Source organism: Heterodontus francisci, chromosome 18 (genome assembly GCF_036365525.1).
Source record: "Heterodontus francisci isolate sHetFra1 chromosome 18, sHetFra1.hap1, whole genome shotgun sequence".
NCBI lineage: Eukaryota > Metazoa > Chordata > Chondrichthyes > Heterodontiformes > Heterodontidae > Heterodontus > Heterodontus francisci.
In genome coordinates this window covers 61,709,101-61,930,140 of record NC_090388.1, presented here as the reverse complement: position 1 = coordinate 61,930,140, position 221,040 = coordinate 61,709,101, and the positions used below count along the sequence as shown (strand labels likewise).

Here is a 221,040-nt window from a genome sequence, read left to right as displayed (position 1 = left end):
TGTGGGGGATTCATCGATGTTAATGCCATTGAATGTCAAGGGGAGATGGTTAGATTCTCTCTTGTTGGAGATGGTCATTGCCTGGCACTTGTGTGGGCGCATGTTACTTGCCACTTATCAGCCCAAGCCTGGGTATTGTCCAGGTCTTGCTGCATTTCTACACGGACTGCTACAGTATCTGAGGAGCCGCAAATGGTGCTCAATATTGTGCAATCATCAGCGGACATCCCCACTTCTAAACTTATGATTGAAGGAAGGTCATTGATGAAGCAGCTGAAGATGGTTGGGCCTAGGACACTACCCTGAGGAACTCCTGCAGTAATGTCCTGGAGCTCAGATGATTGACCTCCAACAACCACAACCATCTTCCTTTGTGCTAGGTATGACTCCAGCCAGTGGAGAGTTTTCCCCCTGATTCCCATTGACTTCAGTTTTGCTAGGGCTCCTTGATGCCATACTCTGTCAAATGCTGCCTTGATGTCAAAGGAAGGCACTCTCACCTCACCTCTTGAGTTCAGCTCTTTTGTCCATGTTTGAACCAAGGCTCTAAAGATGTCTGGAGCTGAGTGGCCCTGGCGGAACCCAAACTGAGTGTCACCAAGCAGGTTATTGCAGAGCAAGTGCCACTTGATAGTATTGTTGATGACACCTTCCATCACTTTACTCATGATTGAGAGTATGAGGGGCCGGTAATTGGCTGAGTTGGACTTGTCCTGCTTTTTGTGTACAGGACATACCGGGTCAATTTTCCACATTGCCAGGTCGATGCCTGTGTTGTAGCTGTACTGGAATTGCTTGGCTCGGGGCACGGCAAGTTCTGGAGCACAGGTCTTAAGTACTATTGCCAGAATATTGTCAGGGCCCATTGCCTTTGCAGTATCCAGTGCCTTCTGTCATTTCTTGATATCATGTGGAGTGAATCGGCTGAAGATGCTGGGGACTTCAGAAGGAGACCGAGATGGATCATCCACTCGGCACTTCTGATTGAAGATTGTTGCAAATGCTTCAGCCTTATCTTTTGCACTGATGTGCTGGACTCCCCCATCATTGAGGATGGGGATATTTGTGGAGCCACTTCCTCCAATTAGTTGTTTAATTGTCCACCAGCATTCACGACTGGATGTTGCAGGATTGCAGAGCATAGATCTGATCTGTTGGCTATGGGATTGCTTAGCTCTGTCTATTGCATGCTGCTTACACTGTTTAGCACACATGTAGTCCTGTGTTGTAGCTTCACCAGTTGAGTTGAGTACAATTCTGCTGCTACTGATGGCCCACAGCACCTGATGGATGCCCAGTTTTGCATTGTTAGATCTGTTCGAAATCTATCCCATTTAGCACGGTGGTAGTGCCACACTTGAAAAAACCCTTCAAAATACTCCTGCAGGGGATGCAGAGACAAAGTGGACCCACATCAGAGACGCTATCTATGACTCAGCAATGACCACCTTTGGCAAACATGAGGAGCAGAATGCAGCCTGGTTTCAATCTCACTTTGAAGAGCTGGAACCTGTCATAGCCGCTAAGCGCACTGCACTGTTGAACTACAAGAAAGCCCCCAGCGAGTTAACATCCGTAGCACTTAAAGTAGCCAGAAGCGCTGCACAAAGAACAGCCAGGCGCAGTGCAAATGACTACTGGCAACACCTATGCAGTCATATTGAGCTGGCTTCCGATACCCGAAACATCAGAGGAATGTATCTTGGCATTAAGAGAGCTTTTGGGCCAACGAACAAGAAGATTGCCTCCCTCAAGTCTAAATCAGGGGAAACGATCACTGACCAACACAAGCAAATGGACCGCTGGGTGGAGCACGACCTAGTACTGTACTCTAGGGAAAATGTTGTCACTGATACCGCCCTCAATGCAGCCCAGTCTCTGCCAGTCATGGATGAGCTGGACGAACAGCCAAGAAAATCGGAACTCAGTGATGCCATTGATTCTTTAGCCAGTGGAAAAGCCCCTGGAAAAGATGGCATTACCCCTGAAGTAATCAAGAGTGCCAAGCCTGCTATACTCTCAGCACTCCATGAACTGCTTTGCCTGTGCTGGGATGAGGGAGCAGTACCACAGGACATGCGCGATGCCAATATCATCACCCTCTATAAGAACAAGAGTGCCCACAGTGACTGCAACAACTACCGTGGAATCTCCCTGCTCAGTATAGTGGGGAAAGTCTTTGCTCGAGTCGCTTTAAACAGGCTCCAGAAGCTGGCTGAGCATGTCTACCCTGAGGCACAGTGCGGCTTTCGAGCAGAGAGATCCACCATAGGCATGCTATTCTCCCTTCGACAGCTACATGAGAAATGCCGCGAACAACAAATGCCCCTCTTTGTTGCTTTCATAGATCTCACCAAAGCCTTTGACCTCGTCAGCAGATGTGGTCTCTTCTGACTACTAGAAAAGATTGGATGTCCACCAAAGCTACTATGTATCATCACCTCATTCCATGACAATATGAAAGGCACAATTCAGCATAGCGGCACCTCATCAGACCCCTTTCCTATCCTGAGTGGTGTGAAACAGGGCTGTGTTCTCACACATACACTGTTTGGGATCTTCTTCTCACTGCTGCTCTCACATGCGTTCAAGTCTTCAGAAGAAGGAATTTTCCTCCACACAAGATCAGATGGTAGGTTGTTCACTCCTCTTTGCTAACGATGCTGCATTAACATCCCACACAAAAGAGTGTCTGCAAAGACTCATTGACAGGATTGCGGCTGCCTGCAACAAATTTGGCCTAACCATCAGCCTCAAGAAAACGAATATCATGGGACAGACATCAGAAATGCTCCATCCATCAATTTCGGCGACCAAGCCCTGGAAGTAATTCAAGAGTTCACCTACCTAGGCTCAACTATTACCAGTAACCTGTCTCTCGATGCAGAAATCAACAAGCGCATGGGAAAGGCGTCCGCTGCTATGTGCAGACTGGCCAAGAGGGTGTGGGAAAATGGCGCACTGACAGAGAACACAAATGTCCGAGTGTTTCATGCCTGTGTCCTCAGTACCTTGCTCTACGGCAGCGAGGCCTGGACAATGTATGTCAGCCAAGAGCGATGTCTCAACTCATTCCATCTTCGCTGCCTCCGGAGAATCCTTGGCATCAGGTGGCAGGACCGTATCTCCAACGCAGAAGTCCTCGAGGCGGCCAACATCCCCAGCATATACACCCTACTGAGCCAGCGGCACTTGAGATGATTTGGCTATGTGAGCCGCATGGAAGATGGCAGGATCCCCAAGGACGCATTATACAGTGAGCTCGTCACTGTTATCAGATCCACTGACCGTCCATGTCTCCGCTTTAAAGACGTCTGCAAATGCCACATGAAGTCCTGTGACCTTGACCACAAGTCGTGGGAGTCAGTTGCCAGTGATTGCCAGAGCTGGCAGACAGCCATAAAGGCGGGGCTAAAGAGAGGCGAGTCGAAGAGACTTAGCAGTTGGCAGGAAAAAAGACACAAGCGCAAGGAGAGAGCCAACTGTGTAACTGCCCCGGCAACCAATTTTATCTGCAGCACCTGTGGAAGAGTCTGTCAGTCTAAAATTGGCCTTTATAGCCACTCCACGCACTGCTACACAAACCACTGACCACCTCTAGGTGCTTACCCGTTGTCTATTGAGACAAGGAGGCCAAAGAAGAGGAAGAAGTGCCACACAACAAGATGGAGGGTATTCTCAATGTGAAGACGAGACTTTGTCTCCACAATGACTGGGTGGTGGTCACTCCTACCAATACTGTCATGGACAGATGCATCTGCAGAAGGCAGATTGGTGACGATGAGGTCAAGTATATTTTTCCCTCTTGTTGGTTCCCTCATCACCTGCCGCAGACCCAATGTAGCAGCTATATCCTTTAGGACTCGGCCAGCTTGGTCTGTAGTGGTGCCACTCAAAGTTTCAATAAAATTTTATTTCTAATTTTCATGTGGCAAGCCCTTTAAAAATTTAGCTTTACCTGAAGGGCTTGAAGCCCTTTAAAAATGGTGCCGGCACCTGTGCGGTGGTGCCAGTCGCTGTTGCTGAGGACGGAGCAGCCGCACCCTTTATGTCATCAGGGGCAGCCTTTCCGCCTCCTCCATTTAAATGAGCCCCGTGTGAAATATCGTGGGGGCTCAGCGGAACTCAAGTCGTGCGTACGCCATGCCTTCTTTCAAGCTCACCGCCGAGAATGGCGAGATTGTGAAATTCAGCCCTATGTCTCAGAGATGACTGTGCTATAACTGGGAACAGTTGAAAGAATCAGCCATGATTCCTACTCCTGATTTATGGGGATACCCTCATAGTTGAATTACCCCAGACATGCTAACCCCTCCATTTATAAATCAAGAGACAATCTCTTAAAAATCAAGAGATTCAGCATAAAAATCATGAGTTGCTATTTTCTTCAAACATAAATCAAGATAGATTGGCAGTTCGTTTACAAACCTCATTAATGGCTTATTTAATCTCTAAAAGGTCAGATCTCTTTCCAAAAAGTTAGCACTGCAGCCTCACAGCTCCAAGGACCCGGGTTCGATTCTGGGTCCTGCCTGTGCAGAGTTTGCAAGTTCTCCCTGTGGGTTTTCATCGGGTGCTCCGGTTTCCTCCCACAGCCAAAGACTTGCCGGTGATAGGTAAATTGGCCATTGTAAATTGTCCCTAGTGTAGGTAGGTGGTTGGGAATATGGGATTACTGCAGGGTTAGTATAAATGGGTGGTTGTTGGTCGGCACAGACTCGGTGGGCCGAAGGGCCTGTTTCAGTGCTGTATCTCTAAATAAAAAATAAATTTTAAAAAACTGTATCACTGCATCTGAAAATGCTTTACAAAGATCGATTAAAGAAGGATCCACTCTCCCACCACAGTCACTATTGGCTGAAACAGATGCCTCTTTATAGGATGGAACCAAAGTCATGTGTTCCAACAGCAATCAATCACAGGAGGCATGACAAAGATTGATGTTTCAATGAGATAATCCAGACAGTAAAAAAACATGGGTTTTGAGAGCTCCATCGCGAGGTAATGAGTGAGGCTAAATCTTCCTCACAAATGGTGCCTCTTACAATAAATTTGTGAGAATTGGCAATACTGTGATCCCCTGTCCAGGTACTAGAGGGCAACCAGCATCTTTAGAAACATACCTAGGCAACAGTTACTAACGTAGGGGGAAGAGAACATTTGTGGGGGGTGAGGTGGTGTGAAGGAGAAAAATGAAAATTATTGAGTCGCAACCTTAAAGACAACATTATTTAGCACCAAAACCATATTGATCATTTCAGTGGATATTTGTTGATCCCCTGGTAATTTTTTTATTTACTGATGTATTTTCAAATGTATTCATTGGCATTGTTCTAAAGCTGAAACATATTTAAATGAATATGCCATCTACAGGTGTTTTCATTTTGACTGGAACAGTATCTACATTGTTGAGTCATACATTTTATCCAGTACAATCTCAGTTTGAATAAGATGTCTTTTGAATTATCAGCAGCCTCCAAGTAGTCAAACAGAACAAGGTCATAGCAGCATATTTAACACACAATGTTCAACTGTGCTTTAGTAATACTATTCTTTAAAGTGCCTATTTCAAAGCATCTGATTTGTAAATTGAAGCACATGTCCTGTTTGTCCTGTTGGGTTTAGTAGTTATTTTACTTTCTTGAAACCCTGCCAACACTTGAAAACATAAAAGTATGTCTTCAGGCGATGAAACAATCTTGTGATTTTTTTTCCAGTTTTAATTTAATAAGAACTGAGGGGTCAAAACAACATTTGACAAAGTCCATATTCTAAAAATGTCATGCTTGCCATTAATTCAACATATCAACTCAGACAGTAACGGGATCTCCATGCTTTCGATTATTTTACAGAAATTTCATCACGATGTGTTTTGTTTTGTGTGAATAGAAAGAGATGGGAATGGTTCCTATCTGGCAAGTTTGTGAAATTGTCTCTTGAGCTTTGAAATTTTAAGCAAAAAGTTTTAAAATTTTTATCCTGCAGTATTAAAATTATCTGCAACTGATATCGCGATAGTTTTAAAATTGCAAGACGAAGAGAAATAGATTGAGTTGGGGTAGGGAAGTGGTTGATGCTACATTCATCTCTGATTGGTCTGTTCCAATGCTGCCTAGGCTTCTTTTTTCTTTGTTAATGGGAGGTGTGTATCACTGGCAAGGCCAGAATTTATTGCCCATTCATAATTGCCCTTGAGAAGGTGGTGATGAATTGCCTTCTTTGCTGTAGTCCGTGTGGTAGAGATACTCCCACAGTACTGTTAGGTAGGGAGTTCCAGTATTTTAACCCAGTGATGATGAAGGAACAGTGATGCATTTCCCAGTCAGGATGGTGTGTGGCTGGCTGATGATGGTGTTCCCATACGCCTGCTGCCCTTGATCTTCTAGGCGGTAGAGAGCACAGGTTTGGAAGGTGTTTTGTAGAAGTCTTGGCGATTTGCTGCAGTGCATCTTGTAGATGGTAAACACTGGTGCCACTGTGCGCCAGTGGTGGAGGGAGTGAATGTTTATGGTGGTGGATGGGTGCCAATCAAGTGGGCTGCTTGGTTCTGGATGGTGCTGAGCCTCTTGCGTGTTTTTGGAGCTGCAATGATCCAGGGAAGAGGAAAGCGGAGAGTATTCCATCACACTTCTGACTTGTGCCTTGTAGATGATAACTTGCACTTATGTAGTGTCTTTCATGACCACAGGATGTCCCAAAGCACTTTTTTGGAGGGAGTCAGGAGGTGAGCCACTTCCCACAAAACATTCAGCTTCTGACCTGCCCTTGTAACCACAATAGCTTGTGGCTCATCCAATTAAGTTTCTGTTCAATGGCGACACCACCCCCCCCCCCACCCCCCAGGATGTTGATGATGGGGCATTTGATGATGGTAATGCTGGTGAATGCCAAGGGGAAGTGGTTAGACTCTCGTTGGGCATAGACATTGCCTGGCACTTGTGTGGTGTGAAAGTAATTTACCACTTATCAGCCCAAGCATGATTGTTGTTCGGGTGGTGCTGCATGCGGGCACAGACTGCTTCATTATCTGAGGAGTTCCAAATGGAACTGAACACTGTGCAATCATCAGTGACCATCCCTATTTTATGATGGAGAAATGGTCATTAATGAAGCAGTTGAAGATGATTAGGCCTAAAACATTGTCCTGAGGAACTCCTGCAGCGATGTCCTGAGACTGAGGTGATTGGCCTCTGAGAATCAAAGCCATCTTCCTTTGTGATAGGTATGACTCCAGTCAGGGGAGAGTTTTCCTCTTGATTCTCATTGACTTCAATTTTACTCAGGCTCCTTGATACCACACTATTCTTCCAGTGTTGGTATTAAGGTACTGTAAGGAGACAATGCAGAAAAAGCATTGCCCAACATTTAATCACTATAATGACTGACCTGGAGCAGCCTGTTGTTGACTGACTACAAAATTTCCCAGTACAACTGTGTACATAATTGTTCTTTTCCTTCATCAGAACCATGACCATTCTGGTATTTTATTTTGAAAGATTGGAAAAACTTTTGGTGACCCCACTAATAATTGCTTGATTCATCTGCTTAAATTTGGGCTAATTCTTCCCACCTCCCTGCACATCCCTCATCATTCATTCATTATACTCATTTACTCAAAAATCAAGGGCCTGATTTTGCTGTACTTCACTGGGTACTTCACTGGGTAAAGCTGTTGGCAACTTTTGGCATTCATACATGTGCAGTTAAATACAGTAATCTGGATGTTGCTGTCAAAGATATCCTGCTCCACTGTAGACTGCATTGTTGTAGCCTTCACTGGTGGGATCTGCACAAAGATTGTTTTCATGGCATGCACTTGGGCTAATTTCCACTATTCTTGCTCTAAAGACAAATAAAATGTTAGAACGTATAGAATCAGGAGTAACTGAGTTTTTAACAGTGTACTGAGTAATAAATACTGCTGAACAACCTCTCTGGTCCTGAAAATGTAATTCTATAAGAATCCAGTCTCATTCCCTCAGAAGAAAATTAATTTTGCAGATTTAAAAGAATTAACTTATTTTAAAAAGTTTTTTTGTTTTTCTATTTAATGTTTCTTGCTTTATCCCATGTGCAAGTCCCAATCTTTATTTTGCTTCCTGTACAATGATTTAAGTGTTATTTATATATCCTGTTTTTTTCTTCCTGCTTTGCTTTCTGTGTGTCTCAGTGAGGATTCTTCAATCCGATTGGTTGAAGAATCTCCCTGCTACTCAATGTGTTCACAGTCGCCACAGATTGCCTGTAGAGGATGCTGAATTCAATCAGCTGTTAGAAGAGATGAAATCTCCACTGACGAGCACACTAAAAGTCCGTGGACGACTGTTCATGAGGCGGACGACGAAAGCCATTCCTTCACCACTTACAGCAAAATATGAGCCAAATTATCTGTTCAGCAGAGGTGGAATAGGATTTGTTTTTTTAAGTGAACAAACAATGTTCCACAAACACTCACAATTTAGGAATACCAAATACAGACGAGAAAGGTTCCTGGTTGGATTCCTAGGGCTGAATTTTATCATCCCATAATGGGTCCTGGTGGCACCACCATATGTGTGCGGCCGGCTGAACTCAATCACGTGGCAGCTAGTCCATTTGAATACAGGAGGCATGGGGCCCGTTCCATTGGAGAACAGGGGCAGACGAGACACCATTGGCATCATCAGCTGAGATGAACACAGGTGCTGGCACCGTACTTAAAGTGCTGCAAACCCTGCTTAAACAGCTGCTTCACTGAGTGACTCAGCTGCTTTGCCCTTGTGTTGCTGAGCTGCTGTGCTGTTGACTGGAGACCCTGTGCAGCTGTGCTGCTGACCCCCCCCACCCCCACCACTGGATGGAGACCCTGTGCAGCTGTGCTGCTGACCAAGGCATCATAAGGCCAGGAGCTGACCAGAAGCAAAGAGGGAACATGTCAGGCGAAGACACTGGGTGGCCCCATGGTTTAACAATGACTGCCCGCTGATTCTCCTCCAGGCTGTAAGCAAAATGCGGGAGCTTTTCTTCCCAAGGGATGGCATAAAGAGACCCACATGCCTGACCAAGCAACCCTGGATGGAGATCACAGAGGAGGTCAGCAGCCTTTGGGTGACTCTCCGAAACTGGATCCAGTGCCGCAAGAGGGTCAATGACCTCCTTCGCTCCACCAAGGTGAGTTCTCCATACCCACCTCCTCTTTGGGACTTGTGTGTGGCCATGCAGGAGGGAGTGTGTCATAGTCAGGGAGTGACTGCAAAGGGGGTGTCAAGGGGCTGAGCCAACAGCAGATCATGTCAGAGGCATGGGTGCATCTCCATGACAGCCAACTTTCTGTCCTAGCTTGCCCCCTGCACATCCCTTGAGAGTGAATGTGAGGAGGAGGCATTCAGGGGCCCCCATCAGGAGCCAAAGGACTGCCATAAGAACAAGTGTCCTACTGGTCTCTGTGAGAAGACTAACCGTGTCCCTCTTTCTGCTCGTAGGAAAAAATAGCCCATAACACTAGTTAAAGGGCAAAGACTGGAGGTGGGATCCCGGACATTCGAGAAGTGACCCTGGCAGAGGAGGAGGTGCTGGAACTAGCGGGCTGCCAGGGCAACCAATCCATAGCAGATGGAGAGACTGGCGTGTCCAGCCAAGAGAGCGAGGAGGCATTGTGGTCATGTGCCAACCACTGATCTTCTAGAGAACCACATCATGCATGGTTGGCATGGGTAGATCCACACAGTAGAACCCCTAAATGTTTGTGATTTCTCACGCAGGTTGTGGGACCTCAGAGGGAAGATCATCTGCTGGTGCCACTAGAATCCCATCGTCCTCTGAGCATGAGGAGGAAGAATTCTCAGAGGGTGCAACGTCACATTGTTCCCCTGCAGCCTCCACCAGCACAGATATACTCATGTTAATGAGTATGCACTCGGGCTTAGATGCAGCTTCACAAGCGGGTGAGATCACCACACATGCATCTGAGCAGCTGACAGAGGTTGTGTCTGGTGAGGCCACTGACAGTCGGAGGGCTGTGGGAGGCCAGGCCCATACTGAGCCCCAGACTGATGATGAGCCTCTGGTGTTGGCAGCACAGAACATGCTGGAGTTGCAGAGAGAGGTGGCGGAGTCCATCCATGCCATGATTGCTGCCATGTCTCACACATGTAAATGTATGGCTTCCTCCTTTGAGAGGTTGGTGACGCTCCTGGAGAGTCAGATCCCAGAGATGTGTGCAGACCTGCATATCCTCGCCTTGGCCATGGGCTCAACGCAGCAGCGGCAATGCGAGGGGGACAAGGCGCCTGAAGTCTTCTCCAGGTCCTTGTCCATCCATGGTCAGCAGGGAGGTTCAGGTGAGCCTTGAAGAGGAGAGGCTGACCTCCACATCTGGGAGCTCCACTCAGGGCGCTCTGCATGTGGACAGTGGCCCCTCCGCCAGTAACCACAGTTCCAGTAGCTGCGATGACTGAGGAGGCTCTGGCACCTGTGCAGGAAGCCCTCAGCCAGCTGCGGTGCTCCAGGCCTCAGTCAGCCAGAGGAAGCTGGCCAAAGTCATCACAGGCCATGAGGCAGTGTGACTCCACCTCAGCTGCCAGTCCAGGGGGAGCAATTCGTAGAAGCTCATCGAAGCACATGAAGAACATCACCTAGACACACATGTGGTTTCACAGGCGTGTGCAACTTGCTCTTAATATTGGATATTGTGAACATTTAAGTAAATGGAGTTTACTTTCATTGTTGAGAATCTCTCATGCTTTCCCTGCTGCCCTGTCAGACACCACCTGTACATGTGCTCCCTCAGTGGGCTGTCCGTGCAGGGGAAGACCATGTATGGGCACCTTCTCAGCTTTGTGTGTGCGCCTGGTGAGCCTGGGTGCAAGGCATGGTAGTGTGATAGGAAAGAGGTGACACATGGAATACAGTGAGGTGAGTATTTATTGAGTTCACCTAGAACAGGCATTATGGTAGCAGAAACTGGGTATATATGAGATTGGCCCGAGCCTTCCTTGCGGGTCTCTCAATGGCCCTCGCCTCCAGTACAAGGGCTTCAGTATCCTGCGCTGCCTGCTCAGGATCTTCTTCCACATCCTCCTTGTCGGATGAGGAGTGGTGTTCAATCCTCTTGCTTCCCCCCTCTGCAGTGTTAGATTGTGCAGAGCACAACAGACCACCACGCGACACATATATAAAGAGCAAGAGGGTAACCAGGGAAAGGGTTGGCCCACTCAAGGACAGAGATGGGAATCTATGCGTGGAGCCAGAGGAAATGGGTGAGGTGCTAAATGAGTACTTTGCATCAGTATTTACCAAGGAGAACGACTTGGAGGATGATGAGCCTAGGGAAGGGAGTGCAGATAGTCTCAGTCATCTCATTATCAAAAAGGAGGAGGTGTTGGGTGTCTTGCAAAGCATTAAGGTAGATAAGTCCCCAGGGCCTGATGGGATCTACCCTAGAATACTGAGGGAGGCAAGGGAAGAAATTGCTGGGGCCTTGACAGAAATCTTTGCATCCTCATTGGCTACAGGTGAGGTCCCAGAGGACTGGAGAATAGCCAATGTTGTTCCTTTGTTTAAGAAGGGTGGCAAGGATAATCCAGGAAATTATAGGCCGGTGTGCCTTACGTCAGTGGTAGGGAAACTCTTTGAGAGGATTATTCAGGACAGGGTTTACTCCCATTTGGAAACAAACAAACTTATTAGCGAGAGGCAGCATGGTTTTGTGAAGGGGAGGTCGTGTCTTACTAATTTGATTGAGTTTTTTGAGGAAGTGACAAAGATGATTGATGAAGGAAGGGCAGTGGATGTTATCTATATGGACTTTAGTAAAGCCTTTGACAAGGTCCCGCATGGCAGACTGGTACAAAAGGTGAAGTCACATGGGATCAGATGTGAGCTAGCAGGATGGATACAGAACTGGCTCTGTCATAGAAGACAGAGGGTAGCAGTGGAAGGGTGCTTTTCTGAATGGAGGGATGTGACTAGTGGTGTTCCGCAGGGATCTGTGCTGGGACCTTTGCTGTTTGTAGTATATATAAATGATTTGGAGGAAAATGTAGCTGGTCTGATTAGTAAGTTTGCGGATGACACAAAGGTTGGTGGAATTGCGGATAATGATGAGGATTGTCAGAGGATACAGCAGGATATAGATCGGTTGGAGACTTGGGCGGAGAAATGGCAGCTGGAGTTTAATCCGGACAAATGTGAGGTAATGCATTTTGGAAGATCTAATGCAGGTGGGAAGTATACAGTAAATGGCAGAACCCTTAGGAGTATTGACAGGCAGAGAGATCTGGGCGTACAGGTCCACAGGTCACTGAAAGTGGCAACGCAGGTGGATAAGGTAGTCAAGAAGGCATACAGCATGCTTGCCTTCATCGGTCGGGGCATAGAGTATAAAAATTGGCAAGTCATGTTGCAGCTGTACAGAACCTTAGTTAGGCCACACTTAGAATATTGCGTGCAATTCTGGTCGCCACACTACCAGAAGGACGTGGAGGCTTTGGAGAGGGTACAGAGGAGGTTTACCAGGATGTTGCCTGGTCTGGAGTGCATTAGCTATGAGGAGAGGTTGGAAAAATTCATTGTTTTCACTGGAACGACGGAGGTGGAGGGGCGACATGATAGAGGTTTACAAAGTTATGAGCGGCATGGACAGAGTGGATAGTCAGAAGCTTTTTCCCAGGGTGGAAGAGTCAGTTACTAGGGGACATAGGTTTAAGGTGAGAGGGGCAAAGTTTAGAGGGGATGTGCGAGGCAAGTTTTTTTACACAGAAGGTGGTGAGTGCCTGGAACTTGCTGCCAGGGGAGGTGGTGGAAGCAGGTACGATAGCGACGTTTAAGAGACATCTTGACAAGTACATGAATAGGAAGGGAATAGAGGGCTATGGGCCCCGGAAGTGCAGAAGGTGTTAGTTTAGGCAGGCATCAAGATCGGCGCAGGCTTGGAGGGCTGAATGGCCTGTTCCTGTGCTGTACTGTTCTTTGTTCTTTGTACATGAGACCCTCGTGGGGGTATACTGCAGGGCTCCACCGGATCGATCCAGGCACCGGAATCTCCTCTTCAACAGCCCGAGGGCCTGCTCCATGGTTGCTCGGGAGGACTTCCCCTCTGCTGCAGTGTGAGGGTTCCTCACAGGAATGAGTAGCCATGTCCTCAATGTCCCCCAGAATCCATCCCTGAGTGGGAGCAGGGGGCCGGAAATGCTGCAGCACTTGCTACTGCTGAAGTATGTAGGCATCATGGCTGCTTCCTTGGAAGTGAGCACACTTGCAAGAAATGCTTTTGATGGTCGTAGACCAGTTGTACGTTGATGGAATGGAAGCCCGTCCTGTTGATGAAGGCCACTGATGCTCTGTGGGAGCTGTGATGGCCACATGTGTGCAGTCACTGACGACCTACACCTGGGGGAATCCAGCGATGGCACCGAAGCCAATGGCCCTCTCTGCCTGACTGTCCGGGTCAGTCTGCTAGTGTACATAGTCGCCAGCCCTCTTGAACAGGTCACCACCTTGATGCAGCAGTGGGCTGCTTCCTGGGACAGCCCACATATTCCCAGTGGATCCCTTGTAAGAGCCTGAGGCAAAAACATTGAGTGCCATGATGATCTTCAGGCCAACAGGCATTGAGTGTCCACCAAAGCTCATGGGCTGCAGCTTGTCCTGCAACATGGAGCATAACTTGATGATGGCCTCCCTTGGGGAGCCGCAGTCTTTGCTGACACTGCCGCTCGGACATTTGGAAGTAGCTGAGGTGAGTCTGGTACACTCTCTGCTGAGGACAGGCCCTTCTTGGCGTGGCCAGATGCTCTGGCTCCCCTGGTCGATCTTCTCCAGCTTGCCTAACCACCTGGCCCTGTCTCTGTGTCTCTGCTATGCAGCGCAGGGATCTACAAAGACTGGGTATATAAGATCCAAGCCAGCTGGTTGCTCCTCCTCCTGTGCGCTGTCCCTGGAGAGAGGACCTTGCCTTTGGAACTTTCCCTTTGCCTCTCCCCTCTGAACATGGGCCAATGCCCCTCAATGCCCAGCCTTGAAGAGAGCCCACCCTTGCCACGCAAGCTGTAACCCCTCTGTATCCAATCTTGCCTCGCGGTTTGCACCGCTGTCGGGCAGTGACCGCTGCACGTCCCCCCCCCCCCCCCCCCCGCCACCCCTCGCTTCCCCTTCCTGCATTATCCAACACTCCTCATGGCTGCCTTCCCTTTAAAGGACTGGAAATCTGAAGGCACATGATCCTCATGTGTCATTCACTAAATTGGAAATACCCCATAAAATCCCAGTCGGGCCAATGCAAATACATGGTAAATACCTGTTCAGCAATTGTAATTACAGTGTCACTGCGTCATAGCAGCATCGCCGCCTTGGACACTTCCCACTGCTGACAAAATCCGGAACTGAAGTCACAACGTCAAGTTTTGGGGAGAGTGTGACCCAATGACCCCTCTCCCAATATTTGAGACCCCCACGCCTCCAATCCCACTCCTGCTGGCTGGATAAAATTTGGCCCTTAGTCCATGCTGTGTTATAGAAACAGCCAGGATAGCAATAAGAGTACTTCAGTTGGCCTAACTTCCCCTGAAGCAGACAGGAGAAGCAAATTGCTGTCTCGCAGCCCTAACCGAAAAGAGTGCAGAAGTCGGTGTTAGGTGAGGACAGGTCAAGCTTGGATAAGATGCCTCACTATCTAGGCTTGCACCTGAAGAGTGTTAATTTTGGAGGCACCAAAAGCTTTCTGATACTTGTGGAACCATTCCACAGCATTGATAATCATCTTCAGGAAAGGAGGGGAGACAACCGGGAAAACAACTTTGTGCAGTAGTGTTTAACTACAAATGGATTTGTCAATTAATCTTTAGAGTCGATGGTGGAATATTTCCAAGGTACACTAATGATGGACTGATGGAAAATCAGCACTGCAGCTTCTACACTATCTTGCATTTGTAATATCCCTTCAATGACTATTCTAATATTTTAGACAAAAATGAAGGAATAATGACAAGGTTCTCCTTTAAAAGATGTTTATTCCAAGAATATATTAAATTAAACAAATGCACAAATTAATATGTACATCTCTTTAATTCCACGTTATGGTATTTAGGATTAAAAATGGCCAAAAAGATCTTTCTTGCAAATATTATGTGAAGGAAAAGAATCATATATTCCAAAAATGGAAAAGGGTTTTCAGTGCTGGAAGGGTTAATCCCATGAGGAGGCAGAATAGCTGTATTGGTCTTTCCTGGGTTTGCCTAACTTCATTTACTGAAAACTGATTTAACTCTAACCTTCACTCATCACCATATAACCTTTTGAATGACAATTAACCTGTTCATTAAAGATCAGCCTTTTGTATTTTCTGTGTGTGTGTGTATTTTTGAATATTCCCACAAAGTTTAAATTTCTTGTAAAGAGGTGAATTTTGAGAAGTTTAACCATAGACCGGGCTCAGCAGGTAAACTTGCACAGCTTTGAATGGTTAGACTGTAGCTCCAATATCAGTAAATAGGGGTCATTGGGTCAAACTCAACTCAAGTGAGTCCCCTGTTTTTGTCAATGGAGTTCCGCCACCCCCCACTCCCTTAATACACTTTGGATCTTTGTTGTTCTCACCTGAGGCTTCACTGTCACATCTGAGACTATTTCTCCTTTAATAAGTGCCTAGATTTGAGCTCTTCTCCAGTAAAGATGCAACTAATTTGACATAGGGGCATGCACAGATCAGTGGACTCATTTGAGAATGACGGACAAGATATCAATGTCTGCAACAAATTGGATTGCTAAAAATACCAATGCTTTTTTTTTACTGGAATCTAGACATTTTTTAATGTATAACATCTTTCTAACTTGACACTTTTCCCAATGTGACTGCAATTTAGTGGGGAAAAGGCAATCTGTCAGAGAAACTAGCTAGTTATGGAGCAAGGCCCTCTTGTTTCTGGTAGTGTTAAGATTCCTACTGTCATTCTATCAGCCCCTGAGGTGGACGGAGGGAGAGAGAAAGACAAGGTAGTAGTAGCCACTATAAGCAATTATTCTTCCAGCAATTTGGAGTGACAGTCCCTAATGCAATTCTGTCAGCTGTTTGGGATCGCCCATATTATTTATTTAGCATTTTGGGTAGCATAATCCCAAACTTAAATCTCAATACACATCTGGCTGCAAAATTGCTTCATAGGGAAATTGATGGACTGAGATATAATGTCGTGGTGCAGTAATTGTCTCAATGTTAGGTTATAGGTTAGGGTAGCCCCTTAATTTCTCCAGGGTATAATATCTCCAGTGCTGTTTGTCATTTGTAAGAGTCGCTCAGGGGAAATATATTTGGGCCAACAATGAATGTTATGCCAAAATCACGGCCTGAATTTTCACGCGGCGGCTCATTAACATGGAGGGGGCAGAACGACGGCCCGAAATGATGTCGAGGAGGCGGCCGCTCCGTCCATGGCAATGGCATCTGGCGCCACCGCGCAGGCGTCGGCGTCATTTTTAAAGAGCTTCAAGTCCTTCAGTGAGATTTAAATTTTTAAAGGTCCCGCTGTCCAAAAAATAAAATTAAACTTTTAATTGCAGTTTGAATCCCCTCTCCCATCCCCTCATGAGTAATCAATATGTAAATTGCCCTCTTGCCCCCAAAAAATATTTTTTGTGATCCCTAACTGCCCCCTGAACTTCATGAACATTGACTCTCAATCCCTTCCCACCATCCCCGTAACCAAGAGGAACAGTTTACCCCACTCCCCTCCCACCCTGAAAACGTCACTCCTCCCCCCCCCCCTCCCCATCAGTGCCATGCCTCAGACCTCCGAACGGAGATCAGAAGGTGTGTGAGTTCCAGCATCCGACTGGAATATCGGCATGGGATGGCTATCGGGATAAGTGATTATTCGTTCATTAACATTTATTTGACTATTTAAATTAAGGTTCCGTCACCGAGCGGCAAGGGGGCTGCCATGAGGCCTCGCTGCCGGCGTTAAAATGGGGTGGGACCTGCCCAGCGTCAAGGCCCGTGACGGGCCTCTCCCGGAAGTATTTTCCAGGCCCCCCACCCCCCTGCCATTACCCCCGGCGTCGGGGTGCTGGTAAAATCCAGCCCCATATTTCCTAATGCAAAGCATGCTATTAGGGATAGAAATCAAAAAGTAAGCAGCAGTTGACGTACCAAAATACAGGGCTGGGTCCTTTGGAAGATAGGCAGAATGGACAGAGGAGGTAAGTTTCTGGCTTCAGGTGTTGTCTTCTGAAATGCATGTAGTTAAATGCCAGGCTACTTCTCTTTCTTTCTGCTTTATCATTGGATAAAATCCAGGGTATCCTATGTTTTGCAGTCTTTCAGCATAGGACTACCACCCTGATAACTATAATTCCTATTCTCCATGTATCTTGGTTCATAAATTGTTGCATTCTTCTTAGGAAAGCAACAGTACAATGATCTATCTGTTCAAAATATAATTTATCTGATCTTTTCATGTGTCCCTAACCCCCATCCCATACAAACATACTGTCAAGTAGAAATTTGCCTCATATGATCCTTATCTAATATTATTTTTAATCTATGGACACTAATGTCTCTGCTATCTCCTTCCTAGTTTCTTTGAGTATTGGCTGGTGCCTTTTTAAATATGGTCCTATAGCACCACTGCCAAATGTCTTTAAACTGAATTGTAAATGCTTCCCTCTAATTTGCTGTGTTGTCCTAAACTGTGGCTTTTTCTGTAAGTGGAAGTAGAATTCTGGATGCTTTGTTTGACAATTGTTATGAAAGTGCTCTTTTTAAAAAACATTATTTGAGAACTCGTATTTTACAATTATGGACATTGGTTCATTTGGGAAAACTGAAAAGATTCCATGGATGTGTTTTTTTTTACAAGGGTCACTGAGAGGTCTTGTTTGAAAACAAATATTTACTGGATGTCACATGCCTTAAGCCCAATAAACAACAGAAACCTTGGTGACTTGGGGGAGATGTTTACAGAGAAATGACATGTCAAGATTTATGGTGGTCAGGAGGTTTCAATTTTGGGATGTTGTTTTAGCTCAGTTGGGGTGTGGACTGTGTTGAAAGCAATTGGTTTTGTCATCTGCTGAAAAACACCCAACTCCTCTTTCTCTACCTCTTTGAAAAAACCCTACGAATCCAGTGTGTGAGGCCGAAAACACCTGATGTTTCATTTCTCCTGAGAAGCACCTGGAAAGCCTTCCAGATTTCTTTTCGATGCCGTCTGAAAAGAACTGCTCCAGAAAAGATCCAAGTGACCCGTCTACGTGCACTTGGACACCAGACTGTCGGTCATTTTTGGGACACAACGTATCTCATTCCTTTTCTTCAAGATTTAGTAATTATTTGGCCAAAGTTTTTTTTTGTAAAAGACCTCTGCAGAGAGAGAATATTTCTCAATTTTTTTTTCTTGAACCAGTGTGTGCGTGTGTGTTTGTGGGGTATTTAAAAAGGGAATTTTCACATCTCAATCTCTGTGTAAATGCTTTGTCTCTTTACTGGATAAGTCTTGTTTTTATAATAAACTGATAATTTTGTTGTTTATTAAAGAAACCTGGTTGGTGTATTTTATTCTGGGATAAAAAGAAAGTATATGATTGACCATATCAGTAACTGGGTAAACATTTAAATATATTTTGTGACCAATGGAGAAGTGGTACTGGAAAGGACAGTGCACTCTTCCAACCTCGGTCGTAACACAATAAACAATAAAATTAATGGTTTCTGTCTGGAATTCACAAATGATCACAATCCACACTTAACTGATACTTCCCATTAGTGCAGTAGGGGGCATTCTCCTCTGGTTACAGGTAAAGTACAGCTGTATTGTTGGTGTAAGCAGATTGGGCTAGAAATTGGTGTGTCCCATTTTGTGGACATAGAGATCATGATTTGCAAACTGCCCATGCCCTCTCAAATCAAGGTGGACAACACACAAAACTTGGTGTACCTACCTTATCTGAATGATTGTATCGTTGGCCCAAGCAGCTTCAGCACTACCTCTCTGTCCCCAATGCTGCCTGTGGCTTCTATACTTGCAGGGGGCCCCAGCAGTGTTTATTGCCTCTTCTTAAAGGCTCACTCCATATTAAAGGGAGGGTGCACGCCTTAACTGAAAGCTGCTGGAAAATCAATTTGGAAGAGTGTCAGACTCACATCTGACAATCACACACTGTACCTCACCAACACATACCTTCTAGCGTTGCCAGCATTACTCTGGTCTCTTGCTCTCTCTACAGATCTTCAGCTATTCAGCTGTGGCAGAGACACCAGCCAAGCACAGTGCCACACAATCACTGACAGTCTGCCCTTTCTCTGGCACGAAAAAATAGTGCACAACAACCGAGAGACCCAGGGAACCGGAGTGGGTGGGGCTCCAAGACTCCATCCCCTGTGACCCCTGGAGGAGATGGTGCTCCAGATATTGGACCTGGATGTGACACAGCCTGTAGCATCTGGCCCTGCAGAGGCTGTCCAGGCAGTAAGTGACAGCTTTATGCCCCTTCTGAACTACCTCCTCACCCTCATCCTGAGATGTGGCATCAAGTGGAAGCTTCAGATGGTGTGACTATGGAACTTCACACTAACCCATCCATCACCCGAACTTTCCCCTTCTGCTTGTATACTTTCAGATACCGAAGACCTGCTGCCTGGACAGCGTCAGCAGATCCAGGAGGAGGAACCCCACTGTCACTTGATCTGACATTCACAACCACCAGCTCTGAACTGGCACGCCACAAACTGTAGACGCTAGGGTAGAGTCAGGATCTGTCCATGATAAGTCAATGGGCGAGTGGGCATCAGCCAGGCCAGGGGTAAAGGGTAGCTCTGTGTCAGCTCCACAGACAGCGAGGTTGTAGACAGGTTCAGCTGCAGTTGAATCAGATGAATACTTTGATGGGGCAGCGTATGGGGGAATGCTGATGAGTATGCACACCTAAATGCTTCGGGCATTGTCGGGCCTGCAAGACAGCCTACTGTCACTGTCTAGGAGCATGGAGAAATTTGACTCCAAGATGGAAGACTACACGTGTAGTGTCTCCCACCCACCCTCCTCCTCTAACCAAAAAAAAGGACTCTGGTGTGTTGATAAGGTAAGCTTTTTATTTAAAAAGTTCTGTCCGTCGGATTGCTAAGCTAACAAGTTTTGACTTTTTTTGGGGGGGTTTTTCAGTAGATTTGTTGGGAATTTAGAATAGTGGGAATGGAGGTTAAGGCAGTTGTATGTTCCTCCTGCAGAATGTGGGAGGTAAGGGTCGCCAAGAGTGTCCCTGCTGACTGCATCTGCGGGAAGTGCACCCAACTCCAGCTCCTCGAGAACCGCGTTAGGGAACTGGAGCTGGAGGAACTTCGGATCATTCGGGAGGCAGAGGGCGTTATTGAGAGGAGTTATGGGGAGGTAGTCACACCTCAGGTAAAAGAAGTAGGTAGATGGGTTACCGTCAGGGGAAGGAGAGGGAACCAGCAGGCAGTGCAGAGATCCCCTGTGGCCGTTTCCCTCAACAACAGGCATACCGTTTTGGATACTGTTGCGGGGGACGACTTACCAGGGGTAAGCAATGGGGTACAGGTCTCTGGCACAGAGTCTGTCCCTGTTGCTCAGAAGGGAAGGGGGAAGAGGAGCAGAGCATTAGTCATTGGGGACTCCATAGTTAGGGGAACAGATAGGAGGTTCTGTTGGAACGAGAGAGACTCACGGTTGGTGTGTTGCCTCCCAGGTGCCAGGGTTCGTGATGTCTCGGATCGTGTTTTTGGGATCCTTAAGGGGGAGGGGAAGCAGCCCCAAGTCGTGGTCCACATAGGCACCAACGACATAGGTAGAAAGAGAGATGGGGATTTAAGGCAGAAATTCAGGGAGCTAGGGTGGAAGCTTAGAGCGAGAACAAACAGAGTTGTTATCTCTGGGTTGTTGCCCGTGCCACGTGATAGCGAAGCGAGGAATAGGGAGAGAGAGGAGTTGAACACGTGGCTGCGGGGATGGTGTTGGAGGGAGGGTTTTGGTTTCCTGGATAATTGGGGCTCTTTCTGGGGTAGGTGGGACCTCTACAAACAGGATGGTCTTCACCTGAACCAGAGGGGTACCAATATCCTGGGGGGGAGATTTGCTAGTGCTCTTCGGGGGGGTTTAAACTAATTCAGCAGGGGAATGGGAACCTGAATTGTAGTTCCAGTGTACAGGATGTTGAGAGTAGTGAGGTCAGGGATAAGGTTACAAGGACGCAAGAGGGCACTGGCAAGCAAGAACTTGGTTTAAAGTGTGTCTACTTCAATGCCAGGAGCATCCGGAATAAGGTGGGTGAGCTTGCAGCATGGGTTGGTACCTGGGATCTCGATGTAGTGGCCATTTCGGAGACATGGGTAGAGCAGGGGCAGGAATGGATGTTGCAGGTTCCGGGATTTAGATGTTTCAGTAAGAACAGAGAAGATGGTAAAAGAGGAGGGTGTGTGGCATTGTTAATCAAGGAGAGTATTACAGCGGCAGAAAGGACATTTGAGGACTCGTCTACTGAGGTAGTATGGGCCGAGGTTAGAAACAGGAGAGGAGAGGTCACCCTGTTGGGAGTCTTCTATAGACCTCCAAATAGTTCCAGAGATGTAGAGGAAAGGATAGCGAAGATGATTCTCGACAGGGGCAAGAGTAACAGGGTAGTTGTTATGGGGGACTTTAACTTTCCAAATATTGATTGGAAATACTTTCGTTCGAGTACTTTAGATGGGTCAGTTTTTGTCCAGTGTGTGCAGGAGGGTTTTCTGACACAGTATGTAGACAGGCCAACCAGGGGCGATGCCACATTGGATTTGGTACTGGGTAATGAACCCGGCCAGGTGTTAGATTTAGATGTAGGTGAGCACTTTGGTGATAGTGATCACAATTCGGTTAGGTTTACCTTAGCGATGGGCAGGGACAGGTATATACCGCAGGGCAAGAATTATAGCTGGGGGAAAGGAAATTATGATGCGATTAGGCAAGATTTAGGATGCGTAGGATGGGGAAGGAAACGGCAGGGGATGGGCACAATCCAAATGTGGAGCTTATTCAAGGAGCAGCTACTGCGTGTCCTTGATAAGTATGTACCTGTCAGGCAGGGAGGAAGTTGTCGAGCGAAGGAGCCGTGGTTTACTAAAGAAGTTGAAGCGCTTGTCAAAAGGAAGAAGAAGGCTTATGTTAGGATGAGACATGAAGGCTCAGTTAGGGCGCTTGAGAGTTACAAGTTAGCCAGGAAGGATCTAAAGGGAGAGCTAAGAAGAGCGAGGAGAGGACACGAGAAGTCATTGGCGGATAGGATCAAGGAAAACCCTAAGGCTTTCTATAGGTATATCAGGAATAAAAGAATGACTAGAGTTAGATTAGGGCCAATCAAGGATAGTAGTGGGAAGTTGTGTGTGGAATCAGAGGAGATAGGGGAAGCGTTAAATGAATATTTTTCGTCAGTATTTACAGTAGGGAAAGAAAATGTTGTCGAGGAGAATACTGAGATTCAGGCTACTAGGCTAGATGGGATTGAGGTTCACAAGGAGGAGGTGTTAGCAATTTTGGAAAGTGTGAAAATAGATAAGTGCCCTGGGCCAGATGGGATTTATCCTAGGATTCTCTGGGAAGCCAGGGAGGAGATTGCAGAGCCTTTGTCCTTGATCTTTATGTCGTCATTGTCGACAGGAATAGTGCCAGAAGACTGGAGGATAGCAAATGTTGTCCCCTTGTTCAAGAAGGGGAGTAGAGATAGCCCTGGTAATTATAGACCTGTGAGCCTTACTTCGGTTGTGGGTAAAATGTTGGAAAAGGTTATAAGAGACAGGATTTATAATCAAGTTGAAAAGAATAAGTTCATTAGCGATAGTCAGCACGGTTTTGTGAAGGGTAGGTCGTGCCTCACAAACCTTATTGAGTTTTTCGAGAAGGTGACCAAACAGGTGGATGAGGGTAAAGCAGTGGATGTGGTGTATATGGATTTCAGTAAGGCGTTTGATAAGGTTCCCCACGGTAGGCTATTGCAGAAAATACGGAAGTATGGGGTTGAAGGTGATTTAGAGCTTTGGATCAGAAATTGGCTAGCTGAAAGAAGACAGAGGGTGGTGGTTGATGGCAAATGTTCATCCTGGAGTTTAGTTACTAGTGGTGTACCGCAAGGATCTGTTTTGGGGCCACTGCTGTTTGTCATTTTTATAAATGACCTGGAAGAGGGTGTAGAAGGGTGGGTTAGTAAATTTGCGGATGACACGAAGGTCGGTGGAGTTGTGGATAGTGCCGAAGGATGTTGTAGGGTACAGAGGGACATAGATAGGCTGCAGAGCTGGGCTGAGAGATGGCAAATGGAGTTTAATGCGGAAAAGCGTGAGGTGATTCACTTTGGAAGGAGTAACAAGAATGCAGAGTACTGGGCTAATGGGAAGATTCTTGGTAGTGTAGATGAACAGAGAGATCTTGGTGTCCAGGTACATAAATCCCTGAAAGTTGCTACCCAGGTTAATAGGGCTGTTAAGAAGGCATATGGTGTGTTAGCTTTTATTAGTAGGGGGATCGAGTTTCGGAGCCACGAGGTCATGCTGCAGCTGTACAAAACTCTGGTGAGACCGCATCTGGAGTATTGCGTGCAGTTCTGGTCACCGCATTATAGGAAGGACGTGGAAGCTTTGGAAAGGGTGCAGAGGAGATTTACTAGGATGTTGCCTGGTATGGCGGGAAGGTCTTACGAGGAAAGGCTGAGGGACTTGAGGTTGTTTTCGTTGGAGAGAAGGAGGAGGAGAGGTGACTTAATAGAGACATATAAGATAATCAGAGGGTTAGATAGGGTGGATAGTGAGAGTCTTTTTCCTAGGATGGTGATGGCAAACACAAGGGGACATAGCTTTAAGTTGAGGGGTGATAGATATAGGACAGATGTCAGAGGTAGTTTCTTTACTCAGAGAGTAGTAGGGGCGTGCAACGCCCTGCCTGCAACAGTAGTAGACTCGCCAACTTTAAGGGTATTTAAGTGGTCATTGGATAGTCATATGGATGAAAATGGAATAGTGTAGGTCAGATGGTTTCACAGGTCGGCGCAACATCGAGGGCCGAAGGGCCTGTACTGCGCTGTAATGTTCTAATTGAACAGAGCTTGGAGCCCATCCTTTCCACTGTAGTGGCCAATCCATGGCTGCACTGCCAGACGGACCCATGATGGATCATTTGATGGCTACTGTCTCAGTTTTAACAGCAGCACAGGTGGAATCCTCGCAACGTTTGAGTGCTGCAGTGGAAGCTCAGACAAAGGTCATGAGATCCATGGTTGCTGCCATGCAGGCTCAGACAGCTGCCATCGCGGCTGCGGATCTCAGTGCACAAAGCAGCATACAGGCCCTCACAGCAGTCTAGCAATCTGTGCTCCAACAGATTAGCTGATTGCTGAGGTGCTGCCCTGTGGAAGTGGCAGTGCCCCTGTGAAGGGGGAATCTGCTGTCCTCTTCCCAGGATGACAGCATTTGTTCTCCCACCACTGTCACTCCACCAGTGTCCTTGCAGTTGCCCCTCAGCCAACCCGCCTAGAAGACTGCCCCCCCAAACCACCCTGACATACTGCAGTCCCGAGGACATCCAGAAAGGCCATCTGCAGTCTCCCCCAGTGAAAGACAGCAGCCTTCCACCAGCTATGCTGCAGTCACTGGGGTAGCACCTCGGCGGAGCACTCGGACAGGCAAGGGAACCTGCACGACAGACACTAATGGGGGGAAAAGTTCATTGTTGTTTATATAATTGGATGTATTGTTCTGTAAAGATGTTTTCTGATGGTGACTTGTTGAATGTTGGCCAAGTATACTGTTACAACCCGGTGAGAAACGGGTCTAGGGTTCACTTTCAGCCTTCACCTGGTCTTACCATAACAGAGTTTAATTTTAAACACACCGTGTTTTTAGCTCCCCTTGGTGAATCCTTGTTCACCACTTCCCAATTATAAAACAAAGAAACCAGCACAAACAGGTTTTCTTCGGTTTAAAGAAGGTGTCATTTTATTAAACTTAAACTCTAATTCAGTTGACGCCTATGGATACACGATGTGCCCACACTAGCATGCATACGGGATACACACATGCAAATAGAGACAGAAAAGAGCTGAAGAAATAAAGTGGAAAAAGTTTGAGGCAATATCTGAAGAGTCGTTGTTATGGTTCTTCGAACTCACTGTAGAGTCCTTGATTGTAGGTAGATCTTCCTTTTAATTGGGGCCCATTATTCTTCTTAAACCTTGTTCACTGTAGGAGACTTTTTTCTCTTGGGGTTCATGTGTCTTCAGTGGATTCAGAGGATTGTGAGAAAAGATGGGAGCAGATAGGAGAGATCTTCTCACTCCTGGAGCAAACAGTCTTTCTGAGTTCAAACTCTCTGTGGCTAGTTCAAAAGAAAACCCTGGAACAGCCAGTTCATCATGTGACCATCTGGTGTAACCAGTCCTGGCCCTAGTGGATTGTATCCTCCTTAGCAGGCCCTGGAATGTGCTTCCTCACCTTCGATGTCTGTTCGTATGTAAAGTATGTAAATATTTTTCCCAGCCACAGTTGATCTGTTTAACAAATCATTTCCTCGCTCCAACAACAGTTAAAAATCAATGTTCATGACAAAATTGATGTGCTTCATTCTTGGCAGTTGGGGGCGTAGCGTAACCCTTCCACACCCAGTGGAATGAAATGTGATTTGAGAAAAGCGCATTTCATTAAAAGGATTGAGAGAAAATATAAGATACAGAAAAAAAATGCATTTCTCTCATTCATTCCCATTCATTCATAAATCCTAAAACTTATTATAGCCTTTCTTCTCTTGGTGCCACTGCTGCTTTAATTGCCCCCTTTTTGGCATCCCAATAAACATGTGGTTCTTTGGGCAAGTTTTTCTTCAGTTTGCCCATTTCCATGGCTGCCTATGGTCTTTGAGATGGTTAGGTTTAATTAGCCCTGAGTTGAATTTTTTTTTTCAGGTGAGTCAGTCGCGGGTGGGTCTATCCTGAACTCTTAGTGCTTTGCTGAGTCATGCAACGGCTTTTGACTTCAGGGTGTGGGTGGTTCACTTTTTTCTGATTGTGGGGGAGGATTCTTTGCTAATCTCCCCTTTGTCATCTGGGACACTCCTGCCTGCAAGTATTTGTGCAGACTCTACTGCACGCCCCTGTGGCACTTTGACTTGGTGCGGCATCACCCTTACAGTTTCTCTGCCCCCAGAGGTCTTTCTTTGTCCCTGCAGGTTCCTGTAAATGCTGTTAGCAACTCTGGTGGGGTGCTTCTAGTCTCTGCATTTACATAGGAGGATGTGGGATCTAACTTTTCACATTTTCCGAGTTTGGCTGACCGGACAGTAGGGGTTTTCATCTGGGATTCCTCCTGAACTTCTTTTAACCTGCCTTCCTGGTCACTTTTTCCCCTTCCCTGTCTAACCTTTTGCCAGCTTTATGCCCGCCTATCCGTTTTTGTTCTTGGTGGGGGTCCCTTGCAGTGCACCAGCCCTCTGCTGGAGGGTCCTCCTAACACCGGTACTGGGCTTAAGAGTGCAGGTTTCACTGTAGGTCAGGGTTTTCCCTCAACCTGGCACATGTGGCAACCTCTGCAGTACTCCAACACATCTTTGTGGAGTTTTGGCAGGTAAACTGCTGTCTTATGTTGGCTTTAGTCTTTTGTATACTGACATGTACAGCTGCTGTAGTCTCGTGGGCCCTTCTTAATATTTCTCTCCAGTACCTCTGCAGCACTACTAACTGGTGAACTACTGTCCACTCCTTGCTCTCAGATCTATGAGGAGAACTCCATTTCATCATCAGTACCTCATTCTTTAAATAGTAGCAATCAGGGACTCCCTCTGCTTCACTTTCAGACTGGGCAGCCTGTGCTAACACGCAATACTGGGTCGGCTCGTGGAGCCTCAGCTATGGAAAATCCATTAAATTCATTGCCTGGGCCCCTAAATTTCCAAAGAAAGTCTCAGACAGACCTGGTCATCTGCCTGCAGTGGCAATTCAATCTCCTCTGGGGGAGCTGATTTGATCATGGCCTAATCCACTACACATTCAGGGAAACTGCAGGGGTCTGTCTCCTGCCACGGCCCGATCTCTCTGACCTCCTGCAGTCTTTCTTTCAATAGTGGGGGGGCTACCACTTTCACCCCCACCAGATCATTACCTAACAGCAGGTCATCCACGGCCACAGGCAAACTAGGGACAATCCCTACGGTCACTGGTCCTGAAATTAGTCACACTCCAGGTGCACCCAGTGTTCAGGTACAGGCATACACTGCCCTCCAATACCATTCACCACCATTCTGTTGTTCACTGCACTGTCTGGGGGAAAGGTCAGGCCTTTTCCCAGTAAAAGGGATCTAGTGGCCCCTGTGTCCCTGAGAATCACTATGGGCTTGCTTGCCCCACTCGAGGGGTATGGGGTTACTTTCCCTTCAGGCAAAAAACCCTGACAATCTTCAGGAATCCTATTAGATTTTCCTGCACTTGCAGCTGTAAGGTTCCTGGGTTTCACTCTTACTGCAGTTAGACATAGCTTGTTCTGCTGTGCTTTCCATCAGATTCCCTTCTTCACTGAGTGGATGTGCCCCGATTAACCCTACAGGTTTTCCCTTTAGTTTCCAGCAGCCAGCTTTTAAATGCCCTGCTTTATTACAATGGAAGCACACAGGTCTCCAGGTCTCTTGCTCACAGCACCTTCCTTTTTGGCTGGAGGAGGGCCCCCTGTGTCTCCGGCTTTTCTTTCTCTCCCAGTGCTACTTGGGCTCCTATCACCTTCCCACCTTTTGTCCCTTTCGGATTTGTGGGGGTGACTAGGAAAGTTCCTCCCCTGGGAAACCGACATAAATTAAAGCAAACTCATCGGCCAGAATGGCTGCTTGCCGGGCTCTCTGAACCCACTGCTCCTCTACATGGGCCTTTATGGAGTGTGGGAGAGAGTGTTTAAATTCCTCTAACAGAATTATTTCTCTGAGATTCTCATTGCTGAGCTGTACTTTAAGAACCCTCAGCCACTGGTCAAAAGCCAGCTGCTTACTACTTTCAAACTCCAGATAAGTTTGATTAGCTTGCTTCTTGAGGATTCTAAACTTTTGGCGATAGGCTTCGGGTACTAATTCATATGCCCCGAGGATAGCTCTTTTTGTCTGTTCACAATTTGATGAACTGTCATCTGGCAACAGGGAATAAACCGCATGTGCTTTTCCAGTTAGCTTGTTTTACAGCAAAAGAGGCCAGGTCTCAGCTGGCCATTTTAGCTGCCTTGCCAGTTTCTCAAAGGACACAAAAAATCTTCTACATCCTCCTCATTGAATCTTGGAATTAGTTGAGCGAGTTTTAATAATTCTGTACCCAGCTCTGAATTACGCTCCTCCATATTGGCCATGCTTTTACTGGGATTACTCTGTCACCCCCTAGTTAACTCAAGCCACTTCAGCTCTCTTTCTTCACATTCCTTCCGGAATATTCTTTCTCTCTCCCTCTCCTGCCTTTCATTTTCTTCACATTCCTTCTGGCAGGCTCTCTCTTTCTCCCTCTCTCTTGCCTCAAATTCAAGTTTCCTCTGCTCCAATTGTATCTTTGTTAGCAATACCCTGTCAGAGTCTGCTTCTTTAGATGCAAGGGAAAAATGGTTGGCCACTAGCCTTAGGAGTTCAGACTTCCTGGCCTTGCCATGTACAGCGATCCCACACTGCTCAGCCATTTTCCTCAACTCCTCCATAGACAATGCTTTTAGCTTATCCCAAGTTAATTCACCCTGGCTTGGAGAGCTACTGGCTTCAGTTGCAGACATGCTAGTATTGAAAACCTGTATTGAAATCTTGCTCTTTTTTGATTGGGAACAATTTGGCTTCCCACTTCCAATTTCTCGTTTGCCTGTGGGTCAATTCCAAATGCTAGCACCAAATTTCTGTTACAACCAGGTGAGAAAGAGGTCTAGGGTTCCCTTTCAGCCTTCACCTGGTCTTATCATAACAGGGTTTCATTTTAAACACACCGTGTTTTTAGCTTCCCCTTGGTGAATCCTTGTTCACCGCTTTCCAATTAAAAGGCAAAGAAACCAGCACAAACAGGTTTTCTTAGGTTAAAAGAAGAAAAGTTGAAATTTATTAAACTTAGACTCTAATTCGGTTGACACCTATGGATACACGATGTTCCCACACTAGCATGCATCCGGGATACACACCTGCAAATAGAGACAGAAAAGAGCTGAAGAAATAAAGTGGACAAAGTTTGAGGCAATATCTGAAGAGTTTTTTTCGGGTTCTTCGAGCTCACTGTAGAGTCCTTGATTGTAGGTAGATCTTCCATTTCGTTGGGGCCCAGTATTCTTCTTGAACCTTGTTCGCTGTCGGGGACTTTTCTCTCTTGGGGTTCATATGTCTTCAGTGGATTCAGAGGCTTGTGAGAAAGAAATGGGAGCAGATAGGAGAGTTCTTCTCACTTTAGGAGCAAACAGTCTTTCTGAGTTCAAACTAGTTCAAAAGAAAACCCTGGAACAGCCAGTCCATCATGTGACCATCTGGTGTAACCAGTCCCGGCCCTAGTGAATTGTGTCCTCCTTAGCAGGCCCTGGAATGTGCTTCCTCACCTTCAATGTCTGTTAGTATGTAACGTATGTAAATGTTTTTTTTCCAGCCATGGCTGATCTGTTTAACAAATAATTTCCTCACTCCAACAACAGTGGGGGCCTAGCATGACAGGACGTTGTGGTGGGGAGTGTGAAATGGATATGATGGTGGTAAATGTTGTGATGGGGAAGTTGTTGAAGTGGAAGCAGAGCCCTTTAATTTGCTCTCTGACAGTCTGTTCAGTTACTTGGGTTCCAGAATGTCTCTTCCTGTTCCTCCACCTCCTCCCTGAGCTTCCCTTTTCTTCCTTCTCTGTTCTATTTCCTGGTCATATTGCAGTGGAGGAGGCTCTGCAACAACTGCTCCCATACCTGGGTTAGGTAGTCTTCTTTCTTCCTTAACTGCACTGACATTGCTGAAGCAAAACTAACTGAGAAACACCTCAACTGTAACTTGTGGAGTAGACCTTTAACTAGCACAGGTTCAGGTCCCATCTTGCACCTACACGCCTGATCTTTGTTGAGTGATGCATGAACTTGTGGGTTGGACCTGTGTGGTCCAAGTTTCCAATCCTGGCATTACATCAGCTGGTTTGCCTGTGTGACATCAGGATAGCATCCATTCAAGGTCTTCTGCTGCACACAGTGGGTGCACTTGCATGCACTGTTCTAATACAGTAACACCGCATCAACAGTGCAGGAAGCGGCCAGCTGCACTTCGCACCTGCAGGATGCAGAGGTAGACCGCTGTAGGGCTGCCTCGCTGTGAAATTCTCGCCCATTGAGTTTTCTCTACATCTAACCCATGGTAAGCTCACTATAGGGGTGCTTATCTACAACCTAGTGGCCTAAAATCCATAGTGTTCCATATCTTGAACAAGCAAAGAATACATCAAAAAAAGGAACCGATGTCATGTGCCATTTTGAATAATGCAACAGGAAAATAATTAACCTGGTTACTATGATACTTTATTAACTTACCTAAAGCAGGTTTTCAATATGAAATATGAAGAAGAATTTTACATGTTCGACTATTTCTCTCACACAGACACAAACTGCTTATAATCAATGCCATAATGAAAGCCTACTGAACATAAAACTTTTCATACATTTGTGGTGTTCAAATTAGTGTTGGGTCGACCATAAGGACAATAGAGGGCAGTGAGATTTTTTTTAACAATTGAGAAATCTTAAGGGCCAATGCCCATAGTTAGAAGACAGCAACACATTTCAAAAGGAAAGAACTGAAGATGGGATAATTCAACAAGTGGTGATTAAATGATGATAGCTTTGGGGTTTATAAGGCTTTACATTGTAGGAGGTAGGAATGACTGAGGAACAGGGGAAGAGTGTAGATGTTCAACAGTTTTAAGGTCGTGGGAAAAAATTAACTGGAACTGGTGAACAAGTTGTCTCATAGAATGTTACTGTCGGTAATTCGAACTGTAAACATACAAAATAATGGAGGGAAAAAAAATGAAAAGATCCTCAATTTCCCTAATGGTTAAAATGGTTAAGTTGACAGGACTGAATGCAATGGGAATAGAGACAAAATTGTTTGAGGTTTACAATATCTTGTCACTTTAATGGATATATTCACTTAATGTGTGTTTATTTAAGCAGTCTATCGCGCAGATTGTCGGTGTACAATGTTTCTGTTTCCCATTAAACCTGTGAGTTTGACAAATGCAAACACATACATATTGAAATAAATAATCTAATTCAAGACATTTGTGTCATGGCACTGTTATGTCCCATGTTGATACACTTCATGACATTTGTATACATCAGGTACAACATAATATACTCAGACCGATATTATCTAATAGAACCCAGTTCTTACGCCTAACACTGTACTATTACTGAGTATCTGTACATTCATGGTCGACATGACCACATTACTTAGCGAAAGCTACACAGTGTTTTCCACAGCATGGTGTTGTATATCTGGTGTGTACTGCTTAAAGCTCAGACTACTTCACAAACACTGAGCGTGACATGACAGATGTGACACACTGTCAAACCATTTCTCAACTGTTCCTGCCTGAAAGAATGTGCAAAGTTAATTTCAGTTTCCCAGTTAAATTTCTGAGACAATCACAGAGGATGCTAGGATGACATTCCCAGGTTAATATTTTTCATCTGAATGCATTCCCCCACCCCATCCGCCAATTAATGGAATAATTGTATTGCAGTTCACTAACTGTTACTTGGTACAGTTCATAATATGTAGGGAATAGTAAGTGCATTAATTATGAATGAATGGTAAACAATTTCTTTGATGAGGGTGGCTCAGTAAAGTTAGTGCTGTGTGGAATTTGACCTCACCAAACACTAGCTGTGTTGCCAGGTCATTTTCGAACAGTGAATGTACCCACTATACATTAAAATACAAATACAGACTTCAGGTGAGGATTAATGTATCAAACTCTTAAAGGGCATCACTAAATGCCATTGGTTGTGACTGGAACTCTATGCCCAACGATCGACTTTATGCTGTTTTCCTGAATTACTGGTCGGGGACAAAGCAAAGAAAATTCTGGTTCTGAACTGCACGTTACTGATTCAGATATTGTAATTACCAGAAATGTTGGTGTTTGCTGGACCACTATTATACATTCTACTTTTTTTTTTGTTCACCCACCTTTATATTCTTTATTGGTTGGCTGAGTTCCTCACTTCTCCTCCACTGCTATTTTCTACTATTTCTGTTTATCTTGACAAAATACACGTTGCAATAAAAAGACATTCTGTGAGCTGATCAATTCCTCCCTCCCCATCACGCCCTTCCATACATTCTGTGGTCTGTCAGATCCATAATGGAATATTTTCAGCTGCTTATGACCTAAAAATGGCCAACCCCTGATGCCGGACCATTGGAATGTTACCACACCTGAAAACTACAAAATTGTTATTACATCCTTTCATCCTTCATACTCTGTGCTGTTTACTTTAGAACTCCAGTGGCCGACTATCCATGTTCTGTTATCGCTTACTGAAGACCACTGGCAAGTCACATTAATGGGAAGGGGTTTAGGTGCTGCCATTTTCTCAGGTTTGTGCTTCAGATGGGACTCCTGAGGTTTCAGTCCACAGGTGTAATAAACACTCTTATTCTTCTATGCTAATGATGTTCCTTCCACCATTGATTAATAGACTAATCAAACCCAGGCTTGTTTCATCAGTTTGATTTATTTATTATTTTATTTGATTTATTGGATTTAAAGGGCACTGTCATCAAGGTATTTCCTTCAGACTCTGTTCTGTGCATGGAACTGTTGCATCAGTTAGTCCTTACTTTCTCCTCATCAAGATGGAGTATCTTAGTTTTGTACTTTGCTCTATCTTGTTAACTGTCCAATAACTGTCTCAGACAGGAACTTCTGAGTTACAGGAAGTCCCTGAACTGCAGTCTGTGACTTTCTAGTAAGTAAGAAAATGCATGAAAGTTCCCACTACAGGAACCTCCAGCAATACTATAGCTAATTACTGCCTTAGCTTTTCAGTGGAACTGCATTTGGATATATGTATCTGTGCGGATCTGAGAAGAAGAACAGACAATGTGAAAGTGGAGGACAGACCTGGTTGGTGTTAGGGTAAGGGCTTGTAAGGCATGAGTTATCAGAGTTAAAGGATGAGAGATCGGGACAATGGGGATCTGGAGACAGATGACAAATTGGCCATGGGTGATAGAAAGATTAGGGGGTAGAAATTTGTCTTGAGCAGTTGTGCAAAACGGACAGTATTGGATGGGCTGCCTGTTATACACAATGCCTGGTATTTAATTCCACTGACTGCAATCAAATTGAATATCAGGTGCTGTGTATAATGGGTGACTGATTCAATACTGCCCATTTGCCTGAGACAGATATCTACCCCAAGAATAATAAAGAATGATTTGCAGAAGTTAGGGACCCCTTGTTGTTTTTGGATTAATATATTTGAGCGGCAAAGCAATCAAGCACATAGTGGCCATAGTCGATATATAAGATCATATTCTATAATTCACCCCTCACCTCTAGGAATTCTGTAAATCAGAGGATATCATATTTCATTAAAAATCTTCTTCCTGTCAGCTGACCCTATTATAACCTTGTTCTAGTGTTATATTTTTGGAGAAACACCTCTTCCTGGCATGTAGCATTGCCATGGTCTCACACAGTAAAATGCAGCAGATTAATGGTGATGTGAATGGAAAATGTAACTAAAGGTAAAACTCCAAATAGATGTTTTTTTAAAACTGCAAGTTATAGACGATTAAAACAGAGATGTTTCGAAATGTATTCCAAAGCTCTTGTATTTGTGTGATATATACAGTGAGAGTGAAGCTGATGCAACCTGGAAGTTACTTAAGAAGGGCCTTAAGAGGATATTACGTCTGGGAAAACACACTCAGCTATTGTTCATTCACCATGCAATCAGAATGTCAGTAAAGGGAACATGGTGAGTGTGCCCGGGATATAGAAATGTAACTCTGCACGGCCTTGAGGAACACTAATGACCAGGTAATGGTGAATATGCTGGAGTGCACACAGTTTACTGTGTTTTTGTTCTACATGAAAACTATTGCTTACACGTCACATTCAATTTGAGTAAACACATTTCCCAATATTGCACTCAGTTACCAGACACTCGATCACATGAGCTACTAGTTCAGTCCATTTGGGAATATCTGTACAGTCAGGACCAAGATCAAGCACCATGTCCTATATCAGCTACTTCACTCTACAGATGTGTCACTGAGATGATCCTCTTGCTGTATTTCAATGGTTCCCTCTTGTTTTCTCTCCATATCCAGGCACTATTCTGCATCTGCAAAAGACAAGTTTACATCTCAGGAAAGGGAAAAAGGAAACCTTCACCTAATCGCTCTGGGCTTGGGTAAGCAGAATATTAATAACAGGCAAACAGAAACGTTACTGTGTTGATATCTCAGTAACTTGTTTTGGAAATTCTTAAACATGGTGATGTGTCTCTCAATTTCCATCACTCAACATGTTGAATCACACTCTGAAATGATGGGCATTCACGGTTCTATGTAAATATTGCATTGTGATCTCAGCATAGAAATGGTTAAATATTGAAACATTTTTGAATCACAAACAATGCTACTAGAGTTTAATTCCCTCCCCAGAATTTTAACCAATCAATTGATGGCATTGCTAATACTGCCTGGGCATCCTTTAAGGGTAAAAAAGGGACAGAACAAGTTGATAATGCAGGGGATTTTGAACTGCTGCTGCCTTGAATGTTTTGTAGTTCTTTCAGATCATTATTCATCATAAGGTACCCCTGGTGGTGAAGTGTCCCTCACCTGGAGGAACTGGCATGATGGACAGTTCATCAGCGAGTCTCTTCCACAGATAATATCGGCCACCTCTTGAAGTGTACAGTATTATTCTAACCTTCAGCTACTCTCACTGCTGTTCATGTTGATGTTGTGAAATAATGTGCAACACCCTTCCTTTGTTTGTGCAGCTGTCTGCTGGTCCTTTTATAAAGCAACAGAATAAGGTTTAAAACACATGCTGGGTACTTCAGGTACCAGGGTATATTCCTAATAGTGCTTTTTTTAAATTTGGTTTGTAAAAGACAGGATGTTAAACAGGAAATAAAAGTTATTGTGTGATGATTCTCTGGCTGTTATACCCATACATGTTGGAATTTTCACTTCTATTACAGCACCAAAATCATGCTTTGTAATTTATAAATTAGGTTGTGCTCTTAATATACTTTTTCAATGCTTGTTATTGTAATCTAATTCCTTTTCTCTGTGGGTTTGGGGTCTTTTAAAGCATAAAGTTTGTAAAATAATTTGCAGAAAATCCCACTCCCTTTTAGCAGAGAAAACTGCATTGGCTTTAGCACCAACTATCACTCAAAATGAAAGCGCTGAGAGTGAAACATTAGGTGAGTGGATAGCTTAAACAATCAGTATCTAATTGAATGTCACATCCTGCAGATTGATGGTGTCATAATGAAAGGTAATTGGAACAGCACTAGTGCCCTCAGCTACACAAAGTATCATTTCAAGAGCAGATTTTTCCTGTGCTTCAGCAATAAATATAAATGCCTGTTGGTACCATTGCTGCATTCGCCTTGCTGCTATGTGTTTTGAGCACTATAAGATCCAGTATGCCGTTTATATGCTAATGATTGAATGAATCTTCCCCAACTATCGCTGACAGAGAATTCACGAGGGTAGCTTTGAAACAGCCGTGTGTGCAGCTATCTGTTTTAGCACTCAGAAATCTTCTCAGCAAAGTACATGGGTGAATCTGCAGCACTCACCCCCTCACTCTCAGTCAGTCAGTCAGCCACTCTGTTACATACTTGTTCACACACTATCTTTCTCCCTTGCACTCTATCTCTCATATGTTTAGTTTAGTTTCGAGATACAGCACTGAAACAGGCCCTTCGGCCCACCGAGTCTGTGCCGACCATCAACCGCCCATTTATACTAATCCTACACTAATCCCATATTCCTACCACATCCCCACCTGTCCCTATATTTCCCTACCACCTACCTATACTAGGGGCAATTTATAATGGCCAATTTACCTACCAACCTGCAAGTCTTTTGGCTTGTGGGAGGAAACCGGAGCACCCGGAGAAAACCCACGCAGACACAGGGAGAACTTGCAAACTCCACACAGGCAGTACCCAGAATTGAACCCGGATCGCTGGAGCTGTGAGGCTGCGGTGCTAACCACTGCGCCACTGTGCCGCCCCATATGCTGACACTCTCTCTCAAACACACATACACAAACTCTTTGACACTCCTGTACTCACTGTTTGTCTCACACACATACCCTTATGCTCACTCTTACCTACATAAGAACATTAATAAATAGGAGCAGGAATAGACCATGTGGCCCTTCGAGCCTGCTCCGCAATTCAATACAATCATGGCTGAGCTTTGGCTTCAACTCCACTTTCCCGCCCACTCCCCAGTGGAGTGGAGTTGAAGTCCAAGATCAGCCATGATCATACAGAATGGCGGAGCAGGCTCGACAGGCCGTATGGTCTACTTCTGCTTCTATTTCTTATGTTTTTATCCCTTGATTGCTGAGAGACCAAAGCTTTGCCTCTCTCATCCTTAAATACATTCAATGATGGAGCATCCGCAACCCTCTGGGATAGAGAATTCCAAAGATTCACAACCCTATCAGTGAAGCAATTTCTCCTCATCTCAGTCCTAAATGATCATCTCCTTATCCTGAAGCTGTGTTCCCATGTTCTAGATTCCCCAACCAGGGGAAATGATCTCTGTGTCTACCTTGTCAAGCTCCTTCAGAATCTTGTATGTTTTAATGATATCACTTCTCATTCTTCTAAACTCCAGAGAAAATAGACCCAGTTTACTCAGCCTCTCATCATAGGACAATCCTCTCATCCCAGGGACCAATCTAATGAACCTTTGCTATACCATCGCCAATGTAAGTATATCCTTCCTTAAATATGGATACCAAAACTGCACACAGTACTCCAGGTGTGTCCTCACCAAAGCTCTGTACAATTGTAGCAAAATCTTTTTATTCTTGTAATCCAATCCTCTTGCCTTTCTAATTGCTTGCTGTACCTGCATGCTAACTTCCTGTTTTCCTTGTACAAGTACACCCAATTCCCTGTGAACATCAACATTTACAAGTTTCACGCCTTTTAAAAAAATTCTGCTTTTCTATCCTTACTACCAAAGTGAATAACCTCACACCTCTCCACATTATGCTCCAGCTGCCACCTTGTTGTCCACTCACTTAACCTGTCTATATCTTTATGCCGCCTCTTTGTGTCCTCCTCACAACTTGCATTCCCACCTAGCTTTGTATCATCAGCAAACTTAGATACATTACTCTCTGTCTCTTCTCTAAATCATTAATATAGATTATAAGTAGCTGAGCACTGATCCTTGTTGCACTCCACTAGTTACAGCCTGCCAACTTGAAAATGCCCTGTTTAGTACTACTCTTTACTTCCTGTCTGTTAACCAATCCTCTATCCATACTAATATATTACCCGCCTCCATGAGTCCATTTTTTGCATATTAACCCTTTGTGCGGCACCTTATCGAATGCCTTTTGGAAATCCAAGCATACAAGAGCTATTGGTTCCCCTTTATCTACCTTACTGTTTACATTCTCAAAAAACACGAATAAATTTTTCAAATAGGATTTCCCTTTCATAGAACCATGTTGACTTTGTCTGATCGTATTATGATTTTCTAAGTGCATTGTTAAGACTTTCTGAATAATAGATTCCAGCACTTTCTCAACGACTGAGGTCAGGCTAACTGACTTGTGTTCTCTCCCTTCTTTCTTGAATAGCGGTGTTACATTTATTAACTTCCAAACTGCTGGGACCATTTTAGAATCTAAGCAATTTTAGAAAGTCAGAACCAGTGCATCCACTATCTCTGCAGCTACCTCTTTTAGAACCCTAGGGTGTAGGCCATCATGTCTCGGGGATTTGTCAGATTTTAGTCCATTAAGTTTCTCCAATTCTTTTTCTCTGCTGATATCAATGACCTTAATTCCTTCACTCTTACTGGCCCCTTGGTTACTCTTTATTTCTGGTGTGTAATTTGTGTCTTCTGCTGTGAAGACAGACACAAAATATTTGTTCCTGTACACTTATTCTCAGCACACAAACTTTCTCGGACTCACACAGTCTCTTACATGCACTTCCATTCTCTCACTTTCTCTCTCTCTCATGTGCTTGCTATCTCGCATGTAGTCCTCACTCAAGTGCAAACCCATTCTCTCTCATAATGCCTTTCTCTCACACACAACCCTTCTCTCTGTCAGTCACTCTCATATATACTTGCTGTCCTTCCCATGCTAACTCATCCTCACATTTACACATATACACACGCATGCACACAGGAATGCTACTTTAACAAACCATGGAAGATATTTAAGAGTTATAGTTATGGGCCTCCCCTGTACCTGGCAATTCTTTAAATAAAATTTCAGAACTACAAATGCAAACAACTATCCTGGATTGCAAAATTTAATTTCTAATGATAGAAAAGTTGTCACAGAAGACCTGCCATTTTGGGGTTCCCATGATAATTTTCTAGGCAATAATGTGAATCATGTGGAAAAATGTGAAATTATCCACTTTGGTAGGAAAACAGAAATGCAAAGTATTTCTTAAATGGTGAGAGACTGGGAAGTGTTGATGTCCAAAGGGACCTGGGTGTTCTTGTTCATGAGTCACTGAAAGCTAACATGCAGGTGCAGGAAGCAATTAGGAAGACATATGGTATTATTGCAAGAGGATTTGAGTACAGGAGTAAAGAAGTCTTGCTGCAATTGAATAGAGCCTTGGTGAGACTGCATCTGGAGTATTATGTACAGTTTTGATCTCCTTACCTTAGGAAGGATATTATTGCCACAGAGGGAATGCAACAGAGTTCACCAGACTGATTCCTGGGATGATGGGATTGTCCTATGAGGCGAGATTGAGGAGAGTGGGCCTGTATTCTCTGGAGTTTAGAAGAATGAGAGCTGATCTCATTGAAGCATATAAAATTCTTACAGGGCCTGACAAGGTTGTTGCAGGAAGGATGTTTACCCTGGCTGGTGGGGAGGGGGTGGGGAGGGGTGGGGGGTGCGATTCTAGAACCAGGAAGCACAGTTTCAGAATAAGAGGTAGATTATTTAGGACTGAGATGAAGAGGAATTTTTTCACTCAGAGGGTGGTGAGTCTTTGGAATTCTCTACCCCAGAGGGCTCTGGAGGCTCAATCATTGAGGATGTTCAAGACAGAGATTGATAGATTTCTACATATTAAAGAGATCAAAGGATATGGGAATAGTGAGGAAACTGGTGTTGAGGTAGATGATTAGCCATGATCTAGTTTAATGGCAGAGCAGGCTCAAGGGGCCGAATGGCCTATTCCTCCTATTTCCTATGTCCCTATGTTGTAATGTCTGACTACAATGCAGCCTGATACATTAATGTTGGACTGGGTGTGGCAATGAGCAGCAGAATCAGGAGCTGAGTTGGAACATTACCAACTTATGGTGACTTAATTGCAGGATATGAAATTTACCTGTAAGTTCAAATGCAAAGACATTAGGTACCAACATGACTGTCCATGTAAATTGCAAATGGTAGTGTGTATAGATTTGTATTTTATTTTACACCACAAGGGGGAAGGGCCAGGGGAAGGAAGGGTTGGGCTATCTCTTCCTACAATAATTGCGACATAAAATGACAATTTTCTCCCTTGCTTCCTTTAGGTGTATAATTATTTTTGTAACGAGTTTCCTTTACAAATAAAGCATTACATTTTCCTTTTTTAAATGAGAGGCCATTCCTCCAGTTACTTGCAGACAAATTGTACAGATCAAAGTGATCTGGTGTCATGCCAGACCTGGATTTTTACCCATTGTATATAGGAGCCCTGCCAGTAAGCAACTCATAAGCTAGGGCTCACACCTCTGAACAACAGTTTATGTTGCAAAACTTGTCTCCGACTTGTTGCCACAGATACTGGATCTTCTTTCTATTTTAAGTGGAGCTGCATATTTAACTTGTTAAATTAAATGTTACATATTATGTTCTGTAGTGGTAAACTGCTTTATATGATAATAAAAGATCAATTACTGCCCTCTGTGTTTTATGAATGCAATAAAAGTTTTTTCTAAAATTGCAATTTAAATGTTACTGGTGTGCATAATTTATAGTTTTCTAATTAAAAGTGTACACTGCCGAGTCAAGGGAGGGAAATGGTGCGAACCAGAGAGTGAGATTTTCCCCGTAGGCTCTGTCTTTTTGTGAAGGTAACACAATAACTACGGTAGCATGAACTGCTAATTCACTTTCTGATTATATATTCGTATTTTTGTTTACTGTGAGCCTATGTGCATAATTGAAAGCAGGTTTATTTAAGCTGAGTGCTTTCATTAAATTATGCAGGCTCTGCTAAAGGCAGCAGGGTTCATTGACTGTAAAATCCCTCCTTAATTGTGTTCCTGTTGGGCTGCACTTTCAGAAAAAGGTGGGGACAGAGAGCGAGAGAGTAAAAGGGGGAAGAAAGCCTTCATCATGTTAACTTTGTCTCATTTGAACAATGATAGACAGTTTTTGGCCACAGTAACAAGTATGAATTAACGGATGTCTGTGTCTGTGATTAATGATAAATTTATTTTTTTTAAAGTTCTTATAAATAAATAATTGGAATTAAATGCTACTTGTCCCATTCATATTAAAATAGCTGTGAGATGAGTTAATAGCTTGCAGTGCTGTTTTGTCGTGACAATTTCCCATTTCTGTCCGGCAGAGACTATCCATTTGTTCAGCATTGGTAAAGCACAATGATACTACTAGTAGTCTATACCTTATTCAGCAAAACCTGAGACAACTCAGCTGTTGTACTGAGGTGAGCAGTTGTGCTCCAGATTACACTGAAGCAAACTGATGACACACAAATTCTTATAATCAGATAAAACTGTTCCTGTTGGTCATTGGGGTGCATTTGACCCAAATTCTAGGTATTTTACACATGTGTTTTTACCCAGTTCAGATCAAGGAGGTGTATTTAACACAAAATATTATTTGTGTTCCATTTTAGCAAGAAGGAATGAACTTGCATTGATATAGCACCCTTCACATCCTCAGGATGTCCCAAAGTGCTTCACAGCCAATGAAGTTCTTTTGAAGTATAGTCAATGTAAGAAAACCTCACAGCCAATTTGCACACAGCAAGACCCCAAAACCAGCAATAAGATAAATGACCAGATAATCTCTTTGTGGGTGATGTTAGTTGAAGGATACGTGTTCGCCAGGACAATGGGAAAAATTCTTCATCAAGTTTTGTCATGGGACCTTTCACATAAGAACATACAATATAGGAGCAGTAGTAGGCCATGTAGCCCCTCAAGCCTCTTCCCCCACTGAATAAGATCATGGCTGAGCTTCTACATCAACTCCATTTTCCTACCCTATCCTCATATCCCTTGACTGCTGTAGTGCACAAAAAACTATCAATCTCAGTCTTGAATATACTTATGGACTGAGCATCCACAACCACATGGGTAGAGAATTGCAAAGATGCACAACCCTCTGAGTGAAGAAATTCCTTCACTCCGAGATGTTTGATCCATTATCCTGATACCAATATTCATAGTTGTAGATCAGGGTTGTCCAACATATGGCCCACTGACCAGGATCGCTAAAGGTTTCCATCTGGCCCATGGATCTAAACTGTACACGGGCCGTTCCTGAACTTCACCAGGGGTCCGTGACTGGAGATGAGAAATTTCCCACCGTCGTCTTCTTTCAGATTGCTTTTTTAAAAAACGCATGTCAGTTTCACAGCTGACAGTTGCTGACAGTGGAAACAGCCATTTCCCAACATGGGACTGATTCGGGGTTTTTTAAAAGCCCGTTCCGAGTTCCTGTCAGCTGTGAAACTGACTTCCGATTTTTAAAAATACTGACCAACTATCTGCTGAGCATTCCCGCTGTCTGCAACTGTCAGACAGAGAGAGAGAGAGAGGACAGGGGGAACAGAGAGAGAGAAAGAGGAGACAGAGAGAAAGAGAGAGAAGGGAACAGAGAGAGGGGGGACAGAGAGAGAGGGGGGGGGAGGGACAGAGAGAGAGAGAGGGGGGACAGAAAGAGAGAGAGGGGGCAAAGAGAGAGAGAGGGGGAGAGAGAGAGAGAGGGAGGGCGGCCAGAGAGAGAAAGAAGGTGACAGAGAGAGAGAGACAGAGAGAGAGAGAGAGACAGAGAGAGAGAGACAGGGAGAGACAGAGAGACAGACAGACACAGAGAGAGACAGACAGAGAGAGAGAGAGAGAGACAGAGAGAGAGAATGATCAAGATCACTCCTGACAGAATGACAGTTATCCGGAATACTTCACATTGCTACAAACATTGACTATTTGTGCAAGCAAAAAATGCCAGGTATCACACTAAATCAGTGTCCAACATAGTGAAGAGAAATAAAAACAGAAAATGCTGGAAATACTCAGCAGGTCTGGCAGCATCTGTGGAAAGAGGAGCAGAGTTAATGTTTCACATCTGTGACCTTTCACCAGAACTGGCAAAGGTTAGAAAAGAATAAGGTTTTAAGCAAGTGAAGGGTTGGGGGTGCGGGAAGAAAACAAAAAGGAAGGTGTGTGATAGGGCAGAGGACAGGAGAGATTAAATAACAAAGCTGTCATGAGACAAAGGCAAGGAGCATGTTAATGCTTGTGGTGAAAGACAAAGCATTAGTCCAGAGAGTGTGTTAATGGCAGAATAATGAACAGCTCTGTCCACATGAAAAAACAGGCACATGGTTAAAAAATAAACTAAAACAATACAAAAATAAAAAAATATTAAAAAAGGCCAGTCATGCTCTGGAATTGTTGAACTCAAGGTTGAGTCTAAAAGGCTGTAGAGTGCCTAATTGAAAGATCAGGTGCTGTTCCTCGAGCTTCCGTTGATGTTCACTGAAATACTACAGCAGACCAAGGACAGGAATGTGGGCATGAGAGCAGAGGGATGTCTTGAATTGGCAAGCAACCGGAAGCTTTGGATCTTGCTCTCGGATTGAACGGAGGTGTTCCGCAAGCGGTCACCCAATCTGCATTTGGTCTCCCCAGTGTAGAGGCGACCACTTCATGAGCAGTGAATACAGTATACTAAACTGAAAGAAATACAAGTAAATCACTGCTTCACCTGGAAAGAATGTTTGGGGCCTGGGATAGTGAGGAGAGAGGAGGTAAAAGGGCAGGTATTACACCTCCTGCAATTGCATGGGAAAGTGCCATGGGAAGGGGACGAGATGTCAGGGGTGATGGAGGAGTGGACCAGGGTGTCGCGGAGGGAACGATTCGTTAGGAATGTTGACAGGGGAGAGGATGGGAAGATGTGTTTGGTGGTGGCATCACGCTGGAGATGGCGGAAATGGCGGAGGATGATCCTTTGGATGTGGAGGCTGGTGGGGTGGAAAGTGAGGACAGGGGAAACCCTGTCGCAGTTCTGAGAGGGAGAGGAAGGGGTGAGGGCAGAAGTACGAGAAATAGGGTGGACACGGTTGAGGGCCCTGTCAACCACAGTTGGGGGAATCCTCAGTTGAGGAAAAAGGAAGATATGTCAGAAGCGCTGTTGTGGAAGGTTGCATCATCAGAACAGATGTGTCACAGTTGGAGAAACTGGGAGAGTGGGATGGAGTACTTACAGGAAACAGAGTGTGAGGAAGTGTAGTCAAGGTAGCCATGGGAGTCAGTGGGCTTATAATGGAGATTAGTAGACAGCCTATCCCCAGAGATAGAGACAGAGAAGTCGAGGAAGGGAAGGGAAGTGTCAGAGATGGACCAGGTGAAGGTGAGAGAAGGGTGGAAATTAGAAGCAAAGTTGATGAAGTTTTCCAGTTCGGGGCGAGAGCAGGAACGGAACCAATACAATCATCTATGTACTGGAAAAAGAGGTGAGGGAGGAGGTTCACTAGGACTGGAACAAGGAATGTTTGACATATCCCACAAAAAGACAGACATAACTAGGACCCATGTGGGTACCCATAGCAGAACCTTTAATTTGAAGAAAGTGTGTGGAGTTGAAGGAGAAGTTGTTCAATGTGAGAACAAGTTCAGCCAGGCGGAGGGTGGTGGTGGTGGATGGGGACTGGTTAGGCCTCAAGGAAGAAGCGGGGAGCCCTCAGACCATCCTAGTGGCAGATGAAGGTGTAGAGGGATTGGACGTCCATAGTGAAGAGGAGGCAGTTAGGAAACTAGAAATTGTCAAAATGACACAGGGTGCCAGAAGAGTCACAGGGGAGAAAAGATAGAGTCAAGATAGGAAGAAATAAGTTCAGTGGGGCAGGAACAGGCTGAAACGATGGGTCTGCCAGGACAGTCCTGTTTGTGGATTTTAGGAAGAAGGTAGAAGCGGGCTGTCCGCGGTTGTGGGACTATGAGGTTGGAAGCTGTAGAAGGAAGATCTCTGGAGGAGATTAAGCCAGTGACAGCCCTGGAGACAGTAGCTTGATGTTCGGTGGTGGGGTCATGGTTCAGCGAGAGGTAGGAAGAAGTGTCTGAGAGTTGGCACCCTGCCTCTGCAAGGTAGAGGTCGGTGCGCCAGACAACAGCAGCAATACCCTTGTCAGCAGGTTTGATCCCAATGTTGGAACCTGAGAGAATGGAGTGCAGAAAGTTCAGAGAGAGACAGGGTAGAGTGAGTGAGGGGAGCAGAGAAATTAAGACGGCTGATGTCACACTGACAGTTCTCAATGAAAAGATCAAGAGTGGGTAACAGGCCAGAGGGAGGGGTCCAGGTGGAGGGAGAATACTGGAGGTGGGTGAAAGGGTTCACTGGTCGGGGAGGACTCCTAGTCAAAGAAGTGAGCCCGGAGGTGAAGACGATGGAAGAAGAGCTCAACGTCATGCTGAGCACGAAATTCATTGAGGTGGGGGAGAAAGGCAATAAAACTGAGTCCTTTGTTAAGTACCGACCGTGAAAAGAAAGTAAGTCAATAAATTAGTCTTCTCATTTAAAGCTTCTTGACAAAAATGTACATTTGTTGCTGTTTTGATTAATAGTGAAGATTAATTTTAATGCCTTTATCTTTCCAAAATTGTCTCACCAGCCCCCTATGTAGGACAAAAATTGTATTGTAGTGCCCCATGCAAAAATGTTGGACAACCCTCTTGTAGACTCTTCAGCCAGGATAAACAGCCTCTCAGAATCTACGCTGACAAACCTCTAAGAATTTTGTACGTTTCAATATTTTTCTAAACTCCAGAGAATATAGGCCCAATTGTCCCCTCATCCCAGGAATCAAATGAAATTTGCTGCACCCCCTCTAAGGCAAGTATATCCTTCTTTAGTAAGGAGACCAAAACTGTACACAGCACTCCAAGTGTGGTCTCACTAAAGCCTATATAAGTACAGCAAGATTTCCTTGCTCTTATACTCCACTTCCCATGCAATAAAGGTTAAAATACATCCATATAAGTAGGTAGACAGTGTTAATCTGTTAATTGTGCATCAACTGTTTGATTATATGCAGGTGGTGGGTGTTAATTGGGGTCTTACTGGAGCATTGATAAGCAGACACTTACTGAGATTGGTGGAAGGTTTGAGTGGGGAGCGACATGTTTGCAATCCTTTTATTCTGTACAATAAATGTGCAACTGAGTAAAGAAAGGCTCCAGCATTATCCGTCCATAACAAGCTTTCTGGACTTTAACAGACAGGGTCTTGGTTTAATGTTTCATGTGAAAGATGGTACTTCCTGCAATGCATCACTTCATTAGTACTGCACTAAAGTATTAACTGAAAGCATGTGCTCAATGTCTGGAAACCTTCTGACTCAGAGGTGAGAGCGTAACCACTGAGCCAAGACTGACATCTGTACTACTGTACATAGGCAACAGTATTACTCCAACCTAAGGCAGCCTAATGAGATATAGACTGGAATTTTATAACCCCCCAACGAGCGGGCTGGTGGTGGTGGGGGTCTGTAAAATTGAGTGGGAGGCGAGGGGGTGCCGTTCCCGAGGGCTTCCTGCCCCCCACTGCAATTTATGCAGGGGGGGTGCGGTGGCAGCCAGAAACGGCCCACCCGCCCCAGGCCAATCAAGGCCCTTAAGTGGCCACTCAATTGTCACTTAAGGGTTTCCTCCCGCTGCCGCTGGTATTTTACTTGTAGCAGACAGACGGCAATGGGCCCCAAGAACACCGCCAGGTAAAAGCTGGTGGCCTTCTTGCGGGCTGGGGGTGGGGGGACCCTCCTGATCGGGCACCCTGTGCCCCACAGAGGTCTGAACCCAAAGCCCCAGCTGACCCCACTGCCGAGCCTGGCCAATTGTTCCCCGCGAGGCCCCAAAAGCTTACTATTGTTCTGGGGCCGTCCTTCCTCTTGCTTGTGATGGCTGGGTATAGTCCCAGCAATGGCCACCACTGATTGGCTGGCATCTCCATTAGGCGGAACTACCTGTCTCAAGGAGGTGGAAGTCCCAGCCAAGGCCAATTAAGGGCCTGGGGAGTGAAAAAGCCCAGCCTGGCTCCCCAGGCCCAGTGGAGGCAGGCTCGCCACTGACTTTTCGGATGGTGGGCGGGGCCTCCTGACCAATGTAAAATTTCGGCCTTTTCTGAATGGTCCTGTGATAAATTGCTTTGAAAAGAATTACTAAACTTTACTTAGTTCCTCTTGATGTGAACTGCCATCTCCTGAGAGTTGAGCTTTTTTGAGAAAAGTGACTGATCCAAAGTATTTTACTGCTGTTCAAGCCCCTTCTCCCCAACCCCTGTGATTGTCTGCTTAACAAACATTCAGTTGCAGACTAAATTATGTTTGTTTTAAAGTTGCACCATTAAAAAAAAAATCAGATTCTTCATCTATTTATTATCTATCTGTTATTTATCTATTTATTAAACTGTCTGGTCAATGGATTATTTGGAGGTGATTTCCTTCTATATCTAAGTTTGGAAAATCTAATTTATAACTGTACATTTAAAAAAAAATTAATACCTGAAGGAATTCAGATAAAGAGGGGAAAAAGGAGCCTTCCTGGACAGCCAGGGAATGAAGCACATAATTTTCACAGTTCTTTAAGAATTTCAAATACAGCATTCAGATTAGAAAGTGATCTTGCTGTTGAAAGTAAAACACGAAAGCTGTATTTACTCACCATGCAGTTGAACTTTGAAAAGACATCAAGGCTGGGCTCTGTGTATCTGCCTTCAGCGTCTGCAGAACCTGCGATGACTGGGCCGGGGCCTGGGGCTGGGGCTGGGCTTGGGCCTGGGTCTGAGCCTGAGCCTGTCCCTGAGTAGAGCTGTTCCACTGGCCCTCATCCTGCTTCAGCCAGCTGCCTCGGATTCCCCACTTAGACAAGTAAAATTGACAGATCTCATAATTCATGGCAGAGTAGTAGAGAAGGTCCAGTACAAGCAGGATTAGGACAAAAAAACCATAAATCCATACTCCAATCAGTGCACTGTAGTTACTGAAACAAAAATACAGTCATATGAGAGTGATGGCAGTAATGCAGTGTTATACAATGAACAACACAAAGAATATTAACGGTATGACATTATAATATAGGAAATAACCACTAAATACTAATTCCCAGGAAATTCTTTGTTGTGTCTACTTCTTTTGACAAATTTTGGCATAAATGTTGTTACGACAAAAAATAATTCCATAGCAAGAAATAAAACAGACTGTGTACCAACCAATAAAAAGTGTCTCTATGGTGTGGCTGTACACATGTGAAGGCAACAGGAAACAAAACACTAATGTGATGGCATCCCACATAGTTAGCAACAAAATGATGGTTCAGGTTCAATGTTGTACAATAGAAATATATATGTGTTATCTATACCTCTGGACTTTGTTGCACTCCTGTACACCAATAGTTTCAAACATTTCTGTGAGGGACCCCTTGCAAGTGGTGATACACTGCTGGGGAATTCCTTGTGAATATTGTGACACCTGGTTAGTATTGACACACTCCTGGATAATACTTGCAAACAGTAACATGATCCTGGGGATCCCTTGTAAATGCTGATTCACTATTGGGGAATCCCTGCAAATAGTGTCACACTCCCAGAAACCCTTTGGAAATTTTAACTGATTCTTGGGACCCCTTGTAAATTCTGATACTCTTGATGGTACCTTGTACAAATTCACACGCTTGGGGACCTCAAACTGGCATACACCTGGGGATCCCTTACAAATGCTGATACAATCTGAGAACCCCATGTAAGAGCATGTCACTATCCAAGATAAACAAGTGTTTTTCAAATGATTTTCCATTAATATGTAGCAACAGAAACAATGGCCCCAACATTAATCTGAATGAGGCTTCCAAGCTGGTGGGGGTGGAATTGTGTAACGGAAACCTAGAAGTCAAATGAGCAGGTTGGAATCTGCAATCTCAGGGCCTCCTCCTGAGGACCCCAGGATCACAGATGCCGGTCTTCAGTCAATTCGATTCACTCCACGTGATATCATGAAATGGCTAAAGACACTGGATACAGCAAAAGCCATGGGCCCCGTCAACATCCCGGCAGATGTACTGCAGACTTGCTCTCCAGACCTAGACGTGCCCCTAGCCAAGTTCTTCCAGTACAGCTACAACATTGGTATCTATCCAACAAAGTGGAAAATTTCCCAGGTATATCTTTCCACACAAAGCAGGATAAATCCAATCTAGCCAATTACTGCACCATCGGTTTACTTTCAATTATCAGCAAAGCGATGGAAGGTGTCATTGACAGTGCTATCAAGTGGCACTTACTTAGCAATAACCTGCTCACTGACGCTCAGAGTGGGTTCTGCCAGGGTCACTTGGCTCCAGACCTCATTACAGCCTTGGTCCAAACATGAACAAAAGAGCTAAATTCAAGAGATGAGAGTGATTGCCCTTGACATCAAGGCAGCATTTCACTGAGTGTGGCATCAAAGAGCCCGAGCAAAATTGAAGTCAAAAGGAATCGGGGGAAAGCTCTCCACTGCTTGAAATCATAACTAGCACAAAAGAAGATGGGCGTGGTTGTTGGAGGCCATTTATCTCAAGCCCAGGCCATCACTGCAGGAGTTCCTGGGCCTTTGGATTACTAGTTCGGTGACATTACCACTACACCACCATCTCCTCTTTGTTTAAAGGGACAGTCCACAACTGGAAATTGGAGGTGTTTAGGATGGATGGTGGACCCAGATTTAATGATACATCACTGGAATTACTGCTGCGTGTTGTCAGGAGCAGGAGGGGCATTTTTTTCCCCCAACAATGGAGGAAGAAACATGCTGTTCTCACCAAGGCGGCATGGTTGGAGGTTGGTTGCAGGTAAAGGCTGGCTACCCGATCCGAACCCGACGTGACCTGACGACATATGTCAGGTTCGGGTTGTGTTGGGTCACACTTCCGGGTCCAGCATTCGGGCTCGGGTTGGGTCAGGCTAGGTCGGACATACTCTATCACAACCTCAGGTAAGTGGCTCCAATGTTAATGTCATTTTTGGACTAGAAAGTTGGTTTTGATACAGTTATTTTAAGCTTGTGCAGATCAGCAACAAAGTGAAAAACAAATGTGTCGGGTCAGGCGCGGGAAAAAATGGAAGGACTCGGGCCGGTCGGGCTTGGGGTCGGATGTGGTTTTGTCGGGCTCGGGTTGGGTTTCATTTGCAGACCCAAGCTGCCCTTTAGTTGCAGGAGCATGGTCCCAGGTCTGGATGCAACGTAGGAAGTGTTTTAAAGACCTAATCATGTCAGGAATTGCAAGCACATTTGTTGATTCACCTGCATCCTGTGCTTTAAGTTCCTTCCACTTCACTGTCTTGCCAAGTGCACTCCATCACATCCCTCCTCACATCCACTCAACTTTTAACAGCACCCAGCCTTCACTTTCTAGGCACTTTATCACTTCCCCATTTATCAGTCTACCGCTGACACTCACCCCAATCCTTATGCAAAATGAGGCATCTGTTTCATAGTCACCCTCACCAAATGCACTTTATCAATCAGATGATTACCTCATCTTCACTCACTCACAGGCCTGTTTTGTCACCTCTTGTAGAAGAGAGCACAAAATGCAAGTGAGAGGGCTGAAGGTGGGCCATCACAAATAGTCTAGTTCACAATGCAAAGAAGGATGCCCTGGAGATAGGTGGGACATCTAAACCCCTCTCAGTCGGAGATGGAGATATAGGAAGCTTGCATATAGCTGGTGACAGGATTACATATATCTCCGATACACAATTTTTCATCAAGGACTGAACAATGAAAAGATTAAGTGTGGTGATTGTTAAGATTGTGGCTTTGCCATGACTAGATCATGCTCCTTTCTTTTGTCTTCCAGAATTTTCATAGCAACTGACACAGGACACCCATGATGACAATTCATCAGAGGACCTCATTCCTTCTAAGGGTGCACAGTCACAGAATGTACAAACATGCACCAACACAGATTCACTACACTTTGGTGGATCCACTTGGACAATTAGTTGGGTTTTCATCTGGTAATTCTCAATTCACAAGGGAGCACGAGCAGGCACTGATGGCAGAGACAGTTACAGGGAGTCTGAATCAGAAGCCTTAATCCTCTCCAAGCTCTGCTCAGCTGGACACAGATGCTGAACCTCAGGGCTTTCGTTGAGAAGGAGATTGTTAGAAGTACCTCAATAACTTAGCCAGGTACTTGCAGACAAGTCACACACACTCTCCACAAGAACAGAAAGGATGAAGCAGTCCAACTTGATTGTGAGTGGCTTAATAGAGGAGGGAATTGTGAGAATTACTGCCATGGATAGAGAGTCTGACTCGAGGGAGCTTCAAGCACAGCTTTTGAATGTGTCCATGCAGCCCATAACCATGGCCATGCAGACTTTGGATGCAAATTTGTCTGCTGCCTTAAGCAGGAGGACAGATACTTTATGTGTGGCCTTACAATGTATCACTGATCTCCACCAAGCTGGTCTGCAGCCGAGTGTTAGGAGTGGCATGGCATGGGCCCAGGGGACATGGAAGTGGTAACTCCACTCAAAGGGCTGAATTTTGTGCTGGAGGCGGGGCTCCTGACGCTGGGCCGAAAAGACAGGGAGAACCCTGCCTCTGCCTTCCCAAATGCACTACACCCCCGCCCCGCTCCCTCCCCCACTACCACCAACCCCACCGAGCGATCCTCTGGTCTTCTGGTGTCAAAGTTTTAGGAGACGAGATCCCCATCCCTTTAAAAAATTTGCAAGGTTACAGGGGCTTGTCCGAAAGGCGCCGGTGAGGGGGGTGGGTGGGTGGTCGTTCAGTCCAGTGGGAGGGGTTCCTGGGGTAGGGGGGTAAAGTTGTTCCTGTGGGGGTCCTCCGTGGGCCACAAATTGTCCATGAAAGATGGACCCACACCCCCAAGCCCGCAGGGAGGAGGGCTCGTCTTACAAGGTGTCCTCCCTGCGCAGCAGAGGCCACCCCCCCCCCCCCACCCCGCCACCACAATGCTGGTAAGATCCCAGCGGTGGTGGGAGGAAGCCCTTAATTGGCCATTAATGGCCCACTTATGGGTCTCAAATAGGCCATCATGTACACATAGGAGTTTGTCAATGTGTTATGTTGTTAAATTTCCTTTTTTCCCTTTTGGCACATAAAAATTATTGATTGGCACCACTTCCATATCTTGTCCATTATTGCATCCTGAATGTCAACTTGCCCTTTCACTTGTTTCATGATGATCATCAATACATGACGGAACCATTGGGCAAGTGTGCAATGCATGGATGAGTGTTGAGGGACTGTTTAGTGCAAAGGGTGACGGGGAGGTGGGGTGATCCTGGTGGAGTGAGCAGAGCGCAGGATTTCATTTCTTATGTTTTACAATAGGTGAATGCATTAATAAATGAATTATTTTATAAACACTGATTCCACCACAGCACAGTGTCACTGCCGTGGATGGTGATGGTCTTCCTCTTCTGATGTGCTGTCAAACATATCCAAGGTCCCTCCCATCTTGATCTTGTCAATTTGAAAGCCTCCAAGGTTGAAAAAAGCTACATCCGCACAAGCACTCTCTGCCAAACATTTGCCAGAGGGATCTGAGACACCAGATGCAATAAGTGAGCTTTATTCAGCTGGAACAATGACAAGTTGAAATACCCACTTGAACTGCTGCTCAAACTTACTTCTGTTTCCCTGGTCAGTATCCTGAGTACAGGGAAACCCATGCAGCTCAGGTTAAATATGAAGCAAAGTTCAAAACAATTTGCATAGTCCTCATTTACGTGTCCAAAGGACATTACTTGTGACAGCAAGTACCCGCCCTCCTGCAATAATTAAATCCCTGACTTTGGTGAGTAGCGTTCTCAGCATCATCCAAAGGCACCTCTTTTAAACCCGGGAGTGAGCACGCCTGAACAGGGTTACGCTCCCGATCAAAAATTAAAATTTTTTAGCTTCTCCACGCACTCCCAACCTAACTATTCTTGGGGGTTAAAAGTTCCCCCCAATGTTTCACTAAGCCAATGGATAAGGAAAAAAAGACCAAAATCTGAAGACTAATGGTGGTCGGTATTATTTATGCACAAACACTGCAGCAACTTCAGATGAAGGCAGATGAGTGATTAAACATGAAAATCCAAATGTTGCTGTCCGAGATGAAGTACTATGCTGTTAACTTCACAAAACAGGATCTCGCTGTCGGGCTCATTGTTCAAATGCAGTAAGTGGTGTGAAGTTGCTGTACTTGCACAGTAGATACAAACTAAACTCACCACAGAAAGTTAGAGCTGCTCTGAAGTGATGCAAGGTGCCTGATTTGGAGCTACTTAAGATCTGCTCATAGTTAGTTAAGCCTGGATTAATTGTCAGAGATTCTTTCAGTGATGTGCTAAGTGTTAATCACTGCCAATGAACCTCTCTGGCACTGAAAATGAATTATCAGAAGAGTGGCGTCCCATTCTTTACAAGTTTGAACTGCTGTTAGGATATTTTAAAAATATGACATTTTAATTTTTTATTAACTTCTTCTTTGTCTCTTTTTTCCTATCTATTTCTCTTTCTGTGCCTGATTTGGCATTGAAGTCACCCACTCTAATTTTTTTTAAAATTTGTTCTTGGGATGTGAGCACCACTGGCAAGGCCAGCCTTTATTGCCCATCCCTAATTGTGCTTGAATTGAGTGGCTTGCTGGGTCATTACAGAGAGCAATTTTTAAAAAATTCTTCCATGGTATCTAGGCATGCTATCAAGGCCAGCATTTGTTGCCCATCCCTAATTGTCCTTGACAACTGAGTGGCTTGCTAGACCATTTCAGAGGGCAGTTAAGAGTCAACCACATTGCTGTGGGTCTGAAGTTACATGTAGGCCAGACCAGGTAAGGATGGCAGATTTCCTTCCCTAAAGGACATTCGTGAACCAAATGGGTTTTTATGACAATCGATGATAGTTTCATGGCACCATTACTGAGACTAGCTTTCAATTCCAGATTTTTAAAAATTATTAATTAATTGAATTTAAATTCCACCAGCAGTCGTGCTGGGATTTGAACATGTATCCTCAGGGCATTAGCCTGGGCCTCTGGATTACTAGTTCAATGATAACGCTATGGGTCTGAAGTCACATGTAGGCCAGACAAGGTAACGATGGCAGATTTCCTCCCTTGAAGGACATTGTTCAGTACATTCACTCAGATCCTAGATGCCTGGTTTCCCTCACTGCGAGTTTTTAAGCAACTCGCAGCACAAAATACCACCGTGCTTAAATGGGCAAGGGCAAGTCTAACGAGTGGTAGATACCTTAGATTCCCCCCTACTGCAAATTGTGGCTCATAAAGTCTTTGAAGGTATGTTTTAGTTTGGAATCAAAGTAATTTGGATTAATGGGAATGCTATTATTAGTCTCAATGTTGTTGACATACAAAGAACTACAAGGGACAAATGCCATTGTATCTTCATTTGATTATTTGCTATTCAGAGTGTGTCTCCTTCCCTTTCTCCCATCTCCTGCCCAGTGAATCTTGTGCTCTTAAAAACAAGAGATGTGAATACTGAACAAACAAAAATATTTTTACTTTTTATATCTAATGTGAACATTGACCACACCCAGGTTAGATACAGCACGGATTAAATGCAAAGCAAAGTCCCCATGACATGATTTAATAATGTGCCTTATCTTGAGTCTTAGTGCAGCACCATCAGCATCATATAATATTTCCAATTCCAAAGGCAGCTATCTGCAAGGCCTCTCTGAATGAGATGTCCAATTGGTGTAAAATTATGATCCTTTTGTCTGTGGGCCAATGGCATGAAGTGTAGTTCAGATTGCCTGAACTCATTTCACATAGGACCATCGTCAGTCAGGAGAGGAGACATTGATCCCATCACACTAGCCCCAATATTAAATGGGGGCCAGTTTATGGCGGGGTGCATTTTAGTCTCAGTTCAAAACTCAATGCTGCAACAAAGATAAAAGCTCAGTGTACTTTCCCTCCTGCCACTTTCTCCCCTCCTGTTCTGGGCTGGCAGTTGGCAGGTGGTGACACAAATTCGCACAGCCCAGAGGCCACCTGCTGAGGTAAGCGCATGGGTGTCCTGTGGGGTTGGGGGAGGGGTTCTTCAGGATTGGGTGATTGGATTGCGGAAGGGAGGCCTAAGATTTCCTTGTGGGGCCAGAAGGAGTAGAAGTAGTAGGAAATGAAAAAACAATTAAACTTACATTTTCAGGCCTGTACTGGTCCCGATCCAGTCTAGTTCTTGGTTAGCCTGGGTTGCCATTTCCTACTTGGGTGTCCTAGTAAAAGTTGCTGTCAGGTCCTGATGACATCATTGGGACACACCATACACATGCTAAACATATGTTCAACTACTACACTTCAGTCTTCTGGAATTTTCCACCCATTGCCCTCTGCTTTGCCACTTTCCTCTTTGATTTCCTTTGATGGTTATTTCGGTTCCTCATATCAGCCTCTGTATTCCTTCCTTTTCCCCTTACATAGTGTCCACATTATCCCTTTCATCCATTATTATAGTCCACTCGGGCGTCATCCTGCATGTATCAGGGGTGAGAGGGGGAAGCTCTACAGAAAAACAAGTTGTTTGTGGTGGCATTGATTTAAAAAAAAATTATTGTCAGAGAAAAGAACTGGCACAGTTGGATGTCCCAAACTGTTCATCAAGAATATGTATTCATAAGACATTAGATGGGTAGAGAACAAGAGGGAACTACGTCACCTTTAGGGAGGTCAATAGAATTGTAAAATCTTTAGCATTTAAAGTATGAATAATGTTCATTGACACAGTGATTGTTTCACATGTTTACCCCGCTTGTTCCTGATTTTTGGACCCGATGCAGGTTTTCTATAGAAGTTTGTACCATATGTAAAATACTGTGACTTCATAGAATCATACAGAACAGCAGGAGGCCAATTGGCCTATTATACATGTGCAGGCTCTTTGAAAGAGCTTAGGTCCCCTGCTCTTTCCCCATTGACCTGCAAAATTTCTCCTTTTCAGGTATATATCTAATTCCTTCTTGAAAGTAAATACTTAATCTGTTTCCACCACCCTTTTGGGCAGTGCACTCCAGATCATAACTCGCTCTGTAAAAGAAAAAGTCTCCTCATCTCCATTTGGTATTTGTCTCTCTGCTATTTAGAGCCACTCCAAAGTGACTTGCTTTTTTTCCTTAGTAAGGCTTAAAGTTCACTATGCTTCTGATAGAATATATTCACAGTTCCTCTCATTGCTTAGCGCAAGAATTTCAAACTAACTGAGATGTTCACTCACGTCCCTGATAATTATTGGTGGACACTCCTTCCACTGGCAATGGGGAGAGGAAATATGAGAAAATAAATATGAACTCCACATGTACCTGAATATTTGCCCTACCTCTCAGGTATAAACATCTTCCTAAACAGTTGTTGTCACTTCCTTGGTCAGTGCACCAAGCAAGTGTATCATGAAAGCTCATGCGCCACCCTTCAGCCAAAGGCTTTGCAAGGTGTTTCTCAGAAGTGCAGCTTTGCACCTCTTCAGTCCTGTGTACTTGGTAGGAGTGGAATTGGCAACATTCTACTCTTTGGGGGGAGGAGAGGAGGAGAAAAGGAGAGTTCAGTGCCTGTCAGTCCCACCATGAATACTTACTCCAGTCACCGAGTGGTAATGTCACACTTGTGAAGGTGTCTGAGAACTAGGGTGTGTTTTGCTGCCCTAGTGGCTAAAGGTAAGCTTCAGAGGGAGAAAAGGTGAGATGAGAAGAAAGGATCGAAATGTAAAAACTGCTGATTTTAGGAAAAAGAATCCTATTCAAAAGATTATACACTATCACCTATAGAGGTCCTTCAACACCACTTAAAGTTCCAAATGAATTCAACTTTATTTAAATGAGTACACATGATGTTTATCAAATTCACATTTTGTTCGGAGATCTCAGAAACTCCAGTTTCTCTCACCTTTGGGCACCCACCAGCTGCTCACTGCAAACCACATGCAATAATGCAATACCAGTATTTAGCAGTTTTGTTATATTCTTGCACATCAAACTTGATTCAGATTTGCCAGGATTCACTTAAACCTTGTGCACTCTACAGATAGACTTCCTTGTGGGCCTGTGGCTAGGATCCTGTCAGTAACTTGATATCTGCTCAGCTTGACCTTGCCACGCCTTGTCTTTTCTTTGAGACTGCAGCTGAGCAGATTTGCTCTTCAGTGGAATTATTTATGAGGTTTGGAACAGTGCAGTACTGACAGTCTCTCACTTTGGTTACCAATAGCCAGTGAGCAGGTCAACTACCAGACCACATAAGCATCATATGTCTGATTTTAAAACAAAACCATTAAAAAAAATTATTTAAATGACAGTTTGACATACAGACCTAATGGCATACTTTTTAAATCCAAATAGATAATGGGCCTCTTCACCAAAATCCTGAAGAGGTCCTTCCATTTGATTGGTAAAATATTACTCTTTTATTTTCATTCAAACTATAGGCTATAGGTCAAAGATACAAAATGGAGAACAATAACTCAGATTCAAAACACAATGTCATCGGGGGATTGGCCTTTTGGGAGCAGAGAGAGCAATATAAATTTTACAGTGAAACTGAAGATGTTAAACTTTTGAAAAAATGAATGAAACCACTAATAATTGTTTACGTTTCAAAACTTAATTAAACTGGGAATATGTTTGAAAAAAGGAAATGGTATCCTGACAAATATCTCTCTTTCTCAGTCTCACTTGGACATGGAAAAAAAGGTTAATACGATTATTTTAAAATGCATTCATCAAATCAGTAAATGTGAATTATTTCCCACTTTGCCAAATTTTGACCCAATATTCTCTCCTAAGGACTGCAGCTCATGCTGGAATATGAATCCACAAGCACCGACAGCTGTTACCTAACAGTTCCTCACATGTGAGATTAGACACTGAGTGTAAATGTACTATTCAAGAGTGGGACAGTCATCACAACTGAGCTGATCTGGACCTAATATAATGTCACACTTATAAATAATAAATACCAAATTAGGGATGGGAAGCCTAGCTAATTTTTACTAACCTTCCTTGGCACAGGGCCAATGTACCCTCCCTGTTATCAAACTGAGATCAACAGAGACCAGGGACCAAATCTCCTGAATCAATTTTTTTTAAGGATGAGACAGAAAAATTTGATCTAAATTTGTATTGCTTTCGGGGAGGGGTGTTGATAAGCCTACAATCTTCAATAATGTTCTTCATCCCTTTCCACGCCCCAGATCAACCCAGCCTTCCCATATAACCCGTGCTTTGTGGCTGTCCTGCTGGATTTCCCACAATCTACTCTAGGTTTCCTACTTTATCTCCTGTACGATAATAACGCAATATTCTTATCACTAATAATTCATGCATTATTTTAATCAGGATCAAATGAAGCTGGCTGGTCTTGGGAACTCCAGTACTTACTTGTGCATGTACCCTTCTGCCTGTCCCGTTATGTTCATCTGCATGACTGTCTGAAATTCCGTCTCATTGCAGCAGTACTTAAAAGTCGTGCTATTATGATGACAACATAACATGTAGCTTTTGCTGTCCGATAAACGTGGACAGTGGAAACCAAAGTGGTATCGCCCTTTGACATCTGCGTAAGGCTCACAAACACGGAAATTTGCTGAGGTTACTGTTCAAAGAAAGCAAAAGATTAGAAAGAGTTAGGAGCATGTTAAGGTGATGTTAAATTACTCAACTTCCATGGCAGTTTCCTATGAAATTATTTGTTTGCCAATTACTGGAACAAGCTAATGAATTGCTTATTATATACAGCCTGTGAGGAAATAAAATTAAAGCTATTTTATTAGCATCTTGCCAACTGCAATCTGAGAGCCTTAAAAAGCTAATGTAAGTATAATGTACTTTAAAACACAGCCTTTAGAGTAGTGCTTTTCTCCAAGATCTTTCTATTGAAAATTGGTCAAGGAATCCTGACATTACACTCTCCCTCACACCACAATAATAGGGCCAACTTGCCCTCATCCACTCACCCACTAACCTAAATATTTATCCCTTCACTTTCCGTCATCTCCAGCACTTAAAACATAATCCCATCACCTCCACTTTCCAGAGACTGTTCTCTTAATGACATGTTTGTTCTTTCTTCTATCAATCACCCCAACTGCCACCTGTCCTTCTCTGTCACTTTCCACAGAAATTAATAGATGCAACACCTGTTCATTCCTGCACAATTGTCTAGGGTCCCAAGCTCTTCCTGGAGGTGAGACAACCATTTACATATAGTTCTTCCAATCAGATACACTCACTGATCCATGGCGCTGGCGCCACTAAGACTAAATACTTGGAGCAATATTCCTAATTGACGTTTGATGATCAATTGTTAAAGTGAGAGACATGCGGAGTGATTTTCAGCAGTGTGTTCAGGCACCAGCGATCCTCCAAACTGGCTAAGATGGGGCCTTAAGATGAAAGGACAGTTTAGCCATATTGGTAAATGAGTTGAACCCTGCACTAGTAATGGCCTCCCAGAGGCTCTTTTAGGAGCTGATTGCTTAAAAGGCTTGCTAGCACTCATTAATGAGACTGCATTGCCTTTTGGGCAAGGAGAATGCAATGGCGCCCTTCCCCTCTGTAAGTACAGGGTATCCCTCCTCCTCTGGGGCTTCTTCACCAGGACCTCCAGTGGTCCTTGATGACTTTCCCTTCCTCACTGTGGAGCAGTGGACTCTGTCCTTCACCTCCCCTGACATGCAGGCATTGTCTTGTGTTCCACCCCAGGGTATAATGTACTTGGGGTGTAAGCTTTTCTGTGCTGGGGCACTGTAACACCAACTTTAGCATTAATCTGTTAATGCCCATTTTTATAAACATGTCCTCAAAATTCTACTGTTCTCAAAAGAAGTTAATATTTAAATAGTACCGCCACCCCGCCCCCCACCCCCACATCCTCACTTTTATTTCTAATCGTTAAAAAATGATGTTAACTCTTCCTTGGATAGTTGCAGAAATTCTAACATTTTGTGGATATTATTATAACCTATGCTGAAGCTCTCTCTTCTCTGTCTCTCTCCCACCTGTCCTTCCATTAGGAGACTCATGATATCGTTTAAAACAAAATCACCACATGTTCATGAATCGCATTATGCTTCGTACCTGCTGTTGTATGCAACAGAAAGACGACTGTTGCCACGGCGATGGACTGCGGGCAAAAGCTGATCATTTTTCAATTTGCTTTCATGTGACTGTTGCTAGAGTTATCTCCTTAACAGAATCTGTCAACATGGTCAACTGTCACTCTTTCTGCTGTTCAGAGCATCATCAAGGGACACTAAAAAGAGAGATCTTTAATTTCAAGATCCATTGATAATGCCATAGTTACACATTTAATCTGAAAACAAGAGTGTTTAGTTCAAGAAATAAAAACAGAAAATACTGGAAACTCTCAGCAGGTTAAGCAGCGGCTGCAGAGAAATGAATTGCTTACTTAAGCCTTTGATTATTTTAACACATTTGTGTCAACGCTACATGTACAGGTCAGCTGCTTCTCACATCACAAACTGCTTAGTTGAATGAGGAAAAGCCAATCTACTCAGCTATTTCAAATCAGTATTAAAACTGTGAAGGAATCTATTACAAAACTGAGTCAGTCTGGAAGGCAGAGCAAATATTGACCTGTTAAGGCACAATTGAAAAATGCAAGGCTGGATTGCATTTATTTTAACGCAAGGAGTCTTACTAATAAGGCAGATGAATTAAGGGTGTTGAATAGCACATGGGATTATGATATTATTGCTATCACAGAGACATGGTTGAGGGAGGGTCAGGACTGGCAGCTCAATATTCCAGGGTATAGAATCTTCAGGCATGACAGGGGAGGGGATAAAAGAGGAGGTGGCATTGCACTGTTGATCAAGGAGTCAATTACTGCAGTAAGGAGGGATGATATCTTAGAAGGTTCCTCAAATGATGCCATATGGGTAGAATTTAAAAACAAAAAGGGGGCAATCACTTGGCTGGGCGTGTACTAAAGGCCTCCAAACAGACAGGGAGAGATAGAGGAGCAGATATGTAGGCAAATCTGAGAAAGGTGTAAAAATAATAGGGTAATAATAGTAGGGGATTTCAACTTACATAATATCAACTGGGATAGTCTTAGTGCAAAAGGCTTCAAGGGGGCGGAATTCTTAAAATGCATACAGGAGAGCTTTTTGAGCCAGTACGCAGAAAGTCCTACAAGAGAAGGGGCAGTACTAGACCTAATCCTAGGGAATGAAGCTGGACAAGTGGTAGAAGTGTTAGTAGGGGAACATTTCGAGGATACTGACCATAACTCTGTAAGATTTAAGGTAGTTATGGAAAAGGACAAAGACGGGCCGGAAATAAAGGTGCTGAATTGGAAGGCCAATTTCCATATGATAAAACAGGATCTGGCCAAAGTGAACTGGGAGCAGCTACTTGTAGGAAAGTCTACATCAGACCAGTGGGAGTCATTCAAAGAGGAAATAGTGAGGGTTCAGAGCCAACACGTACCCGTTAAGGTAAAGGGTAAGACCAGCAAGTCCAGGGAACCTCCTCTGATGTTAAGGGATATAGAGTATTGGATCAGGAAAAAAAAGGATGCTTATGGCAGATTCAGAGCACTGAAAACAGCGGAGGCCCTAGAGGAGTATAGAAAGTGTAGAGGGGTACTAAAAAAAGTAATTAGGAGAGCGAAGAGGGGACATGAAAAACATTGGCAGGCAAGATAAAGGAAAATCTTAAGGCCTTTTATAAGTATATTAAGGGCAAGAGGATAAGCAGGGAAAGAGTAGGGCCCATTAGGGACCAAAGTGGCAATCTGTATGTGGAGCTGGAGGACATAGGTGAGGTTTTAAATGATTACTTTTCATCTGTGTTCACTATGGAGAAGGATGATGTAGGTGCAGAGATCAGGATTGCGATATACTTGAACATATTATCATTGAAAGGGAGGAAGTATTAGCTGTTTTAGCAGGCTTAAAAGTGGATAAATCCCCAGCCAAGATGAAATGTATCCCAGGCTGTTACGTGGGGCAAGGGAGGAGATAGCAGGGGCACTGACACAAATTTTCAGATCCTCTCTAGCCATGGGAGAGGTGCCAGAGGACTGGAGGACAGCGAATGTGGTACCATTATTCAAGAAGGGTAGCAGGGATAGACCAGGTAATTACAGGCCAGTGAGTCTAACATCAGTGGTTGGGAAACTATTGGAAAACATTCTGAGGGACAGGATTAATCAGGGATAGTCAGCATGGCTTTGTCAGGGGGAGATCGTGTCTAAAGAACTTGACTGAATTTTTTGAGGAGGTGACTAGATGTGTAGATGAGGGTAAAGCAGTTGATGTAGTCTACTTGGACTTCAGTAAGGCTTTTGATAAGGTCCTGCATGGGAGATTGGTTAAGAAGGTAAGAGCCCATGGGATCCAGGGCAATTTGGCAAATTGGATCCAAAATTAGCTTAGTGGCAGGAGGCAAAGGGTAATGGTCGAGCGTTGTTTTTGCGAGTGGAAGCCTGCGACCAGTGGTGTACTACAGGGATCGGTGCTGGGACCCTTGCTGTTTGTAGTGTACACTAATGATTTAGATGTAAATATAGGAGGTATGATAAGTAAGTTCGCAGATGACACGAAAATTGGTGGTGTAAATAGTGAGGAGGAAAGCCTTAGATTACAGGATGATATAGATGGGCTGGTAAGATGGGCAAAGCTGTGGCAAATGGAATTTAATCCTGAAAAGTGTGAGGTGATGCATTTTGGGAGGACTAACAAGGCAAGGGAATATACAATGGATGGTAGGACCTTAGGAAGTACAGAAGGTCAGAGGGACCTTGGTGTACTTGTCCATAGATCACTGAAGGCAGCAGCACAGGTAGATAAGCTGGTTAGGAAGGCATATGGGATACTTGCCTTTATTAGCCGAGGCATAGAATATATGAGCAGGGAGCTTATGATGGAGCTGAATAAAATGCTAGTTAGGCCACAGCTGGAGTACTGTGTACAGTTCTGGGCACCACACTATAGGAAGGATGTGATTGCACTGGAGAGGGTGCAGAGGAGATTCACCAGGATGTTGCCTAGGCTGGAGCATTTCAGCTATGAAGAGAGACTGAAAAGGCTAGGGTTGTTTTCCTTGGAGCAGAGAAGGCTGAGGGGGGACATGATTGAAGTATACAAAATTATGAGGGACATTGATAGATTAGATAGGAAGAGACTTTTTCCCTTAGCAGAGGGTCAATAACTAGGAGGTATAGATTTAAGGTAAGGGGCAGGAGGTTTAGAGGGGATTTGAGGAAAAAATGTTTCACCCAGAGGGTGGTTGGAATCTGGAACACACTGCCTGAAGGGGTGGTAGAGGCAGGAACCATCACAACATTTAAGAAATATTTAGATGAGCACTTAAAACGTCATAGCACACAAGGCTATGGGCCAGGTGCTGGAAAATGGGATTAGAATAGTTAGGTGCTTGATGGCTGGCACAGACACGATGGGCCGAAGTGCCTGTTTCTGTGCTGTATAACTCTATGACTCTATGAAATCAGTTGCAAGGAGGTACTGTCTTTCAGTCTACTGTCTGTCCTCTCAAGTGGACATCAAAGATTCCATGGCACTACCTTGAAGAAAAATAGGGGAATCTGCCCAATATTTATCCTTCAGCAAAAATCAGTAAAAAAAAATTTCTGGTCATTTTCTCATTGTTGTTTGTGGGACCTGGCTGTGCACAAATTCACTGCTGTATTTCCTACATTATAACAGTGACTATTGTTACGGCCTGGTAGGCGATGTTGAGGATTGTTCTCACTGTTCACCTCCCAACTGACCGCAATCATGTTTGTTTAAAATGATGAGTTAGCCCCTGAGTGTTTTACTTACCAAACAAACAGACAGTGACAGGTTTTCTCATAGGTTAAACAAAAGATAACTATTTTTACATGATTCTTCAAATGGTTGCAATCACACCCATGCATGCATTCACTCACACATACACACACACACAAGAATAGATATAGAGAGAGGAAAAGGGTAAGTGGTTTGAAGTGAGGTCAGTGTTCGGGGCTCACGATAAACCTGCTGAATCTTCTTGGAGGACAGTTTCTTTTAATTTTGCAGGCCTGTGTGTTTGTAGTTTTCAGGTGGTTAAGACTTCAGACTGGAGGCGGTGGTCAATTTCATTCTCTGCTGCACCATGTTGAAGTGTAGAATTCACAACAGGGTTCCTTCTTTGTTTTTGCTGGATGTCTTTTCACAGCCCTTGGCTGGACTGCGTTTCTGTGATGTTCTTGTGATCTCTCCCTCTCTCTCCACAAAGCTACCTCTTAAGGTAAAAATCTCTCACTTTAGCATGTTAGGTGATGCATGGCCCCCTCCCCCGTTGTGACCACACATTGGACCAGGATGTGGTTACTTCACAACTTCTTTGTTTCAGAAGGAACGCAATATCTATCAGGTATTAGCTACTGCTGTTCAACTCCTCACCCCAGAGGCTACATGTTATCTTTGGGCCAACAGTGTATCTCAGCAGATTGTTGACCATGGCAGGCACTGTTCTGAAGCTGATCCCATTCTTACAGAATGATGTGGATCACTGCACAGTAATCAGTCTGAGGCACTGAGGCCATTTGTTAATAGCTGACTCAGCTATAGACCTGGGATCCTTCGACTCTGTTTCTTTTGATGGTTTCAGGATGAGTGTAATTAACACCTCTTAGCCTGGAATGCATCCTTTTGTCCTTAACAGACAGTGAGACAGTTTGTGTATACAGGCCAAGTCAGCCGACCTTCGGCAGCCATTTTGCACCACATTGTCTGCTTTTTAAAGGAAAAGTCAATTTTTTTAGAACTCTTCAGTTTGGTGCTGTATTTTCATCTCTGCACTTCTTGTGAGTATGACACTATATTTTAAAATCAATTAATTGTCTGTAAAGTGCTTTTGGATATCCTGAAGTCATAAAAGCTGTTATATAAATGAAGTCTTTCTTCTTTAATACAGAAACTTCTTTATGCTACACTGCAAATACTTACACACCAAAAAAAAATACTATTGAAAAGAATGAGGTAGATTTCACAGCCTGCCATCATCTTAGATGATGCTCTTTTTGGGTATGAGGATAAAATTATTGCTCTTACTGCACTGTAATTAACAGTTTTAGTTTTCAGCCCTGCAGCACTTTTTATCCAGTGACTACTAAATTGTTCCTGATGGATAAACACCATTTCAGTCAATCAAAAAAAAACACTTTAAAACTGTTTGAGAACTGGATCATTCAGCAGCAACACACCGTCAGAGTGGGAAATGTTTTACACTAACTAACTCTGAGATATTTAATGAATAACAGTTTGTGGATAAATAGGTTCTGCCAGTCCTTGCAGTAACGTAATCAGAGAGCAAGCATAGTTATCAACACTAATTATTCCCACTGGTGTTGCTATGCTCTTTTCCATGTAGACCCTTGACAACAGCGGTGTTGCAGTCAGCTAATCCAGCAAATGAAGGGAACCAACTTAGGTCTATTTTAAGCTCTGAATATTGGGCACACACTCAGATGCCTCAGCTCATGATTGACTGTGTGGTCAATGCTATGAACTGATGGATTCTTACTGAAGCTTCATTGTAGGACTAACATATCCACTCACCTTTCTGAGTACTGAGGGAGGAGTCTGCTGACACCAAATTTAGTGTGCCAAATTGAAGGGGGGGGGGGGGATAGAGCGGAGGTAACTTACATATATCATGTCCTCTTCTCCCCGGGTATTGTCCATCGTGTAAATGTCACACTGTTTTAAGTGAAACTGTGCTCGCTGCACCTGCATCTCAGTGAGAAAGAAGCAAATTTTTTTTTAAAGAATAGACTATAATTAGTGTATGATCTCCACAATGTTGAATAGCTGGCAGGTTTATGCCTTTAGTTCAATCTCTGGAGTTCTGCAGGCATTCATAAACTGCTCAAGATTTTTCTCTTGTGGTTTTGATGTCAATGTAACTATCTGAATTACAGCTGCAAAAGTACCTGCCAGCTGATTATTGGAATATATCACACTTCTGGTACCCAGGCATACTGAGAACTCACTCATGTGTGAATGTGGGAGCCGTTCATGCAACTGAGACAATAACAGTAATGTGCAGTCACTGGTTTGGTAAAATGGTCAATTTGTTTCATATCTATTGTTTTCAAGTTTAGGTGCATTCTGAAAGTTTCTTTGCATCCCAGGCAGTACGAGAGCATGATGGGTATCTGCAATGTTAGCTAAATGTTGAGTTATCAATCTCAGTCATAGCTTTCTACTATCAATAGACTCTGAGGAAGGCTACATACTTACTATTCACCTAATATAGTTATTCTATTTACACTCCATCCAAGACATTAATTTGCTGTAGTAGTCTCCTTTTTATTATTGACTATCTAAGGCCAAGGTTAATAACAGGCATAGAGAAGCCCAGATAAATCAAGAATTGATGCCTCAGTGACATTAAGTTTAGGGTTATGGAAGCCTGAAGTTTATCAGAGGAAGGGAAGAATAAGGAAGGTAAGGAGTTCCATGGGTGTGAAGTCCTGAAAACAAATGAGTTATACAGCAAAAGGCTATGTAATTCTCTTGAATTAAACACAGTTGGACTGAAGGAAGGAGGAAGAGCATGTGACATTGTCTTTGAATCAAATGAGGAATGAAAGAACAAAGTTCAGAGGAACAGTGACAATGATAGTAGCAATAGTGAAAGATATGAGAGATTGCAATCTGGAGAGATTATAAAATAGAGGTGAGAAGAATAACTCATCAATCAACAAGCTTTTTCTTGATTATTTAATCATTTGTGAGGACAGTCTAGAGGTTAGTGAACATTTAATTCCTTAGCCGCCAAGTTCTCCTCGTTTCCCAATGCATTTCATCCTGGTTTCCTTGCATTTCCAATTCTGACCACTCAAATATCAGATTGGGAAAATTCAAGTGAGGGACCCAAAGTCTAAATTAATCGAAATACTGTCCCGAGCTCAGAACTGTGTATGGGAAATGATTTTTTGGCAGCTGTTGCATGACAAAAAAAAACAAGCATATAGTTCCAGAGGGTATTGAACCCTGACTGGGCTAACAGGAAGTGAGCCTGAACATTTCCCAGCATGGATTGGCAGAAACACAGTGAATGTGAGATGTGATTCTCAACAGCATGGTTATGTATTAATCCTTTTTATCATGTAATGACATTAATATTGACTTAAACAGTCCCACAAAATTTTCTGCTGAAGTAATCTCTGTGGATCTTGTTGTTTATTTCAATGAAAGCATCGACTCCCAGTCACTCAGACTACACTACAGTTCAGTGCATTTTCTCCCTTTATATTTTGGGTGCATATCAAAACATGAGGAGACTAAATCTTGGGAATTGGAGCATTTTTCCAATTTTGTCACCCAGTGTCAGGTGTAGGGTGGGATAACTGTAGCAAAAAGCCCTCTCTATTGTATCCAACTGTCTTTAACTCACCTGCAGAAGAACATCCCTAAAACACCAGTAGGACATTACCAATTTAGTGCGACCCGGAATTGGGTTGATTTTGCCAAATTCACTTGGTGTATGAGCTCCTTACATGTGGAAGATATAGGCGAGTCACCTTTCCGCTGGATTTTAATATGGGTCCCTGAGGTGAAAAGACAGTGCTAAAGGATTAGTGCACCTAGTCTTTTCCTTGTTTTTGAATGAGGTTGTCAATTTTTGAGTTCATTTATGTGACCTTACTGTTGGGAAATGGAAAACTTAACCATTTCACATTCAAGGTGTTAACATCAAGTGCTCCCGGATCACTCCCTGAATTCTCTATGATCTGGAATAGTCACTCCCTGAATTCACTATGACCTGGTGTAGATTGTTAATTTAGTAAAATATCCAGTTAAAAAATACAATGGTGATGTCTCAGAAAAGATAGAAAAGAGGAAGCAAGGGCTTGCTATTATTTCTCTATACTACTTCTACCATTTTCAGAAATATCACCTTGGGCCTGGTGTTCTCTAAAAACCATCATAATTCAAGTTCAGATTCATCCGCAAAATCTGTCAGGATATTATTTAAGATCAGCATTGTGCTTACTTGGTGCAATAGGTAACACTACCTTATAGAGTGAGTATTATTATGGCTTTCTTTTAATAGTTGGTTACTTTGAAGGCGATCATTACACAGAGAAGTACTTTTCAATGTAAAGTAATTTCTGCATATATTTGGGGAGGACAGGAATCTGCCTTCCTCTCCCAAATATGTTCCTGTATGTTGTGGTGTGTTTCCATGGATGTCAGCCCTTTTACACACCTCACAAGCTGACAGTCTTTGTGTGTGAGCATAAACAACAAGTATATATAGGTCCTGTGTGATTGACTCAATGATTATCTGCTGCAGACTAACACATTGACTCTGAATCTGGGAAAGGAGCCATCAATAGTACCCAGTTAGTACTGACCATTTACATTCTCCAGATTAGTTTTATTGGGTATTGTCATAGAAAGTCACAGCACAGAAACAGACTATTCACATTATTGTTGACGTTGTGTTCACTAAGGCTAGGAACTAGTGAAAATCTAGCCAAAAGTATAGTGTGTAAACTGTTAATTACCAAAGTTATTTACCAGTTTGTAGCTTTGATTTATGAAGGGAGAATGGTGGACAAGGCTATGCTGAAATTTTGTGTGACTATCTTGGCTATCTTGAGAGCCTTTGACAGGCACTGTGTGTTTGCAAGTTACTCTCATATGACTTCCCATTAAAGTTATTTTCATAGTTATCTGGACTTCTTTCTGTTCACTCTGTAAATGTGCTGCAATTGTGGGTTCAAGTTCTACAAAGATCTAACCTCTCTCCCACACTGCTCCTTCTTCATATCAATGACCTCTTTCACCCATCAGCCAATGCTATCTGTTGTTTTGCTGATGATACCACTCTAAATTGATAAACTTCCTTCAGATCACATGCCATCAATATTTGAAATCGCCCATCCTATTGCAATGCAATGGTCGAAACACTATAACATCTTGATCTGCTTCATACCCTTCAATAGGATAGAGAAAAATCTTCTGTCTTTCAATTCTTCAATGACACATGAAGGGAATTTCCTCAGAGCTGTTCCTACCCATACCTTCGCTGGAAGTGCAACAGAAACTCTATTTAGATGCACAAATGGGGTTTCTGTGGCACTTCTGAAGTGGTAATGGGGAGCTCTGAGGAAAATCCTGATGCCTGTTTCTCTCTCCACAGATGCTGCCTGACCTGCTGAGTAGTTCCAGCACTTGCTGTTTTTATTTCAGATTTCCAGCATCCGCAGTATTCTGCTTTTATAACTGCTCCTCTCTTACCTTTTGGTTTCAGTCCTTCTTTATTTGTTGTCATTTAAAAAAAATTCTTCTATGGGATTTGAGTGTCATTGGCAAGGCCAGCATTTATTGCCCATCCTAATTGCCCTCGGGATGGTAGTGGTGAGCCATCTTCTCGAACCTCTGCAATCCATATTGTGCAAGTACAGCCAAAATGCTGTTAGGAAGGGAATTCCAGGTTTTGGGCCCAGCGACAGTGAAGGAATGGCGATATAGTTCCACGTCAGGATGGCATGTGGCTTGGAGGTGAACTTGCAGGTGGTGGTGTTCCCAGGCATCTGCTGCCCTTGTCCTTCTAGGTGGTAGATGTCACGGGTTTGGAAGGTGCTGTCAAAGGAGGGATGGTGAGTTGCTGCATTGCATCTTGTATGTGGTACACACTGCTGCCACTGTGTGTCGGTGGTGAAGGGAATGAATGTTTAAGATGGTGGATGGGGTGCCAATCAAGTGGGCTGCTTTGTCCTGGATGGTGTCGAACTTCTTGAGTGTTGGAGCTGCACTCATCCAGGCAAGAGGAGAGTGTTCCATCACACTCTTGACGTGTGCCTTGTAGATGGTGGATAGGCTTAAGGGAGCCGCAGAATTCCCAGCCTCAGACCTGCTCTTGTAGCCGCATTATTTGTATGGCCAGTCCAGTTAAGTGTCTGGTCAATAGTAACCCCCAGGATGTTGCTGATTCATTCTTTGCATCACTCTCTCCTCTGATCTTAAATGTAACTCCCACATATCTAATTGCCGCTTCCTAATTTTACTCAGTCTAATATTTTTTTTTTTTCACACACATTTCTCAACTTAGATAAAGTGTAATTATGTTGGAATACTGCCAGCCTTGTGGTTGGGTATCATGATATGAAACACTGCTCACACTGGGGGTAATTTTGATTTGGACAATAGTGTAAAACAGGCGCTATTGGATCAGCTGTCCGTTATACATCTCTCCTGCTTTTCATTTCCATTGACCTCACTAGTTTTACACTATTGCCCAAAGTAAAAATTACCCCCACTATATTTGTGGATCATTAGTTTGGATAAGAGTATGTGAAACACTGCTTATGGTGTGTTTACTGAGCATTACCAGATAGTGCTTACTGTACAGTGTCATTACCTTGCTGGATAGCTCAGTGTTGGATAATGTTTTAGCTCTATTGAACATTACTGTGTTGGATGGTACCATTGCTGTATGTAGGTACATACATTGCCTCAAACACATGCTGATTTAGAGCATTTTAAACTGTACCACATCCCCTCATCTCCTCCATCTTCCCCAGCATGAAATAATGTTCCTCTTACACTGGAGACAGCAGCTGTTCTGCACTTAAATAAAATAAAAGTCTAACAACTTATCACAATTTTATCTATTTTAAAGTAATATTGTGTTTTAGCTCAATATTATCACCTTAAGCAGTGGAACTATAGTTAATAACTTCTGTAATTTTTTTGCTAAAGCTTTGAAAATGTTCTAAATTAAAAGGATTTGATTTAATTTTTAACAACTTGCTTTCAGCCAAGAAACACTGAAAATGTTTTAATTCTAAATTCAGAAACTTTCAGTTTCTGTCAGCTGTACATAAAATGACATCTTTTGAAAAGAATCTGTAAACAGATCAGCTGTTTCATGTCTGGAGACATGGAGCTTTGCCCTGATCAGAGTATCAAGTAATTATGTTTGGGCACACACTGTATGACTGATACAGGAAAGAAAGCATCCACCTGTTGCGGTTCTTTGTGTTACAGAACTGCCAAGGGGCTAATCAGTCAGAGCTTATAAATCAACATTTGAACAAAGTTATCATCTAACAAGACCACGGTAGTTTCAAAACCCATCTTTGGTGCTGAGTTGGACTGTGAAACCTGATGCCCTTCAGTCCTGCTTCCCCTCCGTGTTTTATGTCCGTCATGCTAGTCAAATTATTAGTTTGGTCTGTTGAATTTCAAATGAAATAATACATTTTGTACTAGCACAAATTTGATGTAAACAGAAGCTGTCTTTGTAACTAAGCTCTCTTGGCATTTCTTCGCAGATGAAGATTTTGGGAAGGTTGTAGTCATCAGTTGCAGGCCCGCTGGTGGCCAGTCAGGCCTATTCATGGCCGACAGATTCTCCCACAGCAGGTACAAGTGAAGGTGTAGTCGCTTCTGGGGGCAATTGGATCGATCCGTCTCCTCCTTTTCTCTTTCATGCTGGCTCTTCACTCAGTCTCAAAGATGTTTGTAGCCCTCCTGATGTAGCATCTCCAGGTACCATGGCCTGCGCTTCCCGCTGGTGATGGTCGATGTGGCACACAGAGAGGGGCTTCTTCAGGGAGTCCTTGAAATGTTTGCATGGGGCCCCTCTGTTCCTTTTACTCATGGTCAGCTCTCCATACAATACGATCTTGGGAAGGTGACTGTCGTCCATCCGGGCAACGTGACCTGCCCAACACAGTTGACTTTGCAGGAGGATGGCCTCGATGCTGGTGATGTTGGCTGTTTCCAGGACTTCAATGTTTGAGATGCTGCCCTGTCAGCAGACCTTGCAGATGCTGCAGAGGCAGCACTGATGGAAAAGCTCTAGAAGGTGTACATGATGGCGGTGTAGACTGTGGGCCAGGAGAGCACAGTCATCGGTGAAAACCAGTTCACAGATGAGTTTTTCTTGTGTCTTTATGTGAGCCTAAAGATGCCTGAGGTTGAAAAGGCCTTCCTCAGTCCGGAAGCGTATGTAAACTCCCTCCTTAAGGTCTTCCGTTGCAGCATCATGTTGAAAAAGATGGTGAATAGGGTCGGGGCCAGCACACATCCCTGCTTCATACCATTGGAGATAGGGAAGGGACTTGAGAGGTCACTGTTTTGCTTGAGGTGTCTGTACTGAATTTCATGAAACTGCTTCACATGGCCAGGAACCTGGGTGGGCATCCAAGTTTTTCAAGGATTTTCCAAAGTCCATCGCTGCCTTGGTGAGGTTTATGAAAGTGACGTACAGACCTTTGTTTTGCTCACGACACTTTTCTTGTAATTGTCTGAGTGCAAATACCATGTCTGTGGTGCCTCTGTTTGCTCTGAAACCACACTGGCTCTTTAGGAGGTTTTGTTCCACAATGGTAGGCACAAGCCGGTTCAGAAATATTCTAGCCAGGATCTTCCCAGCAATAGAAAGGAGGGTGATCCCATGGTAGTTGGAGCAGTCTGATTTTTCTCCTTTGTTTTTGTACAAGGTGATGATAATGGCATCACAAAGCTCCCGTGGAATCCTGTCCTGTTCCCAGCAGGCCGTTAAAAACTCAGGGCCACCATGCTTCAAGGCTTCGGGTGGAACTCCATCGGCTCCGGGGGCTTTGTTGTTCTTCATCTGGTTGATGGCGGTCACAGTTTCCTCCAGAGTTGGGCTCTCATCCAGTTCTTCTTTGACAGGCTGTTGTTGGATGTGACTGATGGCAGTATCATGTACTGTGCACTTGGCACGGAAGAGAGTTTCAAAGTGCTCCGACCAGCGATCCAGGACTGACTCCTTGCCAGTGTGTAGGGTCTTGCCATCGGTGCTCCTCAGAGGGTTTTGGGTTTGATATGCTGGTCCATAGACAGATTTTAGTGCTTCACAGAAACTTCTTATGTCGCCAGTATTCGCGTACAGTTGAGTTTTTTCCGCAAGTGCGATCCACCAGTCATTTTGGATGTTCCTCAGTTTATATTGAAGGGTACTGCATGCTTGACGATAGGCTGTCTTTTTCTCTTGGCTGGTCGGCTGAGCCAGGTGGGCCTGATAAGCTGACCTTTTTATTTTTAGTAGATCTTGAATTTCCTTGTCACTTACATCAAGTGCAGCACAGTGGCGCAGTGGTTAGCACCGCAGCCTCACAGCTCCAGGGACCCGGGTTCGATTCTGGGTACTGCCTGTGCGGAGTTTGCAAGCTCTCCCTGTGTCTGCATGGGTTTTCACCGGGTGCTCCGGTTTCCTCCCACATCCAAAGACTTGCAGGTGATAGGTAAATTGGCCTTTGTAAATTTCCCCTAGTGTAGGGAGGTGATAGGGAATATGGGATTACTGTAGGGTTAGTATAAATGGGTGGTTGTTGGTCGGCACAGACTCGGTGGGCCAAAGGGCCTGTTTCAGTGCTGTATCTCTAAATAAAAAATAAATAAATAAACCAGTCCCTATTCTTCTTGGTCCAATGACCTCGTTGGAAGTATCCAGTACTGCAGCTTTGATGTGTTCCCAGAGTTCTTCTGGAGTGGAATCAGCAGTGAGATCAGGATGTTCCAGTCTAGTCTGTAAAGTTGCTTGATATCTATCTCTGCAAGATGAGGTTTGCGGGTTGCTGACTCAAAATTTCTTTGATGGGTTGTCTCTAGGCCTGTTCCTGGGCTCAGGCTTGAAGTGGAAGTTCAGCTTTGAACGAACGAGGCGGTGGTCTGTATGACAGTCAGCACTGGGCATGACTCTAGTATGCAGGACGTACTTTAGGTCACACTGGCGCACCAAGATGTAATCTATCAGGTGCCAGTGTTTAGAGCGGGAATGCATCCATGTGGTCTTGAAGCGATCTTTTTGTTGAAAGAAGGTGTTGGTTATGGACAGCTGCTTTTCTGCACAGAATTCCAAGAGTAAACGTCCGTTTTCATTACAGTTTTCAACTCCATGTTTTCTGAGCACTCCCTTCCAGCCAGGCTGTCACGGCCCACTCTGGTGTTGAAATCGCCAAGGACGACAATCTTGTCCTTGGGAAGGACGTTCTGGATGAGTCCACGGAGATCTGTGTAGAACTTATCTTTGTCAGCTGGGTTAGCCTTCAGAGTTGGAGCATAAACACTGATGAGGGTTGCATGCTGTTGGTCTTGGAGGGGCAGGCGCAGGGACATGTTGGTAAATTCCAACAGAAGGGGACAGGAAGGGACAGAGAGTTTAGCAAAAAATGTACATCGGCAAATAAGGTCATTGCAGGGATAAAGGTAAAAAAATGAAATTAAAGTTCCTTTATCTGAATGCATGAAGCATCTGTAATAAGATAGATGAACTAGTGGCACAAATAGAGGTAAATGATCAAGATCTAATTACCATTACCGAGACATGGTTACAAAGAGATCAAGGTTGGGAAATGAATATTCCAGGGTACACAATATTTCAGAGAGGCAGACAGAATGGCAAAGGAGGAGGGGTAGCCCTGAAAGTAAAGGATGACATAAGGACATAAACAATCAAATTGGCAACAGTGGTCTAGAAGATGAACTTGTAGAATGTTTTCATGACAGTTTCTTGGATCAATATGTTGTAGAACCAACTAGGTATAAAGCTATCTTAGATCTCGTATCGTGTAATGAAACAGGCTTAATTAACAAAGTCATGGTAAAAGAGCCACTGGGAAATAGTGATCATAATACCATTGAATTTCATGTTAATTTTGAAAGTGACACATTTCAATCACAAACAAGAATCTTAAACTTAAACAAAGCCATTATGAAGGTATGAGGGGAGAACTGGCTAAGGCTAATTGGGTAAATAGACTGGAAGGTACGTCAGTAAATGAACAGTAGGAAACATTTAAAGAAACAATTCAAAGGGTTCAATAAAAGTACAATACGTCAAAAACAAAAACTCATCAAGAAAGACCCGTCTGTGGCTCACTCAGGAACTCAAGGAGAGTATTGGACTAAAATAAGAGGCTTACAATGTTGTAAAAAATAGTAGCAAGTCTGAGGATTGGGAGTGTTTTTGAAACCAGCAAAGGGCCACCAAAACGTTGATAAAAAAGGAAAAAATAGAATAAGAATAAACTAGCGAGCAATATAAAAATGGAGTGTAAGAGCTTTTGTAAGTACATAAAAAGGAAGAGAGTAGCTAAAGTAGACGCTGGTCCCTTAGAGATAGAGACAGGAGAAATCGTCATGGGGAATGAGGAAACAGCAGAGGCATTGAACAAATATTTTGTGTCTGTCTTCATAGTAGAAGACACAAGTTCCATACCAGAAATAAGCAGTGACCTAGGGGCTAAAAAGTGAGGAAATTAAGGAAATTGATATCACCCGAGAAAAAGTATTGGAGAAACTTGAGGGACTAAAATCTGACATGTCCCCGGGACCAGATGGCCTACACCCTCGGGTTCTAAAAGAGATAGCTGCAGAGAAAGTAGATGCGCTGGCTATGATTTTCCAGAATTCCTTAGATTCAGGAATGGTCCCGTCAGATTGGAAGTTGGCAAATGTTACACTGCTTTTCAATAAAGGTGGTAAAGAGAAAACAGGGAACTACAGGCCAGTTAGCCTAGCATCAGTCATTGGGAAGATGCTGGAAACTATTATTAAAGAAGTCTTAACAATGCACTTGGAAAAGCATAGTATGATCAGAACAAGTCAACATGGCTTTACTAAAGTGAGATCCTGTTTGACAAATTTATTAGAGTTTTTTGAGGATGTAACTAGTCGGGTAGATGTAGTATACCTGGATTTCCAAAAGGCATTTGATAAAGTGCCAGTTAAAAGATTAATAGGCAAGATAAGGGCTCATGGAGTTGGGGTAATATATTAGCATGGATAGAGGATTGGTTATCAGACAAGAAGCAGAGAGTGGTTTTAACTAACGTACTGGAGTTTTTTGAGGAGGTAATAGGGAGAGTTGAAGAGGGCACTGCTGTTGATGTGGTGCACATGGACTTTCAAAAGGCGTTTGATACACTACAGACTTGTGAACAAACTTGTAGCTCATGGAATAAAAGGGATGGATATGAAATTGGCTGAGTGACAGGAAACAAAGAAGAAGGTTCGGGCTGGAGGAAGGTTTGTCATGGAGTTACCCAGGGATCAATGTTGGGACCCTTGCTTTTCATGATATATATTAGTGACTTAGATCTTGATGTACAGGGCACAATTTCAAAGTCTGTAGATAATACAAAACTTGGAAGCATTGTGAACTGTGAGGAGGATAGTATAGAACTTCAAAAGGACATAGACAAGTTGGTGGAATGGGCAGCCAGATGGCAGATGAAGTTCAATGCAGAGAAATGTGAAGTCATTCACTTTGGTAGGAAGAACATGGAGTGACAATATAGAATAAAAGGGTACAATTCTAAAGGGGGTGCAGGAGCAGATGGACCTCGGCGCACATGTGCATAAGTCATTGAAGGTGGCAGGACAGGTTGAGAGAGCGGTTAATAAAGCATACAGTATCCTGGATTTTATTAATAGGGGCATAGAGTAGAAGAGTAAGGAAGTTATGTTGAACTTGTATAAGACAAAAGTTCGGCCTCAGCTAGAGTACTGCATGCAAATCTGGGTGCCGCACTTGAGGAAAGACGTGAGGGCATTGGAGAGATTACAGAAAAGATTCATGAGAATTCTTCCAGGGATGAGAAATTTCAGTTATGAAGATAGATTGGAGAAGTTAGGACTGTTTTCCTTGGAGAAGAGAAGACTGAAGGTGATTTGATAGAGGCATTCAAAATCATGAAGGGTCTGGACAGAGTAGATAGAGAGAAACTGTTCCCACTCATGAAAGGATCACAGAGGGCACAGATTTAAAGTATTTGGTAAGAGAAGCAAAAGTGACATGAGGTAAAACTTTTTCACGCAGCGAGTGGTTAAGGTCTGGAATGCACTGCCTGACAACGTGTGGAGGCGGGTTCAACTGAAGCATTCAAAAGAGAATTAGACAGTTATATGAAAAGGAAGAAAGTGCACAGTTATGGGGAGAAGGCAAGGGAATGGAACCGAGAGAGTTGCTCTTTCAGAGAGCCGGTGCAGACACGATGGGCCGAATGGCCTCCTTCTGTGCTGTAACGTTTCTGTGAGTGGCCAATAGGCAGGCTTGAAAGTTTAGTGGCGATAGTCTTCTTCACTATGAAGTCGACACTGAAGAGGTCTACCTGACCAATAGAGGGTGTAGCCAGCGCTATATTCTGTTAGGCTGCCATGCTCTGAGAAGCGGACCTCACTCAGGGCTGCTATATCAATGTCTAGTCTGGTTAGCTCATAGGCCACCAGGGCTGAGCGTCATTCGGGGCGGCTGTTGTCACCAGAGTCAAGCATTGTTCTCGCGTTCCAGCAGGCAAGTTTCAGAATTTTTCTTCTTTTTCCACCTTTTGAAGTGAGGTTAGGAGTTCACGTTTCCTTCACTGTTTCCGTCCACGCAATATGGTGTGGTACGCCTTTGGTCCAGAACATGATGGACTGTTTGCTTTTGAGAACCTATTGTCCACTTTCTTGTCTATGGTGGCATCAAACAAGATGACGTTCCCCAAATAAGTAAATTGTTTGACGGCATTCAGCTCGGTTCCCTCAACGACAAAGCTTGGTGGTCTTGTAATGCTTATAACTAATAAACAGCCTGTGTAAAAGAGCTACCGCAATACTCAGTTGGTAATTGCCCAGGGTGGAACTGAGCTATAACTACCAGCAAGATTCCTGGTTCAATCCACAGTTTTGCTAAGTTAGCTGAGCTGCTCTTGCCCCAGGGTAACATTAGGGTTGCTATAATTATTCTTCTGGACTTCGGAGGACAAAAAAGCAGGCAGGGTTCTGCTACTTATTATGGAGTGATTCCTTCTGGAAAGTGCATGTGAGAGGACAATAGGTCAGAATAGGATTGATCATAGCTGTGATAGCTTCTACCAATACTCATACATAAAGAATGACTACTTGGACGAGGTACTGCCAGATGGCCAGTGCCCATGAGGTTCCCATGTGAGTTAGAAGCTTCAGGAAAACTAGGGGCAATAAAGCACATGTAAAGCTTTCCTCATTATAACACGCTCTTTTATATCATGACCTCAAATGTAGCATACAAATTTTAAGGCTTTCACGTTAATGGAGAAATAAGTAAAGCATCCTCTTATGGGATCCTAACGCAAATGAGAAGCTCAAGGGCACCAGCCATCCGTCAGTATATTGTCCACTCATATTTAACACTTACCTGAATCCCTCACTGCCTTGTAACACACTGTAACCTGCTGCCCTTGGGCTGTGAAATGGTACTACCACCATACAACCCAAATAATTTCAATTATACAAAAATTGCAAAGAAACATGATCACAATTTCTCTGTGTTTGCTGAACCAGTAAAATGTGCATATTTTTTTCATTTTATTCAACCTCGGCCTCAGAATTTTTTTTCCCTCAATATTCTCTGCTTATTTCTCCAAGTCAAAAAACTCATGCTGAGGTATGGTTCCACAAGCAGTGACACCTCTCTGGTACCTCACTGCAGTGCTAATTGTTTAAACATGCACAGGTATCATAACTGTCTCGGCACCTGAACCGTGGATGTCTTCACAGTTGGGCCCAATGCTCTCTTTGTCTTGATGGCATGTAGTTATATCACTGTAATTCATGATAATCGCTGAATGGAAGATGAGTATTAGATACTCCATATTGCGAGACTATCTTGTATTAGTAGTTTTAAACCCAACTTGGGGGGCGGGGGCTGCATAACATGAGTTCCGGATGCCATGACTCTAAAGCCATGTGCAGCTTTCTACTCAGCCTCTGCTGCGAAAGTGGCACTTTCTCACTCCTTCAACTCCCTTTCTGCCCAGTGAATCCTCTGGTCCCACTTTCTCATTGACACGGTCTAATTCTCTTCCTCTTGGGTGAAAGTATCTGAGCTGGTGCATGGAAGTGAAGAAGCAACTGAAGTAGGGGGTTGAGGCAGAGGAACAGAGGACAGGAAGTCTCTGCAGGAAATCATGAGTGAGCATGTACTTAGGCAGGACTTTCTTCCATTATGCCCAATTTTGGGCAGATCAAAGGTGGATCGGAGGTGAATTGGAGGTGAAACTGGCAGGGATACCATTCTGTCAGCTGTCCTCTGCCATATGCCTCATATTCCACTCGAATTTGGCAGGTGCTGAACACGTCTTTCAAGTATGAGTGTACATATTCAAATTTCATGTTAATTTTTGTGTGACATTAAATGGCATATTTTACATGCAAACTTTGGCTGCCATTCTAGACCTGAGATTCTTTCACCTTCCATTCTTCCCTTTCAACTACTCTATGGGCTTCTCTTGCCTCCTCTACTTCTCTACTTCTCCATTACCATCCTTCTTCAGCATTGCGCCTCCTACAATTGCTCCTCGCACTTATCACTATTCCATAACACACCTCTTTATCACCATCCCAGGCTGAAGTCCCTCCTGAATGAGCCCTCCAGCTTCTCTCTGTGTCCCCCCTCTTCCCCCTCACTGCCCCCAGTATCCTCCGCCAGACCCACAAAGGCACCTGGTTCTGAGTTAATCAGAGCAATGCCCCCAAACTTCTTCAACTCACATCAAGGATAAACACCAACAGACTGGTTGAGCCAAACGGCCTCTCTGTGTGTTGTATTTTCTATGCAGTTCTAGATAATTTACTCAATTTTTTTGCAGGAGAAAATGATGCACAATCTTTGTGAGAGGTAGCCACCTGAGGGGTCTTTGCCAATCTGAAATACTCCACGATCCACAAGGAGGAACCAATAGAGCTATGTTAGTGGGAGGGGGGAATACAAGTGAAGGAATAAGATCAAGACCTGGAAAAACCAGCAAACCTGTAAAATAAAACTGCTGCTTTGTTGTGATATCAAAGGCGATGAGTTCCATAGCTCTCCTGTAAAGTGCAGCAGTTGCCTACTGTTTGTATGTCCATTCTGCAACCCAGCTGATACTACAGAGATCCCCATAGCTACTTGAAATGAGCCTGTGCATAAAAGCTGGTTGTGGTTGTCACTTTCATAGCCACAAGAGAGTGCAGTGTGGATGAATGACCATGAGTGTAGGTCTTCATGCAGTAGGTGGCACGGCTCTTTTTGCGAAGGTCACTCTTTCTTTAGATATTCTTCTGTGGTTGGGGGTGTGGGGATGGGGTGAAGGGGTGGTGGTCATATCTGGTTCTCCCTAAATGCTGCCTGATTGTCCTATGATCCATTCTGTGCTGCTCCTTCTCCTCCTCCTCCATGATAATGACAAGAGTTTGCCTGTAGGGAATGTCAGACCTTCTCCGGAGGAGCTGCTGAAGGGGGGTTGGGGAGGGTGTGACAATCTCGTAGACTCATACTGTCAGAAGCACTGAGAAGCAAGTCCAGATCTGTGTAGGCGGACAGCTAAAAATATTGCTGCCTAAAGTTCCCAGCTGCATAAGTCACTATGGATACTCACCACAGTCTTCAGACTCATAAACTCCTTAATTCCACCTGTCTCAGCTGATCCTGGTAACAGCTGTGCCTTATAATCTCAAGTGCTATTTACCCCAAGTGCTTTTCAAGTAGGAACCATGGAGCTGCAGCACCATATATATTTATATATTTACATTTTGAGCTTATTAGGGATTTGGAGGGTGAACTACAGGAAGGGCCAGAACACACACAGGAAATTTGGGGAATCAATTTTGAACTGGAAATTAACTAGCAGGTTGCCATAGAAAACTTATTTGCCTTGTGAAAACAATGATTAAATTTAAAATCTCCATCCATCTGACTCACTTGGTCACTATTTCTGGGGACCTTTGCAAGTTCCTCCAGTGGGAATATGCACCCTATCCCCCAAACAATGCACCAGCACCTCCAGTCAAAAATACAAGAGACCTGCCAGTATGCAATAAAGAATCTCATAAAGTGCTGCGTCAGTGAAAACACCATGGGCTGAATTTTATGGGCCCCCAAGAATAGCAACAGAGTGGGGGGCGGGGGACATATAATTGCATCAGCAGGTAGGGAGTGGAATTCCCGTTTTCTCCCAGATGCCTTCCAAATTAGTCCGGGGTGGGGAAGGTTGAGAATGGCCTACCTACCCCAGGCCAATTGAGGCCCTTAAGTGATCAATTAATGACCACTTAAGGCCTCTTCCCGTCACCAATTTATTTGAAGGTGGAGAGGCCCACCGCCATGGGAAGATGCCAGCAGGTAAAACTTGGAGGCCTTAAGCATGGTCTGGGGTCCCTCCTTTGGGGGCAATCCTGGGCCCCTAGAGGGCCCTGCCTGGGCTGTGATCACCACCTTCCCTCCACCGGACGATCCCCCACCATCCTCAACCACTCCACCCCCACCCTATCACCAGGGCCTGCCTGAATGGCACTGGCAATCCGACCCCACTTACCTCTCGCGGGGTCTCCTCTCTTCATGCTGCAGGGCCTCCTGCAGTACCGGCAGTGGCCATTGGTTCCAATAGTGCTGCCGGTACTGCAGAGCTACCGGCCTTCCGAGTATCGACTGATTCCCCAACGCTGTGCAATTAATTGCCTTCCCACCATGGAATAGCAACGGGGGTTCAACGGACAGCTGAGGTGGGGTCTCCCCCACCTTTCGGCCTGTCGGCGGGATCCCCATTGCCAGAATAAAATTCAGCCTGTACCTCTTTAACTTCAAACTCGCTGCAATAAACTATGTTCTTAAAGAATAAGATTGTCTGGGGAAATATTTTCAGCTTGGAGTACTTCAGTTCAAATAGTTCCCCAACGTCTATGTGGGAAAAATAAACTTACAGATGTGTATATTTTTAAAAAGATATACTTTTGTATTTCATAGCCAATAGAAACCCACAATTTCAGGTTTGCTTTACTCTAGAGATTACCTGTTGTGGTAACGTGATGTGATAGGAAGGAGATGTTAGTGGCTTGGGCTGCAACTCTAGATGAGTCTTGGGAGTATCCAAAGCCAGTTGATGCCTGAAAAATGCACTACCGGGACTCATACACAACAGGAGCAAATAGAAACAAGGGGCAAGGGCTTTAAAATGATTTATACAGGGTAGATACGAATGGGATCAGTTGCATGAAGGTTAATGCAGAGACAAAGATTTATATAAGATGGAAATGAATGGGATCAGTGGGGAGGAGCTTTAATCAGAAAGCCTGGTGGAAGTGAATGGGAATAGCAAAGACAGGATGTATGAAGTGAAGCTCTATTGTACAAAAGGTAATGGGAATAGCAGAGAGCAGTTTGCTGGATCTGGATCTGCCTGGGTTTGATTTTCGGTTCAGTGGCCTGATTTAGTTAATATCTATTATGCACATCTGGATTAACAGGGTGAAGAATAATCATCTGTCACAGAAACCCAATTATAAATAATGAGGTTTCCATAGCAGCCAAGGTTAGGGGATAAGCAAGAAAAGCAAATGTTACTTCTATGTGTGGTAAACACGCCATATTATTCTAAATCTCATTTCAGTGTCTGTCTTCTGACAGGAAAAGTATGTTTGTGCTGCAGCAGGGCTGTGCTCTAGCTGTGCTGGCTGAACTGCTGAAGGTCAGAATCATTTCATTTAAATACTATTAGAGAGCACATAATGTGAATACAGTTAGATTATTACAGAAGGCAGCAAATTATAGCCACCCACGGTCTAATCGCTCCCTACAAACTAATAGAACATCTGAGAGTTAATCTGTGTCTAAAATATTCCACCTGAAGAAATGTCTCCTTTAAGGGTAAAGGGATGTTGTGTAATCAGTGACCACACAATGCAGGGGAATACATTACAGTGTTACTGTGTCACTCCTTTCTTCCTGCACAGAGTATATTTGGTTGTTATGCTGTCCCTCTTTTCCACATAGCGTGCACCTTTCTAATTGCCCTGTTTCTTTATAAAGTTACCCGCCTCGTGATAAATTGTCGTGCTTAGGAAGGTTGCCTAGAATTTATAGTCCTGGCGCCAGACTGAGATCCCTTTCAAGATGTATTCAAGACGTTGTATTCTTTGCTTCCTTGGCTAGCACGAGGTGAAATAGTTTTAGAAATAAAAGCTTCCAAACCTTATCTCACTCACCACACATTTCATAGCGCTGCTCGTGCATTTGAAAGTCATTAAAGCTGCAAGGGGCTTCTCCCATCCTCTTCTTTCTCTTGGCACCCTTCTCCCTCCCTCCCCCCCCCCCCTCCCTTTCCAGCAACAATTTTGATGAGCAGGATTTTAAAGCAAAACCAGTTCTTTTGTCATTCTAATAAACTAATGGCCGAGAAAAGAACACTATTCCTGATGGGCAGTTAATACTAGGGAGATTGAATTACGAAAAAAGACCTTAAAACATAGATCGGAATAAATAATACAACCTTTTGCATTTTCTAAATAAAAGCTTACACTATGCTGTACATATGACTATTAATCTATATATGAGGATGCGAATCTGTGTTTCATCAAATGTACATATTACATATGCTCCAAAGTTGCTGAAAGATATTGAACCTCAGGTTCTGAAATGCAAGCAAACATGTGAGTTCTTCTAAGACGTCTGATAGCCATATGCTACTAATGTACCACAGTTGGGCATGTCACAGAAAGGCATTTAAGTGGTTTTTCTATCGCAGAAGAAGTCTCGAAGAATGTGTGGTAGCAATCACAGCACAAAATTACAGAAAAACTGCAAGAGTTTGATATTGAAAGAATTTAAATTATGCACTAGTAGATCTCCTGTGATGTTGCTCATAAGTGGTCCTGGGACAACAGGAGTATATTTTCTGATACTTGTCAAGTCCTTGCTGCAACCAGTAAGTGACATAAGTTTGTCCATTGCTGCAGTGCAGCATATTTACTGAAGGAACAAAGTAGATATCGACCCTGGGAAAATATCAGTATTGTATTCACAGTGAAAAGGCAGGCCTGTCAGATATAATATCTGTAATACAATTCGCCAAACAATTTTACAGACTGTCATGGTGGAACTGTTATTTCCAACTAAGTGCATTTAGCTGAAAGAAAGGAAAACATCAGATGAAACAGTGGGATTGTTTGAGAAATCGGTTGAGCAATATGATTGGGCAATTTTGTGGTACTTATTAATGTGTGAATTCTAGTCTGAAAGAATATTGAGGAACATGATTGTTTGGTTTTCTGCTGGTTGCTCATTCCTTGTTATGATCTTTTGATTTATTTCCATTTTTTAAAAAATCAGACTTTTGATTGGAGTCACACTGACATTTTTAGACGATTTTTTCACAGAACAAATTTGTAAAAAAAAATGAGAATTACATTGAAATGGAGTTTAAGGCAAAGCATATTGACAGGGGTTTAGGAAAAAATAGAACCTAGATTCTATGCTAAAATAGTTGTTTCCTCAAAGACTAAACAACGAATAATTCTTAACAATTGATAAAACAGCTCACATCTTTTCTATTGGTAAGTGTCTGATCACTTTCTGGCTGTGAAAGCAGGTAGAGAAACACAATGCCGATGGTCAGGTCCAAAAAAAGGCCGTAAAAGTAGTCCGTTTTATTTTGTAAAGAACGTTATGAGAGGAACTCAGACCTAGTCAAGGATGCGAGCTGGTTAAAATCCAAGGGAGTAGTTAGAAATAACTGGCTCCAAAATTCCATGAGAGTTCTCTTGGTATCCTGCCATAACTTCAGAGTTACAACAGGAGACCAGGAGAACCCTGGTAGAAGTTTTAGGGCCATTTTATAAGTCAATCCAGGTGACCTATTGATGTGGGGAAGCATAGCATATTCATTATTTTTGTATTATTGTGCAAAGTCAAATTGTGCTGTTTGAATATGAAAGTGAACCTGATCATGATGACTGTTCTCATACATTCAGTCATAGTGAAGTTAAGCAACTTAATTCAATATAAGGTGACTTAATCTCATTAAGCATTTGCTTTTTTGTGTACCATTTTTTCCAGTCCTCGCCACAAATTCTGTTCCCTAGCTGTTGACTCCCTCTCTCATCCTGGCCCACAGCCTAAGGCTGAACCAGACTGTTCACCACCTTGGTGTCCTATTTGGCATTGAGCTATCCTTCTGATCCTATATTCTCTCCAACACCAAGACTGCCTACTTCCATCTCCATAACGTCACCCTTGCCTCAACTTATCTGCTGCTGAAACTCTTATCCATGTTTTTGTTACCTGTAGACTCAACTATTCCAACACTCTCCTGGCCAGCCTCCCATCCTCCACCTTCCGTAAACTTGAGCTTACCCAAAGCTCTGTTGTCCATATCCTAACTCGCACCAAGTCCCATTCACCCATCAGCTCTGTGCTTGCTGACCTATATTCGCTCCTGGTCCAGCAAGGACTTGATTTTAAAATTCTCATCCTTGGTTTCAAATCTTTCCATAGCCTCACCTCTCTCCCTTTCTCTGTATCCTCTTCCAGTCCCACACCCTCTGAGATCATTGCACTCCTCCAATTCTGGCCTCTTGCACATCCTCAGATTTATTTGCTCCATCATTGGCAGCTGTACCTTCAGTTGCCAAAGCCCTAAGCTCTGGAATTCCCTCCCTAAACCTCTCCACCACTCTACCTGTCTCTCCACCTTTATGATGCTCTTTAAAATATACCTCTTTGACCAAGCTTTTGAGCATCTGTTTTAATACCTCTTTATGTGGCTCAGTGTCAAATTTTGTTCGATAATGCTCCTATGGAAAGCCTTGGGACATTTTATGACATGAAAAGTGCTCTAAAAATGCAAATTGTTGTTGTTGCTCGGTCTGGCTTTGAAGAAAGGGGCACAGGTGTGATAGACATTGGTGTCTGGTTCATAACACAAGGTGGTACTAATGTTGCATTTCTAGGTTAACTATCATCCAGTTAGATGTTGGTGTTACTTGCACACCCCTAAATATAAGGTACTCGGGCTCTTGTGGGATCGAGTAGCACTCCTATACCAGAGGGAATATCTGAGGTGGTACCCTAAACTTGTAACAAAAGGTCGTTGAATAGATACACAGTTACTTGAGCCATTAACAATTTTTTTACCCTATGGGTTTCTGACACTTTGTGGTGCAACAGCTTTGAAAGGTGTGACATGACGGATGCCTGATAAATGTAAGGACTTTGAATTATATTGATGGTACATCAACAATCATTCTATTTTTCTTATATGATAGTTACTGCACTTCAAAAAGAATTAATTGTCTGGAGGAGGCTGAGATATCACATTGCATTTATATAGCACCTTATTAGATGAGGGTACTAGAGAAAGAGTTTATTTGTTTTCTCTCCTCTGATAGCTCTTGAGTACCTTGCTTGAGTGGCTAATCCTAATATGTAAGTGTCGGCAGCCTACTCAACTGTAAGGGCAACACAGCTGCCCTGATCCTGTTCTCAGCTGGCATCTAAAGGTACTTTCCAGCATGGATTACCAGATAAAAGTTAGGAATGGAAATGCTGGATAATTTTCCACTTCCCAGCCAAGAAATCGTAAGGTCAGTTCTACCCCTGCTACTGCCATCTCTGCTGAGATCAGTTAACTGAGCACAGATCAGGCATTGACATTGGGACTTTCCTGGTCTCTAAGGCTCAGTGTACCATGCTAAGCAGTTCATTTAACCATTACACGACTGCAGAATGAGACAGGATTTTTATTAAAGTTGTCTATTAATGAGGGAGTTTAAAATGAACACTAAAGCTGCATTCCATTTAACTAACTTTGGTTTGTATGCTAAATCCCAATTTCCCTGGTTGCTGTAGGAAAAGAAATCATTTATAATTATATTTCAGTGGAAGAGCAGCTCAGTTTTGATTGATTGTCAAGTTCAATTGTCACTTAACAAAAGATAAGTGATGAATCTTTCACTGATACCAAGTTTCAAAATTGAAGATAGTATTTGTGTCTGCATATGGACTCTGCTCTCAATGGGGAATGCGAGCTTAATTTGATTTTTAAAGATTGATGAATATAAATTGGTTTTATTCCATCCTTTGGTCATTTTCTTTTTATTTGATAGTGATTTTTGGAAGTCTCAGAGAAAGTAAGATTGTGAACTTTTAAAGTGCAGCCTAACTCCTGACTGTCAGCCCATCCCCTGTACAGTTGTGAGCTGGTATACCAGAAACAGTGCAGGGTACTGGTGAAGCTGAATCTTATGAAATAAGCCTACAGAATTCCTCAAGTGACAATTTTCAAGTTTAATTTAAAATTATTTGATAACTTATTGAAAGATCCACTCATTCCTTATGAGAGTTAAATTTAAAATCTCGCAAAAGCTGAAATAACAGAATCCCTTATTATTTTTCTGGACTTTCAGATTAATCTTATTGAATGGCAGAGCAGGCTTGAAGGGCTGAATGGCCTAATCTTATTCCTATGTTCCAATAACCGCCACAATAATGTGCCTCCAGTGCCAGTTACGGTGGAGTCAAAATTCATACATCATACACTGGGCAGCTGGTGAGCGGGGAGACTGCTCCGCCCTCCTGATGATGTCAGTGTGTGTTTGGGATAGAAATGCAATACTGTACCAATGTGCCTCCTGGCTTGCCATTAGTCTTGTGACCTCTACCATGAGGCACTCTGACTGGAGGCAGCCATCACAGTCAGTTCATTAAAAGGCACAGTTGAAGCAAGGCTGTTGTCCTGTGAGCTCGTAACATTGAGCATTTCAATCCATTTTCCTATGATAATACTCAGTGCTAATCATGCTTCCTATAGTCAGCTTGCTGCTTGGGAGGGCAAGAAATCCAGTGGGGCTGCCACTATTTAAAAGCGGCTGACACCTCTTAAAGGGAAATGCATTTATCACATTTTTCACATTTTGTTGACCAGATAATTGTAGCCAGATTCCCAGGTTTTTGAAAGATGCCAAAGAAGTACGCATGCAGCAAGTGAGCAGGAGGAAGGGCATCTTCTTCCCCAATAATGGCACCAGGTGTCCAGGCAAATTTCTCAGCAGTAAATGACAGGTGGCAGATCATGAAAATGCTACAAGTATCCTTCCTGCATCTGGCAGCAGTGCAGAAAAGAAAGCAATGACTTCATCAGAGCTATTAAGGTAATAGCCTTCTAAGGACTCCCCTTCACTTCTCTCCTACTATCTGCACAGCCCTGCACTATCCTATGTTAGCTGCAGCACTACCAAACCTTCCGTCCCCACACTTTCCCCACCTCCTTTGCCCCCAAAACAGGAGGCCATGACCTTGCACTTGCACACTCATGACCTGCATCTGACCTAAAAACTACTCCTCGCTCTTTACCACACCTGCTGCATCTTGTCATCAAACACACTGTGCTAAGCTGTCTCACACATCTTCAAAACCCATGATCAGGACACACACAAGCCCACTCCATGCTTGCATGATAATCTTGCACACACAGGACAGTCCTGCCTCGATGCAAATACTCACACTGATGGAGGAGGCTGTCATTAACATTGTTAACAAAGTGACAGAATCTTCACTTCCTTCTCTCTTTATATGAAACTCTCTAACTTATATATTGAGCAAGGCAATCTGATGTCGTTAATCATCAGCCAGTGCTTAGCCCTGCAACTACAAGCTAACTGTTCCCTTTCTCACCTCTTTCGTGGCCTATCAGAAGGCTCTGTCCATCATGCTCACACAGATAACCCTCCCAAAGATGCATTGTTACTTATACCCTTTCAAACACGAGCAAAGATATTGGCACCCCACATACTATGAATAGTCTGTTAGTGAGTCTGCATTGAATGATTCGAAGAGCACAAGTGAGTAGCAGCAGCTACAAGTTTAAAGGATGACCCAAGAAAGTCCTGAGGGTAAACTTCGGTCCTAGCTCCACCGAAGTGGACGGGGATGCAGATTTCAGTTACACATCCTTTAAAGGAAGAATGATTTCTGCATACCACAGTGCATTGAGCTGCCTCCCAAGGAACTTGTTCAGTATGTTTGGAGAGTGAGGAGGAGCCCACTACCAACTTGTCAAAGATTCTGGTAGTTGGCATCAAAACTCAGCAGTCACCCATGGAGCATGTGGCCACCTTAATGGATACTGAAGCCATGCAGGCTCTGAGTTCCACAGTAACTTGCAGCCTGGAAAAGCTGAGACCAAATGATTAAGACTTCAATTGGATCTTGAAATTCTCCGACATATAATGAGGAAAATAGTTTGTATACTTAAAAATATTTTAAAATAAAGATTAAGCCTGTAGAATGTTCACAGTAAAGATGGACATGTGGTTTTGTGCTGATGCATGTATGATTTGTATAGTTCAATTTTTAAAAAAAGGGAATTTCATGTTTTGCTGCACATTTTCATTCACGGCCTTCTTTCTCCAAATTGCTCTCACCATTTAGTGATAGAAGTAACCATCCTGTCTATTTTCTTTTAAAAAACTCACATTTACAAAATGAAAAATGGCAATGCTAATTTCTCTGATCTGGCACCTTCAGACCTGATTTAATCTCCATCCAGAACTCTTGCCTTCAAGCCTTATGAACATACCAGATTTTGACGATGTGAAATTTTATTCACTGTTTCAGGCATCTGACCAAAATTCCCAATTTGTTCACCTCCACAATCCCTGTGGCAGAAATCGAGAGGCATGCTACAACACCCCTTGTGAAATAAATCATTATCAGGTTCCAAACTCCCATAGCAAACTTTGCATTTGAATTTTGCCTAATTCAAGAGACCCAACTGCTCTTCTGTGCTGGTGAAGCAGATGAAGGCAGTCCTCAATATAATGCGCTTCCTCTTTTCTGTTTGTTTATCATCTGGCTGCACTCCAAGAGATTGAGCCAGGGGCCAATTTAGCAGCACTAATGAAGTACGTTATTCCACAGCCACTGACAGCACAGAAAGCCCCGAATAATTACCATGGTTTTAAGTTCTAAGATGTACCACACACAGGTATATTTGGGGAGAGGAAGAGAAGTGGGAGGAGAGATGTTATTTTCAGATGAACTTAGAAAGTAATGAGTATAAGAGCTAACCCGAGGCAGCAGAAATAACCATTTGTATCAGCACACAGTACTATATTTGCTGCAATTTTATAGAGCCTTGGTAAGACCACACCTGCAGTATTATGTACAGTTTTGGTCTCCTGATCTAAGGAAGAATATACTAGCCATAGTGGGAGTGCACAGAGGTTTACCAGATTAATCCCTGGGATGGCGGGATTGTTTTATGAGGAAAGATTGAGGAAACTGGGCCTGTAATGTTTAGTTTAGTTTAGAGATACAGCACTGAAACAGGCCCTTCAGCCCACCAAGTCTGTGCCGACCATCAGCCACCCATTTATACTAATCCTACACTAATCCCATATCCCTACCACATCCCCACCTGTCCCTATATTTCCCTACCACCGACTTATACTAGGGGCAATTTATAATGGCCAATTAACCTATCAACCTGCAAGTCTTTGGCATGTGTTGAGGAAACCGGAGCACCCGGAGGAAACCCACGCAGACACAGGGAGAACTTGCAAACTCCACACAGGCAGTACCCAGAATTGAACCCGGGTCGCTGGAGCTGTGAGGCTGCGGTGCTAACCACTGCGCCACAGAGTTTCAAAGAATGAGAGGTGATTTCATTGAAATTTACAAAATTCTTACAGGGCATGACAGGGTGGATGTAGATAGGATGTTTCCCTTGGCTGGTGAGTCTAGAACAAGGGGACATAGGCTCAGAATAAGGGATAGACCATTTAAGACTGAGATGAGGAGGAATTTCTTCACTCAGAGGGCGATGAATTTTTGGAATTCTCTACCCCACAGGGCTGTGGAAGCTCAATCATTGGGCACGTTCAATACAGAAATTAATGGATATCTGGGGCTGATTTTATTAGCGTGTCGCACAGCGCGGTGGCGCACTTTGAAGTCGGCGGCCTTCAGAAACAGAGGCGTCGCTGCTGAGCTCCCGAGCTATTTCACGCGGGGGCTCCTTTAAATGGAGGGGACGGAGCGACCGCCCCCGATGATGTAGAGGGGCCGGTCACTCCGTCCCTGGCAATTGCATCCGGCGCCACCGCACAGGCGCTGGTGCCATTTTTAAAGGGCTACAAACGCTTAGCAAATATTTGAATTTTTAAAGAAATACTATAGTTCCTTTTTTTTAAATAATTAAAAGCTGGAGGCCCTTTCCCAAATACCACCACCCCAAACCCCCCGGTGTTTTTTTTATTGGCCAATATGACAAACATTAACTTTATTCCCACCCTGAACTTTCCCCGCCCAACCTCTTCACATTTGCCGTTCAATCCCTTTCCACCATCCCCACAGCCAATAAAAAATGTTTTTCCCGCTCAAACCCCCCCCCCCCCCGCCCTGATAATTTCACTCCTGCCGCCTTCCCCACAGTGTCTCGCCTCCGATCGGAGTTCCGAAGGCGCACAAGTTGCGGCCGACAGCCATAAAATCGGTGTGGGACAGCTGCCGGGACAAGATAAGTTGATTTGCATATTTTAAAAATTAATTTCAATATTTAAATGAAGGGGGCCGCATCTAGGCCTCAACGCCACCGGTAAAATGAGGCAGGGCCTTCTCGGCGTTGGAGGTTGTGGCAGGCTGCTCCCGCAAGTATTTTACTGGCCCCCTCCTGCCACGACCCCCAACGCGAGGGGCTAGTAAAATTCAGCCCCTGGATAGTAATGACATCAAGGGATATGGAGATAGCGCGGGAAAGTGGCATTGAGGTAGATGATCAGCCATGATCTAATTGAATGGTGGAGCAGGCTCGACCGGCTGAATGGCCTACTCCTGCTCCTATGTTCCTATACATTGTTATGCTTGAAGAAAATCTTTTAAAATTTTTACCCTCACTATGTGGCTGATGGCTTGCTTATTATCAGTTACTCTGTTAATATATTGGGTGAATTTTAACACCCCCTGCCTGCTGGGAACCAGACATAGGGGGCACTTAAATGAAAAGGGAAGTTACCCATTGGCTCCTGCCCCGGTCCTTCCAAAAACAATTTCAGATCACATGTTTAAATGTGTCAATCAGGCTCTAATGATTTCATCGGGGCCCGACAGCAATTCTAACCCTAGGCCTTATGGGAAAATTCAGGAGTTACAGTTTTGCACTTAAAATACCTTCCAGAAACACATATGCGTATCATATTTGTATGATTTATAAGAGAATTTGTGAGCTGGTCAAATATGCTGATATTACAAAACGAAGGAAATCAGTAAAGATAAGGGATACCGTAAACGATTTTGAAAAGGATTTACTTCAGTTATTTCAGACATGGGGCAAGTTAAATTTAATGTTTTGATGCAGGTATAAACTTTACATTTATCAGATAGATGAGGACACAGTTGAAATAGTCCAGGGAAACTTAGGAACTTGGAAATAATAGTAGACAGATGACTTTCAATGCTTTGATCTTTGACAATGTGGCAAAGCTGGGAAACAGGACGCTTTGCCAAAACAGTGGAAGCTAAGTTTACAGCAATTATGACCACACTTTGAGCAATGTGTTCAGCTTTGGGTCACTACGGCAGACAAAGATATACTTGCATTAGAAAGGGTACAGAAATGGGTGTCACAACTTCACATTTTTATATTACCAAGTAAATGTACCAGAGGCAAAAACATTGGGATTATTTAAAATAAAACTAGGTGCCATTGCAATAAATTGGAAAATGTTCTGTTTAATATCATAATCTTGATAATTTATATTTTAATTATTATTAAGGCTTGTGAGATTATCATTTTAAACTAATTCCTGCTGACTTGTTTGATCTGTGCTAGAAAATAAATCTTTACTACCAGATCTGCTAGATTCAGATGTCTCAGTCACTGCTGTAAGAGTTGGTTGGTCCCAAATGTGCTAACAAATTGTGTTATAAAATAGGCAGGGCTGATCAGATAATATCAATAACCACCATGAACTCACTCATGTCAGGAAATAGTTGCTTGGGAAACAGTTTAAGAAAGTTGTGAGACGAGGTGGTGCCAATTACCCTCTGGACACCAGGGGCTGGATTTTATTACAACAAAAACAAGAAATGCTGGAATCACTCAGCAGGTCTGGCAGCATCTGTGGAAAGAGAAGCAGAGTTAACGTTTCGGGTCAGTGACCCTTCTTCGGAACTGACAAATATTAGAAAAGTCACAGATTATAAACAAGTGAGGTGGGGGTTGGGCAAGAGATAACAAAGGAGAAGGTGCAGATTGGACCAGGCCACATAGCTGACCAAAAGGTCACGGAGCAAAGGCAAACAATATGTTAATGGTGTGTTGAAAGACAAAGCATTAGTACAGATTAGGTGTGAATATACTGAATATTGAACAGCAGCAAGTGCAAACCTGAAGAAAAACAACCTGAAAAAAACAGTGGGTAAGCAAACTGAACAAACTAAGATGAAATGAAATAAATGCAAAAAAAGATTGTAAAAAATGTAAAAAGGAATGTAAAAAAAAAGGAAGAAAAAATAACTAAAAATGACTAAAAATGAAAGTAAAGTGGGGGGCTGTCATGCTCTGAAATTATTGAACTCAATGTTCAAAAATGAACATTGAGTTCAATAATTTCAGAGCATGACAGCTCCCCACTTTACTTTCATTTTTAGTCATTTTTAGTTATTTTTTCTTTCTTTTTTTTCTTCCTTTTTTTTACATTCCTTTTTACACTTTTTACAGTCTTTTTTTGCATTTATTTCATTTCATCTTAGTTTGTTCAGTTTGCTTACCCACTGTTTTTTTCAGGTTGTTTTTCTTCAGGTTTGCACTTGCTGCTGTTCAATATTCAGTATATTTACACCTAATCTGTACTAATGCTTTGTCTTTCAACACACCATTAACATATTGTTTGCCTTTGCTCCGTGACCTTTTGGTCAGCTGTGTGGCCTGGTGCAATCTGCACCTTCTCCTTTGTTATCTCTTGCCCAACCCCCACCTCACTTGTTTATAATCTGTGACTTTTCATATATTTGTCAGTTCCGAAGAAGGGTCACTGACCCGAAACGTTAACTCTGCTTCTCTTTCCACAGATGCTGCCAGACCTGCTGAGTGATTCCAGTATTTCTTGTTTTTGTTTCAGATTTCCAGCATCCGCAGTATTTTGCTTTTATTTTAGTGCTGGATTTTATTAGCATGCCGCAAATCGCGTCGACATGCTTCGAAGTCGGCGGCCTTCAGGTGCGCATACGCCGCCACTGAGCCCCTGTGCTATTTCGTGCAGGGACTCATTTAAATGGACGGGATGGAACGGCTGCCCCCGATGACGTCATCGGGAGGGCGGCTGCTCTGTCCCCAGCAGCGATGTCTGGCTTCACCACACAGGCGCCGGTGCCATTTTTAAAGGGCTTCAAGCCCTTAGGAACAAAGTGAATTTTTAAAGGTACATTTCTGTGAATCAACTTTAAAAACATAATTAAAAGTTGGAGGCTCTTTCCCAACCTCCCCCAATGATTTTTTTTTTATTGGCCTATATGTCAATAATATATTTTATTCCCAAACTGAACTTGCCCCCCAACCTCATCACAGTTCCGCTTCAACCCCTTCCCACCTTCCCACAGCCAATAAAAAGTGTTTTTCTTGCTCCGCCCCCTCCGCCCTGATAATTTCACTCCACCCCCCTCCCCACCAGTGTTTTTTTTTATTCATTCATGGGATGTGGGTGTCGCTGGCTAGGCCAGCATTTATTGCCCATCCCTAATTGCCCTTGAGAAGGTGGTGGTGAGCTGCCTTCTTGAACCGCGGCAGTCCACGTGGGGTAGGTACACCCACAATGCTATTAGGAAGGCAGTTCCAGGATTTTGACCCAGTGACAGTGAAGGAACGGCGATATAGTTCCAAGTAAGGATGGTGTGTGACTTGGAGGGGAACTTACAGGTGGTCGTGTTCCCATGCATTTGCTGCCCTTGTCCTTCTAGTTGGCAGAGGTCGCGGGTTTGGAAGGTGCTGTCTAAGGAGCCTTGGTGCATTGCTGCAGTGCGTCTTGTAGATGGTACACACTGCTGCCACTGTGCGGTGGTGGAGGGAGTGAATGTTTGTAGATGGGGTGCCAATCAAGCGGGCTGCTTTGTCCTGGATGTTGTCGAACCTCTTGAGTGTTGTTGGAGCTGCACCCATCCAGGCAAGTGGAGAGTATTCCATCACACTCTTGACTTGTGCCTTGTGGACAGACTTTGGGGAGTCAGGAGGTGTGTTACACACCTCAGGATTCCTAGCCTCCGACCTGCTCTTTTAGCCATGGTATTTATATGGCTACTCCAGTTCAGTGTCTGGTCAATGGATGTTGATAGTGGAGGAGTCAGCGATGGTAATGCCGTTGAATGTCAAGGGGAGATGGTTAGATTCTCTCTTATTGGAGATGGTCATTGCCTGGCACTTCTGTGGCGCGAATGTTACTTGCCACTTATCAGCCCAAGCCTGGATATTGTCCAGGTCTTGCTGCATTTCTACACGGACTGCTTCAGTATCTGAGGAGTCACGAATGGTGCTGAACATTGTGCAATCATCAGCGAACATCCCCACTTCTGACCTTATGATTGAAGGAAGGTCGTTGAATAAGCAGCTGAAGATGGTTGGGCCTAGGACACTACCCTGAGGAACTCCTGCAGTGATGTCCTGGAGCTCAGATGATTGACCTCCAACAAGCACAACCATCTTCCTTTGCAATAGGTATGACTCCAGCCAGCGGAGAGTTTCCCCCCTGATTCCCATTGACCTCAGTTTTGCTAGGGCTCCTTGATGCCATACTTGGTCAAATGCTACCTTGATGTCAAGGACAGTCACTCTCACCTCACCCCTTGAGTTCAGATCCTTTGTACATGTTTGAACCAAGGCTGTAGTGAGGCCAGGAGCTGAGTGGCCCTGGTGGAACCCAAACTGAGCGTCTCGCCTTGAATCCCCCAACGGGGTTTGGAAGGCGTGGGACTTCTGACCACCGGCTGCAATATTGGCGTGGGACGGCCGCCTGGTCCAGGTAAGTTAATTAACATTTTTTGAATAAGTTTGAGTAAGTAAATGAAGGCCCCGCTGCTTGTTGGTGGGGAGGGGAGGGTGGGGGCCGCACCGATGCCTTGCTGCCGCTGGTAAAATGTGGCCGGGCCTTCTCGGCATTGGAGGTTGTGTCAGGCCTCTCCCGCAAGTATTTTACAGGCTACTCCCTGCCATGACCCTGACGCCGAGGGGCTGGTAAAATTCAGCCCCAGAAGTGCATTCGTTGTAGTAACCACAACCACCAAGCTCTTTGGATGTGCTGATTGACTGCACCAAGCCTTGGCAGAGAAATATAAAGGGCAACTTCTGAGCCATTTCAGAAGTTCTGTGCTCTACTGTACTACAGCCTGGTAGAAGCTGTTCGTGTCTAAGCTCTGTTCATGAATGTTAAATACCTAGTAGTTGAAGGCAATAGGGTGAAGAGGTGTTGGGTGTTGATTAGCTAATTGTACTCAAATGTGTACCTGTAAAGAAGAGCCAGCCAGCACTAGCTGGGTGTTGTTAGGAGTGGAGAAATAAGCTCTGTGGCAAGCAATAAATAGTCTCCATCAAAGCATCCTAGTCTCAGTATATTCTTCACAAACAGGCTTGGAGGTTTCTAACAGAAGTGACCATGCAAAGACTCCATCAGAGTTCAACTTCACATGAACTTTATATTTCATAGGTGCTGGTCCACATTCAATGTTATTCGGAGAGACAGTGAAGTGAGGAGTTGTAAATTAAATGTTATAAACTAGTGGAGTCAGCAGTTGAATTTTTGCTACTGTTTACTTATTTTATTACTTAAATAAACTGAATTGTAGAATGGAGCCTAGGTTATTGACTCTGGCAGAATGGTTATTCTTTTGTTATTGGAAAACTAAGAGGACATGAATCACTTCCAGTGAGTAATCTATACTAACAAGAGTGTTCTATTCCTTTTCAACCTTAAGCAATGTTATATTAGCAAACATTGTGTGTGTAAGGTCACGCTTCAGTTTGCAGGAAACTCTGAACACACTTACAGGAGTGTGCACCGAACAGGAGAGAAATATCTGGCGCGTCAAAAACTGTAAGAGCCATGATTGAGACATTCATTTATTAGGGAGGTGATTTTTTCCAATGGGCTGATTGGCTTTTCCTCATCCCTGGCAACTTATGTGTTTATTTTTTAACTCAGGGTAGGAGATGCTAGACAGCTTCATTGACTGTAAGCACAGGAGATGATTTATTAAAAAATTATGATTGCATAGTCATAATTCATTTTCCACTTCTAATTAATGGTAATTAAGCACCTGACTGCTTTATATAGCGATTGCGTTGTTGTTCAATCTGCTGTGTGGCATCAGTAAAACTTCCAAATGCTCCATTAGATTTTATTTTCAATGTGATTATTGTAGCAATATTATGTTTAACCTATTTAGTCTATAATATACAATCTTTTTGAAACTATTTCCCCTCAATTTATGGGTACAGAAGAGGCTTCTTGCTTGTTACAAAACCCAAAACTGCCCATTTCAAACAATTGTGCATTATGTACCATTCACCTATCAGCCACGGCAATTAATTTAACCAATTAAAATATTCCAAAACTAATTGACATTACTGTTGCTCCTACTACTACTAAACAATAACTTTTGTTTGTTATCTTGGAAAGGTGTCACATTTCTGTGATGATGTGACTTCACCACATGTTATAGAGCCATAGAGTCATAGAGTTATATACAGCAGAGGAACAGGCCCTTTGGCCCATCATGTCCATGCCAGCCATCAATAGACCTGTCTATTCTAATCCCATTTTCCAGCACTTGGCCCGTAGCCTTGTATGCTATGGTGTTTCAAGTGCTCATCTAAATACTTCTTAAATGTTGTGAGGAAATCACATCACATTACATCTGAATCTTAATCACATCAACCTGCCACTTAATACCAATTAGAAACTCTTGGGTGTTATTTGTGTTTGATATTCTTACCAGAGAAAATATTGTATACATTAATCTGGAACATTTGGAAGTTTTACTGATGCCACAAAGCAGACTGAGTAACACACTGGTGAATTTGTCACGGTATGGCATTTGCTTGGGTGTACCTTTTGGATACATTTAGCCTCTATTTATTGACTCCTGTTCATGTGATTTTCGCCAATGTTCAGGTTCCATTGGTACCAGGAACCATTCCACAGCCAAGTATGCAAGCTGGTGACCTGTCAGTGCTGCTGTCTATTAGCACCTTGAAGGTTGTGGAAGTGCCTTGGCTGGTTATAGTCGAGGGTAATAACCTGTCACTTCTCTCTCCCTCATTGTAGAGGAATACCTGGCCTCTACTAAGCTTATTACTCCAGTGGTCTGACTAAGACTGAGAACTGTTTTTGTTTTCAATTTAGCCCTGAAGAAAGAATACTGTAGCCATCCAATTTATTTCTCTTATCAAGCAAAAAAGCCTTGCTAACACTTCCATTCATGTGCTATTCTTGATATGACGGACTGAGAAATGTTTCATTTATTGCAGTTACAAGAGGTTGATTATTTATATCTAGTGACCCTCTGTGCATTGTGCATCATAGTTTGATGTAATTTTCATTCATTAAGGCAGCTGTCTACCTGATACTGAAGAAAGCAAATGCACTTTGGCCTTTCCTCGTAACAAGAAGTACCTTTGAAGCTACTAACAAGCTAAGAATGCTCTGATGTTATGATGTGTGCATGTGAGGAGCTCACTCATCAGTTAGGATTAACAAGAGAACAGACAGCAGATGCGAACCTATCTTTTATGTCAATACACTGAGATACATCAAGACCACTTTCTAGTGGGAAAACTAACATAAGTGTGCAAAGACTTGTAACCAATGGCTTTTGCTTAGCAACAGCACATCTGTTCACATCCTTCAATAAAAGGGAAACTTCTGAACTATTTCCATGTAGCATTTCACTTGGAAAAGAGGCCTATGCTTTGGAGAATGGGCTCTGAGTTTCTGATATATAAGAAATAATACAAAAGGAGATTTTTTTGCCCCTATGGCACTATTTCTGCTACTTTTCATACAAAAGATTGTTACTCACTAACTCTGCACATCAATTCTTCTGGAGGTACTGTTGCTGAAAAGAATGTCAGACCACCTAAAGGGCCTTTGCATCATAAAGCAAACGAACTCATTTTACTAATTTCCTTTGTTGTTTATTTATCATATGTGTTAAAATCAAATCTTTCCATGGCAATAACCAATAGATGCACTTCATTTGGTTGTTGCTACCGAAATCTTGGCAGAATGTGTGCTTCTACCTCGGTGACAGGATCTAATGGGGTGGATCAAAATCCTGCAGCTCCCTCCCGAACAGCTGTGTGGGTATACCTACCCCAAATGGACTGCAGCGGTTCAAGAAGGCAGCTCACCACCACCTTCTCAAGGGCAATTAGGGATGTGCAATAAATGCTGACCTTGCCAGCAATGCCCACATCCCATGACACAAATTTAAAAAAAAAGCAATATTGGCTTACTGGACACCCAAGGAAATCGTATGATAATGGTAACAGCTTTGGTTTGTTTATTTTGAAACCTTGAGTCAAGATCCAATATGCAGAACATTACCAAGATTAAGAAGAATAGAAGAGTACAAATAAACGACCATATCTTTGATTTCACTTAGGCATTTCCTTTGACAATTCCTGGCTTCTTAAATTCAATGTCACAATCTATTTCTCATTGCTTTCCTAGGCACATTCACTGTCCTATGTATAACGTAATTACATCTAAACTGCCTGTTCATCCTTCCTTTTGTCTTCTTTTTGTCTCCTTCAAGAATTCGTGAGAGTATCAAACACTTAGATTGTCTATACCTCTTATGATTTTGAATACTTTAGTAAGGTTCCACCTGAGCCTTCTCTTCTTGGGTGTCAACATTTCCAATTTTACTAGCCTTTCCCAGTAGTGGTTAGACCTCATCCCAGGCAACAATTTAGTTGCCATTCACTGTGCTCTCTCCAAAGCCAAGAGCCACAAAAGTTGATTGCTTATAGCATCCGTATTTTCTCTTTCTGCTACTTTCTGCCATTCTTGCCTCTTTCTCAGAGGAAACTCACTACTAGAATGACTTCCACTACCTGCTCTAGTCAAAATGCACGTCCCCTTTAAGAGCTGCAGGCTGGCTTTAACTAGCGCAGACTAGCTTGAACTCATGCTAACCTCTCATGATTTTGTGCCACTGCGCAGATATGCAGCATGTAAATGAGCAGGCAGCACAAGGTTTGTGCACTGCCTACATCGGAAGAAATGGGCACAGGTTAATTGCACATTGCGATCCCCGTGCCGGTTTTTGGGCCTTATCGAATTTCATGGCCAAGATGTCCTCAGTGACTAGAAATTTTATGCAGTCCTCCATCTGTGGATAAACCAATGCTCTGTACAAATTGGGACCTCTGCTATATTTCTTCTCTCTATAAACCCTCGGATTTTGTTTATGAGTTGAGGTTTTCAGTTACTTTTTCATCAGTACCCCAGGTCACTCTCCTGTGTTGTGTCCTGTAAAATAATTATTTACACTCTCACAGCTTATTCCCCTCCCAATCTCATTCACAGTAACTGACATTTGCCACATATTTACCAGGCTTCTCAGTCCATCCAAATCCTCTGTATTTCAATTGCTTCTTGCTTGTTATTTGCAACTCCACCCCCAAACCACCACCCCACACCTGTCAGTGAATTTTTTGTCACTGGTTCTTTCTTGTCTCAGCTTCCAAATCTTTTATCTACACTGTAAGAAGCAATTGCTCCAACATTGATTTCTAAGGAAACCTTCTAGTCACTTCTTCCTGTTATTATGGACAAGTGGTAAGTGGTGTGGGTGGCTTCCAACTTTCGCCACCCATCTGAACACAGATAGTATTTTGTTAAAAATGGTGTGTTAGTCCCTGAGTGTTTTGGGGTCAAATAAACAGAAAAATGGCAGGGTTTCTTGTAGGTTAAAAAAGATAACTATTTATTTTTAAACAATTCCTGAAATGGTCGCAACCTCACCCACACACGCATTCACACACACATGCATACACAAGAATAGATAGATAGAAAAGGGCAGGATGCATTTAAAATCCAAATTCTCATACAAGAGTCCATTGCATAAAGAACTTTCAAGTTTCTTTCGGGAGGAAATTTTATAACAGTGTTGCAGACCTGAATCTTTCTTGTCTCGGAGTTGCTGAAGTGTTGTAGTCTTCCGTGGTAAAACTCAGCCCAAAGTTGGTGGTGTGAATCTGGTTTGCTTTCACAGATGGAGAGTCTCAAAGTCACCTTGCAATTTCTCTGCTGCAGTGGTTGTTCAAGTTGTTATTCAGCAAGGTTCTTCTGCTTAACTGGACCGTACCTAACGGCCTCTGGCTGGAACTGGCTTTCTGTGGTCTTTGGTTGATCTTTCCTCTCTCTCCTGAGAGCTACCTTTTAAGGTAAAAATCCATCATATTTGAGTCTCTGTCAGGTGACAAAGGGCTCTCTCCCTTGGTGTGACCACACAATGGTCCAGGATTGGATGGCCACTTGAAAGAAATAGACTTGCAGGGCTACAGTATCGAGCACAGGAGTGGGACTGACTGAATAGCTCCGTGGAGATCCAGCCTGATCTCGATGGGCTGAATGGCCTCTTTCTGTGCCATAAATGACTCTATGATTCTAATATGGAAACCATTGCTATCTGTTGGTGTCTGGATGGGGACCATTCTCTTACAATGCTACTTCACAACTATTTATTTTGGTTTGGGCTGTGGAGTCAGTCTGTCTACAGAATTTTTGTTAGTTCATCCCTGTAGATAAGAGTTATCAATATGTAATGGGTTCCTTTCAATTTCAATGGGGTCTCCCTGGAGCTAATTCAGACAAGGTTAACGAGTTTCATCCTCAACAGATGGATGTGTTTATTGACAGTACAGGAGGGGCCACTTGACCGCTACACCATTTTGTCTATGGTACAAATGTGCCCATTTTCTTGTAGTTCAGTTCAACAGTTGACTTTTATTTCATAATTCTTCGAGTTCATTGTTTATTTCATCATGGCGCTTTCCGAGCATGGCACTACGTTGATGAATTTCCATGAACAACTACTCTTTGTTTCTTCTGATTCAACCCATTTCTGATCTATTTCAGAAGCTCCTCCCATTCCATCCATTTCATGCATTCCAAGGGTATAGACCAATCTTCTGTGTCACTGTGAGAAAAACTTTGTCAAATTTAAAATATATAATAGTCATATGACCCGAGTTTCCTCATGTTGCCTGGTGTATTAACTTTCCACAGAATTCCATCAAATATGTCAGATACGATCTCCCTCCCATATAAATATAACTATGTTGACTTCCTCTTTTTATCACTTACTCATGAGTTGCTCCATTACTCCTTTCTTCAGGTTGTTATTCATAATGTTACCTTCTACAGAGTAAGGTTCACTTACTTGTACTTAGGGTTATTTTAATCCCATTTTTATGTTGAATAGAAAATCCTTCCTCTGTATTGGTAAGAAGTCCTTGATTTCCTCTAACAGAAAAAATCATTTGGAATATCTACCATACCTTGATTACTTGATATCGTACAACCCCAGGATCCTTCAGCTAGTTTTCTAACCTACTGTTTTCCTTGATGACTTATTTTAAGAAGTTTTCACATTCTGTAAGTTCCTGGCCACCTGCTCAGATTCAATTGTTCCTCTCCATCCCTCCTATGATGAGTTTGGTATCATCTGTGAATTTGACCAGTTTGCACTGAGTTACGAATCCAGGTTGTGGATGTAAATTAGAAAAAGGAGTTTCAAATATGATCCCTGGCACACTCCACTCACCATTTCTGTCACCACCCCCATTGTTTAACATGTCTTCTCTAATAAATGCTAGCTAGTGTTAAGCCAATTTCTTATTCTTCTCCTGTTATGTCATGAACCTTTAAGCTTGCACACAAGCACATGGACAACTCATGGGAGAAATGGAAATGTCACCTTGGTATATTACAAGCCACTATTAAGGTGTAGGTAGATTGTTGTAGTTGAAAAGAAATAGGCTTATTCTTCTTTAACCTAGGCTGCATCCAACCTCAGAGTAACATTGCTGACTTGACTCTGCACTTGAAACTAATGCTCCATCTCCAACCTCTCTTTCCCCTCAAGTCCTTGAACATGTTGTTTCCTTCAAAATCAATGCCCATGTTCCCAGAACACTGTTTGAATCTCTCCAAACAGGTTTCCCCCTTGCCATAGCACAGAGATAGAACTAATCAAAGTCACAAATGACGACAAGTGACCATGGGGCACTATCCCTCTTCATCCTTCACGATTCTGGAGCTTTTGACATGATTACATAGAATTGCATAGAATTTACAGCTGTTGGTGCTAAAAGTACAAAAACTTCCCCATTCAAGCCCTTCAAAAGAGAGTGTTGAAAGTTATACTGAGAGTCCTGGAATCCCTGTGTTAAATTCAGCAGACAGGATTTGTTATTTATGATGTCAAATATATTCCCTTCATAAATAAGAAAGTTGAATTTAAAAGAATTTAATTTACAAAAAGGCAGATGAGCTACTTCATTGTTTGATTCCCAAAGGATCCAGTTAGAAAATATGAGATGACAGAACAGTTGTGACCAGTAATTTGTTTTATTAAATTTTCAACCATTGTTTAAGCTGATTACAGGCCCATTTAAAAAATATTGATGTTATTAATAACATTCAGAGCTTCACTAACCCTGGAGTTCTGAAGAGTAATATCAGCAGTAAAGGATGACTGTGTTTAAACTATTTTTGATAGTTCACATTTAACACTAAATTCTAATAATATAATCTCATGTTTTATTGAAATATTTTTAAAAATATTACTCACACATTTGGTTATCTCTTTCCCCATTCCCAATTTGTTCTCCTCTCCTGAAAGTGTTGACTCCGGTTTGTGTACATTTCTAATACTGGCAGCTACACAGTTCCTTACCTCAATGGCTGCCACAACACGCAAGTGCATTAACTGTCTGAGCCAGAAGGGGTGTTCTGTGATTCTCCAGTTCATTAGAAGTTTGGACAATAAGCAAAATGCACCATTGCAGGGATGTTGGAAGAGGAATCAATTACAGATCCAATGACACAGAATGCACCTCACTAAATGTATTTGAGTAAATAACATACACACATCACAAAAGCTTCAGCCTTGCTATTAAGGCTCATTTAAGACTCAAACAATTGAAAGGATTATTCATTTTTACATCCTCTGGTTCTTGTTCTTGTGTTTAATATTATTAGTAACAGAACAATTATAAAAAGATAACTGGATATATAATTGAAAAAGAAAAAATGCAGAGCTATATGGAAGGAACGGGGGGAATGGGACTAAATGGATAGCTCTTTCAAAGATTAGTCATAGAGTCATAGAATCATACAGCGTAGAAAGAGGCCCTTCGGCCCACCGCATCCATGCTGACCATAATGCCTATCTATACTAATCCCACCTGCCTGCATTAATTCCATATCCCTCTATGCCTTGCTCATTCAAGTACCTCTTGATGCCTCGTAAATGTCGCCACTGTTCCTGCCACCACCACCTCCTCAGGCAGCTCAATCCACTATTCTTTGTGTGAAAAATTTACCCCTTTGATCCCCTTTAAACCTCCTCCCTCTCACCTTAAATCTATGCCCTCTAGTTTTAGTCACCCCTACCATGGGAAACAGACTCTGGCTATCTACCCTATCTATGCCTCTCATAATTTTATATACCTCTACCATGTCCCCTCTCAGCCTCCTTCGCTCCAGGGAAAACAGACCCAGCCTATCCAATCTCTCTTTATAACTGAAGCCCTCCAAACCAGGCAACATCCTTGTGAATCTTTTCTGCACCCTCTGTAGCTTAATCACATCTTTCCTGTAGTGCGGCGACCAGAACTGCACACAATACTCCAAATGCGGCCTAACCAACGTTATGTACAACTGTAACATGACGTCCCAACTCTTGTACTCAATGCCTCGGCCGATGAAGGCAAGCATGCCATACGCCTTCTTCACCACCCTGTCTACCTGTGTTGCCACTTTCAGGGAACTATGTACTTGCACCCCAAGGTCTCTCTGCTCAAGAACATTCCCCAGGGCCTTGCTATTCACTGTATATGTCCTGCCCTGGTTTAACTTACCAAAATGCATCACTTTACACTTGGCTGTGTTAAATTTCATTTGCCACTCCCTTGCCCACTTTCCCAGTTGATCTATATCCTGTTGTAACCTTAGACAACCTTCTTCACTGTCCACTATACCACCAATTTTGGTGTCATCTGCAAACTTACTAATGATGCCCTTTACATTCACATCCAAGTCATTAATATATATGACAAACAACAGAGGGCCCAGCACCGATCCCTGCGGCACACCACTGGTCACCGGCCTCCAATTTGAAAAACAACCCTCCACTACCACCCTCTGCCTCCTATCACCAAGCCAATTTTGTATCCAGTTTGCTAGCTCACCCTGGATCCCATGTGTTCGAACCTTCTGGACTAGCCTACCATGCGGGACCTTGTCAAAGGCCTTGCTAAAGTCCATGTAGACAACATGCATCTCCCTGCCCTCATCAATCCTCTTGGGCACCTCCTCGAAAAACTCAATCAAATTCGTGAGACATGATTTCCCATGCACAAAGCCATGTTGACTATCCCTAATCAGACCATGCCTTTCCAGATGCATATAAATATTGTCTCTCAGAATCCCTTCTAATAACTTTACCACCACTGATGTAAGGCTCACCGGCCTGTAGTTCCCTGGCTTATCCCTGCTGCCCTTCTTAAATAAAGGCACAGCATTAGCTATCCTCCAGTCTTCCAGTACCTCACCCGTGGCTAACGATGATACAAAAATAGTATATTATATATATATATTTATCAAAGCCTATTTAAGGATGGAGATAACTGATTAAAGACAGAAAGCGGTCCAGCACCATGCATTTAGAAGATAAGTGCTGACCCATTGATACCTCACAGTTATCAGAGAATCTGGGTATGCAATGTGTTTGGGACTACTGAAGTTCCTGCTTTATATTAGAGAGTCTTATCAATTGTATTTATACCCTTGACCTTGCCATCTAACATGACCTCACTAGTCCCATCTTATCAGTGACAGACAAGGCCAACTCTGATCACATCCTTGTCTCACACTCCACCCACATACCCCTTCCCCCACCCAACTCTACTTCTGTATCCGTCCCTAGAAAAAACTCTTTCCCAATTCATTTACAGTTAGAAAAGAACTACAACTAGAAAGACAGATATCAAAATTTGCCAATGACACAAAGAAAGGCAGTACTATAAGCAATGTCGATGGAAGTGTAAAATTACAAAGACAGGTTAAGTGAATGGGCAGAACTGTGGCAAATAGTTTCAATGTAGGCAGATGTGAGGTCATCCACTTTGGACTTAAATTGGATAGGATAGGGTGCTTTCTAAATGGTGAAAAGCTAGAAACAGTGGAGGTTCAAAGAGACTTGGGGGTTCATGTGCATGGATCATTAAAATGTCATGAATAGTAAAAGGAAATTTTAAAAAAGGCTAATGGAATTTTGGCCTTTATATCTAGAGGAATAGAATGTAAGGGGTTAGAAGCCATGCTTCAGCTAGACAAAGCCCTGGTTAGATCACACCTGGAGTACTGTGAGCAGTCCTGATCACACCTTAGGAAGGATATATTGACCTGGGAGGGAGTGCAGCATATATTTACTCGAATGATATGTGAACCTCAAGGGTTAAGCTATGAAGAGAGATTAAATTTAGAAGGTTACGGGTGATTTGAACAAAGTTTTCAAGATATTAAGGGGATCAGATAGGGTAGATTGGGAGAAACTACTTCTGCTGGTTGGGGAGTCTAGGATTAGGGGGCATAGTCAAAAAATTAGAACCAGAGGTCTCAGGAGAGCAGGAAATTAGGAAAAAAACAGTTCTTCACACAAAGGATGGTAGAAGTTTGGAATTCTCTTCTGCAAACAGAAATTGATGCTTGATCAATTGTTAATTTTAAAACTGAGATTGATAGATTTTTGTTAGCCAAATTATTAAGGGAAATGAGGCAAAGGTGAGTGTATGGAGATCGGTTTCAGATCAGCTATGATTTCATTAAATGGTAAAACAGGTTCGAGGGGGTAAATGGCCTATCCTTTTCCTATGTTCCTAGCCATTCACCACCAGATCTGGCTGCAGCATGTAAAGCACTATCCCTGCTCTTGACTGCAAACCATCTTTTTAGACCCCTCTCCCCACCATCACCTCCAACAATAAGTACGAGGAGCTCATGGACGTCTAAGTGACTAAGATCGAGACCATCTGATCAGCTGCCCCTGCCGCTTCCCTCCCTTCTCCTAGCTCCTGGCCAAACTAGATTTCTCCCTTCACCTGTCCTAACACTGAACTCCCATCTTTCTCTAGTTTCTCTCCTATCTACCCTCATGCCCTCTCCGAGCTCATCTTGTCCATGAGACCAACCATCTGCTCCCACAAAACTGATGACCACCAACTTCCCTTCCTGGCTCCAATGTTAACTGATATTATTAAGGGTCCTCTCTCCTCGAGTACTGTTCTCCTCTCCTTCAAATATGCCTTCATCACATCTCTTCTCAAAAAAAAACTACCTCCCATCTGCAATCTCCCTTTTCTCTCCAGAGTTCTTGAATGTGTTGTTGCCTCTCAAATCTGAGCCCATCTTTCCTGGAACTCCATGTTTTAATCCTTCCAATCAGATTTCCCACCCTGCCACAATATAGAAACAGCTCTTATCAAAGTCACAAATTACAACCTATATGACTGTGAAAAAGATAAACTAGCCCTCGTCGTCCTTCATGGCCTCTTTGCAGCCTTTGACATGCTTGGCCACACCATCCTCCTTCAACATCGTCCAGTTGGCTGGTACTACACTTGCCTGGTTCCATTCTTATCTATCCAACCAGAGCCAAAGAATCACTCCTGTTCCATTACCATTACCTTTGATATTCCCTAAGGACCTCCTTGGCCCCCTCTTACTTCTTAACTATATGTTTTTTTCTAAACTGTATTGTTTTACTTTTTTATGGAGGTTTTGTTCATCTTTTGGCTAATTTTACACAAGTAGTGGCTGATTCTAGTGCACTCCGTATTATCTTGTCTGGGAATGTTCAAACTGTAAGATTAAGAACTGTCAGTTCACTCCAGGCAGTTTATGAAGGAACAATTTCGAGTCGATTAGCAGTGACTTCTGGTGACTGGAGCTATTGTATATCTTTACTGGCAGATTGCTGGTTATTCCTTTGTGACATTAATGATTCTTCAGTCAGTAATCCGAATGAAGATGTGCAGCTCCTTTAAACCTATTTACATCTGGTTAAAATACAATATAATCAGACAGAGGATGTTAATTTGGTTCAGATTTCACATTTTATACAGTCCACAGAATGATATTTTTTCATGATTTTCTTTTTCACTTGTCAGAGTGACTGATGTCAGTACTAAGCGATGGGATACTTCTGTCCTTGTTACAGATGTCTTTCACTGAATTCTGCTATTATGTCACCTCATATATCATAATGGATGAAAACTAACTGGAATTGTCACTCCCGAATGCCAGCCATTCACTCCTGCTGGACAATGCAGATGTGTGGATATGGGTTGATAAATAGAGATTGGGGGAACTGGGCCTGTATGTTCTAGAGTTTCGAAGAATGAGAGATGATCTCATTGAAACCTACAAAATATTAAAGAGATAGACAGGGTAGATTCAGCTAAGATGTTTCCTCTGGTTGGGGAGTCTAGAACCAGGGGACACAATTTCAAAATAAGGCAGAAGCCACATAGGACAGAGATGAGGAGAAATTTCTTTACTCTGAGGGCTGTCAATCTTTGGAATTCTCTACTCTAGAGGGCTGTGGAAGCTCAGTCATTGAGTATGTTTAAAGCAGAGATTGACAGATTTCTAAATACCAATGACATAAGGGGATATGGGGATAGTGTGGGAAAAAGGCATTGAAATGGATGGTCAGCCATGATCGTATTGAATGGCTTGGCAGGCTCAATGGGCTGAATGGCCTACTCCTGCCCCTATGTTCCTATGACCTCACATGAGTGGTCAAGGTCAGTGAATTCATCCACAAATGCCTAATCTCTATCAACCATGTCTTATACCTCACAGTTAAAGCTTCACGTCACCCTCACACAATTAACACTGATGCAAACCTCACACCCACATCTCACAGCTTGCACACATTGCCAGGTATTCAACCATGATAGCCACATCACTCAAGTACATTATACTACACTCACTTACATACTTCTCTCTCTTTTGCAGGACAAGGTGGCCCACAGCCAGAGGCAGCAGCACATTACTGGCGGGAGACAGGCACAGTTACAAGTCCCCATCCTGATGGATGGCAGTGCTCGCCATCATTGAAGTGGCCATAACTGAGGCTGTGGCCAATGATGGGTCTGAAACAATCAAAGATGATGCTATCCTCATACCTAATCCTGCTTCCCATATTACACCACCCTAATCCCACAATCTCTTCTGGTGTAAGCTTGCACCTCTTGCTTTCCCCCTCCCCCCTCCCCTCACTCCAACCCTACCCTTGTGTCTTTTTCCTTTCAGAAGGCCAAGAACAGCAACCTGGCCAGGTAGTGGTGCAAAAGCAAGAAGTGGTAGTGGAGGAAGTGACTGATGATGAGGAAGCACTGTCATTTGCTCTCACATTCACAGCTACCAGCTCAAATACTGGCACTCTGTGTACTTTAGAGGGTAGCTTAGAGTCGGGATCTGCATATGCTGGCACACTGAACACGAGTGACTTGCACCAAGGGCAGGGTGGCAGATGCCTGCTCATCAAAGGGTGAGGTAGCACAAGAGTTCTGCTGCCAAGTTCTCAAATGAGGGCTTTGATGGGGCAGCTGACAGAAAAAGGCTGATGGGTTTGCACACAGAAATTATTGGTGCATTGGCAGGCCTGCCACAAGTCCTGCGGTCACTGTCATGGAACATGGAGGAATCTGGCACCAGCTTTGCACGTGGCTTTGCACAGAGCTTGGAGCCCATAGTTTCCAGTGTGGAAATGGTGGCCAATTCTATGAGAACACACAGTGCGTCAGTCACATCCCTTATACAACAGTGGACAGTGAACAGCAGGATGTTGGAGATGTGCCCTGCTCCAGCTTGGAAGGAGCTCGACGTGAAGTTCACCTTCGCTGCCCTCTTAGAACCATCTTTACTCTGCTTTGAGGCTGCAGGTCTGCCTGCAACAGGTGACAGCTTTCAATGAGCATCTCCTTCGTGAAACAGAGACATTTCACACTCTGTGCCTCGCTGAGGTTAGAGTAGGAGAATTGATCCCTGAAGATCCTGAGTGGATATGGCCTCCTGCTGAGGGCCCAACTCTCCATCCTCCTCCTCTCCTTGAGGAGCCTGTCCTCCTCTGTGCTGCCTCTGCTCAGTGTCCCTGCCATGCTGTAGGCCAAGAGGGATAGAAACTCCAGCAACCAAGACTGGGAGAAAGTGACCTACGAAGAACCCTGGAGAGAGAACCAAGGCCTTCACCATGTACCAAACTACTCTCTGTCAACCTCACCAACTTAAAGTAACAGTACACATCACCAAACACTTCTACTAACTCAGCAACAGCCAGTAGAAATCAATCAGCAACTAACCTGAAAGTAGTTGATGATCCCTTTGAATATGGTGCTGGTGGGGGAGTCCTTCGTGCTGCTGAACACACACTCAGCTGTGTGAGGTTAAGAGAGGGTGTTAGCTAGAGTGGCGAGGTTGAACATGGCATTGCTAGAGTCAAATCAGCGTCACATACTGACTGCCATCACCATCGACCAATTCTGGATACTTTCAGCTTACATTCTTGCTGCCTGCGCTAATGACCTGCCCAAAATATTGTCCAGTGTAGCTCACACCAGAAATGACCTGGAACAACACCCATAGCGCCGAAAATACGGACACTATGCATCTGAGTTTCACAGTCTGAGAGCACCTTTATATCATTTAACCTCAGTACATGTTAATCCCCAGGCTTTTGTACTCTGAACAGTACATGAAATATTCTGAGGCTTTTTTAAAAGGAAAAATCAGGATACAGACACCAAAACGATCAATCAGCCAGTAGCAGCCTGCAAAGACTGATTCAATCAAAAGCCAAACTCAGAACAATGTAGCTCAGTTGTTAGCAGTTTTGAACAGTATTAATCTGAATTTTAATAATGTGTCAGTAAATGGGATGAAGGATCTAATGGCCATGGTAATCAAGAAGGAAGTGTAAGCATAGAAAGGGTTTGTCCACAAATTATAGTTCCGATTCTTGTTAAAACAATCACTGGTGTCCTAATCCCTGATATACAGTGGCCAATTATTTATTTTTACCAAGGAGAGACAGATCAACTCAGCACAGACTTATACTATCAAAGGGAGTTAAACAGACTCTTGAGAGAGCAGGACAGGCACATGAGGATACTGCACAGGGACATATGATCAAACTGAAGGACAGGAAGTATCCCAAATAATTAAAATTTTATATAGGACAGGTCACAATCCTTGAAATCAAAATCATCACAGCATTACAAAAGATACATCAGGTACTGATCAGAGGGAGCATCAGGTAAAGCAGAAGAGGTCAAACGTTGGCCAGATCAATATTTGTCCTTCAATCAACATCACAAAAACATTATCTGGCCATCTGCCTCATTGCTATTTGTGGGACTTTGTTGTGTGCAAATTGGCAGCCTGATTTCCCTGCATTACAATAGTTCTGATGAAGGGTCACAGACCTGAAACGTTAACTCTGTTTCTCTCTACACAGGTGCTGCCGGGCTTGCTGAGTATTTCCGTCATTTGCTGTTTTCATTTCCGAGTTCCAGCATCCGCAGTATTTTGCTCTTATTACAATAGTGACTACATGTTGAGGGTACTTCATTAGTTGTGGGACACTTTGGAATATCCGGAGGTTGTGAAAGGTGCTCTTTAAATGCAGATTCCTTTACTGATCGAAGTATGACTGGTAGAGTATTACATGGCGGACATTCGAGTAATATATGGGAAGCATCCAAGTAATATATGGGGAACAGCAGAGACCAATTAGAGCATCATAAGGGGAACAGCAGGTACTGATAGAGCTTTATATGGAGAGAATCAGATACTGAGCAGAGAATCTGACAGGATATATCAATTAATCTCTAGACTATTACATAGGAGCATGATGAAAATATCACCTTGGGATTATTGGGTATTGATCAATGTTTTACAGGTGCCAGTCGTCCACTGACTCCTGCCCTCCAAATAGTCTAAACAGTGACAGCCCAGACCGCTGTTATCCATGCTGATGTGGTGCAGTCCAAAGCCGGGCCTCCCAGCCGCAGAGCTACTTGAGATCGTCCTGCAAGGTCATCTGCATTCTCCCCACTGAAAGTCAGCAGCCTTCTACCAGCCATGCTGTAGCGATTGGGGTAGCACTGCAACACTAGGCCAGGCAAAGGTACCCATCCAGACAAGCACCAAGAGACTGCATCAGTGTGAGTAGTTGAGTCTTGCATGGATTATTGAAATTTTCTTTGGATAACATTGGTATAGAATGTTTGTCTTATTTCAGGAATGTGACCAAGAGGATGCTGGGATGCTCAATATCTAAGGGATGGTAAGGTGTCAGACTGTTGGACAATTTGGATCTGGGCTTGTATTCATGGGAACCAGATTTGAATTTGGCACTCATTGGCAGCCCATCTGGAACATGGATGTGCCAGCTGCCCTTCTCCCTTCCTCCTTCTCCTTTCCTCCTGCTCCCCCTGAGGTTGTCACTGAATTTGTGGTGGCAAGAGCAGTACTCCCGTGACTGCCTGGTTGTGGAGAATGCAGACCACTACCACAAATTGCAAGTCTTTTGGGGACACTTGCTTCGGCAAGTACTGCAGGACTCCTCCAGAGCAGCTGAGGCAGCTGAACTGTTGCTTCATTATCCCAGTTGTCTGCTCGATGGTGTTTCTTGTTGGAGTATGACTCTTATTATATGAATGCTAGCCACGTGTAGTTGGGTTGCAGAGTGGAGTCATCAGCCAGGGGTACAGTGGATAGCCCTCGTCACCCAGCAGCCATCCTCTGGTTTGATTTTTTTTTAAATTTCCAAAATATACTTTATTCATAAACATCTGTAAAAATTACATTGCCAGACAGTTTCCAAACAGCACCAAAAAATACAAACATTAAAGGGAGATCAGTTTCCTTCAATACTATCATGAGTTCCTTCCCAACCCTTCCTTTTCACAATTGTCATGTCAATTACAGTTTTACATTTACAGCAATTGAGAATATTAACGATACAGTTCGAGGGGTTTCCCATGGATCCAGCCCCTCAGTCCAGCTTGGTGGGGGAACCTTACACTGTGGTCTTTCCCCATTGAGCCTTTGCTGCGGCTGCCCCAAGCTTTAGTGCGTCCCTCAGCACGTAGTCCTGGACCTTGGAATGTGCCAGTCTGCAACATTCGGTGGTGGACAACTCTTTGCGCTGGAAGACCAGCAAGTTTCGGGCAGACCAAAGGGCGTCTTTCACCGAATTGATAGTCCTCCAGCAGCAGTTGATGTTTGTCTCGGTGTGCGTCCCTGGGAACAGCCCGTAGAGCACAGACTCCTGTGTTACAGAGCTGCTTGGGATGAACCTTGACAAAAACCACTGCATCTCTTTCCACACCTGCTTTGCAAAGGCACATTCCAGGAGGAGGTGGGCGACCGTCTCTTCCCCACCACAGCCGACGCGGGGGCACTGTGCGGAGGGGGCGAGACTTCGGGTGTGCATGAAGGATCTGACGGGGAGGGCCCTTCTCACCACCAGCCAAGCTACGTCTTGGTGCTTGTTTGAAAGTTCTGGTGATGAGGCATTCCACCAAATGACTTCGACGGTCTGCTCGGGGAACCATCCGACAGGATCCACCATTTCCTTTTCCCGTAGGGCCTTGAGGACATTCCGTGCAGACCACTGCCTGATGGACCGGTGGTCAAAGGTGTTTTCCCGCAGAAACTGCTCCACGAAGGATAGGTGGTACGGCACCGCCCAACTGCACGGAGCGTTCCGCGGCAATGTGACCAGGCCCATCCTTCGCAACACCGGGGACAGATAGATGTGGTCACTGAAAGATTGATAAGAGAAACGGTGCAGAATGAATGAATCATGGCTGCTGCCAGGATAGCAGGCATCCACCTGCATGATGTGCTGAGCGTGGTCACACAACAAACGGAATCCTTTGCCGTTGCGGTACATCTCAGCATTGATGTGCAGCACCTGCAAAGCTACGTGTATGCAGTTGATGGCACCATGCACCATGGGGAAGCCTGTTATCCTGGCAAAGCCATTCTCCTGGCATAAAGAGCTTCCGTCACCTCTCTGATGCAGCAATGGATGGCGAATTGGGAGATGTTAGCTAAGTTGCCATTTCCAACCTGGAAGGATCCCGACACACTGGAGTTGAAGTCCACATTCTCCTTCACCGCCACTGGCAGCGGTGTCCTGACATGGCTCTGAGGCTGCAGGTCAGGTTCCAAGATGTGGCAGAGTTCTATGATCACCTCCTTTGTGAATCGCAGATGACAAACACAGTGCTCCTAGCTTAGGTGGAGATAGAAATGCTCCTAGAAGACCCTGCATAGATAAGGCCTCCTGCTACGAGCTCTTCTGTCCCTCCTTCACCTCCCTCTGCAAGTAGCTTGTTTTATTTGCTGCCTCTGCAATATCTCCTTATCATGCTGCTGCCCAAGTGACCTGCTATTATGGCACCCATAACTGTGAGCAAGTGGTGTGCCCAAAGCCCTTGTAGTAACAACTAATGCCTTCTCATGTGCAGCAGCACTCACTGCTGACTTCATCAACTGTAACAAGCTCCTCAAAACACCCAGCACTTCCACAAAACTCAAACAGAACCAGTAGAAAGTAATAAGCAACTAACCCGCAAGTTGATGATGATCCCTTTAAATAGCGCTGGTTGGGGGGGGGGGGGGGAGTGGCGATGAGAGGTGGGGGGTCCTTCGTGCTGCGGTGGCAGTGTTGGCATCAAATCAGCACTAGATGCTGACTGACTTCACAATCTGCCTCCTCTGCTTACTTCCAGTACATGCTTGTAACGCCCGCGCTAACGCCCTCACCAAAATGGCGTTCGGTACGAAACACGCCAGAAATTAGCAGAAGTGGCGCAAACTTTGGGATTAACCAGCATGCTTAGCACCGAAGCTACTGGTGCTACAGAGTCAAATTTTATGGCCTATAGGTTTCCCTTTCTGGATGGATGAACTAAGGTAGATCAAGAGGATCTAATGCAACACCAGGTGCCCATTAGGACATTCGGGAAGTCATCATGTTTTTTTCTATTTTAACAAAGGAGAGTCTGAATGAAGGAATATCTCAGATAGTGAGATGACCTCAGTTATACAATGGGTCTGTTACAGTTAGCAGAACTTTCTGGATCCATCTCTTCCAAAAATAGCCACATGTAAAAGTTTCTATTGGCAATTCTATTTTCATGCAAATGAAAGGTGTTCTGGGTTGCTCTGCGGTAGACTGATAAAAATTAACAAATCAAGACTCCTGGTTGTGTATGCCAGGCTATTGTGTTACAGGATGAGGAATTATAATCACAACAGCACAATTCATGTATAATGGAGGACTTCTTTTTCCAGGCATTAATGAACTGTTTGTATGAATTTATTTACATTTCAAAAATCTGGCAACATTGTCAACCTTGCTACTTATTAGCAATTCTCGATCGACTGGATGTACCAGGAGGTGGGGAAGGGAAGGTTGACTTTTTTTTTGTCCGAGATGATGGATATCAATGATGACAGTATGTGAGATCTTAAGGGATAGAACATTATTATTCTGTCTCAGTCTCTTTATTTTATAATTGTATTTCTATTTGAAACAAATTAACTGCGATGTACAATATCTCCATCAAATCCCAATCTAGCAGCTCCAGCAGATACCATCAAAAGTGTTTTGACAGTTTGTTTTTGGAAGTAAGAGATTTGAAAGGCCATGACACAACCTGACATTGCTGTGTCACATGTTTGGTGAAACACTTTAACATGAAGATCGGGCCTCTTTAGAATCCTTGCATTTTACAGCATGCTGTTCATTAGTTAGTTTCAGGAGTTCCTGAAATACCCGCCGGTAACTTCAAGCAGTTGGTAAGGAAATGCTTACCATCTTCCAGGAAGTGCGACTGTCTGATGTGAATTTTCCACAGGGAATTTTATTACGATTGATTCTGCAAAGGTACAGATGATCTGACTGCTCAATCATACCTAAGGGTTTCTCTTCTAAACTGAGACCCAATGAACTACAAGACAGGTATCCTGTTGGAGATTCTTTATGTATTATTTCACCAGGAGCGTGGAAACAAAAGATGAGCAATCACATTAGCTCTGTGTCATTACTCATTGTGCCTATACTAAAATATAATTTAAAAATAATCTGAAGAAATGAATCAGATATCCAGAAAAAAAACTAGTGCTATTTTTTCATTATACAACAGCTACTGTATCTGCTGCAGCAGCTGTGGAAATGATGTCTGTACACTAGCCATTGTTTGAGCTCCAGGTACTTAGAAATCCATTGAAAGGGTGACTATGTTTTCCTTTAGAAGCAGTAGATAGGCACGAATAGCAATAGGTGGTAATTACTGATATGTCACTTGATGGTGCCAAATCTGAATCCACCAATCAGATCTTTTGGAAGGCAGAGATTGGAGGGTGTTAAAGCCAATCAGATCAAGGACTAGAGCCTGTAAAATCTGGTCAGATTTGTTGAAGAGTCAGACTGAAGGCTGCTGGAATCAATCAGGCAGATGGAAGGCATGACTGAAAAGAAAGAACTTAGAGTTATACAGAGCCTTTCATGACCTAAGGACATCCCAAGGCACTTTACAGCCAATAATGTACTTTTTGAAGTGTAGTCAGTGTTGTAACATGGGTAACATGGCAGGCAATTTGCACATAGCTTCAATCAGTCAGAAGGTACTGTCTCCCATTATTAATTACATGACATCTTGAGGTAGAAATGATTAAAACCTGCTGTAGTTTTCCCAGAGGTACAGCTATAGGTGTGTTTATTTAGCATCTGTCTCTTAGTAAGTTATATTACTAATAAGCTGCTCAAACACAGCCTTTGAAAGCTTTTCATTTTCTTCAAAGTACCTTTGTGGGGCATATCCAGCTGTTGTCTAATGCAAACGTTTATTTTGTTCCAGCTGATTTTTTTGCAATAAGGAGGCTGTTCCCTGGTGCTAATGCAATGACAGACTTTTTATTTGAATATTCCTGTAATTACACTTGCAAAATCAGCAGCAATTGGATATAAAATTGGCACTGGAGATGGAATAATGATAGGGTTTATTTAGTGAAAAAGAAATTTACACTTGGAATTAGGTTCAGAACAACAGCCAGCTCTGAAATGCCAGAAAAGGCATCAAATAAGGTGTCAAAAATCAGCACTTACCCCAGAGCACCCTTGGAAAATAAGTACCCTAAAATTCTCAGGATGTGATACGGGCAGTTACGACAGAATCATTCTCACACATGCCCTCCAGAGTTACCTGTCCAGAAATTGTGGGGTCAATGGGAGGGTACCTCTGTGGCAGGTGGTAGGTTAAAAGAAGTCACCTACAGCGAGAGACCCCACTGCCTTTCCACCATTGGATGTGGTTTTCACAACTGCACACCTTGCTCTCCCACATCTCCAGACCTCAGCGACATTCCATTCAGCCCCATGTATGAGGGGGCTTATCAGACTTTTTTTTAAAGAAAATGTCCAGGCTGCTTCCTTGGAGGACATAGGGCTCATCTCACATAATGTATCTGACTCCAGAAACGTGCTGATTGAGCCAGGCAAAAGGGGGCCATCAGTATAGGGAGTCATTGGCCAAGGTCATGCTTCCTTGAATATATTTGCCTTGTAAGGTTAGCGAGGTTGGGGGGGGAGGGGCGCGGGTGGAGTGCAGCAGAGTTTCCTTCCCTTATGCAACACAACAGCAAATTCAAGAAGCACTGGAGAGCAAGCAACACCGAGGGCTTTCTGTTTTCTGGCGGGGTTTGGTCACACTCCTACCGAGAACAGTAGAACTCCCACAGATTTTTGGTGCCTAAATTTCATTCTTTCAACAACAAGAATAACTTGCATTTATATAGTGCCTTTAACCTAATAAAACATCCTCCAGTGCTTCACAGGAGCATTGTTAAACAAAATTTAACACCAAACCACATAAGGAGATATTAGGGCACATGAGCAAAAGCTTGGTCCAAGAGGAAGGTTTTAAGGAGCATCTTAAAGGAGGAAAGAAAGGTAAAGATGCAAGGTTAGGAGCACAGGGGTAATGAGTGAACGGGACTCGTATGACTTAGGATAAGGGCAACAGAGATTTGAATGACCTCAAGTTTATGGAGGGTGGAAGATGGAAGGTCGGCCAGGCGTCTGTTGAAATAGTCAAGTCTAGAGGTAACAAAAGCATGGATGAAGGTTTCAGTAGCAGATGAGCTGAGGCTGGGACAGAGTCAGATGTTACGGAGGTAGAAGTAGGTGGTCTTAGTAATGGCATGGATATGTGGTTGTAAACTCATCTTAGGGTCAAATACAACACCAAAGCTTGTGAACAGTCTGGTTCAGCCAGGGAGAGGAATGGAGTCAGTAGCGAGGTAACAGAGTTTGTGGCAGGGATCAAAGGCAAATGTTTTGCTCTTCCCAATACTTAATTGGAGGATATTTCTGCTCATTCAGTATTGGATGACGGATAAGCAATCAGACAATTCAGCAACTGTGGAGGGGTCGAGAGAGGTGGTGGTGAGGCAGAGCTGGGTGTCGTCAGCATACATGTGGAATCTGACACTGTGTCTTTGGATGATGTCGTTGAGGGGCAGCATGTAGATGAGAAACAGAAGGGGGCCAAGCACTCTTCAGTAATTTTTCATTTACCAGTGCCAAAAATTGTTCTTTTATGCACTTCAATAAGTGTGATTTTTGAGTTGTCAGCTTTTTTGAAGATGTAGATCAGCTGTTACTAAGCTCATGGGATCAAGTCTCGCTCCAGAAACCTAAGCAACTTAACCTAGGGCGACATTCCAGTGCAATGCTGAGGGAGTGTTGCATTGTTGGAGGTGCTGCCTTTCAGATGAGGCATTAAACTGAGGCCACATCTGCTCTTGGGGAGACAGAATAGATTGCGTGGCCCTTATGAAGAAGAGTAGTTCTCCCATTGTCCTGGCCAATATTTATCCCTCGACTAACCGTATCAGTAATAGAGTATTTGTTCAGCAGCCCTATGCTTGTGAGAGCTTGCTGTGTTCAAATTGGTTGTTGTTTTTAATTACATTCTCACAGCCAATATGCTTCAAAAGTACTTAATTGGCTTTGAAGCAATTTAGGACCTTCTGAGGTGATTAAAGATCCTGTATAAATGCTTTTCTTTTACTAGTTTTATAAGTTGGCTTGTATAACTGCAGAATTATTATTGTGAATTGATTTCTATCCCCTTCTCTCTCTCATCCCCAGACCATTTGATTAAAAAGGTTTGAGGCCTTTCTGAAGCACACACAATACCCCAGCTGAGAGGTCAGGTGTCCAGGCCTCTACCAATGCTGATCTTGACTGTTTTTCAATTTTTCCCTCTCTTCTATGAAGGAGTAGCAAGTGTTCACTTGACTCTTGATCATAAGTCAATGTAAACATTTTCAACTAACTAACCTTATGGTTTGCAGTCTCATCAGTTGGAAGGATAAGGACATGCTTTGAGAAAAAAGGAAAGCCACTCAGAACTTTCAAAAATATGACACATGAGGAATACATTATCCCTGTTGTTGGGGCTGAATTTGAATCTAGGTCCAACATATGAAAGGACAGTGCTGTGACCTCCTGTGGCACTAAGCCCCATGCAGAAAGGAGACTGATTATTTCAGTCTAGCATGGATTTAAAATCCAGTTCCCTAAGTGACAAGACAATGGTCTGATTCCTTTCATCACCTTATTTGTGTGTCATATTTTTGAAGGTTCTGAGTGGCTTTCCATTTTTTTTGAACTCAAAGCATGCCCTTATCCTTCAAACTGATGAAGAGATTGAAAACCATAAGGTTAGTTAATGAGCTTGGCTTCTTCTTCAGAAACTATATTTAACTCTGCCATTAGCTCAGTGGTGGAACACATCTAAAGACTTTTCTGTCAAAGATTGCCACAACAGCAGTAGTTATCCTCTATCCATCTGGTGCCTTCGTGCATGACAACTTATTACTACAGGCGTGAAGCCTAACTGGCAGCATCTGCTTGTATCAGAAAGCTGGAACAAATTTGACAACCAGACTTATCATCATGACTGAGTAATATATGGTGCTGGACTCAACTGGGTTTTACTGAGGATGCCAGGACACAAACCTATTACAGTAAATAATATCTCGTGCAGTGTAACATTTTTCTGCTATTCACTAGTTATTCCGCAATTTGTAAGGGTGTATGTAAGATTTTTATCATTGTATTATTGTTTTTAAAGACCGTCTTGAAGAGTATTTTGCCTGCTCATAATTCCAATTGCTTTCATTCTCAAAACCTAAATCTTCAGCCAAGTTCTGGGAACATCCATTGTGTGCCATTAAATTTTTCACCAAGAGGTTTGCTTTGGGATGTTTTGTGGTTGTGAAAGATGAGCAATATAAATCCAAGTCTTTCTTTCTGTATCATTGATTGTATTGGCATAGTGCATTCTTGGTTGGATGACATTATATCAAACATCATAGGACTTAATTTTATCAGAATTTCGTATGAGCCGGTGAAAATTATTTATGGATGTATTTATGGGCAGCGTTAGGACATAAATTTTATCAGCAAGCATTTAAAACAGTCAATGGCCTCATGCTTTTTACTTGTACTCTTTAATGTACTGCCACTTTTCTTTGAGGTATGCCTGCCTTGAAGATGTTCTGTTCCTTTTTTCCTTGTAATTTTTGTTTATCTTGTTTCCTTTGTTCATTTACATTATCATCCTTTTCCCTCCTTGTTTTGATCATCTCTTCTTTCTGAGCAGCTGTCTCTAGCTCCAACACATTGCACATGGATTCTGACTCAAATCTCCCCCTTCCTGTTTTGGATCGACCCATGATCACTAATATCTCTGTGCTCCTCAATCTCCCCTAACCACTACTCTCACCACTTCATGCGATCAACCGTGTACAGCTACATTCATACACATGACCTCTCTCTTCAGCATCACTGACTCACTTAATTTTTGAATGGCTAGGTCCTCTGTTCCACAAGATCCCTTTTCTCATCAGGCACAAGGTAGCAAGGATCTGGTTGGTAGACTACCTCCAATGCTTCTTCTCTTTCATTTTCTACTTTCCCTATCCATCCTTCTAAATTCACCTCTTGCTAGATTTTACTTCCATGAAGGTCCTCCACTTATGCAACTGAACCCAATCTCCTAGCTCCAGCTTTTGCTATACACCTGGCCTGTCCCCTCAGATCTTTTGTTTTTCATCAATCTTTTCATCACAAACTGTCAAACACATTGGGAGATGTGGCCTGATATGAAACAATAAACTGCTTTATTTCACAGTCAAGTGAACAGCCATAACAGCAGTTGTAATTAGATTTACTTAATTCACTCTGCACAATTTACTATAATCTACAAAATAGAAAATAAAGTGCATAATATGCTTCCCAACATCAGTGGCTTGTCTTATTTGACTTAAACAAGATGACTTCAAACTGTCCAGCAACACCTTTTAACCTTAGTCTCTGTGAAAGCACTTACAGTTTGCTTATTAAAACTGATTGTTGGGGCTGAACTTTGAGATCCTGCCAGGGGCAGGATTGGAACCCAGAAGCAGTCCTAAAGTCTGTTTCCTGGCCCCAGAAGGAAAATCCTGCTTTTTGGTGTCTATGTCATGATTTTATCTCTAACAGTTCAGAGGGGCAGTATTGCCAGACCCCTATTGCACACCAGGGACCAGCAATTCCTCAACAAAAAATAGGTGTGAGCTGTTTAGCAAATATTGAGCAAGCTGACAAATTATTATTTACCTTCCATAGTGAAATAGCATTAATATTAGCTCATTACTGTCTTAACTACCTTTCTTTGTATAGATATTCCATGTTTTGAAACAAACATTTCAAATTACCTCCTCCTCCAGGTTCTTTGTGGAAAAATAGTTAAAAATAGTAAAACGTAACAATTGTTTAAGATACAATCTCTCCTACATTGGGTACATCAAATACCAATGAGCTTTACTGAAAATCTCCACTGCATCTGCAAGTATGACCTTTATCTCCCTGTGACTCACTACATTAACTTCTATCATTTCCACTCTGATTTCTCTGTCACTGGCCTCGAACACTTCTTTCCCTGTTCTGAAGGAGGGTCCACACCTGACATGTCCTCCAAAGACGCTGACTTTCCTGTTGTGTGTTTCTAGCATTTTCTGTATATATTTCAGATTTTCAGCATCTGCAGTATTTTATATTTTGCCTCAGTGGGTTTTAGCAAATCATTGTTTAGAGATGAAGAGTCATATGTCATTATTATCTTGATGACCTAATGCCCAAATGACGTGGGGCTGAATTTTACCAGCCCCTTAACACCACGGGACAGAGCGGGGAAGGGGGGGCCGGTAAAATTCTACAGGAGAGGCCCACCTCGACCCACAACGTTGAGAAGGCCCTGCTGCATATTGCCGGTGGCGGGGAGCCTCGGTGTGGCCCCCCTGCCGCATGGCAGCTGGCCCTTCATCTGCATATTTAAATCAACCCAAGTGACATGCAAATAGACTTACCTGCAGGCAGCGTCCGTCCCATGCTGATTTTACCACCAACGAACGCAGCTCGCGCACCTTCGGAACTCCGTATGGGGTTCTGAGGCAAGAACCAGGTGGGGAGGGTGCAGGAATAAAATCTTCAGGACAGGAGGAGTGCAGGAGCAGGGATTACATTTATTATTGGCTGCGGGGATGGTGGGAAGGGGTTGAGGGTCAAAGGGAACAAATGTCGGGGGTGGGGGGAAGTTTGGGATACTCATAACATTTTATCATGGGGGTAGAGGGCAATTAATGTATGAATTACCCATTGGGAAGTGGAATACATGATTGACACCTGACATAACGTTTTATTTTTAATTCCCGGAGATCGGGACCTTTAACTGTTACAATGTAACTGAAGAACTTGAAGCCCTTTAAAAATGGTGCCGGTGCCTGCGCGGTGGCACCGGACACCGTTGCCGGGAACGTGGCAGCTGCCCCTATACGTCATCGGGGGTGGCCGCTCCACCCCCTCTATTTAAATGAGCCCCCGGGCGTAATATCGCCGGGGCTCCTTGGCGGCACTTCCACATCAGAAGGCTGCCAAGTTCAAAGGAAAATTCAGGCCATGATGATCAATTTTGCTTTGATTTATATCAGTGCATGTAGTTTTGGAAGTGAATGAAGTAAAGGTTTTCCAAACACCTTTTCATGAAAATGAAACCCTGTTAAAACTATTTATGTTGGTCGGGTTGGCACTTAAACACTCTGAGGTAACATGAAGCAGCTTTGCTAAACTGTATGGATTTTACTTTGTTTCTAATGTCATACTATAAGGTAGAAAAAAAACTATGACTTTGTCACATTAAAAATAAAAGGTAAAATATTTCAAGTTAAAAAGGTAAAAATAAAATATTTTAGTGACTAATCAAGATAAAAATCCAACTGAAGCATGAGCATTACATATTACATAAACTTTAATTTAAAAAAAGACAAAATTGGCTCATTTTAATAATTTTTTCAGGGTACTGTAAAGCAGTGCTGTCAATTTGTGCTGTCAATGATGGTTGCATGTTTTTTTTTCATAGTATTTCCAGTCCAGTAAAATTAGCTAAGGTGCAGAATTTTGAGTTTAATTACCAATAGTCTCAGTTGACAAGACATTCCATAACAGAGTTGAAAAGCAGCATATGGAAGGATATGTCATTTTCTCTAATCCGTGCAGTCATCAAACCAAAAAGAACACAAGATTCCCTTGAGATATATGCTAGCTAGGGGATTAACTCATGCAAAGCCAGAAAATTTTTGCTTTATAAAAGCATAAGAAATAAGAGCAGGAGGAGGTCGTTCAGCCCTTCGATCCTGCTCTGCCATTCAATAAGATCATAGCTGATCTTCTACCCCAACACCACCTTCCCGGACTATTCCCATATCCCTTAACTCCCTTAGTATTCAAGACTGAGTACCAGACTGAGAAACTCCAAATAACCTGTAAGATTACTAGGTTTGTTATGGTTGATTTAACTTTATTCTTCTCATAAAATCTATGGTCTTGATTCCAAAATATGCTACTTAAGAACAACTTCTACATTGTCTAAACAAGAGGTGGCACCTGGCAATGGTGTTGCTCTTCAAGTATCTGACATTGAGATGTTCTTTTGTATTGAAGTGTTATGAATTCCTGGAGGGAGTATTGTATGGTTGATGACTTCTATTCCCACATCCTAGATTATTAAGTGTGCACCCTGACATCAGAATTTAAAAGGAAAAAATGACATTGTCTATGGGCGGCACAGTGGCGCAGTGGTTAGCACCGCAGCCTCACAGCTCCAGGGACCCGGGTTTGATTCTGGGTACTGCCTGTGTGGAGTTTGCAAGTTCTCCCTGTGTCTGCGTGGGTTTTCGCCGGGTGCTCCAGTTTCCTCCCACATCCAAAGACTTGCAGGTGATAGGTAAATTGGCCGTTGTAAATTGCCCATAGTGTAGAGAGGTGATAGGGAATATGGGATTACTGTAGGGTTAGTATAAATGGGTGGTTGTTGGTTGGTACAGACTCGGTGGGCCGAAGGGCCTGTTTCAGTGCTGTATCTCTAAATAAATACTACTACTTTTGCAAATTAAGTAAATAGGTTGTGTGGAAGGATCCATCTATATAATCTCTCTGCTGGTAGGTTTGTTTATACTTAGATATTTGTTGAGTACATCAATGAACAATTGTGAGGAAATTTCAACAAATACTTTCACAGATGTGACTGAAATGAAATAGTAAGATTTTGAAATATTGGCTGCAAATTTCAATTGCGGAGCACCTGTATTTTTGGTGCTATGGGCATTGTTTTATGACCATTTTGGGCACGGCATTAGCACAGGCGCAGGGAGCATGCACCAGAAATATGCAGAATCGGCAGATTGTGATGTCAATCAGCATGTAATGTACCCTCTACCAATGCTATTTAAAGGGATCATCAACTATTTTCAGGTTAGTTGTTGATTGATTTCTACTGGCTCTTGCTGAGTTAGTAGAGGTGTTTGGTGGTTTGTACTGCTATTTAAAGTGGCAGAAGTCTATAGTGGGTTAGTGAGTGGTGTAGCAGGTGCTGAAGGACTTGGTCCTGACTTTAAGAATTCTGCTCAGACTACTTGCTTGCAATGTGTGCGCATTACCCCTTGCCCTGCAGCATGACAGGGAGAATAAGCAGAAGCGACACAGAGGAGGACAAGCTGCTGGAAGAAGGAGGAGGAGGAGGGGGAGAAGGGCTCTCAGCAGGAGGCCATATGCACCCAGGGTCTTCAGGGAGCAATTCTCCTACCTCAACCTCAGCAGGGAGCAGTGTGTGAGAGATATCTCTGCTTCACTAAGGATATACTGACTGACATTTGCCACCTGTTGCAGCCACAACTATAGCCTCAGAGCAGGACTAGGACAGCATTGCCAGTAACTGTGAAGGTAACCGTGACCATGAAATTTTATGCATTGCTGTACTTCCAGGGTGCAGCAGACAGCATTTGTAACATCTCCCAATTCACTGTCCACTGTCAGATAGGGAGGTCACAGAGGTTCTGCGGGCAAAGAGAGCTGAAAACATTTCACTGTTTCTTCCAGAGTGATGCAGGAGTAGCAAGAACACGACTTTGTGAGAATTGCAGGCTTCCCCATGATGCAGGGTGTCAGTGAATACACACAAATCGCACTTTGATATTGCATATCAATTCTGAGAGGTACCACAAATGGAAGGGGTTCCACTACCTTGCTGCCCAGCTGGTGTGGGACCATATGCAGTGCATTATGCAGGTCAATTTCCTGTATCCTGGCAGCAGTCATGATGCCTTCATTATGCAGCAGTCCTCCGTACTATCAGCATCTTAACCACCACGAGAAACCAGAGTGTGTCTACTGGGCAACAAGAGCTATCTGCTGACCACCTAGCTCATGATTCCAGTGTGCAATCCAAGCACACATGGGCAGTGTACATATAACAGGATCCACGCTGCCACATGAAATGTGATTGAGTAGGCCATTGGGATGCTTAAGCAACACTGCCGTTGCCTGGGCTGCACTGGATGAGCCCTGGAGTACTTGGCAGACCATGTGTCATGATTTCGTGTGGTCTGCTGCATGCTGCACAACTTTGCCACCAGGTAAACAGTGAACAGCTGAGGGGCAGGAGGAGGAACAGAAGAGGTAACCAACATATCAACTTTCTGGCAGCCTCTCCATGATTGACTCATCTGACTGCGGTACCAGGGAACTCAACCCCAAAGTCATGTGTTGGAGGGCAGATCGCTGGACTGCAGTAACACCCTCCAAGCCCCTTTGAGCGCTGGGATCCATAGCTACAATAGCAGCTGTAGTATAAGGGTCTGTTGAGGAAGTGTAAAGAATACCTCCTACCATGATGATGTAAGAGATCACGTGTGAAAGAGACTTGAAGGGAGATGCAGCATGGCTTCAGAGGAGTCACACAGACTGGTGTAAAGCTGTACATAGTTATAATGTAATAAAGGTTAATGTTCTAAGTACTCAAGACTAAGCAATCTCTCTAAGCTAGACTAACTAAGTATATTAAGGTGGAATCATACCAACCAAACATACAACAGCAGCAGTCTAAACTTGTGTGGCAGAAAGTTGAGTTTGCATGACTTCAGTCTGAGCGTCCATTGCAGCACCCAGATGTTGGGTGTCTTCTGCTTGTTCTGCAATGGAAACTGAGACATCAGCCATGATGCTGCATCATTGATGGGTCCACAAGTGTTCTCAAGGAGCTGGCCACCACTTCCATGCTGGAGAGAATGGCTTCAAGCTCTGTGCAAAGCCCTGTGTCAAACTGGTGATGCACTCCTCCATGCTCCTTGACATTGACCGTAGGCTTTCTGCTACACCTGCCATGCATCAAACATTTCAGTGTGCATACCCATAAGCCTTCTTCTGTAGGCCACCCATCGAATTTCTCAACTGAGTCTTCCGCAGCAGAGCTCCTATTCGACATTTCCCTAAAGCGAGCTGGCACCTGCACTGTCCTTGTCTCCTGCCCTGGCTGCAAGCTTCTCATGTCACCATGTGCAGATTCTGGCTCTAATCTATCCTCTAAAATACATGCAATGTCAGTATCTGAACTGGTGGCTGCGAGTGTGAGAGCGGGTGATGGCGCTTCTTCTTCATCGCTGGCTTCCTGCACTTTCACCTCGTTCTCTTCCATCTCTGCCTAGGCAGTTTGCAGTTCTTGGGTCTCTGAATGGAGAAAGGTCCAAGCACAGAGCTTGTGGTGAGGGGAGGGACGGAAAGCAAGCGGTACATGCTTACACCATCTACAGCTTGTACATCAGAAGAGAGTGTGTGATGAGGGGGAGGTGGGATGTGAGAAGAAGGATTAGGTATGAGTACAGTCATCTTCAATGGTTTCAACCCTGACAATAGTCACTGCCTCGGTCATGGCTGCTTGGATAATGGCGAGCACTGCCTCCTCCAGTGGGTTGGGATATGTATTCATGCTTGTTCCCCACTGGTTAGGTGCTGCTTCCTCTGGTTATGCGCCACTTTGTCCTGCAAGAGGGAGTGATGTGTGTCAATGAGTATTTCAATCATTTTCAAGCTTTTTGTGTGCAGTTTCTAAATGTTTTAAAACCACTGGCTCCAGATACTGGTGAAGAACTCTTTCTGATTACTGACACACAAAGGGAGTGACTGATAAACATCTTTCCACATGGTATAATGCCTGATAACTGTATCATAAATTTTTCTCTTGCACTTTGTCCTTTATCCATCTGACCTCGTATCGCTATAGCAGGAATGTGGGCTCCCAGTCCACTGCCAATATCTGCTGTAGGCGGCTGCCAAGGGGGGCACCAGGTACCAAGACGAGACCACTGCAATCTCCACTAGATATGGCAGAGTGCTGCAAGATCTTAGACCCAGATCCAACCCTGCCTGATTTTATTGAGCACTAACAGTCAGCACCACTGCTGTCCTAAAATACTATATTCCTTATTATTTCGATAAGCTGACAGACAGACATACACTCTATCTTGCCCATTAGTAACATTAACTGAATGAATGAAGATTTATGCAGACAATGCAGGGATAATGAATATGACCAACAACCTTGAACTCACTGCCATTGTCAATCAATTCTTAAGTGTGAAAAAATATTCTGACATATTCAATATTTATTCAATCTTCAGATCAGCAAGAAATGACTGTGGATAAAATTGGATTTTGTGCTGTGAAAGACATCTGTCAATTGGAAAGAGTGAAAATTGTAATATACTTAGGGTCTAACTCAATGGCAAATGGCCATTTCTGGAACCTATATTAAATCCTCCCATTAATTTACAAAACAGGACATTGAGTGGCATCCTATCAGTGGATAATATGCTGTTATTTTTCAGTTTGCATTTATCGTGATACAGTGCGCTGGATTGCCCAGGTTGGAGAATCAGTGACAAAACAAATTGCAAGCTTGTAAACAGGGTTTCTTCCTTGAAGTTACAGCAGTGGGGGATGGATTGGGAATTTTGTTTTACTGCTCATATCTAAAACTGTTTGAAGCCATCGATTAGGTTACTGTACGGAATTCATCCCAGGTATCCCATTATTCTATATATGAACCAGTTGATCCAAGAATAAAGTCAACTTGCAGTTCTGTAGTGTCTTTAATGTAGTAAAACATCAAACTGCTTCACAGGAGCACTATCAGACAAAATTTGACATCGCGTCGAATGTGGAGAAATTAGACTAAGCGACCCAAAACTTGGCAAGAGATAGGTTTTAAGAAGCGTCTTAAAGGAGGAGAGAGAGGCAGAGAGGTTTAGTGATGGAATTCCAGAGCTTGGGGCGAGACACTTGAACGCATGGTGAGAATGATGAGATGTAGGAAATTGAGGATCTGCAAGAAGCCAAAATTGGAAGAATGCAGTGTTCTCGGGGGGTTGTAGGGCTGGAGGAGGTTACAGAGTTAGGGAGGGGTGAGGTCTTGGGGGGATTTAAACACAAGGATTAGTAGTTTAAATTTGAAGTTTAGTTGGACTGGGAACCAAAGTAGATCAGCGAGCATGAGGTTAATGGGTAAACGGGACTTGGTGCAAGTTCAAACATGGGCAGCAGAGTTTTGGATGAGCATAAGTTTATGGAGGGTGAAAAATGGGAGATCGGCCAAGAGAGTGTTGTTATAGTCAAATCTGGAGGTAACAAGAGCATGGATGAAAGTTTCAGCAGCAGATGAGCTGAGGCAGGGATGGGGATCCTTGAAATAGATGACTGACTGCTCATTGTTTCAAGGTATTTATTAACCTAAAAATTACTTGAACCTCTTGAATAGATTCTGTCCTGTAACTCATTCTGAAATATCCATTAATATACATATATACATAAACAAGTTGAGCCTTTCAATTATACTACTACTTTGCAATCATGCCCAGGTATATATCTGTACTGCTTGATGTAGATTTCTGTTTGGTAATTACACACAGGTGACTCACACTCTCAAGTTCACTGATTTGCAATTTTTATGGAAGAATGGATGGAATTGCAGAATATAACCCCAAAGGTCTGATACAAACTCCCACTGTCTCATGTAATAAAAACAGTGTTATATTTATTGTAAACCAATGGCCAAGATCATTCTCCATACAACTAAATTTGACCTTGGTTTCTAGACATATTGGTATTGATTTTCCAATTGCATGTACCTGACTCTGAGCCCCACTTACCAGGTCCCATATTGACAAATTAGATATACTTAAGCAATTTTTGGATATGTGCTTCCAGATGGTGTGGCTCCATGCAATTGGAAAAAAAAATCATATATTAGTCATATAAACTCAGGTTGTATACTAGTCCTGGAACTAGCATCATAGTAACAGTATACAGCAAGCTTCTATGTTAATGGGTAAGCTGCTCTGTGTGTAAATCTTACTCTGACGTTCTTATTAATAAGGTAAATAATACTTATTAAAGCTGGGAGCCTGAATAGGTGGCACAAGTCTCTATGATAAAATACATGGAACATTGGGATTAAAATACTGGGGGCTGAACTCAGTGTGGCCGTTGAAGGTGGGTTTGGTGGCATGGTGGGGTTGGAGAGTGGCATCAGAAGTGTCAGCCTGGAAATCCCGCGTCGTGATGTCGGTTCCGGATTTTGTCAGTGGCAGGAAAGCACAAAGGCGGCATTGTTACCACAATGCGACGGGAAACTACATTAAATTGCTGAAATGCTGATTTTAATATATTTTAATATAATTAATTCCAATTTAATTGATTGGGCCTCGATTCTGTGAAAGGCGGGCAGCACTCACATGCCTTCAGATTCATGACCGTTAAAACCTGGCAGTACCGAGGTGAGAGGCCACATTGCCATGGCGGATAGGCAGCCTTGAACATTGCTGCATAAGGTAAGAGGGACATTCAGAGGCTAGTGTTGGACTGTGTTTCGCCGTACTCTGCAAGAGGGTCTGGGGTCTCGGGGGAACCTACAAGGGGATCAGGTGTCTGGGGAGTTCTGCAAGGGGGTCCTGGGGTCTGTGTAAGAGGGTCTGGGGTCTCAGGCGCTCTGCAAGGTGGTTCAGCATGTGTTATGGGGGGAAGTTGTGAAAGGTGTGATAGATTGCACACATGCGGCCATCAAGATTCCCATGGATCAGCCAGTCGCCTTCATGCAATCAATGTTCAACTGGTCTTCAACCACCAACATTTCCTGCAGGTGTGTGCCCACATTCCAGGAAGTAGCCATGAAGTCTACATACCTCAACAGTCCCAGGTGCCACAGATTTCCAGTCCCCCTCCCCCTGCTCGACTTCAGGGATGGATTCTCGGAGACAAGGGCTACCCATTGAAGACATGGCTGCTGATCCTGTGAGGAACCTCGCAATGCAGCAGATGAGGGTTACAACACTTGCCACGGCTCCACCTGAGCGACCATTGAGCAGGCCATTGGGCTGCTGAAGGTGAGATTCCGCTGCCTTGATTGATATGGTGGAGTCCTGCAGTATACACAGTCGAGGGTTTCGCATATCGTGGTGGTCTGCGCTGCTCTACACAATCTAGCACTACAGAGGTGGGAAGCCTTACATGATGATGCCATGCTTCAGCAACACTCATCCGCTGATGAGGAGGACACAGAGAGGGTCAAGCTGCAATGGATGGTGAAGACCCTGCACAGGAGGCCAGATGGGTTGAGTGACACACAAAGGAGACAAGAGACAACCTCATAATGCCCCATTTTCAGCCACCCTGATGTCCATTTACAGAGTCAAATAAAGGCTCAGCTTAATGCATGGACTCTGTTGCCTCCTTTCCATTTGTGTTCCCTGTCTCAACTGTGAGACCCAAAGTGTGGCTAGGTGGTCTTCGTAATAGGTTTGAAGGTGCTCCTATGTGGTGTGATCCCTGCAACAGCAGCTGGGCTGGAGGCATGCTGCCAACCAGGCTTTCCCTTGGCCTGTGATGACTTTGGCGGCTGTCCTCTGGCTGCCTAAGGCCTGGAAGGCCCCGACTGCCTGAGGGTGACCTGGACTAGTGCAAGATTCTCCACAGGCATCACGACTGCTGGAGCTGGGCTCACTGGCGAAGGGGCTGAGGAACCAGTGTCCATACTCGGAGCGCCCTGAGGGGAGCCCCCAGATGTGACTGGAAGCCTCTCCTCCTCCTTTTGAAGGCTTGCTTGAGCCTCCCTGCTTAGCAGAGAAGAACCAGGAGCAGGAGAAGCCACTAGGCTCCTGGTTCTTCTCTTACCTTGCCACTGCTGTGTTGAGCTCATGACCAAGGCGATAGTGTGCAGGTTTGTGTGCATCTGTGGGATCTGGCTCTCCATGAGGGTTGCCAAACTCTCAATGGAGGAAGCCATGCGGTCACATGCCTGAGACATGACAGAAGTCATGGCATGGATGGACTCCTCCATCGTCCGCTTATGGCTGCTCATGGCCTCTGGCATCTCAGCCATATATTGCCTTACCCCTCTCTGCAACTCCAGAATGCCCTGTCCTGTCGATACCAGAGCCTCATCATCAGCCTGGGGTTCAGCATGGGCCTGGACACCCACAGTCCTCTGACTGTCAGAGGCCCTGGCTATCTCAGCCTCAGCCAGCTGCTCGACGCATGTGTTGTGCTCTCACCAGCTTGTGACCCTGATTCTAAAGCCAAGTGGGTAGTCATCGAGGTGAAAGTATCTGTGCTGATGGAAGGTGCAGGAGAGTCACGGGATGGTTCATCCTCTGAGTGGTCCTCGTCCTCAGAGGTTGGTAGTTATCCTATGGCGGCTGCAGTCTCCTGCGCACGCCGACCCGCATGACATAACATCAACAGATGTGGATTAGGCTGTGTAGATCTCATCATGCCAACCATGTGTGTCTCCAACATTAATGAGTATGCCGATGGGAGCCAATCCTCACTCCCTTGCACAGGGACTCCAGTCTCCCTGTCCGATATAGCGTGGCCACCCTGGGTGCCCACCAGCTGCAAAGCCTCTTCCTCGACGGAGGTGAGAGGGTGCAGATCTGGAACTTCTTCGCCAGTCTGGGCCATCTCTCACCTATTGTGGGCCGTCTTGTCCTGTAAGAGGAAGGATGGAGATATTAGAGCGTGGCAGTGAGATCAACATGATAGTTCTGTTAATGTCAGCCCCTTGTCCCCTACTGGGGGATCTAATATATCTCATGATGCCACATGCTGTCAGGGGCATTAATGGGGGTGAGCTATGAAGGAAGGTGACCTGTGGCCGAGATGCAGCTATGCATAATTCTCTGCCATTGCCATTGTAGGGCTACACTCCCCATCTTGAACACTCTCCCGCATAGTCACATGCAATCCCCAAAAAGGAGAGTGGTATGGAGCACTCACCTCGGCCGAATGCAGCAAGTCATTAATCCTCTTTCGACACTGGACCCAGTTCCGACGGGTGACCTCACGGCTGCTGACCTCCTCTGCAATCTCCACCCGGGCTTGCTTGGTCAGATGGGATGACCTCTTCTTGCCACTGCTGGGGAAGAGAACCTCCTGCCTTTCCCTTGCAGCCTGGAGGAGAATCTGGAGGGAAGCATCACTGAACCGTGGGGCCACCCTGTTTCTCGCCTCAGGCATCCTGTGCTGCCATCCTCAGGGGTGGGGTGGTTCCATTACTGAGCTCAGGTTCATTCTCAGCAATACACTGAAAGTTGCCAATAACTCTAAAGTAGGAGTGAATGAAGGGCTGGCAGGCCTCTAAATATGGCGTCAACACCTGCTTCACAGTCATCTGACGTCATAATCACTAATTTCCACCAACTTGTCTCCCGCCCCCGCAACGTGATTGGTGGGGGGGGGGGGGGGGGGTTGGCGGGGGAGTCAGGGTCCCGTGCCTCCTCTATGCAAATGGCCGCCTGCCATGTAATCGCAGTGGTCGGTTGCCCATGTGATTGACGGGAATGGTGCCCTTTTCCGGGCCTGCCCCCGGGACTGGCGGCGGGCTCATTAAATTCAGCCCCAGAGTGCAGATCACAAAATGGTACACTCTCAGCACATTATTGTCAAATTTGTCTGTGCCAATAACATTTTTACCATTAGAAAGTTAGAAAGTAAAACAGCTGAAGTGAAATTTTATTCATAATGTTTATGAACCACCAATACAAGACTCTCCATCATGAGCCTAAGTTCAATTATAATCACTTCTTGGGTGTCAGGCTTGGCCCACTGGTTGCATTCTAAACTCGAAGTCACAAAGCTGTGGGCTCTCCCCATCCAGGTTTTGAACACATAACCTAGGTTGTCACTTCAGTGCAATACTGAGGCAGTACTACTTTGTTGGAAGTTGCAAACTTTCAAATGAGATGTTAAAACCAGGATCCCATCTGCCCTCTTGTGTGGATATAAAAGATCCCACTGCAAAATTTGAAGATGGGAAAGAGAGGATTTCCTGGCCAATATATATACCTCAACCGACATCACCAAAACAGATTACCTGGTTATTCATCTTGTTGCCCATTACATTTGTGAAACTTTGCTGTGAGTAGATTATTGCTGCGATTGCTTACACAACAGTATGGTCTATACTTCAAAAGGAATTAATTAGCTGCAAAGCACAATGGGAGGTGCTGAGGATATGAAAGGTGCCAAAGGTGCTCAGTATAACATCAGATTTCACAAATAACATTCTGTGTGACTGTGCCTGATTGTGGTGCATTAGCCATCCTTGTTTTCCTCGACCACTCTGCAACCTGCAATGTGGCTGATCACACCATCCTCTTTCAATGCCTCTCTGTTGTCCAGCTCGATGGTACTGCTCACACACTTGTTTCCACTCTTACCTATCCAATCATAGCCAGACTATCTATAACAATGGCTTCTCTTCCCATCTCCACATCATTACCATGGCAACCCTCTTAGGATCCATCTTGACCACTCACTTTTCCTTATCTACCGCTTGATAATATGCTGTCCCTTGATAGCACCATTGGCAAACATGGTGTCAGCTATCACATGCACACTAATGACATCCAGCTCTACTCTTCACCATCCGTCTCAACCCCTTCACTATCTCTCTGCTATCAAATTGCATGTCTGACATTTCCTCTCGTTAAACATTGGGAAGAATGAAGTCATTTCCTTAGCCCCTGTAACAAACTTTGTCACTGTAATCACTACCTCAGGCTGAACCTATCTATTTGCAGCCTTGGTGCCTTGTTTGACCTTGAGCCTCATCATCACAAAGACTGCCTACTTCAATGTAGCAATACTTGCCCCTGCCCCCATCGCTGCCTGCACCCCACTTCAGCCCATCTGCCACTGAAACTCTCATTAATGCTTATGCCACCTCCATATTGAACCATTCCAACGCTTTCCTGTTTGGTCATGCATCCCCCACCCTCTGTAAACCTCAACTCTACACTTGCCTATACTCCATCCTGCTTCAAGTTCCCATCACCCTTCACTCATCTTCATACTCAACTATATTATCTCCAAATCCTCCAATATTTCAAAGGTTAAATTCTCATCCTTGTGTTTAAATCCCTTCCTGGCCTTGCTTTGGTTACCTGCTTTCAAGCACAGAATGTAATGAAGTAACATCTGCATCTGACGTCATGGACTGGACCGACAGCCAAGCATCCAAATATCAGACAAGCATGCCAATCCATGTCACACACAAACGGCAGCCAAATACACTCACAACCAGTAATTTGATGATAACTGCACCAAGTAGAAACCACCATTTAATAAAAACACAACCATAGTATAAAGGACTTTGGTACTAGAGCTCAAGATAAATTTCAGTAAAGAAGAAAAGGAGAAAAATCAGAGCTGAATCTAATGAACACAAAAGGCAAAGGTAACAAAGAAAAAGGGTTTTAAAAACTATATATTTTAAATTACAGAAATTTTAGCTTTACAGCAAATTACAGAAATTGTACCATAATGTTGCACCATATATAAACAAACAAGCCAGACATTACTTCACAGTATGAATACAAATAAACAAATAAGTAGACATATGGCAACCTGGGTGCACAGAAGTTAATTAATTGGAAGAGAAATAATTCGGGTGTAAGCAGGCTTTGATACAAAGGTATCATGAAGGCAGCATCAAGGAACCCTTGCAAAACTGAGGTTAGTGACGCTCAAGAGGAAACTCCTCCAATAGCTGACATATAGGAAGATGGTCGTGGTTGTCGGAGGTCAATCATTGCAGCCTCAGGACATTGTTGTTGGAATTCCGCAGAATATTGCCCTTGGGCCAACTGCCTACAACTGCTTCATCAATAAGCTTTACTCTGCAATAAGGTCAGGAGTTCTTCTGCTTGCTGATGATTCAACATTGTTCAGCTCCATTCATACCATCTCCAATAATGAAACAGCTCATGCCAGAGGACAATGTCCAGTTTTGGCTGACAAGAGGCAGATAACATCAATGCCACATATGAGTCAGACAACAAATATCTCCAGAAGGAGAAGACCTAACTACCTCCCCATACCCTTCAACAGCACCACTCACTGAGTTCCATTATAACATCCTGAAGGTGGACATTGTCCAGAAGCCTATCTGGACCAGCTGTATCAACTCTGTGGATACAAGAGCAAGGCAGACGCTAGGTACTTTTCAGCAAACAGATCACCTCCTGATCCCTCAAAGCCTCTCCACTAACTACTAGGCTCAAAACAGGGAAGGGCTGGAAATTTCACCACTCCTCCAGATGGTTGCATGTGCAACAACTTAAGAAGCTCAGCATCATCCATGACAGGAGTGGCACAGTGGTTAGCACCGCAGCCTCACAGCTCCAGTGACCCAGGTTCAGTTCTGCATACTGCCTGTGCGGAGTTTGCAAGTTCTCCCTGTGACCGCGTGGGTTTCCGCCGGGTGCTCCGGTTTCCTCGCACAACCAAAGACTTGGAGATTGATAGGTAAATTGGCCATTGTAAATGGCCCCTAGCGTAGGTAGGTGGTAGGAGAATGGTGGGGATGTGGTAGGGAATATGGGATTAATGTAGGATTAGTATAAATGGATGGTTGTTGGTCGGCACAGATTTGGTAGGTTGAAGGGCCTGTTTCAGTGCTATATCTCTCTAAGACAAAGAAGTTCATCTGATTGGCACTGCTTCACTACTGGTGCACAGTGGTTGCAGTATGTATCTACAGGATGCCCTGTGGTAAGTCATCAAAATAACTTTGATGCCACCTCCCAACCATGTGACCTCTACCACCAAGAAGGCGGCGATTTTGTGGGAATACCATCAGCTTCAAGTTCTCCTGAGTCAAAATGGTGCTTGACTCCTCAGATACTGAAGCAGTCCATGTAGAAATGCAACAAGATCTGGACAATATCCAGGCTTGGGCTGATAAGTGGCAAGTAACATTCGCACCACATAAGTGCCAGACAATGACCATCTCCAACAAGAGAGAATCTAACCATCTCCCCTTGACATTCAATGGCATTGCTATCGCTGAATCCCCCACTATCAACATCCTAGGGGTTACCATTGACCAGAAACTGAACAGGAGTAGCCATATAAATACCTTAGCTACAAGAGCAGGTCAGAGGCTAGGAATCATGCGGTGAGTAATTCACCTCCTAACTCCCCAGAGCCTGTCCACCATCTACAAGGCACAGGTCAAGAGTGTGATGGAATACTCTCCACTTGCCTGGATGGGTACAACTCCAAAACCACTCAAGAAGCTTGACACCATCCAGGATAAAGCAGCCCACTTGTTGGCACCCCATCTACAAACATTCACTCCCTCCACCATCGACACACAGTGGCAGCAGTGTGTACCATCTACAAGATGCACTGCAGCAATGCACCAAGGCTCCTTTGACAGCACCTTCCAAACCCATGATCTCTATCATCTAGAAGGACAAGGGCAGCAAATGCATGGGAACACCACCACCTGCAAGTTCCCTTCCAAGTCACATACCATCCTGATTGGAACTATATCGCCGTTCCTTCACTGTCGCTGGGTCAAAATCCTGGAATTCCCTGCACTGTGGGTGTGTACCTACCTCATGGACTGCAGTGATTCAAGAAGGCAGCTCACCACCACCTTCTCAAGGGCAATTAGGGATGGGCAATAAATGCTGGCATAACCAGCGACGCCCACATCCCATGAATGAATAAAAAAAAACTTGGAATCTATATAGCACATGCAATCATTCACCTTCTTCTCAAACATTAACCAGAGAATCCACCCAGAGTGCATCAGACAGTGAGCTAGAGGGAAGCACACAGTATGATGCATAGCGCATGGTGGGCAGGAGAACTTGGAGCAGAAGTTGAGAGGGTTAGCATTTTTCACCAGAATATCAAGTGGAATTAGCTCTTGGCTGAACAGCTTCAGGATCAAGATCCAGTCCTGCTTTTAAAATAATGGTGTTTGCCAAGAATGGCAAATATGTTCAGGAACAGGAGATTGTCTGCCAGAATGTGTGACAGGTGGCAGGACTTGGTGGAATCTCTCGTAAGCAGCTGTAGCACCATGGTGAATAGCTTTGCAGCACCACAGAGACCCTAAACACAGTCTTAGCTTCTGGCATGGCTGGTCAGACTGTTCCCTTAAACCTTTGGAGCACCAGATTGAGGACGGCTATCTCCCTTAGCTTGCAACACGAGAGTTGCTGACAGCCACTTCTCAAGGATGTACTGGATCTGATTCATATTATTTAGCCTAGATTCCAGTTGAGCAGTGGCCAGTGCTAGCAGCGTGGCAGAAACATGTTCACGTGATGTTGCTGTCCTTCATGATAGCAGCACACATGTGCCCTCCCATCAACACAAAAGATGCATCTTGCAGCAGGAGCATCTCTGGGCATAGGTGTCAGGATACAAAGGTCGAGTTCCACGAGGCTCACATTGAGCCATACACGGTTCCTACCCAGATAGGTCTTAAAGAAGCATGCGAATCGGTTCTAAGTCTCAATGTCCCATCACTATCCTGCCACTGGAAGGAAAATTTCAGCCACTTGTACTTTGGGAAATCCTGCCAGTCAGTAAAATTGCAGTGCTCTGTGATGGGGGAAGGGAATGCACTGGCTTACTCTAGCAAATGATGTAGCTGTGACTTGCTTTATGCATCTATGCACAGTCAATTGAGTAATGCTACTGATGCTTCCAGAATCAACCTGGAATGAGGTGGTAGCATACAAATACAGGGGGGCATTGACCTTTAACATCACTTATGTTAGGGTACTTATAGTGGAGGTGGTTGCTGCATGCGGCATAGTTCATTAATGGCTCCTCTTCAGAATTGCAGCTTATGCAAGCACTGGTCCTGAGTCTGTATATTTTGGAATGGTGGTACTGGTGTGTACATATCCTATGCCTCTTGTTGTACCTCACTAGTTTGGGATACCTCTGTTCTTCCTCGTCTTCTTCCTCCAAAAAATGCAGATGAAGAAATATTCCCATAAATTCCCTTTGGCCTCTTTAGAATTTGTGGGATGGGTGCAAAAATGGAAGACCAACAGCTGTGAGCACAATGTTTGTGAAATTGAAAAGAAATCAAAAATAAGAATTTTAACCATCATTTAAAATTGCCTAAAATAAAAGCAAAATACTGCGGATGCTGGAAATCTGAAATAAAAACAAGAAATGCTGGAAATACTAAGCAGGTCTGGCAGCATCTGTGGAGACAGAAGCAGAGTTAACGTTTCAGGTCAGTGATGAAGGGTCACTGACCTGAAACGTTAACTCTGCTTCTCTCTCCACAGATGCTGCCAGTCCTCCTGAGTATTTCCAGCATTTCTTGTTTTTATTTAAAACTGCCTGCTGTGGCTGTTTAAATTTACATCTATCTAGTCTAGCACCTAAATGATATCTGAATTCTATGTAGCGGAGTACTTGAGCAATAGTCTTGATTATATGCTGGCTTTCAGTTATTGAGGGCATCTGTTTAGATAGGTGGGGTGTATGCTGTAGTAGGTCGGGGGTAGTCCCTTTGTACCCTTGTCAGCCGCACAACCATGCCAGCATGGGTGTGGTCAAGGATCACTGGTCTCCCACTGCTATGCAACTCTTACTCCAAGGAGCTGGTACTGCACATCAGTGGACCTCTGGGACCTCGCCTCGGCTGGCGTGCTGGACTAAGTGAGGGCGAACAGCAACTATACAAGATGCTGTACAAGGAGCATAACCCTTTTCAAGTGCACGAAGTCTGGACTGGCAGCTGAGGCAGATGAACTCACTACTCAGAGTCAACAGCTCAGAAGGTGCAGCAGGAAAACATGTGACACATCTAGGGCAGAGTCATGACGCTTAAGGACAAATGGCAAGGATACTTGGTACTCACTAGATATCATTCATAGTCATGAAATATAGTATAAACAGTAGTAGTGATGTAGGCAGACCTGGGCCCCTGGCGGAAATATCTACTGTAAATAGGAACAGGAAAGAAGAGGACTTGCTAGGAAGTAGGAATAGCTGGGTGATTGACTAGGGCAGCCCAAACTCAAAAGAAAGGCGACCATCGGATGTTGCCACTCTCAAACACAGACAAGAACTCTTCAAAATCAGAACTTGGAATGTGAGGACATTCTACCAGAGTGGTAAAATTGCATGAAAGAGATGTTAAGATTCAACATCGACATTTTAGGATTGGCAGAGGTTAGATGGATGGAACCTGGAAAAAAAGACAAAGAAAAGCAGGTGATGATCTTAGCAGAGAACATAAGAATGCAGTCGGAACAGTGATGACAAAGAAGGTAACAAGTACCATGTAGGAATATTGGCCAATATCAGAGAGAGTGATTATGGCAAAATTTAAAGGGAAACTGATGAATATTGTGTTTTTACAACTGTATGGGCCCATGCAGGATTACAGTGATGAAAAAGTTGAAGTATTCTATAAGGAGGTTCAAAAAGCATTGAAGCATGTGAAGAGTGAAGACATCTTGATCGTCATGGATGATTTGCATGCAAAAGTTGGCAGAGAGAGCTGTGGAAATGTGGGAGGAACTTATGGACTAGGAATGAAGAACAGAGGTGAATGCCTGATACAGTTATGTGAGGAAAATACTTGGTCACCTTGAATACATGCTTCAAACAACACCCAAGAAGACTGTACACCTGAAAGAGTCCAGGAGATGTTCACAGAAATCAAATAGATTTTCTGATGATCAATGAGAGGTACAAGAATAGCATCAAAATTGCCTTCACTTACCCAGGTGCAGACATCAATTCAGATAACTGCCTGCTTGTAATGAAGATGAAGCTGAAAATCCCAAAAAGAAATCCTATGAAAGACCAAGTCAACCTAGACGGACTGAGAGAGGAAGATGTGATGAAGAAGTATGCTGTGGAGGTTACTAACAAGTATGAAACTTCACTTTAGGAAGTGACAGATCAAGATCTTAGTGAGGAGGAAACAACAGAAAGGCATTGGGAAAGGTTGAAACAGAGCATGAAATAGGCAGTAACCGAGACAGTCCCTAAGAAAGAGAGGAGGAAACATCAAGAGTGGATGAGTGATGAAATACTAGATATGATGGTGAAAAGGAGACAGAATAAGAACAATAAAGAAGAATTTGACAAAATAGAAAGACAGATAAGAACAGCATGTCGAGCGGCCAAGGTAAAGTGGTATGAAGACAGTTGTAAGGGAATAGAAGAACTGGAGAAAAGGCACAATATGAGAGCATTGCTTGAGAAGGTGATAGCACTGACATAAGAAGAAAAGAATAAATACAAATAATGGCTGTATAAGGCACAGGGAAGGTGAACTTCTCTTTGAAAAAGAAAGAGAAACCATGGGTGGAGTACATCAGAGAGCTGTATGACGATGAAGACTGAAGTGAATTGGTACCATCAGAGGGAAGAGAAGGACCAGAGATAATAGAGGCAGAAGTCAGTGCAGCAATCAAAAGGATGAAAGCAAAGGAAGCACCTGGAATCGATGAGATACCAACAGAGTGCCTGAAAGCCCTGAATGATATTAACTTTGGGATACTGACAGACCTCTGCAACAAAATTTACAGAACAGGATTCCTACCTGACTACTATGCAGTTAGTGTTCATTAAGCTCCCAAAGAAACCAAAAGCCCTGGAGTGTTCAGAGCACAGGATAATAAGTCTCATGAGCCATGTGATGAAAATAATGCTAATAATCATTTTGGAAAGAAATGACCAGTCAATAGAAGCAGAAATAGGTGATAGTCAGTGTAGGATTCCGACCAAAGAAAGGAAAAAGGGAGGGCATCTTTAACTTGAGAGTACTGATTGAAAGATACCTGGAAGTGCTAAAATCTGCGTATGTATGCTTTATAGACTATGAGAAAGCATTTGATAGAGACTATCATCAGAAAATAATGGAGTACTTGAACAGACTAGAAATTGACAGAACTGATAAAAGGATGATTCAGAATCTATATTGGAATCAATCCGCAGTTATGAGACTTGATAGCGACTTGTCAGACAGCTTCCCAATCGAAAGAGGAGTGTGCCAGGGATGTGTTATGTCCCCAAAACTGTTCGACCTGTAAACTGAAACTATCTTCAGAGACATAGAAGATCTATCAGGTTGGAAAATTGGTGGGTTGAACATCAACAACTTGAGATACGCAGATGACACCGCACTGATTGCAGAGGCAGAAGAGGCACTACAGGAAATTGTGAGCAAAGTGAAAGTAAGGACTGTGGAATATGGATTAAGAATGAATGAGACGACGACCAAGATAATGGTTATAAGCAGAGACTTAATCCGGGAAGTGAAAATTGAAGTAAATGGACAAGTTTTGGAACAAGTGAAAATGTTTACACACCTTGGGCAGATTATCACAGATATGGGAGGTGTGATTGTGAGATCCGAAGGAGAATTGAGATAGCCAAGACCAGCTTTGTCAGATGAAGGACATGTTAACATGAAAGAAACTGAACCGGAATCTTAGGAAAAGAATGCTGAGGTGTACATTTTGTCATCTATGTTATATGTCTCGGAGTCATGGACATCAAATAAAGAGACTATTGATAAGCTGAACGCAGTCAAGAATTGGACATATTGGAGGATGCTTCACATATCCTACACAGACAGAAAGACTGATGAGGAAGTTCTGGAAATGGCTGGAGAAAAGAGGAAATTAGTGCATAACATCAAAGAGAGAAAGATACAATATTTTGGTCACATCATTAGAGCAGAAGGTAGATAGAGACAATTATTATAGAAACATAGAAAATAGGAACAGGAGTAGGTCATTCGGCCCTTTGGGTCTGCTCCGCCAATCAAAAATGATCATGGCTGATGGTCTAATTCAGTACCCTGTTCCTGCTTTCTCCCCATATCCCTTGTTCCCTTGAGTACTGTGCACAGTTCTCTGATCTCCATACTATAAAAAAAATCATTGAAGCACTGGAGAAAGTGCAAAATACATTTACAACGATGCACCAGAACTGAGAGATTACAGCTATCAGTAAAGATTAAACAGGTTGGGTCAATTTTTGTTTAGAAAAGAGACTACTTAGAGGAGAACTTAGAGTCCTTAAAAATTATGAATGGGTTAGACATGGTAGATGTGGAGAGACTGTTTCCAATTGTAGAAGAATCCAAAACTCAGGGCCAGAAAACAAGATTGTTACTAATAAATCCAAAAGGGAAATAAGGAGACTTTGTTTTTTTTACTCAGAGTGGTTAGAATATGGAACTCACTACCATCGGAAGTGATTGAGGCAAATAGCATAGATGTTTTCATAAGGAAACTATATGAGTACATGAGAGGAAAGGAATATAAAGATAGGCTGAGATGAGGTAAATGGAATGGGAGGAGACTTGCAAGGAGTTTAAATATCAGCATAGACTAGTTGAGAAAAATAATGAGCTTCCAACCACATATCTGTGCCATCAGTAAAACTGCCTATTTCCACCTCTGTAACATCACCTGATTCCACCGCTGCCTCAGCTCATCTGCAGCTGAAACCCTCATTCATGCATTTGTTACCTCTAGGCTTAACTATTCCAACACACTCCAAGCAAGACATTAAAAGGAAAGATCAATAGAAAACATAGGAGAGGGAAGCAGAGGAGAAAATGGATGACGGATATAATGGACTGGATGCAGTTGACCTATGCAGATTGCGCAGATTGTGTAAGGGCAGCACAGAACAGACAGAGATGGAGATCCATGGCCGTCAACCTTCTGAGAAGAAGATGACACCAACGAATGAACAAAGCCTAGATAGGCTATTTGAAATGGATAGTAGAAACGAAGGTCGAGTTTATAAAGTCCATAGGTAAAGAGTTGGGTAGAGGCCAGGAAGTATTTCTTCTGGAACAAACTGCTGCGATATTTTGTCCTTTAAAAAAGAACTAGACAGGTTCCAGAGAGTAAAATGGCAGGTTCAGCTGCATGAAGTAGATTGCTAGTTAGTTGTGATTGTGATGCATTATGGGCAACCACAGTCTCCTGGGGCTTACTTGATTGCCATAGTGAGTCAGCCCAGGAATCTCCCAGAGTTTTTTCCTGAATTGCCTGCAAGTTTTTCTATGCCTTTTTGCCTCTTCCAGGAGATAATATTACTAAGGGATGGGTAAACAGTGCGTGGGATTTCACCATCAACTGGTGACTGCTTTGATGGTCTTTTCTCACACTTTTTATTTGCTTGTATGATGAGATTATAATCTAATGCTTCTGATTATTATTATATTACTGAATAATGACAGACTCTGATTAGAGACAACTGCAACATGGATAGATTCACTGCAAAACTTTACTGGTTTTTGGCGGAGAAATTGTACTGTGGTAGCAAAGGATAACCAACCTCCTAAAAACCAATGTATGCTTCAACAACCATAGTTCAATATGTGACCAATCTGCATGCAAATATCTGTGTCCAGCGGATAGGTTCCAGATGGTGCTGTTGACTGTTGAACATTCTGGAGACTAGAAACATGGCAAGTGGAACTACACTGCCAGCATTGTATGTGGATACTGTGTATTGATACAGAATGTTGAAAGGCAGCTGCAGCAGCTCTTATGATTCTGACATAAATATTGTGCTATAATATAAGCCTTCAAATCTGAAATATTTGAGGGGTCCTTGCATTCTGATTAACACTTTTTTTTATTGAAATTGCAGTCAAGTTAACAACAAAATTTTATAATCAGACCTTTTTCTGAAGGAGAAACTTCTTTTCCATTTTTCATTGATGACAGGACTACTGAGTTTCGTAAATAGATGTTTTGCCCCCAAAACACATTGATAAATTATTTATCTGTGAAAAATTAAAAAGAAACTCCGCTTTTAGATTGAAGAGATTTTAAAGCTACAATGCTTCCTGAAAAATATTTTTTTCAATTGATAAGTTCAAATAAATGACCATGTAACGGCACAGTGGCGCAGTGGTTAGCACCGCAGCCTCACAGCTCCAGCGACCCGGGTTCAATTCCGGGTACTGCCTGTGTGGAGTTTGCAAGTTCTCCCTGTGACCGCGTGGGTTTCCTTCGGGTGCTCCGGTTTCCTCCCACAGCCAAAGACTTGCAGGTTGATAGGTAAATTGGCCATTATAAATTGCCCCTAGTATAGGTAAGTGGTAGGGGAATATAGGGAAGGTGGGGATGTGGTAGGAATATGGGATTAGTGTAGGATTAGTATAAATGGGTGGTTGATGGTCGGCACAGACTCGGTGGGCCAAAGGGCCTGTTTCAGTGCTGTATCTCTCAATAAATAAATAAAAATAAAATAAATAACCAGAAAATCCATGGATTGTGCCAACTGATGTCTTCCAGCACATTAAAGTTTGTCAGGTCAGTGGGAGGACACCTCATTTCTGTGGGACAGGTGGATGCCAGTGCCACTTCAGACGCATGTCTGGCACCTTCCTACCAATATCAGCTGGAAACTCCACCACCAATCATGGGAGGAGCGTTTTGTTTAGGCTTTTTTATGATCTTGGCCATGGTCCCCTGGGTTAGGGGACCAATCTGTGGAAATATTTTTTATGAAATCCTTGGACCATAAATTGCTTAGCCCCCAAAAACTGTTGTGGGGATAGTGATTAACCCACGCCCATTGCGTAGAATGCAGGCAGTGCACCAACTTCATGCTGCCTGCTAATTATAACGATTTCTACCTGCAGCCATCACATCGCATTTATTGGCTGTTTGCAATGGCAAGGGGCCCAACGTTGTTGGTAATTTGCACTTCTTAAAACAAGCATGCACGACTTAAAGCTAGGCTGCATCTCTTAAAGGGGAGGTGCATTGTGGCTGGAGCAGGTGTTGGGAGTCATTCTGCAACTGAATCTGACCTGGGAAAGAGAGATCAATGACTGACCATGGGAGAGAGTGGGCCCCCAGGTTTTCAGAACTGTACTGGAGGTCTTGTTGGAGGAGGTGGAAAGGAGAAGAGATGTCCTGAATGCTAATAGGAACAGAAAATCCTCCAGAAAAATGGTCAAAAGACAGTAGGAACAGATAGCCATGGAGGTCAATGCCTCAAAAACAACTTATTATATAGCACCTTTAACATAATAAAACATCCCAAGGTGCTTTTCACGAGCATTATAAAACAAAGTATGACACAGAACCACAGAAGGAGATATTAGATCAGATGACCAAAAGCTTGGTCAAAGAGGTAGGTTTTAAGGAGTGTCTTAAAGGAAGAAAGTGAGGTGGAGAGAAAGAGAGGTGTAGGGAGGGTATTCCAGAGCTTGGGGCCCAGGCAACTGAAGGCGCAGCGACCAATGGTGGAGCAATTCAAATTAGGGATGGACAAGAGACCAGAATTAGAGGAGCGTAGATATCTTGGGAAGGTTTTGGAGATGGAGGAGATTACAGAGATGGGGAGAAATTTGAAAACAAGGATGAGAATTATAAAATCAGATGTTGTTTGACCAGGAGCCAATGTCGGTCAGCAAGCACAGGGGTGATAGGGGAACAGGATTTGGTGCAAGTTAAGAAATGGGCAGCAGAGTTTTGGATGACCTCAAGTTTACAGATGGTAGAATATGGGAGACTAGACAGGAATGCATTGGAATAGTCAGAGGTAACAAAGGCATGAATGAGGGATTCAGCAGCAGATGAGCCTCAAGGAGCTGGATGCAGCCCCGCAAGAAGTGTGATGACTTCACACACATGGTCAAGGCCAGTAAATGTATCTTCAAATGCCATATTCTACCAACTGCATCACTAGCCTCAGACACTGCACAATTCAGCACAACCCCATCACTGACCTATCAACAATATCTATCAGTCAGAGCTCGTAACTAACATTCATATGCTTCACCTCACCCTAACACACTTAGCACTGTTGCAAATCTCAAACCCACAACTCACAGCTTGCACACACTGGCAGCCATTACCCAACCAGATTGCATGATACTCACTCCCACACTTCCCTCTCTTGCAGGAGAAGGTGGTGCAGACCGGAGGCAGCAGAAACTAACTGGAAGGGGAGTGGTATACCTGCATAATCTAATCCCAACGAAGGAGATGGTGCTGGTATTATGGAAGATTACTAAGGATGTGGCCATGAGTGAGATGGATCTCATTGAAGATGAGGGTATCTGCATACCTAATTTTCTTTCTTTCATCCTACTTCCCTCTCAATCCACAGTCTCTTCTGACTGAGGAGCTGTTCATGGTGTAAGTATGCACTTCTTACATTCCCCTCCATCCCCACCACAACCCCTGTCCCTTTTTCCTTTCAGGTACCCAAGAATTGCAACCTACTCAGGTAATAGACAAAGAGCAAGAAGATGAAAATACACTGTCACTTGATTGCACGGGTTGCAGCAACCAGCTCAGATACTGACACAGCACTTAATTTAGAGGCTAACCTAGAGTCAGGATCTGCATGTGGTGAAACACTGGACACGAACGGGCTGCCACTATAGCAGGGGACAAGGATAGCACAGGTGCCAGCTCACTTGGAGGGTGAAATTGCACACTAGTTGTAGAAGACACAGATAGTGACTTCAATGGGCCAGGCAACAGAAGAATGTTGATGGGTGTACACATCCAATTGTTTGGTGCACTGCAAAGCCTGCCAAAAAACCTGCCTTCAATGCCGAGCAGCACGGAGGAGTCCAGCACATACTTAGTGCAGAGCTTGGAACTCATTCTTTCCAACATGGAATGGGTGGCCATCTCCATTAATGCATCTGTGGAGCCAACCATGATGCAGCGTCAGATGGCTGATTTTTCAGCTTCCATTGCAGTACAAGCAGCATCCGTCCAATGTCTGAATGTGGCAGTGGAAGCTCACTGCTGTTATGCAATCTCAGATTGCTGCCATGGAAGCTCAGACTGGTGCCATCATGGTTCTGGATATCAGTGTGCAAGAGGACTTCCAGGGTGTCACAGCAGTCCAGCAATCTGTTCTTCCACAGATCTGCTCTCTAAAGATCATCTGCGGTTAAGGTCAAATGCTAAGAGTCCTTCTCCCCTCCTTCCTCCCTCTTCTCGCAGCTTATCCTGCTCTGCATGTCTTCTGCTCAATTTATTGAGGGAAACTGTTGCTCAGGACACCCGGCAAGCTCCATGATCTTCTTCAAATAGCCTATGGGACTTTAGCATTCATTTAGACCACCTGAACTGGCAGATTAGATCTTTGTTTACTGTCTCATTTGAAGGATAGCACTTTTGACAGGTCAGCACTCCAGCACTGCTACACTGATCTTAACTCAGTGCTTTAATCTGCCTGATAGGGGTTTCACTGATGTTCTTAGCTGAAGATTTTTATCACAACTACTGCTTAGTGATCCATTTCTGAAATCTGTCCCATTTGGCAATATCTCCTCAATTAAGCATTGGTAAAGATAGTCAACTTTGAATAATTAACAGTAATTGGGATCCCAATTAGAGATGGAAAATTGGCTCTGTATTGCTGGGCCATTTGATGATGGTGCTACTACACCTAACCTTACCATTGCCCTTACCCAATATCCCACAGGCATGCGGCAGATCCACAGAAATTCATCCCCTAAATGCTTGAGGTGAAATATACCATTTGTGTAAGTTGATCCAAGGCCCAAATTAAATTCACGGTTGGGCCTCATTAGCATCCTGTACAAGCGCCAAACAGAGAGGGTGGGAGATCTCACAACTCCATCATGGCTGGTGCAGGTTGCGGGTAAGCTAGGTGGTGAGGGAGGTAGATGATCCCAGAGAGTCAGATATCAAGCAGGGGACAATTTTTCAATCATTACTGCTTCTTCTGGGCTCACAAATATCATTTACAAACCCTTTTACCACTTTGAGCAGTCTGCAATGCACGTTTAAGGACTGACGGTTAGGCCACATAATGCCAAGTACCAAAGGCAAAGTATGTGCCCATTGGTACTTAAAAATTGTATTGGGGTCCTAGGATCATAGGTCCCCTTTTGCATGGGCTATCGTATCGCATGTTTTCAGTGGGCACCGCATTTTAAGATTCCACTAAAATGGCAGAGACCCAGGCTTCAGTTTTTCAGCATCAACTTCATCATCATTCATTGCTTCAGTTGTTCATCAGTTCTATCTAATGTTACTTATACAACCTGAATTTCTTTCTCTGCAAGGACTAGATTGTACCCTGGGTGACATTGTGACTACTGGTATGGATGCAAATCAATCGCAATGACTTTAAGATGCTGTTAAGAATTATTACCATATATTAGCATCTCTCTGCTTCCATTAATGATAATTTCCTTATTGATTCTCTGTGTTTCTTATGCATGATTTTAACGTCCGATTGAAAACCCTAAAAGCCGTGATGAAATGTCTTTTTATGTGTTTTGTTTTTCAGGAGATGGTAAATACAAGTTTGCAGGGAAGAAAACCTCTGCTTTTGAGAATTTGGCCTGACATCTTTTTGAATCTCAGTGCAGTAATTTATTTACTGACTACCCCATGGCTATGTAAGCCTGAGAACAAAAAGCTAATTGATTTTGAATTTTCAGTTAAGTCAGTTGACCTGTCATTGAAACATGCCCTTTGAAAAATGAATAGTGTAGTTTTGAGTATAACTAAAGAGGCTGCTGTACATTGATACAAATTGGTTGGTCTTTGCCATAACAGTGGTCAAGGTTCTTCATCTGATGTCAGCTCCCTGAGGTTAGAAAAGGAAAACGTAGCCAGTGTTACTAATCCCAATTGTTAGCCAGAACTTCCTGCTGGAAGTGCATGTGTGGCCATTGAGTGAGGATGGTTTTGGCTTTGAGGGTTATGGTCACTTACTGCCGTGGATGTTGAGGCCCTGAAATTCTGGGCAGGTTCCATCAATATCCCACCATAACTTTGACAGGAGTCAGGCAAATGGCACAAATGGCTCCACTGGTCTCCTGTCAAGTTATGACAAATGATCGGTAGACCGTCCATGGATTTTCAGGGCCAAACTGTCAAGGATTACAAATAGTCAATCATGTTACATAGCTGGAGAATGACAGAAAGCCATAGAATGGTATGCCACTGAGAAGTCAACACCTTTGGGTGAAGAGGGGAGAAGCAAAAATTGACAAGGGAAAAATACTACCAGAATCACAATGCATGTTTAAAAGCAGCAGCCTTTAGCTAGAGATTAATGCAATATTATCTGTCCCAGACATCTGTGAAACTGAATCAAAAATAATCTTTGAAGTGACTGCTGTGATTGAGGGCCTAAAGCAATTTTAGTGAGTCACTGCTTCTGTATGTTGTCTGAGTTAATGGTGTGATATCTTGCCCATGTAATCTAGATTAAGTGCAGTCACCCTAGTTACTTGAGGTTCATTGACATTTGGAACATGGCTTTTGACTGTGGAATGTGCTCCAGAGAATTATGGGCACTAGATAGACAACATTATATCAATATAGCACATTATAGTTTGCAATTACTACAGTTTTGTCTCAGTTAACACTGAACCTCCTGTATACTCCATGCCACATTATCTTGCCAACACAGTTTAGCTTCTAGTCAATTTTACCTGTTTCTGCTTCATGTAGTAAAATATTTTCTCGCATACTGTTTGTTTAATTTATGATTTTAGGCATTTCATGGATCTTTTAGCTGCTATTATCTATTCTCAGCTATAAAGTGTGATCATGTGTGCAGGTAACTTGGCTGAGGGTAAGAAGCAGATCGACTGTGCTGAGGATCACACGCAATAATAAATCCATCTGAACATTGCTTAAACCCTGTCTCTAATTCGCAACATCCCCACCCCAAAGTCTAAATTGGTCTTACAAAGCAGCAGGTTTTCCATTAGAATTCACAATGAATGATTAATTGGTTGAACAAATGCTCAATTTAAATGAATATTCCATCAGCAGGGTGCCTCTTAACAAGCGTTTACCTCAGCTTCAATTGGTTACATTGAAAGGCTAGTCTGTTTATAAGTTGTTTTCAGCATTTTGTGAATGAACTGAAGGTACAACAGATAGCTAACAATGTTCATCTAGTAGGAAATTAACCCTCTGAGGCTGAATTTTTTTTTCTCTTTCTAATTTTATGAAAACCATCACCATATTTTCCTCAGACGTGTTAACTTGTATGCCATTCCTGAGACAGCATGGTATGTGTTTGTAATGGTAGGACTGGGTAAGGTAAATTGAGACCCTCTACACAGCACCAGATAGCTTGTATGGTGAATTTCTGATCTTATGAAGTAATTCAAGGAAGAACAGAGACTTATGCCAAGTGTGAGAAGAAAGAAGAGAAAATCATTACTCTTGTCTCCCCTTGCACACCTCACGAATGCCCATTATACAGCAGCAATGGCAAAGATCCTCCCAAAGAGAGAAAGTTTGTAACACTGGGAGTTATTGAGAGGTAGGGAGTGGAAGAAAATCAGCTGATTTATCATTTTCAATCTCATTCTTTGGGGAGAGTGATAATCTGCGGAGGTCAATTCCAATTTAACATGAAATGGATATTGGAAGCCATGTTGGTTCCTGCTTGACATTATAAAACAGTCAGAAGATACAGCAATGGTGTAGCAATCATTGTTCAGCCCCTCCTCTCTTTTTGTTTTCTCCTACATCCTAAAACAGGACATTTATTTTTCCATCTTGGCAAGATGAAACATTGCATGAAACTTGTCAGGATTGGAGTGCAAGGTTCTCTAGTGCTGAGTTCAATGCTCAACCAGCTGAGCTACCAAGTCTGTCATGTGAGGTGGTGACCAGTGCAATTCATCCTTTTTGGACTTTCTCATGCTTGCCATAGCTGTAGCTCAGCAAAAAGTAAGTATAGCTTTTAGTTTTCATGGCAATTATGGGGAGGGAAGATAAAGAAATTCGTCTAGAAATGTTTTCCATTTATCTAGTGGCAGAGATGAAAACAGGCACAAAAAGACATGATGCCATTAGGGCTGACATTTGTGCATAAGTTCAATGGTTGGGAACATTAAAGAGTTTACCTCTACTCCCACTGCTTACCATGCATTAAGTTCAGCTCAGGACACAATAAGATTTCTTTATGGATCAAACGTTTTGGTGCTTGTATGAATTAAGTCTGCATTTTATCTTTTCCAAGTTTTTTTCCCTTTCCTGAGCGAGAATACTCATGTTGGAGTACTGATCTAAACAACATCTTTTCAGAAAAGCCTAACCAGCCAGTGTTTTCAGTATAGGGCAGTAGGGAGGAAGCATCAGCCTCGCCTCATCTTGTCCACACCCAAAGTACACATACACATTTTCCTGTGGGGTTACAGGAGCAGGAATTTTGGATGATTTTCCTGTCATTAGCCTAGGAGATCTGAGGCAACGGGCTGCATTTTAAAAGCCTGCCGCCAAAATGGGCGGCGGGTGGAAAATTTGCGGCCCACCACATGGGGCCCACTTCGCAGAGTCGCCGCGATTCCAAACGCGGTGGCTCATTAGCATGGCCGGGACAGCCGCCCCTCCCCCAATGACATGGAGGGGGCGGGTGAGCCATCCTTGGCAACGGCATCTGCGCCAATGTGCAGGTGCTGGCGCCATTTTTATAGGGCTTACAGTCCTCAATGAGCATTTACATTTTAAAGGAACAGTGACTTAAAACTTTTTAAAAATGCATAAAATAAGCTTTCTATGCTCTCAATATTGTACATTCCAGTATGAAGCAATGTTAGGGATCCTCCCCTGCAGTACAACATGATATGTCTGCCTCAACAATGCCATTTATTGAAATTAGTTGTTGCCCATTCTATATTTTGTTTACAGATGTTGATTTAAAGAACTTTCCTCCCAAGTAAGAGTGGTATAAATCTTCACCTGATCAGAAAAGCACAGAGTACATTTACACAACTGTTTCCATAGCATCATTAGCAATACCTCCATATTAATTATAGATGGAATGGGTCTACAATTTAGTCAAATATCAGCAGTATAATCACAGCCAGCAAGAAGAAAAGGAAAGCGAACTATTTACAATATATAAAATAAAAACACTAAATGCTGGAAATACTAAGCAGGACAAGCAGCATTAGTGGAGAGAAAAACAGAGTTAACATTTCTAGTGTGTGATCTTTCATCAGATGTTCATGTTTTACAACATGTTGTTAAAGCTATCTTTTCTATTGAAGAATACCACTTAATCAAATTTGGAACTATAGGGCACTGTGGATTGGTAGTGAACTGTCCTACAATCTCTGGGAACGGGGTTTGAATTCTGCACAGACTGATGGAATAAAAATATCTCCAAACTCTACTGGCTAAAGAATTCTATACAAAATGCATTTTGGGCAGTCTCAGTCCCAATTCCAATGGATGCAACTGATGGCACAAATCTATACATTATTCAGTGCTAGTTTGCATTAAATTGGCATCTCAGAGGCCAGAAGGAAGCTTCCACATTCTATTACCTTTGATTTGTCAAAGCCATTCCAACCTCTTGTTATTTATACCCTGCCTAGGGCAAATTAGGATAAGCAGAGATTTGATCTAGTGACCATAATTCAATACCAAGATTCATATCTCAATCCATAGCTGTATGAAGTCGATTGAGGACTATTTTTCATATTTGTGTATTGTGGAATTTGAAGATTATTAAAAGTTACTGATAGGAGAAATAGAGTTGGTATTCTTACCAAATTAAAGATGATTTTGAAAGATTCATGATCTGAAGTATTAAATAATTAAGAAAGGCCAGCCTTAGTGGCCCATCCTCTGCTTGATTTGACAAACTATGACCTATATGCATCCATTATTGTTTAACTCAACATAGATGAAATAGTCTGCATCAGCTGAATATGTTTGATAGCATTTTCATGAATGCCTAAACAAATATATTACTGAAGAGGATTATGTTCAAAAATGTCAAATTGGATGAATAAAGGGTCTGAGTTAAGGACCTACACTACTGCCATTCTGTCACGTTGATGGACAAGTATCTTATGAATCTCTTGAGGACTGACAATCTGCAGAATTCAATTGCCTGCACACCTTTTCTCCATTTGCTAAGCCACCCCATTACTGTTTTTCTTCAGAACTCTTGTTAAACATTTACGTGCAATGCCAATTATTACATGAAGCCATATTAATCATGCTTTCCATCCAAATGGTCACAATGCTTTTGCAAATAACTGCTTGTGTTATCTAATAAATGTTTTAGGAGCTTATAGTGAGTCCATTGAATACTGGTAGCAGCTGTCTGTATACACGTGAAACCTCTTGAGAAACAGAAAAGATTTGTATGACTGCAACACCAAGTGGTTATTTTATATATTAAAGAGAAAATTTTGTCTTCGTAGTTATAAATACATTTTCCTTGCTGTCCTTATGCCATGTTTCATAAAAGATTATTGACTGAGAAGTAGATTTTGGACTAAAGACAAATGGTGGCTGTGATAGGAAAACTCCATTTAGGTTACTAATATTTTAATATCCTATTTAATATTTTCATGATTATTTGTTTACTTTTGCATGGCTCATCACTGTGAAATATCTCAATTCCAACGAATGGAATGTTTTTCCTGCACTGAATGTCACCACAATCTGCTTCCACTTTCACAGATTATGTAATAGGCTTAAATTCCCTATGCAATTCCCCAACAAAATATGTTAAGCCCAGAAGAGTGCCTTGTGCTGCACTGGTTTTTGGCCGTATGCTGGCCGCTAAAAAGCCAGCAGAAAGGAACTGTTGAAACAACAAGATTACAATGGACTGAGCATGGGCGAGACAGGAATTAATATAATGTAGTGTTTGCACGAAAGGCAAGAACAGAGTATGGCTAGAAGCAGGGATAACAATAGAGAAGTACAAAAATATAAAGTGTGAAACAGTGAAATATAGGGGTTGAAATTTGTTTTAGGTGGTAATGCAAAACAATCAATAACGAACCAGTAAACTGATTTACACCGGGGAAAGGAAATGTGACGGAGTGTAAAATTGCCAATTCGCTATTGTCCATATTGTGCTATTGCTCAAACTGATCTCCCCCGCTTTGAAACAAAGAATAATTGACAGCCTTAAGTTGGTAATTGGAATAAAGCAGGGATGACAGTAACAGAGACTCTAAAGCAGTGCCAAAAGATATAAAACAATAAATAAGAGGCAAAACAAAATGTTATAAATGTAAAAGTATTTTAGAAACAAACAGAATTAGCTTTCCTTTTAAAAAGTAAAACAAATTGTGATTTAAACATCAAAGACTGAGGCAAGAGAAAATTGAAATAAATGAATGACAAATATAGCCTGAAATATTGTAAACATGAATATATAAACCAAAATAAGAAAGAGAGAAATAAGACTGAGAGACTGGAATAAAGAAGGGCATCATCCTGTGTAGTGTAATGATTGTTGATTTGCTGGAAAGCAAATGTGTTTTGAAAATGTTTTCTTTCAAAAATATATTTTGACATGATTTCTTTGATGTATTTTAATTAATCTTAGCTAGATTATATATTCAGGATGTTGTGTTCTGAAGGAGCATTATTCTTTCAAAGTCCCTTTTGATGAATTTCAGCTTCAAAAGCAATCTTGTAATAGTAACTGACGTGAAAATATTAAACCAGTCTTGATTAGAAGGACAGTGTTACATGTATTCTGATTGGCAAAGTTGGTTCACCAGTACAGACTGAATCATAGAATGGGTATGTTGGGTCCTTCACACAAACTTACCAATCACACACTGGTGAATATTAGCAAATACTTTAGGTTCTTTTTCTTAAAGACTCACAATACTATATACAAGTTATAGAAGAGCTTTAAATGCACATCTTACTGGGGATCAGCACAGTTCCTACAGCTGTGCACATGCTGTATGAAATCACTTACTGCAGTGATAATGCACACTTACTATTTACATGTTCCATTAAAGCAATATCACAACATCCCCCCTTTTTCCTTAAGTAGAACATTACACAATAAGAATAAATCACATAACATGACAGGATAGCTGTGAATACTATTAACATAAAAGTTAGACTGTCATCCACCATTTAAGAGTCCCTAAAACATACAGGTGCTTTCCAAATATGCCTGGAACTCATAATAGTAAAACTCTTCTCGAATCTAAAATCATCACTACGGTGTTCTTGACTCATCCAACGTAGACATTGGGGTATCCTGCACATTATTGTTGTGCTGGTCGTCTTCCACAATTTCATTCTCAGACCTTACCCACAATCATGTTCTCGCCACTACTGGAGTATTGGATAAGCTGCAGTTGGACAATTCCCGTAGTTGACATCTGTTCCTCCTCAATGTCGCTCTGTTTCCCTGCACTTCACAATAAGTGATTTAACCGTACGAGCCATTCTCTTGTCAAGATCGAGGATAATGTGGAGAGGCTGATACATGGTTTGTGCCCCACTTAGTACACAATAGTTTGCCTGTATATTGTGTACGATTATCTGATACAACCTCCTCCGGTGTACCAAAAAGACTAAACATAGCACTCATCGTATTCACTACAGATGTGCTCAGTGTATCCCTCAACTGATGATTGGGAATTTTGAAAAGTAATCTGTGATTAAAAGGAAATCATCACCATGTATGGTGAACAGATCCATTGCAATCCTCGACCAGTGATGCGATGGGGTCTCATGAAGGTGTAGTGGTTCCCTGTGCTGATTTGGCTGGTGTCCTTGGCACGTCTCGCACATCCTCACAGCTCTCTCATTATCACAGTTAATCCCAGGCCAGTATACAGTTTCCTTCGTCAGGCATTTTGTTTGCTCGATGTCCATGTAGCCCTGGTGCAATTGTGACAATCTATCCTGGAATAGGATCAGCACCTGTTTTTACTCCCCTTGAGATACCTAACTCATCCCTATACAGCCAAAAGGATCTTAGGTTGCTTTGAACTTCCTGTACCGTATCAGGCCAACCATTGACAACAACTCGCCACAATGTCTTCAGCAGTGGATCTTTGGCTGATCCTTCTCTAAGCTGGTTGCACTAGTGCTGTCCAAAGCTCATCAAGTCAACATTAAGTACGTCTTTGAACTCTATCTCTATATCAATACAGTCAACTTGTAGGTCTAATGAAATAGCCGCTGTTTCCTTCAGATTTGGCAATCGGCTCAATGTGTCTGATGTAACCATCCTGTTCCCTGATTTATAATGGATTTCACAGTCATACCCTCGGATTTTGACTACTAACCTGTGTAATCTCGGTGACGCACTTGTCAGATGTTTACAACATATCATCTCTAATGGCTTCTACAATGAACCGCTTACTAAAAAGGTACGTGTGGAACCTTGTAATGCCAAACACTAGAGCAAGTGTCTCACACTCTATGTTTGAGTAATTGGCTTGCGTTGGTGAGAGACTCGTTGAACCAAATGCTATCGGTTTCTCTTGCTGCATAAGGCAAGCTCATAGCCCTTTCTGCAATGCATTGACTTCTAAGACAGTTTCCTTTCTTGGATCATAGTATTGAAGAAGACTTGTTTTCCCTGATAATGACTACTTAAGTGATTCAAATACATGTTGGTGGTCCTCTTGCCACACAAATTGAAACACCTTTTCTTCGCAGTTCTCTCAATTTAGATGCTGTCTTGGAAAAGTTGGGTATATAGGGTGCTAAGAAATTGAATAACCTAAATATTGTTTCAAATCTTCTCGGTCTTGGGGTGTAGGCAGAGATTGTATGTCTTCTATTTTGCTTGGATCAGGACATATTCCAGTATTAGAATAGATCGAACTGAATAAATTGATGTGGCCTACATTTATTTCACACTTTTTGCTGTTAAAAGCAAGACCTTCTCTTGTAGCTATTTCCATCAACACATGAAGATTTCGATCATGCTCTTCCTTAGTGGTACCCATCACTGCACTTTCATCCACTATACATACGCAACCTGGAACATTTTCGGTAATACTGTCCATATATTTCTGGAATAGATCTTGACTTACAGATAAACCAAATGGTAATCTCTGTAAACAATACCTTCCAAATGGAGTTGTAAATGTGGCTAGTTCCTGTGATCCTGATAAATGCACGGACCAATAACCATGTCTCACATCTAATTTGAAGCAAAACTTTGCTCCAGCAAATCTTGGGTTTAATTTTTCCGATGTTGGAATTTTATGTTGGCACCTCTTAAGTGCACAATTGAAACGTCTTGAGTCCAAACACACCTGAATTGTACCATCTTTCTTCAGTACACAGGTGATAGAGCTTTACCAGTCAATGCGTTGTTGCACACGACGAATAATGCCATTTTGTTCCATTTCATCTAATTCAGTCTTCAGCTTTTCCTGGATGTGCACACTGCACTTCCTAGGTAGGTCAATTGATGAAATAGCATCTTCTCTTAAATGCAAAACATCATCACCTCTAAAATTCCCCACAGCATCGAACCTGTCTGGGTACTTCAGCTGTAATTCACGAACTGACTCAATAGGGTCATTTTTAACATTTTCGTCCACGAATGGTGCATTGTTAATTTTGTGTATGTTCACAATTTTGAGCTCCCTACACGCTGGTATTCCTGCTACTGCTGGACCATTTGTGTCTACCAAGTAGAAAAGCTGTGATTACCTTGCAAATTTGCCATAGCTGCATTTTAATGTCAATATAATGATACAATGGATTGGTGACCTGTTGTAAGCTATCAACCTGGCTGTCGCGGGCTGTACCATTGACTCCCATCAGTCAGATTTATGTCTTTTAAGATTCTTAATGGCAGAATGTTGACACTAGCTCCGATGTCTATCTTGGCTTTGAGCATGTGTTTGCCATTCTTGTTCAGATTTATAATGTTGATTGTAGCAAAAGCCTTTAGTTGTCTGACTGCATCCACACATGGTGCCACATTAATGGTGTGGAAGACCTGCTTGCTTTCAAGATGAAGAGCTTTCTTCACAGCATCTTTCACCTGGTCTGTCCTGTTACCAACCTCATGTATGTGTCTGTGCTTGCATTGACTTCTGGCACACTCCTTGTTGATACTGCCAGTACGCCGCATCCACTTTTTATTTGACCGTGGCTTATTGTAGCCCCTGATCACACTGTCACAGCCAGATTTGCTGCACTGACGTGCTCAATGTCCTTTCAAGCCGCATGCCTTGCAGTGGTCTTGAAATGCCAGACAGTTCCGCGGTTGGTATAGAAGACTGCGTCGCCCAGGATTTATGATGTTTTGCCACCTTAGCCACTTGGACAATAGTCATAACCACACCCAACGCTTGCAAGTGTTGCCTTCCTGCCACAATAGCTTCATACTTTTTTTTAAATTATTTGTTCAAGGGATGTGGGCGTTGCTGGCTAGGCCAGCATTTACTGTCCATCCCCTAATTGCCCTTGAACTGAGTGGCTTGCTAGGCCATTTCAGAGGGCATTTAAGAGTCAAATGCATTGCTGTGGGTCTGGAGTCGCATGTAGGCCAGATTGGGTAAGGATGGCAGATTTCCGTCTTTCAACAAAGTGTTGCTATCATGCCCTTGCTCTTTTTCAAATAGATTTTTCTGGAAGGCTTCGATTGAAGCGATGACGAGTTCCACTATTCTCTCCGACAACTCGACTTCAGAGAAATCATAGTCTTTGCCCTTAACACGGCATTGGCTTACAAACTGATCAATTGACTCCTTAGGTTGTTGTCTGAATGATCCTAAAATTCAACTTTATGCAGAGTTGATCTTCCAGTGTATTCCAGATCTTCACTGTGTCTTTTTGATCCACATCAGATAGACCCGATGTATTAATTTTCTGGAGTCCCTCATTTCCAATTGCTATTTTAATCTTCACTGCCTGTCTGTCAGTTTCAGTGATGGATAAATCCAAAAAACATAATTCCATCCTCTGGTGAAAAAGCTTTAACTCATATAGGACATCTGTGGTCTTCCAATTCATGACAGGAAATTTAGTAGTCATCATTCCAAAGCTCCTTGCTTCTCAAGGAACCTTCTTGTTTACTGTTGGTTGGTTTCTTTCGTCAGAAATACTAAAGAGTACTGCAGGATTGCTGTGCCTGCAGCTTGACTCTTCGCCATGCTCAGCCCTGGGCTCTGTATCACTGTGGTGTTGTAGCCTGTATCGTGTGCTTTTTTTGTGGCCCCGCCCATGAAGCTGTTTTCGCCGTAAACCGCAACCTCTCAGCCTAATTCAAAACTGACTTTGTATACTTACTGAGTACAGATCCGGTTATCCTCCCAGTCAGTTACTCACTTTTTTCAAGCACTGATCTTTGAGGATACCTCTGCCTCTCGGTGTCTCACTATACTGCTTCTGCTTTTGTAACAGAGCGCTTGTGTTGTCCCCAATTTCGTTTTTCTGGCTGCTCCCGATTTTGTACTGGCTCCACTCCGTGATCTCTGCACTAAAACGAATTACCACGATTCCAATCTTCACTGTTGCACTTCAACTTTACTTCTGCAACATGGTCATCAAAAACACACTGCTGCCACCATATTATGTTACTGGGTTCTTCACACTCACCCACCAATCTCATACTGATGAATGATAACAAATACTTTGGGTTCTTTTTATTGAAGACGTGTAATATTATATACAAGTTACAAGAGAGTTCTACATGCACATCTTACTAGGGCAACACAGCGCCTACTGCTGTGTCACATGGTATATGACATCACTTCCTGCAGTGATGGTGCACACTCACTATTTACATATTCCATTAAAGCAATATCACAGCAGGTTACAGCACATAAGGAGGCCATTCGGCCCTAGTGTCTGTGCTGGATTTCTGAAGGAGCAATTCACCCCTGCCTTCTTACTGTAACCCTGCACATTCTTCTTTTTCAGATAATAGTCTAATTCCTTTTTGAGTGCCTCAATTGAACCTGCCTACACCAGACTCTCAAGCAGTGCATTCCAAACCTTAACCACTCGCTACATGAAAAAGTTTTTCCCCATGTCGCTTTTACTTCTTTTGCCAATTACCTCAAATCTGTCCCCTCTGGTTCTCGATCCTTCCACTAATGGGAACTGTTTCTCCCAATCTACTCTGTCCAGACCCCTCATGATTTTGAATATCTCTATCAAATCTCCTCTCAACCTTCTCTTCCCCAAGCAGAACAGTCCCAACTTCTCCAATCTATCTCGGTAACTGAAGTTCCTCATCCCTGTAACCATTCTCATGAATCTTTTCTGCACCTTCTCTTACACTTTTACATCCTTCCTGAAGCGTTGCAGCCAGAACTGGATGCAGTACTCCAGCTGAGGCTGAACCAGGGTTTTATACAAGTTTAACATAAGTTCCTTGCTTTTGTACTCTGTGGCCCTATTTATAAAGCCTGGAATGCTGTATGCTTTATTAACCGCGCTCTCCACTTGTCCTGCCACCCTCAATGATTTATGCACATATACATCCCTCTGCTCATACACCCACTTTAGGATTGTACTCTTTATTTTATATTGTCCCTGGACCTGTTTCTTGCAATCCTGGTCCACTCCTGCTGTCCATATGAGATGAGTATGTAAATGAATATGATGTAATGCATTGAGCTCATACTAATGCCTCTTGGCATGAAAGCTCCATTGGCATGAACATACATTTTCATTTAGAAAGAATGACTTGGATTTATATGATGCCTTTCATGACCACCAGACATCCCAAAGCGCTTTACAGCCAATTAAGTACCTTTTGAATTGTTGTCACTGTTGTAATGTAGGGAAAGCAGCAGCCAATTTGCACACAGCAAACTTCCACAAAAGGTAATGTGACAATGATCAGATAAGCTGTTTTTGTGATAATAATTGAGGGATAAATATTGGTAAAGTCACTGGGGATAACTCTACTACTTTTCTTTGAATTAGCACCATGAGATCATTTACGTCCACCTGAGACGACAGACAGGGCCTCTCAGTGACATCTCATCTGAAAGACGATACCTCTGACAATGAAGCACACGCTCAATAATACACTGGAGTGTCAGCTTAGATTTTGTGCTCAAGTCCTGGAGTGGGTCTTGAACCCATAAACTTCTGACTCAGAGGCAAGAGTACTACTAACTGTGGCTCAATTAGTTTCCTTCCTTCCTGTCTTCCTTCCCTCCTTCCTTCCCTCCCTCCCTTCTTCCCTCCTTCCTTCCCTCCCTTCATCATTCTCTCCTTCCTTCCCTCCCTCCTTCCCTCCCTCTTTCCTTCCCTCCTTCCCTTATATATGCGGAAATGCTAAATACATGGCTATGTCAGACGCTAAGTGAACAACTAACTGTGGCTCAGTTAGTTTCCTTCCTTCCTGCCTGCCTCCCCTCCTTCACATCTTCCTTCACTCCTTCCTTCGTTACTCCTTCCTTCCGTCCCTCCTTTCCTCCCTCCTTCCTTCCCTCCTTCCTTCCTTCCCTCCCTTCCTTCTTCCCTCCTTCCCTCCCTTTCCTCCTTCCCAGCTTCCTTCACTCCTTCCTTCGTTACTCCTTCCTTCCGTCCCTCCTTCCCAACCTCCTTCCCTCCCTCCTTCCTTCCCTCCTTACTCCATTCCCTCCCTCCCTTCTTCCCTCCTTCCTTCCCGCCCTCCTTCCATCCTGCCTTCCCTCTTTCCTTCCCTTGTGCATGCAGACATGCTAAATACATGGCTATGTCAGATGCTAAGTGAACAAACATTATGCATGCTATGTACTTACAAAAAAATGTTCGTGTGATATATGTGTGATTGTAAGTGTGTATTTTTCTCAGGACAATTGTACTTAATATATTGATCCAGATTTTTAGGTCTGCAGCAAAGGAACCTGCATTTGCTATTCGCTACGCTGACAGTTGCCCACAGAATTTTTGAGGATATCAGGCATCTCATCCATCTTGGCACTTTCTACAGGATATCTGTGGCATCTGTAAACAGGGAAAGAAACAGCAAGGTTCTTCAACCACTCAAATTGAATAATCCTCACTGAGACATGCAAAGTCTAAATCAGGAAGTATGAATTAGAATGAAAACACGTACAGAAAACAAAATAAAAATTAGGAAAGGAAGATGGTATTAAGATTGAGAAATGAAAAAGACAGACAGAAGAAAGTAAAAAATAAAATTATTTTAATTTTAATTTTTTGAAATCCCTAACACTAAGTAAGTTCTGAAGGAACGAGACTCCACACCTATAAAATTAAATTTTCAGAGCCAGAGAGGTTGTTTGGCAGAAATTATCACTTATTACGTCGTTTAAAATCCACTTATTCCTGAATGCACCAGCCCACCATTTTGTAGTGTGTTTAGTGGGTAGCGAGTGTGTAAGTAACACAACTTTATGCTATTGCATTGATCTCAGTGCCAAGTCAATTGCAATTTCTGTTACAGGGCAGCCTGTGGAGGAGCAGGGTGTCTCTGACAGCAACTTCCAATTTCCGAGTTTAAATGTGCATATGTCGACACCATAAGTTGCTGTCCAATTTACTCTGAGATAACAGTAGCACTTTAGCTTCACCATTATTATCAATGTGAAATCTGAGCCATTATTTTTTGTGTCTAATGATAATTTCATTAATATTTTTAACTGAAGGTCTCAGTCTCTCATAAAAGCCTGGATTGGACTTAATATTTCTGCCCAGAGTGGTACCTCTTTTAGCTGAAAGAGGACCTACAGTCTGAACATGTGCAATGCACACAGTTTCCCAGGATTCATCAGTGGTATTGAAGCTAACCAAACGCTAGTCCACTTCTCTCAACCTCCAACAAAATCTAGCTGGCTGGCTTCAAAATTACTTGGACAAAATAGAGTTAAGCTTCAAAAGCTTTTGACAGATTAAATGTATATTTATATTTGTTTTTTGTGTGTATTTTTAAAACAAAGAGGCTGTATGTGAGAGCAAGAGAGAAAAAAAGTTAGTTTGTGCTGGTTCTGCACTTGTAGCTTTATATGGTGTTTGAATGACAAGTACACCATGCATTTCAAAAAGTATGTATTAAGCTGAAAGTGTGAGAGAGAGGTGCACAGTTTCTTTCTTGATCTTAATTCCAATTCTTTTTAACACAAACAAATGAATTGAATTTTGAAAGGAAACAGAACATCTTGAATTATCGCCTGCATTTTGTTGGCTCATTAGAAAATGTAAACATTCTAATCACTGACACCTAAGGTCCAGAGAGTGAGATGAAGATAGATAAAAGGAGGCAGAGGGAGGGGCCGAGACTAAGATGGAAAAACAGGCAGTTTCTTTCCCCATCATAATTTGACATTAATGAATTCAATTCATTCAAAATAAACAAAGCTTCTAATTATCATATTATTACACTTGTGTTTATTGATACATAGAAAATGCAAACATTTGAATTAATAACTGCTGTGAGGCACAAAGAGAGACAAAGGTATACAGCGGATGCACAGCTGAAGAGAGACAGGCAAACAGATAGATGCAGAGAGGGAAACAAACACAGACATACACTTCCAAGAACAAATCACAAAACACCAAATGTAATATGTTTAACTTAGAAAGTTACAAAGCAGTTCAAAACATTACACCCTTGTTCAAAAAAGGATGTAATGGTAAGTCCAGCAACTAGAAGCCAATCAGTTTAACTTCGGTGGTAGGGACACTTCTAAAAACAATAATTCGGGACAAAATTAATAGTCACATTGACAAATGCAGGTTAATTAAGGAAATCCAGCATGGATTTGTTAATGGAAAATCGTGTTTAACTAACTTGTGGGAGTATTTTGAAGAGGTAACAGAGAGGGTTGATGAGAGCAATGCTGTTGATGTGGTGTACGTGGACTTCCAAAAGGCATTTGATACAGTGCCACACAACATACTTGTGAGCAAAGTTACAGTTCATGGAATAAAAGGGACAGTAGCAACATGAATACGAAATTGGCTGAGTGACAGGAACAGAGAGTAGTGGTTAATGGATGTTTTTCGGGCAGGAGGACGGTTTATAGTGGAGTTCCCCAGGGGTCAGTGTGGGGACCCTTGCTCTCTTGATATATATTAATGACTTAGACCTTGGTGAAAAGACACAATTTCTAAATTTGCGGATGATACAATACTTGGAAGCACTGTGAGCTGTGAGGAGGATAGTGTAGAGCTTCAAAAGGCCATGGACAAGTTGGTGCATTGGGCAGACAAGTGGCTGATGAAGTTCAATGCGGATGTCATGCAGACCCTCACCTGCCAAAAATGAAGCATATTAATTTTGTCATATGAACATTGATTTTAAACTATTGCTGGAGTGAGGAAATGACTTGTTAAACAGAGCAGCCCGTGGCTGGAAAAAAAAACCGTTACATACTAACAGACAGTGCTTGTGGAGACAAAGGACCATCCCCTGACACATTCAACCCACAATGGACTTTGATCACCAGACATTGAAGGTGAGGAAGCTCACATTCCAGGATGACTGCTTAGATAGCTGAATACACAAACAGACATGGTCAAACCAGCTAGTCACATGACTATTCTGCTGGGCAACCTGAGTTTTTTGAATTGTACAGAGAGTTTGAGGGAGAGAGACTGTTTGCGCCTGGACTGAGACAAAGAACAAGAACAAAGAACAAAGAACAGTATAGCACAGGAACAGGCCTTTCGGCCCTCCAAGCCTGTGCCGATCTTGATGCCTGTCTAAACTAAAACCTTCTGCACTTCCAGGGACCGTATCCCTCTATTCCCATCCTATTCATAACCTTCTGCACTTCTGGGGACCATATTCCTCTTTTCCCATCCTATTCCTAACCTTCTGCACTTCTGGGGACCATATTCCTCTCTTCCCATCCTATTCATCGACCTCTCCTGTTTGTTCCCATCTCTTTCTCACAGAACTCCAAATCCACTGAAGACGTGAACCACAAGAGAGAAAAGTCCCCTACATCGAACAAGATTTAAGAAGAATACCGCGCCCCAACAAAAAGCAAGACCCACCTACAATCAAGGCCTCTACAGCGAGCTCGAAGAACAGTAACCAAAACCATCTTCAGATACTGCCTCAACCTTTTCCACTTTATTTCTTCTGCTCTTCTCTGTATCTATCTGCATATGTGTTTATCACGTATGCATGCTAGCGTCGGTGCGTCGTGTATCCGTAGGTGTTAACCGAATTAGAATTTAAGTTTAATAAATTTCAATTTTTCATCGTTAAACCTAAGAAAACCAGTTTGGCTGGTTTCTTTGCCTTACAATTGGAAAGCAGTGAGTAAGGATTCACCAAGGGGGGGCTAAAAACACAGAGTGTTTAAAATTAAACCCTGTTACGGTAAGACCAGGTGAAGGCTGAGAGGAAACCCTAGACCCCTTTCTCACCTGGTCATAACAGCAGAGAAATGTGACGTGATTCATTTTGGTAGGAAGAACGTGGCGAGCCGATATAACATAAAGGGTACACCTCTAAAATGGGTGTAGGACCAGAGGGACCTGGGTGTTTATGTGCATAAGTCATTGAAGATGGCAAAACAAGTTGAGAGTGTGGTTAATAAAGCATACAGTATCCGAGGCTTTATTAATAGGGGCATAGAGTTCAAAAACAAGGAAGTTATGTTGAACTTATATAAGACACTTGTTCGGCCTCAGTTGAAGTCATGCGTCCAGTCCTGGGCACCGCACTTTAGGAAAGACGTGAAGGCAATGGAGACATTGCAGAAATGATTCACGAGAATGGTTCCAGGGATGAGGAACTTTAGATATGAAGACAGATTGAAGAAGTTGGGACTGTTTTCCTTGAAGAAGAGAAGGCTGAGAGGAGATTTGATAGAGGTATTCAAAATTATGAGGGGTTTGGACAGGGTAGAGAGAGAGAAACTGTTCTCACTCATGAAAGAATTGAGAACGAGGGCACACATTTAAAGTAATTGGTAAAAGAAGCAAAACTGACATGAGGAAAAACATTTTCACGCAACATGTGGTTAACGTCTGGAATGCGCTGCCTGAGAATATAGTGGGGGCAGGTTCAATTGAGGCTGTTATCTGAAAAAGAAGAATGTGCAGGATTACGGGGAGAAGGTAGGGGAATGGCATTAGGTGAATTGTTCATTTGGAGAGCTGGTGCAGACACAATGGGCTAAATGGCCTCCTGCACTGTTACAATTCTGTGATTCTGAGTTTTGTCAGACCTGAGACCCCCCAGCTGTCAGGTGCATGCCCTCCCCTCCTCTTATTGTTGATAGACATCAAACTCCACATGCTACAACCAACACTTCCCATATTGTAGTAAGTTTTTCTGTGTAACTATAAATCATCAAATAAGATCAAAGCGCTACAGGAAAAAAAGGACAGAATGTATGTCTTTAAAATGAGGAGTGAATAATGACCATGTGCTCTGATCCAATTATCCGCAGTTCCCTGCCCAATAACCCCGTCTGATGACTCAAATTGGTCTTGACTCCCCATGTACAAAGTAATTTGAAATTGACTAGTATATAAAATACAGGCCACTCATTTATAGTTTTCATTAAATAATGGACAGGCGTGGAATTCAATCCATATAGCATCTGTAAAAATCCCAGCATGCTATTTAAGAAAAATGGAATTTGATTTCTTCACTCATTGTAAATCAGTGGCTACAATATTATCCCTACATGGCATAAACACCCAGAATATTATAAAACAGTGTGACTTCTGACTCAATATGGGCAATACTATGAGTGATCTACAACAAAAATTAAGCTATAAATTACACTAATGCTGTGAGCTGACCATCAGCTCAGTGCTACCAGTGGTTCCATTCTGTGTTCTATTGCTGTTCTACAAATTGTGCATGTACAGATTTGTTGAAAAGTGTTAGGATCTCAGTGGCTTTTTTTCCCTTTTATCAAGCAGAGAGTGCTGATACATTTGCTTGGACTAGCTCAACCATTCTCTTTTCTGTAACTATCTGGTCTCTGCAGGTATTTGAGCTCATCGCATTCATTGAACATGATTTTTGCTTAATCACACATAAGGCTCTAACCTAAAAGCACAATGTTAATGGATCTTGCCCTCTGTCTGTTGTCAACTTGTTTCCCTGTCTAATCATCTATTCATACTTTTTTCTGTTCCATTTCTTGAGATGCCATACTGCAGTAATAGCTGCTCATTCTGCATGTCTCTGCATTTATAAGCTTTGTAGTACTTATAAACCTACAAATTATTGCCAAAATGGATTTTGAATAAGGTTTGTGCAGAGTAAAAGAAATTTGAAGCTTAAAGATTAACAGCTCACTTTGAACTTGACCCATCTGTCATTCTGGGCTAATTTTGCATTCCAAACCTTCAATTCTCATAGTTGATGCAAAACAAGTATACATTTTTTCTCTGATTTACAGCTAGATGAAGGAAGTTAGGCTTTACAAGCAGAGGGTTTGTACTGAGTTGATCTTTATCATCCTTATGTGAGGAAACACCATTGGAAATAAAATCATGTTACTACAGGTAAAATATCAGCGGGGCAAGCGCCAGCACATGGTAACTTCAACTATTAGAGAAAGGACCTGAAAGGAAAGGAACTGGGAGAAATATTAATTGGGAGACTGAACAGATGTGCAGTGAAAGTATCAGAAGCAGTGACATTGCAAGAGACAGAAATTAAGAGAAATGCTGAATAAAATGAGGCATAATTTGTTCCTTGGATTCATTTTTCTAAACTAGTGTCAGACAACACCTAGCTACAAATGTCAAACAATAGTGCTGTTAGATATCTTTCAACAATCTTAAAGAGAAGATTGGAGAATTGCGACATACAGTGGTGATTTTAACTCGGAAGAGGCTGGAAACTTTTTGAGAGGCAGGTTTCATTTTTTTTTTGCTATCAGTGAGCTGCAGGGACAGGTGATTTCTGGTAGCTCTTCCATGGAGCCAAGCAAGAAGTGGCATGTTTAAAGAGAGGCAGGGATTGGGAAGGACAGTCACTGGTGGAAGGGGGTGTTGGACAGCTGGGTGAAAGATTTTTGTTGCTCCTGCCCATGAAAAGCTGTAACAAATTTAGTGCTTACCATTTTCTGAGTGGTTTTCAACGACCCCTTTAAGAATAACCAGCTAGGCTGCTCAATGCCTGGTACCGATAAGTGTAGCAAGCCCAATGCACATTTCACCCATTTGTACCTTAAAGTTGCATTGGGAGCCTATGTATGTCATGTGACCTGGAGCAGCATATTACATGTAGACTCCTGCTTGAAACAGGTGGGCACCTGGAGCACATGTGAAGACTTCAAAAAAGTACCATTGTGTGGAATGGGAATAGGAATAAGAACAGGAACAAGACTGGGGCAGTATCTGTTCCATTGTGTTTGTCAGAGCATTAACAATCTGATCCTGCTGGGCAGAAGCCATCAAAATCAGGGTCATGGTTTCAACTTTATAAGTTAGAGAGATAGGATAACTCACAAGGAAGGTCACTGACTTGAGGTTTCCATGGAAAATAATTTACTATAGACCAGTGGCCTTATTGATAATGGTATGGTCATAATGACAAATAGGTTATTGGCCGCCTCATATCACAGTATCACACTACTTTTAGTGTTGTTTGCAAACTGGGGTGTGAAGTATGGAATCTGGCCAAAGTTCAAATATTCCCTGAGAGGGAGGAATCTAAATTAGCAAATCTAAACAATTGTAACTGTTTGTGAGTTCCTCGGGTCAATTAGTGAGTAGATGTAACCGGTTGTAAATGTCTTGCTTCTGAGTTGGATGAATCTATCAGAAAATGACTGGCTTTGTTTTTCTTTTTGTTGAGATTTACTTTGCATGATGATCTGCATGGTGTTATGGTGTGGCTTGGTAGTGGGGTGAGTGGGAGAGTGGTAATGGAGCAGGTGAGCGCAGCTGGTAAGGTATGGTAGAGATCCAAAATGTAGAGCTGGATTTGGTTGTTGGAAATGAGAGAGAGACAGCCATAAAGAGGTGAAGCATGTAAGAGAGTGGCTAGTGCAGTGGAATAGGGATAGCAAATGGGGCAAGAAGTGGGAGGTAAAGCAGTGTGAACAAGAGAAAACCAGGTGAGGAATGGATGGAGCAGGTGGGCATGGATTGGAGGTGTGAGAGATGCAGTTGCTGGTTCAGCAGCAGTTGGAGCCATTGACTGGGTTGGAGCAGATGTGGGGTGGAGATTTGGTAATGATTTCCGCAAGTCGTGTAGGATATAGTTGAATCAATGCAGTGTGTGGGAATGGTACAGAAAATAGCCAGTTGTTTAGGTGGTGTGAGTGGAATATGGGCTAGTTGGGGAAAGTGGCAAGGAAGCACTGCATTCAAAGGTTCAACATTATGTGTGACAAGAAAGGAGAGTTAGGGAAGAAAGTAGAAGCATGGGAATGGAGGGCACCAGGGATGGAATAGTTAGCTGGAGTGGCAGGAGTAGAAAATTGAGTGCAGAAATAATAAAGCCAGCAGCCTGTTCATCCTTAAAAATTATTTTCGGTGAAATTCAGAAGCTTCATGCAATGAAGACAAGTAACCGAAATGCTGCAAGCCAGAAAAACCTTGATTGAGAGTATTTGGGAATAACCCAAAACCATGTGATTGCACTAGAATTTGGATTTTGTATCAGAGCTGCTCCTGCTAACCTGAGTCAGTTGGTAAAGCTGCCAGATGGGAGAGACTCAAGAAATAGTGGTTTTCTAAATAAAGATTTGATTCTGGGTTGAAAAACAATGGCCCAGATTTTGCTGTCACAATAACGGTGAGGCTAATTCTCGTCGTTATTTACACATCAATGGTAGAGCGACTTCAGCGAAGGGGCAGATTTGTGGTCAAACACAAATATTGAAAAGTTGCTGTCCAAGTTGCGCCATTCTACCATCAGCTTTGCAAAAACAGGATTTTATTTTCTGCTTCACCGTTGACATGCATTGCATGGCGTGAAGTTGCTATATTTGCACAGTAGTTACAAATTGGCCCTTTAAAAAAAATTCCCTGTGGGAAAATAATAGCTTCCATGAGGAAGATTGGGCACTTACTATTTGAGAATAACAGACACAACCTCCTTCCCTCTCCTTTCTCAGCTCCATCGTTGACCCAGGCTCTAGAATTCCCTTCCTAAACCCCTCAACCTCTCCATCTCTCATGACTTTAGCCAAGCTGTTGGCGGCCCCTCCTAATATCTCCCTCTTTGGTTTAGCATCCATTTTTTGTTTGATTATGCCACTGTGACATGTGTGGGATATTTTCCCAGATAAGTGCAAGTATTTGCTATTGTCTGTATGTGGCAGTCTGTTGTATGACTGGACTGCCTAATGCCACGTAATTTTTATAAATTTAGCACATCATTTAATTACTATAGGTTCAGTTCACTTGTGCTTTCCATTGCTGGCAATTTCCCTTCAGTCCTTGTTTTTTTAATAGGGTTTAATCAAAATGTAACACATACTCAGATCAGTATACTTAATCAGATGATAAACACTAAAATGAATTATAAGTAAATTAACAGAATAAATGCCTTGAACAATCATGAACACAGAGTATTATTAGACCAGAATTTGCTGTTACTGGGCATCTAATGGTGTCTGTCATGAGTTAGACTTGCCTGGTATCATTCAGCTCAATATAATTTTGCCCAGTATGTGGCTGAAAGTGTGAGCTGATAACATTGCAATGAGAGAAGCAGAGCTTTTAGAACCTAACTGAACAGGACAAGCAACAAGGTGTCTCCTTAACCAATGAGATTTAAGGATTGGAAAATAAACACAAGAAGGTCTGGGAAGAAGGATGAAGTAAAAGGGGCAAATTCAATGTAAAATCAGGCACAGGAAGAGAAATACAGAGAGGGAAAGAAAGACTGGATTAAGAGAGAGAGAGAGACCGAGGAGCAGGTTATCTCTCTGACCTCTAGGTCTGGAGAATGGAGTACATTGTTATGGGTGAAGTGATTAAAAAGGAGAGGTAAATAACTTTTAAAATTGGTGATGGGATAAATATAAATTTAAAATCAAAGAACATGTTTAAGAGGAATTATTTATGGCTAAAGCAGTCATGCTGCTCTCTGCGAACAAATCATATATTGGCCATGTATATTTTCTCTATATTTAGTATTAGAGTCATGCTACATTGCATGAAATGGTTGACTGCATATTAGTTGAATGGAACCCTTAGCTCTAATTATAGGGCATGGGGCTGAAAATATAACACCATTGTTTAGGTCCTGAGATAACACCCATGGGAGACAATTTCCATTAAATATAGGCATTATATTACATGCTCACGATTTAAATTCCTGACACCTATATTCCCTTAACCACATACTAATGATAATCTCACAGTACACAACAAATTCTTCCTTAGCAACCAAACTAGTACCAATGTGCAAGAGTTCAAAACTAACCAATAAAATGTACCCAGTGGATGTAGCAATGAGAGCAAAGCCAAACCAATCATTTATTTTCCTGCTTTGATTAGATATCACATCTCCTGCGAAGCCAAGATGTCACAGCTTGTCAAGTCACCTTAGTACATGATAAATTCCTCTCAGCAGCGATTCCTTTTATAGACTTATTCTGAAGTTAAAATAGCTGTTACATTTATTTCTGTTTACCCTCATGTTTTCTATAATATTGGTTTTATTTTGCATGTTCTAGTCCACTAACTCTAGCAACTGAGTTAGTGTCCTTCCTGTACATATTTATTTGTTCAGAGGATCTAACTCAAGGTAATTCCTTGGGCCTTCAAGTCAAGGGGAGATGAAACTGGCCTGGATCAGCATTGTGAAACAGGTTCATAGTGAATTAACAGCCAACTTTTCACTGCACTACATCTTCTTTCCACTGAAGTTTATAGAACAATAATTCCAACTCTTTTTGAAGACTTCTTTCCTAGTCACTTTTGCTGGCATATTTGGCAATATTTTCCAAGTAAATAGAAAATAAAACCTGAAGCAATGACAAATTGGTTGCTGATTTGCCACAAGCCCATTTCGCGCTGCTGGCATAGACCAATTTCATTTTCTAAGGTAGCACCACTACAAAAGGAGAATACAGCACCGGCAAGTAGGTGACTAATGTGCACAGACGTAATGTGCTAGTGGGTCATTTGACAAAATAAATAGCTTAAAATTTCATTCCAGTTATTGATGTTAGAGATTATTTATTTTTACTATGTCAGCACAAAATAACAAAGTAATCAAGGCTTGTAAGTATTCACTTTCAGACCCCTGCCCTATAAATAGTCTGATAAGTGTTCCATTCTACTAACACACAGTGGACCATTTCATCCAATGGACATGTGATGCTGTCTCCTTCCCTTAAAAGGAATTGATAGGCACTGATCCACAGTGATGAAGGTGACATTATACTTCGGAAGCTAGACTCAATAAGGTTTCATTTGAGATTAAAAACGGACTCAAAAATGTACCTTAAAGCATAATGCCTTATATTTATTCTTAAAGGGGTAAAACTTTCTGGAATTTAAGAAACAAATTGTGAATTTTGCACTCACCGGGATGAATTTTATTTTGGCGATGGGCTGGAAGGCAGATGGAGAACCCACCTTGGCCCTCCATCAGAACCCTGTAGCTACTTGATGGTGGGCAGTCAATTAACTGCTCGCTGTTGAGGATACTGTCCAGTTAAGGGACGAGCTCCCACCTCCAGAGCTGCCGGTCAGTTGAATGCCTGGCAGCTCTACAGTACCAGCAGCACCACTGGGAGCAGAAAGGTAAGTTGGGTCGGGGTTGCCAGGATCTTGGCGACAAAGTCTAAGGGGGGGGGGGGCGCATTGGTGAGGTTAGCAGTACTGAGGGAGTGCTAGTGCTGCCCAGTCAGAGGGGCAGTCTTTTGGATGAGATGTTAAACAGAGGCCCCATCTGCCCTCTTGAGTGGACATAAAAGATCCTACGGCACTATTTTGAAGAAGAGCAGGGGAGTTATCCCTGGTATCCTGATCAATATTTATCACTCAACCAACATCACTGAAACAGATTATCTGGTCATTGTCACATTGCGGTTCGTGGGAACTTGTGTGCTAATTGGCTGCTGTGTTTCCTATATTACGACAGTGACTACACTTCAAAAGTACTTTATTGGCTGTAAAGCGCTTCGAGATATCCAGTGGGCATGAAAGGCGCTACATAAATGCAAGTTTTTCTTTCTTACACACTGACAGTTTAAATAGCCTTTTAAAAAAATATTATAGCTTTATTTTCCCCAAGTTGCACCAGCAGTCTATAAATGTGCACTTTCTAATTGGAATCATGAGATTGCAATCAGGTACTCTGGCTGGATGTTCCTTTGCTGACGATAACAATTTACATTCATATAGCATCTTTAACACAGTAAAAGGTCCCAAGGCGCTTCACAGGAGCATTATCAAACAAAATTTGATGGGGTTATTAATGCTAATGTCACTACTTTAAATCAACCAACTCAGCACAGAACAGGGGTTGAGCATTGAGACTTCCTGGTGTCTTTGGCTGAGTGCCTTTTATCAAATGGGCCATTAAGGGAAAATTGTAAATATGTCTTTAAGAACAAGTCACATTGAAAACAATTGTTGTCGGCCATTATCCTGAGCCAGAATGCTACCCAGGGAATACTGAATAGAAATGTCATGCATTTGGTGACCAGCAGTTTCCAAATATGTTCACCATCTGCATGTGATAAACTGTATTTATACATTTATAAATATCAAGCCAGCATTTAAATTAAGTATGAAATAGGTTGCTGCTGATTTAAAAAGGAATTGTTATCCGTTAGGTCCCTGACTGTGCAAACAAATACCAAGCACCACAAACAGCAAAATTAAACTGTACAATTAGATTAAATTAAATTAAATTAAATCACATCCAGTGCCATGGTTCATGGCCTGGAGTTTGATGTAAGTTATCAGCAAAGCTGGTTACGCCCAATTATAAAAGTGATGTCTTTATTCCTGGATTGTGACATGAAAAGATAACAGGCACATCCACAGATCATCTCAGGAGATTTCTACATTTTATATGTAAATGGTATGTATTTCTATGCTTTGTCCTCTCAAGGTGGGATGTTCTGAATAATGGACTTCACCAGAATCATGGTCAAAGCTCTCCAGAATTGAGTAGCAGGAGAAGCAAAGCAAATGATGAGCTGGTCCAAGTCTTTTCTTTTCCTCCCTACCTTGAAAGAGAACATCTCATTTTTCCACACATTTCATTCTAATCTGCAGAACTGGCCAAATTCAAGAGCAAGATTTTAAGTCACTCAAAACCCATTCACTTACACAGAGTTAAAATCGGGGCCTAGTGTGTAAGCTTTGCAAGAAAATCAAACATTTCTGATCAAGAGCTCAGTTACTCAGCTACCCTGAAACTTCAGAACTGTTGAATATATAAGAAAATAGCTGCTCCTGACTGGGCTAGACTTTAATATTATCTAATGTATTCCATCATAACTTATGCTGTTTCCACATTAGTTCTTCCAAGGCCCTTCTCAGCCTGAACCCCCATCTCTTTCCACTTTCTCTCCCATCTTCCCCCATGCACTCTGATTTCATATTCCATGATTCCCACTAAAGTAATGCTCACATAACCTCATTCCCACTTAAATACCGACTATACAGTTTCCCATCTTGCCCCCATGCTAGCTAACATCGAAAATGGTTCCTTCTCCTCAGTTACTGCCCCTCTCCACTTCAAAACTGTTGTCATTGCCTCTTCTCCTACCTATGTCATTGCAAATTACTGCCGCAACTCCAACTTCCTTTTCCTCTCCAAGCTCCTTGAATAAGTTGATGCCTCCCAAATCCATGTCCATTGCTCCTGCAACTCTCTCTTTGAATCTCTCCATCAGATTTCGAACCCTCCCACGGCACAGCAATGGACCTAATTAAAGCCATGAATGGCACTTCCTATGACTGTGTGTGTGGTGCATTAACCCTCAACCTACTGCAGCCTTTGACACATTTGACCACACCATTCTCCTCTAAAACCTCTCCTACATTGTCCAGCTCAGTCAGACTGCCCTTGCATGGGTACACTTTTACCTATTTGACCATAGCCAGATTATCTCTAATAGTGGTTTCTCTTCCTGCCCCACCCCACCTACACACAGTTATCTCTGGAGAACCGCAAGGATTGTTCCTTCGTTCCCTTACCTTGCTTATCTACATGCTGCCTCTTGGTGACATCATCTGCAGACTGCCTCTGTGTGTAATCAGACAACTTGTCTGATATACATTTGTGAAAGAGCTGTAATTTCCTCCAGTTGAACATTAAGCAGATCAAATCCATCATCTTAGGCCTCCACCGCAAATCTTGTCACTGATTCCAGCCCTTCTCGAACCACTGTCTTAGGCTGAACTAGGCTGTTCTTAACCTCAGCATCTTATGCAACTCAGGGCTCTCTTCAGGGCTATCACAAAACCTACCTACTTTTACCCATGAAACATTAACTGCCTCCATCCACACTTCAGCAATTCTGTCGATGAAACCTACATCCATTCCTTTGTCACCTTCAGGCATGACTGTTCCAATGGTCTCCTGGACAACCTCTCATCCACTACTCTGTGCAAACTTCAGCTTATCCAAAACTCTGCTGTCCATATCCTACACTGCACCAAGTCCCATTCATTCACTACCCCTGTACATGACTGAACAACATGGGCTCCCAATTCCTAATGGCACAAATTTAAAATTCTCATCCTTATATTTAAATTACTTGGTTGTCTAACCTCTGCCTTTCTCTGTAACGTCTTCCAACTCTACAACACCTGCTCACTTTTCCTCTCACTCTGGCCTCTTGTGCATCTCTGTTTCCTTTGCCCTAAGGTTCGTGGCCATGTCTTCAGCCACCTAGCCCTCACACTTTAAAATTCCTTCCATAAGTTATCCACATCTCCATTTCCCTTTTCTCCTTTAAGATCTTCCTTAAAACCCATATCTTGGACCAAGCTTTTTGTCACCTCTCCTAATTTCTCCTTTTTTGGCTTGACCTACATTTAATTTTTATTACTTTTCTGTGAAGTGCTTTCAAACTTTTTCACATTTATAATTGAAAGTTGTTATTGTTGCCCATTACTAACCTCTCCAAAGCTGTATTAACCTCTCCATCACGAAATCTCCTCCCATCTGAGGCTCACACCCCTTCAGTGCTGCTAGATTGTTAAGCCCATTACTACATGTTCCTTCTCAAGACATCTGCCGGCCTCTAATAAAATAGAAAAGCGAGACTTATGGTGACCTCTGACAATTCTGATCTTAATCCATATTCTAAAGACTCTACATGTTTTGGTTGAGGCAACTCATCTACTGTTTTTCCTCTTTCCTCCTCCTGATGGCTTCTATTCTTTGCCTCAGGTACTATCAGGTACTATGCATATCATTTTTATGTAGGTCCTTCAAAAACTTTAACCAATAGATCTGTCATGGTAACAGACTCCCCTTTGTAGCAGAAACTCTAATCTTACTCACTTACATGTGCTTGTATATCGGACCCAGAAACAGGCCTGGCTGAATGCCATGGCCTCATTCACTGCACGCTGCTGATGCAAGGCCACTTGCTACAGTCCCTGCTCACCCTGTTACAGGAACAATGCCACTTGTCATCTTTCTGGAATCAGAGACACATCAGAGGTAATGACAGGCTTTTTTTGAAAGAATTTTTAAAAATTGATAGGTATATTGCCTGAAAGCAGTCTGATGAAAAGTGCTTATTATAAGATCATAACTGGAATAATTTTCCATCATTATACCCTGACTCCATGGTCCGTACAAAAAACAATCATGCCCTCTGATATTCTTTCTCTTTTCATTTTTGTCCCTGCTCAACCTTGAAGGGCGGCACGGCTAAGCCCAAATCTATCCTCACTAATGTTCACAAACATGCACTTCCAAATAAGGGTCACTAGAAATCAGGAGCTGAAATCCTGCTGATTTTTTTTCAACCCTCTTCCCTAGCTCAGGGACACTGAAGCCAATTGTAGTATCAAAAACAGACTGAGGTCAGCCAGTAGCATTATCCAGGGACTGGAGCTAGCTGTGTCTGTCAGCCTTATGCCGGTTGTGCATTAACCAACTGAGACATTCATTAGCTAATTTTTAAAATCTAGTTTTGAGTCCTATGATATGGTGATTTTTTCCCTATGTGTTTTTTTTTTGAGTTGTAGTGTAAGTAATGCCTCAGGGAACTTGTATACACTATTACAAGCCATAGGAACATGCCTTATCTAACCATTTGGGTGTGTTGTGTCTGCAATGCTTTGGCAGATGGTGTGGTGGGTGCTGACTCTCTGCATGTCTTCAATAGGGAGCCGGACTGGGTTCTTGACTAGTGCAGAGATCGCATCATATAGCAGGTAAGTGGATTAACAGATAACACATGGTCCATATGATTTCTTGGACTGGTTTTGATCACTCGAGAGGGCCGGAGAGGCATTTTCCAGAGTCTTTCGCTTCCTAAGTGTCGGTTATGACTCAGTTGGTGGCACACGCACCTCTGGGTCAGAAGGTCTTGCTTCCAGTCCTACAAGAGCCCAAAAATCAAGGCTAACATTCCAGTGCGGTACTCACACAGTGCTGCACTGCAGGAGGTGCTGTCTTTTAGCTGAGATGTCAAACCAGGGCCTTATCTGCTCTCTCAGGAGGACATTAAAGATTTCACGGCACTTTTTCGAAAACAGCAGGGGAGCTATCCACAGTGTCCTGGCCAATATTTATCCCTAAATGAACATCACATAAACAGATTAACTAGTCACTGTCGCATCACTGTTTGTGGGAGTTGGCTGTGTGCAAATTGGCTGCTGTGTGTCCGACACAGGAAGAGTCCAGTCAAAACGTTTCAGCTTTCATAAATGTGAGGCATGCTTGATGGACTGGCTGGTCTTTTTCTAATTGTCATTTTCATATGTTTGTATTTAAATGGACACTTTACTTCTAGAAAAAATGTTTAGCAAATTCTTATTTTTAACTGGAGAAGACAAAGTACATGATAAATTGTTCATTATTTTCACTATAATTATTATCTTTGCTAGAGACACTATGGCGTACTTCAATAGGATTTATATTACCTTGCTCTACATCTTCAAATGAAAAAGAAGTTCACCAATCACTTTTACAGAAAGACAACTCCTCTTTAAAAACTGGAAGCAAGCCTTCAGTGTTCTACCTTCATTATCTCAGCCATTAATAATCGATGGTACAATGGTGGTAAAAATGTAAGTCTTCATGAAGTTTACAGTTTTCAAATCATTTTTTCACTGTGCCCTATTTGAATCTCCTGTTTCTTTGGATGAACCATGGCTGAGAGGGAATGCAGTTTAACTTGCTTCTGGCTTCTGTCATTGCCACTCTGAAACCAGCCACAAGAAGGATAGTGAGAGCAGTACAGTGTTGATTCTAAGTCTTCCTCCCACTCACTAAGGAGATCTCTGGCTTTTCCTCAGCAGTTCCCTGAAATGTCTTAGCAGAGCCTGGAAACTCAGTGGTGCAGAGAGGAGAGAATCTGATAAATGCATACATTGGTGCTCCAAAATGCAACATCATTAGTTCGAAGAAAACACTTTGGAAGAAAAAAAATCCCCCATTTTAATACGATTAAAACAATCAGCACTGATCGAAATTAATGCTGCCTTTGCTATTACTTTAAAAAGGTACTTCTAGAAGAAACAACTTGTATTCCAAACATTTATTGTTTAGGAATTTCTCACTTTCAAGCAAGAAGTTATCAATCATGGTGTAATATTACTTTGGCTACCTTGCCCAGTCAGGATCTTGTTGTTTCAAAGCTTTTTCTTTGATAATAAAAAAAAAAGGCGAAAAAGGCTATAGGGTATTTTATCTTAATGGAAAGTTGTTTGGTGTATAATTTTTTTTTTGTTTGGTGAGGAACAAAAGAAATAGCTATGCATCATTTCTGGCATGTTGATACCACAGGCAAGAGGCATACTGATGAGAATCAATGTCACCCACTTCTTTAGAACTGAACAGTTTTTTTTCCCATGAAGATAGTGCGCCATAACAGTAAGAGGAAAAACATATAGCTTCTTTGCCCAGAGTTACAAATCTCACCCAAAGTTTGTTGTAAAGTATGGAGCAGAAAATCTGGAAATGTGGGATAATTTACTTTGGACATTGTTTAGATGATCTGCCAGTTCCGCACTCTTTCTAACTGTGTCTGTAGATAGCATGTTATATGAGTATGCTGCCATTCAGTACTATGTTTTTCCAGTGTCAATGTGTGTGTAAGCACATCACTAAAGCTGCCTCTAAGAAGCTTGATATTCTCCTTCAGGTCACAGTTATTTCTCCTCTTGCTATGAAGGAAGAAGAGACAACTACTCAAGACCACGAGTCTAGGTTATGGCTACTGAGGGCTTCATCCTTAAAATGGCGGGCAAACAATATATTTTTCATCATTCAATTAAGCTAGAATAGCTCACCATCAACACTGAATGAAAACAATCTTTTCTGAAGGAATAAAGTACTTAGCAGTGACGAGCTATTTCAACTGACCAATGTACTGCAGTTTTTTCATTGTTGCAAAGCTACAAAAACTGCCATAAGTAAGTCATTGCAAAGCTGTCAATTTAAGTGATCAGAGAACCATTTCATCTCAATATCATAAAATGTTTGAGATTGAGTACAATGATCCTCCTTTGCCTACTAATTAGCATTCTGATACAATAAAGTAACCAGTCTAGCTTCCAGCTGTTGGCTATTGACGAGACAAAATACAGAATTTTAATGTTATAGGAATATTATGAATTAACAAAATTCAATTCAGGCAATAAAAGTAAAAACGAAAACAACACACCATTCAGAGTTGAATGTCGGTCCCATTTCCAGGGAGGCTCCTCATACTCCTGAACAAGACAGAAGAAAAACTTATCATATTGATAATGCTTCTATCACTTCATGCCCACAACCTCTGTGTCTGCATTTTTGCCTCTAACTTATCGATATTGTTCTGGTCCCTCGTGCTACTATTCTTGTTTATTTTGTGTTAAGCCCCGGAGACACCATCAATCTCACTTTGCTCTCCCCTACCTCTTCATTTGAAATTAAGATTCATTCCACTATTCTTTCTCAAGATCTCAAAACTGTGCTACTCCTTACCACCCTCAGTCTTCCCTTTGTGCTATTTGGCTTTTGAAACCCAAGTTTGACTTCTTGACTGATATCATCTTCAATCCTAATCTTTTCAATTCTGGCCCGGAGATTGCTCAGAGATGCTCCCACTCTGCCAGCATAACTTTACTGGAAGTGTGGTAAATCCTTGCTTATGCCCATAAATTGGGTTTCCACCACACTTCTGGAAAATTTACAGTGATGGAGAGTGAGCAGCTCTAATTCCTGGCCTAGGTCTTTGACCATTACTTGGATCTTGCAATTGTAAAGGAATGCTCCAAATAACATATATGCCTATAATGAATTACCCTGATATCAGGACCACATGCTTATGATGCAGAAATTTTCCACCATTTGCACAGGAATTGTACATTGTTGTAAGGCAATGTGCCCATCGGAGCAAAGTTAGCCACTGCTTCTCCATTACCAACACAGCTTGTTCTAGTTTTGGATGTGGGTCAATCTATTGAAGCGATCGCATGACCTACTTATTTTCAGCAGATATGTACAACAGTCATGAATAAGGTACAAATAAAATACTGATTGTGGAGTGGATTAAACTGAATGTGAATTACTTTATTTTTATCTGATGTGTTCAGTGAGACGGATACAAACCTTGTTGTATGAGATGACTGAACCATTACTATTTACCCTCTGCATGTTGTAAGAGAGGAATTAAGATTCAAATGTATCTGAGCCTTACAATACCAGGCATGAGTGAATTTTTACTTTTCATCTGGTGTGGACCGCAAACTAAAAGCAGAAAATATGTTTCTGGACTCTAGGCTGCAACATACACTTATTACTGAATGCATTTAATCTGTTGTAGCTATCAAGAACTAATCTATGTTTGTTCATTGTAAACTGATTACCTCATTGTTTGGTTGTAGCTTACAGATTTAAGGAAGACATTTTGTAAAAATCTTAGCTCATAATTGCAGGGGTCCTCCGGTTATTATTATAATGACTACAGGTTAGCTTTATTGGAAAAATGTAAATACTAGGCATTACAAATGTGATATTTCTATTGGCTTTGATCTTTGAAACTAGACAAAGAAAATACTGGAACTATTAATCAACACAAAAACATAAATACAATAATGCTGTAACATATGTTTAGCTTTAAAAGCATTTGAATCACAGAATCGCTATTACACAATAAACACTTGCCTTTTAATATTACAAGTTGCAGCATTAGTGGTTGAATCAGGAACTTTCCAAGTGAAGGATAACATGCGTTACATGCTTTAAAAAGAATAGTGACTTTATAGTTTTACTGGTTGCTTGGATTAGCAATGGGTACAGCCTTAGAATTTCAAAATCTCTTCCTACTACTCAACTAGTCTCCTTTAATCTGCTTCCCTGCTCATTTTTTAAATGTTATTTCATTAAGCTGCATTGTCTGTGGCGGGAGATTGGCAATGTTTAGTCACATGTAAAAACATGGGTATCATGTAAAGTCCTCAATTGTTTACTTGGACTACCAGATCTCAGGACTTAGAAGTAACCTGAATTTTCTGTTATGAAAGACAATAATTAGACAGTTTCCACGACAGCAGCTGTTACTATCCTCCTCCTTTCCAAATGCAATGAACAGCACACCATAATAAGAGTTTGTTAAGGATCATCCTGTCTCAGCATGGAAAATATCCTGTAGGTCACCAGATGTGACCTAGAGGAGATCCTAAATGAGTTTCTGTTAAATATTTATTTTTCAAGAAAATTATGAAACTTTCCATTAAATGGATAATATAGAGAATCATTTACAACAAAAAAGGATATTCTGTCTGTGTCGCTGTGTTCAGTGTGTCCACATTCTGTCAGACACCAAAGATTTGAAGTGCTAAATCAATGGTATAAGCCTTCAAATCCAGCACCACTTTGGTCCCAAAAATGGGCATCAAAATAGCCGATGTAAATAAAATATCAGATCCTGGGTCTTCCCTGCTCTTTGCAAATAGCTATGCATTTGTATTTGTCCTATTTTTCTACATCCTTCATTTGTTCTAATTACATTTCAAGTGGAATTGTAATCATGTGAAGAGAATAGAGTTAATAAAAGCTTCTGAATACAAAAACAATGAGTGAAGGTCATTCCATCTCAGCCACATTAGCATCACCACAGAGACTGATCGATTTTTTTTTGGAAACTAAAGACTAATTTTAAACATACTGCAAGGTAGGAGTCACCGATTCCTCCAATGTGTACATCACACCAGGCAGCGTTTGCAGATATCAGACACGTCGAACAGCGTTGATTGAGCCAAGTCACCAAACAGGAGTAATAGTTGTTTGATTCAGGTTACAATATAAATTCAACCAGGCACGGACTGTAGATTGTGATAGTAAATGATCCTCCGTCTTTTCTCCCAACGACTGTTGGCAAAGTCCGAGTAAAATTGCATGTGCTTTGTATACGTTCTGATAGATGCTGTATCTTACTTGGGTAAACTTTGGCACCCGATAACTACACTCAAATCACCACGGCAACAATCTCTAGCAGTTAGCAGAGGAACAGCTTTTACAGCACAGTAAAACAAAAAAAAAGCTTCAATAAAAACAAAGAAAATTTCTGTACCTGTTAGCAGTTGGTTGGTTATAGTCAGGGCTGTAGCTTTATTGCAGTCCGAAATGTAATCTCAGTAAACCTTTGAAATATATTTTAATGTTTCGTTTTTAATTGACTGTGTTCTCCCCAGTGGTCTTGTTAATCCATTCTAGTCCACATCCAGATGAAAAGCTATACAAAAGCAAAGTGACAGCCCTTACAGCTCAGCTGCTCACTGCTGTCATTAGCAGTTCCAACCTGCCACAGACTATGCTGGGGTCACAGGTCAGGCAAGAGCAACTGGCTCCAACATTCGTTCTGGATTTCGGGCTTCCCTCAGCTCAGAGCATCTCTTTCAAGTGCAGTTGTTTAAGTCTGGCTCTCCTTTCTGGGCAATCTGTCAGCACACAGCAGCTAGTCCACAGCCTCACCTGACCGACTGTGCCCCTCTTGGCTGTGTCTCTTCTTTTGTTGTTTGCTTACTTTAATGATCAGTGAAACTAGATCCCTTTTTTAAAAAAAGAAATAAAATATCAAAATCCGCAGACAATCAAATACACCCAGAGCTGACTGAGAAGGCAAGATGAAATTATGCTGCTTCCTGATAGAGCTGATAAGGACAGAATTGCAAGTATTCTGCTTGAGCAATCAGTTCATCATGCTTACAGTCTCTCTCGCTCTCTCTCTCTCACGGGGAGGGGTTGGGTCGGCAGAGGCGGAAGCAACTCTGAACATTTCAAACAGTAGGGAAACCATTCTAACAGTAGAAGCAGCCACTGGAAGTCCTGTGTTTCACTTTGAAGGATTCAAGACAGTTTTTCTTTCATTTAGTTCACGTTTAGAAAGGAAGAATTTTGTTGTGTTTAGTATTTGATGTTTAATTGCCTGCTATCAATTTGACTTTCGTTTGGTAGTTAAGGAAATACACTAATTAAAATTTCAACCTGAGTTAGAGACTCATTTTATGTATTTGGGTGTTTAATTTATTATGGAAAATAATTCTGTAACATTGCTGTATGTAAAGGACAGGGTTTTTTCTTTTGCTTTTGTTATACCAGCATCTTGTAAGGAGCTACATCATTGAACACCACATCTGGGAGCTCAATAAAGATCTCATCGAACTGGCAAAATTAACACCAGTTATTGGAAAAAAGTTAATTTATTGTCTACTACATATAAGTAATGCTAGGTAGCCATCAGTGAATTACAGGCAGAAATCCAATCTGGCTGTACAGCTGACAAACATTCCTCTTTACCTCTGAGATTACACTGCCTTCTAACTCACATTTGGTAACCCCCATGTATCAAATCAGACGTCATTTAAGAAACACTGTTGAGGGACGATACACAATATAATGACCAGCAATGGCGTGCTGAAGATTATGGACTAGAAATTCCTGGCAAGCTGTTGTTTGCTGAAGCTGCTGCAGGTGGCACTGCTACTGACCAAGCTGCCCCGGGGTGGAGGTAGGGGCTCATTCGCATAGCAGTGCCCATTCCACTTATAGTGCTTCCTGGGAATCTGCACTACAGATGTGGAGCGTTCTCCCCAGTGTCTCTCAAACAATGTCACTAAAAAAAAAATCTGGTCATCATCTCATTGCTATTATGGGACCTTGCTGTGCGCAATGTGGCTGCCACTTTTCCTACATTATAACAGTGACTCTGCTTCAAAAAGTACCCCATTTGACTGTAAAGTGCTTTAGGAAGCCTTGAGGTTGTGAAAGGCACTATATTAATGCAAGTTCTTTCTTATTACCAATACAATCATTTATTAAATTATTTAACAACAACTGGTCTTCCAGCGCAAAAAGTTGTCCACCACCGAATATTGCAGACTGGCACATTCCAAGGTCCAGAACTACGTGCTGAGGGACGCACTAAAGCTTGGGGCAGCCGCAGCAAAGGCTCAATGGGGAAAGACCACAGTGTAAGGTCCCCCCACCAAGCTGAACTAAGGGGCTGGATCCATGGGAAACCCCTCGAACTGTATCGTTAATATTTTCATTTGCTGTAAATGTAAAACTGTAATTGGCATGACAATTGTGAAATGGAAGGGTTGTGAAGAAACTCATGATAGTATTGAAGGAAACTGATCTCCCTTGCAATGTTTGTATTTTTTGGTGCTGTTTGAAACTGTTTGGCAATGTAATTTTTACAGATTTTTATGAATAAAGTATATTTTGGAAATAAAATTTTTTTTTTTAACAACAACTTGTTTTAAGCAGCGTCTCTAATATAAAGAAATACCCCAAGCCATTTCACCAATAAAATAATAAAAATGGTAGATTTAAGCAGTTGATCAATGTTATCTTACAGCAAATGTAGACAATTGGTCTTGAAAATCAATAATTGAATGCATTTCAGTGAAAGGTACTCATTGTGGGAGTCTGGGAGACATGTGAGGGCCACCCCTGTCTGCATCTGTGACGTTCAACAAACCTACTCCTTGTGTTCCTGAGCCTCCGTTCACATCTTGTCCAATTGTTGATAGCTAGCATCCAGTGTTGTCATCTCTCCTTGCTGCCCAGCAAAAGGAGGCAAGGAAATGATCACCTTCCATACAATGATTGCACAGGTGCTATTAAAAGAAAACTATTTAACAGAACTATTGGTCATATGGACACTGAAAATGCACGGGCCACAGTCCTAACGTAGGGATTGCGCCCATCTATGTCTTCCAGCACAGTCCTCTTTGGAGCTTGCGACTGCATTGGGGACAACAGGTGTGTACGCCATTATGGGTGCATGCGTGCATCGCTAAAGTCCATCCCCCATGCAGCCAGAAAATTTGGCAACTGGCTCCCTTTCGGGGGGTGAGGGTTGGGGTTGTTTAGGTTCACCCCAGACCCCATGGAGCCTCCAGTCAGCAATGGGGCAGATACCTGGAAGGTTTGGGTTCCACCCTGTTTCCAACCAACCCCTCTTGCTAGAATTGTGCATTTATTGGGCTGAGAAAACCACAGAATGTGCCCTCTCATGTATAAAAATGCATTTAGACCTGTGCCATCCTCCAAACTCATAGATTCAGAACTGCATTCATTCAACAATTTGGCAGAAGTCCCTTCTTATGTGGTCATCCCTCTCCTCTTGCTTATGATGCTTGGAGCTTTATGTTGCTGCTACAATCTCTCAAAGCCCGTAACATAAAGAATTTAAATACCCCAAAAAGTAATATATACCACAAATGGGGATGGAGTTTTGAAAATCCAGAACACAAAAATAATGTAAAAAGAATTTTCAGGCCCTGCCAAGGTTGGGAATGGAGGCAGATAGGACTCAAAAATACTGTTGCGAGCTGCGTACCAGTTTCCTGACCCCATTCCCAGTGCCAGCAATTTTAGTGGAGGCAGTTGTGGGGCCCAGCAGTACTGTCCATCCCACCATGAGATGGCAGCCAATTAGGCTTATTAAACATCTTGTTAAGTGCAATCAAAGGAGGTCGACATGATGGGGTCGGGGGGGAGCAGTTTAACCGCCTGGAGGCAGGCACCCAGTGGCAGGCTGGGGTGCCAGTGCTCCAGGCAGGCCTACAGGCCCTCCCTGCCTGCCTGGGTGCAGGTCCAGCTAAAGGCCGCCATGCAGAGGGATTTCCCCCTCCCCTCCACGGTGGTGACCTGGCTGCTTTTTTTATTTTTTATTTGAATTTTTAAAATAGTTAGTGAGAGGGCATCTTCATGTCGAAGCGCCCTCTCTGTAGCCCGCTGCTCCTCTCAAACTGGAAGGCCTCTGATTGGCCCTCCAGCTTCGAGAGCACACCTGCTGCCCTTAATTGGATGGGAGCCCGTCTCCATGCCACTTAACTGGTCAAAATTCCAAGTCAGTGACTGTTTCCTGCCGGGGTTGGCTGGGGACACAGACCTGACTCCTGTTTTCCACCTCTGAAGTTAAAATTCAGCCCCAAGTCTCTTGCATCACGATAATCTTTCTTGAGAGAAGTATGGGCGACCATTAACACACAGAGCAAATTAAACTTCACAGCTCTTTTAATTTCATGTTGGAGAAGTGCAAAGTAAAAAATGCTAACATCATAAAGTGGCTACAATTTACTTAGACTACATTCCTTTCTGTGTAAGAAAGGCTGATTCTCAGTATGTTGCTTATTTCAGATTCTTACAGAATGGAATGTTTAATGCTACAGTGCTTTAAAGAGGAATTGATGCTGGTAAAGTAAAACAAAATGGACTTGGATAACACTCTCAAACAAATGTCATATCAAACGCTTTGAACGGGTGTTCCTGATTTGTGAATAAATCCATTGGTTTTTTAAAAAATCATGTCATCCTCCTGCATTCTGGGAAAGATGATGTCATTTTGAATAGCTTCTTCTTTATAGCTGTGCTACATGTATAAAAATTTCTGTGGCACTTTGTCATCACAATAAAAATTATATTTTCAATGAGCTGCAAAGTTATTTAGCATAAAAAGATCTAACTTGGTGGCAGTGATGTCATCCTTCCCATAATGCACCATAGCAGGAGCAGCAATTGTGCTTCATTCTGGTGGTGAAAATAAAGATTTGCTAAAAGCATGATGTCCCCGCCCACATCAGCAGATGGTTCAGGAAATGTGATAATGGATTATGTATGTGAGTACACTATTAATATTTACAATTTTAAAACCAAGTGGGTGCTGAGCAATCCTTGAAGGAAAAAGTGTTCTTTTTAAGAAACCTGAATCTGAGCAAGGAGGCAGGTGGTTGCATGAAGTCCATATTACTTTGAAAGTCAAAACTTCTTTCTTTGTGGTCAGTCAGGTGAAGCATCCAAGTGTCAGGGAATGTGGAGCTTTTCCTATTCAGAGCATCAAATGATCCATGGATGAAAAGCAAAATAGAGGCTTTAATTGCACTTAAATTTGTAAAATACATTGCTTGATTAAGAGAATAGATGTGATAGGGTACTAGAGAGGGGTATTGCCTTTTAAACAAAACTGCTATATGCACATGTTCTAACACCATTATCCTCTTTGGTGCTCATCAGTTTATGATTTACATTAATATGAAAATGTCCATTTTCTTGGAATTAAAGATTTTGTAGACCATCGCATCTTCTGCAATGGATGAATGATTTGTGTATTTGCCTTTGCAACACCTCAGGTTCAGGCAATTTATTCAGTGATATTAGCAATATATTTGATGATAAATAAGATATGTCTCTAATCTTTTTTCTATATAGAAAGTCGCACCTCATTGCATTCAACTTATAATTCAGTACCACTGGGTCGATGAATTAAAGCTGAAAATATGTTTGTCTAAACTTAGGAAGCCATATTCATTTAAAATCAAATTGAATGCTGTGTGTTTTGGATTTTTTATTCAGTAGGTTAGCAGTAGACTTGTATAGTTAGAGGATAGGGAAATGTATACATCAGGTAAAGTGACGTCCATGGCTGGAATTTTATGCCACCCTCCACCCGCCCCCCCCCCCCCCCCCCCCCCCAGTAAAACCTGGCGGCCTCCTTGTGGGCTGGGGGGGGGGGTGGAGGCCCTCCTGATCGGGCACCCTGTGCCCCACGAAGGGCCCCCAGCAGCATGGGCCACCCCTGCTAAAACTACCCCCCTGCCAAAACTACCCCCCTGCCCTACTCTCTGACTCCCACCCCCCCTTGCCAGGCCCAGCTGATTGTCCCCGGCGAGGCCCACACCCCACTTACCTGCCTGAAGGGCAGTGTCCGTGGTGCTCTTCCTGCCGGATGCACTCTGAGAAGTGACCACCGGTCTCAGTGGTATGGGTGGGACTGAGGAGCTGCCAGCCCTCTGATTTCCTGGCAGTTCTTGAGGGCAGGACTTCCTGCCTCAGAGAGGTATTTCCAAAATATACTTCATTCCTAAAAATCTGTAAAAAATACATTACCAAACCGTTTCAAACAGCACCAAGTCAAAAAATACAAACAGTGCAAAGACGGTCCATTTCCTTCTATACAATTGTGAGTTGCCTCACAACCCTTCCATTTCATTGTCGTGCCAGATACATTTTTCCATTTTACAGCAGACAAGATTTTCCCGATGCAGTTCGAGGGGGTTTCCCATGGATTCAGCCCCTCAGTTCAGCTTGGTGGGGGGACCTTACACTGTGGTCTTTCCCCATTTAGCCTTTGCTGCGGCTGCCCCAAGCTTTAGTGCGTCCCTCAGCACGTAGTCCTGGACCTTGGAATGTGCCAGTCTGCAACATTCGGTGGTGGACAACTCTTTGCGCTGGAAGACCAGCAAGTTTCGGGCAGACCAAAGGGCGTCTTTCACCGAATTGATAGTCCTCCAGCAGCAGTTGATGTTTGTCTCGGTGTGCGTCCCTGGGAACAGCCCGTAGAGCACAGACTCCTGTGTTACAGAGCTGCTTGGGATGAACCTCGACAAAAACCACTGCTTCCCTTTCCACACCTGCTTTGCAAAGACACATTCCAGAAGGAGGTGGGCAACCGTCTCTTCCCCACCACAGCCACTGCGGGGGCATTGTGCGGAGGGGGCGAGACTTTGGGCCTGCAGGAAGGATCTGACGGGGAGGGCTCTTCTCACCACCAGCCAAGCTACATCTTGGTGCTTGTTTGAAAGTTCTGGTGATGAGGCATTCCGCCAAATGACTTTGACGGTCTGCTCGGGGAACCATCCGACAAGATCCACCGTCTCCTTTTCCCGTAGGGCCTTGAGGACATTCCATGCAGACCACTGCCTGATGGATCGGTGGTCAAAGGTGTTTTCCCGCAGAAATTGCTCCATGAAGGATAGGTGGTACGGCACGGTCCAACTGCATGGAGCGTTCCGCGGCAATGTGACCAGGCCCATTCTTCGCAACACCGGGGACAGATAGAGCCTCTGCACGTAGTGACACTTGGAGTTTGCGTACTGGAGGTCTACACACAGCTTGATGCAGCCACACACGAAGGTGGTCCTCAGGATGAGGGCCACGTTGGGTACATTTTTCCCGCCCTTATCCAGAGGTTTGAACATCGTGTCCCTCCGGACCCGGTCCATTTTGGATCACCAGATGAAGCGGAAAATGGCTCGGGTGACCGCCATGGCGCAGGAGTGGGGTATGGGCCAGACCTGCGCATTGCCCATTGCCACATGGCTAATTTAAATACAAAATCCCATGGGTAATGGCATTTGCGTCAGGAGCGGAAGTTATGGCAACTTCTGGTCCTGCCGTCGAGAACACCGCTGCACTCATGAGATTCCACCAGTTGTGTCAGCTGTGGCTCAGTTGGTAGCACTCTCGCCTCTGAGTCAGAAGGTTCTGGGTTCACTCCAGGACTTGAACACAAAAATAAAGGCTGACATTCCAGCGCAATACTAAGGGCATGCTGCACTGTCAGAAGTGTCGTCTTTTGGATGCGATGTTAAACTAAGGCCTGCCTGCCCTCTCAGATGGACGTAAAAGATTTCAAGGCACTATTTTGAAGAAAAGCAGGGGTGCCACCGTCAGTGTCCTGGCCGATATTTATCCCTCAATTAACATCACAACAACAGATTATCTGGTCATTATCACAATGCTGTATGTGGGATCTTGCTGTGTGCAAATTGGCTGCTGTATTTCCTACATTACAACAGTGACTACACTTCAAAAGTACTTCATTGGCTGTAAAGTGCTTTGAGACATCCAGTGGTCATGAAAGGTGCTATATTAAATGCAAGTCTCTTTCTTATATAATTTCCCTATTGCTTGGCATCCAGCTCACATATGCTGGTGCCATACGCAATATGCATTTTGGAGCTCATTACGTTTGCATGTGTGCTTTCAGTCCCTGATTGATGGTTTGGGCTGCCCTTTTTTTTTTGGGTTGGGAATGTTCAAACTGTCCTTTTAGTCTACTCCTATATCCACTTGATCAGTTGTTTTAAATACCTATTTAAATAATTCCCAACCTAAATGTAGGATTCATTTAAAGATACTCTTGATGCTGCTGCTAGCCACTTTTACCTTCTTAAACTCATAGGAGTAAAAGAATGACAGTGGGGAGAGAAGTCGCACAGTTTGTGACACACTTGAAATAAGACTGAAGGGTGGGAAAAAAAATGAAAAATATCAATAGGTCTCAACAGTGATAAAGTCAGACAGTGAGACAATGACAGGATTTAACCAGAATGTGCAGATTAAACCTCCCTTTTAAAACATTCTTCAAGATAGGTAATAAAAATAAATAATAATGTCATAGTTATTCATAAAATGGCAAAGGATATATTATTTTCACCAAATAAATTGGAGATATATTTCCATAGGCCATCTGTAGATTCCCTTCTTTAATAATGAAAGTGAAAAGAAGTATAGAATACATGAAACCCTTGAGTCTCTTTTTATGATCATTGGCCACTGTACCTTTGGCAGAGAGAAAAGTACATTATATTGTGATTATTCTCTGGCAAATAGATTTTGCTGAAGGTTTTATCAAATGTGATGGTGAAGGCTGAGTGCTTGAAAGGAAGTGTTACATTCTTTCCTCAGCTCCTATTGGTCGTAACTGGCTGTAGGCCAGATGGTTCATACTTGGCAGCTCAGCCATTCTCGGAGACATTTATCAGGCGCAATTAAGAAAGACATTGATTCATATTTGACTAACGCTTGAGGGGCCCTGTGGATTCTTTCACTTTACATTTCTCTGTTCCTGTATATAGTACATATTAGTTAATAGACACCTTGTTAATAATCATGTTCCTTTGCTGAGACACTGATTACATTTTCTTGTATCTGGCAAGTGGAGGTTTCCAAGAACAATTTACCCTGGATTTTTTAATCAGTATGATAATTTATTATTGAATCAAAAGAAAACATTTTAAAAGCAATAGTCAGAATTTCATTTCCATTCAGTTAACCAAATTCAGGCTCTTTTTGTCACAACTGGTCAGTTTTTCTATAAGTAAATGAAGTATATCCATCATGAGTGTTACTATTGATGTATGATGGTCACAGTTCTATGGAGCCCCCCCAAAAAATCTATAAATGGTACGAACTACCTGTTCACCTTGAGTCGGTGGTTGAGAGGAGCTGGCAGTTAATTTCTAGCTATATTGCTTCTAAAATCGTGCTCCCGCTGTGATATTTTTCGCCCTCTTGGTGTAGATTTCTGAAATGATAAGTAGGTAGAAATACTGCTTCACCTAGGTTGATAGGTCTGTCCAAAATATTCTGCACTCTGCTAACTCCATCAGTTTCCCATCTTGTGCTCACTGCAAGTTCTCCAGCTTCCTGTGTCTCCTTTTAATACGTCCTTCCTACTAATCCATGTGTATAATTGCATTTAAGCTCTCTCCTTATTTATATTTGAGCCTTTACATTTACCCTGATCAATATTATTTCTTAGTGACAACAATAGTTGCAACTTGCTTGCAAGAAAATTCTTAGTGTAAACTATATTACCTGGATGAATCGGACACAGTCGCAAATACATCATGGAATACTTTTTAGAGGCTTTCTCGTCAATGCTTCTCTACATTAGTATAATTCAGCTGCAACTATTGAGCTGCATGTCCAGTCTCATTTTCAAAGTAAGAAGGAAAATTTAAATGCTCAACAGATCCACTTGTTACAGCTATCTTTCTTCCAAATATTTGTAGTTATCAACACTCCTCTTCAGCTGAGTTAGAGTCCCCCCCGAAACACTCAGTGATTCCAGTAAGGAAGTTTAGCAGTATATATTCAGGCTGTGTCATAGGAGCATAGCACAAATTCAATCATAACTTGACATCAAGTGACACTAAATTGACCAAGAATGGGATCTGAGGGAAATGATGGTCCGGATTTTGCAGTCAGCGGCAAAGCAATGGCGCTCACCACTGACCTTGAAGAAAGCTGCCCACAAAGATCTAGCAATCTATATGGCATGGATTTCTCTTCCCCAACGTTAGTTTGAATCTGGCGCTAGGTCAAGTGGATTTCCAAGTGTAGAGCAACAGTGATGCCATCAAGCAGAGCAAGTAGCCAGTCACATTGAAGTATTTTCACAGACAGCAAACGAGGAGATAAAATTTCATTTTAATTAACTTATACAGAGACCAAAATAAATGATTGGGACATACATATGGGATTAAGGTAGGAGTTGAAATATCATAAGAAAACTTTTTAAAAAGTTGTTTTAAAATGTGGAATTTTTAATCATAATGAAGAAATTTGACATTCCATAAATATAAAACTGATTTTTCAGGGTCAGAAAGATTTTTCAGCGGTAATTATGAACTTAGTACACCATTAAAACACAGTTGCACTCCATTCAACAAGGTGTAACCTTTTCAGCATTTTTTACTACAAGACGAATCTTTTTTGCACTCTTTCCAATGCCTTCACATCTTCTCTAAATTGTGGTGCCCAGAACTGGACTCAGTACTCTAGCTGCTGCTGACCTTGTGCCTTATACAAGTTTAACATAACGTCCCTGCTCTTATACTCTATGCCCCTATTAATAAAACCTAGGATACTGTATGCTTTATTAACTGCTCTCGCAACCTGCCACTTTCAATTACTTATGCATATATACACCCAGGTCCTTCTGCTCTTGCAGTCCCTTTAGAGTTTTACCCTTTATGTTATATTGTCTCTCCATGTTCTTCCTACCAAAATCAATCACTTCTTATTTCTCTGCATTGAACTTCATCTGCCACTTGTCCACCCATTCCATTACCTTGTCTGTGTCCTTTTTGAAGTTCTACACTATCCTCCTCACAATTCACAATGCTTCCAAGTTTCGTATCATCTGCAAATTTTGAAATTGTGTTCTGTACACCAAGGTCTAGGTCATTCATATATATAAGGAAGAGCAAGGGTCCCAACACTGACCCCTGGGGAACTCCACTACAAACCTTCCTCCAGCCCAAAGAACATCCATTAACCACCACCCTATTTCCTGTCACTCAGCCAATTTTGTATCCATGTTGCTACTGTCCCCTTTATTCCATGAGCTATAACTTTGCTCACAAGTCTGTTGTGCAGCATTGTATCAGATGCCTTTTGGAAGTCCACGTACACCACATCAACAGCATTGCCCTCATCAACCCTCTCTGTTACCGTTCAAAAAACTCCAGCAAGTTAGTTAAACACGATTTTCCCTTAACAAATCCATGCCGGCTTTCCTTAATTAACCTGCATTTGTCAATGTGACTATTAATTTTGTCCTGAATTATTGTTTCTAGAAGTTCCCCCACCACCAAAGTTAAACTGATTGGCTTGTAGTTGCTGGACTTATCTTCACACACTTTTTTGAACAAGGGTGTAACATTTGCAATTCTCCAGTCCTCTGGCACCATCCCTGAGTCTAAGGAAGATTGGAAAATTATGGCCAGTGCCTCTGCAATTTCCACTCTCACTTCCCTCAGTCTTCTTGGATGCATCTGATCCAGACCTCATGCCTTATCAACTTTAAGTATAGACAGCCTATCTAATACCTCCTCCTTATCAATTTTAAATCCTTCTGGTATATTAATTACCTCCTCTTTCACCGTGGCCTGGATAGCAACTTCTTCCTTGGTAAAGACAGATGCAATGTATTCATTTAATACCTTAGCTAGTTCCCCCTGCTTCCATGCGTATATCCCCCTTTTGGTCACTAATCGGCCCTACTCCACCTTTTACCACCCTTTTACTATTTATCTGCCTGTAGAAGACTTTGGGATTCCCTTTTTTGTTAGCTGCTAGTCTCTTTTCATACTCATTCTTTGCTTCTCTTATTTGCTTTTTCACTTCCCCTCTGGACCCTTCTATATTCAGCCTGGTTCTCTATTGTATTATCCACCTGACATCTGTCATAAGCACATATTTTCTTCTTCATCTTAATCTCTACCTCTTTTGTCATCCAGGGAGCTCTGGATTTGTTTGCTTTACCTTTCCCCTTCAAGGGACTATACCTTGACTGTACCTGAACTATATCTTCTTTCAAGGTAGCCCATTGTTCAGCTACCCAGGTTAATAGGGCTGTTAAGAAGGCATATGGTGTGTTAGCTTTTATTAGTAGGGGGATCGAGTTTCGGAGCCACGAGGTCATGCTGCAGCTGTACAAAACTCTGGTGAGACCTCACCTGGAGTATTGCGTGCAGTTCTGGTCACCGCATTATAGGAAGGATGTGGAAGCTATGGAAAGGGTGCAGAGGAGATTTACTAGGATGTTACAAAAACAAGAAATGCTGGATTCACTCAGCAGGTCTGGCAGCATCTGTGGAAAGAGAAGTAGAGTTAACGTTTCGGGTCAGTGACCCTTCTTCAGAACTGACAAATATTAGAAAAGTCACAGATTATAAACAAGTGAGGTGGGGGTTGGGCAAGAGATAACAAAGGAGAAGGTGCAGATTGGACCAGGCCACATAGCTGACCAAAAGGTCACGGAGCAAAGGCAAACAATATGTTAATGGTGTGTTGAAAGACAAAGCATTAGTACAGATTAGGTGTGAATATACTGAATATTGAACATCAGCAAGTGCAAACCTGAAGAAAAACAACCTGAAAAAAACAGTGGGTAAGCAAACTGAACAAACTAAGATGAAATGAAATAAATGCAAAAAAAGATTGTAAAAAATGTAGATACCTTATCAAACACCAGGAGGGAAATAGAAAGCAATGAAGGTGAACAAGGTAAAAGAGACAAACGAAAATCCCGTCGGAGAGAAGAGCAGAACTTCTTCAAGGTAGGCATTCCTGGAAGAGAAGTGGCAGTGAATTAAACACTAAAATAAAAGCAAAATACTGCGGATGCTGGAAATCTGAAACAAAAACAAGAAATGCTGGATTCACTCAGCAGGTCTGGCAGCATCTGTGGAAAGATGTTTTTGTTTCAGATTTCCAGCATCCGCAGTATTTTGCTTTTATTTTACTAGGATGTTGCCTGGTATGGAGGGAAGGTCTTACGAGGAAAGGCTGAGGGACCTGAGGTTGTTTTCGTTGGAGAGAAGGAGGAGGAGAGGTGACTTAATAGAGACATATAAGATAATCAGAGGGTTAGATAGGGTGGATAGTGAGAGTCTTTTTCCTCGGATGGTGATGGCAAACACGAGGGGACATAGCTTTAAGTTAAGGGGTGATAGATATAGGACAGATGTCAGAGGTAGTTTCTTTACTCAGAGAGTAGTAGGGGCGTGGAACGCCCTGCCTGCAACAGTAGTAGACTCGCCAACTTTAAGGGCATTTAAGTGGTCATTGGATAGACATATGGATGAAAATGGAATAGTGTAGGTCAGATGGTTTCACAGGTCGGCGCAACATCGAGGGCCGAAGGGCCTGTACTGCGCTGTAATGTTCTAATTCTACTGTTTCTCCTGCCAACCTTTGTTGCCACTTTATTCGGCCCAGATCCATTCTTATCCCATTGAAGTTGGCTTTCCCCCAGTTAATTATTCTTACTCTTGATTGTACTTAACCCTTTTCCGTAGCCAAACTAAACCTTATGATACAATGATCACTATCCCCTCAATGTTCTCCTACTGATATTTGATCCACTTGGCCCACCTCATTTCCAAGAACCAGGTCCAGCAGTGCCTCCCCTCCCATTGGACTGGAAACATACTGCTGTAGAAAATTTTCCTGAACACACTCTAGGAACTTTTGCTCCTCTGTCCCCTTTTCAGTACCACTATCTCAGTCTATATTCAGATAATTAAAGTCCCCCATTATAACTACTCTATAATTCTTGCACCGCTCTGTAATTTCCTTGCAAATTTGTTCTTCCATATCCTGTCCACTAGTTGGTGGCCTATTGACTACACTGGGCAATGTAATTGCACCTTTTTTGCTCCCTAGCTGTAGCCAAATAGATTCTGTCCTTGACGTCTCTGGGATATCCTCTCTTTCCGGCATCGCAATGCTCTCCTTAATCAATCCTGCCATTCTTCCCTTTTTCTTCCTTTTCTATCTTTCCTGAACACCTTGCATCCAGCAATATTTAACACCCAGTCCTGACCTTCTTTGAGCCAGGTCTCTGTAATGGCCACAACATCATATTTCTACATGTCACTCTACGCCTGTAACTCACCAATCTTATTAACCACACTCCATGCATTCACATACATGCACCTTGCCCTTTATTTGCAAACATAGGAACATACAAATTAGGAGCAGGAGTAGGCCACTTGGGCCCATGAACCTGCTCCGCTATTCAATAAGATCATGGTTGATCTGATTGTAACCTCGACTCGACATTCCTGCCTACCCCTGACATTCCTGCCTACCTTTCACCCCTTTGCTTATCAAGAATCTATATACCTCTGCCTTAAAAATATTTAAAGACTCTGCTTCCAATGCCTTTTGAGGAAGAGAGTTCCAAAGACTCACGACCCTCTGAGAGAAAAGATCATCTCTGTCTTAAATGGGCGACCCTTTATTTTTAAATAGTAACCCTTAGTTCTAGATTCTCCCACAAGGGAACACATCCTTTCCACATCCACCCTGTCAAGATGCCTCAGGATCTTATGTTTCAATCAAGTCGCCTCTTACTTTTCTAAACTCCAGCCTGTCCAGCCTTTCCTCATAAGACAACCCACCGATTCCAGGTATTAGTCTAGTAAACCTTCTGAACTGCTTCCAACACATTCACACCCTTCCTTAAATAAGGAGACCAATACTGTACACAGCACTCCAGATGTAGTCTCACCAATGCCCTGTATAACTGAACCATAACCTCCCTACTTTTGTATTCAATTTTCCTTGCAATAAACGATAACATTCCATTAGCTTTCCTAATTACTTGCTGAACCTACACACTAACCTTTTGCGATTCATGCACTAGGATACCTAGATCCCTCTGCATCTCAGAGCTGTGCAATCTCTCACCATTTAGATAATATGCGCCTTTTTTGTTCTTCTGGCCAAAATGGACAATTTCCCACTTTCCCACATTATATTCCATTTGCCAGATCTTTGCCCACTTACTTAATCTATCTATATCCCTTTGTAGCCTCCTTATGTCCTCTTCACAACTTACTTTCCAACCTATCTTTGAGTCATCAGCAAATTTAACAACCTATACCTTCAGTCCCTTCATCCAAGTCATTAATATAAAATGTAAAAAGTTGAGGCCCCAGCACTGATCCCTGTGGCACACCACTCGTTACATCTTGCCAACCAGAAAATTTATGCCTATTCTGTGTTTCCTGTTAGCTAGCCAATCTTCTATCCATGCCAATATGTTAAACCCTACACCATGAGCATTTATTTTCCGCAATAGTCTTTGAAGTGGCACCTTATCAAATGCCTTCTGGAAATCTAAGTACAATACATCCCCTTTATCCACAGCACATGTTACTTCTTCAAGAAAACTCCAATAAATTGGTTAAACATGATTTCCCTTTTACAAAACCATGTTGACTCTGCCTGATTACCTTCAATTTTTCAAAGTGCCCTGCTACAACGTCTTTAATAACAGCTTGTAACATTTTCTGTATAACAGATGTTAAGCTAACTGGCCTGTAGTTTCCTACTTTTTATCTCCCTCCCTTTTTGAATAAAGGAGCTCCATTCACTACTTTCCAATTTAATGGAACCTTCCCCGAATCTAGGGAATTTTGGAAAAATAAAACCACCCATCAGTTATCTTACTACCCTCTTCTTTTAGGACCCTAGGGTGAAGTCCATTAGGACCTGGGAACTTGTCGGCCCGCAGCTCCAACAATTTACTCAGTACCACTTCCCTGGTGATTGTAATTTTCTTGCATTCTTCCCTCCCTTCCAGTTTCTGATTTACAGCTATTTCTGGGATATTACTTGTATCCTCTATAGTGAAAACTGATGCAAAATACCTGTTCAAGTCATCTGCCATATCTTTATTTTCCCTTATTAATTCCCCAGACTCACTTTCTATAGGACCAACACTCACTTTGTTAACTCTTTTCTTTTTAAAATATCGATACTTACTCTTACTATCTGTTTTTATATTTCTAGTTAGCTTTCTCTAGTACTCTAATTATTCCCTTCTTATCAATCTTTTAGTCATTCTTTATTGTTTTTTTATATCTCTCCAATCTGCTGACCTGACACCCATCTTTGCTCAATTATATGCTTTTTCTTTAAGTTTTATACTATCTTGAACTTTTTTAATTAACCAAAGATCATGGGTCCTCCCCTTGGAATTTTTCTTTCTCGTTGGAATGTATCTATTCTATGTATTCTGAAATATTCCCTTAAATGTCTGCCACTGCATCTCTAATGACCTATCCCTTAAGCTACCATGCCAGTTCACTTTAGCTAGCTCTGCTTTAATGCCCTCATAATTTCCCTTATTGAAGTTTAAAATACTAGTCTTGGACCCATTCTTCTCTCCCTCAAACTGAATGTAAAATTCAATCATATTATGATCGCTGCTTTCTCGGGGCACCTTCACTATGAGGTCATCAATTAATCCTATCCCGTTGCACAATACCAGGTCTAATATAGCCTGCTCTTTGGTTGGTTCCAAAATGTGCTTTATCACTTTCTCTCTCACTCTGACCCCACCTAATACTTACTATTCCCTACTCTAATGCTATCTATCGCTCCCAGTGTTCTGAGTACCTAAGTATTCCTCTCTGCTATTCCTCTCTGGTTCCCACACCCCTGCCAAGTTTGTTTAGACCCTTCCCAGTAGCACTTGCAAATTGCCCTGCAAGGAACTCTATTTAGGTTCAACCGCTCTGGCCCATCTCCCCCAGAACCTGTCCTCATGTCCCAAGAATCTAAAGCCCTCTCTCACAGGCATCATCTTTCCAGCCATGCATTCATCTGCTTTATCCTCCTATTTTTATACTCACTTGTGCGTGGTACTGGAGTAATCTGGAGATAACTACTTTTGAGGTCCTGCTTGCTAATTTCCTACCTAGCTCCCTAAATTCTAACTGCAGGAGCACATCCCTCTTTCTGCTTATATGGCTTGTACCAGTGTGGACCACAACTACTGGCTGTTCATCCTGTACCCCCACACCCTACCTCAGGGTGCTCTGTAGTCATTCAGTGACATCCTTGATCCTGGCACCAGGGAGGCAACACACCATCCTGGATTCATGTCAGTAGCCACAGAAACACCCGTATATTCCCCTAACCATGGAATCACCTATCACTATTGCTGTTCCCACCTTCCTTGCACCCCTGCTCAGCTGAGCCACCCATGGTGCGATGGACTTGGCTGTCACTGCACTCCTCAGTTGAACTATCGCTCTCATCAATATTCAGAACTGATGCACTCAGGGGACTCCTGCACTACCTGCCTGTTTCTCCTTGGCTGTCTGGTGGTCACCCATTCCCCCTCTCCCTGCATTCTCTTGAGCCACGTGTTGACTGCATCTATAAACATGCTAACCATGAAGCTCTCATGGATGTGCCACAGTGATGCCAGCTGCTGCTCAAGTTTCGAAACCTGGAGCTCCAGCTGCTGCTGCTGCAAATGACAGAAAAAGAATCGCAATTTACTGAGTTTGGTTGAAGTCCGATTGCTTTCCTTTCAATTCTCAACAGCTATCTCTGGTTTTCAAAACCTTATATTGAGGTGGGGCTTACCTGGGCCAATTACATAGTGTGGCACACCTGACACTGCTTTTTAACATCTCGGCAATGTCACTGTAATCAAGTTTACCATGGTGCATTTCCGTTTGTGGGAATGTAAAGGGAAATATTTCAGAAAAGAACTATGGACAAGTCGGAAAAATAGAGGGAAAATGTCTAATTATTGTCAGTACTTTTGCTCTTGGAAAAAAGTTTGGATTCAATTTATAGGCACAATTCTTTGTATATTTTACAGCTAAATGGCAGAGGGCTTAATCAGAGGAAACAGCTGAAGAATATTCCGGAGAAAGATGTAGTATGCTTTCATGACTGCTGCCAAAGCTTCCATTAATTATATTTAGTTGACCTATTTACATGGGCTGTCAATTATTGAAAAGTGCCCTAAATTCCAGTGCTTCTTGGAAGCAGCTTCTTGGAAGCTAAGTGCGACAGCAGATGATAAAGGAAAAAAATAGAAATTTAATTATTTTACTTTGCTTTCTGTTTTCCTTATTTTGTCCCTCTCTTTAGGTCTCTTTGGGCAACAGATAAAGCTCCAGGATGAGTGGTGTAGGGAAAATGCCCTGCATATTGCCTGAGATGTGTTCTCAAAATGGAGTTTCATCTTGAGGTGGCCACACAAAATGGAGTCAGTAGTTAAAATGAATACCTGGAGGAGATGGGAGTGGGGGTGGGGTGGAGGATGAGGGTGCATAAATATGACATGCCTTATCTGTTCTTGTGTAGAACCCTTTGTTGAAGAAAAAAGTTATGGGGGAAGAAATAGAGATAAAACCTCCTGGTGCATGTTACCCAGATTGGTCAATTGAACAGAGTGGGTTTTTCCTTTGAATTTAAGGAATATAAAAGGGTGGTTGGCGCACCTCTCACATTCTCTCATTCTTTTTGTTTAGTTAGAAAAAGATTCTCTTTAAGAAAGTAAGAAATGGGAGCAGAAGTAGGCCATTCAGCTCTTTGAGCCTGCACCACCATTCAATAAGACGATGGCTGATCTTCTACCTCAATTCCATGTTTCCATCCTATTTCAATATTCCATGATTCCCTTAGTATCCAAAAATCTATCACTCTCAGTCTTGAGTATACGCAATGACTGGAATTTTCTACCCTGGATGGATACTCAAAGATTGAAGAAATTTCTACTCATCTCAATCTTTAATGGCTGATTCCTTATTTTGAGACTGTGACCCCTGGTTCCAGACTCCCCAATCAGGGGAAACATCCTCCAAGCATCTGCCCTGTCAAACTCCTTAAGAATTTTATATTTCAATGAGATCACCTCTCATTCTTCTTAACTCAAGGGAATATAGGTCTAGTCTGGTCAATCTCTCATCATAGCACAATGCCCTCATCCTGAACCTTCACTAGAAAAGCTAAGTATTTCCCTCCTTAGGTAAAGTATGGTACTCCGTATAAGAATTCTTCACTTTTATACTCCAATCCCTTCGTGATAAATGTTAACCTACCATTTACTTCCCTGATTGCTTGCTGTATCTGCATGTTAACTTGTTGTGGTTCATATACAAGGACACCAAGATCCCTCTGAATACCAATATTTCCCAGTCTCACCTTTTTAAAACCTATTCTGCTTTTCTATTTTTCCTACCAAAGTGATCTTTGACTCAGCATTCCAGAAGTTGATGCCACCTGCCCACACCTCTCATAAAGACATGGTTGTATAAATTCTGGAAACATTGCTAATCCCCAGCACATAGACTCTAATCTATTCAACAGATTGACTATCCAATGTTGTTAACTTGTTAGCTGTCAAAAGAGTTAACCCAAATTTCATCAGTCCAATTTATTTCTGTCTCAGACACAACTTTCAACTATAGTTTGATAACCAGCAATCAAGTTAATACTGACCAATAGTGACACTACTTGAATTGCCTTTCCAATGGGTTATTTAATTAAGTAACTATTAATTATTCATTGTTCAAACTGGATATAAATGTCCATAGACCAGTTATCCTATTAATTGTGATAATTATGATCTTTGTCAATAAACAATTGTTAATGCATGATTCACTGTCTGTTGGCGTCTTTGAGAATTTGGCAAGAAAGGGTTAGTTCATTCACTCAGCAGCTTGCGGTATCCTAATTGAAGGTTAGTAAAGTACATTTATTTTCAATCCCTATTAGTTGGTGTAAGACACTTCAGCAAGCCAAACATGGGCAACTTATACTCCTAAACTTAAGCAGCATGGTGAACCCCATATGATTCCAAACCAGGTTAAGGATTTATCTGGTTCCTTTACATATGTTTGTCAGGATACTGATCTTGGTGTTCTTGGTGGACAGGTGATCAGCTTTCAGCCACAAAATACAGCACTCTTAAAAACACAACTTGAAATTTTACAAGAACACCCTGCAGTGGTAGAGTTCTGGGAAATCTCAGCTTGAAAACAGGAGATGATCCTGAAACTCGAATGGACTGAATCGTGCTGATTTCTGTGAAGAAAGGAATAAAATGGCCCCCTGTCCATGTGATGAAGCATTTCTAGCAACAAAGGTTAAGTCCATTTCTTTTCCCAAGTAGAAGAGGAAAAAAGTTGCTTGTCCTGTTCTAGATGTTTTCTCCTGGGTAAATGTGCACATCTGAAGCCTGCAATTCTCCCTATTAGTTAAGTATGTGGAGCAGAATTTTATCTGCCAAAGGGAGGCAGGTTTGGGTGTGGGCATGGGGCTTAAAGCCTCAAAGTGGTGTCAGGTTGGAAACCTGATATGAGCATGCCCAATCCTGGGTTTAACCCAGGCAGGTTTGCAGGTGAGAGGGGAACCCCTGTGGAGCTATCAGGTAAGTAATTAAAATATTTAATGAGGCAATTAACTATGAATATAACCCAGTATTCTGGCTTTAACGGCTAGCAGGCTGGTTTCCTGAGCTGTGTGGAGCTCACCAGGGTCATCGAGATGAGTACAGTGGGGAGTGCTTCTTCAGTGAAACTGACAGACTGGGAAGCCTTCAAACAGTGAGAGCTACAGCCATGCCTAGGTGAGAGGCTGCTGCTCAGAGCACTTCTTCTGAGAGTGTGCTCTCACTGCTTGACAGGTGATTTCCAACCTCTTGGAAGTCAGGTCATCTGTCTTGGACTTCACTCACCTCAATCTGCACTTCCTTGCTGTCAGCATTCACCACAACATGGGAGTAGCTTATGTAGCTCTACCTTGCACCTCTGATGAGGAGAAGAACCAGCAACACCAACAGTACCAATAGCAGCAGCAGCAACACCAGAAGTAGCCACATCCCACTCCACAGGTCAGAGGAGATGGACACAGAGATCCAATACAAGGGAGGTGAGAGCCCCAACACAGTATCCAGATGCAGAGGATCGGTGCTCTCAACATGTGTGAGCACCAGTGCCTCAGGAGGCTCAGGCTTTCACAACAAATTGTTGCTGACATCTGCAGCCTGCTGGTACAAACCTTCCCAGTGGACCAGGTAAGCGCACAATGGCAATGACCATCAAGGTGGCTATTACTGAAGGCCTCCACCCCAATTCTCTGCCTCTCCTTGGAGTTCTGTGTTTGCTTCAGTAAGGAGAGAAAGCAGAGAGTTGTGTGAGAAATGGATTATGTGGAAAGGAGGGAAGGATAACCTTTGTGGAGGATGACTGTGAAGCATGGGTGTGAGATAGTGCAAAGGTGAGGGTGAGTGTTGGATGTTCAGATGGGAAAATGAGGAGGTGCATGGAGAGAGGAATGAGTCTTGCTGCAAGGTGTGTTGATCTGAGGAGTGTTGTGCAGGTGAATGCAGGGAAGTTCAGTGTGGGGTTATGCCATTCACTTTTCCTGCCCTCCTGAGGTCCTTAAATTTCTTGGGCACTGTCTCCAGGTTCGAGGGACCACACTCCTACTGCTCACCTTCCTCAGCCACTTCCATCCACCCCTGCTTGGTTTTAGAGGTTGGCCTCTTCTTCCTGTCCTCGACAAACTTCACCTCATTTCAGTCCCTCAGATCCTGCAGATAACATCCAAATCAGAGTCTGAGACCCAGAGGGCAGGCTTTCCAGGTCTCCTTTTCATTCCAGTGGTTGCTGAAGACTAAGGAATCGATTTACAGTTCAGCCATCCTGACCCCTACCAGGGCCCCTTTAAGTAGAAGTTCTTTCCTTTACAGATTCAGCGCGTCATGCCGCCTGCCCTCTCTGATTAGGGAACCCGGAGATGGGATGCTAATACCATGGCTGAGTTAAAGAGCCATAGCAAAACCGCCTGACAGAACAAAGAGGTTCCTAACTCGCTACTGGCCTCCCTGTTGATTGCTGGTCTGTTGAGATAACATTCTGCCCATGATCTCTGACAGTAGGTTGGGCTGTATTATTTGTTTGTTGAATGACCTGAATGTTTACATTTCACATCTGGAAACTGACTGAATTTTAGGCTGTCAAAAATTTTATATTTAGAGATACAGCACTGAAACAGGCCCTTTGGCCCACCCAGTCTGTGCCGACCATCAACCATCCATTTATACTAATCCTACATTAATCCCATATTCCTACCACATCCCCTCAATTCCCCTACTACCTACACTAGGGGCAATTTACAATGGCCAATTTACCTATCAACCTGCAGTCTTTGGCTGTGGGAAGAAACCAGAGCACCCGGCGGAAACCCACGCGGTCACAGGGAGAACTTGCAAACTCCGCACAGGCAGTACCCAGAATCGAACCCAGGTTGCTGGAGCGGTGAGGCTGCGGTGCTAACAACTGCGCCACTGTGCTGCCTCGAATGCCAATTTATCTAAAGACTCATCCCTCAAAATTTCATAAACTGAATACATGATTAACTCTTCTAGAATACGGATAGAGTATGCTTCAATTTTACTTAACTGCAGCTAGATACTCATTAGAATTCTATTTATCTCTTCAGACTAAGAAGTAAATTCAAAAGATCATTATTCATAACCAAGCTAAACAACTGGGGCAAAATATACTGCACTTGAGAGTTCCTGTACAAATGAAAGAAATTACTTGGTATTAATACTTGTAATGTTAAATTATTGATGGGTGTCATCAATGGCATTGGCAATGTTCTGCATATTAACAGCCCATTTTTAACTGGGCTCATAAATCAATGGTTCGTAGCAGTCTGGATGCAGTTGATTTTGCATTCAATACATTTGGTGGTGTTGTTGCCACATAACTATTGTAGTTCCTAATAATACATGTTTTCATGTAATTGAGGGGTACCAATAAGTGTGTCTGCATAGCTGTGGTTTGCAGTACATAGAGAAGTCCAAATCTCAGCCAACCATGAAAGCAGATACCAACCATGGCACTTCCTTAAGGAGGGAAAAGGGTAAAGGAGGGAAGAGTCTGGGAAATTTTGATCAGATAGCAAGTCAATCTTCTTTGAGCCTGTGAAATCCAGTGGACTGTTATAGAATAGTACTAGAAGCGCTCTTGAAACAGAGGAATTTCCCAGACATTTAGTCAGATATGTTGCTGTGCTTGGGGCGATATTTAGTGAACAATAAACCCATAGATGCCTCACAATAATCAACTCAATTCAGACCATTCAAGTTTCAGGATCATCTCTAACTTTCAAGCTGAGATTTCTCAGAATTCTGCCATAACTCCAAGTTATAGGGTAGGCGGTGGCGTAGTGGTATTATCACTGGACTAGTAACCCAGAGACCTAGGGTATTTCTCTGGGGACATGGGTTCGAATCCCATCACAGCAGAAGGTGGAATTTGAATTTAATTAATAAATCTGGAATTAAAAGCTAGTCTAATGATGGCCATGAAACCATTGTCGATTGTTGTAAAAACCCATCTGGTTCACTAATGTCCTTTAGAGAAGGAAATCTGCTGTCCTTACCTGGTCTGGCCTACATGTGACTCCAGACCCACAATGTGGTTAACTCTTACATGCCCTCTGAAATGGCCTAGCAAGCCACTCAGTTGTACCTAACTGCTACAAAGTCAATAAAAAGGAATGAAACTGGACGGACCACCCGGCATCGACCTAGGCACCGGAAACGACAATGGCAAACCCGGCCTTGTCGACACTGCAAAGTCCTCCTTACAAACATCTGGGGGCTTGTGCCAAAATTGGGAGAGCTGTCCCACAGACTAGTCAAGCAACAGCCTGACATAGTCATACTCACGGAATCATACCTTACAGACAATATCCCAGACACTGCCATCACCATCCCCGGGTATGTCCTGTCCCACAGGCAGGACAGACCCACCAGAGGTAGTGGCACAGTGGTATACAATAGGGAGGGAGTTTCCCTGGGAGTCCTCAACATCGACTCTGGACCCCATAAAGTCACATGGCATCAGGTCAAACATGGGCAAGGTAACCTCTTACTGATTACCACCTACCGCCCTCCCTCAGCTGACGACTCAGTACTCCACCATGTTGAACACCACTTGGAGGAAGCACTGAGGGTGGCAAGGGCACAAAATGTACTCTGGGTGGGGGACTTCAATGTCCATCACCAAGAGTGGCTCGGAAGCACCACTACTGACCGAGCTGGCCGAGTCCTAAAGGACATAGCTGCTAGACTGGGTCTGCGGCAGGTGGTGGGGGAACCAACACGAGGGAAAAACATACTTGACCTTGTCCTCACCAATCTGCCTGCCGCAGATGCTTCTGTCCATGACTGTATTGGTAGGAGTGACCACCGCACAGTCGTTGTGGAGACGAAGTCCCGCCTTCACATTAAGGATACCATCCATCGTGTTGTGTGGCACTATCACCGTGCTAAATGGGATAGATTTCGAACAGATCTAGCAGTGCAAAACTGGGCATCCATGAGGCGCTGTGGGCCATCAGCAGCAGCAGAATTGTACTCAACCACAATCTGTAACCTCATGGCCCGGCATATCCCCCACTCTACCATTACCGTCAAGCCAAGAGACCAACCCTGGTTCAATGAAGAGTGCAGGAGGGCATGCCAGGAGCAGCACCAGGCATACCTCAAAATGAGTGTCAACCTGGTGAAGCCACAAGACAGGACTATCTGCATGCCAAACTGTGTAAGCAGCATGCGATAGACATAGCTAAGCGATCCCATAACCAACGGATCAGATCTAAGCTCTGCAGTGCTGCCACATCCAGCCGTGAATGGTGGTGGACAATTAAACAACTAACTGGAGGAGGTGGCTTCACAGATATCCCCATCCTCAATGATGGGGGAGCTCAGCACATCAGTGCGAAAGATAAGGCTGAAACATTTGCAACAATCTTCAGCCAGAAGTGCCGAGTTGATGATCCATCTTGGCCTCCTCCTGAAGTCCCCAGCATCACAGATGCCAGACCTCAGCCAATTCGATTCACTCCACGTGATATCAAGAAACAACTGAAGGCACTGGATACTGCAAAAGCTATGGGCCCTGACAATATTCCCACAATAGTACTGAAGACCTGTGCTCCAGAACTTGCCGCGCCCCTAGCCAAGCTGTTTCAGTACAGCTACAACACTGGCATCTACCCTGCAATGTGGAAAATTGCCCAGGTATGTCCTGTACACAAAAAGCAGGACAAGTCCAACCCGGCTAATTACTGCCCCATCAGCCTACTCTCAGTCATCAGTAAAGTGATGGAAGGTGTCATCAACAGTGCCATCAAGCGGCACTTGCTTAGCAATAACCTGCTCAGTGACGCTCAGTTTGGGTTCCGTCAGGGCCACTCAGCTCCTGACCACATTACAGCCTTGGTTCAAACATGGACAAAAGTGCTGAACTCAAGAGGTGAGGTGAGAGTGACTGCCCTTGACATCAAGACAGCATTTGACCGAGTATGGCATCAAGGAGCCCTAGCAAAACTGAGGTCAATGGGAATCAGGGGGAAAACCCTCCGCTGGCTGGAGTCATACCTAGCGCAAAGGAAGATGGTTGTGGTTGTTGGAGGTCAATCATCTGAGCTCCAGGACATCACTGCAGGAGTTCCTCAGGGTAGTGTCCTAGGCCCAACCATCTTCAGCTGCTTCATTAATGACGTTCCTTCAATCATAAGGTCAGAAGTGGGGATGTTTGCTGATGATTGCACAATGTTCAGCACCATTCGTGACTCCTCAGATACTGAAGCAGTCTGTGTAGAAATGCAGCAAGACCTGGACAATATCCAGGCTTGAGCTGATAAGTGGCAAGTAACATTCGTGCCACACAAGTGCCAAGCAATGGCTATCTCCAACAAGAAAGAATCTAACCATCTCCCCTTGACATTCAACGGCATTACCATCGCTGAATCCTCCACTATCTACATCCTAGGGGCTACCATTGACCAGAAACTGAACTGGAGTAACCATATAAATAGCGTGGCTACAAGAGCAGGTCAGAGGCTAGGAATCTTGAGGTGAGTAACTCATCTCCTGACTCCCCAAAGCCTGTCCACCATCTACAAGGCTCAAGTCAGGAGTGCAATGGAATACTCTCCACTTGCCTGGATGGGTGCAGCTCCAACAACACTCAAGAAGCTCGACACCATCCAAGACAAAGCAGCCTGCTTGATTGGCACACCAGATACAAACATTCACTCCCTCCACCACCAACGCACAGTGGCAGCAGTGTGTACCATCTGCAAGATGCACTGCAGCAATGCACCAAGGCTCCTTAGACAGCACCTTCCAAACCCGCGACCTCTACCAACTAGAAGGGCAAGGGCAGCAAATACATGGGAACACCACCACCTGCAAGTTCCCCTCCAAGTCACAAACCATCCTGACTTGGAACTATATTGCCGTTCCTTCACTGTCGCTGGGTCAAAATCCTGGAACTCCCTTCCTGACAGCACTGTGGGTATACCTACCCCAAATGGACTGCAGCGGTTCAAGAAGGCAGCTCAGCACCACCTTCTCAAGGGCAATTAGGGATGGGCAAAAAATACTGGCCTGGCCAGTGACGCCCACATCCGATGAATGAATTAAAAAAAACTCCAAGTGGCATTTATGAGTGGCTTACCTTATGGCTGGGAGCTGGCCACCCGACTTCTCATCCGAAGACCATGTGTTGCCAAGGGAAACCTAAAGGAAATGAATGCAAGACAACAAAAGTTCTTTTTCCCTTCATCTTCTTTGTGAGGATGAAGATAATTAACGTTGTCATACTCATTAACTTCCAAGAAGCTACTTTTTAAAAAAGAAAATAATACAGGGCACTTTTCAAGAAAGCAAAGAAAGGGTGGAACAAATCGGTTTATAACTTCCTCTCCTATTTAAATGTACAAGAACAAAGAGTATAATGAATCATCATTACACAACAGCTTAATTGGGAATTAATATTCTAGCCTTAGTTTGGATTTCGGTGCAACTTAGTCTCAGTTGTTTGCAACAATCAGATCCAGGTCACGCGAAATCTGTGGGTCAGTGGCAGTAGCATAAATACAAACTGGGCTCAACTCCAAGTTTTCCTCAGACTTGAGCTTAGATATCTTGACCAACATTAGAAATCCATCTTTTTTTAACAAGGAAGTTGAAGAAAGCCACAAAGCCATCTTTCTACTATAATTCTCTTCTACAAATCCTCCTAACCTATTAAATAACAATTTATTCATGGTTTATACCATGCAGCTTATGGAGTTTGTTCATCTGTACAGAAAATTGTAAAGCCAGAACTGATTCCCTAATATCTCCATTAAAATTTCAATCCACTATTGTTCCACTTCATGTCAGATCACTGTTGGTGGCTTCATTTTTTACACATCTCTCAGTGGCCATATATTTTTTCCATAATACTGCATGCATGGTAACTTCCTGAGTGTCAGGTTTCAGTGGATTACTTCTATGGTTGACAGTGTGGTTGCTGAGGGCCCTGGAAGATGCAGGCCATTTTCAAATACAGAATTACATATCATTTCAACTAACATTTCAGATGCTTCTATTTTGAATGAATCCCTGTTTTGGAATTCTATCCATATCCCTAGTCAGTATCTCAGAATTCTTACATTAACATTTCCATTTGAACATTTTCCAACTCTTTAGCCTGGAGCTACCGTACTTGGGCATCTAAATATAACATATTGAGTGGGATGAAAGGACTCATGCATAATAGAAAAAGACAATGCTTCAGATCACACAGTGGCTTCCCTCCACATGTTGGTCAATATATCTAAGCTCATTTCTGAGGAAAACTTGGAGTTGAGCCCAGTTTGTATTTATGCTACTGGCACAGGCCCACAGATCTCCCATGACCTGGATCTGATTGTTGCAATCAACTGAGACTAAGCTGCACTGAAATCCAAACTAAGGGAATGTACATTAAGTCGTGGAAAGTCCCTTGTAATTCAGTACAAACTCTTCAGACCTTTTTTGTGCAGTCAGCGACTACCAGAGCCAATTTCCAGACAGATTTGTCTTATTTTTCAACAGTCATCAGTTGCATTCCATGGAAATGCTCCGAATAGTCTATCTATAATGTAAGTATTATATATGGCAGCATTTCTTGTAAATAGATTAGTTACTTCCTGTAACACTTTGCCTGTCACATTTTCTCTATCATACTTTGTTGACAATACTCCATGGCTATAAAACAATGTATCCTGTAACTCTAAGCAATACCTCAGGAGATCTGCTATATATTAATATATATGTATGTATGTATATATATATATAAAAGCTTTCAGTGTTCCTGTTTGTAACAATACCTATGCAATAGCTGTTTGTCATGCTACTTCCATCATACCTGAGTGTTTGTTTTAAGTTCTAAGGTTTGCCTTTCCGTCCTCTAGCAGATACATGGTGCTATGCTCCACAATGCCACCCACTTTACTTTTCCTCTTCATGCCCTTGACCGTTGATGACTTGACACTTTTTATTAGCCAAACAATCCTGGCCAGGTGCTTCCTCACATCTGAAATAAAATCACACAAAAACAAACCGATGTAGAAAGAGAGAGAGAGGGAGACAAGAATAGACGAGCAATGAGCAACATTGAGGGAGACTAGTAGAAGCAAAAAGAGAACCAGGGAATAAGAGAAAGAAAGCAAAAGAACCAGATGATGAACAAAGAATCAGAAGAGAAGAAACAGTGAAACAAAGATGATCGAGCAAGGCAAGAAAAAAATGCCTCACTCTCTGAGCAATTCCACAGGGGATCCACTAGTAACCTATTAAAAATATGGTGTATAGTACACAATTCACAACAACATAATGTTTGCTCTAACAAATACCTACCAAGCTTAAGCTTCCTATTTCTAAGAACGGAAGCAATGTGGTAATATTACTGGAATAGTAATCCAGAGGGCAGACAAATGGTGCAGAAACAGGAGTTCAGATCCCACCAGGGCAGCTGGTGGAATTCAGATTCAATTAATTAATAAATATGGAATAAAAAGCTAGTCTCAGTAATTGTGACCATGAAACTACCGGATTGTCGTACAAACCATCTGGTTCACTAATGTCCTTGAGGGAAGGAAATCTGACATCCTTACATGGTCTGGCCTACATGTGACTCCAGATCCATAACAATGTGGTGACTCTTAGCTGCCCTCTGAAATGGCCTAGCAAACTACTCAGTTCAAGGGCAATTAGGGATGAGCAACAAATGCTGGTGTGCAAGCAATGCCCACATCCCATGAAAGAATTTTAAAAAACTGCTTTTGAAAAGTGGAAAAAGAATAAAAGTGGATGGACCACCCAACATTGACCTAGGCACTGGAAACAACAGCGGCAAACCCTGCTAAGTCCTCCTTACTAGCATCTAGGGTGTTGTGCCAAAATTCAGAGAGCTGTCCCACAGGCTAGTCATACATACAGAATCATACCTTCCAGCCAATGTCCCAGACACCTCAATCACCATCACCATCACCATCCCTGAGTACGTCTTGTCCCATTGGCAGGACAGACCACCAGAGATGGCGGAACAGTCACCAAGAGCAGCACCACTGTTGTCTGAGCTGGCCTTGTCCTGAAGGACATATCTGCCAGACTGGACCTGTGGCAGGTGGTGAGAAAACCAACAAGAGGGAAAAGCCTACTTGATCTCACCCTCACCAATTTACCTGTAGAAGATGCATCTGTCCATGACAGTATTAGTAGGGGTGACAACCACACAGTCCTTGTGGAGACGAAGTTCAATCTTCACAGGATACCCTCCATCGTGTTGTGTGGCACTACCACTGTGCTAAATGGGATAGATTCAGAACAAATCTAGCAATTCAAAACCGGGCATCCATGAGGCACTGTGAGCCTCAGCCACAGCAGAATTGTATTCAACCACAATCTGTGACCTCATGTCTTGACATATCCCCCATTCTACCATGACCATCAAGCTGGGGGACCAACTCTGGTTCAATGAGGAGTGGAGGAGAGCATGCCAGGAGCAGCACCAGGCATGCCTAAAAATGAGGTGTCAACCTGGTGAAGCTACAACACAGGACTACTTGCATGCTAAACAGCAGAAGCAGCAGAAGCAACAGACAGAGCTAAGCAATCCCACAACCAACAGATCAGATCAAAGCTCCACAGTCCTGCCACATCCAGTCGTGAATGATGGTGGACAATTAAACAACTAACTGGAGGAGGAGGCTCCACAAACATCCCCATCCTCAATGATGGAGGAGCTGAGCACATCAGTGCAAAAGACAAGGATAAAGCATTTGCAATCACCTTCAGCCAGAAATGCTGAGTGGATGATCATCTTGGCCTCCTCCAGAGGTCCCCAGCATCTCTGATGCCAGGGTTCAACCAATTTGATTCACTCCAAGTGATATCAAGCAGCGGCAGCAGGCACTGGATACAGCAAAGGCTGTGACAACATTCCTGCTGTAATACTGAAGATTTGTGTTCCAGAAAGGAAGATGCTTGTGGTTGTTGGAGGTCAATCATCTCAGATTCAGGACATCACTGCAGGAGTTCCTCAGGGTAGTGTCCTGGGCCCAACCATCTTCAGCTGCTTTATTAATGACTTTCCTTCAATCATAAGGTCAGAAGTGGGGATGGTCACTGTTGATTGCACAATGTTCAGCACCATTCATGACTTCTCAGATACTGAAGCAGTCCATGTAGAAATGCAGCAAGACCTGGACAATTTCCAGGCTTGGATGGATAAGTGGCAAGTAACATTCATGCTACATAAGTGCCAAGCAATGACCAGCTTCAACAAGAGAGAATTAACAGCATTACCATCATTGAATCCCTCACCATCAACATCATGGGGATTACCATTGACTCAAAACTTAACTGGAACAACCATACACATACTTTGGCAACAAGAGCAGGTCGGAGGCTGGGAATTCTGTGATGAGTAACTCGCCTCCCTGACTCCCCAAAGCCTGTCCAACATCTACAAGGCACACGTCAGGAGTGTGATGGAATATTCTCTACTTGCCTGAATGAGTGCAGCCTTGAACACAATCAAGAAGCTCAATACCATCCAGACAAAGCACCCCGCTTGATCAGCACCCCATCCATCTCTTTAAACATTCACTTCCTCCACCACCAGCAGACAGTGTGCCCCATCTACAAGATGCACTGTGGCAAATTGCCAAGCCTCCTTCAACAGCACCCTCCAAATCCGCAACCCAGACCACCTAGAAAGACAAGGGCAGCAGATGCATGGGAGCACCACAACCTGCAAGTTCCCCTCCAAGCCATAACGATTCCTTCGCTGTGTCTCTGGGTCAGGAACCCAGAACTCCTTCCAAACAGCACTGTGGGCGTACCCTACAGCACATGGACTGCAGCGGTTCAAGAAGGCGGCTGACTACCACCCTCTCAAGGGCAATTAGGGATGTGCAATAAATGCTGGCCGAGCCAACGATGCTCACATCCCGTGAAAGAATAGGAAGAAAATCATTACACATCACTCATTGGCTCATTCTTATTGCATGACTGGGCACCTATGGGTGTGATATTTTAGTCTCTGAACTTTGCTTGAGGCATTTAAAAATTAAGGCTGGAATTTTACGGCACAACGGTAGCCCCACCCACTGGCTAAAACATTGGTGGTGAGCTGTCATCTGCCGGGCCTGGAAGCTACGCAGCGATTTTGCATAGCCCAGGCCTTTAATTGGCCCCAGGTGGGACTTCTGCTCCTCTGAGGCAGTGGTGGCCACTTCTGGGACTGCATCCAGCCAGAAGAGGATCATGGATGCTGCTCCTGAAGGTGAGTGGGGTTTTGGGCCCTGGCAAGTGGGATGGCTGTCAATTCAGAGGGCGGTGGGAGCTGCTTCAGCAGAGATGGCTTGTGCCACAGGGTGCCCTCCGTGGGGCACAGGGTTCATGACCATGAGGTTCCCCCCACCCCTGAACCCGCAAGGAGGCCAGCAGGTTTTACTGGATGGCCGCCCCAGGTAGTGAAGAACCTGGCTGCTGCTGGTAATATACCAGTGGCAGCAGGAGGAGGGCCTTAGGTCGCAATTAACTGGCCACTTAAAGGCCTCAATTCGCCTGGGTTAGGCAGACCTTTTTCAACCCCTCGCACTGTTGGTAAAATAGCAGTGGGGGCGGGTAGGCGACAGGAACGGCACGCTCCCCCCCCCACTTGATTTTATGCCACCTCCCCATCTCCAGTCCGATGGGTGGGTGGGGGTTTATAAAATTCCGGCCTAAATTTATTTGCTTTCAGTATATATTTTCTTACGACTGAGGCAGGAGGAGTGCACTGTTAATTCAGTCCCACTTCTCCATGGGTTACAACATATTTTTTTAAATTTTCCCACTTACTGAAACAGTCAATCAGATAGACTTTTTTCCCCAGAATAGAACACATAACCAGGGTACTTTACTGAACAACAAAATTAACAGTTTATTACAGAACAATTCTTATTAGTAATAAAGTAAAACATAAACAGGCAGATTGAATTTTTAAAGTTCCAACATTAAATTTTTAAAAGTCCCCTTTCTACCTTAATCAAATTTTAAATTCCTGTTTTACCTTAGTCACTTCACAGTCACACAGGCACATATATATATCGGTTAACCAACAAAATGAAAAAAAAAGGATTTTTAGATTAGACGTCTATTGCAGACATAAAAGAAACCTGGACAGATCACTTGCCCACTCCTGAAGAAAATAGCAGATGAGACACGCTGCACCAAACTGACACACAGTCCAACCTCCGAGAACATGCTGACAGGTCACTAGAATCTTCCAGAATAGTTCTCTTCAGGCAGCGTTGAAAAGTAATTTAGCAGGCCTTTCTCAAATACAGGAAACAAAATGAATTGACACAGTGGACTTCACTGAATCTTTTAGAGAATTGCAGGAAAGTGAGCTGGGTTGTAGTCTTCTGTTCTTCCTTGGAATTCTTCTGTCCTTTTTTGACACTTCAGCAGCACTTGACTTTTACCTCCTTCCAGAAGGTAAAACCACACACACTGACTCACAACAAGAAAACTTGTCAGTTTCTTTTCTGCCCATCCAGGTGCTCTCTGTTACTACTGGGCTTGTCAATCAAAGGAGCACTTGTCACTTTTCTGCCCATTACCGGGGTTTCTGCTGGAAGCCTAATCCGAGCCATGTAACAAACAGCAACACTGTTGCCAATCCGGCTCCCTCAGTCCTCTTGATAGCTTCCTTTTGAAAAAAAACCTGGTCCAAGATTTTCAGCTTAACCATAAATTCCTTTAAAAATATTTTTCCACAGAAAAGAATCACTTTTATAACAACTTTCCTGCATTTTCAGCATTATGCCTTTTTTAGGAGTATCCTACTTGCTTCTACTGAAGTGTTGAACAACTCCACTAAACTATTTCCTTCAGTATTTTCAACTTATTGAAGTTAGCCTTTTTTAAAGTTTTAAACCTCATCCTGGGCTTGGAAATTTCTGACTCCCACGTTATGTTAAACTTTAATCATACAGTGGTTGCTTTCATCAGGGGGTCTATGACTTACATTTTCTGGACTGTTTACGAATGCCAAGTCAAAATGAGCACTGCTTTTTGTTGTTTTCTTGATGCGCTGGGTCTGTGCATTACGTTTACCAGCTCTAAATTTAAAACACTTGGATTTTCCCAGTTTACAGTAGGTGAACTGAAGTTTCATTAAAATAACCTTACTGTCCTCACATAACCTTATTTCTTCATACTGTAGTTTATCCTCCTTATACCAGTCTACAGCTTTGCATCATAGCTCTAGTGTTCACTTGGATGTTTTTACATTACAGCAGCTCATTCTTTAGCTTTACCCCTTCCACAGAATCATCTTTATTTATCTTCAAAATGTCCCTGACACACAGGACTACACCATCCCCTTTGTGCCCCCCTCTGTATTTTCTGATCACTGTATCCTCCTGAATGTTGTATTTGTTTCTAACCTCACTATTTAGCTTTGTTTCTGATATTTCCACTACATTGTAGTGTCCTATTGCCACAAGAGCCTTCACTTCTAGTAGCTTCATGTGTATACATCTTAATAAAAACCTCCCAGGTCTCCCAGTATTTCCTTCCTTATCTGCAATTCTTGTATGCATCTCTGGGTTTCTGGGTCTCTCCCTAAAGACTCTCATTATGGATCTTGTTTCCTCCCTTACCCACTTCCCTCATCTAAGTTTAATTGAATTGCAATAGCTCCCTTAATGTTGTAGCCCATTCTTCCTGTACCTTTATTCTTTATTATGAAAGTATTCCCAGTTATTTGTGAAGGGAACATTCCTGCTATCACACGATATTTTATTTTTATTTATTTTATTTAGAGATACAGCACTGAAACAGGCCCTTCGGCCCACCGAGTCTGTGCTGACCATCAACCACCCATTTGTACTAATCCTACATTAATCCCATTACCCTCTCACATCCCCACCTTCCCTCAATTCCCCTACCTATACTAGGGGCAATTTACAATGGCCAATTTACCTATCAACCTGAAAGTCTTTGGCTGTGGGAGGAAACCAGAGCACCCGGTGAAAACCCACGCAGTCACAGGGAGAACTTGCAAACTCCACTCAGGCAGTACCCAGAATCGAACCCGGGTTGCTGGAGCTGTGAGGCTGCGGTGCTAACCACTGCGCCACTGTGCCGCCCATAATAATATTGCCAGCTTCTCATTGACATCCTCAATTTTCTTAGTGACCTCTTCTCCTTTCCCAAACACCAGGAATGTTCTAGAGAATATTATTTTGCATTCCCTAACTTTGAGTTTGAGACAATCTTGTACATGATTATCTTAAGACCCCTGTGTCATTTACCCCTGCATGGACTGCCATCACTGAATCTCTTCCTGTATCCTTTGGTATCCCATCTAATTATTTTCTCTATGTTCTCCAGAAGTTCCAGTTGGGCAACTGGCCATTCTATAGGCACTGTTTTTATGGCATGGGTGTCTATCCACTTTCCTGAGTAAAGAGTTCCTATGACTTACAGGTTGCTTGTCGCGGTGATTCCAGAGATTTTCCAAAAGTTAATGCAGGAGTGTATGGGAGCAACATTATAAGGAATTTCTCAGATTCTAAATTTGCTACCAATGGTTTTTCTCAAAGTGCAGATTTTTGTACAGAACTGTGTAAATTTATTTACCCGTGTCAAATGTCTGAGGGTTTTTTTAAATGCAGCCTGGACTGATGGGATGAAAGGCTTGTCTGATGACAGTTTCAGGTTCTAATTTAGATGAGTAGTCACTCATTCCAGATTTCAGTGACACAAACCTTCCTGTAATTCAACCCTGATTGGCATTAATTATGCGATCTCATTCAGAGAGGACACGAGGAAGGCTGGCATTGGAAATTAAAAATTTTGCAGGTGCAGCAGGGGTGCATTTAATGAGGTTGGGTAAGGCATGATGTTGTCCTCCTGCAGAGAAAAAATTCTGTTGGCAAATCTTACACGAATAAACTTGGCAGTATTCAAACAGAAGATTCTCCCTCAATACTCCACTGGTATGCCAGCCTTGATTATGTGCTCAAGTCAGGGCATGGTATAGGGCTTGAACCCACAAACTTTGGGGTTCACCACTGAGCCAAGGCTGACACCTAAATTTGCTGCAAGAGTATCACACATCCAACATTTTACATCTCTTAAATGGATTGGGGGTAATTTTGAATTTGTGCAATAATGTAAAACAAGTGATAGTGAATTGGCAGCCTGATTTATATCACTCCATTATCTGAACTATTCAAACAAATCACATTATTCCATATCAAAGGGGCATGACTCATAAAAAAACAATTGCTAGACTTTTTCTCTTGCTGTAGAACACAAGAGGGTTATGCTATGTGTCCTGCTGATCTTTGATTACCTGGTGTTTAGTAGGACTATATGCCTGAAAGGCCCAGGTTGTGTAATAATTGAACTTTGAATCTGCAGTTGCCCCACAACAGAGTGCAAAATTATTTTTGTTTCTGATGTATGTGTTGTTTGTGGTTAAAGGTGTTTCCCTGTTAAAGATAATTCTTTTACTGTACCATCACTGAAAGAAGTTAAATGATGCCTTTTAGCTTTAGGACTGCCTTTGATGAGGTGAACATCTTGTCTTGAAAGGCCTAGTGAATTAATTCTGAGCAGTCTGAATTTGATTTTTAGTTAAAATAGGCCCACAGCACAAAACAGGTCCCTAACTAAACTAAACGTATCATTTTAGAGCTCTGTCCCTTGCCCATTGGCAGTATATATTCATGAGGATAGTTCATGCCCAAATTTCCAATTTGTGACCTTGACTTGTAAAATTATCCTTTGCGTTAGCGGTCTCATTCCAAGGAAATCAAAGATAGCTTATGTTGGAAATCAAAATTTATACTGTTGCTTTGAGGTGCTTTTTTAAAGTATGAGGATATGGTATGTTGTTGGATCAGAGTAGAAACAACTTTATCCTCTGTCTGATGTACCAATGCTTTATGCTGACATCAGAGGTACCTGTGGGGGTGGTGTTATAATTGGTTTCAAAGCCACTTTTCTAGGAAGGATGAAGGCTAATCAGTGATCCCCTCCTCATTACTGTACTACTACTGATGTGGGTGTGTGAATGTCAGGTGAGGACGGGATGGACAGGTATATCCAACATATTCAAATCAATGTAAGTATCAACATGAGTGTGACAGGGCAGGATTAATGGTAGGATTTAGAGCAGTCTATTCTACAGCAAACAGCCTACAAACTCTATTTAAAGAGGGTCCTGACAAACTACAGCAACAGAACTCATGACCGAAACTATAGCAAAGCCTCCCGATAAAAGCAGGGTTATTTCTCCAGCAAAATGCAATGAGTGGAGGATGGTTACAGAATACTAATTATATATGTAAGCTCTGTCACTTACAGCAGTGTAGTCTCCGGTGTGACAGGACAATCACACAATCATCTCCATTCTAGCAGGGAATTAAAACATAGAACAGTACAGCACAGTACAGGCCCTTCGGCCCACGATGTTGTGCCGAACCTATTAACCTACTCTAAGATCAAACTAACTACCTTCATTCTACTATCATCCATGTACCTATCCAAGAGTCGCTTAAATGCCACTAATGTATCTGCTTCTACCACCACCGCTGGCAGCGCATTCCACGCACCCACCACCCTCTGTGTAAAAAAAACCTACCTCTGACATCTCCCCGAAACCTTCCTCCAATCACCTTAAAATTATGCCCCCCCGGTGATAGCCCTTTCCACCCTGGGAAAAAGTCTCTGACTATCCACTCTATCTATGCCTCTCATCATCTTGTACCCCTCTATCAAGTCACCTCTCATCCTTCTTTGCTCCAATGAGAAAAGCCCAAGCTCCCTCAATCTTTCTTCGTAGGACATGCCCTCCAGTCCAGGCAGCATCCTGGTAAATCTCCTCTGCACCCTCTCTAAAGCTTCCACATCCTTCCTATAATGAGGCGACCAGAACTGAACACAATATTCCAAGTGTGGTCGAACCAGGGCCTTATAGAGCTGCAGCATAACCTCGCAGCTCTTAAACTCAATCCCCTGTTAATGAAAGCCAACACACCATACACCTTCTTAACAACCCTATCAACTTGGGTGGCAACTTTGAGCGATCTATGGACATGGACCCCAAGATCCCTCTGTTCCTCCACACTACCAAGAATCCTGTATTTAAGCCTGTATTCTGCATTCAAATTCGACCTTCCAAAATGAATCACTTCACACTTATCCAGGTTGAACTCCATCTGCCACTTCTCAGCCCAGCTCTGCATCCTGTCAATGTCCCGTTGCAACCTACAACAGCCTTCCACACTATCCACAACTCCAGCAACCTTCGTGTCATCAGCAAACTAGCTAACCCAGCCTTCCACTTCCTCATCCAAGTCATTTATAAAAATCACAAAGAGCAGAGGTCCAAGAACAGATCCTTGTGGAACACCACTGGTCACCAAGCTCCATGCTGAATACTTTCCATCTACTACCACCCTCTGACTTCTATGGGCCAGCCAATTTTGTATCCAGACAGCCAACTTTCCCTGAATCCCATGCCTCCTTACTTTCTGAATGAGCCTACCATGGGGAACCTTATCAAACGCCTTTCTAAAATCCATATACACCACATCCACTGCTCTTCCTTCATCAATGTGTTTTGTCACATCTTCAAAGAATTCACTAAGGCTTGTGAGGCATGACCTGCCCCTCACAAAGCCATGCTGACTGTCTCTAATCAAACCATGCTTTTCCAAATAATCATAAATCCTGTCTCTCAGAATCCTCTCCAATAATTTGCCCACTACCGACGTAAGACTGACTGGTCTATAATTCCCAGGGTTATCCCTATTCCCTTTCTTGAACAAGGGAACAACATTTGCCACCCTCCAATCATCCGGTACTACTCCAGTGGACAGTGAAGACGCAAAGATCATCGCCAGAGGCGCAGCAATCTCTTCCCACGCTTCCCGTAATATCCTTGGGTATATCCCATCTGGCCCGGGGACTTATCTGTCCTCATATCATTCAAAATTTCCAGCACATCCTCCCTCTTAACCTCAACCTGTTCGAGCATATCAGCCTGTTCCACACTGTCCTCATAAACGACCAGGTCCCTCTCACTAGTGAATACTGAAGCAAAGTATTCATTTAGGACCTCCCC

At 43.0% G+C, this 221,040-nt stretch overlaps 1 protein-coding gene across 8 annotated transcripts; it reads right to left on the bottom strand.

Moving 5' to 3' along the window:
* Window positions 1-30,462: 30,462 nt before the first annotated feature.
* On the bottom strand, window positions 30,463-183,373 carry LOC137379673 (protein shisa-like-1). 8 transcript variants are annotated; one of them, XM_068050853.1, is made up of 7 exons: window positions 182,736-183,373; window positions 179,844-179,892; window positions 176,508-176,642; window positions 176,116-176,240; window positions 59,567-59,741; window positions 57,869-58,082; window positions 47,129-47,450 (listed from the first exon to the last, which is right to left on the bottom strand). In XM_068050853.1, exons 5-7 carry the CDS (start codon window positions 59,631-59,633, stop codon window positions 47,129-47,131), a joined length of 603 nt encoding a protein of 200 aa, XP_067906954.1. In that variant the 5' UTR covers window positions 59,634-59,741; window positions 176,116-176,240; window positions 176,508-176,642; window positions 179,844-179,892; window positions 182,736-183,373. The 8 variants fall into 8 exon arrangements, with proteins under 8 accessions (XP_067906960.1, XP_067906954.1, XP_067906955.1 ...); XM_068050859.1 differs by lacking the exons at window positions 176,116-176,240; window positions 176,508-176,642 and adding an exon at window positions 30,463-34,315 and having other exon boundaries at window positions 47,133-47,450; XM_068050854.1 differs by lacking the exon at window positions 176,508-176,642.
* Window positions 183,374-221,040: the final 37,667 nt, after the last annotated feature.

Bases quoted from the DNA above. Each gene is read 5' to 3' on its own strand.
- LOC137379673 (XM_068050853.1), bottom strand. From the start codon at position 59,633: ATGATCAGCTTTTGCCCGCAGTCCATCGCCGTGGCAACAGTCGTCTTT. The intron at 58,083-59,566 runs GTACGAAGCATA...TTCTTTGAACAG, and splicing joins TCTGTTGCATACAACAGCAG to TAACCTCAGCAAATTTCCGT. The intron at 47,451-57,868 runs GTAAGTACTGGA...TTTTTGTTTCAG, and splicing joins GCAGAAGGGTACATGCACAA to TAACTACAGTGCACTGATTG.